Source organism: Coregonus clupeaformis, unplaced genomic scaffold, assembly GCF_020615455.1.
Source record: "Coregonus clupeaformis isolate EN_2021a unplaced genomic scaffold, ASM2061545v1 scaf0010, whole genome shotgun sequence".
Classification (NCBI taxonomy): Eukaryota; Metazoa; Chordata; class Actinopteri; order Salmoniformes; family Salmonidae; genus Coregonus; species Coregonus clupeaformis.
The window spans coordinates 306366-585508 of record NW_025533465.1 but is presented as its reverse complement, the minus strand read 5'-3'; the positions used below and the strand labels follow the sequence as shown (position 1 = coordinate 585508).

Genomic DNA, 279143 nt, shown 5'->3' with positions numbered 1-279143 from the left:
ACATTCTCACCTCAGAATAATATTCTCACCTCAGTCAAAATAACCCAGAGCCTCCCATACATATGTAGAGCCTGAAAAGGTCATGAGAAAAACACTTGCGCCTTCACACTGCTCAAATAAAATCAAATGGTATTTCGTTAGTGTGAGCTTGTTAGATATCCTCATCCTCTGATTCTACGCTGATCCCTTCACTTCATAGGGTCAACAGAACAGAGGATGAAAGTGAGGGGTTAAACAATATTTCATCTGGATGAATCTGGTTGAACTCAAAAGGACATGTCTTCTCATCCATCTCTGTCCCCTTGCTCCCTTGTTTCACGCTCTCTTTTTGGTGTTTACACTCTTTCTTCTCTCTTCTCTTTCTCTCTCAGTTACATTCAAAGTGTCATATTTGAGATGTACAGTAGGTTGAGGGAGTGACTGTCTTTTCATTTGGAAGTTGTTGAGTTGGGCGGCTTGTTGACCCGATGTTGCACTGGGTGAAGTGAGGTCATGGGATTTCCACTCCTCCTGTCTGGGGCACCGTAACTGAGTAGGGTGGCTTGGACACAGCCTCTGTCCATCACAAACCTCTCACAGAGACTACAGTGGAGAGACTAAAGGACGGAGACTGACAGAGTTCACAAAAATGTCTCTGAATGTGTCCAACAAGTTGCTCGCCTGCCTTTCTGTGTAGAAAGTCCAGGTTTTGATGCTGTTTAACTACAGCTTAGTATTAAAATAATAACCTCAGCCCAAGTTCCAAATGAGAGGAAATAAGAGTGACATATGAAACTGCTGGACTTCTTTCCTTTCCATTACTGGTCCGTCTACCTCTGTCAGGCACGTCACCTGACTCTCCTCCCAGCCACTGGCTGTCTGGAGCACTCTGAGGCTGACCTGTGGCCGTCTCTCCTGTGATGTAGTCCTTTTCTAAACCACACAACAGGACTCACTACACTATTCTCTCACAATTTGAATAGGGATAGATGGATGAAGATTGTATCTGTCTCCCTCTCTTGTCCATTCCCTGTGTGTAATTTCTAGTATGCAAACTAGCATGTCTTACATGGAAATGCATGCAAATATATCAAAAATGGGCAGCAATTGTTGTATTAAGTGTATGGGCCATAGTCTCTACTCACCTGTAGGTCTGTAGCTTTGTGTGTTTGAAATTCTCAAGTAGAGCAGAATGTCAAATAGCTGTGATCCAGACTTTTTGTTTTTATAAGGAAACACACTCTTGAAGTTTAGCCTTTGTGTGTAAGCCAGGCAGACTTTATAGAGAGGGCTTGTGCAATAAAACAGAAATTACACTGGAATGCATTCATTTATTTCACTGGGTAAACAAACTTGTTTTAATCTTTTCCCATGTACATTTTTCCTCTTTCTGAGTGGAACAGGAGACGGAAAATGCTTTGTTGAGTTTCATGTTGTCGTTGCAGTCAGTGGGGATTTTCTGGGACAAATAAACACAGGATGAGGCTGCCGTTCGGGAACAGTTTGATGATACATACACTCTGCTTAATGTGAATGTGACTTTGTCTATATATAAACACAAACATCCTCAGCTTCTATCTAAACCTCTACAAATCCTCACTCTCAAGCTGACGTGCATTGCTTTTTGAATACAAACCCCTACCGCAGAGATATCACCCTAAAAGTGCAGTGTCAACACATTTTCTCTGCTGCTGTGTCTCGTCTACTGTCTATCAACATAATATAACAAAGTATTCCAAGTCCCCTTTTCACTGACGTAGCAACCTTCTGAAACACTACATTCTGGAATTTGGTTTGGTTCCCAGACCCTCCCCAGGACTTAGGATAAAGGGTTTTACTGATAATGGTACACTTACTGTCACTTTCAATTATCAGGCTCCCTAGCTAGCATCATCGTGGATGACCTAAAATTGTTTGCTTATGCTATTACATATGTATTTTTCCAGATTAGCTGTTGCTGAGTATGATTTGAATGAAGAGTCTTATGAAAGGCTGTTTTGTTCATAGAAGCCGCATTGAATCGTGGTTTGGGATGAGTTCATCCTGGAAGGAGGGATGGAAGAAAGAAGGTTCCCATGGAGAAGAGTAGAAGGGGTGGGGGTGTAACCGTTTTGGGTGAGTCATGTGATGAGTTAGGTCTTTCACAAGATTTATTCAAACTTTTTAAATTACCAAGACGCACCAAACAGCTCACCATTTCTCTTCTGGGAAGAGCCACTCTCGCTTCTCGCTTCCACACAGAGGGAGCAGCTGTATTGTACGGGGGCGGAATCCGATATGAAATGATAAACGGCAAGACTCTTTTCATCATGACGATGGGAAAATCCAGCATCCGAGCAGTTTTTGGGGTTCCCCTGGTACATGATAAAAGAGATTGAATTAATGAATACACATTAATAAAGTTGTCTTCATCTTCCCTCTGGTGAAATCCAGCACTGAGATCCAGCCCTGGGTTCATACTCTCTTCCTGTAGAGGTAGAGAGGAGAGCATACCATCTGATCACATCATCTGTGCGTTAGCTACTGAGGTAGAGGATATGGGTCAGGGTACCAGTGTCTCAATGAAGCCTTTTATGGGTTTGGGGGAAGTAATTTAATATCTCTGATTTGTATTTAGGACAGAATATGGAAGTGCACTGACCTAATTGTAATGTAAAGCCATTCTAAGAAACACAAGTCAACATTCAAAATAGCTTTTTTCAGGCCCATTGTCTATATTCAATAGCTGTACCTAACTACGACCACTCCCAGTCCAGTCATCGCCACAAACATCACTATTCTCCAATCTATTGTATAACCGTTTTACCTCCATAAAAAATGAGACCATAAAGTAGAACCTACAGTGCCAGAAGTGAGCCGGACTGGAGTGGCTGGCTTCCCGAGAGGAAGGTTAACCTGTAAAACATGGAGTGTAAAGGCTGATAAGGCTAAACGCTACTACTGCCATGCCCTGGAGTCGTTTTCTTCTGTTGTCCCACTCTTTCTTTTGTTTTGGAAGTGGTTTGCTTCAAGCGTTTTGATTGTTGATACGGCCCTGTTCAAGCCAAGTCGGGTGCAGTGTAGCGTAACTAACAATGTTTTCCTTCTTTTATTCCCCCTATGCCTTTTGGTGTTTATTAGGGTTAAATTAGCACAGTGGAGGGAAAACAGCCCACTCATTCCCTCAAGTGAGGGTCTATGGTGGTGCTGGAGATTCCTCAGGTTGTATGCCTGCACAGTTCTCTCAATCAAGGGAAGAGGTAATGGATGTTTACATATAAGATGCACTTGGCTCAACCCGTATGGTGCTGTGGTGAGGAAGGTTGGATAGTAACTTCTATGATGGGATTAGTTGAGCTTCCTTTCTCATCTCATCTGTAATTTCACAAGCAAATAAACAAACCAAATATCTCTAATAAGTCATGATTCACCAAACCATCATTGCACTAAATCAAATCAAAGAATAAACAAGACGTTTGTCTCTTGGACCATGTTTCTAAGGATGGGAATTTCCTTAGCTCAATCCATGCAAACCAGCCAATAGGCTAGATTTAAACCCTTCTGAGTGAGAAACTAAACAAATCTATGAGTTTGATTCCATAGGCATCTTCAAGCACCCAGCTATCGCTAGACCTCTCGCTTTCTGTCGTCTTCCATCCCCCTCGCCTATATGTTAAATATATGTTCTGTATATTGTTTCTTAGCGTTCCCTAAAAGCGGACCGTAAACCCTTAATTATGCGTGTGCTCTGTCAGCGTGGTACGGACCCGTTGTGGGGGAAACCAGGCAGCTGTTAGAGTTACCCAGACCATCACAAAGGTTCTGCCGTGTATGTTCCACTGATGCTCAGTTTAACCCAAACCAAAACTATTGTTGTCTCTGTCTCTTTGATTTCCTGCACTACGTCTCACATAATAATAATAATAATAATATGCCATTTAGCAGACGCCTTTATCCAAAGCGACTTACAGTCGAAAAGAGAGAGCAATGTTTGGCCTTTCATTGTAGCAAAGGGCTTACATTGGACTTACAACCCAAAGGCCTTATATTTATCTTAAAAACTTGTGAATCTAATTGAACTTTGACTATTGTTAGAATATAATTGAAACCTTTTAGTAAGAGAAGAGGATTTGTCAGTGCATGCTGCCTGTGGTGGTGATAACCCCCATCACTACAGGAAGTGAATTGTCCTGCCTAATGTGACTGTGTTGTTATTGGCTGACATTCACTCTCTAGAACCCATTGCTGTAGATCTAGCTAGCACAATCTAGAGAACACAATCAGAACACTCAGACATGGGCCTGAGTTTGATGGGTCTCTAGCTACATCTGTATCCCTGCCTCCCTCTCTCTACCCATCACCAGCGATTAACCGCCCGGACTTGGGCTACACAAACCGGGTCCGGTTGCTTCCTCATCTGGGTCATGGCGGTAGTGGTCCGTGGCAGTATCTCTCCGATCATGTATCATGTTGGAAACAGGCATCAAAGATGGGAAACAGCTGTGGGGCCAAGTTGCCAGTGGTGGTAGTGTGTACTGTAACTGTGAAGGGCATGATGGTGACAGTGCTCAACACATGGCAGCAAGGGGACATCAACACCCCACTGTGTCTGCGCTCTGTCTGTGTTACCGTATGGCTGTGGAGCTGTGTGAGGTATTCCGCTGTAAAACATATCCAGGAGACAAGGAGTAGATTATTTCCAAACTCCTGTCTCCTGCACTTTGTAACTGTACCCCTGGAACAGCCCCCTCTTCAACCCAGGAGAGGGTTTCAATTCCCCAAATCCTACCTCATCCACATGCAGGGACAAGGAATTACAGCACCAGGCTCATATTGGCTTACGCTCTTTGTTGATGTTCTTTGGAAATTAGTAGCATGCCTTTCCATTCAGGCTCATCCCTTTGTTTATTTTGATGAGCTGTCTAAATTGAGTTGAGAGATGTAGCATTTTGTGGGACGGCTGATTATTTGGACACATGGTTGCTGTTATCATTAACATGATTACCCGTATGGATTCCATGTTCTTTTTGTGTGATCCCTTTGGAAGGTTTACAATATCATGATCTGCTGTTCATTTAAACCAATTACCACAAGTCATTTACCCCACTGTGTTTTTTCCCCCTGTGCATCACATGTCTATAACCCTGAAAAATGGTCCGGCATGGAGTTCATGTTAAATGATGTTTAAAATATTAAATGGGGTGACTTTTTTAAATGTAGTTTTATTGGAAGGCTTATTGGGGGACTGTTAACTAGAGGGAAAGCAGAGCACTGTTTGGATGCCAGTGGTTTTCACAAGCTGTCCATGCTTCCAAACCTCCAAACCAGCGCTAGCTGGAGGAATGTCAGTTTCCTCACGTGTGTTTTTAACATGGAGGATTCTGACCCAAAGAGAGCAACAGCAGGACCTGGTGAGCATATGTTACTCTGGACTGCATGTACAATAGGCCACATAGTACAGAATGTATAGGATTGACTGGAGGCCCTCTGAACATTATGGTAGTAGTGCTGGGGGACACTTGCCCACTAGGGCCCTGTGTTTTGGACAGTCATGTCACATGACCTGGATTTTAACCTTTATTTAAAGATTTTTCAACAAACTGTCCCCTTTTCTTTTTGTGTCAGATGGTCCAGCACCATCCTCAGACAATTACTTTCATTTTTTGTGTAATTCTCATTTCTAGAAAAGGCTTGACATGACAGTCCAAAACTAGGGTTGCAAAATTCCTGGATATTCAATAAATTTCGCAACCCTACCCAAAACACAGGGCCCTACAGAGACAGAGACAGAGACAGAGACAGAGACAGAGGAAACACACTATGTGGATGGCCGCTCGACTTTAGATATGAGGTTGTGGCTGCCGTTCGCCACTTGTGATGTTGAGTGTGGGGATACAAAAAAAAAAGTTGAGTTGACTGATTGCTTTGAAACCAGTAAATGGATGACCTTGTTTCAATAAGGACTTTTCAGAAGAATGTTGTTCACAAAAATACAGACTTGATGAGTTGTACAGCACAGTGAGTTCACTGGCCTACAGAATATAGGCTCTCCAGAGACACCCCCCACAGTTTACAAATGGTCTGGAAAAAAGCAAAAGCAAGCTGCGACCCTGGGCATTTCCACAGGAAACAGGGGAAAGATGGTCGGAGGTTGGCCGGTGTCACTGGAAGGAAACACATACATTTACATGTTTACATTTTAGTCATTTAGCAGACGCTCTTATCCAGAGCGACTTACAGTTACATGTGCATACATTATTTTTTTTATTTGTCATACCCCCCGTGGGAATCGAACCCACAACCCTGGCGTTGCAAACCAACTGAGCTACATCCCCGCCGGCCATTCCCTCCCCTACCCTGGACGACGCTGGGCCAATTGTGCGCCGCTCCATGGGTCTCCCGGTCGCGGCCGGCTACGACAGAGCCTGGATTCGAACCAGGATCTCTAGTGGCACAGCCTTAGACCACTGCGCCACTCGGGAGGCCCCACATACAGAAGCAGGTAAGGCACAGGCTGCTTCAACCACAAACACTTTTTTCTGGTCAGTGTCTATGACTCACACAGCAGGAACTTTAATGACATACACCACCCTCCTGCCCCCTTCACCCCTCCTCCTGCCCCAGAGAGCAGGAACATTAATGACATACACCACCCTCCTGCCCCCTTCCCCCCTCCTCCTGCCCCAGACAAACACCATTGACGGCCACTGAGTCACAAACGGGTGTCATTCCCTGGTGCAGTGAGCATGAACAATGACACAGTGACCAATAAGAGCTTAAACCGTGCAATGGGGGGCACACCTGTGAAATGAAAGGGCTGATCTGGAGTAATGAGAAGCAGGCCAGTGAGAGAGGACAAAGCCTTGTTGTTTTAGAGGCCTAGCCGCTCTTTGTGCCAGTAAAAAAAGGAGAGCATTTCGATGAGAGGTGAAATATTTACACTAGGCAGCAGCAGCCAGGGCTTTATGAGGTGCGCTAGCTGGACCATGTGCAGGGCTGCAGATGACCCTGAGCATTATAGAACAGCTCTGGTTTCCCATAAACCTCTGCTCTGATCCACCTCGTGTCCTGTGGCTGTCTTTGGCCGGTGTAAGCCTCTGGGGTTTATGAAATGCTTGAGGTGCCCTTGAAGTACAATAGACAAAACCTTCACATACTGTACAACATGTACAAGGTGCAGGGCAGTAGATACTGTAGTCAGCATAGAGCTGAGTGCAGTACAGGGGTTAACCTGAGAAAAGGATGTCATTTCAGCACTTTCAAATGAAGACAAAAAAAAATAGCCTGAGTCTGAGACATTTATCAAAGTGCAACCAAACCTGTTCAGCACACTGACCTTAAAGGATGACTGCCTTCTTGATTTTGCCTCGTTTTAGATTTGGTTCAATAAGAAATGCTAGCGGCCATGACTGAATTCAAATGTGAGTTGGTTTTTGGGATGTGTTTTGTTGTGGGAAGAGTAAGCCAAATTATTTAGCTGGAGTGCAATGGTGGCAAAATTGGATTGACTTTGGATAAACTATCTCTGGGGCTAGTTAGGGACCGTCAATAATGTATTAATGTAAATGAGACAATATTTTCATGTTGCACACCTTTTGGTTTTCTCATGAAATGATTTCAATATTTGTATAAGAATTTCTACAATTTATAGTTGGTTTGAGGTTTTTAAGTCATTGAAATTTGGAGCTATTGGAATTTTAACATACAGTATTGTGCCATGTACATTGTGTAATTTACTGATGGTCCCTAACTAACCCCATAGGGATAAATCAACCCAAATTTACCACAGGCATTATGATCAGGTCGCGTACAGCTGTTCTCCGAATTGGTGACTACTTGTGTGCTGCCAGCTGTGGGCAGGGTTGAAACAAACCCAAACTTAATTTTTGTTCTGATGCAGTCAGGACCACAAGTCTCACAAAACTATGTTTTGGACGAGACTGACTTTATGACAAAAATTATCCTATGACTTTGACAGTAGAATAAATGTTTCTGACTCATATTGATGCCACATAGGCTGTTTTCTAAATGAGAAGTTGTTTTTAGGGGCAGTTGCTCTTTAAAGATTGAATCCGCAGCCATTGAGTTCGCCCCCAGTACCTTTGTTTTTGTTTTGTTGATGAAAACGAGGCAGAGAAGCAGAGAATTGCAGTACATATTCTGCTGTTCTATTGCGTGTGCAATGATGTCCGACGGGAAAAAATTGTGTTTGTTGTTTGCAGTAACTTCGTTGTTGTTGTAATATCCCAAACGGACGTAGTAGTTTCATCTATTAAGGATTCGAGCTTTACGTTTGGCATTGATATTTGCAACTCTTTAGACTGGCACAACACTCTGCCTAAGACTTGCTCAGTAACCCAAGGGAAACCATTAGGAAAGTAAATACACACAAATCACACACACCTCCCTCCTCCTCTTATCTAGTAATCAACTTTGCAGAATGTGTTAACCACATCATTGAAGTGTCAGAGCTAGTGGTTGTTGGGATGGAGTAGTTGTTTAATTTCACACCCAACTCTAGGTGCAGAAATAGCCTATACTTGTGTTCTCACACAAGGTTTAGCTGCATGCTTGAGAAGTGCAACTGCAACACTTTGCAGCCAGTTAGCATTTTTTGGGGGGGAGATGGCTCTAAATGATCTAGTTGACTTGTTAACAAGGCAGGTCTACTCTATAGGGATTATGACACTGTTTGGGAGAAAGATCTGCAAGATTAATATATACAGTATATAGGGTTTAGGATTATGTTGATTTAGGATTATGTAGTTAATCTCCAATGCAGTGAGCCATGTGATTATGGAATTGGTTTATTAAGATTTTGATGTTAAAACCTGGACATGAGAAAGTAGAAAGTGTCAGTATGGTTTGACATTGGCTCCTCCCCCACGGCACCTCAATGAATGCCTTCATACTGTATGCATTGTATTCAAACCAGTGCTCACCATTTGCCCATGATGACAGGCCAGACCTATCACCTGAACCCTTTAATAACCCTGTTTGTTAACTAATCATTGAAGGGGTTCCTTTAGATGAACTCAGAGGAGCCCTGCAGTTATGAAAATGAATGGGAATCTCTCTGGAAGACAAAACCCCTCTTTGAAACCCCTACTGCTATTAAAAAGTATATCCACAATCAGCAGATAATATGACAGAGGGGTCAGATATTTACTGTATCTCTCCTGACCTGCTAATGTTAGCTGGAGAGTTGATATACTATTGTTATCAAGTCTGAATTTCCTGTTATTTCTCTGATTGGTTGCATTTCCTTTTTCATCATCTGTGCCTGATTGTGTTTGGCCCATCTTGTTGGGGCTTCTTCACATGCAGGGCCATTTCCTGCAGACAGCAGCAGTTTTATGTCCTGCCCTTTGGCTGTTACACGGACCTGATAACAACTGTGATTAATCAAGCCTGATGAAGCTATCTTGAACATTCCATTTTTTTTGGTTGGTCAAATAAGTTAATATTAATGTGTGAACGGCGTTCCACTTTTTTTATGCGATTGCCCAAAAATGTACCACATGTTTCATGCATAAAGTTTTGCGACTTCCTAGATTTGATTCATGCATATGTAAAAGACATCACGTTGTTTGCTTAGCGAGTACCACTTCCTCCCCGATTCGGCCCAAACCTGGCGCAAACTCGGGACCTCTGCCTTGCTAGCACAAGTGACCGCCCTCCTGAAGCGTCTTACCAGTCGGCGCCACGCTTCAGGCTGTACATTTCACACATCCCAATGTGCTACATGTAGTCAGAATGTGTGGTGATGGCAATGGAAGTGGGAGCACTACAATAAAGCCTGGTGAACCACATTATTCCAAGAGTGGCCAGAAACATAGATTGAAGCTGTTTCTCCCTCTAACTAACCACCCTTCAGCTCACAAAAATGAAAGTCACACTCTTCACCCAAGAGCCAGCTCAACCCACTCCTCCTTTTCAAATCAAATCAAATCAAATTGTATTTGTCACATGCGCCGAATACAACAGCCATGAAATGTTTACTTACAAGCCCTTAACCAACAATGCAGTTCAAGAAATAGAGTTAAGAAAATATTTACTAAATAAACTAAAGTAAAAATTTTTTAAAAAAGTAACACAATAAAATAACAATAACAAGGCTACAGTTGAAGTCGGAAGTTTACATACACTTAGGTTGGAGTCATTAAAACTCGTTTTTCAACCACTTCACAAATTTCTTGTTAACAAACTATAGTTTTGGCAAGTCGGTTAGGACATCTACTTTGTGCATGACACAAGTAATTTTTCCAACAATTGTTTACAGACAGATTATTTCACTTATAATTCACTGTATCACAATTCCAGTGGGTCAGAAGTTTACATTCACTAAGTTGACTGTGCCTTTAAACAGCTTGGAAAATTCCAGAAAATGATGTAATGGCTTTAGAAGCTTCTGATAGGCTAATTGACATAATTTGAGTCAATTGGAGGTGTACCTGTGGATGTATTTCAAGGCCTACCTTCAAACTCAGTGCCTCTTTGCTTGACATCATGGGAAAATCAAAAGAAATCAGCCAAGACCTCAGAAAAAAAAGGAAAGAGAGGAATGGTAATTCAATGTCTATCGTTTGCCAATCCTGACTAAACACTCCTCATAGTTCTATATCCTTTCTTCAGTCTTCAGATTGGTGTGGGTGTTGGGAGTGGTCTAACTGTTAGAGTCTCTTGAGTCTGACACAGAGTAGATATGGGGGCAGTTTTAGCTTACCCATTCCTCCTAAAACCACTACTCAATGGTGGACTCTGCTGAAATGTCAAAGTGTTAGTGTAGTAGTCTCTCTTTCTCCCTCTCTCTCTCCCTCCATCACAGATTCAGCATCAGATACCGCAGCGCAGAGCAACAGTGCCTCTGATCTTGAGTGTTTGTCACTGTTGTACACATGTAAATGACTCTGATCAGTGGAACATTCTGCAATGTAACCATTTAAAGATCTCCTATGTACCTAGGAAGAACACAAACATGCCTAATCAAAGTTTAAAACATCAAAGGCCACTAAACAATCAGAATCCTTCTGTCAACTGACTGCTTGCTCTGTTACTTAGAAACAACTATTCTTGAATAGCTATTAACACTGCACTGTTTCAACAAAGCATATCATTGACTTAGCTTGTGTGTCTAAACACTGAGATATGGTTATCTAAATTGCTACCTGATTCTTTGTGGAACAGAGCAGGAATCCTGAGTCCATTGTTTGGACGACAGATAGAGGCCTTGATGTGATGCTGACAGAAGGATGTGTTTGCTCATCACTAACTCTGCCCTGGGAAAACATGTGGCCTCCCTGACCACTGATGAGCTCTGTTTATTTCCTCTGAATGGCCTGGAAATAAGGCGTTTTAAAAAGAAATCCAGATTTTTACAGTGATATAACTAACGACAGTATGGTTGTGCAAGCTATTCCCTGAATTTCTAGAGCATGATATCTACAGTGATCCATGGAGTTTGAATATAGATGTCGCAAAACCAGACAAAATGTAAATTGTTTGTAAATCAAGCAGGCAAAATCATTAGAGGACCAAGGAGAGTCTTTAAAAGCTCATAAACAAAGTTCTGAGTTTATTTTCAGTTTACAGTAGAAGAAAACAAGACATCTGTGAGTTTGACTGACCATTCATCATGTTTACAACACAGTCCCAGCTCTGGGACCCAAGCTGAGAGACACACTTTCTAGTCAAAAAGAGTCACACAGTCAGTCAAGGACACTGACACATTAGTAATGTTCTCAGAAATGTAGCAGCAGCTAAAAATTCAAGGGAAAGCCAGGGCTGTGGCAAATAAAAAATAAAGTGTACTTGTTGCCTTGCACCCATCACCCCTGCTCCCCCCTCGGAGTCGCTTATCATATCTTGTCATCAAACAGTCATATCCTCACATTGTCCCAGAGGAAAGCTGACCTCCCAGCTGTAGATACAGTATAAACTCAATCCAACTCCTCACTGTTCTGTTCTGCCTCCCTCCCAGAAGAAGGGGAAGGGTGACTGGGCAGAAACAAGGCAACTTTTATGAAGGCACATTGGCTATTTCTGCCCAAGTCATGAGTTCTTGAAGATCCTCTTTGTGTCTATTTGGAGTAGAGGTGCTCTTGTCACCCTCCTCACTCCACCCCCATCCCTCACACACACCTCTCTCCCTGGTTGTGGGGATGCAGCTGTGGCTGTGTGTGACATAGGGGTCAAGCGGAAGGGTTGTTGGGTCGGGTGAAGGCACAGGGGTGTTTGGGTAGGCACAGTGCCAGGTCTGGAGAACGTGCTGTTCAGCGGTGGAGGCGGGACCAGAGCAGTGACCAGGCAGGCTGTCCACCACAGCTGTATTACTGAAAAAAGAACAGCTACATGTCCCCACTCACCGAAACAGAAAACTTAAAGGAATCCCTCATCAATGCTTGTATTGACTTTCTGCCATCTATGCAGAAAAGCCTCTCCAAGATAATGACAGAGATAAGCATTTGGATGACCATGGAAACGATTCATTTGTTGTTGTTGACTGATATGGCTAATTCGCCTAAGAAGTTGCTATATTACAAATAAATGCAGTAATAAAGCGCCTTTATTTAAAGTTATCTTCAGTTCTGTGATCATTTATTTAAAGGATTTTAGCAGACCAGCATGTGTAAACGTGGCTTTGCTCATCCTTGAAACTTCATTACATAATGTGTTTAATTACATACGTCCTCTCTTTTCCTGTGGTGATGAGGTGCCTGTGAACGCTCACATTCCTATTGACTTACAGAGTGACTCAACAACTCTCCCAAACAGAGAGGAAAAGAGTTGAATGCTGCCACCAGCAGACAAGTACAGTGCAGAGCATCCTCTACCTCAGCAGCAGAACCAAGTATCCTGTCTGTCTGTCTGTCTGTGTGCTGGGTGTACTGTAAGGCATTCTGCATCACTGCATGTATTTCAGAACGTCTCAACCCTTGATTTACAGTACCTACAGTGCCTTGCAAAAGTATTCATCCCCCTTCGCATTTTTCCTATTTTGTTAGATTACAACCTGTAATTTAAATAGATTTTTATTTGGATTTCATGTAATGGAAATACACAAAATAGTCCAAATTGGTGAAGTGAAATGAAAAAAATTACTTATTTCAAATAATTCTAAAAAATAAATAACGGAAAAGTGGTACATGCATATGTATTCACCCCCTTTGCTATGAAGCCCATCAATAAGATCTGGTGCAACCAATTACCTTCAAAAGTCACATAATTAGTTAAATAAAGTCCACCTGTGTGCAATCTAAGTGTCACATTATCTCAGTATATATACACCTGTCCCAGAGTCTGCAACATCCCTAAGCAAGGGGCACCACCGAGCAAGCGGCACCATGAAGACCAAGGAGCACTCCAAAAAGGTAAGGGACAAAGGAGGGCATTAATCAGAGGCAACAAAGAGACCAAAGATAACCCTGAAGGAGCTGCAAAGCTCCACAGCAGAGATTGGAGTATCTGTCCATAGGACCACGTTAAGCCGTACACTCCACAGAGCTGGGCTTTACGGAAGAGTGGCCAGAAAAAAGCCATTGCTTAAAGAAAAAAATAAGCAAACACGTTTGGTGTTCGCTAAAAGGCGTGTGGGAGACTCCCCAAACATATGGAAGAAGGTACTCTGGTCAGATGAGACTAAAATTGATCTTTTTGGCCATCAAGGAAAACGCTATGTCTGGCGCAAACCCAACACCTCTCATCACCCCGAGAACACCATTCCCACAGTGAAGCATGGTGGTGGCAGCATCATGCTGTCGGGATGTTTTTCATCGGCAGGGACTGGGAAACTGGTCAGAATTGAAGGAATGATGGATGGCGCTAAATACAGGGAAATTCTTGAGGGAAACCTGTTTCAGTCTTCCAGAGATTTGAGACTGGGACGGAGGTTCACCTTCCAACAGGACAATGACCCTAAGAATACTGCTAAATCAACACTTGAGTGGTTTAAGGGGAAACATTTAAATGTCTTGGAATGGCCTAGTCAAAGCCCAGACCTCAATCCAATTGAGAATCTGTGGTATGACTTAAAGATTGCTGTGCACCAGCGGAACCCATCCAACTTGAAGGAGCTGGAGCAGTTATGGCTTGAAGAATGGGCAAAAATCCCAGTGGCTAGATGTGTCAAGCTTATAGAGACATACTCCAAGAGACTTACAGCTGTAATTTCTGCCAAAGGTGGCTCTACAAAGTATTGACTTTGGGGGGGTGAATAGTTATGCACGCTCAAGTTCTGTTTTTTTGTCTTATTTCTTGTTTGTTTCACTCCCAAAAATATTTTGCATCTTCAAAGTGGTAGGCATGTTGTGTAAATCAAATGATACAAACCCCCAAAAAAACAATTTTAATTCCAGGTTGTAAGGCAACAAAATAGGAACAATTCCAAGGGGGGTGAATACTTTCGCAAGCCACTGTATGCAGGATCTTCATCATGTATTGTGACAGTCCAACATATGCCAGGACCCAGGAAACCAGAATGCTGGACCCATGCCTGTCTGACCCTTATCAGTTCAGCTCATTGTCATATGATGGTGGCTGGGTTTTGTCAGACGTCGAGGCCCTTGCAAAGGCAGCCAGCCACAGCCTCCTACACTGTAAAATCCCCTGGGGGTCATTTCCTAATGTTGTTTGTGGGGACTGGAAGTATTTATGGGACTGCAAGTATTTAAGGATAGTTTTTGAGGGGGAAAAGCTGGGTCTGTAAACTTCACGCAGTTCATGGGAACACAGGAACAGTGGGGGCATTAAATAATTTAGTTATCCTCCAACTAGAGAGAGAGTGCTAAGTTGTTCTAATCACAAACATTTGGATGTCATAAAGAGGTGCTTTGTAAAGGCTCACATGCCCTTTGGACTCTCTGTTCCATGTTCTCTCTGTGGGGATTTATAACTATAATGCCCTAAAGACAGGGCCCTCTAAGGCTTTGACTGAACAGTGTCATTAATCAAGTGCAGTTTATAATCCTTCTATTTTATATAATCAAGTGTGTGGGGCAGTTTCCCCTGTTATAGTATATGCCCCTATGCTTAACACTGACATAATTAACACTAACATAACACAGAGAGAGCGATAGTAAAATGGGAGTGGTCCTGACTAAAAACAAGCCCTTGTTCGGGGTTGGGTAATCTTATCAGAAATCACCCTGTCTGATTAGGATCCCTGTAGGTAGAAACAGATAACAGCATTATCTTAAGGGACCCCTGATTAATGTAGTGCATGTTCAGTCCTGCAAGTTTATATCCTGTTGTTTTTATGTGTGTGTGTGTGTCTCTGTTTGTGTGTGTGTGCGCCACAGTCTCCATGTGACCACAGACAATGAGTGTATCCCCTGTGGTGTCTGTCTGTCTGCTAGCTGGGCCTCCACGAGGAATGCTGACCAGTGTGAGGGACACATATAATATCTGTGGGAATCAAGTGGCCTCATTCTCTCAATGGAATTGTGACACTACATTTCACCTTCCTTCATTCATGGCATGGAGGAAGACGAGAGAGACTTATTTTCTTCATCTTGGTATTACATGGTGATAATCGATATTGACAGAAGAGCATAGAAGTTTCTGAGCCTTACGAAAAAGGAAAAGTACTATGTTTCTATTTGGAATGATACAAGGATAATGAATTAAACAACACCTGTAAAAGTCCTGCTGTCACAAATTGGTGAACAGGCCTGGTTCTGTGGGGTCTCTATGGTGTCAATGAAAGGCTTAGTGTGGGGCCTTGTGGAGTTGAGCCTGAGGATTAGTCCCTATGGTGATGATGTTTTGCCCCAGGGTGAAAACTCCCACCACAACAGTGGAAATTAACCTCCTCTGTGGAGTTAGATACATGCCCCGTGGGCTGATTGAGGCCACTTGTGGGACCCTATCTATGTTGGCCCTTTGAAGTTGGCCTACAGGTAGATCCCTATGGGGATAAATGTCCCTGTCGGATAAATTTTATTCCCCATGGTGTTAGTCGTATATTGTGCCCTGTGCGAGCCCTATCTGTCAGGTGATCTTGCTTTCCTATAAAGATAAGCTTGCCATGAATTATAGTGGCAAGGTTTGGTGTTAGATGAGAGGCTAATACTAATTGAAGCCAGGCTGAAGCTGTATATCAAGGCCATTGGAATGGTGTTGCTCTATATTATCTAAAGCACATGCAGAGCTGTCTTCGTCACATTAAGTTCTCTCCCTCACAGTTCAGACATACAGTACCTGCCAAACGCATTGTGCCTGTTTTGTATGGAGTCTGTCTTGGCTTCCAACACTGCAAACTGAACCCCGCTCTGACAGTGTGGTTCCCATTCCCTCCCTATGAGAAGATTTGGTTCCCTGGATTCAGACCCATGCGTTCATCAGGTCCATCTGACTGCAAACTGCAGACAGCAGGACCACAGCACTGTTTGCCATCCATTGTGCTGCTCTGTACAGCCTCTAATCCACCTCCAGTATTGTTGTAGCTCTCCTTAAACTTAATGGTCCTGAACCTCAAACTTTCAGCACAACGAAATCCACTGTTTTTGTCTGCGTGGGGAATTTTTCTTTGTTTTTCCTTCTGAGGCACTAGGTTTCCCATCCCTCAGAGAGAGGCCATGGCCTGGCCAAGGAGCCTTCAGGCTGTTTGTTTTGTGGTGGTGCCTGCTTCAGTGCCTCTGTCTTTCTGGATGGTTTTAGACTCTTGGACTCTTTAGAAGGACTTGGATGTGGGTGGGTGGAGTGTAAGTGTGCAAGAGAGGAGAAAGAGAGAGTAGGGGAAGGAGAGACTGAAACCAAATGACTGGGAGAGAACGTGGGAGAGTATGAGATACAGGGGGAGCAAGGGAAAGTGACAAGGTTGACAAAGAAATCCGCAAAGACATGCTGCCTCGGTCAACATTGGCCTCTTTTTAGGCCCTTTCATGTGTATTCTCCAGCTCAGAGAGATTTAGGGAAGGAAGCCTAAATCCACACAAGATGGCCTTAACCCTGTATAAATGTCATCAGTTCATCTCCACTGATGACTTCCGTATACATTGTACATACAGTTTTAGGTCCAGTACAAAAGAGCAAGAGGCTGGAGGCTGGAACTTTAGAAGCTCCTGTTTTTAAGATTGTTGAGTACTGCAGGGGGTCAGTGAGGCCTAAACTGCAGGGATGTGTGAACGGGAAACTCTACCTCCTGTGGCCGTGTGTAGGTGGGAGGTCACGCACCCGCTCTCCTCATTGAGAGCGCGGGTTGTGGAGGAAAATTACAGGGTGAATTGATCCAAGGGAAACACTGCAGGCAGAATGCCACCCTCTAATCAGAGGGAGTTGCCTCACACACATAGTAGTACACTTGCACTAAACAGACATGTATGCGCACACACAAATGCCAACAAACAAATGTTGAAGTGCACTCAAAAACATGCATGCACACACACTAGTAATTTAGCAGACACTATTATCCAGAGCGACTTACAGGAGCAATTAGGGTTAAGTGCCTTGCTCAAGGGCACATTGACAGATTTTTCACTTAATCGGCTCAGGGATTCGAACCAGCAACCTTTCGGTTACTGGCCCAATGCTCTTAACCGGTAGGCTACCTGCCGCCCATTCAGGCACAAACTAACACACTCACACAAAGCTGTTAACCTCATCCCTGTAAATCATAACGTTTTGAGTAATCTTTCCTAAAGAACTCGGGAGAATATGGGGTGAACTTCTGAATAGATCCCTGGAATTGAAACATCAGTCAAATGTCACTCTACTGCAGTTGAAGCACTGAAAGAATATATTTCAAATTGACAAAGATGATTTATTGCCACTCGAACTTCAAACAACCTTGGTTTATTTGAACTGGAAGCCTGTTTTACTTTCCTTTTCCCATACATTCTTATTACAGTACTTTATTTCTGGCACATGATTCTGGTAAAGAAAGGAAGTCAAGATTAGAAGACAGAATACATCCATTTTACAAAGCTGGCCTAAAGCAAGAGAAAGAATGTGAGAAAAGGACACAGCTCACATAATTCATGCGGTGTGTGAGGGATTTTGGTATTGTGTGATTTCTGCCTTCCTGCCAAGCACAGCCGAGCCAGAGCAGAAGGCTCAAGGCTGAGAGCTTTTCTCAGATTAAATGGAACATGTCTAAACAGCCAGGAGGCTTGATTTGTAGCTTTGATTTCATACAGCATAGTGCTCCTGGGTAAAGTCTACTCCAGGACCAGAACTCTTGGGTGGGTGGGTCAGTCAGTATATTTCCCATGTTACATATGCATCTGCTTAGTGATGACACAACCATTTTTTTTTTCACCTGGTTGCCAATTCCTGATCTTTTGGAACATAATTTGAGGAGTCGCCTGAAGCGTGATAGGAATGGGAGATAGAGGAATATAGCAGTGCTGAGGCAGAGGGCTCGTAGAGAAGACAACTGGCTACTATTCTGAATTCTGTATGATGAGCTTTCTGGCACCCAGAGCTGCTGAGGCATCACCACAGTGGCTGCTAAGTCCAGTGGCTATAAGACTCAGGCTGGTTCCCACACTTGCCCTCTACAAGATCATCAGCAGACTCTACCACCATCATCTACCATCCTCTGTCTGTCTCCCTTCACTCAAGCTATCAACTGACCCTCTCCATCTTCGGAGGATGCAGCTTTCAAAGACTTGGCCTCTATTGGTTGACCTGTCATGATATATTGCTTGTTTTTTTTGTTGCTCTTGAAGCACATTGAGATTCTATGAAAAGCGCTATAGAACTGTAATACATTATTATTATTATTATTATTGATTTCCGGTTTGGTGCGGTATAAAATCAATGGGAAGTACAGTATGACTTGAGATGTTCATCATTTGTCCAGTCGTTTTATAGTTTCGTTTTTTCTCAGTAGTCAAATCGTTGGATGTTTCCAAGATGTGATGGATTAATAAATCACATAAAATTGGGTATAGAAATTACATCTTGACCACTTTCTAACACCACAGCATTAAGGCCTATTGTATCACTGATTTGTGTGTGTGTCTGTGTGGGATTGTGTCTTTGTATGTGTGTGTGTGTGTGTGTGTGGTGGGGGGGGTCTGTCTCTGTGCGTGTGTATGGTTTGCCCTTTAGATCCCATGGGAGGGTTGTGAAATGCCTCAAATCTCTCTTTCACCCAATATCCCTCAACACGTTTTCAGCACAATGAAGACATTGAGTGTAGTATTCATCCCTCAGACCCCTGGCACCTGTAAATCCTCCCCCTGGCTCAGTAAAGAGTCCCTGTGGACAGAGAGGGCCTCGCTCTGATCTGAAGCTCCACGTCTGGCACACACTCAGAGGATGTGCCGCTACAGCTATGTAGAAGTGCACTGTCCAAAAGGCCTACAGCCAGGCCAGGCAGCTGCTGTAACATCACCAGGGAGCTGACACAGCTATTAGCTGAACTGCGGGAGCCATGGTGGAAGGCAGGTAGCCAAGTGGAAACATTATGAAGTGGAGGGTGGAGACGTCATTCGTGTACAGGTTTAACTGGTGGAGATGCTCTGATTTTGGCACTGGTACATCTTTGTCCCGGACTCTCTCTCCTTCCACTGAACTTTGTGTTTACTTGCTGTGTTTTGTTTTGGCAAAGAAATCCAGCACAGTGGTATATCAGAAGATAAGCCTGTAAAACTATGAGGTAAGCTGAGAAACAAGATCAAATGACAGATAATAGCAACATGTCTTTGACTCACTTCTACATCTGTGACGCCTAGGCCAGAATACATGATTAAGCATATAATTTACTTTCCCAAAATGAAAATGATAGCTTAAAAAACATCCACTTCTTTGCCAGACAGTTTCACAGCTGGAAGGCATTGACACAATCAAAGGAGATTATAAGAGATAATACTCTTTCATTCCTGCTGTTCTTGGCCCAGAGACCATGTTAGGGTGGGCATGGTAAGATGGGATCTCACTGTAATAGGAGACTTTCGGAAAAACATTTCCTCATAGGAAATGTTTGAGCGTCTCTGCTCATTTGCATGAGATAGATTGACATTTTCCCACACATATACACAAATGAAAGTGGCGTCAGATAAGGAAACCTGTTTTAAATTAGTTGGCTTGGAGTGGCAGAGGCGGGTCGCCCTCTGGTAAGGGTAGTTGGTAATGTACTATAGCTCTGGCTCTTGAGAAAATTGAGCAACCCTGTAAACAATATGCACGATTGTTGGGACCTGTTTGTCTTTTGTCATGAATGCTTACTGAGCTTATAATGTCAAAGTGATGGGTGTGTGATCCTGTGTGGTCAAATACAATTTCTTAAGCGTGAATGCCATTTGCAAGCAGTACAGTTTCATTTGTTTGTGTGTATGTGTGTGTGTGTGTGTGAGAGAGAGAGAGAGAAAGAGAGAGTGGTTAAGGTCACATTCCTGTCGAAATACCTCTAGTCATGTCATGTCATGTCAATAACCCAAACTTGGAGGAAGACCAATAAGGCCATGTAATACTTAGCATTACAAACAGTATGCATTGAGTGAATGATAACCTAAAGTAGCCAAGAGTGAAGAATGTGATGAACGCATACTGTTACTCTTAGGCTACATTCAGACGATTCTTCCATTAAAGTGGAGGGACAGTCAGACAGGTAATGGACAGCCAGACACAGGGAGTAGGAGGGATAAAAGTCAGGGCTAATGAGGGTAGTGTGGCTGCTGTCTGTCTGTAGATTGTCGTCATGTTGAGGAGGTGGAGGGTAAACACTGATCCATTTACAGCAGAGAGGAATGTGAGGACACATGGGGAGCCGCCTGGGAGCAAGCTGCTGAGTTTAGGACGAGCAGGCTGATGCTTTATGGAGGTGTGTTCTGTGTGGGTGCATGTGTGTGCATGTTCATGAGCGCGTGTGTGTGTGTGTATAGAGGCAGAGTGAAGAGCAGGCGACCCGGATTTCCCATCATGGGACACTCATCACCCTACAGTAAAGTTACTCTAAAACACATTTCCCAGCTGTCCAAATGTAATGCTAAATCTAAATGTAGTATCACCTGTGGCAATGCCTAAGAAACCTCCTGGCAAACTTTATAAACACATCGACTATCCAGCTCATACCTGGCTTCACAGGTCCTTAGTGCTTTATAAAGGTTTAGAAACGTATACTGTACTAATTAAATCAGCTGCCAGTCCACAGGCTCATGACTCCAGGAGAGGGAAGTTTACAAAATACTGTTTATCCTTGACCAGAGCACTGTTCTGACCCTGGTTCCCCTCTTAACATGGCCCCCAACCAGTCTCTACAGTAGGTGTGTCGGGAGAGGGGTCCCAAATGGATGAGTTGGAGATGAAATGGCCCCTCTGATGTGTATTCTTTGCTGTTTTGGGTTGAAGTGTGTGGCGTTACGTCTGGGCCTGTCTGATAGTAATGGATTTCACAGGCAGTCAGAGAGGACAGTGGGACGTCCCTTCAGATTCTGTTGCCTGGTGCCAAGAGAGAATGTAGGCCAGCGGTTTAACAGACATCCACACGCATTATCACCACCTACACATCTACAGGCATAGCACAAACGACCTCACTCCAACATGAATACATGGCAAATGCATTCACAAGAGGCATCCACAAGTGTACAAACATCACAGACTGGTGGAACAGTAGGAAAAGTATACATTTTAGGATGGCACAGAGGCATGCATGCATCCCCTATTCCATCAATATCAAACAACATGCAACTTTACTAGAAATCAAAGGCCTGGCTGTCATATATATGACTCTGCTGTCCTAGCACATCAGAAAGTACAGAACATTTTTAATTAGACAGGAATTATGGAAGAGCCTTATGGGTGTAATCTAAACTATAGAGAGACCCAGGTGGGTGTAAAGAATGCCACTGATGGAATGTATCTGTCAGCAGTGCACTTGTCTAGTGGTTGGAATTGTCCTAGGAATGTGGTGGCGTCACAGCTGAGGGGGTTAGGAGCAGTTGCCTGGATTGTTGGGGGGATTATGAGGGGTGTAGGGTGGTTTGGCAGGGTACGAGAACAACGTGGCCTCAGTGCAGCGGTCTGACCTCTCTCTACCACACACCACCCCAGGGCTCCTTGAAAGCAGTTGCTGCCTTGTGCTCCCTCTGCACTTTTATTATGGACATTAATTATATTATGCCTTTTAAACCTGTCAATGTGTATGTCAGTATTGTCCTGTGGTCTGTGATGATTTTGATGATGATGTGATGGTTGTGTGTGGTTAGGGTTGCAAAACTACCAGTAATTTAGCAAAGTTACCATAATCTATGGCAATCTATGATAACTTTGGTAATTTATACTTGAATAACTTTTTAAAAAATGTATTAATATATAGTATTCAATTTTTATATATGTATCCATATTGTCCATTAGTTTCTAGTGGATAGACAACATGGTTCAAGAGAAAAAAAGTGTAATTAATGAAAAAAGCATCAAATCAACAATGGAATTATTTTCTATTAACTCTGCAACTCTTCCAACTATTGACTTTTTTCACAACTGCCACCAGTTTGGTGCCAAAACATTTACAAAGACATATTTACATAGTAAAAAATAAGTGTATATAGAAAGAAAATGATATTTCATGCTGAAACCCTCATATTAAACACAAAAGTTATTCACTAAATTGACAGTTTATATTTAGGATAATGTTTTACATCTTTGTCATTCTATGCTGTATTTGAAAATCATCTTATTTTATATTTTTTAGATGTGATACGGCCACACAGAGAGCCAGAGATAATTACAGACACCTGTGATAATCTGAATTACCCGAAAAGGCCACTAGATGTCATGTGATAAAATAAAATAAATACTTGAAAGTTACCCAAATTCTGGTAGTTACTGGTAAACTTTGAAAGTTACCAGTAATATACCCTCCCTTTGCAACCCTGTGTGTAGTATTGTCATTGTGGTACGGTTGTGGTATGTTGCCTTGTTGTTGTCGTCGTTTCTGCAGACTGCCCTAATTAATTTCCCCTCGGGATAAATAAAGTTTTTTAAATTAAATTGAAGTAAGAAACATTTCAGAATACATTACTGGCACTGTCTGATGATAATATTACACTGCAATAGTGTTAATAAACCATCATGAAATGTCTATAAACAGATACTCAACCCGATTCAATCCGATCGCGCGTAGTAGACAATACGGCTTTGAAAGGCAAAGTTTGCGCGTTTGCAGAGATTACGTTCACAGTAAACGCTGTATACTGTATGTGTATGTCAGCTCAATTGGAAGTTACCTTTAAAAAAACGCATTGCCAGCTGTCCAGCGTGCTGCGCTACGGATAGAATCACGGCCTACAAATATAATTTAGACTTATCTCAGAAATTTACATATTGCTCACCTTTCCCTTACAGCTGTTAGGGTGATTATATAGAGGTGCAGTTGCCTCAGGGTTCATTCCTCTGGAATCTTATGTCTTAGCTTTCGTTACAGTAATATTTTTTGGGGATTACTAAAACCAGGTGGTCCATCCCATTGACTTCTGAGGACCACCAAATCCTAACCGTTGAAAACCACATGAAAGGAAATCATCAGGCTGCAGCCCTGCTGGTAGTGTTTGTGTAGTGGAATCATGTATCATTGCCCAGACCCAACATATGTACATCAGAGGATCCATCCCTGCCAGTCACTCTGAGGCTAGCCCTTTGTTCCACAGTTCCTCCAGATCTTAGACCAAACAATACACTTTCTAAACCACGCTTTTCCTCCCCAATGGTCCTTGGGGACAAGTCCTAACTCACTGCTTGTCATGATAACAGTGAGAGATACAAGATTGGCATTACATCGCAGACCTTTAGATCCTGGGAGGGGACACAGGAAGTGAGAGGACACAAAGCTGTCAGGTACACATCTTTACAGTACATCTTCACACTCTTCTCTCTCAGACTGTCTGTGTTGTAGAGGCAGAGAGCCTGAGAGCAAACGTTTACGCTCCCCATTCCTCACCCAGTAGAGCCCAGTCATAACACAGTTTATCTCACATACGCTCCAACAACTCGCTGCTGTACACAATCCCCCCGTAGCCCTTTGACCTCAGAGCGTCTGTCACTCTGATACACACTGAGCTTTAAAAAAAACATCTGCATTCCTCTCACTCTCTTTGTGGGATTACTGACAACAGCTCAGGGGAAACTACTGTTTCAGAGTTGTAACCACTGCTGTCTATCCGCATAGAGTTGAGTGAGGAACATAACCAACAACCATTGTTAAGGGCCAGATTTTTAAATGTCATGCCCCTGAAACATCCTACAATAACAAACAACTGACCAAGGCCAACTGGGTAAAGGGATGTGCTAGGTGCCAAGAACTGTGGCTACAATAATGGGAAGTGTGGTAAGATTTCCATCTGTGCTTCCATCTTTACTGCAGAGCTACACAATTGACATGTCCAACTGCTGAGGTAATACCTTTATCAGCAATATCAGCCTGGTCTCAAAGACTAGACGTAACATAGTAAATGTACATCTGGGACACTCAAATTAGTATGATATGTTAAGTTTGGTTACATAAAACAGAAGGTTACTTAAGGCAGAAATGAAAGCAGGATGGCTGGTCGGGGTGGATGGGTCAGCATATAACGCGAAGGTCTAGCAACCCAAAGGTTGCGTGTTCAAATTTCATCACGGACAAATTGATCATTTTAACTAATTTGCAACTTTGCAGCTACTTACTACTTTTTAGCTACTTTGCAACTATTTGTTAGCTAACCCTTCCCCTAATCCTAACCCAAACCTTAACTCCTAACCCCTAGCCTAGCTAACGTTAGCCACCTAGCTAACTTTATCATTAGCCACCTAGCCAATGTTAGCCACAACAAATTGGAATTCGTAACACATCATATGTTTTGCAAATTCATAAAATATTGTATGAATTGTAATTTGTAACATATTATACAAAATGGATGATGGACATCCACAAATTAATACATACCATACCAAACGTAACATATCATACTAAAATTATTTACATGTACTATGTTACATCTACCCCGAGTCCAGGTTGGCAATATCCCATCATTATATAGTATCTTACTTAGTGTCTCTGCAACACATATGTAGTAGTAGCCCACTGCTTTCTCAGCAGGTAACAGCCAGTGAACACAGATACGGCTGCTAGTACAGTGTGGTGTCAGTCAGTCAAAGAAGGTAATTAAGTCATGCTAAATGAGGTGGGAGTTTGTCTGACAGTGGTGTGTGTGTGTGGTCTGAGGAACATCTCAGCCATATTGCGGCATTAAATGGTGTGTAGGCCTTCACCAGTTTTAACCTTACCCTCGCGTTCAATTGAATGCTTGTCCCTTGTATAGGCTGTTGGGAATCGAGGGAAAGTTAATTCCATTTCAATAACAACAACAAAAAAACACTGCTTGTTGATGAAAGGTTATTGTTGGCCTTCTTCTGTACAATGCAATGCAAGAGCTCCCTCTGTTGTCAAAAGCGACTGAAGCTCCACTCAAACTGTGTGGCTTTGTCTTTCCCGTGAGAAAAAAAAGTAGCCTACAGACACATTTTGTAATTCCACAAGTATTGTATGTAATCATTTCTTCGTGTCATTGTTTTTCGAACTGGCAACATTATTTCTCGCCTAGGTTAAATTCGATTTTATAATTGGCTACATCATGTGACCAAAACACACTCATGGCAATGTTAATTTGCCTCAATTAAATACTTGCACGCATGGAAATATTGAGCAGACAAAGAAATACAACATCGACATTTTCAGAACCCCGACAAGAAGGCTACAACCATCTAATTGTAAGTGAAAGTAATCGAGCTGTTCCAACTTCTTGCTGCTCTACCCAAAGGCCGGTAGATGGCGATATTGAGTCGTTTCATTCTGCTTCTTCTTCTTCTGCTTCTTCTTCTTCTGCTTCTTCTTCTTCTGCTTCTTCTTCTTCTGCTTCTTCTTCTTCTGCTTCTTCTTCGTGTTGCTTTCCGGCACACTAGACGCTGTGTTGCGTATTGCTGCCTTTCGCAGGTTGGAGTGCAGAGTGCGGATTGCAAATGTTGGTCACTCCCCCCAAAAAATAAAAGGGGAATGGGAAATTGCACCACCATCTAACCCTGCACCTATACACTATCCCCCAACACCCACCACCCCATCCCACTACTTTGGCCCTAAATGATCCTACACCAGACCGTCGGCCTGGGAGGATAATATGCCATTTAGTAGACGCTTTTATCCAAAGCGACTTACAGTCATGTGCGCATACATTTTTACTTATGGGTGGTCCCGGGGATCGAACCCACTACCCTGGCCTTACAAGCGCCAAGCTCTACCAATTGAGCTACAGAGAACCCCTTCTTTCAAAACTTCCTCAAATCAAATCAAATGTTATTGGTCGCATACACATATTTAGCAGATGTTATTGCGGGTGTAGTGAAATGCTTGTGTCACTGAAATGTAGTGATATTCCTTCCAACTGTGAAGGAATATCTGACAATACAAAAAAATACACGCAAGATCTGAAGTAAAATAATGAAATTAAGAAATACATAAATATTAGGACGAGCAATGTCAGAGTCCGGAATATAAATATATATGTATATGATGGGATGTATAGACATTATGGATAGTATATGTACAGCTACAGTTAAATAAGATAGGCCTTGACTAGAATATAGTATATACATATGAAGTGGGTAAAAGGGTATGTAAACATGATTAAAGTGGCCAGTGTTCCATGACTATGTACATGGGACAGCAGTCTATTAGTACCGGGTGGTAGCTGGCTAGTGACAGTGACAGTTCGGGGCGTATGTCGGCTAGTGAAGACTATTTAACAGTCTGATGGCCTTAAGATAGAAGCTGTTTTTCAGTATCTTGGTCCCGCCTTTGATGCACCTATACTGACCCTGCCTTCTAGATGGTAGCAGGGTGAACAGGCCATGGCTTGGGTGGCTGAGGTCCTTAATGATCTTCTTGGCCTTCCTGTGACACCAGGTGCTGTAGATGTCCTGGAGGGAAGGCAGTGTGCCCCCGGTGATGCGTTGGGCTGACCGCACCACCCTCTGGAGAGCCCTGCGGTTGCGGACGGTGCAGTTGCTGTACCAGGCGGTGATAGAGCCCGACAGGATGCTCTCAATTGTCCATCTGTAGAAGTTTGTGAGAGTCTTATGGCCTTCTTCACCACACTGTCTGTGTGGATGGACCATTTCAGATAGTCAGTGATGTGTACAGGTTGAGCCCCGAGCCGCGTGACTCGAAGCGCACGCTTACTCTGGGAGGCAGATACACAAAAATCAAAACAATTCCACTTCTTGAAACTTTCACAGATGTATCCATTCCCAGTTTGTCCTTTACCCAGCCTGACACAATGTATGGGTCGGCCAAAAAGCAGGAATCCACTCTTTCCAAAAATCTCACTCCTACCTGTCCAAAATAATCTCTGGTAGGATTCTCAGGGCAAACGTTGGAAGGCTCCACTACGCCTGTCACCGCAGGTAGGCCTTCTTCATCCTGGACTGGCTCAACCTCAGAGCCTTCACCACTGCCGTCTGATTCTATTTCGAGATCATCAGGGTTCTCAAGAGAGCATGAATACCTATAAGTCATATTAGTTGGTTTGTAATCAGGAGACATAGGTATGTACACCTCAAACAAAAGTGTATACTCAGGAGACAAATCTCTGATCTTAACAGCGCCATTCATACACTTTCGCATCATTGCACTTCCTCCACTGACACTCACCGTCCTGGGGAATTCCCAAGCCTCTACAGTCTAATGTTAGAAGGATAAAAATCTGTGAAAGTAGGTCCTCCTGAGTGCATGCCGAGTCATTTAATCTTACCGTCCAATGGCGTTGTATGCAGCTGGCTATACACTCGTATCCCCCGTGGACCGGTTGGTACATAAAACATTCTCCATTCAGGCTGCAAAGGCCTTGATTTCCTCTGTAACTTGATTTAATGACGAGAAGGAGGGAAAAAAACAGGAAAATATGCGTTCTTTCTTTATGAAACTGCATTTTCCACCACCATACTAGTGGCTAATGCTACTTCCTGATGTTGTGCCTCATGTAGAGCCAGCGGTCACCCTTAGTGGAATTACCAACAACCGGATGCATCCGGTTTTCAGGGATACAGCTAATTCAACCTACACTATATATACAAAAGTATGTGGACACCCCTTCAAATTAGTGGATTCGGCTATTTCAGCCACACCCGTTGCTGACAGGTGTATAAAATCGAGCACACAGCCATAGCTAAACATTGGCAGTAGATTGGCCTTACTGAATAGCTTAGTGACTTTCAACGTGGCACTGTCATAGGATGCCACCTTTCCAACAAGTCAGTTCATCATATTTCTGCCCTGCTAGAGCTGCCCCGGTCAACTGTAAGTGCTGTTATTGTGAAGTGGAAACGCTCAGCCGCCAAGTGGTAGGCCACACAAGTTCACAGAACGGGACAGCAGAGTGCTGAAGCGCGTAGCGCGTAAAAAAATGTCTGTCCTCATTTGCAACACTCACTACTGAGTTCCAAACTGCCTCTGAAAGCAACGTCAGCACATCGTCGGGAGCTTTATGAAATGGGTTTCCATGGCCGAGCAACCGCACACAAGATCACCCATGCGCAATGCCAAGCGTCGGCTGGAGTGGTGTAAAGCTTGCCGCCATTGGACTCTGGAGCAGTGGAAAGGTGTTCTCTGGAGTGATTAATCACGCTTCACCATCTGGCAGTCTGACGGATTAATCTGGGTTTGGCAGATGCCAGGAGAACGCTACCTGCCCGAATGCATAGTGGCAACTGTAAAGTTTGGTGGAGGAATAATGGTCTGGGGCTGTTTTTCATGGTTCACCTTGGCCCCTTAGTTCCAGTGTTGGGAAATCTTAACGCTACAGCATACAATGACATTCTAAACGATTCTGTGCTTCCAACTTTGTGGCAACAGTTTGGGGAAGGCCCTTTCCTGTTTCAGCATGACAATACCCCAATGCACAAAGCGAGGTCCATACAGAAATGGTTTGTCGAGATCGGTGTGGAAGAACTTGACTGGCCTTCAGAGCCCTGACCTCAACCCCATCGAACACTTTGGGATGAATTGGAACGCTGACTGCGAGCCAGGCCTAATCGCCCAACATCAGTGCCCGACTTCACTAATGCTCTTGTGGCTGAATGGAAGCAAGTCCCCACAGCAATGTTCCAACATCTAGTGGAAAGCCTTCCCAGAAGAGTGGAGGCTGTTATAGCAGCAAAGGGGGGACCAACTCCATATGAATGCCCATGATTTTGGAATGAGATATTCGACGAGCAGGTGTCCACATATTTTTGGTCATGTAGTGTAGCTTGTTTTCCTCTGAAAAGCGGATGTGGGAACTCCGCTCAGGCGTTTTCTTTTCCACCTGCTTTGTTAGGTTAGCCAGGCATAAACAACAGACTTCTGCAACCTGATTGGCTGAACGCGATACTCAATATCCAGGACTAGCATTCCTAGGCATTAGCCCCTTCTAGCATGGTTGTCACTAGTTACCACAGCCACAAAGTCATAAACCCATCCTAATTCTACAATTTATCTTAAAATCAGATTTTAAACCTAACCCTAACCTTAACCATAATAAAACCACACTGATAACCTAACCCTAACCTTAAATTAAGACCAAAAAGCTCATTTTTGTTTTCATGAATTTTTACGATATAGCCCTTTTGACTTTGTGGCTGTGGTATCTAGTGAAAACCATATTTGCACCCTGAATTGAGAATGTTTTATGTATGAACCGGTCCACGGGGTACGATTGTATAGCCAGCTGCTAACAATGCCTTTGGACGGTAAAATGAAATGACTCAATATTGCCACCTGCCGGCCTTTTGGCTATTGCTGCTCATTGATACTACTGCAGGATAAACTGTAACACTTTTGTTTGTATAATTTGAAACATTTGTACAAATAGTCTATTACAGAGTCTTTATAACCAGGTGTTGAAATTAAGGAATGTCTTTGAAATTGGGCCAAATATGTTTAGACTATTTTCTATGTGTGTTAAAGGAAACTGAAATAGGCCTTCTGTTTGGGAGTACCACCATTTGATTATCTTTGTAACATTTAATGAAAAAATAAATGTGCCTACAAAAGTAGTACAATTGTTTTGCTCTCTGTCACTTGTGTCTGCAGAGTTAAAGTTGTTTACATAGCCCGCTCAGGACAGAGAATCCTAGTGAAGGCTCATGTGGAGGACAACATCCTATATTTGACCCACAAGCATGGCATTGCCCAGTGGGTCATGACTGACATCCATCCCACATTCATGTCCATGATCAAAGACATGGGTTCCTCAAGAAGTTGAAATGTATTGTCTTTCTGTCTTAGTATATTGCTTGGAAAGATGACAGTGCATGTCATAGTCTTGTCTGTTACCATCTGGTACTGTGTTAATACTCAGGTGCATGTGAGACTTCGTTGGCCTGTTCTACATGCCATGTGTATGTAAATGAAGGCTACATCGACAAGCGGCCCCAACCTGAGGAGAGGTAATGAACAATTGAAAACTATAGGCCTACTGTTACTTTATCAAGGGCAGCAAGGGACAAGTGCAAGTCATTTGTTCTGATGAGTCCAAATTTTAGATTTTTGGTTACAACCGCCATGTCTTTGTGAGACGCAGAGTAGGTGAACGGATGATCTCCGCATGTGTGGTTCCCACCGTGATGCATGGAGTTAGGAGGTGTGATTGTGTGGGGGTGCTTTGCTGGTGACACTGTCAGTGATTTATTTAGAATTCAAGGCTCACTTAACCAGCATGACTAACACAGCATTCTGCAGCGATAAGCCATTCCATCTGGTTTGCGCTTAGTGGGACTATCATTTGTTTTTCTATTTTTTTTTACATTTACATTTTTAGTCATTTAGCAGACGCTCTTATCCAGAGCGACTTACAGTTAGTGAATACATGTTGTTGTTTTTTTATACTGGCCCCCCGTGGGAATCGAACCCACAACCCTGGCGTTGCAAACGCCATGCTCTATCAACTGAGCTACATCCCTGCAAGCCATTCCCTCCCCTACCCTGGACCAATTGTGCGCCGCCCATGAGTCTCCCGGTCGCGGCCGGCTGCGACAGAGCCTGGATTCGAACCAGGATCTCTAGTTAGCACTGCGCCACTCAGGAGAGTTTTCAACAGGACAATGACCCAACACACCTCTAGGCTGTGTAATGGCTATTTGACCAAGAGCGAGAGTGATGGAGTGCTGCATCAGATGACCTGGCCTCCACAATCACCCGACCTTAACCCAATTGAGATAGTTTGGGATGAGTTGGACCGCAGAGTGAAGGAAAAGCAGTCAACAAGTAATCAGCATATGTGGGAACTCCTTCAAGACTGTTGGAAAAGCATTCCAGGTGAAGCTGGTTGACAGAATGCCAAGAGTGCGCAAAGCTGTCATCAAGGCAAAGGGTGGCTACTTTGAAGAATCTAAAATCTAAAATATATATTTTGATTTGTTTAACACTTTTTTGGTTACTACATGATGTTATTTCATAGTTTTGATGTCTTCACAATTATTCTACAATGTAGAAAATAGTACAAATAAAGAAAAACCCTTGAATGAGTAGGTGTGTCCAAACTTTTGACTGGTACTGTATGTCCACACGACCCACACAAAGTAAGTCATGTTAGTGTACCCGGCCACACGCTGCTGCTTCAACAGTATAGCTTCCTGGCTCACCAGCTCGCACTGAGACTAGATTTCCCGTCCTCTGTCTTGCAAATGCACATCACTGCCCTCTTATGACACCTCTAACCAGATGTGCCACCAAAAATGAATTTCAATTTGAGGAGCAAGTTTAGCCAACTCAACTCGGTTACATTAGGACACTAAATGTCTTGGGAACTTAAAGTTCCTTGAAGTTGTATTTATTGCACCTGGTTCAAAAACACAGTACTAAGCTGTGTATCTCTACTATCATAACCTGGAGTCTACACTGTGTTCACATGGAGTCTACACTGTCTTCACCTGGAGTCTACACTGTCTTCACATGGAGTCTACACTGTCTTCACCTGGAGTCTACACTGTCTTCACATGGAGTCTACACTGTCTTCACCTGGAGTCTACACTGTCTTCACATGGAGTCTACACTGTCTTCACCTGGAGTCTACGCTGTCTTCACCTGGAGTCTACACTGTCTTCACCTGGAGTCTACACTGTATTCACCTGGAGTCTACACTGTCTTCACATGGAGTCTACACTGTCTTCACATGGAGTCTACACTGTCTTCACCTGGAGTCTACACTGGACTCCACACTGTCTTCACCTGGAGTCTACACTGTCTTCACCTGGAGTCTACAGTTGTGTATCTTCTGTTGCCAGTACAGCATTGAAGTAAAGTAATTAACTTGAAGCCACAAGATGTGGATCACATAGTGGTTGATAATGAATTTAAACACATTTACTTTATGATCATATAATGACCAAAAGAACGGCAAGTTCCACTGCCAGATATTTTGAAATGTCAGCACTGTTATATGTTGCCGCAAAAGTTTCATCAATTAGTCTGTTACAGAAGTTTCCTCAAGGAAAATATTTGTGTTGATGAGTTCTGAATCTTCTCAAATAACATCAAAGCAAAGTACAATCATCAATTCTGGAGTGGGGGTAATCTAAAGTGACTTGTATCCAAGCCAAGCTCATTGGCCACTGTGTAGAAACAAGCACTATCTTAATCCATGACTCAAATGGGCAACAATTAATTACCCTTTTTCTGTCAAATGGAAATCCAACTTTTGGTTTACTGTGAGGAGATGTCCTTATTTTTACTGAATGATTGTTTGTTAGTGTTGTTGTTACAATGCTCTATAGTCCCTTGCTTTAGGGAACAATGTCATAAGGCTTGTCTAAGTCCAGCTGTTGTAAAAATCTGTGATTGCATTTTAGAAGTAGAGCAATATTTATATACAAGAAATAGAGAGAGAGAGAGACAGATTTCAGAGTTTTTTTTCACACATTTATTGTAATATAATTAGATTGGAAGTTTCAACATGATCCATCAGTTTAATATGAATAAATAGGCAACAAAATAAATATATCAATAAATATACTGAGGTTTGCATAAATACATTGGAGGGTCAAGTAGGATGTGACGTTGTTCATTACGAAATCATTCCAATACAACCGGAATGCATGTAAATCTCATAATTAGATTACAACAATGAAAGAAAAACGCTTTATAAATAAAATATAAAATATAAGCTTAGTACATAGTACTTGGTTGTATATAAGAAACCGACTGTCTCTTCATTTAAAATAAATCTCATCCCACTCTAAATCTAGTATTGTTTTCCAAACTGGATAGAAAATGATAGAATGCAGCCTATCAATCTTATCAATACTTCTTTGGTTTGTATCTTGTAACAGTTCAGAATATTAATGGAATGATTCCCCCTCTTCATTTGTTGCTGTTGAGGAAAATAAAAGATTACGTTATTACAATATAATTGACAATGTGAAGTGGATTCAGATCTTTTTGTGAGCTAGACAAGAAAATTCCCCAAGCTTAGGATAATAAAATATTAAAGAAAATGTCACTTGAACCTAGACATATTTCTGTCAGGTGAAGCAAGTCATACTCTGCTGTATTTATGACATAATTTTGTCCAATCAAACTCTCTGTTAAATGACAGTCATCCTATCTGTGTTGTTTTACCTGGTCGTTTTACATCCTTAGGCTGTACGAGTTTATCTTGTACTTACTTGGCCAGCATCTTCTCAATGACCCTCTTGACCCAAGGAGCGCTGACATCCAGACAAATCTCCTGACCGCTCTTGCTCAGAGTGGCACTGCAGGACAGACACACAGCACAGTCAGACAATCACGAAACCTGGTAATAACTACATTTTAGTGTCAGCATTAGCTAGTGAAATGGGAGGGTAGGGAGTAGGACTGATTAATTTAAGTTATATATTTTTAAGTTAACGTTCTATAGTAACCACATTTAATGTCAACATCATATATTAGCCATATTGTACAGTAAGCATTTGCCAGTGTAATAGGACTCTAACCAGGAAGCAGCAGGACTCACATGATCTCAGTGTCTCTGCAGTGCGAGCTGGGAGGGAACATCTCCACCTTCTTAATGAGTCTACCAATACGTCTGCTCTCCGTCTCGATGCAGCGACATCGCAGGTCAGCCCCCACGCCTCTCAGACTCATCCCTGTTAGAGGAAGAGGTCATGGGTCAGGGGTAGAAAGAATACACAGGCATCCACCGTGATGACAAACACACTTGATTAGTTAGAGAGAGGGAAAGAGAGAGAGAGAGTCATCCACGCATGACTGTAAGTTGCTTTGGATAAAAGCGTGTGCTAAATGGCATATATACAGTATATATATATTACAAATATTAGAGAGAGAGAGATGCAGATAGACAGACTGATTTGTATGTATAATAAGATACAGGATACAGTACGGTATATAAAGGTAAATAGTAATCCTACTGCTCATAACCATTATATTCATGTCCATTGGTGTCAATGCATTGAGTCAGAGTGATGTAGGTAATAATATAAACTCACCCTCAGTGATGGTCAGGAGGACCAGGAGCACAACGACAAGGCTGGCTGACATTCTGATGCTCATCTTGGAGTTACAGATGATCCTACTAGAAATCCTCAAATAAAGTCTAATGTTGTTATCTCGCTGGTAACAAGTAGTGTAAAGTATTGTATTGTTATATCTTTCTCTCTTTGTCAGTCTTGTTGTGAGTTCTTTCTTTCTTTCCTTCTCTGTCTGTGGTGAGTTTGAATCTGCCGCTGTGAGGAGAGAGACGCTTTGTCTGCCAGTGTGGGGAGAGAGCTGTTTTAAAGCCGAGTTCTGGAAGTGAGTCATTGCAGCATATGGAAGATTGTGAAATCGGGGACTTGGCTGACTGACTGGCTGAGTGAGGCAGGGAATTTCTCAGTTTATCTCATGAGTGACAGCAAGACTCTCTTGTGATTTGTTTTTACACTGCTGCTAATCGCTGTTTATTATCTATGCATAGTCACTTTACCCCTACCTACATGTACATATTACCTCGACTAACCTGTACCCCCGCACATTGACTCGGTACCGGTACCCCCTGTATATAGCCTCATTATTGTTATTTTATTGTGTTACATTTTTATAGATGTAATTTTTTGCTTTAGTTTATTTAGTAAATATTTTCTTAACTCTATTTTCTTAAAACTGCATTGTTGGTTAAGGGCTTGTAAGTAAGCATTTCACGGTAAGGTCTACACCTGTTGTATTCGGCGCATGTGACAAATGACATTTGATTTGATTTGATTTTGATTTATCAACAGCTTTCTCATGGAACAACCTCTGTCACATCACACAGATGGAAAAATGCCAAATTAAAGTGTTATGAAATGTTGTGAAATGCTTGAGTTTTGAATGCATTGATGATTCTTTACTAACCAGATTTGTTTTTAACTATTAATATGAGTAAAGTGCACAGCGCTATATTTCTCACTCACAACTATGTATTAACACATTCAAGATGTGTACATTGGAATCCTAACTGACATCGACTAATAGAACATTTCTAATGCAACCTAGCTGTGGACAAATGGCTGAAATATGCGTATTGTGTCACAAAACATTAATCACACAGGATGGACCGTTTCAACAAAGAATCATCATCGCCAGTGATTAGGCTCACCAGATCACAAAACTCCTGAACATAATTATGCTATAAGAGCCAGTAGTTTTCCCTGACCGCCTGGACACCGACCCTAATCATCATTCATTTAGACGTTTTTTTAATGTATTCTACCATTGAAAGAGGCATGATATACTCTATGTTCGCTCACCTAATGTATGATGGTGAGTTTCAAATGAAGACATAGTAGAGAAAACACAATGCTTGAATTGAATCCAATTTAATCCAATTTAATTAAATTCAATACTCTTTTTATTGCAAGTAGGCCTAGTTTACACCACCCGGGCCTCTAAAGCTGACTGATGTTTTATTTACAAAAATAGACCTACCTAATAACACTTTAAATCACAATCTCTGTGCATGCTTTACACCGATTATAGAAAACATTAAGACCACCTGCTCGTTCCATGACATAGATTGACCAGGTGAATCCAGGTGAAAGCTATGATCCCTTATTGATGTCACTTGTTAAATCCACTTCAATCAGTGTAGATGAACGGGAGGAGACAGGTTAAAGAAGGATTTTTAAGCCTTGATACAATTGAGATATGGATTGTGTATGTGTGCCATTCAGAGGGTAAATGAGCAAGACAAAATATTTAAGTGCCTTTGAATGGGGTATGGTAGTAGATGCAAGGCACACCGGTTTGTGTCAAGAACTGCAACGCTGCTGGGTTATTCACACTCAACAGTTACCTGTGTGTATCAAGAATGGTCCACCACCCAAAGGACATCCAGCCAACTTGAAACAACTGTGGGAAACATTGGAGTCAACATGGGCCAGTATCCCTGTGGAACGCTTTGGACACAAGCGTTCCACAATGTAGAGTCTATGCCCCGACAAATTGAGGGCAAAAGGGGAGGTTCCTAATGTTTTGTATACTCAGTCTATATCACAATCTCTGTCCACACTTTAAATACAATTTTCTATTATAAACATGAAGTGACAAACAATAAAATGTAAGTAAACATTGAGTAACTGAGATTACATTCCTCCAGACAGGCAGGGTGCCAGAAACTCAGCTCGCCATGGGCTCTAAACACATGACAAAAATGAAACATGAACCAACACATCTGACCCGTACAACTACGACATCACACCATGTATGACCACTCTGCCCCCATCTATGAGAGGAAGTGTGTATTTTTTGAAAATAGTAATTGTAATATGATTGATGGGTGATTTTGTATAGGTCATAGATTGTGCTGCAATGATTGTGCTAAAAGTAGGAACAGGAGTTTTTCCTGAGCTTAAAGTGACCTCACTGGGAAAACTCTGGTTATAGTCAGTAACGAATAACAGAGGGCTTGTTTAAGTGGTAAGGCGAAAGCAACTGACTGTAGATAAAAGTCAAGGAATGAAGTCAGCATGGTGCATCTGCAACAGCTGAAAGTCAGACACTATATGGACAGGTCGAAATTTACTGGGGGGAAGGTTGTGTGTTTTTTTTATTGGGCACAGGGGAGGGTATTGTGCGTTTTGTCCCTGGTTTACATTCACTCTTCTGCTTATATTTTCCCTGTAAACAATGGCTTGACTTACTTTTTATATTACCCTAATAAAGTTTAGAAAGGTGTGGTATGGTGTGGCTATTGTTAAGCTTTAGCTACTGCAGGCCCCAGCTCGCCTGGCCCCTATAATCTAACAATATAATGCTTATCTTTATAAAAATATTAGGATAGAAAATTAACGAATTTGCCTCCTTTTGTAGATCTATATCTGTATAGCAGACGCAGGAGCCACCTGACATAAAGAACGCCATTTTCCTTCATCATACTAGTGGCTAATGCTACTTCCTGATGTTGTGCCCCGTGTAGAGCCAGGGGTCACCCTTAGTGGAATTAACCACAACCGGATGCATCCGGTTTTCACTGATACAGCTGATTCAACAAACACAAAAGTATGTGGACACCCCTTCAAATTAGTGGATTAGGCTATTTCAGCCACACCCGTTGCTGACAGGTGTAAAAAATTGAGCACACGGCCATGCAACCTCCATAGACAAACATTGGCAGTAGAATGGCCTTACTGAAGAGCTCAGTTACTTTCAATGTGGCACCGTCATAGGATGCCACCTTTCCGACAAGTCAGTTCATCAAATTTCTGCCCTGCTAGAGCTGCACCGGTCAACTGTAAGTGCTGTTATTGTGGAGTGGAAAAATCTAGTAGCAACAACAGCTCAGCTGAGAAGTGGTAGGCCGTGTAAAAATCGTCTGTCCTCGGTTGCAACACTCACTACCGAGTTCCAAACTACCTCTGGATGCAATGTCAGCACAAGAACTGTTCATCGGGAGCTTCATTAAATGGGTTTCCATGACCGAGCAGCCGCACACAAGCCTAAGATCACCATGCGCAATTCCAAGTGTCGCCGCCATTGGACTCTGGAGCAGTGGAAATGCGTTCTCTGGAGTGATTAATCACGCTTCACCATCTGGCAGTGCGACGGACTAATCTGGTTTTGGCGGATGCCAGTAGAACCCTACCTGCCCCAATGCATAGTGCCATCTGTAAAGTTTGGTGGAGTAGGAATAATGGTCTGGGGCTGTTTTTCATGGTTTGGGCTAGGCCCCTTAGTTCCAGTGAAGGGACATCTTAACGCTACAGCATACAATGACATTCTAGACGATTCTGTGCTTCCAAGTTTGTGGCAACAGTTTGGGGAAGGCCCTTTCCTGTTTCAGCATGACAATGCCCCTGTGCACAAAGCGAGGACCATACTGATATAGTTTTTTCGAGATCGGTGTGAAAGAATGGCCCAACATCAGTGCCCTACCTCTACCTAATGCTCTTGTGGCTGAATGGAAGCAAGTCCCCGCAGCAATGTTCCAACATCTAGTGGAAAGCCTTCCCAGAATAGTGGAGGCTGTTATAGCAGCAAAGGGGGGACCAACAGATCCGACCTGCGCCAGGTCGGCTCTGAATGCATATGGATGTCTGTGAAATGTCTCAAATGTCTGGTAAATTAAAATGTTCCTTGTCATGTTGTCCGGCTCTGATAGTGAAGTAATGAAACAGGCAGGGAGAGTGAGCTTGTCTGTGGTGTTCGGCGAACCCTCATCCTTCTGGCCTGTAACCCTGCGTGGCATGGACTGTGCCACATAAGCATACTGAAGTGGCAAAGTCGATATCCACATTTATAAACACAGGGTTGCTAATTATTGCTATTTTTGGTTGTAAACATTATTTTGAGTGAATTCTATGAGGGGGAGGGTGTTCAATTAATTTTATTAAAATATTTGTAATGTTGGGGAGGGGGGTGCATTTTTATTTTGAGTTGGACCAGCCCCTCCCCCCCAGTAAATGTCTATCTGTCCCTAACCACGTTTCCAGCCACAGTTTTTATGCAAGTAAAGTCATACATATAAAAGAAATCACAACAGCTGTGCCTGTGATGGAAACAGGAAGTTTCAGTACAATTTTGTAAATGCCAACAGATCATTTGTTCGTTCGACATGGTGGGATCTTTTTGTGTCTTTTAAAATGTGTTATGCGCGAAATGGTGGTGGAAACGCAGTAAACTTGGAGTCACGCTATGATATGGTGTGTGGTCCTCCCACTACTACTCAGGAAACCATTCAGTTTATTAGGCTACAGATTAAATAAATTATGAACTTCACAGGGTGGTGAAAGTGCACTGTGATGAGATTGATGCTCCTTTCCAATAAATATCGGGGTCTTATTCTGGTGACATGATCAATGCTTGACTGCCATTTGGCAAATACAAATATTCATAATAATCTCATCATGTAGACTAGCCTTCCCTACCCGCACTGTATCTGTGAGCTGTTGACTAGTGCATGTAGGCACATTTGCTATTTAATACAACAGTTTTTGTGACAAAAATATCGGTAGAGTTGAAAATGCCATAGAAACACATTGAACTTTAGATTTTTATTCAGTACATGAAAACGTAAGCTAAAAAGTACATTTTTGTGTGCACTACCTCATCACACTCACAAACTGAAAATATATTTGTGTACATTGTACAATCAATTGGTGTGAGATAGAGCCTCAAATATCACATTAATTTGTACATATCCACTGTATACATGAATTGAGGCAAAAAAAAATCCTGTTTCAGTCATGTCTTTGGTCACCCTGGGGTGGGTCAAACAAAAACGCCCTAATGATTGGTTGACAATAGAGCCTCCTACAATGCAGGCGATGGCTGCATTCAAAACATGATTACTTTTGATCACATGATTTTTGTAAAGTTCATGCAGTCGACATGTAGGACAATTTATATCCCCACAACGCAACACACTTTGAAAGGACATCACAAAAGTAAGGGCCCAGAGTTTTTTGCTGACCAGGTCATGTCATCAGGAAAAAGGTAAATCACAAACATAACTTTTCGGGCCATGCAATTCAGTACTCATCTCGAAAACAAAAGCAATTTAGGTCAAAAGAGTCCACACTAACAAAGGAAATAGAAGGTCTAACAGAACAGATAGATAGCAATAAAAACTGTAACATAGAGGCTCAGAATGAATTAGAGGAAAAACAAAAAGAAATGGAGAAACTTATTCAAGAAAGATCAAGTGTAATATATTATAAAAATAAAGCAAACTGGATGGAATATGGGGAAAAATGCACCAAATTATTTTTTCATCTTCAACATAGGAATGCTACCAAAAATAATTTATTGAAACAGGTTACAAATGACGGAGTCACCCATGATTCACCAAATGATATTTTGAAGGAGGAAACAAAGTACTTTAAGCATATGTTTTAATTTGAGTCGCCTCCATCTCCTCTAACTGAAGCAAATTGTAGAGATTTTTTTTTTCTATTGATAATGTAAAATTAACAGCCATACAGAAAGACTCATGTGAAGGTGAAATTACAGAGGAGGAACTTCTGGATACAATTAAAGACTTTAAGTCCGGGAAAACTCCAGGGTTGGATGGCATACCAGTCGAGGTATACCAAACCTTTTTTGATATACTCAGAGGACCGTTATTAGCATGTTTTAACCACTCCTATGTAAATGGTAGATTATCAGACACTCAAGAAGAAGGCCTGATTTCATTATTACTGAAACAGGATACAAGAAGAGAATATAAAGATCCAGTCCATTTAAAAAATTGGCGGCCCCTTACACTTCAGTGTTGTGATGCAAAAATTCTAGCAAAATGTATAGCGCATAGAATTAAAAAGGTATTGTCTGACATTATTCATGTTTCTTACATGGGCGATACATTGGAGATAATATAAGGCAAGTTCTGGAAACAATAGAACACTATGAAAAATTGGGAAGCCAGGCCTACTATTCATAGCAGACTTCGAAAAGGCATTTGATAAAGTACGACTGGGGTTTATATATAAATGCCTGGAGCATTTCAATTTTGGACAATCACTTATAAATTGGGTTAAAATCATGAAAGTTTTAAACTGTCAAGAAACAAGGTTGTCCACTATCGGCATATATATTTATTATTGCCAGCGAGATGTTAGCTATTAAAATCAGATCCAACAATAATATCAAGGGATTAGAAATCCAGGGCTTACATTTACATTTTAGTCATTTAGCAGACACTCTTATCCAGAGCGACTTACAGTTAGTGAGTGCATACATACTTTTTTTATTTTTCATACCCCCCATGGGAATCGAACCCACAACCCTGGCATTGCAAACGCCATGCTCTACCACCTGCCGGCCATTCCATGGGTCTCCCGGTCGCGGCCGGCTACGACAGAGCCTGGATTCAAACCAGGATCTCTAGTAACACAGCTAGCACTGCAATGCAGTGCCTTAGACCACTGCGCCACTCGGGAGGCTTAAAAACAAATGTGTCATTGTACGCTGATGATTCATGTTTTCTTTTAACTCCACAACTTGAATCCTTCCACAGCCTCATAGAGGATCTAGATACATTTTCTAACCTCTCTGGATTACAACCAAATTATGATAAATGTACTATATTACATATTGGATCACTAAAAAATACAATTTTTACATTACCATGTAGTTTACCAATAAAATGGTCTGATGGTGATGTGGATATACTCGGAATACATATCCCAAATGAAATAAATGATCTCACTCCAAAACATTTTTATAGAAAGTTAGCAAAAATAGATAAGATCTTGCTACAATGGAAAGGTGAATACCTGTCAATTTGTGGAAAAATCACCCTGATTAACTCTTTAGTATTATCCCAGTTTACCTATTTGCTTATGGTCTTGCCTACGCCTAGCAAACTGTTTTTTAAATCATATGAGAAATAAATATTCCATTTTATTTGGAAGGCAAGCCAGACAAAATTAAACGGGCCTATTTATAATAATGAATATGAATTAGGAGGACAGAAATTATTAAATATTAAAGCATTAGACCTATCACTAAAAGCTTCAGTAATACAAAAATGATACTTAAATCCGAACTGGTTCTCTAGCAAACTAGTAAGATTGTCTCAACCAATGTTCAAGAAGGGACTTTTTCCCTTTATTCAGATTACAACCCCTCACTTTCAGGTATTTGAAAAGGAAATCATCTCCCAAATATCACTATTTCTAAAACAAGCCATAGAAAGTTGGTTGCAATTTCAATTTAATCCTCCAGAAATGACAGAACAAATATTGCAACAAATATTGTGGTTAAACTCAAATATACTAATTGATAAAAAAACGTTATTTTTTGAGAAATAAAAAAAATAAAAAAGGTATAATCTTCGTAAATGAAATTATCGGTAGGAATGGTGGAGTTATGTCGCACATGCAGCTAACAAAAACATATGGAAATGTCTGCTCTACCCAAAATTACAACCAAATAATTGCAGCATTACTGCAAAAATGGAAGAGGAAAGTGGAAGGAGGAAAGAGTAAGGAACTTGTCTGTCGGCCTTGCATTAAAGAACATAATTGGTTCTTTAATCCCAAACCACCGCCTCGTGAGCGTTCTGTTGTCACGTGTTGCTCCGAGGGTACTTCCAGAGAGTGGTGAGAGGATCAGTAAACCAATCAACCCCAGGACACACTCGTGATGCAATTCATGTTTCACTTTTAAATAATTAAACGAGCATGCAATTCAAATTATCAAATCCCCCTGTCATTTTACAAAATATAAACCTCAGTAACAGTTCAACATTTAATTTGGTAGGTATTTAATATTTTGCATTTGTCAAGTCTCGACATCAGACATAAACAAATGCACGTGTCATATAATTACGCAAGCCTCTCCATTATTTTGTGTGAAATAACGCGGTGCCATACCGTATTCCAATAGCTCGGAAGCCTGCAGCTTTGCAGGCTCAATCGAAGTGCCTACCAGAGGGTCTAATTAGATGCTACAACACCCTCGATAATTTTCACTCCTTCAGCTTTGGGACGCTTGTGCGTGAACGCGCAAATGGAGGGGTGTGGGAGGGGAAGGGGGTGATTTGGGATTCCCCTTGTGTGTTTCAACTAGCCGACTCCCTTAATCGGATGTTTTAATATGGGGCAAAATCATGATGTCACAAATGAAGTGATACCACACCAGGGCCTGCTTTGTGAGACGGGGGTTTACGACGGGGAAAGGAGGGGGGACAGTGGAGGGGGCGGGATTAGACCACACTGAGGAACAGATAGTGTGAGTGGAGGACCTGACCCCCCCACCCTTGGTATTTTTAGGAACTCATAGAGTTAGAAAAGTAGAATACACAAGTTGTAATTTCGATATTTTGGTTGTGCATCAGCAGTCACTGACATGGTCACTCAACTAGCCCATGTCAGCTAACATTTTTTAGATTGGAAAGTTAGTCTAGCTAACTATCTAAACTTGTGGGCCCTGATCTCCAAGGGGCCCCCATTGATTTTGTCATGGCAAAATGTGTAGAATTGCAGGAAATTAAAAGTGCAAAAATTCTCTCCACCCCATGGCAAAATGAGTAGAATTGCATATGAGTAAAGTGCACAGCGCTATATTTCTCACTCACAACTATGTATTAACACATTCAAGATGTGTACATTGGAATCCTAACTGACATCGACTAATAGAACATTTCTAATGCAACCTAGCTGTGGACAAATGGCTGAAATATGCGTATTGTGTCACAAAACATTAATCACACAGGATGGACCGTTTCAACAAAGAATCATCATCACCAGTGATTAGGCTCACCAGATCACAAAACTCCTGAACATAATATGCTATAAGGGCCAGTAGTTTTCCCTGACCGCCTGGACACTGACCCTAATCATCATTCATTTAGACGTTTTTTTATTTATTCTACCATTGAAAGGGGCATGATATACCGGTACTCTATGTTCGCTCACCTAATGTATGATGGTGAGTTTCAAATGAAGACATAGTAGAGAAAACATGCTTGAATTGAATCCAATTAAATTCAATTCAATACTCTTTTTATTGCAAGTAGGCCTAGTTTACACCACCCGGGCCTCTAAAGCTGACTGATGTTTTATTTACAAAAATAGGCCTACCTAATAACACTTTAAATCACAATCTCTGTGCATGCTTTACACCGAGTATAGAAAACATTAAGACCACCTGCTCGTTCCATGACATAGATTGACCAGGTGAATCCAGGTGAAAGCTATGATCCCTTATTGATGTCACTTGTTAAATACACTTCAATCAGCGTAGATGAACGGGAGGAGACAGGTTAAAGAAGGATTTTCAAGCCTTGAGACAATTGAGATATGGATTGTGTATGTGTGCCATTCAGAGGGTGAATGAGCAAGACAAAATATTTAAGTGCCTTTGAACGGGGTACGGTAGTAGATGCAAGGCGCACCGGTTTGTGTCAAGAACTACAACGCTGCTGGGTTTTTCACTCTCAACAGTTTCCTGTGTGTATCAAGAATGGTCCACCACCCAAAGGACATCCAGCCAACTTGAAACAACTGTGGGAAACATTGGAGTCAACATGGGCCAGTTTCCCTGTGGAACGCTTTGGACACCTTGTAGGCTCTACAATGTAGAGTCTATGCCCCGACAAATTGAGGGCAAAAGGGGAGGTTCCTAATGTTTTGTATACTCAGTCTATATCACAATCTCTGTCCACACTTTAAATACAATTTTCTATTATAAACATGAAGTGACAAACAATAAAATGTAAGTAAACATTGAGTAACTGAGATTACATTCCTCCAGACAGGCAGGGTGCCAGAAACTCAGCTCGCCATGGGCTCTAAACACATGACAAAAATGAAACATGAACCAACACATCTGACCCGTACAACTACGACATCACACCATGTATGACCACTCTGCCCCCATCTATGAGAGGAAGTGTGTATTTTTTGAAAATAGTAATTGTAATATGATTGATGGGTGATTTTGTATAGGTCACAGATTGTGCTGCAATGGTTGTGCTATAAGTAGGAACAGGAGTTTTCCGGAGCTTAAAGTGACCTCACTGGGAAAACTCTGGTTATAGTCAGTAACGAATAACAGAGGGCTTGTTTAAGTGGTAAGGCGAAAGCAACTGACTGTAGATAAAAGTCAAGGAATGAAGTCATCTGCAACAGCTGAAAGTCTGACACTATATGGACATGTCGAAATTTACTGGGGGGAAGGTTGTGTGTTTTTTTTATTGGGCACAGGGGAGGGTAGTGCGTTTTGTCCCTGGTTTACATTCACTCTTCTGCTTATATTTTCCCTGTAAACAATGGCTTGACTTACTTTTTATATTACCCTAATAAAGTTTAGAAAGGTTTGGTATGGTGTGGCTATTGTTAAGCTTTAGCTACTGCAGGCCCCAGCTCTCCCGGCCCCGGCTCTCCAACTAACTCAGGAAGTTGAACTTGAGGTGAGGAATTCTGTTTCAGGCCTACCAGAGTGTCTCCTATAATCTAACAATATAATGCTTATCTTTATAAAAATATTAGGATAGAAAATTAATGAATTAGCCTCCTTTTGTACAGACGCAGACGCAGGAGCCATCTGACATAAAAGAACGCCATTTTCCTTCATCATACTAGTGGCTAATGCTACTTCCTGATGTTGTGCCCCGTGTAGAGCCAGGGGTCACCCTTAGTGGAATTGCCCACAACTGGATGCATCCGGTTTTCAGGGATACAGCTAATTCAACAAACACAAAAGTATGTGGACACCCCTTCAAATTAGCACACTGCCATGCAATCTCCATAGACAAACATTGGCAGTAGAATGGTCTTACTGAAGAGCTCAGTGACTTTCAATGTGGCACCGTCATAGGATGCCACCTTTCCGACAAGTCAGTTCATCAAATTTCTGCCCTGCTAGAGCTGCCCCGGTCAACTGTAAGTGCTGTTATTGTGGAGTGGAAAAATCTAGTAGCAACAACAGTTCAGCTGCGAAGTGGTAGGCCGTGTAAAAATCGTCTGTCCTCGGTTGCAACACTCACTACCGAGTTCCAAACTACCTCTGGATGCAATGTCAGCACAAGAACTGTTAATCGGGAGCTTCATTAAATGGGTTTCCATGACCGAGCAGCCGCACACAAGCCTAAAATCACCATGCGCAATTCCAAGTGTTGCCGCCATTGGACTCTGGAGCAGTGGAAATGCGTTCTCTGGAGTGATGAATCACGCTTCACCATCTGGCAGTCCGACGGACTAATCTGGTTTTGGCGGATGCCAGTAGAACCCTACCTGCCCCAATGCATAGTGCCATCTGTAAAGTTTGGTGGAGTAGGAATAATGGTCTGGGGCTGTTTTTCATGGTTCGGGCTAGGCCCCTTAGTTCCAGTGAAGGGACATCTTAACGCTACAGCATACAATGACATTCTAGACGATTCTGTGCTTCCAAGTTTGTGGCAACAGTTTGGGGAAGGCCCTTTCCTGTTTCAGCATGACAATGCCCCCGTGCACAAAGCGAGGACCATACAGATATAGTTTTTTCGAGATCGGTGTGAAAGAATGGCCCAACATCAGTGCCCTACCTCTACCTAATGCTCTTGTGGCTGAATGGAAGCAAGTCCCCGCAGCAATGTTCCAAAATCTAGTGGAAAGCCTTCCCAGAATAGTGGAGGCAGTTATAGCAGCAAAGGGGGGACCAACAGATCCGACCTGCGCCAGGTCGGATCTGAATGCATATGCATGTCTGTGAAATGTCTCAAATGTCTGGTAAATTAAAACGTTCCTTGTCATGTTGTCTGGCGTCAAATTTTTCGAAAGGAAACTCTGATATGGCATATTGTTTTTTGAAGATTTTAGAATATTCGCATGAAATCTGTCACCAATTGGATGGAAACCTAGCTATAGACACCCTAAAGACTCCGGCAAGTGCGCTAGTCCAGTGTCTCTTTGATTATGTCTGCACATCATTGTTTACCAGCAGCCCCAAACATCTAAAGAATAAGCTACCAGCCAAACAAGTTTGTAAGAATTATACTTAAACTCCCCCCTCATACTCATCTGGGCGGTTCAGCATTTTTTTGTCTCTATCTCTGTAAAGTGTCTGTATCTATGTAATTGTATATGTATTTATGTAAAACAAATTGGGACAACAATGGAAATCAGTCCGCGACTTTATTGTGCAATCCCAGTCACTTTTAAAAATCTACTTTTAACTGACAAATAAAATCAATCAATAATTCCAAACTGTGCAGTGTCCAATTGATGAATGGAAAGAGAAATCTGTTACAAAACACCAAAAAGTTGAATGACATTTGGAGATTGTCAAGCCATCGATACTGGGTAGGGAGGGATGTATGTTCTGTTTGTTCAGATTGACATAGTCTATTTATTGTGGTGTTGAAAACGCAAACAATGATATTGAAGGTCCCGACATCGGTATGCTTTGTTTATTGGTTGTGTGGTGCATTGGCACAGAAATGTGTTGGTGGACAATTCGTTGCATATATTTTATAGAATTATAAATATGGCATCAAAATGTAGATAATCGTATTTCCCCCTAGCTGATCATTGTTTGCAGCTGGCTCTGATAGTGAAGTAATGAAACAGGCAGGGAGAGTGAGCTTGTCTGTGGTGTTCGGCGAACCCTCATCCTTCTGGCCTGTAACCCTGCGTGGCATGGACTGTGCCACATAAGCATACTGAAGTGGCAAAGTCGATATCCACATTTATAAACACAGGGTTGCTAGTTATTGCTATTTTTGGTCGTAAACATTATTTTGAGTGAATTCTATGAGGGGGAGGGTGTTCAATTAATTTTATTAAAATATTTGTAATGTTGGGGAGGGGGGTGCATTTTTTATTTTGAGTTGGACCAGCCCCTCCCCCCCAGTAAATGTCTATCTGTCCCTAACCACGTTTCCAGCCACAGTTTTTATGCAAGTAAAGTCATACATATAAAAGAAATCACAACAGCTGTGCCTGTGATGGAAACAGGAAGTTTCAGTACAATTTTGTAAATGCCAACAGATCATTTGTTCGTTCGACATGGTGGGATCTTTTTGTGTCTTTTAAAATGTGTTATGCGCGAAATGGTGGTGGAAACGCAGTAAACTTGGAGTCACGCTATGATATGGTGTGTGGTCCTCCCACTACTACTCAGGAAACCATTCAGTTTATTAGGCTACAGATTAAATAAATGATGAACTTCACAGGGTGATGAAAGTGCACTGTGATGAGATTGATGCTCCTTTCCAATAAATATTGAGGGTCTTATTCTGGTGACATGATCAATGCTTGACTGCCATTTGGCAAATACAAATATTCATAATAATCTCATCATGTAGACTAGCCTTCCCTACCCGCACTGTATCTGTGAGCTGTTGACTAGTGCATGTAGGCACATTTGCTATTTAATACAACAGTTTTTGTGACAAAAATATCGGTAGAGTTGAAAATGCCATAGAAACACATTGAACTTTAGATTTTTATTCAGTACATGAAAACGTAAGCTAAAAAGTACATTTTTGTGTGCACTACCTCATCACACTCACAAACTGAAAATATATTTGTGTACATTGTACAATCAGTTGGTGTGAGATAGAGCCTCAAATATCACATTAATTTGTACATATCCACTGTATACATGAATTGAGGCAAAGTTTGTTCCTGTTTCAGTCATGTCTTTGGTCACCCTGGGGTGGGTCAAACAAAAACGCCCTAATGATTGGTTGACAATAGAGCCTCCTACAATGCAGGCGATGGCTGCATTCAAAACATGATTACTTTTGATCACATGATTTTTGTAAAGTTCATGCAGTCGACATGTAGGACAATTTATATCCCCACAACGCAACACACTTTGAAAGGACATCACAAAAGTAAGGGCCCAGAGTTTTTTGCTGACCAGGTCATGTCATCAGGAAAAAGGTAAATCACAAACATAACTTTTCGGAGAATCCCAAACCACCGCCTCGTGAGCGTTCTGTTGTCACGTGTTGCTGACGAATCTCCGAGGGTACTTCCAGAGAGTGGTGAGAGGATCAGTAAACCAATCAACCTCAGGACACACTCGTGATGCAATTCATGTTTCACTTTTAAATAATAAAACGAGCATGCAATTCAAATTAACAAATCCCCCTGTCATTTTACAAAATATAAACCTCAGTAACAGTTCAACATTTAATTTGATAGGTATTTCATATTTTGCATTTGTCAAGTCTCGACATCAGACATAAACAAATGCACGTGTCATATAATTACGCAACCCTCTCCATTATTTTGTGTGAAATAACGCGGTGCCTTACCGTATTCCAATAGCTCGGAAGCCAGGCTCAATCGAAGTGCCTACCAGAGGGTCTAATTAGATGCTACAACACCCTCGATAATTTTCACTCCTTCAGCTTTGGGACGCTTGTGCGTGAACGCGCAAATGGAGGGGTGTGGGAGGGGAAGGGGGTGATTTGGGATTCCCCTTGTGTGTTTCAACTAGCCGACTCCCTTAATCGGATGTTTTAATATGGGGCAAAATCATGATGTCACAAATGAAGTGATACCACACCAGGGCCTGCTTTGTGAGACGGGGGTTTACGACGGGGAAAGGAGGGGGGACAGTGGAGGGGGCGGGATTAGACCACACTGAGGAACAGATAGTGTGAGTGGAGGACCTGACCCCCCCCTTTGTATTTTTAGGAACTCATAGAGTTAGAAAAGTAGAATACACAAGTTGTAATTTCGATATTTTGGTTGTGCATCAGCAGTCACTGATATGGTCACTCAACTAGCCCATGTCAGCTAACATTTTTTAGATTGGAAAGTTAGTCTAGCTAACTATCTAAACTTGTGGGCCCTGATCTCCAAGGGGCCCCCATTGATTTTGTCATGGCAAAATGTGTAGAATTGCAGGAAATTAAAACTGCAAAAATTCTCTCCACCCCATGGCAAAATGTGTATAATTGCAGGATTTTTGCGGTAGATCTGCACACTTTTCTCTCCGCCCCATGGCAAAATGAGTAGAATTGCATATGAGTAAAGTGCACAGCGCTATATTTCTCACTCACAACTATGTATTAACACATTCAAGATGTGTACATTGGAATCCTAACTGACATCGACTAATAGAACATTTCTAATGCAACCTAGCTGTGGACAAATGGCTGAAATATGCGTATTGTGTCACAAAACATTAATCACACAGGATGGACCGTTTCAACAAAGAATCATCATCGCCAGTGATTAGGCTCACCAGATCACAAAACTCCTGAACATAATTATGCTATAAGAGCCAGTAGTTTTCCCTGACCGCCTGGACACCGACCCTAATCATCATTCATTTAGACGTTTTTTTATTTATTCTACCATTGAAAGGGGCATGATATACTCTATGTTCGCTCACCTAATGTATGATGGTGAGTTTCAAATGAAGACATAGTAGAGAAAACACAATGCTTGAATTGAATCCAATTTTGAATCCAATTCAATTCAATTCAATACTCTTTTTATTGCAAGTAGGCCTAGTTTACACCACCCGGGCCTCTAAAGCTGACTGATGTTTTATTTACAAAAATAGGCCTACCTAATAACACTTTAAATCACAATCTCTGTGCATGCTTTACACCGATTATAGAAAACATTAAGACCACCTGCTCGTTCCATGACATAGATTGACCAGGTGAATCCAGGTGAAAGCTATGATCCCTTATTGATGTCACTTGTTAAATACACTTCAATCAGCGTAGATGAACGGGAGGAGACAGGTTAAAGAAGGATTTTCAAGCCTTGAGACAATTGAGATATGGATTGTGTATGTGTGCCATTCAGAGGGTGAATGAGCAAGACAAAATATTTAAGTGCCTTTGAACGGGGTACGGTAGTAGATGCAAGGCGCACCGGTTTGTGTCAAGAACTACAACGCTGCTGGGTTTTTCACTCTCAACAGTTTCCTGTGTGTATCAAGAATGGTCCACCACCCAAAGGACATCCAGCCAACTTGAAACAACTGTGGGAAACATTGGAGTCAACATGGGCCAGTTTCCCTGTGGAACGCTTTGGACACCTTGTAGGCTCTACAATGTAGAGTCTATGCCCCGACAAATTGAGGGCAAAAGGGGAGGTTCCTAATGTTTTGTATACTCAGTCTATATCACAATCTCTGTCCACACTTTAAATACAATTTTCTATTATAAACATGAAGTGACAAACAATAAAATGTAAGTAAACATTGAGTAACTGAGATTACATTCCTCCAGACAGGCAGGGTGCCAGAAACTCAGCTCGCCATGGGCTCTAAACACATGACAAAAATGAAACATGAACCAACACATCTGACCCGTACAACTACGACATCACACCATGTATGACCACTCTGCCCCCATCTATGAGAGGAAGTGTGTATTTTTTGAAAATAGTAATTGTAATATGATTGATGGGTGATTTTGTATAGGTCACAGATTGTGCTGCAATGGTTGTGCTATAAGTAGGAACAGGAGTTTTTCCGGAGCTTAAAGTGACCTCACTGGGAAAACTCTGGTTATAGTCAGTAACGAATAACAGAGGGCTTGTTTAAGTGGTAAGGCGAAAGCAACTGACTGTAGATAAAAGTCAAGGAATGAAGTCATCTGCAACAGCTGAAAGTCAGACACTATATGGACATGTCGAAATTTACTGGGGGGAAGGTTGTGTGTTTTTTTTATTGGGCACAGGGGAGGGTAGTGCGTTTTGTCCCTGGTTTACATTCACTCTTCTGCTTATATTTTCCCTGTAAACAATGGCTTGACTTACTTTTTATATTACCCTAATAAAGTTTAGAAAGGTTTGGTATGGTGTGGCTATTGTTAAGCTTTAGCTACTGCAGGCCCCAGCTCTCCCGGCCCCGGCTCTCCAACTAACTCAGGAAGTTGAACTTGAGGTGAGGAATTCTGTTTCAGGCCTACCAGAGTGTCTCCTATAATCTAACAATATAATGCTTATCTTTATAAAAAATATTAGGATAGAAAATTAATGAATTAGCCTCCTTTTGTACAGACGCAGACGCAGGAGCCATCTGACATAAAGAACGCCATTTTCCTTCATCATACTAGTGGCTAATGCTACTTCCTGATGTTGTGCCCCGTGTAGAGCCAGGGGTCACCCTTAGTGGAATTGCCCACAACTGGATGCATCCGGTTTTCAGGGATACAGCTAATTCAACAAACACAAAAGTATGTGGACACCCCTTCAAATTAGCACACTGCCATGCAATCTCCATAGACAAACATTGGCAGTAGAATGGTCTTACTGAAGAGCTCAGTGACTTTCAATGTGGCACCGTCATAGGATGCCACCTTTCCGACAAGTCAGTTCATCAAATTTCTGCCCTGCTAGAGCTGCCCCGGTCAACTGTAAGTGCTGTTATTGTGGAGTGGAAAAATCTAGTAGCAACAACAGTTCAGCTGCGAAGTGGTAGGCCGTGTAAAAATCGTCTGTCCTCGGTTGCAACACTCACTACCGAGTTCCAAACTACCTCTGGATGCAATGTCAGCACAAGAACTGTTAATCGGGAGCTTCATTAAATGGGTTTCCATGACCGAGCAGCCGCACACAAGCCTAAAATCACCATGCGCAATTCCAAGTGTTGCCGCCATTGGACTCTGGAGCAGTGGAAATGCGTTCTCTGGAGTGATGAATCACGCTTAACCATCTGGCAGTCCGACGGACTAATCTGGTTTTGGCGGATGCCAGTAGAACCCTACCTGCCCCAATGCATAGTGCCATCTGTAAAGTTTGGTGGAGTAGGAATAATGGTCTGGGGCTGTTTTTCATGGTTCGGGCTAGGCCCCTTAGTTCCAGTGAAGGGACATCTTAACGCTACAGCATACAATGACATTCTAGACGATTCTGTGCTTCCAAGTTTGTGGCAACAGTTTGGGAAGGCCCTTTCCTGTTTCAGCATGACAATGCCCCCGTGCACAAAGCGAGGACCATACAGATATAGTTTTTTCGAGATCGGTGTGAAAGAATGGCCCAACATCAGTGCCCTACCTCTACCTAATGCTCTTGTGGCTGAATGGAAGCAAGTCCCCGCAGCAATGTTCCAAAATCTAGTGGAAAGCCTTCCCAGAATAGTGGAGGCAGTTATAGCAGCAAAGGGGGGACCAACAGATCCGACCTGCGCCAGGTCGGATCTGAATGCATATGGATGTCTGTGAAATGTCTCAAATGTCTGGTAAATTAAAACGTTCCTTGTCATGTTGTCTGGCGTCAAATTTTTCAAAAGGAAACTCTGATATGGCATATTGTTTTTTGAAGATTTTAGAATATTCGCATGAAATCTGTCACCAATTGGATGGAAACCTAGCTATAGACACCCTAAAGACTCCGGCAAGTGCGCTAGTCCAGTGTCTCTTTGATTATGTCTGCACATCATTGTTTACCAGCAGCCCCAAACATCTAAAGAATAAGCTACCAGCCAAACAAGTTTGTAAGAATTATACTTAAACTCCCCCCTCATACTCATCTGGCGGTTCAGCATTTTTTTGTCTCTATCTCTGTAAAGTGTCTGTATCTATGTAATTGTATATGTATTTATGTAAAACAAATTGGGACAACAATGGAAATCAGTCCGCGACTTTATTGTGCAATCCCAGTCACTTTTAAAAATCTACTTTTAACTGACAAATAAAATCAATCAATCATTCCAAACTGTGCAGTGTCCAATTGATGAATGGAAAGAGAAATCTGTTACAAAACACCAAAAAGTTGAATGACATTTGGAGATTGTCAAGCCATCGATACTGGGTAGGGAGGGATGTATGTTCTGTTTGTTCAGATTGACATAGTCTATTTATTGTGGTGTTGAAAACGCAAACAATGATATTGAAGGTCCCGACATCGGTATGCTTTGTTTATTGGTTGTGTGGTGCATTGGCACAGAAACGTGTTGGTGGACAATTCGTTGCATATATTTTATAGAATTATAAATATGGCATCAAAATGTAGATAATCGTATTTCCCCCTAGCTGATCATTGTTTGCAGCTGGCTCTGATAGTGAAGTAATGAAACAGGCAGGGAGAGTGAGCTTGTCTGTGGTGTTCGGCGAACCCTCATCCTTCTGGCCTGTAACCCTGCGTGGCATGGACTGTGCCACATAAGCATACTGAAGTGGCAAAGTCGATATCCACATTTATAAACACAGGGTTGCTAGTTATTGCTATTTTTGGTCGTAAACATTATTTTGAGTGAATTCTATGAGGGGGAGGGTGTTCAATTAATTTTATTAAAATATTTGTAATGTTGGGGAGGGGGGTGCATTTTTATTTTGAGTTGGACCAGCCCCTCCCCCCCAGTAAATGTCTATCTGTCCCTAACCACGTTTCCAGCCACAGTTTTTATGCAAGTAAAGTCATACATATAAAAAAAAAAATAATCACAACAGCTGTGCCTGTAATGGAAACAGGAAGTTTCAGTACAATTTTGTAAATGCCAACAGATCATTTGTTTGTTCGACATGGTGGGATCTTTTTGTGTCTTTTAAAATGTGTTATGCGCAAAATGGTGGTGGAAACGCAGTAAACTTGGAGTCACGCTATGATATGGTGTGTGGTCCTCCCACTACTACTCAGGAAACCATTCAGTTTATTAGGCTACAGATTAAATAAATGATGAACTTCACAGGGTGATGAAAGTGCACTGTGATGAGATTGATGCTCCTTTCCAATAAATATCGAGGGTCTTATTCTGGTGACATGATCAATGCTTGACTGCCATTTGGCAAATACAAATATTCATAATAATCTCATCATGTAGACTAGCCTTCCCTACCCGCACTGTATATGTGAGCTGTTGACTAGTGCATGTAGGCACATTTGCTATTTAACACAACAGTTTTTGTGACAAAAATATCGGTAGAGTTGAAAATGCCATAGAAACACATTGAACTTTAGATTTTTATTCAGTACATGAAAACGTAAGCTAAAAAGTACATTTTTGTGTGCACTACCTCATCACACTCACAAACTGAAAATATATTTGTGTACATTGTACAATCAGTTGGTGTGAGATAGAGCCTCAAATATCACATTAATTTGTACATATCCACTGTATACATGAATTGAGGCAAAGTTTGTTCCTGTTTCAGTCATGTCTTTGGTCACCCTGGGGTGGGTCAAACAAAAACGCCCTAATGATTGGTTGACAATAGAGCCTCCTACAATGCAGGCGATGGCTGCATTCAAAACATGATTACTTTTGATCACATGATTTTTGTAAAGTTCATGCAGTCGACATGTAGGACAATTTATATCCCCACAACGCAACACACTTTGAAAGGACATCACAAAAGTAAGGGCCCAGAGTTTTTTGCTGACCAGGTCATGTCATCAGGAAAAAGGTAAATCACAAACATAACTTTTCGGAGAATCCCAAACCACCGCCTCGTGAGCGTTCTGTTGTCACGTGTTGCTGACGAATCTCCGAGGGTACTTCCAGAGAGTGGTGAGAGGATCAGTAAACCAATCAACCTCAGGACACACTCGTGATGCAATTCATGTTTCACTTTTAAATAATAAAACGAGCATGCAATTCAAATTAACAAATCCCCCTGTCATTTTACAAAATATAAACCTCAGTAACAGTTCAACATTTAATTTGGTAGGTATTTAATATTTTGCATTTGTCAAGTCTCGACACCAGACATAAACAAACGCAAGTGTCATATAATTACGCAAGCCTCTCCATTATTTTGTGTGAAATAACGCGGTGCCTTACCGTATTCCAATAGCTCGGAAGCTGCAGGCTCAATCGAAGTGCCTACCAGAGGGTCTAATTAGATGCTACAACACCCTCGATAATTTTCACTCCTTCAGCTTTGGGACGCTTGTGCGTGAACGCGCAAATGGAGGGGTGTGGGAGGGGAAGGGGGTGATTTGGGATTCCCCTTGTGTGTTTCAACTAGCCGACTCCCTTAATCGGATGTTTTAATATGGGGCAAAATCATGATGTCACAAATGAAGTGATACCACACCAGGGCCTGCTTTGTGAGACGGGGGTTTACGACGGGGAAAGGAGGGGGGACAGTGGAGGGGGCAGGATTAGACCACACTGAGGAACAGATAGTGTGAGTGGAGGACCTGACCCCCCCCCCCTTTGTATTTTTAGGAACTCATAGAGTTAGAAAAGTAGAATACACAAGTTGTAATTTCGAAATGTGGTTGTGCATCAGCAGTCACTGACATGGTCACTCAACTAGCCCATGTCAGCTAACATTTTTTAGATTGGAAAGTTAGTCTAGCTAGCTATCTAAACTTGTGGGCCCTGATCTCCAAGGGGCCCCCATTGATTTTGTCATGGCAAAATGTGTAGAATTGCAGGAAATTAAAACTGCAAAAATTCTCTCCACCCAATGGCAAAATGTGTATAATTGCAGGATTTTTGCGGTAAAACTGCACATTTTTCTCTATGCCCCATGGCAAAATGAGTAGAATTGCATAACATTTATTATAAAAATGTCTGTCTGCCTCATAGCAAAATGAGTGTAATTGCACAAAATTAGTTATACAATTGCTAAATGTGCTCTCGGACACATGGCAAAATGTGTAGAATTGCAGAAAACTTGCTTTAAAACTGCAACATTTTCTCTATGCCAAATGGAAAAATGTGTAGAATTGTAGGAAATTAACTTAAAAACATAAAAGGCCCTGATCATATGTCCAGGGTGCTGTTTGACCCCATCAGATTACCTCTGCTTTAAACTAGCCATGTTGATGTACTGTAGGTGTGAACCAACATATGCACAAATGTATTTAATCTATTTTAAATAATGTTAGTATATTAGTTGTATTATTTTATTTAATGGCAGAGACCGCTGTTATATATTTTAAAAATAAATGTACAGGAGAATGTACAGTAGTAATTTTTATTCAGCACATTTCTGGCCAGGTCGCAGTTGTAAATGAGAACTTGTTCAACTGGCTTACCTGGTTAAATAAAGGTGAAAAATAAATAAATGTGTATTTGTATTTGTATTAGTCAACAGATACAGTATGTTGGATTGGTCTATTACTCTAAGTGGTAAATGATGAATTAATTACTCTAAGTCAGGGATGGGCAACTTTGATGTTAATTTCCTGCAATTCTGGCAAATATATACACTACCTGTCAAAATGTTGGACACACCTACTCATTCTAGGGTTTTTCTTTATTTTTACTATTTTTCACATTGTATAATAGTAGTGAAGACATCAAAACTATGAAATAACACATATGGAATCATGCAGTAACCAAAGAAGTGTTAAACAAATCAAAATATATTTGAGATTTGAGATTCTTCAAATAGCCACCCTTTGCCTTGATGACAGCTTTGCACACTCTTGGCACCTGGAATGCATTTCAATTAACAGGTGTGCCTTCTTAAAAGTTATTTTGTGGAATTTCTTTCCTTCTTAATGCGTTTGAGCCAATCAGTTGTGTTAAGACATGAAGGTCAGTCAATACTTTTGCAGTCGCAAAAACCATCAAGCGCTATGATGAAACTAGCTCTCATGAGGACCGTGACAGGAATGGAAGACCCTTAACTCTGCTGCAGAGGATAAGTTCATTAGAGTTACCAGCCTCAGAAATTGCAGCCCAAATAAATGCTTCATGGAGTTCAAGTAGCAGACACATCTCAACATCAACTGTTCAGAGGGGACTGTGTGAATCAGGCCTTCATGGTCGAATTGCTGCAAAGAAACCACTACTAAAGGACACCAATAAGAAGAAGAGACCTGCTTGGGCCAAGAAACACCAGCAATGGACATTAGACCGGTGGAAAAATGTCCTTTGGTCTGGAGTCCAAATGTGAGATTTTTGGTTCCAACCACCGTGTCTTTATGAGACGCGGTGTGGGTGAACGGATGATCTCCACATGTGTATTTCCCACCGTAAAGCATGGAGGAGGAGGTGTTATGGTGTGGGGGTGTTGCTGGTGACACTGTCTGTGATCTATTTAGAATTCAAGGCACACTTAACCAGCATGGCTACCACAGCATTCTGCAGCGATATGCCATCCCCATCTGGTTTGGGTTTAGTTGGACTATCATTTGTTTTTCAACAGGACAATGACCCAACACACCACCAAGCTGTGTAAGGGCTATTTTTCCAAGAAGGAGTGCTGCATCAGATGACCTGTCCTCCACAATCACCCGACCTTTTTTATTTTATTCATTTTTTATTTAACCTTTATTTAACTAGGCAAGTCAGTTAAGAACAAATTATTATTTACAATGACGGCCTACACCGGCCAAACCCGGGCCAATTGTGCGCCGCCCTATGGGACTCCCAATCACGGCCGGTTGTGATACAGCCTGGAAGTGAACCAGGGGGTCTGTAGTGACGCCTCAAGCACTGAGATGTAGTGCCTTAGACCGCTGCGCCACTCGGGAGCCCAACCCAATTGAGATGGTTTGGGATGAGTTGGAACGCAGAGTGAAGGAAAAGCAGCCAACAAGTGCTCAGCATATGTGGGAATTCCTTCAAGACTGTTGGAAAAGCATTCCAGGTGAAGCTGGTTGAGAGAATGCCAAGAGTGTGCAAAGCTGTCATCAATGCAAAGGGTGGCTACTTTGAAGAATCTAAAATCTAAAATATATGTTGATTTGTTAAACACTTTTTTGGTTACTACATGATTCCATATGTGTTATTTCATAGTTTTGATGTCTTCACTATTATTCTACAATGTAGAAAATAGTAAAAATAAAGAAAAACCTTTGAATGAGTTGGTGTGTCCAAACGTTTGACTGGTACTGTATATATATATATATATATATATATATATATATACAGTGAGGGGAAAAAGTATTTGATCCCCTGCTGATTTTGTACGTTTTCCCACTGACAAAGAAATGATCAGTCTATAATTTTAATGGTAGGTTTATTTGAACAGTGAGAGACAGAATAACAACAAAAAAATCTAGAAAAATACATGTCAAAAATGTTATAAATTGATTTGCATTTGGGATTAAGGTTAATATAGTTGGTTCAGAGTAAATTTTGATATTTCAACATGCGTGTCCTGATCGTGTCTGGCGTGGGAGGAAATAATCTACATGCGCGCGATGGCGCGGTCTGCATGCGGTCTGTTCAGAATGCAATGTTTTTGAATGTGATGGTGTGATTTTTCATTTATGCCACAAGATGGCGTCATGCTCACTTTTGGAGAAAAGTATCTCCTGGACACACTCAACAAGACTGTAGGTATTCTACAATAGAAATTGCTTTTGGTCCTCTGTAGTTAACATGTGGTTTGACGTAGACTCATAGCACTGTATTCGAGTCCTTGGAAATGTACTCCTTCATAGAGCTGTAATATTTGTTCAAGGGGATGGTGAAAACTATAGTAAAGCAAAACGTACTGACCTGATGATTTATGAAATTCCCACTTCTTCTGGATCCCTCATAAATGCAGAGAGAGTGAGACAAGCATACACACTCATTCACATAATAATACATATGCACACACTTCCCGTTATTTAGTTTCTTACATCACTGTTGTTTGGCTCAGCAGTTCTTTAAATGTGACTGAACTAGTAATTCATGATATACAATGCCTCTCACATTATGCCTGAGTCATTCAACACTGCACTGCCAAGGTTTTAAGTGGATAAAGCTGAGGAGGTGTTTATGTGAAATTGACAGAAAACATCCTCAGTCTTTGAAGTGCTAGTCAATATTTCCTAATAAAAAACATTTGTTAGTCTACTTTTTTTCTCTCAGTTTGATCAGGCATACACATGTGTCTCAGAATTATGAAAGCATCTTGAAGGGATAGTCAAATATTTTGACAGAATTGGAAACAGAAATATGTAGACGAATGTCTGAAGAATAATATTTTAAACGTCTTTACTGTGCGCGTGTGTATGTTTTTGAGTGAGTGAGAGAGAGTCTGGGGTCTGAAGAACAAATTAATGGAACTCCTATACTTTTACTAAAACGTTAATCAGCAGGTGAATTTAACTTGGGTATAACCCTATTTCTCTGTAGGACTAAGCTGCTTTAAATATAATTTATGATGTGATATGACGATGCACTACAACTTTTAAGCGACAGCACCATATTTTATGTGTGCATCTAATAACAATATCGGATGGGGCGTTAACTTTAAATTGTTTATTATAATGAACTGTCATTTAGCCTATAGGCTATCTCAGTATATGGCCTTTTGTTGGTTTGATCATTTCCATCTCTCGTTTCTCAACGAGTCATTTCAACGAGAAATGAATAACGTTTCTCGTGCCAGCTATAGTCATTATAGCACCATATCTGTGGAAATTCAGACGAATTTCTATTATTATCAGATTTTTGTTATTGAAACCACACAACGCGTTTTCCCGCCACGGCATTGGGCCTGTTTCCAATCTGAAGACATGCGTGATGAATTTGGCAAATCATCTGCAGCTTTGTCGGTAACGTAGCCCACCCACACCAGCCCCGTCGCCGGCTGCCCTGGGGTATCAATAGGAAATGTGGAAATCCCAACAAAGGACTGAATCATTAAACACAAACAACCCAGGGCCTTCGAACAATACAAAAGTGCCCTCCGCTTCTGGCATTCCTTTTATGAATTGGCAAGTGCAAATCTATTACTTTCATCATAATACCAGTTTATTCTCAGTTGGCTATTAGGCCTATATAAAAGGCAATTTAGCAGTGTTAGCGCGGACTGTTATATATTTAAAAGTGTGTGTTTTCAATTGACTAGCAGGACTATGGTTTCTCTGTTCATGAGAAATAAGGCATATCAATTACATTTTTCTCAGTGTGGAATTTGACATTATGACCATCCTGGTACCTCTCGCTAAATAGGGTTCTCATGGAGGAAAAATAATGTCAGCAAGCCTAGTTATCTTTACCTTAGCCAGATCTAGTCATATGCCTATCACGAAATAACAAGTAGGCTAGCTGCTACATTTAATTGGCATATGTAGTAGCCTAGTTTCAATATGCTCGAATATTATTCCTGTTGCTATTATAATAGCAGCATGTTATGAGCATAATTAGGCTACTATACATTTCTATAGGCTACATTTCCCCCTATAAATTGTAAAAGTTGCAAGGCGCGTGAACTGTCTCTGTCTATAGGGATAGACACCTTCTGAAGGGGACCTATCGGCCTACTGTCCACCGATTTGTTTTGCCACTATAAGTGTCGATGATGGAGTTGGCTCATACTTCTCTTCCGTCACTGCAAGTCCCCAAGATCAACACAATTATTGTGGTGTTGTTAATCTTCACTCTCCTTTGATTTGTCTCACTTATCTTGACTAAAATTAATAGCCTACCACATTTATTTTTGATCGATCTAGATTGATTGATTTAATCTAGCCTTTACATTATTGCATCATTTTGAATGTGGGCCTCTGGCTGCAGTATATGAAGTCATATTTTCACAAGCATTAGGCCTTTATCCAAAGGACATCATTTCTTGAAAGAGCATAACCTAATTAAAATGATTCCTCACTTTGATTTTATTAAACTTCATGTCAAACTTCGTATTTTCAACATTACTAACTCAACACGCTTCCCTACATTATAGTTGTTTAGCCGGTGCCATTTGTGCGTATGTTAGAATTTATGCCTCGATCACACCTACAGTGTTTTACACCAAATGTAACGCAGCATCATCTGGATATGTGTACAACAAAAGTTCAACATTCATTCTGCTACTGTCAAGCCGTCTATGCATACAATAAGATGCATATGTTCGATAAATCTAACGTATGCACCACACAGAATGGACTGCAACTGCCTCTGCAACACAATGCTGCAAGGCAAACACAGAGTTCCATTGGAAATGAATGTACTCCTGGTGTACCAAAACGCAATTAGGCTGTCGGTGTGATGGAGGCTTCAATTCACACTCACCTCCATTTTTTGCACATGGGCATATGTTGTTAAAATAGTATAAGAAACATGTTCGAAACACTCTTGGTAGGACATTATTATTTATTCAGAAAAAAAGAAGAGTTGATTAATGGTAATTGGCTTATACTGAGTTATCTTTGTTTTTGGTGCTTCACGAAATTACAATTAAAGGCCATTTTGTTTTTTAAATGTGTTATTGATGTGGTGATAGTTCAGATGATCTAGTGCGGCCAAATGTCTACTCCTACATATATTTGATCTTTCGAATAGCCATCCACAAGTAGGCCTCGAATAGCCATCCACAAGTAGGCCTAGGTCTAATTGGATAACAGGATTAGGCTATACTTGATCATTTTCCCCCACCGTATTGATCCTATAGTTGTCACTTATTAAACGAATGGTAATTTACCGAATGGAATTTGAAATATGATGTTGATATTGGAGTGATGGATGATGATAGTTAACGGGTGGTACTTTGGTACCCATTGCCTTGTTTCGATTGGTTAAGAGCTTCTCCTCGAGCATAACCATGACATCACAGTCACCTGATCCAATACGGTTACAGTTCCAACAGGAAACCAACGAGAGAGGATGCTGGACATCTTGGAAGACTCACCGTGCTTCATACTTTTCTCAGCCTCCCCTTTCTCCGTTTAAGGCTAAAAAGTTGTTCAATTTCGTGTTTGTTTGGAGATAAAAAGGCTTTGGGTTTTTTGAAGTTTTTTTTGTCTCTCTTGACTATCGTTAGAGGACTCTCGTGAGAGGGGGCTAAGCGCACATATTTTAAGCTTGTTTTTTGTGAATGGAGAAGGCAAAGCATTGCGCGTGAGCATCTATCCATTTCAAAGAACTGTCCCTTTCCCACCTGTTGGGACAGGTGATATTGGCTCTGCCCGTGGACTATGACATTGGACTTGGAGCCCATGGAAGATTTTGTTATTGACGTAGTAGGAGAAGGACTCAGGGATAACGGAGAGGAGAATCTCGTGTCTTTACCTTTGGAAAAGGCGAGAAGCGCAGAGCATGAACCGGATACTTTTTTGTCTTCGAGCGGGCAGGACGAGGAAAGGGAGGACTACTCACCCACGTCGAATTGTCCTCCAGCAGCAAGTAAAAGCCCGGCGTCGGTAAAGCCTCCGTACTCCTACATCGCTTTGATAACAATGGCCATATTACAAAGCCCCAAAAAGCGTCTTACCCTCAGCGAGATATGTGACTTTATCAGCCACCGCTTCGTTTATTATCGTGAGAAGTTCCCTGCCTGGCAGAATTCCATCAGACACAACCTTTCGCTCAATGACTGCTTTGTCAAAATGCCCCGGGAGCCTGGTAATCCAGGGAAGGGAAACTACTGGACGCTGGACCCCAATTCTTCGGACATGTTTGAGAATGGGAGCTTTCTGCGTCGAAGGAAGAGGTTCAAACGCCAGCATTTTCGTTTCGGGGTGCTGAAGGAGCAACCCCTAGAGCCCAGTGTCTTTCACAACTTTTATGGTACTTATGGACTTGGCACAGCGGGTCTTCAGCTACCCAGTTTGGAGATATATCCGTTCGGCTTCCATCACCATGCACACTCGTCATGCGCGCCCACCATCCCACCTGTTAGCAGCCTCCTACCGGCTTTGTCGAGCCTGTTTACCCGGAACTCTTTCGCTGCCAAGGCTTTTCTTCAATCACAGCAGCCTGTCACTATCGGGTCCTTCAATCCGGGCCGCTGTGCCACCTTTTCTTCCGCTCTGACCTCCAGCGCTCCATACGCGTCCCCTGCGCTGTTCCACTCCGCGGCGTCTCCACATCTTGTCAGTTTACATCAAGAATATCAGAAATTACAGACTCAGCGCAGCACCTCTGACCTGGCTAAATGAGCCGTGCTTGTGAATATTTTAGTTGTGTTTCAGACTTTAAATTGTTGATTTGTATCTCAGGTGATAGAGATTTTTGAAGCTCTTGTGGAAACACAGGTGTTTTGCCAATGGTAATTGGATGGACTTTCTTGTTGATCTAGGCCTATTTGAAAAGTTCTTAAGTATGCTGTAGATTTATGCCTTGCATTGATTACATTTTTCATAGCATCTTGCGTTTTTCTTTCTAAAGTATAAAATTACATTTGTCCATTGAAATGCAAATATTTAACAGACGAGTTTCCTTTTACATTTGGAAATAAATAAAGTGAATTATTTAAAACAACATATTTAACTCAGTCATATTTCTTATAGGCCTTTGCGTCACTGACCTGTCAATGTTGCGCAAATGAAGATCTGTCATTGATGCCTTTAACAACTGATGGAAATATAGCTGCACATTTTTTTTACCTATAGTAGGCCTAAATGCGCAGTGAACTTGATTGTATCTTTCAGCAAGAAAACCATTAAATTCAGAATTTTGTTGAGTGTGTAGATGATGCATGGGTTAAATTATGTTCAGAACTTTTTACAAAATTAGGGTAATTTTAGTTTGGCTGTTTAGCATTTCTCTAATAATAAAATATTATTTTATTCGATTATATGATGTTTAGGCCTATATTAAGTCAAATCAAATTCTTAAAATAATTGTCCAATTTTGCCCATATAGCTTTAAAAGTGTCTGTCGAAACAGGGACTCGGGATCAAGTGATGTGCGGAATCAAATTATATATGGATCACATGAACGAGAAGCAATATTGTGTTTACTCTAATCTAGGCTAAATCAAATATCCTGGAAAATATGTTAGGCCTACATGTTGATGATTTTCTGATACTGCAAATGAAACTTTTTTTTATTTGTCGTTTTTTTTATGACTACAATATAGGCCCTACTGCAATTATTTATTTATTATGAAACTCTCTCAATGTGGTTGTTCTTCAGCAGCTCGCTGTCGTTTGCCATTCATCCCCAAAAACTGATATATAAACACATTGTAAATTAATGCTCTTTCTAAATTTGAAGTCCAGCAGTAACGGTCTGTGCAGCTGCGCAGCTTTCAGATTGTCAGTTGAGTTACACCACATCCATCCATTAGTTCAACATCGTATTATAATTGCCTGATTTTGCGTCATGGGGCCACACACAGCCTGCTCGTTCTCAAACCAAAAATGGAAAAAATCTGTTCAACACATTCAAAGACTTCATATTTTAATGTCAGATTATGAGGTAATTCCTAAACCCGCATTTGGTTGTCTCTCTCCAAAGCATTCCTTATAAGATTTTTTTATTTAGAAATGTTTTAATATCTTTGTATGGGAAATGTAGCTTGAGCCTATAGCCTACTATTCAAAGAGGTATACCACAAACGAACCGTTGCCAGTTGAGGATTTATTCAAATATGTGTTTAAATAGACATCAACAAGACATGATTTAACTCTGTTTTGCTAGAACCAGATTCGTGGAATATAGTTCTAGTAGTCAGAAAATAAAAGCAATATTACATTGTAAGAAAATGTAAGCCCTATTGTTTATTGGTTGGGAATTATGGATGTTTTAAAACAATATTTTAAAGTAATTAATAACAAATAGCTATAGAACTTGATAGATATCACAAATCAAGTAAATTTGTGATACTGTTTGCTATATATTTGTAAACATAAAAGGAACAAAACATAAGAGGAATACAAAGGTTTCCTTACCCTCTTAATATCATTTGAAATATCTGGAGCCACATTGGAGATGATTCTGGTACTGTTTGAACCCAAAGTAACAGACATTTCTCATGGATTATAATGAAGATTGAGTATTTGAGACAGATTATTCATGTAAATGTTGAATTATATAATTAACCATATTGGTTGCTTTCTTTAAACGTCCTTGTTTAGATTTATTGTGTGCTTTTCTTTTACTTCTATGCCAGACCGTGCTGTGTTACACTGAAAATGACAGGAAGAAAATAATGTTAGGTTTCATGGGAGGAAAGTATTTATTTAATTCTATTCTAAATCTAGTTCAGATTGATGACTACTCTAAAGCTTTTGGAAAGGGCTGATGGATAGAAGTATAATATCTACTTCAGTCTAATGCCGTTTGGCACCCATTGGAGGAGTGAAATAAATAAAAAGATTGTTACCCGATGGCGAATTGTTAAATTGCTCGACTGAGAGAGAAATACACAATGATTTTCTTTGTGTGTGTGTGTGTGTGTGTGTGTATGTGTGTGTGTGTCCCCTCCCGAATACTGTGTATTTGATCCTTTTTGTGGTCATATATTTTTTTTGCACGTAAAACACTATACATTTATTATTGCTATTGATAATCTTAAATAGTGTGGTGGGAATTGTGGTGAAGTAACCTTAAAAGATCCAGCATGAGATTTATATCATCTGACAGTAAATATTTGGTGTTTGAATGATACTTATCTGCTTGAAGGAAATCTGAAAATACTACTAATGTGTAATTTTAGCCCATGTATGATAACAGTGTCAGAGCCGTAATGCCATCTTTTATTGTGTGGTCAGTCATGATTCATCTCAGAACTCTGGTCAATTAGAAAACAGATCAAGTGTAAACTCTGGGACAGCCAGTGCCTTCATTGATTACACTAGCATCGTAAAGCCTCGGCACATATAGAAGCTGCAAATGCACGACTTTGAAACATCTACATTTTAACCAGGCGTTATGGTTGAGAGTCACCTTCCCTGGTCAAGTATGAGACAGATACACTGTCACCTCTGCCCTTTTGGATCAAAGTCAAATGCTCCTCATGCGTCAGTCAATGGGTCTGTGTGAAAGCTTTGTAGATAATGCAGAAGTCAAAACTCTTATCAAGAAGAACAAACAAACAATCAGAAAAGCAGAGTGCTTTTGATTGACAGAGAGAGAAAGGAGTGACATTTATCTGTGGGGAAAGTCACAGCACCTGACAAAATAAGCAAGACAGAAACTGTGCATGTATGTCCTCTTGTATGTGTGTTCAGCTGTCCTTTATCATACACCGACTTCTCCATCCATGTTGGAAGAGAAGAAGAAGCCTGCCAATAATCAGTTGTTTGCCTTTATTACCTTTCCTTTCCGTCCTTCAAGATGGTGTCAAACAGGATGGGAGAGAATCTGTTACTACCTCCTCTTTTTTATCAGTGGAGACCTGTTGCATTAACCCCTGGTCAGCACCACCTCTCTCCTACATTCTCTCTCTTATAGTCTCATCGTGGGTGTTTTTGTTCTTGTTAAATGGCATGTGAAAGAATGTTCCTTGAGACTGCCAATTCATTTGGAAATTAAATATGATCTGTAAAAGGGCTCAGCAATTGTAACAACAATGACGCTGGGCCTTAAATTGAATACGTCACTACCGAAGACTCCAGTCGATGTCACATTATGGTTATTCATAACACTATGAATTTGATGAATGTAGGTTTATGTGACCCCCATCAGTGGTGCGTGCCCTGTTACCGCTCCAGGTTTCTACTCAGGTGCACGTGGATTATCAGTTATGACTTATCATAACTCATATCTTCCCTCTGATGTAGAGGCCATTTCCTGGGAAAAGTCTGTCGATTTACTCAGAAGTCCATTCATGCCTGACACGGTTGCTATGCCATGCTTTCATTCTAGCATCATTAAGGCCAAGCCAAACAGGCAAGGTAAACTCATTCCTCCAACACCCCCCTCCCCTTTCTTCCTTTCCACAGCCATGATCCCAGTTCACAGTGCAGAGAGTGGTGCATTGTGGGATAGCCTTTGCCAATTCAGTCATTATAGGAAAAACAATGTTCCGATGTTATTCCTACATGTTATTCCTACATGTTATTCCTACATTTGAAATGCATCATTTGGAATGACTTCCGTTGAATGTTTTTTTTTCCTGAACTGTTGAGAGTGGTTTGTAAGTTATTTAAACTCTGATTGAAAGAGACCAAAGACAATGCAAGCATTTAAGTGCAGCTCAATTTCAAAGGGATTATCTGTTGGCTACAGTGATCAGAATTGAGGGGGTGGTAGTATCAATGTATAGAGGGGGAAGCTAAGTAGGTGGCATTTTGAGTTAGCCTTTGAAAAGCTAGCCCTGTGCTGCGGCTGATCCTCTCACTTTAATGGCTGACTTCCACAGGCTCTGCTCGTTGGCGTTTGCTTTTCCTGGCAGGGCTGATCCCCGCTGCCCTGCTTTCGAGAGTTATTCAATTATAAATCTTCCACCCTCCGCGTCTCCCTCTCTCCCCTGCTTCACCGGTCTGTGCTTCACTCTGCCAGGCCCAGTAAAACAGGGTGCTGCGTTGGTGCACCGTTCTCCAGTCTCGTGCCCAAGAATTTATGTGTGTGGGGCGGTGGAGGGCAGTGTGTTTTCGGAAAAGGGACCCCCCCCCCCAACCCTCGGTGCCAGCAGATGACAGTGACATATAGCAGGAAAGCCACCCAGAAGGAGAATGATCTCACACCTCAGCCACGCGCTGAGAGAGAGAGAGGGAGCAAGAAAAAGAGGGAGAGAAGGGTAGAGCGAGGGAGCGAGAAGGCTTTACGGAGATGGAGAGATTGCAAGACAGCAAAAGACAAGTAGGCAGGGGTCTGATAGGTGCCTGATAAGACAAGGGTGAAGTTCTCAGAGTTGGTGTGGAGACATAGATTTCCTGGTGTTAATCATAGAACCCTAATGGACTCCGCCTCTATACCCATGAATTGACTAACCACACCCTCCACCCACTTACTCCCTCTATATTCCAGAAGAACTACCCAACTTCTCTCACGAAACACCAAGATCAAAAATACTCTCGCAAACAACATCAAAATATCCGCAGTTGCGCTCTGGGTTTTATTGTTAATCGAATCTACCTCATTACAACATCTGTGAGACAAAAACACAGGCCCTCTAATGCAGCCATTATGCAGTTCAATGGGTGGCATTTGGTCATGACCCCCCTACTCTTCACAATGCCCCCCTTCAATCTTCCTGGCAGCCTGCTGCGTCCCAGCTGGCGACCTCATGCCCTCGCCCTTTTCCTGCAGCCTGGCACCCCTTAGGGCTGGTGGGTGAAGAGAGCTCTACCCAATGTGCCCAATGATTGGGCAACAAGAATCGGGCAGTGCCATGTACTCTACCTTCTTGTCGTCATCAAGTCCAGACCCCCAGGTATGGACCAACAGCTCTAACCCTAGCACAACCGTGGCCAACAAGAAACGCTAGCTAGCGTATCCTCAGAGAGCTCAGATCAAAGGCACTGAGGGTGATGTCACCCACAGCAGCCCCTCAACCGCTTATTGCACCAAATGAGAGCCATTAGCCATACAAACAAAGACTAAAACCTGCTGTCAGTTAATCAAAAAGAAGCAGGAAGCACAATGAACATCTGGTCCAAGACTTGTCAGAGTGGGGTCAGGCTAGCCGGGCTCTGATTACAGTTGTAGTAGGCCTATGGCTTAACGAGAATAACTCAGTAACCCCAACCTGGCCATAGTCTGCTCTGGCCAACTGATCTCTGAGCAAGACCGAGTGGCCTGCCTGCTCCACAAGACATCACCATGGAGACATGATGGAGTTTGGAAACTCTGAACTTAAAGGTTAACAGTAGGGGATAGGTCCCTCCTATAGCCCCCTTTGGTTTTCTTCCTTCTCTCAATAACATCTGCAGTGGCATATTACAACTTGGATGTGGATTTTAAAAGGGCATTGAAAATGTTGCCAGAATGGGAAAAACATGGACTGGCTCAATCGAAGCAGATTAGGCGGGCGAGCCAAACCTCACGCTTTGTAAGAAACAAAAAAAAAAAGCCTTTTTACGTTGGTGCTCAGACAGAGTTAAGGACCAACCGCATAGTAGGGAAATCAAACCTAGCCCTCTCCCTCTACTGAAAATAATGGCATCAATGAAATAAAGAGAGTACATCCATTGAATTTGCACCTCATATCTCTCACCCTTTGCCACACAATGTCAGCATAGTCACTGCATCCCTGAGGGTGCTGGTATTGGAGCAAAAGCCTTATTTTATCAGTGCTGCAGGTCTGGGTTGGGAAAATTACAAAGCACATTCAGGGGCTTGTAAACATTGGAACAACAACATAAATACAGTAATTCTTACTGTATGTAATTAATGTTGTGTTATACTATGTAGCAGTGATGTGATAGAGCTGATTGCTGTGAAGATCAGAGAGTAGAGAATATGTGTAAAAGCACCGCCCTGCCACCCAATCTGTCGGCCAACGAGCTGTTCATCCCATGTTGCCTCCGTTGGTGGTCCCTGGTGTAAGCTACATTTTCCCCTCGCTTCTCTCTCCCCTGTTTTTTTTAAAATAGCAAACACAAAATTGTTCCTAATTCGCTGCTGCTAGAGGGGGGTAATTTGCGGCTTTTGGCTGAGTGTCGCAAGCCCCAAATTTGAAAAAGCTGCTCTGGGGAAGACATTCTATAAGGCAGTAGGAGCTACAGTAGGGAGAATCAGGGAGTGCATCAAAAGGAAAACAGACACGGCAAAACATGATGATCTCCATACTCAAAACCTATTTATGTAGTAATAACTTGGGAAACGGAAACCCTTCCTTCTTTTAATTCATTGATCATTGTAATATGTGCTCACTCCAGGTAACTCTTATTTTTAAATTGCATACACAAATATTGGGTTTGAAATGCAGTATGGAATCACCATTGTATGTCTGTTACTTTAATGTTCATAGCAGACTCGTATTTTTGACAGTAGAGCAGCGGTATTGTTTGTAGAATTTAAAACCAACTGGCAAAACTTTAAAATGTTGGCTAAGATACATTTTATATGTGATCGTTCCAATATCCGAGAGGATCTATCAGATGCCAACTGAAGTCCTCCCTCATTGTACTGACAAAAGTGAGAAAACAATTATTCCTCATAAATAGACTATTTAATCATTTCTAGAGGGATACACTGCAAGAGTTCTTATGACTCACTGACAAAATATGACGTCAATATAAATATTCAACATGTTGGAAAAGTAAGCAAAGAAGAGAAAACAATTAATAAAACAGAAACCTACAATTGGTTGGGGTGATATCTTCTCTGTGTGTGGGAGAGAATCTGGATCTCTCTTCACACTCTGAGCAAGCAGTGACTCAGCCCAGGGGTTTATGAGTGCTCCTAGTTCAGTCGACACAAGGGCCCTAAGAGGTGCTCATTCATTTTGATTAACAGGGTCCTCCTCTCTCTCATCCGCTCCTCAGGGAAAGGCTGCAGGGATGTTTTCCTTTTTTTATCTGGCATGGTTTTTCACTTCTACAACAGCACGTCATTACCCAGAGTGTTTAAACACTTAAGTACGGTTTAAAGGAGAGAGAAAGATTAACTCTGCATCACTCAGGGGAGAAGTAAGACCTGCCCTCTGAGCAAAATGAAGTCAATAAATAAAAGTAGCGATTGTCAGATGTCTGGAACAGCTTGAGAGGATTTGAACAACAGGGTAGCCCACCGTGTTGAAATGAGCGCTGCTAAGTTTGGGCCATCTCTCCCCACTACCAGTTGTTAAGCGCTATTGACAAATGAGGTTCCTTGCAGGCTTTCCCTGAGGTGCATGATAAGCTAGAGTTAGAGGAGCATTTGATCCATATAAAACACAGTCTGTTGAATGACACAAAGTCGCAGCAGTGCAGAAAGGGAAGAGAGAGCAACAGTTTAAAACAGATGGGGTAGGTAGAGCATGATTACTCCATTGCAAGAATATAAGAGGATCATAAAATGTGTTCCTGGGTTTAGTTTGATGGGAATAACACTTTGATAATTAAACTGTGCTCAGGATGTTGTTCATCCATAGGTTGCCTGCAACCACAGGCAGAAGTCATAAAGCATGGGGCTGCAGCTGCTCTGCTACTATTTTCCCAAGTCAATGCGATTGATCATAGGTCTCAGGGTAGGTCCAGAGGAAGCTGCAGGTGTGGGGAAGGGAAAACACAATCACATCTCAAGTCAAACAAATGGTGTCTCCACTGATGGAGATGGATGGAGGAGCAGCATTCCAGTCGATGCTGGAGATCGCCACTCCTCAGCCCTGAGTGCACTCGGCTGCATGGGCCAAACATCTGGAGAGAGAAGGAGGGAAGGAGGGAGTGAGGGAGGTGAAAGCTGTTAACTGATCCGCTGTGTTTATCTAAAGAGGCACGGGACTCCTGCGGAGGAGGGAGCCCACATGAGTGAGCCTGTGTCAGGGAGGAGAGTTCACGCCCTCCTCCTCGTCCCTGTTCTCTCTCTTTTTCTCTCCCTCTTTATCCCCCATTCCCTCCTGGTCAGCTGAATGGAGGGAATGCCAGTCGATGAGGTGATGCTGGTCTGGTCTCTGGTGCTGACACTGGTGGCAGGCTGCTGGGAAACACAGCATGACCACTTCCTCAGCAAACTGCTCCTCTCTTCTCTGCAGTTCTTCCCTCTTCTTTCCCTCTTTCCCTTCCTCTATCACCCTCGCCGTGTCTCTCTGATGTCCAGGGAGCAGGAGACTAAACCAAGTGCTTCATACTTTTCTCTTTTTTTGGGCCTTTCCCCTGTCTTTTCCTCAGGAGCCCTATAAAAGGCTGCCCCAGTCTTGTTTTCTCTACAAGTCAAGGGATGAGCTGGGGCTCATAAAGTGAGAGCTCAGAGGGCAAGCGGAGGTCTCGGGCTCTGTAAAATAGTGCAGTGTAGTGGGGGGGTCTGGCAGAGGGAAAATATAGAGTTATACGTAGGACACCTTGGGAGCATTTGATCCCTGTGAACGTGCGCGGTCTGGGGAGGACACGCTCTGTAAATTTCCCTCCCATGTGCTGTGTTCTCAGTAACGGCAGCCCGCGCTCGTAAAAAATGAAACAAAAAAACACAGGGATGACAGGTGCCAAAAGCGGGAATGTGAAAAAAGTTAATGATGAAAAACTATCACTGTGTGTGTTTCTCTCTGTGTGTGTTTTTTGTGCATGTGTGTGTGCGTGTGTGTTTTTACTGCTGATGGCACCGTGGAGGATTTATTTAAACAGATGTGAACCTTCAGTGCCAGGTTGACCTCAGGTCCTACTTGGCTACACTGAGCCTGATCTATCTGCCCTGGAAAAATAACACTACATTTAACAGACTGACCTGTGGAAAAAGAGCTCACAAATACACTGTAACAAGTCCAGAAATAAAAGACTACACTCGCTCAGTTACACATTTTGCACATTCTACTTTTGTAATTGAATATTAATATGACCCAACATACAGTATACTGGATTGCAGACAGAAACAATATATGAGTCCGTCCTTGTCCTTGTCCTTGTCCTCTGTACAGGATTTGAGCAGAGTTACAGTAAACCTGGGAGGTATATATCCTTTCAGACTCAAATAAATAACACTGGATTTATACTCTCATTGACCGATGATGAAGAACTTTATACCAAATGCACGTTAACCATACTGAGCATGAGAGTAGGTAGTGCAGGGACTGCAGACAAGAGCCATAAAGAGAGGAAATTTATGTGGTGGCGCGGCAGAGGGGAGGTCAGAGCAAGAGTGAAGTGTGGAGGGGTCGAAAATAATGGGGAGACAGCAATGTTTGGAGAGGAGATGGGAGAGAGCAATGCTAATTTATACCCTGCTAATTGGAAACAGCACAGCTCTCCACCTGAACCGCATTCCGGGGCCCTATGGCCAGCCCAGCACTGGGCCCGGGCGGGCAACGTGGGAGGGTGATGAGGACCAGGGGGATGGAGGGGTGGAGGAAGGAGGCTAGGGTTAGTGTCAATGGCGGCTTTGTTATTGGGGAGGATTGCTCCCTCGCCCTACAGATGGGACAGGGGTGAGTGTGTGTTGGAAATGTTCAGGGGGTCACGTTGTTGTGACAGTCCCACACACTAGGCTGTAGAGGGACCACCCTGCCTCAAATAAGGAAAAATCAACTCAATCTGTTCCTTCTTCAATCTGACACGATCTAACAATCTACACGGCACAGTGAGCGCACTGAACGACTCGACTTCAGCAGTTTAAAGATTACTAGGCAAATAAACATGACAGCCTTCATAGATAATTACTGTTGTACAGAGACCATGTTGAAACACGTTGAGTCATGGCAACCGTTAATTAATAGAGGTGAATACACAGATGAATTTTTCAAACTATGGCTGTGAGTTACTGAGCTTAGTGTCTGTAATATTTCAATGAATGATGAAGTGTTCAGATGTTGGCTGCGACTCTAGTCTGGCAGTGTGATGGAAATGAAGTAATCTTGGAATGTAGATTGAAAAAACATTGACGTTTCTTGATGCGCTTCATATCTGAACTGCAGTTGTACATGTACTGTTTACAGGGCTCTGTCTGTGTCTAGTGTAGACCTATGGCCCCATTTAGGCCCATTTTCCTAATACCGCTGGATGTGCTATTGATAAAGCAAACCATACAGTCACTGCTAAGTGATGGGCTGTCAGCGTCCACACAAAGACAGGCTTCACTTAATACGCTGGGTATATAAGAGCAAAGAATAGATAAATAGATATGTGCAGAAAAGCCAAATTCCTCCAAAACAAAAACATGACCGGAGTTGAAAGACAAAACGCTAAAGTCAGACATATGGGGAGCATATTGGTCGCAGATTTCTGATCACAGAAATACTACTTTTCCTCCTCCTTCTGGAGGGAACATAATACAACAAATATTTTAATGTGGTGGAGGCTGTTTTGATTCCCTTTAAAGGCGTGTTGGTTGTCTGCCTCGCTTGAGGATATTTGGGAGAAAATGTTTTTTCTTCTTTTCTTTTTTTTCAGTTCACATGATTGACAACTTGAGTCTGCACACATGGATGAGTGTGAGTCTCTTGTGAGTTATTGTGCGACACACACACAGTTATACTGTAGTGGTCTGTAGACAGACATTTGTCCATTGAATCTGCAATGTGTGCTTTTTTTCTTTCTAGCATCTATTCCTAGCAGCACCCAGCACCCAAGCACATCAAAGTAGCCACAATCTGTCTGTTTCTCTCAAGATTTGTCTCTCACACACTCTGATTTCTCTCTCAAGCCCACGCCTTTAAACAAACCATGCACAAACTGAAACACATTTGTGTAGGAATATGCTATGTGAGGGATTAAACATTTTCTTTAGATCATGTTTAGATTATATTTTCATATTTTCATGGCAGTCTTGCAAACGCTTTCACTCAGACTGACAGTGATTTAAATGTGACCAAAATGAATGTGTCAAAGCATGGACTCCAGGGTAAAATTATATTTGACAAAATCAGGAATGACAGATTATTACCATATTGATTATTGATTATCGCTAATAATGTCTTTAGAATGTTGACTTAAAGTGATGCTACAGAGGTTTTGTATAATTTCAGCCAGTAGATTTGAAAGTAGCGGTCACGAGCCAAAACAGGTCCCCGAAAATTGTGCACAATTGTGTACAACCAGGACTCTAAAGTGCAACCATTTTGGTCGCAGATGCTCCTACATATTTTGTTGTGCAACCTGGAATTTTAATTTGGGAGCACCGGTGCGAATAAAAAGAATCACCCAGATAATAATTGTTGTAATGATTACGCTTCGCTCTACCATTTATTTCCGAGTGCCGTAGAGAGCCACGCTCCGGCACTTCTCAGAATGGTGCTTGTTTAATAAAGTTTAGATCAAAGCTGAATCAGTGTCTCGCAAGATCACTTAATGATTCATTAGTATTCTACATATGCCTAACATACCGAAAATAATAGCATAGTACAAAGTTACTGTTAGACCAAAAACACAACTTAATTTATTTTGGGATGATTGTGATGAATAGGGTCACACTTTATTTGGATAGTCCGGATAGTCCATCTGTAGAGCATCTAAATAAAGTGTCACGTTTCTTTTCTCATGCAGGCCATAACTCAACAGCGTGCACCACTAGGCTAAATATGTGTTTTGATTTAAACAAAATACAGGTAGGCTATAGCTTGATAACACCATTTGCTCTAAAATTCGCTCAAATAGTAGTTACATCATTCAAGAAAATCTAAATGCATATTCCCATGAAACTGATTGAGATCAAATGGTTGGCATGCAGTTGCAGCTTGGACGTTTCACCTGTAAAATGTCAAGAAGTATCATTCACTATAGACAGTGATGGCCTAATATGTTTATTATAAACAGCTGAAATGTGGATACAAATACCTGTCATTGAAATTACAAAGTCATTTGTGGAATATTAGGTTTCTACATTGTGTAAAAAGCACTAGGCCCAATATAGGCTATATCTCAAATGATGTCAAAGTAAATTGCATTTACATTTTGGTCATTCTGCAGACGGTATTATCCTGAGCAACTTACAGTCAGAGCATTGAACTAAACATATCACAGTCATTCTGTAACCGTTGCTGAGAATGTTATTGGAGTTGAAGTGGTCTGTTGGTTTATTTTGTAGGTTGGACTGTCAGTTTTAAAGATTTTGAAAAAGCTAACATATTGTAAGTGTATGTGGCAAATGGGAGCAATACTAATTATTATGTTGCAATCTTCAGCTGGCTCCTCTTCCTATATTAAGAGGCTTGAAAAAGTATTATTGTGATATAATGCTTACTTCATTGAGAATGTATGTGCAGTTGAAATTTGACCATTGAATCAATGACAGGAAAATATATATTTTCAACGTCTGTAAAATATGTATTTTCAATACCATAAAATATGTATTTTCACCTTTCATTCAGCACCTAAAATGCAGTTGATTTCAATGTCTGGAAAATATGCATTTTCAATGTCTGTAAAGTACGTATTTTCAATGTCTGGAAAATATGGATTTTTGACATCCAGAAAATACGTATTTTCACCTTTCATTCAGCACCTAAAATGCACCTGACATCTGGAAAAGACATCTAACGTCATTTTGCTTCCTGGGTTATGTCCTGAAAATAAATAAATAAATGCAATTTGTATGATGTATTACGAATTCCAATTCGTACAATATGTTACGAATTTGTAAGTGCTTAAAATCCACTTCAATCTCTTTAAAGACAATACTATTCTAATCTATCTAGCTGTCAGAAACGCTATTGTGTTTAATTGTATGTTGGCTTATCACTCTCAGCTTGACTCCCTTGCCCTCTCTGGGGAGGCTGTGACTCTCAGCTTGACTCCCTTGCCCTCTCTGGGGAGGCTGTGACTCTCAGCTTGACTCCCTTGCCCTCTCTGGGGAGGCTGTGACTCTCAGCTTGACTCCCTTGCCCTCTCTGGGGAGGCTGTGACTCTCAGCTTGACTCCCTTGCCCTCTCTGGGGAGGCTGTGACTCTCAGCTTGACTCCCTTGCCCTCTCTGGGGAGGCTGTGACTCTCAGCTTGACTCCCTTGCCCTCTCTGGGGAGGCTGTGACTCTCAGCTTGACTCCCTTGCCCTCTCTGGGGAGGCTGTGACTCTCAGCTTGACTCCCTTGCCCTCTCTGGGGAGGCTGTGACTCTCAGCTTGACTCCCTTGCCCTCTCTGGGGAGGCTGTGACTCTCAGCTTGACTCCCTTGCCCTCTCTGGGGAGGCTGTGACTCTCAGCTTGACTCCCTTGCCCTCTCTGGGGAGGCTGTGACTCTCAGCTTGACTCCCTTGCCCTCTCTGGGGAGGCTGTGACCGAAACGCAGTCATTGCAGCTGCATGGATTAAAACCTGTTTTCCCCAAGACCTGTCTGTATGTCATCTTTTTTTGTTTCCCTGTCTTTTGTAGGATGCATGCTATCAAAGGAACCACAGAACAAATCAGAGGGCCGTCCCTGAGTGCTGGCGGCCTGTCTCTCATTTCAAACTCAGATTAAAGGGTGCCCCCCCCCACCTCCCCCCGGCGTCTGCGAGGATCAGGGGCCTCAGTAGCACCCGCCGCTCCATGTTCCCGTGTTTCAACTACGTGGGAGCCGGACCGTGTCACACCCCAAACGGCAACCAACCGCAACCGCCGCTATCCGCTGCCTGCTGCGCAGTCACTGGAAAAGCCTGCCCAAGGTTGAGTGTGAGTGTGTTTTGTGTTTGGCCCCTTTGAAATGATACTACAAGATAGGGCCTTTGAACAGGAGTTATTATGTGTTTTGGAGAAAGGCCTGTATTTCTGGGATGGAATTCGGATGTTTCGCAGAGTGCTCGGAGATGACTTGGTTTAGTCATAGCTCACAGTAAATGTCCTCATAAGTCTCTCCTGTTTAGGGACGGTTTGGCGCACTATTCCTGTGAAGTGGTGTGATGGGTCAGTCACTAGTTTATCTGGTGGAGTGTAGGCCTACAGTAGGCCTGTGTTTGGTTGTGGCAACACAACCTCCAGAATTTCTCCAGAATAACAATCCCCCATTTCAAACTTCTAAAAAGACAAATACAAATCCCCATGTCGCAACACAACCTCCAGAATTTCTCCAGACTTATGACCCCCCATTTCGAACTTCTAAACAGTCAAATACGAATACTCATGTCGAACCAAATACAACATGTCAAACCGTAGCTCATGGTTTACTAGATGTTAACAGGCTCTCGCATTGCCCCTGGTGGACGAGTACTTGCCATGTTAATACATCGACTTGCCACCAAGTAACTTCCCGTGTAATCCACTGGAGTTTGGGCTGGGTTGTGGATCTGTGCAAACAGCAGTGCCACAAGCTCCAGGTTGATTCTGTGTCAATGTGGCGTTGCACCATTTGTCCTACTTGTCTGTCTTCTCCTTTCGTCTCTGTAGATCTCTGTTAAGCTCCCTCAGCTTTCAGATGAAATGGTATCATCATGAGCCACATGACTTGCATGTGGACCAGAGTGACATTTGACGTATGCGGTAAGAACGAGTGCATCGCCCCTTTGTGTCTTATTCATGTGGTTGAGGCGGGATTATGACTTGATCCAATGAGTTGAACTGGAGAAGAGAGGCTGGGGTCAGATCTGCCTTGAATTAAACCAGTGTTGTAGCAGAAATAATACCATCACCTCCCCCAAGCCCAGTAATACAATTGGAGGAAAGTGTGTGCTTGTGTTGGCCTGCCGGAGCCCCTGATCAAACCCCAGGTCGGTGTCCATTACAGAGAGCAGGGTCTCTGCTGATGGTTCAAACACAGCCCACGGCCCCAGCTTCAAAAGGCTCTGCTCACCGCACCCACTTACAGCCAACGGCGCATGTCAGTTAGTGTGGACCACACTATTCATCAATTATGGCCAGCTCTGGGGCCATCCAGCACCCACAGCCTGTAGTGAGTTGTCATTAGTCCTGAGTTAGGCCCCTCCCCTCTTATAAGTTCTCAAGCACTGGCTTTTGTAGGAGGTGTGGTGTAGAACCACAAACCCTTAAGAACTGTCACACAAACAACTACCCAGCCCTCCCAGCCCTTTATCCCAACTTCTCAAACGTTCACCGCAACACAGATAACTCTTTTTAAAACTCTTTCCAAAGCTGTTGGGAAATTTGGCCTGGACGTGTGTCTTTTTAAGATGGCTCAGTTCTGCCTCCTCCTCCTCCTCCTCCTTATGTAATTGCCTCTTGTCCATCCACACCCCTCTTCCCTCCCGTGGTACCGCTCTCACACACATAAAACATCTCACACTAAGCCCATATACTGTACACTCCTCCTGACAGAGATGCAGACCATCTCCTCTCTCTCTCTCTCTCTCTCTCTCTCTCTCTCTCTCAATTCAATTCAAGGGGCTTTATTTGCATGGGAAACACATGTTTACATTGCCAAAGCACGTGAAATAGATAATAAACAAAAGTGAAATAAACAATAAAAAATGAACAGTAAACATTCCAAAAGAATAAATACATTTCAAATGTCATATTATGTCTATATACAGTGTTGTAACGATGTGCAAATAGTTAAAGTAAATAAATAAACATGAATATGGTTTGTATTTACAATGGTGTTTGTTCTTCACTGGTTGCCCTTTTCTTGTGGCAACAGGTCACAAATCTTGCTGCTGTGATTGCACACTGTGGTATTTCACCCAATAAATATGGGAGTTTATCAAAACTGGATTTGTTTTTGAATACTTTGTGGGTCTGTGTAATCTGAGGGAAATATGTGTCTCTAATATGGTCATACATTTGGCAGGAGGTTAGGAAGTGCAGCTCAGTTTCCACCTCATTTTGTGGGCAGTGTGCACATAGCCTGTCTTCTCTTGAGAGCCAGGTCTGCCTACAGCGGCCTTTCTCAATAGCAAGACTATGCTCACTGAGTCTGTACATAGTCAAAGCTTTCCTTAATTTTGGGTCAGTCACAGTGGTCAGGTATTCTGCCGCTGTGTACTCTGTTTATGGCCAAATAGCATTCTAGTTTGCTCTGTTTTTTTGTTAATTCTTTCCAATTTGTCAAGTAATTATCTTTTTGTTTTCTCATGATTTGGTTGGGTCTAATTCTGTTGCTGTCCTGGGGCTCTGTGGGGTCTGTTTGTGTTTGTGAACAGAGCCCCAGGACCAGTTGCTTAGGGGACTCTCTCTCTTAACTCTCTCTCTCTCTCTCTCTCTCTCTCTCTCTCTCTCTCTCTCTCTCTCTCTCTCTCTCTCGACTCAGATACACAGACATTTTTGGGGATTACTTTTGAGAGGGAAGAAAGAACATAAAAACACTAGACCACACAACAACATCAATCTTCCTAATTCTCTCTGTCTTTATTTCTCTTTCCCTACACTCCCCATCTTCTCTCTCAATCTCCATCTCTGTCCCTCTCCGCTAGCTTCCTCTCCACATCTAGCTCGGGTCCAGGGCAGGCCAGCTATGTGTGAGGGGATGAAAGATTACTCTCATATTGGCTGGCTGCACCAGTCCACTTCCACCCAGTCGTGCTTCTCCCATCCTAAACATCAGTCCAGCTGTTGGTGCATGCGAGGCTGGCTGTGTGTATGTGTGTATCCGTCCACTGGATCGTGCTAGCTCCCCTAACCTCGGCAGATGTATGTGATTGTAGGCCTACAGTGATGTTGGCTGTGGTCTCTTCCTCTTTGTCCTGACACTTATCTTGATTTGCGTGAAAGCATGCGCTAATTGTACTCCTCTAAGGAAATTAGTGATGTCCTTGTTTTCAGTTGTGCATTATAATAAATGTTGTTTATAGCTACAGAATATGTATTGCATGCTTTACCAATCATAGCAATGTCAAATGGTCTGGATAACTGAAATAAACAGATTAATTTGGAAGTTCTATGTTGACTGTTCCATGTGATTATTGACAGAGGTAGGCTTACCCCTTCTAAGGTCAAAAATGTCAAAAGCCATAATAGTAAATCATGCATCATGTGTTTGGCACGACATATCACCTCATGAAGCAATAAACGGACACTACCATTCAACGTCAACTACTTTAATATTGCCAGCCAGCCATAAACAGCTTCAAACCCCTCAATGCGCTGTTACAATGGACACATCTTTCTTGCATTATTATTTGCTAACTTGGCCGAAGCTTTCATCTTGGCTTTATGAGTTGTTGCACCAACCCACACACGGACAGGGCAAATGTTAGCTCCTCACAGTGCTTCGTAAACAATTGCAGACACACACACGCTCACGCTACAGGGAGGAACATGAAAACAGCACTAATAGGAAAAAGATGAGTGGACTCAGCCTGTGACGGGGAGAACACTTGGTGAGGAGAGAGGAGAGCAGGCAGGCAGGCCGCTGGACCTAACATTTTAGGCCTTGCTCTGTTGGAAGGGGAACAGTATGGGCTGTGATATAATTATTACAGTATGCCTCGCTATATGCAAAGCAAAAATTATATGATGCAAAGTAACAAGCAACCTTGAATTTCCAAGTTGGCATACCACTTGCTACCCACCCAGTAGGCTAACCATCATCAAAAGGCCTTTCTAATATCTAGACACACCATATCACCACATTATTAGCCCATATTTTTAATAAAAGTTTATTTCTACCTTTCTCAAAACGTATTTTTGTAAATTCTGGTTGGCACATGTGTAGTATTTGTTATTTCCTCTGTGAATACATCCAGGGATAAAACAGTCTATTTTTATATGGTCCAGATTAATTTAGCCAACTTCAATTTCCACAATGCCTTTGTAGCCTACTGTATTTTCATTCAGATGTTCTTCTCAACAAACCACAAAGAGACCATGCAGTATTTGATGTGTATTAGAGGGTATACTGTGGTTGTAATCAGTCCTGACCTGTTGATATTTTGAGCATTTTACGGTGAGTGCTGTGTTGGCTAGTAAAGGGAGACGCCTTGTGTGCGGTGGAGGAAAAAGTGTGTCATCCTGTTTATTTTCCTTTGGTTTGCGTGATGATAACAAAAAAAATGTGTGGTGTCCACGAATCACAGCGAACTGCCCCCACTTCAGTGGGGGACCACAAGGTCCTTAGAACAACATTTTTGCTCTGATGGAGAGCTTCAGAAGTTACAGCCCTTGTGTTAATGATGGGTCACTAGTGTTTCAATGAGCTGTATGTTCAGATGTTTGGCGTTGGTTATGCATACAGGCACAAATCAACTCTGCATCCTTTGCCGTCCTGAGGAGGTTTCACCCTCTGAGGACCAACCCTGGGCCACAACTGTCTACACAAGAGATACAGCCTCCCTCTGATTTAGGCCTAACGCCATGGTTGCCTCTACTCACAGTGTCTGCCTATGGAAATCCATCTCACTACATTCCACCCCTCTCTCATCCCTTCTTATTCACTCTATCATCACTCACTCTGTCCTCTCACTGATGCATATCCAATAAGACAGAACAATATTTGGACAGGTGTTCTTTTTTATATGCATTATCTTCATAAGGTCTACTGGACGGGTGCACCACGTCATTTCATTGCAGTTTCATAAGAAATTAACTGGCAACATACCCTGGTTCACTGTAGACCGCTATACTGTAGTCCGTACTGTACTGTATGTGTAATCCTTAACAATAAAAAACTGTTTAGCACCAATTTTCCTTTACTTTTAAACGTTCTTTTTTCCTGTTTCAGACAACTGTGGAGGCCACATCTGGAAGACAGATGTAATCCCTGAGCATGTTCTCTCTCTCTCTTTCTCTCGCTTGCTCACACATATTCACTCTCTCCTCTTTCTCGCTCTCTCCCCACTCTCTCTTTCTCGTTCCTTTCCTCCCCCTCTTTTTGGGAAACATGAGAGCTGGACTAATTCTCTCTCTCTCCCTCCCACCCCCGGCGGACCACCCACATTCGGAAACGCCTAGCTGTTCCACAGGCAGAGTCTCCGTCAGTTTAGAGAGAGAGAGCGAGGGAGAGAAAGTTAGAGAGAGAGATGTAAAGATGGGTTTTGACTGATGGTTTTAACAGAGTATCAATTACATCAATGTCAAAACCATAACCTGCCCTTGCATAAAGAGAAAAGAGAGAAAGCGTTGAGAGCAGTGCGTCAGTGTTTTCCAAAGTCAGAGGCACTTTCACTTAGGACTCCACACTCATCACCAGAACTCCCTCTACAAGCTCTAGCAATTGTCATCAGCTAACACACACTGATGCAGATGGTCCGTCCATAGTTGAGGTCTCCATTGTCTATCATGTATCGTGAAGATCTTATTTCTAAGTAGCCTATGCTCAACTCCTGATATAGTGCTTTAAAATTTTTGCAAAGACAGTAAATGACAAAATTCAGTCTGAGGGAAATGTGTAATTGTATGCTTTAAAAGTATCAACTGTGTGACATATACAGGACACAACAAATTGCCTTAGAAATTGTATTTTATTTCCTTTAGTTAGCAGTAAGGTATTTGTTTTCAGTTGAGCTCAAATATTTTATGTTCAACTTCAATGTTTTGGTCAATGTCTCCACCAAGTGGATCATGTATGTAACTTCCCCTCTATTTGAAGTCCTTAGTTGGCCCTACCATAAGTTCTACAATACATGGTTTTGAAAATATGACCAGTCAAAATAGGCATGCCAATAGTGAAACAACAAATATATTATAACAAGTATTGTGAGGACTTTACGTTGGTCAAATACAAGCCAATTGCACAATAAAACATAAGTGCAGTGAAATGACAAAGGGAAACTTCACAATGTTTCTACTTAATATTCACAATCTCCAGCACCACCCCAACATCAACATATGTGAAAATGGTGTGTTTCTATGTTTTGTAGTAAGAAAGATAGAGAAAGATACGTTTTTCCAATGACATCAGCGGTGTGCATCGTGTGATTTGGACTAATTATGAGTAGGCATTATCTACTAACTGGTTGATGATGTCATTGGAAAAACGTATCTTTCGCTATCTTCTTTACTACAAAACATAGAAATGCGCCATTTTCACATATGTTGATGTTGGGGTGGTGCTGGAGATGATGAATATGAAGTTGAAAAATTGTGAAATGACCGTTTAAGGTTAATAACTGGAGATATGTATCCCATTGCCATTATTTGTTTTTCTCTGTCTTCAGGGTCTTCCTTCTCCCCACTTCAGTGGCTACTGAGCCCACAGTGGCCCCCAGCATCCGCCCAACGGGCCCACCTACAAACAGGCCAACGAAAGCCCCCAGCAGAGACTCCATCCTCAGCATCTTGGGCAGCCTCCTCAGCCACCCTGTCAACCCCTGCCACAGGGACGAGAGAAAGGAAGGAGAGGGGGAGGCAGGAGAAAGAGAGGTGATACCGTCGGTGTCTATGTTCAAGTTGTGCACACTCCGCTCTGCCTCCTCCCTAACTCTTGCCATCTCTTCATCGTCTAGCTCTTGCTCTGGAGGTGAGGCTGAGGAGGGCACCTCTTCATCAAGCTCCTCTCCCCCTCCACCTCCCTCTCTTCTCTGCCGCACTATCTCTGCCTGCTTCTCTCTCACCCTGGCCTCAGCCTCCTGGTAGAGGGGGCAGCTGTAGAACTCCACCCCACTCTCGTTTACAGTCTGTTCAACCTTCTCCAGCAGCTCTTCCACACTCTTCCTCTCATCCCTCTCTCCTCTACTCCTCCTCTCCAGAGAGTGATAGCGGTCTCCACACATCACCACCAGCTCCAGTAGGTCTTTGCGTCTGGTGGCGATGTACTCGTCCAGCTGTTGTCCCAGAACCATCTGGTCTGTGTGGGTGAAGAGGACCAGGGTGTGTCCACTGACTGCAGTGGAGCCAAAAACCTTCTCCAGGGACTCCAGGGCCCGCAGCTCCATGTCAGCCGGCCGGTCCACAGGGACACACAGCAGGAAGGCATGAGGCCCTGGGGCCGACAGGGCCACGCAAGAGGAGACATGGTGCCTCACCTCCTCCGGGGGGCGCTCTGAACAGAACCAATCTTGGGTGACTACCACTGATACCTGCACGCAAAAACAGAGTGTGTGAGGTTAGAACCTCTTGTTGACATTTAAGTAATTTGATCAGTGTGTAGGCTACTGTCCTTTTTAAAGAATGAACAAAGTATCTTACCCATCTCCCTGCAATGGTTCCTCTGTGTTTCTCACATTCCTGAGTGACAGCTGGCTCACTGGCAGTCTGGGTAAGGAAAGCCTGGCGGCCCAGTATGGTGTTTCCAGCTGCACTCTGTCCTGCTCTTGTCCGACCCAGCAGAACCAGCCTCAGCTCTGCATTGGGACAAGGCGAGGAGATGGAAGGAGTATTATTAGAAAAGGAGGATTCAGTAGCCTGCACACATCACAAGCTTCTGTCATCCGATCTCTGCTTTCTTTTGTTTCTTTTGTTATTGTTATTTTTCTATTTTTATTTTTATTTTTATATATATATTTTTTTTTTTTTTTGTCATTTAGCAGACGCTCTTATCCAGAGCGACTTACAGTTAGTGAATACATATTTTTTTATACTGGCCTCCCGTTTACATTAGTACTGTTCAATAAGCAATGACATTTGTATCTCTGAAAGTTCTGCCCAAATATATATTGTAACAATGGAGGCATTGTACATATTTTCCTGTGAGACAAAAAAATAAATAATCATAGAATCAACTCAATCAGGAAACCCCCTGGGTGCACGTTTTGTTTTTTGCCCTAGCATTTAACCTTTAACTAGGCAAGTCAGTTAAGAACAAATTCTTATTTACAATGAAGGCCTACCCCGACCAAACCCTCTCCTAACCCGGACGACGCTGGGCCAATTGTGCGCCTCCCTATGGGACTCCCGATCACGGCCGATTGTGATACAGCCCGGGATCGGAACCCGGGTCTGTAGTGACGCCTCTAGCACTCGGGAGAAATAACCATCACATCATCAAGCTTTTATTATTTGAATAATCTGTGTAGTGTTAGGGCAAAAACCCAAAACGTGCCCCAGGACCGAGTTTGTGAAACCCTGGCCTATAAAATGTAGCATACAATGTAAACACGTCTCCTCTAATTCCAAAAGACAGACATACGCTCAAGCGTAATGCGGAGACAGTCTCCCTCACGTTCTAAAAACTGACAGGCCGTAAAGTGCGTTTGTGGAGAGTTAACAGTGCACAAGCGAGTATGAAGCAGTCATAAACAAACGCGAAGTCAAAGCCTACCCTTCCTGAAACCTGCGTGAATAATTGGTAGGCTACATGTACCTGTTTGTGGGGGACCTGATGCCATCTTTTGCTTGTGCGATATTGCCAGATATTTTTTCCGTATTTAGTATGCACCCTAGTCAACTTCCTCGTTCCTACGTCCTGACTCACTAGAAGAGGGATCGATCTGTGCCGTGTGCTTCTGCAGTCGTCAGGGCGTAGCCGTACAGTCAATGCTCTTCAAGAAAATCCTGTTTTAGCCTGCTACGTTTTTGTAGGGTATTTTGATGCAGTGACAAAAAAAGTCAAGTAGGCTGACTTCTTCAAATGCCAACTATGCAACAACACTATAATCAATATGTTCAAGGCATACTTGCTCAAACTTCCAAAAATCTAATCTCCCGTGGGCAGATTCTGTGTGTAGACCGAGAATCTGCCAGAACTGAAGGGATGTGCATTATATTGTTATGGGATACAACCGGAGGCACGTGGTACTGCAGGGATCCGCGAAAATATAAATATTTGTATTTAAATGTTTTTATGAATATTGCTAGCAACAACATAATATTAGATTAGATTAGTTTATTAATCACAATGACAGGGTTGCAGATGTAATTGCAGGTTACAGTGAAATTCTTAAGCTCCAACAGTGCAGGTAAAGAAGATACAAAATTACACAGTCTTTGGTATTACACTCACTGGAGTGTCTGACATAGGCCTTGAAATAGCACCTGCAAATAAGCTACCAGTGTGGAAGTGCCGCTGGCTTCTGGTAAGCTTTTTTGATTTGGACATATATGTTTGACAACACATGGCTAACCTTTGTTTAACCAGTTAAACAGCTGCTGTGTTTGGAGTTACCTTTCCAGCTAATAGGCTATGCTAGAGTTTACACTTCCTCTTCCAGATTACATGGGGAGGTCAAAATAATGAAAAACGATTTACCAAATCTATTCATTTTAAAATGTTGATTACTTCTCCTTGCCATCATCATTCACCTGATGATAAGACAAGACGTGATATTTTTTGGGGTCTAATGTAGGATGGGGTCCCTGGAACGCCGGTTTGCCTGGGAGGGGGTGCCTGGGCAAGAACAGGTTGAAGACCCGGTGTAATGTCGATACTGATTATTTGTCGCCACCTTCATATATACATAGTCATTGGTCGCCACAAATGGTTTGTTTACGTTTCTACCGTTGTGGCTAGATGGAGTAGGACTACAGCTCCATCTAGTGGTCGAGTCGGGGACTACCGTTGTCAACGTAGCGTTGTAACTGAGCCCTTTTCCTAACGCCTGATCACACCAACAGAGTTCCGCGCAATATGGTACGCAGCATCATCTAGATATGTGTGCAACAAAAGTTCAACATTCACTTTCTGCAACCATTTCTGTCAAGCCGTCTACAGTTTTGACGCATACGTTCGATAAATCCAATGTGTGCACCACACAGAATGCACTGCAACTGACTCTTCAACGCAATGCTAAAAGTCAAACGCAGCGTTCCATCGGAAATGAATGTACTTCTGGTGTACCAAAATTCAAAAACACTGTCGGTGTGATTGAGGCGAAATCTTGACCTCACTCTCCTAACCTGCTACATTATTTCACCTAGCCTGCTGCGTTAGTTCTCCTAACCTAACACGTTAATTATCCTAACCAGCTATGTTAGTTAACTTAACCTGCTATGTAAACAAACCATCTGTGGCGACAAATCATCAGTATCACCAAACGTTCTCTCAATTTCTAACACATATGAACACAAAGTTAATCACGCAGCTGACCAAATTACGCTAGATTTTACTTCTGGGTTAACAAATGCCACCAAAAATCCAAAGCACGTCATTAGGGAAGGTTTCGCATTCCTCCCTGGCTGGGGCATAGAGTCATGTGGAAACACAGAAATAGTGTTCTAGTTTTACTGTATTTGTAGAGAAGAGCATATCATCCTCAATCTGACAAGGATCCTGAGATAAATGGTGAGACATTGAGAGTTCTTCAAGAGCACCTGCTGCAGTTCATGTACAATTAACTTTACTCACTTAAAAATAGCAATTTCAGTTGTAGGTATAACTGGCCTTAAAAGGTCAATTAATTTGATACACTACAACGGTTTGTTACAATAAATATAAGCCTTATTAATTAATTGGTTTGAGTAGGTGTCAGAACAACAGCTGTAGTTTAAATAAGGTGGTGGTGGTACATACCAGTCATATAAGTCTGCTATGCTTAGTCTGCATGTTGACACTGTCATTTTTATTGTAAACATTTCCATACTGTATACTCAGAGGAAGAAATGTATTAATGAAAATGTGGCTTTGTGCTTCAAAAGCTGCAAATACCACAACAGTAGTTTGATTGCAGTTGCCTGAAAATGTTTCTACCGTATACAAATTTCATTCTACAATCAAAATCTAAACCTTAATACACAGTAAAATAGCATATATACAAAAGAGCAAGTCATTATGTAATTAACTGGTAAAACAAACATGAGCAGTTGTCAAATATATTATTTTCATGGTATGTTGATGGAAGAGGAACAATGGTGGATTTGGGCCCCGGCTTGTCCTTTTGAGTAAAAACTAGCCTCTGGAGATACTGTATACACACAGAAAACACACACGCCCGCACACATTCACAAGAACATACAGTTAAATCTGAAGACACTAACAGACATGCCAGAGGGAAAGATAAGAGTGTTCATTAAAATAGGTTTCAGTAAAAAAAAAATATATATATATAGAAAATTAACAACAAATTTAAAAATACATTTAAAAAAACATGTTGAAACTATTAATGTCCACGTTTTCCAATGCCTTGCGGCATAAATAATAGTCTGCATCCCAAGCCAGGCTTCTATAATGGGCACTCTCACTCCAAACGTTTTACTTCATGGCGAGGACACTCAGTAGATGGGAAAGGAATGTTTCTGTGGTCTTCACAGCCCAGGCATGATGTAGGCAATGTTGTCCAAGGTGTTGGACTGAAAGAGACATAAAAGGAGAGAAATGTTACAGGCTGGCCTTATGCAACACACATGCTGTCACACAAAGTGCTGTCACTACAGCCACATATTTTTACTCTATACAGCCCAAGTGGGACATTAAACCTTTTAGAACAACATTTCTGATAGATGGCAAGGTGTGAGTGATTTACCAAGACATTGCGGGGACACCCGTTGAGCTGGGGGATCTGTGCTGTGAGGCAGGTCAGGGGTCCCAGGGCACACAAGATGGAGTCCAGCAGTACAGAGAGACTGCCTGACACTGCCACCATCCCCTGAGGGAGATGAGAGCAGAGGCAGTTAGTCTAGTGGTCACACACAAATCTTTGTTCAGTCTTTACTCATATGAACGTGATAATGAGACATTTCTGTTGTAGGTGAAGAGAGTAAGGTTGGACACAACAGCTGGTCTCGTGTAGCTCAGCTGGTAGAGCATGGCGCTTGCAACGCCAGGGTTGTGAGTTCGATTCCCACGGGGGGCCAGTATGAAAATGTATGTCACTCTGGATAAGAGCGTCTGCTAAATGACTAAAAAAAACAGCTAAGTTAAAAGATACAGGGAATAGGTAGTTGGTGTGTGTACCTCTGTCTCCTGTAACCGGTGGCCGATGAGGGACAGGGACTCTCCCAATAGCTGCAGGTGGGCGGCCGCGTCAATTGGGTCGACGTCAGGGACCCGTGCTGGTGACAGGGACACACCCACAGACGCCCGGCTGGGGGACACCAGCCCTGCTCCCAGCCCCATGCCCTTCATAGAGCCTGAGACACACAAATACAACACACGCAGTGACCAACTGAACATGAGTGTCCAGTGGACTACTGAGAGAGATAAAGCAGCATAGAGAAGGGACAGGACTACTGATTGACTTGTAATCACTGTCAAAGCTGATAGAGCTGCAAGGCCAATGTGGCTGCAGATGGGCTCTAACCTTTGCTTTTGACTCCATCTGTGGAGCTCTTGCGTTTGACTGTAGTGGCCTCAGCTTTGTTCTGCTTGTGCTGCAGGTACTGAGCTTTCTGCTTCCAAACCTGTGTGTATATAGAAGCAATTTAGGCCATTGACCATGACTCATAGCATAGTGCAGGCACGCAATTCTTAAATTGATTTCAAATGTTTCTCAGAATTATCAATCAAATCTCTTCTTAAATTGATCATTTCAAGTGAAACTTACCAGTTTATCTTTTTCTGGGAGCTGTTTCCACACCTCTGCCAACTTTTTGCTCAGCTCCCCAAACACTGCAAAAACAGTAAAGTCTTTCTCTAGGTTTTGTATAACATATGTACCACAATTATGAATAGTTCCAATGTAATTATAAAAATGGAATAACTCTCCCCACCTAGTCCCGGCTGCTCTGCGTTAATGTTGACCCTGTACTCTTTACAGAACACCTGGTACGCTGTTGTGTTCTTCTTCTTGGGCTGAGAGAGAAAGGACAAGCAGGAGATGAGCAGACTACAGTGAGGGGAAAAGTATTTGATCCCCTACTGATTTTGTACGTTTGCCCACTGACAAAGACATGATCAGTTTATAATTTTAATGGTAGGTTTCTTTGAACAGTGAGAGACAGAATAACAACAACAAAATCCAGAAAAACGCATGTAAAAAATGTTATAAATTGATTTGCATTTTAAATGAGGGAAATAAGTATTTGATCCCTCTGCAAAACATTACTTAGTACTTGGTGGCAAAACCCTTGTTGGCAATCACAGAGATCAGACGTTTCTTGTAGTTGGCCACCAAGTTTGCACACATCTCAGGAGGGATTTTGTTCCACTCCTCTTTGCAGATCTTCTCCAAGCTGACGTTTGGCAACTCGAACCTTTAGCTCCCTCCACAGATTTTCTATGGGATTAAGGTCTGGAGACTGGCTAGGCCACTCCAGGACCTTAATGTGCTTCTTCTTGAGCCACTCCTTTGTTGCCTTGGCCATGTGTTTTGGGTCATTGTCATGCTGGAATACCCATCCACGACCCATTTTCAATGCCCTGGCTGAGGGAAGGAGGTTCTCCCCCAAGATTTGACGGTACATGGCCCCGTCCATCGTCCCTTTGATGCGGTGAAGTTGTCCTGTCCCCTTAGCAGAAAAACACCCCCAAAGCATAATGTTTCCACCTCCATGTTTGACGGTGGGGATGGTGTTCTTGGGGTCATAGGCAGCATTCCTCCTCCTCCAAACACGGCGAGTTGAGATGATGCCAAAGAGCTCGATTTTGGCCTCATCTGACCACAACACTTTCACCCAGTTCTCCTCTGAATCATTCAGATGTTCATTGGCAAACTTCAGACGGCCCTATATATGTGCTTTCTTGAGCAGGGGGACCTTGCGGGGCTGCAGGATTTCAGTCCTTCACAGCGTAGTGTCTTACCAATTGTTTTCTTGGTGACTATGGTCCTAGCTGCCTTGAGATCATTGACAATATCCTCCTGTGTAGTTCTGGGCTGATTCCTCACCGTTCTCATGATCATTGCAACTCCACGAGGTGAGATCTTGCATGGAGCCCCAGGCCGAGGGAGATTGACAGTTATTTTGTGTTTCTTCCATTTGCGAATAATCGCACCAACTGTTGTCACCTTCTCACCAAGCTGCTTGGCGTTGGTCTTGTAGCCCATTCCAACCTTGTGTAGGTCTACAATCTTGTCCCTGACATCCTTGGAGAGCTCTTTGGTCTTGGCCATGGTGGAGAGTTTGGAATCTGATTGATTGATTGCTTCTGCGGACAGGTGTCTTTTATACAGTTAACAAACTGAGATTAGGAGCACTCCCTTTAAGAGTGTGCTCCTAATCTCAGCTCGTTACCTGTATAAAAGACACCTGGGAGCCAGAAATCTTTCTGATTGAGAGGGGGTCAAATACTTATTTCCCTCATTAAAATGCAAATCAATTTATAACATTTTTGACATGCGTTTTTATGGATTTTTTTGTTGTTATTATGTCTCTCACTGTTCAAATAAACCTACCATTAAAATTATAGACTTATAATTTCTTTGTCAGTGGGCAAACGTACAAAATCAGCAGGGGATCAAATACTTTTTGTCGGAAGTTTATTTTTTAATTTCTTGTTAACAAACTATAGTTTTGGCAAGTTGTTTAGGACATCTACTTTGTGCATGACACAAGTCATTTTTCCAACAATTGTTTGCAGACAGATTATTTCACTTATAATTCACTGCATCACAATTCCAGTGGGTCAGAAGTTTACATACACTAAGTGGACTGTGCCTTTAAACAGCTTGGAAAATTCCAGAAAATTATGTCACGGCTTTAGAAACTTCTGATAGGCTAATTGACATCATTTGAGTCAATTGGAGGTGTACCTGTGGATGTATTTCAAAGCGTACCTTCAAACTCAGTGCCTCTTTGGTTGACATCATGGGAAAATCAAAAGAAATCAGCCAAGACCTCAGAAAAAGAATTGTAGACCTCCACAAGTCTGGTTCATCCTTGGGAGCAATTTCCAAACGCCTGAAGGTACCACATTCATCTGTACAAACAATAGTACGCAAGTATAAACACCATGGGACCACGCAGCCGTCATACCGCTCAGGAAGGAGACGCGTTCTGTCTCCTAGAGATGAATGTACTTAGGTGCGAAAAGTGCAAATCAATCCCAGAACAACAGCAAAGGACCTTGTGAAGATGCTGGAGGAAACAGGTACACAAGTATCTATATCCACAGTAAAACAAGTCCTATTTCGACATAACCTGAAAGGCCGCTCAGCAAGGAAGAAGCCACTACTCCAAAACCGCCATAAAAAGCCAGACTACGGTTTGCAACTGCACATGGGGACAAAGATCGTACTTTTTGGAGAAGTGTTCTCTGGTCTGATGAAACAAAAATAGAACTGTTTGGCCATAACGACTATCTTTTTGTTTGGAGGAAAAAGGGGGTTCTTGCAAGCCGAAGAACACCATCCCAACCGTGAAGCACGGGGGTGGCAGCATCATGCTGTGGGGGTGCTTTGCTGCAGGAGGGACTGGTGCGCTTCACAAAATAGATGGTATCATGAGGAAGGAAAATTATGTGGATATATTGAAGTAACATCTCAAGACATCATTCAGGAAGTTAAAGCTTGGTCGCAAATGGGTCTTCCAAATGGACAACGACCCCAAGCATACTTCCAAAGTTGTGGCAAAATGGCTTAAGGACAACAAAGTCAAGGTACTGGAGTGGCCATCACAAAGCCCTGACCTCAATCCTATAGAAAATGTGTGGGCAGAACTGAAAGAGTGTGTGCAAGCAAGGAGGCCTACAAACCCGACTCAGTTACACCAGCTCTGTCAGGAGGAATGGGCCAAAATTCACCCAACTTATTATTCACCCAACTTGTGGAAGGCTACCCGAAACGTTTGACCCAATTTAAACAATTTAAAGGCAATGCTACCAAATACTAATTGAGTGTATGTGAACTTCTGACCCACTGGGAATGTGATTAAATAAATAAAAGCTTAAATAAATCATTCTCTCTACTATTATTCTGACATTTCACATTCTTAAAATAAAGTGGTGATCCTAACTGACCTAAGACAGGGAATTCTTACTAGGATTAAATGGCAGGAATTGTGAAAAACTGAGTTTAAATGTATTTGGCTAAGGTGTATGTAAACTTCCCACTTCAACTGTGTGTATTATATATATATATACACTGCTCAAAAAAATAAAGGGAACACTTAAACAACACATCCTAGATCTGAATGAATGAAATAATCTTATTAAATACTTTTTTCTTTACATAGTTGAATGTGCTGACAACAAAAGCACACAAAAATTATCAATGGAAATCAAATTTATCAACCCATGGAGGTCTGGATTTGGAGTCACTCTCAAAATTAAAGTGGAAAACCACACTACAGGCTGATCCAACTTTGATGTAATGTCCTTAAAACAAGTCAAAATGAGGCTCAGTAGTGTGTGTGGCCTCCACGTGCCTGTATGACCTCCCTACAACGCCTGGGCATGCTCCTGATGAGGTGACGGATGGTCTCCTGAGGGATCTCTTCCCAGACCTGGACTAAAGCATCCGCCAACTCCTGGACAGTCTGTGGTGCAACGTGGTGTTGGTGGATGGAGCAAGACATGATGTCCCAGATGTGCTCAATTGGATTCAGGTCTGGGGAACGGGCGGGCCAGTCCATAGCATCAATGCCTTCCTCTTGCAGGAACTGCTGACACACTCCAGCCACATGAGGTCTAGCATTGTCTTGCATTAGGAGGAACCCAGGGCCAACCGCACCAGCATATGGTCTCACAAGGGGTCTGAGGATCTCATCTCGGTACCTAATGGCAGTCAGGCTACCTCTGGCGAGCACATGGAGGACTGTGCAGCCCCCCAAAGAAATGCCACCCCACACCATGACTGACCCACCGCCAAACCAGTCATGCTGGAGGATGTTGCAGGCAGCAGAACGTTCTCCACGGCGTCTCCAGACTCTGTCACGTCTGTCACATGTGCTCAGTGTGAACCTGCTTTCATCTGTGAAGAGCACAGGGCACCAGTGGCGAATTTGCCAATCTTGGTGTTCTCTGGCAAATGCCAAACGTCCTGCACGGTGTTGGGCTGTAAGCACAACCCCCACCTGTGGACGTCGGGCCCTCATACCACCCTCATGGAGTCTGTTTCTGACCGTTTGAGCAGACACATGCACATTTGTGGCCTGCTGGAGGTCATTTTGCAGGGCTCTGGCAGTGCTCCTCGTGCTCCTCGTTGCACAAAGGCGGAGGTAGCGGTCCTACTGCTGGGTTGTTGCCCTCCTACGGCCTCCTCCACGTCTCCTGATGTACTGGCCTGTCTCCTGGTAGCGCCTCCATGCTCTGGACACTACGCTGACAGACACAGCAAACCTTCTTGCCACAGCTCGCATTGATGTGCCATCCTGGATGAGCTGCACTACCTGAGCCACTTGTGTGGGTTGTAGACTCCGTCTCATGCTACCACTAGAGTGAAAGCACCACCAGCATTCAAAAGTGACCAAAACATCAGACAGGAAGCATAGGAACTGAGAAGTGGTCTGTGGTCACCACCTGCAGAATGACTTCATTATTGGGGGTGTCTTGCTAATTGCCTATAATTTCCACCTGTTGTCTATTCCATTTGCACAACAGCATGTGACATTTATTGTCAATCAGTGTTGCTTCCTAAGTGGACAGTTTGATTTCACAGAAGTGTGATTGACTTGGAGTTACATTGTGTTGTTTAAGTGTTCCCTTTATTTTTTTGAGCAGTGTATATATATATATATAAATATATAAATAAAAGCATTTTGCTACACCCGCAATAACATCTGCTAAATATGTGTATGTGACCAATAACATTTGATTTGATATATACACTGTACAAAATGCAGGAAACACTGTCTACAAGCCTAAACTACCAATCTGTTTTGGTTCTTACCTTCTCTTTCTCCTGCTTTTCCTTTTCCCTCTCCTCCTTCTTTTTCTTCTTCTCCATCATTGCTACTTCATTACTTTGATGATGGTGAGTAAGGATGGGAGTAGGGATGGGGGCCCCTGTGGCATACATTCCACCAGCTGCAGTGTGATTGGCTGAGCCATGGGTATGGGTGTGGCTTCTCGATGGGTCTCCTGGAGAAAGCATCCAAGGAGCATGTATTAGAATGCATAATGAAAGTAACTGTTCAAGAAACCAATGTTAAACATCTTTCTGCAATAGGACTAAGGCAGACTAGAGGCAGCGTTCCAAAAGTTTCTCATCACCTCCTGATCCTTTGCTGTGCTTCTTCTCTCTCCCGCCTTTGTCTTTCTCCCTGTCCTTCTCTTTCTCCTTTTTCTTCTTGCTTTTCTTGCTCTTCTTCTTTTTTTTTGACAGATGCTTGTACGAGTCGTCTATCACCAGCTCTCCTGCCTCCAGTTCGCCCCCTGAGGAGGAGCTGTCTCCCCCCATACCCCCGCCGTAGTGCCCTGACACACAAGAGAGAGAGGACATAGGGTTCATGCAGGAATCAATACAAATACAGGATAAGTGGTTAAGTACACATGCAAATTTGTGTTTCTAATCATGTCTCATAGTGATAAATCTATGCCTAATGTTGCCAAAGGCACTCTTACCCTCCACCTCCACTTCTTTACCCACAACAGGCAGTGGATCTCGGCTCTGCTGCATCTTCTTGGGGACTTTAGAGAGCTGCTTCCGGTCTCTGTCCTTCTCCTTTTTTATCCCTCCTTTTGAGGATGAGGAGGAGTGGGGAGGGAAGGGGAAGCCCTCTCCTTCGGCCTTCTCCTTAGGCGAGAGCATGAGCTTCATCCTCAGCCCATCCGGCTCGCGTAGGTTCAGGAGATCTCCTTTAGGGGAACTGGTACCGCCATGGAACAGAGACGACGACTTGGAGGAGGAGGAGTGCTTTTTGGAAGAGGAGGATGAGGACATAGGGCGGGAATGAGAGGAGTGGCAGCCTTTGCTTCCTCCGGTGCTCCCATCACGTTTGCGGTCTTTGGAGGAGTGGGAGGAAGAGAAGGAAGGGTAGGAGGGCTTCTTGTGCAGGTGTGGGCTCGGGTCTGAGCCGGTGGCCATAGGGGAGGTGATGGCCTGTAGGAGCCCCATGGCTGTGTCTGTGGGATGGGAGGAAGACGAGGAGGACAGGGAAGGGGAGTGGTCCGACGACTTTCGCTTCTTCTTGTGGGGAGGTGCGCCTGAGCCTTGCTGGTCTGGTAAAGAACATAATGAAGGGAGAGTGAGAACAGTAATGAATCTGTTCAGCGTAAAATTCACACAAATAATTCAATATTTTTTATTGACAGAGCAGAATTCCTTCCTCCCTTACCTCTATAATAGTAGTCTTCACTGTGCTTTTTCTTCTTCTTGTGGGAGTCCCCTCCCAATAAGAAAAGTTCAGAGTCCTAAACAGAAAAATACAGGATTTTACTAAATTTACAACCAACAGAAACTACATGGCACTACATTTTGAAGCCAGTGTTCTGGTGTTACCTTGGGCCGTTTCTTGGAGGACTTGCGGACCTGCGCAGCAATCTCCTCCTCCTCTCTGAGCAAGTCCTTGTATGATCTCCTCTTCTCTCTCTGACTGCGACCAGCCACAAGGCCCACTTCCCCTTCCATCCCTACCTCTGAGAAAGAGATAGTTGTAATGCACAATGGGAACTTCAGGCATTGCATGACAATTGGAATGATGATGATGACTTTTAATAACTAAATTATTGACAAATTTCTTCAAAAGAACATAAGAGGCACAAGAGGAAAGAACTGGCACAAATTACCAACTACTCCTTTCTTCTTGATCTCCTCAAAAGCCATGATCTCTCTTTTCTTCTCAACCCGCTTGCTCGTCTCTCTGTGTCAGGGTGTCACTAACATTAGGAAGATATTAGAACACAGTCATAAGGATATGGAGGAAACATCAGCCACTGACTCAGCCAATATAACAAGGACATGTGACTGAGAGCAGTTTCACTGCAAAATACAGGATATTTACATTTCACTGTGAATGAAAGGATGTCATAAATAAGAGACTGAGACAACAATAAAGAAGTATTTGTACACCAAATTGATCAAACTGAGTAAGCCCCGTCAAAAAGCAAGAACTGCCTTGTTACAACCCGCCACCACATATGGGTGATGAGATGGGACATTCAATTGCTGTAATTGCCGTCTCTCCTTAAAGTTTGGATAACGGTCTACACTGATAAATGGCATGCTTGAGCCTATAGTAATAATAGATACATTACAAAACTGAAGTGTGTTTAGGTAATTGAAGGATAAATTCCCGCCTACTTTCGAAAAAATACACAAACACACCCCCTTTCATTAGCTGAGAGTCCCTAACTCCCAACATTTGAAACCCCTTCTAACTCGTATTGCTGATTATGTGCTGGGTTATCCGGAAGGTACTGCAATAGCAGTCCGTGGCTTCTGGTGCAGCTAGGCCTATGTCGGTCTAAATCGAGAAAGAAAGTCATTTCCAAGCATTTGGTTCATAAATTATTTTTTAGCATACTGAGGTGAGAACATGTGCATTTTACTGTCGCAAAGAGAGAAGAAATGTACAATTATATGTAATTTTACTACCTCTCCGGATTCACCAATTTACGCGGTTCCAGTCGCCATCTTTGATACCAGTCAACAACGACGCATGTCGGCAGGGGGAGGGACTTGACTGGGATGTAGCGAATCAGAACAATTAAATTGTGTACGTTATTGTAGTGCACAATGCCAATAGGCCCTTTTCACGTGACGTCAGACAACTTCCGTTCTGCCGCGATGCAGGTTATGTTTACATCCGGTGTCGCTTAGGAACGCTTAGCTAGTAGCACATCATTATGGAGTTCACCCAGTCCCTTTCACATCTGCCACCAATACGACTTAACGACGTAGAACGACTTGCTGACAAGTGGTCCCTTACTTCAAGATCGAAGCTTGATAAAGGCTACAAGTTCTTCGTTGAAGGTTACCTGTTTGATTATGAAGGTACGTGTTTATCTTTATTTAGCTTAAATTAGCCCTATGCTAGCGAAGGTTATGAGCTGACGAGTTTCTGTTTTGCAGCCTCTTTTTAATATTACTGCTGTTTGTATCGACCGTAAGATAAGAGTCAGTAATGTATTAATGGCTAATGCTGCGCCCTTTCTCCCAATCACTGTATTGAAACAGTCTCAAGTGTAGTTAACGGTGAGGTGACAGTGAGAGGGCGATGTTACAGGTCCATGAAGAAAAATGAGGAGGCTCATCGGCTTCAGGTTTCTCAGATAAACAGTTCTCTAACATTATGATAAGATAGGTTAAGATAGATAAGTTTTCTTTTTGTTGTGTTTTGCTGCGGTTGCAGATTTAATAAGAATGATTCCACAATGTTCCACTGTGGATCAGTTTGTTTCTCAGTCTGAGCTCTGATTTTGTATCATTAAACTTAATACACAACGAAATTCTAACAAACCGATGTGGGTTGTTGACGGCAATAAAGACTGGGAAAGATTCTGTGATAACTCAAAATGTTCAAATTTTCGATAAGTGTTGGCACTACTTGTCAAAGGTTTCAGAACAGCCAATTTTTCTTAATTAAAAAAAGAAATTGGGTTTTGAAAATTGTGTACAGTAGTTTATAATGAAACGCAGAAAAAATGTTTTGTAAGTACAGCACTAATTGTTATGTCTCTATGAACAGGTTACACTAGACTCTGCAGAGGTTCCTGTGGTACTCAATCACATGTCATGTTCCTGCTCTGCTGGGGAAAGCACTATGTAATCACATAGTAGCACTTCTTTTTCAAAGTGCTCACTATGTTACCATGGGCTTTAAGACAGTGCCATTGCCTCTGTCATGCACCAGCGCACTGCAGACCTGGCACCGGCCTAGGACACAGGTCAGACATTATTTGTTACACTGATGCAGAACTTTGCAGTTTGTATTGACTTTTGACAATGTATTGTTCATCATTATTATATCACAGGGAATTGTACCAGAGGCCACCAATGATATGGCGGTGTGTAAACCAGCGGCTAAGAAAAAAACAAGTGTCAGAGCTGGTGTGAAGTGCACACTGTACCGAGCCTATGATGGTGAGTCTGAATGAGCCCCCCGCCTGTACTAGAGCACAAAGACTTTAGTGCATTTCTAAAATAATACAAACATAAAAGTGATTATTATTTGTTACTTTTTATATAGACTTTCAGTGGATATTTTTTATTTGTATTAGAAGCATGTACGAGACTGGATGAGTGTGGTTGTCTTTTTAGTGAAAAAGATAAGGTGGCATTTAATGAAATCTAAACTTGACATATCTCACTTTTCATGCCAGGGCCTATTCCGGATCCTCACGTCATGGCCAGTGCTGAGAAACTGAAAGACATCCGTCCACAACCAGGGATTTGCAAATTGCTGCACGGGCTTGAGGGCCTTAATTTGGTGGACTCTAAATTTGGCCCTGTGCCATTTGGGTCTGTGCTTTCTTACCAGTGCCCTCTAGAATTAAGTAGAGATATTATTAAACACCCTGGTGCCAGTGAGTTTCCTCAGTTGCCTATTGAAGGTTACAACTTTAAATTTCCCATTGATTTTGAGCCCAACTACATACAACAATGTCATTTGGACAGCCTGATTGTGTCAGAGGAGATGTCTGCTGCTATTGAAGCAGAAACAAGAATGCAGTCAGAATGCCAGCTGTGGAGCCAGGTACGCAAACCCCGACTGACAGCCAGCAGATTCCGTGAAATATGCCATGTTCGTGGGGAGTTGTCTGCCAAGGCTTTGGCAACCCGCATTCTGAGAGGAACTCCTCAGACAGCTGCTATGAGAAGAGGGTTGGATCTGGAACCTGAGATACTGAGGCAATATTCTGATTTTTGTGATGTCTCTCTTGAAACAATGCGGGGTCATCATCCACCCTGATTCACCTCACCTTGCAGCCAGCCCGGATGCTAAAGTCTTCTGCCCAACAGAAGCACCACCATTTGGTCTTGCTGAGGTTAAGAGTTGCGATGTTGAAAATGTTACCCAAGTTAAACACCTGATCACAGTTAAAGGCCAGGCCTGCCTTAAGAAGAGCCACAAATACTACTATCAGGTTCAAGGCCAACTCGCCTTAAAGCGGACTTCAGTGGTGTGACTTCATTACAGATACCCGCACTGACTTCACAGTTGAGAGAATCTTTAGGGATGAGGAGATTATCCACTCAATGCGACAGAAGCTTGATCATTTCTATTATAACATCTACATGGATGTCTTCTTAAGTTATAAAACATAAGGCAGAATTTTATGTGTAAATAGTGTTAAGGTAAATGTGGAAGGTGAACCTTTGACATTTTTTTCTTTAACTGCAAATTAACTTGTCATATACTGTATATCTCCTATGTACTGAAACACACATTTTGAAAAGGATTGTGATGTAAATGTCGACATGTTTTTCTTTAACTGCAAATGAACTTAATTGTGTTATATACTGTATATCTATGTATTGAAATACAAATTTTGAAAAGGATTACGATGTTGTAAATGCTCTTACCAAAATCAAAAAGGATTGGAAGCAGTTGCTTGCAAACATATATTTAATAGTTCCATCAGTGCCATGACACATAAGCACATAACATGGTTAATAGTTGGATATTTTTACAATATATCACATTAGGTTCATTAATAGCTATGAAAAAGTTATTACCCTTAACAAAAACATACAGTATAACATTAGATCAATTAAATTACCAACAAAGTTAATTCATATTTACATTTTTTTGTACATACAATACAGTAATATAAAAGTACTTCTATTTACAGCCCATCTAGCTTACTCAGGAAATATACAACTTCCAGTTGACAAAAACATCAGACTGGTTTGTCTCCTTTAATGTCAAGAGGTCCCTGATAGTTCGACATGAGGCAGCAGATGGCCCACAGCTGATTCACTGAACCCACTGTGGAAAGAGGAACAAGCCCATCCCAGATATGGTACTCCTTCACCCTCCGTATGGCCCTCTCGACTAAAATCCTCAGCCGGGCGATGGCCTGGGTCTTAAGAGTGTCCTCCCCTGCTGAGCTGAGGAGATTTTACGGGAAGATACGGGAATTTCTGTTGTTGTTTGAACAAAATGGTACACTGCAATAGCATCTTCTCGAAGATTGTGCCATGCTTCGGTGTTGGATGGGATACTGTTGCGATACAGACACCGGGAGAAAAGAAACAGCTAAATTAACATTCAGCTTTGACCAGGAATCAATATTTATCTAGCTATCATGCACAACAGTATTTGAATAGGTGAGTTACTATACATTCATGAATAAACTAACTGCCTAACAAAGGGTTAGATAGCTAGCTAAGTAAACTTGTTACATTACAGCCAGGCAGCAATGTAACGCTACCTTTTAGCGTTATCGGTATCTGGTACTAAGTTGTTGTTAGCTAACGTTAGCCCACTTTTTAAGTAACTAAGGCAGTGAACAATTATGAATTAACAATAACGTTAGCAAGTTACAAACCATTGCATATACGTAAACATTATTACTCTTAACTTTACTAATTTAACTTAAACGTACCTCAGAAGAGAAGTCTCAGGTTACGGGCGAACGGAAGTGAAGTTAACCTGCTACGCGGAAAGGCGGAAGTTAGATGACGTCATCGTGAAAAGGGCCTATTGCGGGAAATATACATTGCTTCTATTAATTTGAAGATATTGTAATGTAACCAATATGTAACAATTATTTTCCATTTACTAATTCTATGAATGAGATAATGACAACTGCATTAACTGACAATGCATATTGATGTTACACCAAGTCTACAAAGACACCCTCTTTTTCTTATAAACATATTTTATTCATCCATTAACTCAGATTGTTACAACAATGACCATGATTCATTTTTTACAGTAAACATTAATGTACAACACATGCAAGGCAACATTTAAAAAAGGCAGTGACACAAATATGATGTTGAGAGGGAGACCAACACAACAGTCAAAGGTAATGAGTTCATAAATATATTTTTTATGTACTTTATCACAGTAGTATGCCCATTACCCCCGTGGTAAACAGGAGAATGTATCCACAAAGACAGCCCCCTCTACCTATCCCCCAAATTCTGCTTCTGTAGACTGAGTGACGTGAAGCTGGCCAGCAAGTCAGTTACCTCATCAACCTGAAACAGAAGAGAAGCCATAATTGTCACCTGTGAAGGCTCATTCATGCTTGTACCAAGTAATAAGAATGATATCAGTTGGTTGTGTTACCATTTGGTTCAATGCCAAAAAACAGGTGTGTGTGTGTGAGAGAGAGCGAGTTAAACACAAATGTGTCTTACCTGTTCTTTGGTGCGTGTGTGCTGCAGCTGTGATGAGATATGGTCCAGTCTCTCTCTGGCCTCACTCTGTCCCATCACATTCATGTACTCCCTCAGCATCTGAATGATCTACAGAGCCATGGAGAGAGAGAATTTCAGACTGCACCAAATAAACGTTGGTATACTAATGTTTACATAGTGCTGTTGTTATAACCCCTTATTACCTGTGTGACCTCCCCTCTTAGAGTTTCTATACTCCTCGAGTCTCCTTCCTGCAGGATGTTGAGTTTGGAGTGTGCCAGGTGCAGGGGGGTCCTTCCTGCTCGGTCTAGGGCATCCACACGTGCTCCTGAACAGAAACACAACATTAACAAGTTACCCTCAGCTGGTGTACAGTATGTATGTCCATGTGTGTTCATACATACAGTATGGCTTCTCACCTCCTCTCAGCAATGTGGTGATTACAGGCACATGGTTGGTACAGGCCGCTGCAGAGACAGGTGCAGAAGTGGAAAGATTGTGGAATATATACATTTTTCAGTCATGGAAAAGTAAAATCAAAATACATTTTTCATCTTTTACTTTTCTGCCATCGGGACCTAAAGTAGCAATGTTGTACACCACTGAACTAAATGCTATACTTTCTGTGCCATGTATTGTTCTTACCCAGATGGAGAGGGGTGTTCCCAAGGCCATCCCGCTGGTTAGGGTCAGCACCGTAGCTCAGAAGAAGTTGCACTGCAGAGCCAGAAGGAAGGGGACGAGTTAATAATTTGTTCACAGTAATGCTGATGTGATTATTATCAGTTCATAACAATGTCATTACTCTGTTGAGTAATGAATCATGAGTCCCTTGCACTTCTCACTTTGACTTACCGATGCTCTCGTTGCCGTTACAGGAGGAGAAGTGGAGGGCTGTTCTTCCTTTGTCATCTGCTGCACAAGGGTCTATATCTTCTTGAAGAAGCCTGCGCACTGGATAAAAAAAGAGACAGAAACTTTAAACACCTGAAAGGGATGCCATATATTACTTAGTCTTGTTGAGACTTACAATAGAGATGTTCCAATAGTTCTCTTCAGTGCCTACCTGTATCAATGTCGTTGCCATTGGCAGCCTCTCGAAACCTCTTCACCACTAGAGAGAATGAACAAACATGCCAAAGTTCAGGTAAACAACAGGTATAATGCTAAGCTCGCGTTGAGTGTGGAAATGCCTATCACCGTCTGATGTATTAGGCTAGTATAATGCATACTGATGATACTGTTATCAAAGTTCAGGAGCCATAGCCTTGCATGACATCCCAGTCCCACCGCAACATTCAGACAGCTTTACACTATTTACACCTCATGATTGGGTTTGGAATTCACAGTCAACTCTTCCATCAACACAAAAACATTTTCCAATTTTGAGTGTGTGGAATTTCTGTACCATAAATATATTTTCTAATGGGCCCCACATTTCGCCGGGCTCTCCCTTGTCGCCTCGCTCTACACCCTGTCACCTTCCCGGGTTTGCTGCTCGCGCCACCCGCCCCTAATCCAACTCGACTGGGTTCCCATAGCAAGTGGAGGTACCGAAGTTCTTGCTCAGCGGTCTGTCCTGTACGACTCAATCTCACCGTGCCCTCCCCGAATCCAGTTATCCCAAATCCCTCAGCAGCACCTCCATCCATCCTCTCATCATTTCTCTTTAGTTCACCCTCTTTCTCCTCCGTTTCTCTTGATCCAGTCTCCACCGTGTGTTCACCCTCGGAGCTTGAACGTTCATCGTCAGAAGCTGTTGCAACAATTGGACTCCACCCGTCCATGTTCACCGACTCATATGGAAGATTTATTTAGCCGTTCTCTCTTCAAATTGATCCTCGTTCGCAAGCCAGTACTAGGAGCTACGAAAATAGTAATTTATGTTGATGAACTGACTTAGAACTTTGAATACGTCGTTTATTTCCTCCGTTGCCATCGCTGGCACTAGGACATCAATACAGAAACTATTCTACACACATTTACCATTGTGGCTCATATGTTCATGCCTTGAATTCAATATGAGCGCCTGTCACAAGAGCCAAAATGTCTCCTGTTTCATATTTTCAATTCTCACGGAGAACAAGCAGTAAAAGGCGCTCCTATTGTACAGAGGAAAGTTGAGAAGGACTATGACCAATCAGAGTCAACGTTGTTTTTTTCCACTCGAAAAACAAAGCACCCCACTCCCGTGCAAAAGCCAATGAGCAATCGGGACAGGCGGGATGTGTGCTTGCAGTATTGAATATCGCGTTAGTTCTATGTGAGATTTTACGCTCAAGAAATCTTGAAAACAGATACGATTTAGAGTGAAGAAATTCAAGAAATATTCTTTGCCCATACGCTGTATACTACAAAAACATGTAAACATCAGAGCATTATGTTCTCTCTCTTTAATGTCTTACATCTGTTGCAACAGAAAATAAAGTAAGCAGATAAATAGTAGTAGGCCTACACAAACAGTATAAAAAATAAATAATGCATAATGCATAGATCACCATGTAATGAAAACCCACCATCACCCATACTGTTTGTACACATTCAAATCTAAAGTTACATCATATAAAACATGCCACAATTTAGTGTAATATATAAATATGCTTTAAGGACTAAAATGGGATAAGCGGTCAACTCTGAGGAGTCAGGATAGTTGTTCAACCAAAATATTTGGTATATACAGTACCAGTCAAAAGTTTGGCCACACCTACTCATTCAAGGGTTTTTCTTTATTTTTACTATTTTCTACATTGTAGAATAATAGTGAAGACATCAAAACGATGAAATAACACATATGGAATCATGTAGTAACCAAAAAAGTGTTAAACAAATCAAAATATATTTTATATGTGAGATTCTTCAAAGTAGCCACCCTTTGCCTTGATGACAGCTTTGCACACTCTTGGCATTTTCTCAACCAGCTTCATGAGGTAGTCACCTGGAATGCATTTCAATTAACAGGTGTGCCTTGTTAAAAGTTAATTTGTGGAATTTCTTTCCTTCTTAATGCGTTTGAGCCAATCAGTTGTGTTGTGACAAGGTAGGGGTGGTATACAGAAGATAGCCCTATTTGGTAAAAGACCAAGTACATATTATGTCAAGAACAGCTCAAATAAGCAAAGAGTCCATCATTAGTTTAAGACATGAAGGTCAGTCAATACGGAACACTTCAAGAACTTTGAAAAGTTACTTCAAGTGCAGTCGCAAAAACCATCAAGCGCTATGATGAAACTGGCTCTCATGAGGACCGCCACAGAAAAGGAAGACCCAGAGTTACCTCTGCTGCAGAGGATACGTTCATTAGAGTTAACTGCACCTCAGATTGCAGCCCAAATAAATGCTTCACAGAGTTCAAGTAACAGACACATGTCAACATCAACTGTTCAGAGGAGACTACGTGAATCAGGCCTTCATGGTCGAATTGCTGCAAAGAAACCACTACTAAAGGACACCAATAATAAGAAGAAACTTGCTTGGGCCAACAAACACAAGCAATGGACATTAGACCGGTGGAAATCTGTCCTTTGGTCTAATGAGTCCAAATGTGAGATTTTTGGTTCCAACCACCGTGTCTTTTTGGGACGCAGAGTAGGTGAACGGATGATCTCCGCATGTGTGGTTCCCACCCTGAAGCATGGAAGAGGTGTGATGGTGTGGGGGTGCTTTGCTGGTGACACTGTCAGTGATTTATTTAGAATTCAAGGCACACATAACCAGCATGGCTACCACAGCATTCTGCAGCGATATGCCATCCCATCTGGTTTGCGCTTAGTGGGACTATCATGTTTTTCAACAGGACAATGACCCCAAACACACTTCCAGGCTGTGTAAGGGCTATTTGACCAAGAAGGAGAGTGATGGAGTGCTGCATCAGATGACCTGGCCTCCACAATCACCCGACCTCAACCCAATTGAGATGGTTTGGGATGAGTTGGACCGCAGAGTGAAGGTAAAGCAGCCAACAAGTTCTCAGCATATGTGGGAACTCCTTCAAGACTGTTGGAAAAGCATTCCTCATTAAGCTGGTTGAGAGAATGCCAAGTGTGCAAAGCTGTCATCAAGGCAAAGGGTGGCTACTTTGAAGAATATAAAATAACATATTCTGATTTGTTTAACACTTTTGGTTACTACATGATTCCATATGTGTTATTTCATAGTTTTGATGTCTTCACTATTATTCTACAATGTAGAAAATAGTAAAAATAAAGAAAAACCCTTGAATGAGTAGGTGTGTCCAAACTTTTGAGTGTACAAAACATTCAGAACACCTGCTCTTTCCATGACAGACTGACTAGGTGAATCCAGGTGAAAGCTATGATTCCTTATTGGTGTCACTTGTTAAACCCACTTTAAAATCAGTGTAGATGAAGAGTCAGATTAAATAAGGATTTTTAAGCCTTGAGACAATTGAGACATGGTCATGGATTGTGTGTGTGCCATTCAGAGGGTGAATGGGAAAGATAAAATATTTAAGTGCCTTTGAGCGGGGTATGTAGTAGGTGCCAGGCGCACCAGTTTGTGTTAAGAACTGCAACACTGCTGGGTTTTCCACACTCAACAGTTTCCTGTGTGTATCATGAACAGTCCACCACCCAAAGGACATCCAGCCAACTTGACACAACTGTTGTAAGCATTGGAGTCAACATGGGCCAGCATCCCTGTGGAATGCTTTCGAGACCTTGTAGAGTCCATGCCCTGACAAATTGAGGCTGTTCTGATGGCAAAAGGGGGAGGGGGGGTGCAACTGAATATTAGGAAGGTGTTCTTAATGTTTTGTACACTCAGTGTATATACTGTATATATTAATGGGATATTATAATGAGAGGTAGAGAATGTCTTGGGACATCAAAACTGTCATTTGCTTAGTTTGGGGATCCTTGGGTAAACAATCAGAAGTCGAGGTTCATTGCAGAGGACACTGAGGCTCCAGCTCGGGTAAGGTAATCAGGGAACGATGGGTCTGTGTCTAGGGATGCAGAGTCCTGTTCTGTAGGCATTAGCCCAGCTTCATGGGCATGCTGCCTTAGCTGACTATTACTAACAACCCCATGCTTCCTCAGGTATCCCTGACGACAAAACAGGGGTGGCTTTCGATTGGTAAGGGAAAAGCGGAAACATGACTCTGTGGGGAAAAGAAACAAGGTCAATTTTACACATTGTAAAACAGTAATCATCAAGTAATAAAATGTCTCAACTGAGTGGGCAGAACCACAATAAAACAGTAATAACACAGATCATGTATGAAAGTATGTTTCAAGCGAACAAACAAATCGTGTGTGATACAAATAGATGAGTAGGAGGTACTGTATATGGAAATATAAAGGACATATCCTAAGGGCATGTTGTAATGAGGGATCAGGTGAGGACATGCTCTACCTGCATAGAAGGCCCTGAGGTCAGTGTGGAGACAATGTTCCAGGAAGCGCCGCAGTGGCTGGCTGTGGGAGATGGGCCCATCCCACTCAGTCAAGAAGTCCTCGATCATGTGATGCACTGCTTTGGGTCGTGGCAGTGGCCAGCCAACGGGACGGTGTCTCATGTCCCTCTCTGTTTAGGGTGGCAGACAAATGTAAGAATAACATGTATTATATTTTTACATACATATGTAGGTTTGAGTGCTGACGTCATACCACAAAGATGCCTTGTGCTACACACAGACATACTCTTCATTTGAATGTCATTACTTCAACACAACCATAAAGCCAAACTGTTTTGTCCTCTTCATAAGGTTTATAACATTCTCACACTCACCCGTAGGAAGTGTGTCGTAGTAGTATAGAACAGGGTGGAGGAAGTTGGACCTCCAGGCACGGGTCCACTCTGACTCTGCTCTGCCAGGGCCCAGTGAGTCTGTGCGGTTCATCCCGTACTGCAGGACCAGAACCAGCAGACCATGCTTGGAGAGCTGGTGGCCAGACAGAGATGAGAACTGGGGCAGGGCCTGGAGGGGAAACTCCTCCAGATACTCACAGTGAGAGCTGACGGGAAAGGAAAGGAGTAGATGATTCAAGTTAAACTGGTTCGCAAATTGACAAATTTAGGCTGCGTATACATAGGCATCACAATTCTGACCTTTTTTACACTAATTGGTCTTTTTACCAATCACATCAGATCTTTTCACATCAGATCTTTTTCAGAGCTGCTCGGATTGGTCAAAATACAGATGAGTGAAAAACATATCAGAATTGGGCTGCCTGTGTAAACGCAGCCTTAATTAACATAAATCGGGATATCTATAGGCAATCAATCAATGTGAGATTCATTGGTAGAGATAGGCAAATTACAATGAAGGACAATAATCATGAAGACAAATGTGCACAGTGGTTCAGCACTACTTACCCTCTTAGTAAAATGATGTCTCCAAGTACCCCAAACATTTGGTACAGTCCGGAGGCCTCATTGACCCTCCTCAACAGCCAGGACTGCAGCTGACTGATTGACAGTTTGGTTGCTGGCCACGAGTTGCTATGGTAACGCAGCTCAAGGACTCTATGTACAGCACGCACTAGGGTGGAACACAAAGTTAGAACCATAAATAGTCAAATAACAAACATTTTGTCTATATAAACATTATATTATAGACAAAATTGCCCCTTTACAGACAGTTACTAACTATACAGAAGTCAGATTTACTCGTCTGCGTTGTAATACCAGCAGTTTGAATGGTTACCTGTGTATCGGAAGCCATGAACGAACCCCCCTGCAGAAGAGCGATAGTCTCTTGAGTGGGCAGCCGTCCCCAGAACAAAAAGGCCTGGGGTTCCCCGCCCCTCGTACCAGGCTGTCACCCCTGGCAACCGCCCCCTGGCACCCTCACTGCTTGGTGGGCGGGCAGAGCTGGAGAGATTAACGGTATCATTAGGACAGACTGACATTATCTGACTGAAACATGGCTTTTCCAATGAAAATTATAAAATAGAAGAGCCACCACTTCCATAGAAAACAATTACTTTAACAGAACTCTTTCCGCACTATGTAAAGACATGCCACTGTAAAATTATAATTGACATACCCATCAAAGATGCTGAAGTTGAACCGGAACCCCAAGCAGCGGATCACACGATCATATGGCTGGCGGAGAGAGAAGTTGTCATTGTGGTACACAGGCAGGTTTGTCGCTGTGACCTTTGAACTGTTCTTCCCATCCGGACTGTCCAGTAGCTCAGCTAGAGTAAGGAACAACTGGCCACGCTTTTCCTTCCCACTGGATCTACACTTCTTCTTTCTGCCTGAGCGCTTCTTTTTATCCTCTCCATTTCTGACGATAGCAATGTCCTCAAGGCCTCCCTCCACCAGCCCATCAAGGGACTTTAGCTGGTACGTGTCTAGCAGCTCATTGTTCACAGCTCTGTGGAAGAGAGAAAATAGATCACTTTGATATGTAAAGATTATGCTAAGAGGATAGCAACATACTCCGATCTAAAACACTGCTGCAGGAGTACTAAAATCAGTGAAACAAAAGAAATAACAATTGGTAGGAGAGGACAATATGGGAGTCAAAACCTAAATCATGCCTCTCAGTACCTGAGGTCTCCGACATAATGTGTCTGCCAGGCTAGGCGGACCGGGCTCGGGCTATAGAGATGGATCCGGCTGGCCCTACCCAGGATGCTCTGAGCTGTTTCAAATGCTGAGTTCCCCTTGCCCAGGATCAGCACGGCCTGGTCCTTATATTCCTCTGGGTCCACAGGGATGGACTCATAGCCCTCCACCAGGTCTGAGCCCTCAAACTGGACCTTCTGAGGATCCCACAGTCCTGTGGACACCAGGAGGACTCTGTGGGTAAGAGAGAAAGAGAGAGATAATCATCTCTTGAATGGTATTCATAGCGGATAATTTTTCCATATTTCCATCCTTTTACATTAGATACAGTGCATTCGGAAAGTATTCAGACCCCTTGACTTTTTCCACATTTTGTTACGTTACATCCTTATTCTAAAATTGATTCAATAAATAAAAATCCTCATCAATATACACACACACAATACCCCATAGTGACAAAGCGAAGACAGGTTTTCAGAATTTGTTTGCAAATGTATGAACATTTTTTAAAACAGAAATACCTTATTTATATAAGTATTCAGACGCTTTGCTTTGAGACTCGAAATTGAGCTCAGGTGCATCCTGTTTCCATTGATCATCCTTGAGATGTTTCTACAACTTTATTGGAGTCCACCTGTGGTAAATTAAATTGATTGGACATGATTTGGAAAGGCACACGCCTGTCTATATAAGGTCCCACAGTTGACAGTGCATGTCAGAGCAAAAACCAAGCCATGAGGTTGAAGGAATTGTCCGTAGAGCTCCAAGACAGGATTGTGTCGAGGCACAGATCTGGGGAAGGGTACCAAAAAATGTCTGCAGCAAAGGTCCCCAAGAACACTGTGGTCTCCATCATTCTTAAATGGAAGAAGTTTGGAACCCCCAAGACTCTTCCTAGAGCTGGCCGCCCGGCCAAACTGATCAATCGGGAGAGAAGGGCCTTGGTCAGGGAGGTGACCAAGAACCCGATGGTCAGTCTGACAGAGCTCTAGAGTTCCTCTGTGGAGACGGGAAACCTTCCAGAAGGACAACCATCTCTACAGCACTCCACCAGTCAGGCCTTTATGGTAGAGTGGCCAGACGGAAGCCACTCCTCAGTAACAGGCACATGACAGCCCGCTTGGAGTTTGCCATAAGGCACCGAAAGACACTCAGACCATAAGAAACAAGATTCTCTGGTCTGATGAAACCAAGATTTAACTCTTTGGCTTGAATGCTAAGCGTCATGTCTGGAGGAAACCTGGCACCATCCCTAAGGTGAAGCATGGTGGTGGCAGCATCATGCTGTGGGGATGTTATTCAGCTGCAGGGACTGGGAGACTAGTCAGGATCGAGGGAAAGATGAACAGAGCAAAGTACAGAGAGATCCTTGATGAAAACCTGCTCTAGAGCGCTCAGGACCTCAGACTGGGGCGAAGGTTCACCTTCCAACAGGACAATGACCCTAAGCACACAGCCAAGACAACGCAGGATTTGCTTCGGGACAAGTCTCTGAATGTCCTTGAGTGGCCCAGCAAGAGCCCGGACTTGAACCTGATCTAACATCTCTGGAGAGACCTGAAAATAGCTGTGCAGCGACGCTCCCCATCCAACCTGACAGAGCTTGAGAGGATCTGCATAGAAGAATGGGAGAAACTCCCCAAATACAGGTGTGCCAAGCTTGTAGCGTCATACCCAAGAAGACTTGAGGCTGTAATCGCTGCCAAAGGTGCTTCAACAAAGTACTGAGTAAAGGGTCTGAATACTTATGTAAATGTGATATTTCCGTTTTTTTTAAACCAGTTTTTGCTTTGTCATTATGGGTATTGTGTGTAGATTGTTGAGGAGAAAAACAATTTAATCCACTTTAGAATAAGGCTGTAACATAACAAAATGTGGAAAAAGTCAAGGTGTCTGAATACTTTCCGAATGCACTGTATTAGTATGGATATAACACAGTACCTGCATGTATAGTCCAGTCCACCCTGGTCAGTCAGTATGTATCCCCTGCCTCTAGGTGATTCAGACTCTGAGGCCCTGATCTTCCCGATGTCCACCCCATACTGGACCTTCAGCCCCAGCTCCTTCACATACATGGAGAGGTAGCGGGGGAATGAGTCTGCGTCGGGGTAGAGCTCCCGGCTGACTCGCTGAAGCAGCAGGTCAGGCCTGTCACTCAGGAGGGAGTTCCAATCGTGGCGAAGGTTGAACTCGCGGTTCCGCCTCCCTGTGTAGATCTTGTTGATGCTGATGAGTTTCCTGTGTCGAGGGTATCTTTAAATGGAGAGAAAAAATATCCATGAGATACAACACGTTCATGTACATGGTGTAGGTCAGGACATATTTCTATGAGCAGGGCAATAGAGAGAGTTGCATCATTGTTGCACTGTCACAAAATACTTTGCTGAGTTGGAAAATGTATTCAGCAAGTGCAACACCCGATATAGCCGACACCCATTACTACAGTGGCACTCACATATTGAAGAAGCTCCCTGGCCCCGAGTTCCTCTCCAAGATGATGTAATCTCTCTGACTCTTGGAGAGAAAGTGACCCATCTGAAGGCCCGCGGGCCCGGCTCCAAGCACACAGTAGTCATGGTGACGGGTGCTGTTGTGACTGTTGTAGTCATCAGGAAAACATTGGACCAGGGTGACCAGGAGGGCAAGGAGAAGAAGGATAGGGGAATCCATGACCTATGAATGAGTAAAAGGCAATGAAGGCATTTATTGGTGGGAGAGTGGGTTTAGTGAAGGTCATTGCAATACCCTGGTGACAATAATCAATGGCACATTTAAGCTTTGGAAGCTGCAGCCTGAAAATATCCACTGACAGCAGCAACCATATTATTACAAAAGTCATGCAACTCCTTTCAGTGGCTTTACCAACATAAGAAGGTCATTTGAAATTAAATATCAGATAGCATTGTTCAAGTGAGTGGAAGAACAGAGAAAGTACGACAATAGTGGGCCTTCATGGGGTGTATCCCCGTGCTCGCCTTGAAACTCTAGCCCGACATCATAACTCGAAATGAGGGGATGCAGCTGCACTAGACCGCTGTTTGAGAAGCACTCCACGAGCCCAAAAGACACAACAGATCAATTAAAGTAGGATGTCTTACCTTTCACTGCAATGGTTCCCTCTCATCTAAACCCATATCAATTAGCATTTGGTCTGTAAATAAAACTCTCCAACAACCTACATTCTGGGATTTCATAACGGAGCCCCTATACCTTGATACGACGCTCAAGCATGCCAAAGTATTCTGACCAATAAGAGCTTGTGTGTAAAATAGAGGGCGTGATAAAAAAAATTAAAGTGACGGACAAGAACTGCAGCGGTGTAAAGTACCTAAGTAAAAATACTTGAAATTACTACTTAAGTAGTTTTTTGGGTTATCTGTACTTTACTTTACTATTTATATTTTTGACTACTTTTACTTTTACTTCACTACATTCCTAAAGAAAATAATGTACTTTTTACTCCATACATTTTCCCTGACACCCAAAAGTACACGTTACATTTTGAATGCTTAGCAGGACAGGAAAATATTCTAATTCATACACTTTTCAAGAGAACATAGTCATCCCTACTGCCTCTGATCTGGCGGACTCACTAAACACATGCTTCGTTTGTAAATTATGTCTGAGTGTTGGAGTGTGCCCCTCGCTATCCATACATGTAAAATACAAGAAAATGGTGCCGCCTGGTTGGCTTAATATAAGGAATTAGAAATAATTTATACTTTACTTTTACTTTTGATACGTAAGTATATTTGAGTAATTACATTTACTTTTGATACTTAAGTATATTTAAAATCAAATACTTTTAGACTTTTACTCAAGTAGGATTTTATTGGGTGACTTTCACTTTTACTTGAGTCATTTTCTATTAAGGTATCTTTATTTTTACTCAAGTATGACAATTGGGTATTTTTTCCACCACTGAAGAACTGTTAGCTACTTTTGATACAAAAGTATCAAGTAGAAAAAGTAACAGTTTGACCTTCTTTATTACATTCAATGTAATAAACTTTGTAATGTTGCAATTTTTTAGATTTTTAGATAATTGTAGTAATTTGATTAATGTTTTGTGAAAGACATACTAATCATTATTAAATGTTAATTAAGTGAAACATAACATGCATATTATTATAATATCATAAACATAATTAACTATTCATAATATTATCATGCCTAGAAATTGCTCTGATATGATTTTTGCCTTCGGCGACTGCAACATACATTTCTGTTGAGTCATGTTATCCCACTTCTCTATTTTGTTGAATCATGTTATTATGCTAGCTGGTGTCATATCAGGTTATCTATAGATTGGTAATAGATCAATAGATGGATAATAGACAGATGTAGGGTAAATCATACTAATTGAATGTTGAGAGCAAGAGTTTACAATGTAATCCCCTGAAAGGAATTTTGACCTGCAGTTAGTCATTTGTGGCTGCAACTTTGTACCAACACAAAGTGCAATGAACACAATGGGAGAGAGAATTGGGTTAAATTGGATTAACTAAACCATTGAGTCCTGCCTGCAGTTAAGTCAGCATATTGAATCACTCTTGTTTTTCTGACTCATCTTCAGAAAACGAATAGGTACATACACTGAGTGTACAAAACATTAGGAACAAGACATAGGCTGACCAGGTGAATCCAGGTGAAAGCTATGATCGCTTATTGATATCACCTGTTAAATCCACTTCAATCAGTGTAGATGAAGGGGAGGAGACAGGTTAAAGAAGGATTTTCAAGCCTTGAGTCAATTGAGACATGGATTGTTTATGTACGCCATTCAGAGGGTGAATTGGCAAGACAAACGTTTTAAGTGCCTTTGAACGGGTATGGTAGTAGGTTTGAGTGTGTCAAGAACTGCAACGCTGCTGGGTTTTTCACGCTCAACAGTTTCCTGTGTGCATCAAAAATGGTCCACCACCCAAAAGACATCCAGCCAACTTGACACAACAGTGGGAAGCATTAGAATCAACATGGGCCAGCATCCCTGTGGAACACTTTCAACACCTTATCGAATTGAGGCTGTTCTGAGAGCAAAAGGGGGTGCAACTCAATATTAGGAAGGTGTTCCTAATGTTTTGTACACTCAGTGTAAATACCTTTGTTCTCACCTGTAGTCAACATACTCTCCCTCAATAGCAGAAGGAACACATTCACTTCCTGTGGTTCATGTGACTGTCTTTAATGATTTCTACCATCCCATCTGCTCACTCATGCTCTCCCCTCACTGGTAAATCTGCCCTGTCATGTTAAGGTTCAGCATAAGGGAAATGAGTCAACAGTCTCACTTCCCATTTGATTTAGCTGACAAACACTGGGAGAGAAGGTAAGGGAGTCAAATATAAAGACAGGGGCACAGGACAAAGAGGACACAGCAACTCTAAACTTGTCTGAGAAGGAGGCAGCTTTCGTTTACCAGCTGTACAACAAGACATCAACAAGGAAATACCACACAGGTAAATTATCAACTCTTTCACTGACTTGTTTTTGAATAAACTGTAAGAGCTGGTCACATTTGGGTGATAATGTTATAACCACCATATAAACAATTCTGGATTACAGACATGGAGACAGTCAGCTCGGCACGGAAATATGACATGCAGAGCCCTGGCAGGTACAGTAACTTTGTAATGAATGGTCGATATGTTTACTAGATTATTGTATTTCAGACCAGGTCAGGGCTGATATATGGTAAAGTAAAGGTATTGAAGATACAGAACACAATTACTAACTGCAAACACTGTGCATCACATTTACTGTACTCGGGTAAATCAGTATGTCCTCCTTCCAATGTTCGCCATCTCTCCTCAGTGATTTGTCAGAGCAGATAAAAGCAGCGACTAAAGACATCCATGTCAGGGCAGAAAACACCCAACTGATGCTGAGCTATCAGAAGGGACAGATAACTCTTCGGCAGTACAAGGTGAGAAAAGCCAATCTGAGAGTGAATTAAAAACCACTTGCCAAAATTATTTACAGTGGTTTTCATATTATGAACTACCTAGAATGCCTTTTGTTTAACTTTCTACATAGTCATGGAGAATGAGCACTCAATGTGTATTAAGTATTAATCTGTGCCCCTCTTTTCCATGGCAGCTTCTTCTGTGTTCCCTCTATGAGATCTACAAAGCACTGGAAGAGGAGATGGACAGAAATGCTTCCCACCCAGGTGTCGCACCGATATACTTCCCCCAGGAACTGGCCCGACTGGAGACACTAGAGAGAGATCTGGAACACTTCTTTGGACAGGAGTGGCGAAAGAGAGTCATCACTCCTGCTGCAACACACAGATATACACAGAGACTTCGCAAGGTACAGACTATAGATATACCAACATGCAGGGTAGGCACACTATCTTAATTGTGTACCTGCTTAGTAATAACAATTTCTTTGTCTCCCTCTCCAGATTGGCGAAGGCAATCCTAAATTGCTGGTGGCCCACGCCTACACCCGTTACCTAGGTGACCTGTCAGGAGGACAAGTTTTGGGGAAGATTACCCAGAAGTCAATTGGGTTAAGCAGCAGAGAGGGACTGTCATTTTTCTCTTTCCCCGGAGTGTCAAGCCCTAACCGCTTCAAGCAGCTGTACAGGAGCAGAATGAACAGCATCGAGCTGACCAAGGAGGAGAGGGAGGGGGTGCTGGAGGAGGCTATCATGGCCTTCGAACTCAACATCCAGGTGAGTGAAAGGGAAGAGGGAGGAAGGGTGGCTGCAAACTGGGTAAGAATGGGAACTGATACAATAATGAAAAGTCACTATGAAAAGTTCTACAGCTGTACCATTGAGAGCATCTTGACTGGCTGCATCACTGCTTGGTATGGCAGTAGCACTGCCCTCGATCGCATGGCACTACAGAAGGTGGTGCGGACAGCCAAGTACAGTGGGGAAAAAAAGTATTTAGTCAGCCACCAATTGTGCAAGTTCTCCACTTAAAAAGATGAGAGAGGCCTGTCATTTTCATCATAGGTACACGTCAACTATGACAGACAAATTGAGGAAAAAAAATCCAGAAAATCACATTGTAGGATTTTTAATGAATTTATTTGCAAATTATGGTGGAAAATAAGTATTTGGTCACCTACAAACAAGCAAGATTTCTGGCTCTCACAGACCTATAACTTCTTCTTTAAGAGGCTCCTCTATCCTCCACTCATTACCTGTATTAATGGCACCTGTTTGAACTTGTTATCAGTATAAAAGACACCTGTCCACAACCTCAAACAGTCACACTCCAAACTCCACTATGGCCAAGACCAAAGAGCTGTCAAAGGACACCAGAAACAACATTGTAGACCTGCACCAGGCTGGGAAGACTAAATCTGCAATAGGTAAGCAGCTTGGTTTGAAGAAATCAACTGTGGGAGCAATTATTAGGAAATGGAAGACATACAAGACCACTGATAATCTCCCTCGATCTGGCGCTCCACGCAAGATCTCACCACGTGGGGTCAAAATGATCACAAGAACGGTGAGCAAAAATCCCAGAACCACACGGGGGACCTAGTGAATGACCTGCAGAGAGCTGGGACCAAAGTAACAAAGCCTACCATCAGTAACACACTACGCCGCCAGGGACTCAAATCCTGCAGTGCCAGACGTGTCCCCTGCTTAAGCCAGTACATGTCCAGGCCCGTCTGAAGTTTGCTAGAGTGCATTTGGATGATCCAGAAGAGGATTGGGAGAATGTCATATGGTCAGATGAAACCAAAATATAACTTTTTGGTAAAAACTCAACTCGTCGTGTTTGGAGGACAAAGAATGCTGAGTTGCATCCAAAGAACACCATACCTACTGTGAGGCATGGGGGTGGAAACATCATGCTTTGGGGCTGTTTTTCTGCAAAGGGACCAGGACGACTGATCCGTGTAAAGGAAAGAATGAATGGGGCCATGTATCGTGAGATTTTGAGTGAAAACCTCCTTCCATCAGCAAGGGCATTGAAGATGAAACGTGGCTGGGTCTTTCAGCATGACAATGATCCCAAACACACCGCCCGGGCAACGAAGGAGTGGCTTCGTAAGAAGCATTTCAAGGTCCTGGAGTGGCCTAGCCAGTCTCCAGATCTCAACCCCATAGAAAATCTTTGGAGGGAGTTGAAAGTCTGTGTTGCCCAGCGACAGCCCCAAAACATCACTGCTCTAGAGGAGATCTGCATGGAGGAATGGGCCAAAATACCAGCAACAGTGTGTGAAAACCTTGTGAAGACTTACAGAAAACGTTTGACCTGTGTCATTGCCAACAAAGGGTATATAACAAAGTATTGAGAAACTTTTGTTATTGACCAAATACTTATTTTCCACCATAATCTGCAAATAAATTCATTAAAAATCCTACAATGTGATTTTCTGGATTTTTTTCCTCATTTTGTCTGTCATAGTTGACGTGTACCTATGATGAAAATTACAGGCCTCTCTCATCTTTTTAAGTGGGAGAACTTGCACAATTGGTGGCTGACTAAATACTTTTTTCCCCACTGTACATCATTGGGGCCGAGTTCCCTGCCATCCAGGACCTCTATATCGGGCGGTGTGAAAGGAGGGCCTGGAAAATCATGAAAGACTCCAGCCACCCAAAGCCACAGACTGTTCTCTCAGCTTCCGCATGGCAAGCGGTACCGGTGCATCAAGTCTGACACCAACAGGCTCCTGAACAGCTTCTATCCCCAAACCATAAGACTGCTAAATAGCTAACAAAATGGCTACACAGACTATCTGAGTTGACCCTTGTATTTCAGTTTTACACTGTCTATGCACACTCATGCACACTGACACTCCAACACAGACACAAACACTCACTCCAAAATTTGCTCAAACACACATAATATGCACATACATTTATACTGACTCTACACACACGCACTCACATACAATCATCATATACACTGTTGCTACTCTGTTTATCATTTGTCCTGATGCCTAATCACCTTATCCCTGTACATATCTACCTATATCACTCCAGTATCCCTGCACATTGTAAATATTGTACTGGAACTGACTGACCCTGTATATAGTATGCTTACTTTCTCATGTTCTTATTTCTTATAATTTTTCTAGTGTGTTTTTGTTCTACATTATGTTATTTTTAGTATTACATTCTTATTGATTACTGCATTGTTGGGTTTAGATCTTACAAGAAAGGCATTTCACTGTACTTGTGCATGTGACATTAAAACTTGCAAAACATAACTGTGCAAAAGGAAGTGAAACTGGAAGGTCTAGTGAATGATGCATTGTAAACTTGTTACTGGGTTGCCATTGCCATAGCATATTGCTGATGATTGTGTGTCTTGTTCAATGAAGACATCCTGTTTGTTATTTCTCGTACAGGTCTTCGATGATCTACAGAAAATGTTGAGTGTCACAGAGGAAGCTTATGGTAAGTCAAAGCTTATATGCTGAATGGAAAGATGTGATCTTTCACCTGACTTTTGTGTTATAAGGTATTATTTTGCTTTTGCAGGGGACCAAAAAAAGACCAAGACACCAGCTTTCATCCCCTCTTCGTCCATCGTGCAGTTGTCTCTGGGTATTTGTGTTGCTTTAGCAACAGTCGGAATAGGTATCTATGTATTCTAAAGCCTTGAAATAAGTCCTTAAATATGTATGTTTATGTAGTTGACAGAATCACTTCACCAATCATGACCACCTAAGGGTGTATGCACTTACTACACTTTGTCATGGCTGTACTTTTTTTAATGCTTAAGGCAATCTTATAGTAATGTAAATTGATATATGCTGTATTAATTGCAATTCTGTACAATATCTTTGTACATAGTATGTTTCATTAAAGATTATGCACACCATTTCAACATAGCAAACTTCTTTATTTAAACATTTCTTTTTTATTTTCACAATTATTTAACGTTAACAATCTTTAGGGCATTCTCATGTCACTCGCTTCTTACCCCAAACAATTCAACAATACAGTTCATACAAAATAGCCTCCATAACATCATTTGTTTAGTCTTAAAATAATAGATACCAAAAGACTTATGAGAGCAATAGAAGTGTAAATAACTGTTGGCTTAACTTGGCAAAGCAACACATGAAAAGGTAGACATCAGTGGCTCTGTAGGCGGACCATGGTCTAGGATGGAGAAGACATATTGACGTGACTTCATGAAGATGTCCACCGGCTTGTGAGGAATGAATGGAGGAGACGCTTGTCCCAACTACTATTTACACAGCACATCATGGCTTCATCTTTGTGCGTATGCATCTTTTTGTGAGACTACTTGATTCTGTAGAGAACCTTCCTCTGCATGCGGTGCTGCAGCTCTCCCCTCCTCATCATCAGGTGAAGGACCTTGTAGATGGCCTGCTCTGGATACTTCTGTATATGGGAGAGGGTAGAGAGATTCTGGTCAGCGGACAGGTAAACAGGCTACAGGGTAACACGTAGGCCAACTGAGGACAGCACTCAATCATATAGACAAATGCCCAACATTCCATTGCACAAGGTACTTTTATGTGATTGACCAAGTGGTCCAGTCTCTGTTCAACACAGTATATGTTCAAAGTAGACTAGTGTAACTGACCTGCTTGGTGAAGTCCTGGACAATGCTGTGCTCGGACACCTGGGAGCCAATGGCAAAGCGTCTCTTCAGCTGCTTCTCAACACGAGAGATCATCTCCTGGTCCTCCTGAGTGGTGAAGCCCTCCACACCCGAGAGACTGCCGGACAGCGCAGCGTCCAGTGTGGACACCTGGAAGAGCCGCAGGGCCTCGTCCACCTCCTCCTCTCCAGCCACGGCCTGCAGCTTCATCTTGGCCAGGGACTCAGAGATGCGCACCACCGCCTCCAGCTGCCTACAGGGGACCAGAGAATCAAGCGTAATGACACTGAAGATAGACTGTATCCTGATTGGTAATGATGTTGTCAGGTGAAGCATCATATAGGTACCTGACAGTGATGGGGATGGAGGCTCTCCTGTCGCTCTCCCGCTCATGTTCCCTCGCTCCACTCCTCATCACCACGTATCTGTTCTTCAGCTTTTCAGCTGCCGACGCAGAGAGACGTGGGCCGCATTTCCTGTCAGGGCACATTTGACCGTTAAAACACCAAATCCCTTCATGTGTATATGCTAGTGTGTAGGATTGTTTCTCTGTGAGTAGAGTTCATGAATTCAATCTAAACAGAATATATCATACACAGGATATATTATCTGCAGAATTTTTCAAGACTCACGTTCTGGCATAGGCAATGTACTTCTTCAGTGTGGCCAGTGTGATCTCTCCCTCTACACCCTCAGTCTGTGTATGAGCACTGAGATGGACGTTCATCACGTGGCGGGCCAGAGTCTGAGAGAGAAAAGAAGGTCAATAGTGTGGATTGTGTTAACACTGCTAGCCTGGGCCGTGTTCAGTATCCCTGTGCATAAACCTTCTCCCACACACACAAACCCAGAAGACTAAAGTGTGTTCCCTCACCATGTCTCTCTGATGGTCGTGGATGTCCTTGATGATAAAGATCATGTCAAAACGGGACAAGATGGTGGGCATGAAGTCGATGTTGTCCTCTCCCTTGGTGTCGTCCCAACGGCCAAACACAGAGTTAGCAGCGGCCAGCACCGAGCAGCGGGAGTTCAGGGTGGTGGTGATGCCAGCCTTGGCAATGGAGATGGTCTGTTGCTCCATGGCTTCATGGATGGCTACTCTGTCATCCTCTCTCATCTGAGAGGAAAGAGAGACACAGTTAAGAGTCTGCAAAAAACTTGTCAAGTATTCAACAATGTATGTACTTCTCTTGTCCATGTTCCCATACTTTGTCAAACTCATCGATGCAGACCACACCACCATCAGCCAGCACCATGGCTCCTCCCTCCATGATGAAGCCACGGGTGACGGGGTCCCTCAGGACAGAGGCCGTCAGACCAGCAGCACTGCTGCCTTTACCTGAGGTATACACCTGACAGAGGAAGAGAGAGAGGGGATGTATGGGTTAGCGCTTTAGATAGGGGTCACTAGCACACTGATAAATTAATTGTCAAATTAAACTTCTGGAATCCATCTTTGTAATTCATATTCAAAACTATGTTGAGGGAGTGTCATAAGAGTGCTGAAATATACACTGCTCAAAAAAATAAAGGGAACACTTAAACAACATCCTAGATCTGAATGAATTAAATAATCTTATTCAATACTTTTTTCTTTACATAGTTGAATGTGCTGACAACAAAATCACACAAATTATGGAAATCAAATTTATCAACCCATGGAGGTCTGGATTTGGAGTCACCCTCAAAATTAAAGTGGAAAACCACACTACAGGCTGATCCAACTTTGATGTAATGTCCTTAAAACAAGTCAAAATGAGGCTCAGTAGTGTGTGTGGCATCCACGTGCCTGTATGACCTCCTTACAACGCCTGGGCATGCTCCTGATGAGGTGGCGGATGGTCTCCTGAGGGATCTCCTCCAACTCCTGGACAGTCTGTGGTGCAACGTGGCGTTGGTGGATGGAGCGAGACATGATGTCCCAGATGTGCTCAATTGGATTCAGGTCTGGGGAATGGGCGGTCCATAGCATCAATGCCTTCCTCTTACAGGAACTGCTGACACACTCCAGCCACATGAGGTCTAGTATTGTCTTGCATTAGGAAGAACCCAGGGCCAACCGCACCAGCATATGGTCTCACAAGGGGTCTGAGGATCTCATCTCGGTACCTAATGGCAGTCAGGCTACCTCTGGCGAGCACATGGAGGGCTGTGCGGCCCCCCAAAGAAATGCCACCCCACGACTGACCCACCGCCAAACCGGTCATGCTGGAGGATGTTGCAGGCAGCAGAACGTTCTCCACGGCGTCTCCAGACTCTGTCACGTCTGTCACATGTGCTCAGTGTGAACCTGCTTTCATCTGTGAAGAGCACAGGGCGCCAGTGGCGAATTTGCCAATCTTGGTGTTCCTCTGGCAAATGCCAAACGTCCTGCACGGTGTTGGGCTGTAAGCACAACCCCCACCTGTGGACGTTGGGCCCTCATACCACCCTCATGGAGTCTGTTTCTGACCGTTTGAGCAGACATGCACATTTGTGGCTTGCTGGAGGTCATTTTGCAGGGCTCTGGCAGTGCTCCTCCTGCTCCTCCTTGCACAAAGGCGGAGGTAGCAGTCCTGCTGCTGGGTTGCTGCCCTCCTACGGCCTCCTCCACGTCTCCTGATGTACTGGCCTGTCTCCTGGTAGCGCCTCCATGCTCTGGACACTACGCTGACAGACACAGCAAACCTTCTTGCCACAGTTCGTATTGATGTGCCATCCTGGATGAGCTGCACTACCTGAGCCACTTGTGTGGGTTGTAGACGCCGTCTCATGCTACCACTAGAGTGAAAGCACCGCCAGCATTCAAAAGTGACCAAAACATCAGCCAGGAAGCATAGGAACTGAGAAGTGGTCTGTGGTCACCACCTGCAAAACCAGTCCTTTATTGGGGTGTCTTGCTAATTGCCTATAATTTCCACCTGTTGTCTATTCCATTTGCACAACAGCATGTGAAATGTATTGTCAATCAGTGTTGCTTCCTACGTGGACAGTTTGATTTCACAGAAGTGTGATTGACTTGGAGTTACATTGTGTTGTTTAAGTGTTCCCTTTATTTTTTTGAGCAGTGTATATACACACACACATAGTGCTTTCAGAAAGTATTCATACCCCTTGACTTGTTCCACATGTTGTGTTACAGCCTGGATTCAAAATGGATTAAATATATATCCCCCCATCTACACACAATACCCCATAATCTAATTTACATAATTATAATCTAATTTACATAAGTATTCACACCCGTGAGTTAATACTTCTTAGAAGCACCGTTGACAGCGAGAACAGCTGTGAGTCTTTCTGGGTGAGTCTCTAAGAGCTTTCCACACCTGGATTGTGCAACTTGCCCATTATTATTTTCTGTCAAATTGGTTGTTGATCATTGCTAGACAACCATTTTCAGGTCTTGCCATAGATTCTCAAGTAGATTTAAGTCAAAACTGTAACTCAGCCACTCCAGTATCTTCACTGTCTTCTTGGTAAGCAACTCCAGTATAGATTTGGCCTTGTATTTTAGGTTATTGTAATGCTGAAAGGTGAATTCAGCTCCCAGTGTCTGGTGGAAAGCAGACTGAACCAGGTAGGTCTTCCTCTAGGACTTTGCCTGTGCTTAGCTCCATTCTGTGTATTTTTTATCCTGAAAAACTCCCCAGTCCTTAATGATTACAAGCATACCCATAACATGATGCAGCCCCCACTACGCTTGAAAATATGGAGAGTGGTACTCAGTAATGTGTTGTACTGGATTTGCCCCAAACATAACACTTTGTATTCAGTCAGGACAGATGGTTAATTGCTTTGCCACATTTTTTGTAGTATTACTTTAGTCCCTTGTTGCAAACAGGATGCATGTTTTGGAATATTTGAATTCTGTACAGGCTTCCTCCTTTTCACTCTGTCAATTAGGTTAGTATTGTGGAGTAACTACAATGTTGTTGATCCATCCTCAGTTTTCTCCTATCACAGCCATTAAACTGTGTTTTAAAGTCACCATTGGCCTCATGTTGAAATCTCTGAGCGGTTTCCTTCCTCTCCTGAGTTAGGAAAAACGCCTGCATCTTTGTAGTGACTGGGTGTATTGATATACCATCCAAAGTGTAATTCAAAACTTCACCATGCTCAAAGGGATATATATATATTTTTCCATCTACCAATAAGTACCCTTCTTTGCGAGGCATTGGAAAACCTCCCTGGTCTTTGTGGTTGAAATTCACTGCTCAGCCTTACAGATAATTGTACGTGTGGGGTACAGAGATGAGGTATTCTTTCAAAAACCATGTTTAAACACTATTATTGCACACAGTGAGTCCAGGCAACTTATGTGACTTGTTAAGCACATTTTTACTCCTGAACTTATGTAGGCTTGCCATAACAGAGGGGTTGAATACTTACCGACTCAAGACATTTCAGCTTTTTATTAATTTGTAAAAATGTCAAAAAACTAAATTCCACTTTGACATTATGGGGTATTGCGTGCATGCCAGTGACAAAATCTCACTTTTATCCATTTTCAATTCAGGCTGTAACGCAACAAAATGTGGAAAAAGTCAAGGGGTGTGAATACATACACACTGTACATTAAGCCCATCCTTACCCCAATGGGAGAGCACCTCTCCACAAACTTGAGCAGCTGAGACTTGGCAGTACCGGGGTCTCCCAGCATCAGCAAGTTGATGTCTCCTCTACGGGTCAGCCCGTCAGGCAGCCTGAGACAGGAAAGGTCATTATTACCATACACACACACTGGAGAGAAATGTGAGCTTATCAAAAATCGTAAAATTCTACGTGCAATTTCCAATGTTTATGACTCACCTCTTCCTGGAGCCGCCGAACAGCAGGCAGGCGATGGCCTTTTTCAGGTCATCACTGCCGTAGATGGAAGGAGCGAGGGAACGTGCGAGGGAGCCGTAGACGTCGGGGGAGGAGGCCAATGCTCTCAGCTCCTCCTCTTCCTGAGGGGAGACTGACCCTGTGGCCCCGCGACCTGAGAGACAAAGATAGCATTATATCTATGACACTATCCCACATAGGATATAATGTTGGATAAGTAATCTAACCTCTAGTAGCCTTATCATGCCTACCTGCTCCCTCTGTGTCCTGCTGAATGCCCACCACACGTAGGTAGGAGGAGCGGATGCCCACGCCTGCACTTTTATCTCTGCCCTTGCCCTTAGCATGGGCCACCTTCTTGATGGAGTAGATCCCCATGATGGTCACTCTGTTCCCAGGGACCACACGGTCACACAGGTACCTGAGGGGATGCAGAACACGAGCTGTAATGTGGTATGTACTCTTCGGTCTCACTTTGCACTGTGTGTATATTGGGCATGTGTTAATTGTTTTTAATTGAGAATATTGTGGTACACAGATGCTGCTGTGTGTGTTACCTGTCACAGTAGAGCTGCAGGTGGCGGGGCATCTCTCCGTGTGGCACAGCATCTGGAGCCTCCTGCAGACGGAGGGTCTGGAAGTCCACACAGACACAACGGTCTGGAATGATGAAGTAGGGATCTATAGGACACCTCACCCTGCCAGCCTGCTCACTGAGAGACAGAGAAGATATGTTTAAGAATGGAATCACACACACTATGATAAAGCAGATAATAATAAGCCATTTAGCAGACGCTTTTATCCAAAGCGACTTACAGTCATGTGTGCATACATTTTTACATATGGGTGGTCCCGGGGATCGAACCCACTACCCTGGCGTTACAAGTGCCATGCTCTACCAATTGAGCTACAGTGGACCACACTGATGATTTTACACACACACGAGGACTTTATACACTTTTCATGTACTGGAGTGTGCACACAAACACTCAACAACTCAGAGGGTCGCACTCACGTGTTGCACTTTCGGGGAAGAGCGTAGCCCTGCAGGCCTGGGGGCAGGGAGATGTTACTGATGACAGAGCGACAGCCACGACACTGCAGACACACCCTGGTGGCCTTGGCCCTCACGGCCGTGGCAGAGATGACGATCCCAGGGACCTTCACCAGCCTGGACACCTGCTCTGACTACCAGAGAGAAAGAGATGGAGTGTTCAGAGTCATGGCATGTTACATGGCTGGGAAATTGAGGGACATCTTTCATGCCACCCTCTACATGAGCCAACTGAAAGGTGAAAGGCCCAGCATTGCATCCTCAGAGGGTCTCTTACCTTGAGGTTGCGGATGGAGGCAGGATGGGCGTCACTCTTCAGCATGACCTGGATTTCCTGCACTGTCTCCTCTCCCAGGGGCCTGGGACGGGTCACCTCGTCAGCCACCTCCTGAGCGGCCTCCTCCAGCTGTCAATCATAATGTCAGGGCTCAGTTTAAAAGGATCCTTTTCAGATATAGTTATTTGTCAAATAGAAAAATAGTAGATCAGTATGATACGATCAGCAAACTATAGGAACCCATCTAATCCATGAATTATTCAGCCTGCAATTGGGCCAATTAAAACAACTCAAATTATTAGTCTATTATTATTCTATTCAAGCCTCTCACCAGAGGCAGGTTCTCAGAGGGAAGCTTGTACAGGCAGTCTGACAGGTCCTCGTCAAAGCTGGCCAGGTCCTCCATCTCCACCTCCACCCAGTACTCCCCCAGGGTGTAGTGTCTCTTCAGGTCATCTCTACAGACCAGAACACATGTCAACAATCCAACATGAACAATATAAGACATATAGATATCTTACACAGAATGTGAATTTAATCATAGGGCAAACAAAACGATTGGACATAGCTAAAAACAAACTCAATCACAGGACATTGAATAGAGTCTAACTTTATTCCTTCAAAACCATTGTGGTGATCAGTGGTAGTTAGCTAACGTTACAGTAACTGGCTACCTAACTAACTGTTAGCTAGCTGGCTAACTAACGTTAGACATCGGTGGAACATCGTCATCACACAAACCGGCGGTAGCCATCGACAATGACTTCGTGGCACTATATACAATCTCGATCTTACCTGTATTTATAGGTGAAACCGGTGCGATCGGTCCCAACTCTGAATTGCCGAAGAAATTCACGGAATCGTTTCTTGATCTGGCTCCGTTTCACACCACCTTCATCCCCGGGTCCATCTCCACCGCCGAAGCTGTCACTGTAATACACTCCCGGGTCGTCGAAACCAGACATAATGCACCGATTATATCTACAAAGTGATGAAAATAAAGTTTGGGTGCTCAAAGTGCAATAATTCTAAACGTAAAACACTTTTTAATGACTGACTCCAATGACTTTCTGTGGACAATGAATTCCACGCTGACTCTTTCGCGGCAAAATTTTGCGTCACTTTCCCGCGAGATCCGATATCAACGCCCTCCCTCGCTTTGCCATTGGGAGATAGGCTCGACTAGTGATAATGATTGGCTGAATACATTGCTAGAGGCATGTCCTGATTGTAGAAGGGTGGGACTTGCAAGAGTTGGTGGCGGGAAAAGAACAAATAACCAGATATGAGCAAGCCAGGGACATTATATTGTGGTGGCGCTACAACAAACTGAAACAACCCGTTGTGTTTCTTCTGTGATCACAAAGTTACTAGCTACTGTTGATGCAAGCACACGTTGATTTCCCTGAATAAAAACAATACTTTAAAATATATTCTTCTAGCTTGCCCAGTATTACAACCATATCTAGCCAACATAGCTAGCTAGCTTCATAGAAAAATACAAAGTTTTGTCAAAAGTATTTTATTCATTCAACTGAGAAAAGTTGGTGAAGCATGGCGTTTGCAACGCCAGGGTTGTGGGTTCGATTCCCACTGGGGGCCAGTATGAAGAAAAAAAATGTATGCACTCACTAACTGTAAGTCACTCTGGATAAGAGCGTCTGCTAAATGACTAAAATGTTTTTAAAAATGTAAAAGCAACAAATAGCATTGACCACAATTGACCTTAGTCTGTAATACATTACCCTGTATGTAATACATTATCTTTGTCACACTGTCATTCATAGGCCTCCTCTGTAACCTGTAACCCAGTCCAAGCTCTGCAAGCTGTTTGTCTTTTTAACTTGCTTATTGGCAGCAAAATGATCCATCAGTTCTTCTATTTAAGACACGACTCCATGCTTCCTGCCTGTCTGTATGAAAGCATCCACAGCGCGGTCAATGTCCTGGTCAGTGTGGGCCGCTGAGATCTGGACCCGGATTCTGGCTTTTCCCTTTGGTACCACTGGGTAGGAGAACCCAATCACATACACTCCTGTGGGAATCAGAAGAATGAGTACTTGCAGTAGATAGACATAACACTGAAGACTTCGGTCCTTCAAGAAAGGGCAGATTGGAGGCCCGAATTCAAATGAATATTTTTTTCCCAGCCCTTGTATTCAAGCAGTGTAGTTTGCAGCCAATAGTCTATTAGGTCTATGGTGGCCAAAGGGCCCCTATGTCAACTCTGATTGTTGTCAGCTCCCATTTTGTGAGACAGAATTGTTGAATACAAAATATCAATGAGTAAATCTCTGTCTCCCTCTACAGGTTGATGTGTGTCCACTCATTTGTAATTCCACACTGCTCTGTTTGCCAGAAATCTTTTTGATCAAGCTTTTCAAAAATAGTTAAGTTCTATAAAATGAGTGGACAAAAAACCCATAGAGTATTTCAAACAAATATACAGCTTGTTTTGTAATGTTTGATAATGCTTGAAATGTGCTTGTGCTCCATTCACATTCAGCCTGAACTGTTGTCTCACCTAGTTTCAGCATGTCATCAGCCATCAGAGAGGCTAGTCTGGCGTCCCCCAGCATCACAGGACAGATAGGGTGGTCAGAGCCTGAGATGGTGAACCCAGCCTCAGTCATTTTGTTTCTGAACCTACGAGAGGGGGAGAGAATAATGACAACATGACAGAAATGGCACTCGTTCCTCATACAGTATCAATGCCTTCAACTTTCATTGTTGCTAACTGGGTTCTCTGGGAAACATGTAGTGCTCTTGAAACTGTAAACATGTGTGGAAGGATCCACTGGAGGCTGCTGAGGGGAGGACAGCTCATAATAATGGCGCAAATTGAATCGCATCAAACACATGGAAACCATGTGTTTGATACCATTCCACTTATTCCGCTGCAGTCCTCCCCAATTAAGGTGCCACCAACCTCCTGTGAAGGACACAGTACAGATAAGAGATGAAACAAGCAAGTGTTGAATGCAGAATAAACACAGATCTTGTCACTTTTTCAGCACAAGGGATTAGTCAATCTCAAGGTCAATCAATTGCTCTTTTCAAACATGTCCCTTTCATGATTTTGTTCATACGTATTTTTCACAAAGACCAACACAAAAGGCTTATCTGTTTTTGTCCATGCTCCTATGTTAACCGTTGCATAAGCTTAGAGGGTGTCTACCACATTCACCAAAACAGAGGGCCCCTCCCCGGATTCCCACCTCATGGTTTTGTCCCCGACACTCTGAGCAATCTCATTGGACGCGAGAAGCAGCTCGACAGCCCGGGTAGCGCAGCCCACGACAGGAGGGGGGAGGGAGTTGGAGAAGAGGTAGGGACGAGAGCGCTGCCTCAACAGGTCAATCAGAGGTTTAGGACCCACTGTGTACCCACCTGAGAGAAAATAGAAAGAAAACCATATCCACCTTATATATTGAGATAAACCTGACCTGAAGGTCCAGGTGGAAAGAAAAAGCTGACCCCATATCGATGTATATTTTCAAGTTTATTTTTGTCATCCATTTATGAAGTTAAATTACAGAGCCTACATTGTCAATAGTGACATTTCATAAGCATTGAGAACATACAGTACCGTTAATGGACTCCATATACTATATGGATCTAAACTGAGGGAAACCTACCAGCTGCACCTCCCAGTGCTTTTCCCAGAGTAGAGTTGACAATGTGAACCCTGTCCATCACTCCCAGTAGCTCATCTGTGCCTCTGCAAACAAAATTGAATAACACTATTAGTCTGAATAATTGGCTACAAAACCATCATCCTTTCTAGTACGGTATTCCTAGGCATAATTACATAATTAGAGTTCTATCATAATTTCTCCATCTCTCCACCTGGACCTTCACTAACCTGCCTCGTGGGCCCATGAAGCCTGTAGCATGGCATTCATCAATGAAGACCAAGGCTCCATACTGCTCTGCCAGGTCACAGATCCCCTTTAATGGAGCCATGTCACCATCCATGGAGAACACACCATCCGTGACAACGAGGCGTAGACGAGATGACTGAAAGGGACAGGGCGCCATGATGACCAGTGATGCAAACACAGCCCATTAACACTAAAATCAATTCAGAAATCTACCCATCACTACGGTTTCAAGCTTCATGGATTTCAAGAGGATTCTGTATGATAAGCTTTATGAAAGGTACAGCTCTTCATTAAAAAAAGAAGCTGTGCAATCATATGAAGGTAGTGCAGGTATTAGGATGGGGAAGACTGGGTTAAGAAATCCTCTAGCTGGAAGATGGACAGCAGATGAAGGCAGTCTTACTTCTTACCCCTCCGTCATTATCCCACATAACAATCACCTCAAGGAGATTATTATTTCAATGCATGTATAGCACCCTCTTTACCTGGGACTCTTTCAGCTGGGTCTCCAAGTCATTCAGGTCCATGTGTTTGTATCTGAACCTCTTGGCCCGACACAATCTGATCCCATCAATAATAGAGGCATGGTTCAGCTCATCAGACAGAACTGCATCGTCGGGGCCCAACAGAACCTGATGTAGAACAGAGTGCATTACTACTTTAGGCCTGTTTAATACAGTGGCATATATACTGTAAAGACATACCATGCAACATAATGTTATAAAACAGTTATAATCACATGTTAATGTATTCAAGAATCACAAACCTCAAATAGCCCTGCGTTGGCGTCAAAACAGCTGGCATATAGGATGCAGTCCTCCCGCTCATGGAACTGAGCCAGCTTCTGCTCCAGATCTTTGTGAATGTCCTGTGGATCATATGGTAAGGAGACAATCACAGAGTACTGTGAACCACCAACAATAATAATAATAATAATAATATGCCATTTAGCAGACGCTTTTATCCATAGCGACTTACAGTCATGTGTGCATACATTTTTACGTATGGGTGGTCCCGGGAATCGAACCCACTACCCTGGCGTTACAAGCGCCATGCTCTACCAATTGAGCTACAGAGGACCACAACACTTGTGCAAGCAGTCTTTTGGTTACCTGTGTGCCACAGATGAATCTCACTGAGCTCAGCCCGGCACCATACTTCTTCAAGGCCTCTATCCCTGCCTCCACTACCTGGGGATGGCTGGAGAGGCCCAGATAGTTGTTTGCACAGAAATTCAATATGTCTGTATGGGGAGAGAGAGTGAAACAATAGGTAAGCATATATAAGCCAGGTCTTAGAGGACATACACATCATAACAATACTGACTCAACTCCCAGAGAAAGCTTGATTTACCAGTGGTAATTACCACAGTGACCTTGCATGACTGCTGGAGGGAGTATGAGTGGGAATTTCTGCCATTGTGTACTTACTGGCAAATACAGCAGAGTGCCAGTTGTACACATGAGAGGACATGCAGTCAATAAGCCATTCATAAATCAGCACTAGGGGTCAGTCATTCTCTGGTACACAAAGGTGAACAGTGACAACACCAGCAGCCACTACAAATCACGATAACACTAATCACACGCATAACTTCCAGTTGCCAAGTAGGGCAAGTCTCGGTCATGTAGCTAGCTACCCCAACACCATCAGGCTGAGATGAATTTCTGCGAAGTTCAGATGGGGGCAGAAAATACTAAGCTAGTAGGTAAACTAGCTAGCTAGCTTGCTACAACTCCTGGCTGTATGCAACAAGTTTGACCTCGTTGGACAACGTGGGTAGACTAGAGCTAAATTTCTCGGTGCCAACTTTTGCCACATGTTTTCATGTCCCTGAGGGCAGCAATAGGTAGGCAAATCAATAGAATTGAAAGCTGGTGAGCTGACCCTTAACTATAACGTTCGGCTACTCACCGCCACGACTGCCGTCCACGTTGATATGAGGACCCTGCTTGGACGTGATTATTCTTTCTCCTTTCCACGTTCCACCGGTTCGGATCGTTTCAAGTTCATGCTCCAGCACCAATCTAGCCTCGGCGACAGCTGCATAGCCCCGGTTTGAGGTGGTAGTCGAGGGTCTCAAAATACCCCTTATTGGGGTACTAAGACAACGGACAGCTGTTCTAAGAGGCATGGTGAATTTCTGTCAAAATCTTTCCAAGCAGTTGACAGGTTGTGACTAGACAGAATAACGACGTAAGGCGTGGCCAACAATAATGTAAGTGACGTCAGAGTAATATGTAACTCACGTGGGCGTATCATGGAGCACCAATCAGAAGCTATGGGGAGTGTAGCGGCGTTTTCTGAATCCAACCACGTCTCAAAACATATAGCCAACGGCAGTACAGTATGAAAATAGGATAAAACTATCCCCGATCACACTTGTAGTCGATGTCATGGCGACGTTGGCTAGCTAAACTCATGCGTAGAAACACGTCGTCGGGTCTAATGGTCGTCTGGCGCCGAACTACGCATGTGCAGGCAGTCAAATCAAAGGCACTCCTTCGATGTAAAATAGTTTTTGACGAAAATAAAAACGTATCAGTTTGTCACTTTAACGAGGTTGGAGTAATAACATGTTAACCTACTTAAGACATTGGCTCGAATCTAGGTTGTGCCTTTAGATTTCGGCCTGGTCTGTTTCGTAAGCGTTCCCGGAAGTCTCGCGATGTTGCGCCTCTGGGTTTAGAAACTCCGTGGTAAAGCGACACCATGGGCGAGTTCGTTTCACATGGCCCGGTGTCCCGTAAGTTGGGTTCGCAAATGTTAGACTATTATATTGGTCCTTAAATCGCCAATATCCCGGGTCACGGGGCCATGCAAAACGAACTCGCCCTATTTAATTTGCAAGTAGCAACAAAGTAGCCTACTTAAGATAAAACATTTTACTTTTCAATTAAACCTGTAGAAAACCGAAACCACTGATAAAACAAAGAATAGCAACCAAAGAAACAAAGCAGTATCTAAGTCTTTATACTTGTACACAGGAGATAGAGGTAAACAGCTTATTCTGAAAAAGGCCAATCGTGATTTATACAGAACAAAAAGATAAAATGCAACATGTAAAGTGTTGGTCCCATGTTTCCAAGAAAGTCTCTCAAATTTTGTGTACAAATTTTTTCACATCCCTGTTAGTGAGCATTTCTCCTTTGCCAAGATAATCCATCCACTGACAGGTGTGGCATATCAAGAAGCTGATTAAACAGCATGAACATTACACAGGTACACCTCTTGCTGGGGACAATAAAAGGCCACTCTAAAATGTGCAGTTTTTTCACACAACACAATGCCACAGATGTCTCAAGTTGAGGGAGCGTGCAATTGGTAAGCTGACTGCAGGAATGTCCACCAGAGCTGTTGCCAGAGAATTGAATGTTCATTTCTCTACCATAAGCCACTTTCAACGTCATTTTAGAGAATTTGGCAGTATGTCGAACTGGCCTCACAACTGCAGACCACGTGTAACCAAGCCAGCCCAGGACCTCAAGATCCGTCTTCTTCACCTGCGGGATCGTCTGAGACCAGCCACCTGGACAGCTGATGAAATGGAGGAGTATTTCTGTCTGTAATAAAGCCCTTTTGTGGGGAAAAACTCATTCTGATTGGCTGGGCCTGGCTCCCAAGTGGGTGAACCTATGCCCTCCCAGGCCCACCCATGGTTGCGCCCCTGCCCAGTCATGTGAAATCCATAGATGAGGGTCTAATGAATTTATTTCAATTGACTGATTTCCATATGAACTGTAACTCAGTAAAATCATTTAAATTGTTGTTTATATTTTTGTTCAGTATAGTTTAGATACCATGCAGAATAAAGATTTCCAGATCAAAATGCTATATTTCAGAGATTCAAATATAGGCCTGCTTTATGCTTCACAACACATTTCTAAATTGCCTCTTTCATACTTTGGTTTTAGGCACAATGTTAGTTTTTACTTCGGGTATCAATTCCTTGTATCAGGAAAGAAAATACAGAGTTCAATTTGCCCTTGCCACGGTTGTATGGAACTCCTCTCAGCCCTTCGGTGTTCCACACGCTGAGCACCCCATCTCCCAACCCTCAGAGTGAATAAAAACAAACTATCTTTAAGACTTAATCTGTGTTTAATATTACAGTATTTCATCATGACATTGTGTAACATTTGATAAACTTCAAGTACTTCAGAAACAATTATGTTTGTATTGCTCTTCCTAAAAGTGTTCTGTATTACAAATGGGATTCATCATGAGCATCACATAATTCATTTCCTAACCATTTCCCCTAATTATAGCTTATTGCAATCTACTACCATTGTGTTTACCATGCCTGCATTTTCTGTTTATCTGAAAATATTGGACATATTCCATTCTCTTCTAAGAAATGTAACATGAATTAAACTCAATCATTGTGCAAATTCCGCATACCAGAGGAGGCTGGTGGGAGGAGCTATAGGAGGATGGGCTCATTATTTACATTTTAGTCATTTTAGCAGACGCTCTTATCCAGAGCGACTTACAGGAGCAATTAGGGTTAAGTGCCTTGCTCAAGGGCACATCAACAGATTTTTCACCTAGTCGGCTCGGGGATTAGAACCAGCGACCTTTCGGTTACTGGCACAACGCTCTTAACCACTAAGCTACCTGGAATGGAATAAATGAAACAGTACCAAACATAAGGAAACCACGTTTGACTCCGTTCCATTTTATTATATTCCTGCCATTATAATGAGCCCATCCTCCTATAGCTCCTCCCACCAGCCTCCGCTGATGGATATCCATATACATAGTGGCATGGAACGATTTAACTTATCATAAAGCACTCGTTTAGTGTAAGTTAAAAACACTTGGTCCATGTTAATTTAGCCTTAACATAAAAATACACATTAAACATATTAGATAAAGACCTTAACCCAGGGGAGTTTAACATAAAGTAGTACTGTAGTGTACCTGAGTGTCAGTAGCACACCCCTATTTTCAGGAGTTCTTGTTCCCACCAGTCATTTGCTCACTGTATGTGCCAATCATACATTCAGCCAGTTCAGTCCTCTCACACTATTTGGGAAAATGGCATTGGTTATGTGGCAGGTTGCGGCTTGGCCTATGACTCAGTGGTTGTTGTCACAAGAAGAAGCTTTCAGGGACGGGAGTCGCTCTGCTGCTCTCGCTCTTTCTGCCAGAAACTTGTCAAATTCTAAAAGGAGGGAGAAGGAGAAGTTGCCTTAGGAGGGCTTTGTTGGGTCTCAAAAAGGGATTCCTCAGGACTTTGCAATAGTACAAGAAAGCAAACAAAATTGTTGTTGGATCTACATAGCGATACCCAGGGAGTGGATGAGAAACTAAGAAATAGAAGCTCACCCTCACTTGTCACACCCTCTGAATCAGCCATGTCGTCCTCCTGTGACACACATAACACACATGAAAGCCTTGTCTGTTGTGTTCACGTCAACAGTCATTTGTCCAAACAAATCTACTTGCTCATGCAAGCAGATTGAATATGTTCAAGAATCCAGGAATGCTACATTTGCTGGGGTAAAGTACAAAGCAGGCATTTGCATTTACTGTACACTATAGTCCATAAAACCAAATGAGAAAGGGGGTGCAAGGACAGGCACTGGTATAACATGGAACCAAGTTGGACTCTGCTTGTATACCATTACATTTTGAGTGAATGCCAATAGTGACCCACCTCATCCACATCCAGCCACTTCTCAATGTCATCCATCACAGACGTCTGACTCACAGGGATCTGGGGGAGTCGGGTGAGAGGTTACTGTCAGGATTTACTGTAAGCCACTGTTTGGTCATCACAAGAACACTGTTACCCCTAGATTTTTCTTGGGCAATCTACAAATAACCACCATTCAAGCATGCAGACCCCTAGTATTCTGATTGAAACAAACCCGAAAACCATTTATTTTAGACAGGGGGAAACAAGGGATCCACCACCCTCAAGTTATGACAGGGAAAACAGAACAGAGAGTGGGAGTAAATTAGCAAGCCTAGTAATGATTCTGAAGAGTCATGATTTAAAAGGGATACTTCGGGATTTTGGCAATGAGGCCATTTGTCTACTTCACCTGAGTCAGATGAACTTGTGGATACCCTTTTTATGTCTCTGCGAGCCATTTCAAATAAGTTTCTAACTCTAGCACAATCGCTAACTAGCGTTAGCGCAATGACTGGAAGTCTATGGGTATCGATCTACTAGCATGCTAGCAGATACCAATAGACTTCCAGTCATTGCGCAAACACTAGCTAGCATTGGCTCACGAAACTACCTCCAACTTCCTTCATACTGGACACAGAGACATAAAAATGGTATTCACGAGTTCATCTGACTCTGGGGAAATAGATAAATCCCGAAGTATCCCTTTAATCCCGAAGTATCCCTATCAGCTTCAGAAATGAACACTTATAACACTCAACCCATGAATGCAAAAATCTAAGTATTGTTTGACAAGCTAAAAATAACCAGTTCAGGCACACAGGAAAGAAGAGCATGCAACCATCTCAGTACAAAGATGGAGGAAACAATAATTAATTAAAATACACACTAAACATGCTTGAATGCAAAATATCCCAGCATGAGCCCCAAACACAGGCTAGAACACAAACGGAATGGCACTGTGCCAGCCAATCAGACCCACCATTCCCTTTTCCATCATCCAATCAAACTGTGGCGAGGAGCTGAGGGGGGTGGGGTCTGGGCTGTCATCCTTTACACAGATAGACATTTTTATTTACGAACAAACATACCGGTAGACATGCATGCCATAACACAAAACCATTGGGTTATGAACAAGCAGACAAAACAGACAGACACTCTTATAGCACTGACAAAATGGCCAACTTTGCACGTGAAACTGTAGCAGGTTAACAGACAGATTTATTTTTTTTTTCCACATACAGAGGCAGGGCAGACCTACACATTAACTAAGACACAGGGTTATTGTACACATTAGTGACACTTAGTAACACTCCACAGGGCACAAGGACTCTATGGACACAATCAATGCCCTTCCTAACCAGACATCCTTTCAAATCGGTCCTGGGTTAAATCATTCTGGGGTTACTGACCGTTCCAGTGTTCTGTAATCTGGTGTTCTGAGCTTGAGCCAGACTGTCGGCAGCACCTTCATTCCGCTCACTGAAACACACATTTCACTGCTTAGAAAATGATGCAGTTTACAGTGTACGTACAGTAGTAGCCATCTCCACAAGTAACCATTGGCCATAGTATGAACCACTTCTACTGGAAAACCAAATACAGCGGAGGAACGCATTCCTTCAACATTTGTCCTGCAAATGTTTGTACAGTTTTCTCACTAGCCATGTACGCTTGCAGTTCATGTCAGACTCAGTTCATAATCCTTATTGACAGAATGAATGGCACAGATATCTTGAGAGAGATAAGCAGCCACCCTGAGCCAGTCAGGTTCACCTCAATAGGCCTACATTCATTTCCTGTCTAGACTAGAGCACCACCTTAGCTGGAGCAGGACTGTTATAACCTAAAACAAGCCACGGAGTGACAAGACTGAACCATAGCACTAGTCTATTTGTTATACAGTACTAAGCCAGGAGAAAGTCTGAGACCTGCTTTTGTAAGCTCCCTCTCACACTCGCTATCAGTCTGAGCAATCCGTTCTACGATGAAAGCAAAACCTAGATTTTGTTGGAGCTGCCCATTACCTCGGTCTCTGTTGTGTCTGTGAGATGCTCCTGTTCTGTGCAAATTCATCGAATTCCCTCATACCTATATGGAAAACAGGGAAAGATAATGAATTGTACTATAGGGACAGTGAGAACCTCTATCAGATGGAGGAACACTGTAGTTACTTACTGAGTCCTGTCATCTGACTAGACACAGTGTCAACTGTTGATCGGCTGAGATGGCAGTGGGTGGGAGCTGTAGCAACAGGCTTGATTGCAGCACTGAGGTCAATAAGGTTAACGTAGGTTGGGCTCTGGGCGATTGAGACATTTTTTGAAGAAGTTGAACAGTACATATCACAAATGCATGTTTGGTTGAGAAATTAGGGTAAAGGACGACAGATCCTTAAGAAAAACACTTACCTGCTGTGTAGCTCTTTGTCTCTGAAACCTGGAAAGGAAATAATGAAAATCACACTGTCATCATAGCATGAATTATTGACTGTATCTGATGTTGATCATTTAGCTAAGACAATACCTCTGGTAGCGAGTGAAGGTGGCATTGATTTCGTCATTGGCAACCAGCAGCTCCTCTGTCAGCTTCTCCTCACTGAGTCTTGGGACCAGCTCCATTATCGTATCCTGCATGTCCTTACATGCTGCATACAACTCCTACTGACAGAGAGAGAGAGAGCAGGAGATACAGAGAGTCAGTGAAAAGACAACAATGGACAAAAGAGAGATGGATACAAACAGATGACATGTGTCACAGCCATGGATGGACAGCCATAGAGCGTGCCCAGAGAGTGAACCAACTAACCTGAAGCAGCTCTGTGTCTGAATGCTTGGCTGTTGCTGGATCCAGTTGAGACATCATATCTGACATCACTGTCAGGTTACCTCGAACCACTCCCAGGTCTGTCTTCAACTTTTTAACCTGGAATAGGAGTCAATGGCATCGGCACTCATATGCTAAATTGTGTGGGGTGGGGAAGGCATAATACTGCAAAGCATCAACTTTTATCATAAACTCTGGATGTGAAACAAGTAACTGTGAAACATCCACAGTGCACAAGGTAATTTGATTTTAAAGTAATGCCCTGGAGTGAATTCAGCCTGCATGCAAAATATATGTTGTGTTACTAAAATAAAAGCCATGCCATTTTAGAGGCCCCTGTACGACGTGAGCATTCTAATCACCTGATAAGGTGTGAAGGTGAGGGGTCCCTGCTCGCTCTGTTGGGATGCAGGAAGCTGGGGTGATATGGGTACAGGCCTGGGAGATGAGGGTGCAGCAGATACAGTGACAGTAGGCCCGTTATCAGGCATAGTCTGGTGGACAGAGCACAGGGACCAACTGAGTTAGAGAATAGTGTTAAGGAGTAGGGAGTTAAAACGGCTTTAGAGAGGTTTAGCAGAAAGTTGTACTCTGTATTTGTCAGTGAGGAAATGCATGCATGCATTTTCACCAGTCATTGTTTGAAGGTATACCCTATTTGGAGTGTGAATGGGGGAATATCCATCCAGTTCAGTCATGGGGAACTCCAGTCCTTTCCGCCTCAGGTCCTCGTACACAGAAACCACGCCCGTCAGAGCTGGTGAGCTGCGGAATGCGTCTGCCCACGCCTGAACAATAGACAAACACAGATCATAAACAGCACAGCCCAACAATAGCTAGCTGTCAATTCCAACACAGTGTTAGTGAGCTCTGTGGCTTACTGAAGGTATGAGTACCAATGCCATCGCTCACCTGTATAAGGCTGAGCACTCTGTCATGCAGGACCAGAGGGGGATTGTTCTTGGGTAAGATGGCCCTGACCAGAACCCCCTCAACAAACTCCCTGGTTGAGACTAGCACATGGAACCTGTGGCCACAGTTCTTCACACACACTTCCAGTACCTGAGAACCAACAGGACATAAGAGAGAGGGTGATAGATTAATTATTCATGACTAATTATTACACCCTGAAACTGTGTATAATGTGTTAGAAATGTGTGAGTGTAGGACCAGTAAGCTACCATTGAGCTACTATTTAGCAATGTGAGTAAGAGTTAGACCAGACAACAATGGAGAACTGTCTAAACCAAGATAAAGGGGCCTCCCAATTTAGGGAGAATGCGATATCTGCACCTGGCCGAGCAAGGAGTGGGAAAAGATAAGAACAGTGATGGTCAGGTGAGCAGAGGAAAACATGAGCTGAGCCGAGGTGTGTGTGTGTTTACAAGATGTGTATAGTGGAAAAATACAGGCCGCCTAAGGGGGGCAGGATTTTTAGTATGACTTATGTGTATAAAAGGATTGTACCACCATTTTCTTTCAGAATTCTCAATGAATAAATATCTCTGACTATGCAGACCGGGACTCTGGCCGTTACTTAAATCCCGAAAGACTTACAACCTTTTGGGAGACGCACAGAGACACTAAAATAGTTTGTTAAATAATTCACTTAACAGCTTGGTCCTTCTGAGCCGGACTCCAATACCCTGTTTCTGTCATTCCAGGTAACTCTGAAAACCGTCGACGGGCGAATGATACATTCGTAAATAGAAAGTCCTGCCCTTTGACATTAAGGGTTAAAACAGGCCAGAGGACACCTGATTAATGACAGAGACGGTGACGGAATCCAAACCTACATTGAATCTCGGCTGCAAGGATAAGGTCAGTAGTCTTTATTCATTAACTTGGTGAAATTGATTTGAGGACTTGCTAAAATATTGAAAAGTAGCAAATTGATCAATGCGTAGCCATTTTAAGTGAAATGTGGGGTTGACTGTCAGGAATTATCAAGATTACATTGTGAGGATAGACTCCTCCGTAGAGTAGGAGATAATTCTGGGGGACTAGTCAACCTGGTGGTGGGTTCGTAATGATTCACGGTAATAGGCCATTACCAAAAGAAACTACCCGGTGTTGAAATAGAAGGAACTATTAAAAGTACACCTATGGGATGTAACCTGTAAGAGATTATTGAACAGTCAACAAATAATCCGGGTTAAACAAATACAAAAAGTACACCAGAAGGAATTAAAGAAGCATGTGTGAGAAATATAATATTAGTAAAGTCAAAAACAACTGTAGATTTTGCTGTAACTCTATCCGTTCTGGAGCCTTATAAACTCCAGGTTACCGATACAACACCAATAATCATGTAAGGTTGTATACGTGTGAGACCTAATGTTTGCTCAAAAGTCACATGAATAATTCCAGGTGGTTGTATAGAGGAGGGAGAACCCATTCCTGTTGTATGAGACTGTCAGGAATTATCAAGATTACATTGTGGGGATCAATCCCTCTGTAAAAGTATGAGATAATTCTGGGGGACTAGTCAAGACTACATATACAGGGAGGGGTGGTTCCAGGTGGTTGTATAGAGGAGGGAGAACCCATTCCTGTTGTATGAGACTGTCAGGAATTATCAAGATTACATTGTGGGGATCAATCCCTCTGTAAAAGTATGAGATAATTCTGGGGGACTAGTCAAGATTACATATACAGGAAGGGGTGATTCAGGGTGTTGTTGTGTGAAGCTGTTTTGTATTACTTGTTAAATTGACTTGTTATATAGAAGAGGTGGCTAAGGGATTTTTAACAGTACCAACCATGGGGGACAAATCCTCACAAGAGGTCCCAGAATTTACTGGGGACGAGAAATTCATGGAAATGCGAGACAAACGAAATGTGTATTATGGGCATATTTGGAGAAATAAATATGGCTTTAATGGGCGACTTGATGTAATTAAACTGGAATCTATGATTAAACAAATGCATGTAAATTGTGGTACTGATCTAAAGAAACAGAAAAGAGGGCTTAGAAACAGCCAGGGTGTGGCTAGTAGAAGCTAGAAAGCGGGAAGAAGGCAGCAAGAAAAGAGAAGTGAGTGAGAGGGAAAGAGAAGTGAAGGTTGAGGTCTCCGTGCCTCCCCCAGAGCAGAGGGCAGAAAGGTTATATCCAAACTTGGCAGACCAGGCATGGAGAGAAAATCCAGATGATGAATACGTAGGGAGGAGAAGGAGAGTGCAGGGGAATAATGTCGCCCCCCCACCGGCCCCACCTCCCTATGAGGAAGAAGGGGCTGGAGGAGGAAGGGAAGATGAAGGTGAGGAAGAGCCAGAGGTAGAGGAGTACAGGACAAGGGCAGAGAAAGTCAGACAGGAGGCTAAAAGGGAGAAAGAGAAAAGGAAAAAGCTAGAGAGGCACAGGGCTGAGGCCAAGAGAAAGGGGAATGATGAGTCAGAAGGGGAAGAATCAGATGGGGCTGGCAGTGGTAAGGGTAAAATGGAGCAATCCTATCCCTTAATAGCCCTGCCAAACCCCAGAGCAGGAGAAGACAACCAGCCTGATACATTACAAGTATACAGAGCATGGACCCAGAGAGATGTAATGAGAGCAGTGGACAGGATACCACACCCCAAGACGGGGGTACACCAGTTCAGAAGAGATATGGAAGGGCTGACCGCCAGCTTTAAGCTGAATACAGGGGAACTAGAGAGGGCAGTCAGACAGATAGTGTTAAAAGACTGGGCGGCAGTGAGAGGGAACTGGGTTCCCGGAGACGGGAATGCGCAGGTCCTAGAGTGGGCAGAAGGAGGGGCTTATGGAGATAAGTTGGCACAACTCTGTGATAATCTGAGAGAATATTATCACAGACATGCAGACTTCTCCAAGGTCCATGAGTGTAAACAGGGAGACAGTGAGACTATTAGTCAATACCTAGAGAGACTGAGAGATGTGTTCAATGCAAACAGTGGGCTAATAGATCCAGGACCAGGGGCACCAGAGGGTCCGTATCACCAACAGTTAAAGATTGCCTTCCTAAGTGGAATGAGGCCAGAAATCTCTCAAACAATAAAAAATACCCTAATTGGCTGGGGGACGGCCACCTTAGCTGAGGTTAAACGTTATGCAATCCATCATGAACAGAATGTAAAGGAACGAAACAAGAGAAAGGAAGCGAAGGGAGCTGAGTACCTAGTGGCAGTCCTAGGGGAGATGGGAGGTAGGAGAGACTGGAAGGACCTAGGAGAGAAGAGAGGCAACGGTAATAGTGGAGACAGGAGTGAATGGAAGTGTTTCAATTGTGACAAAACGGGACATTTTGCTAGAGAATGTGAGGAACCGTGTTATCACTGTGGAAGGAAAGGGCACCAGTCAAGAGACTGTAAGAAGAAGGGGAAGAGAGGAAAAGGAGGAAAGTATAATCCAGGCAGAGGAGGAAGAGACAGGGGGAGAAAGCCAGAATCAGAGGAAGAAGAGGAGGCATGACTAGAGTGGGAGGAAGAAAGAAATCAGGAGAAGCAGGAGAGAGAGCTGGAGGTGTTTGATCTGTCTCTTGTAGATTTGGCATTACAACAGGAACAGAAACCATACCTAACATTGACAGTAATGGGTAAAAAGATAACATTTCTCTGTGATACTGGGGCAGACCGAACCTGTATTTGTAAAGATAATGCACCAGAGGGAATTGACATTAATGGAGAAAAAATTATAGTGCGATCAGCCTCTGGTCATAAAGGTATTGAACAGCTGTCTGCACCAGTAACACTGAAACATGTAAAGACAGGGAGTGAAGCTACTCTGCCTGTACTGATTTCAGTACAGTGTCCTGTTAATCTATTGGGAAGAGATGCGATGACGCAGTTAAACATATAAGTAAGACCGACAGTGAGGGGAATGCAGGCTCATGTGATAAAGGATAATATGGTTGTAAGTGGTGAAGGGGAACCATGTTATTGGTATAGCCAGGACCTGTTGAGGGGAGGTAACTCAGACATACCAAAGACCTTAGTAGACTTGACTAAAACCCTAGTACCTGACTCACCTAAAATGACTGAGGATGACTTACATTGTACTCTGTGGTATAATACACACTCTGTTCCTAGTAAAGAATATGAGGAAGCTCTGTTTAAAACCACAGAAAGGACAATAGGCTTGAAATGGTTTCATTATGATGACACCCATGCAGCAGCAGAAGTTGAATTGGGGCCACAGAGTCAGCAATTCTATAGAGAGAGATGGAGCCCACATGTCTCCTTGGCAAAGGAAGCTCAAGAGGAGTGGTTAGATCTGGGGAAATGGGTGACACAGGCAAAGTATGTTAAAGACTGGCAGACTGCTCCTAACCGGGAACAACATAGCCAATCAACCGGCCGATATCGTAGGAAGTTGAATTGGAGAGCAGGTTGCACACCCGCTGTGCACCTAGACATAGGATGTGATAATTGATGACCAGATATTTTCCTCACAGAGGAACAAGAAAGAGACCTTGAGATTGTACCTCTAGAGTTGTGGTCTAAGGGACCAGCCGATGTGGGGTTAATTAAGGGAGTAACTCCAGTCCAGGTGGTTCCGCGGTCAAACCATAGGCCATACCAAAAACAATATCCAATGAAACCAGAAGCCATTATAGGGATTACTCCCACATTTGACCACTTACTCAAAGGTGGAGTGATAATCCCGGGGGATGAGGCACAGTGTAATTCACCTGTATTTCCAGTAAAGAAGGCAGCTCCAAGCAATGATTGGCGAATGGTAATGGACCTACAGGGGGTAAATAAGAACATCATTCCAAGAGCACCCTGTGTTCCAGACCCACACACTATTGAACCAATTGAAACCAGAACATTCTTACTTTACTGTGATAGACATAGCTAATGCTTTCTTTAGTATACCTGTACATCCTGATAGTCAAGGATGGTTTGGCTTTACCTTCAAAGGTCAGAAATACACATACTCGAGACTTCCACAAGGTTATTCGGAAAGTCCTACAATTTTTTCCCAGGCTATCACACGTAACCTGGGAATGTTTGAACCCCAAGAGGGGAGCCAAATTTTGATATATGTCGATGATATACTGGTAGCAAACCCCTCGAAGGAGGGGTGTAAAAAGGATACTCTCCAGTTGTTAACTTTTATGGCAGGACAAGGGCACAAGGTCAGTAAAAAGAAACTACAACTCTGGCAGAAAGAGGTAATATATCTAGGTCACACGATAACGCAGGATGGGAGAACCCTAAACTCCTCAAGAAAACAGCAATATTAGAAGCTCCTAAACCTCTGAATAAGAAACAAATGATGAGCTTTTTGGGAATGATAAATTACTGTCGAGCATGGATTCCCCATTATGCATTACACACTGGAAAATTGAGTGATCTTATCTATGGAAAAGCTATGGCAGCACATGATAAAATAATCTGGAATAACGAGGCTGATTTGCAATTTGAGGAAATTAAGCAATTATTGACCTCTTCAACGGTGCTGGCGTTCCCTAGATATGACAGACCATTCACTCAAACTGTGGATTGTAGAGAGGGATATATGACATCAGTACTGACACAAAAACATGGGGACAAAAATAAACCGGTAGCATATTTTTCTTCAAGACTTGATGAGGTGGCTCAGGCAATGCCTGTCTGTTTGCAATCAGTTGTGGCAGCTGCTAATGCAGTGCAGGACTCAGCTTCAATAGTACTATACCATGATCTAACCTTAAAAGTTCCACATGCAGTGTCAATTCTGCTATTGGAACACAAGATGGCGTACATGTCACCAGCACGACACCTATCTTGTATGATAAGATTGCTGAACATGCCAAATCTAACTATTGAACGATGTACAACGCTGAATCCTGCAACATTGGTTCCAGTTGTGAATGATGGTAGTCCCCATAACTGTATTGAAGAAACTGAAAAAATAGTACTACCCAGGCCTGACTTAACAGACTTAGCTATACCATGTTGTGAAGTAACAATGTTTGTTGATGGATCTTCTAGGAAGAATCCTGATGGCACGAATGCAACTGGTTATGCTGTAGTGACAGAGAACGAGGTTCTAGCTGCTGAACCCTTACCAAGAAACTACTCTGCCCAACAGGCAGAGATAGTGGCATTAACAAAAGCATGCCAACTGGGTAAAGGGAAGGTTATAACTATCTATACCGACAGTGCATATGCCTTTAATACCGTACACGTCTTTGCTGCCCAGTGGAAGAATAGAGGAATGGTTACGACTTCGGGTAAACCAATAACACATGCAGAGTTGATTCTTGACCTCCTAGATGCAGTACTATTACCAAAAAAGCTCGCAATATGTAAGTGTGAGGCGCATACTACAGGGAAGGATAGCATTACTTTGGGGAATGCAAAGGCAGATGAGGAAGCTAAGAAGGCTGGGTCAAAACACTTCTCTGGTTCCAGTCAGCTGTCAAAAGAGGAAGTTTCGATAGACAGAGATCTACTTATAGAGAGCTACAGTAGGGCCCCAATTAAGGAAGTTCACAGATGGGTAAAGCAAGGCGCAGTAAATAAGGAAGGAATATGGGTCAAAGACAGCTTACCAATTCTCCCGAAATCACTGTTTAGATATGCTGCAATATTGACACACGGGCAGATCCATGTGTCAACCGGAGGGATGGTAGAGCAGATTAGACAACACTTTGTTGCATATGGGATTACAAATTATTTAAAAAACTTTTGTTCAAGATGTGTTATCTGTGCTCAAAGTAATCACCAGGGTAGACAAAGGGCACCTCTGGGTGAGTACCCTCCGGCTAAGTACCCCTTTCAACAATTAGAAATTGACTTTATAGAGCTGACCAGGAGTGAGGGAAAGAAGTGGTGTTTGACTATAATAGACAAATACACTAAATGGGTAGAAGCTTTCCCTACCTCCTCGGCAGATGCTATAACAGTAGCAAAAGCAATATGCCAGGATATAATACCAAGGTTCGGCCTTCTAGAAACTATTTTTTCTGATAATGGATCGCATTTTTCTAATCAAGTAATATATAATATTGGACAGAAGTTACAAATAAACATGAAGAAGCATTGTTCGTATAGCCCGAAATCGGCTGGACTTATCGAACGCATGAATCAGACAATTAAGGCTAGATTACGAAAAACTCACATGAGCACAGGAAGGAATTGGGTACAATGTCTGCCAATCGTACTAATGACTATCAGAATAACGCCAGATAAGAATGGATTGTCCCCCTTTGAGAAAGTGTTTGGAAGACCTTACAGGATGCCACAGTTGGCAGGGCCAGAACAGGCAGACATAGAAGTAGAAGACACGTTGGCACAACACATGAGAAGACTGTTCATTATCCAAACACGTATGTCAAAGATTTTGTGCCCCACAGGAGAACTAAAGGAGAAGGTAACCCACTCCATCCAACCAGGTGACTGGGTGTGGATCCAATCCTTGAAGAAGAAAGACTGGAAGCAGCCCCGTTGGGAAGGTCCATATCAGGTCCTGTTGGTGACGGCCTTCGCTGTAAGAATTGCGGAAAGATCCACCTGGGTGCATGTCACACACTGTAAAAAGGTAATCCCAGCTACACCTGACGAACAAACACAGAGTTAGGAGAAAGAACCGATCACCACTAGGGCTCGGGGGTTGGCTCCTTAACGAAGATTCCCTTACCCTGTCTGATCATCCCTGTGTGAGTTCGATAGAAGGTAAAGCAATGGGTTGGCCTCTGGCATCTGACATGTTCTCAGGGCGAGGGTGGGGATTCACAGGTCTCCTGACGGTAGGTAGCGGTCTGATTGTGGGGGCCATATTCCTAACACACTCAAACCCTCCTGATCCGCCAGAAGTAGTAGTTAACCTAACACAAGTTGATAAAATAATACCTGAGCACAGTCTACGAAGGCATAGGAGACAGCTAGACGTAGGGAAAGGGGAAGTACTAGGGACTGTAGGGAAGGACATCACCTTTGAGGTCTTTGCGGACTAGTTGGGAAGTTGGGGACTACTGGCTGGTAGTATCATAAAGGATGGGAGATATATATGTATGTCACCATGTACATCCTGGGACCATGTAGTTGCTCATACCGAGCGAGGGGGGATATGTCAATCTCCATACACAGTTTAAGGACAGGTGGAGTATTGTGAAAGTAGGGAATTACCAGAAATGGCAGTGCGACCCATATAAGGGTAGGTACTGTCTGAAAGTCCGAATTACGCTAAAACAGGTAAAGGCTACGGATGAGGGAATGTGGTACATAGGATTTGACCGCAAATGTTGTGGAGACCCATTAGTGGCTTTCTGGGTAGTAATCAACCCAGCAGATGTTACAGACCTGACAAGTAAGATATCCTCTTCAACTGGGGCACCCTATAGAGTAAACATCTCTGAGGGAGGTAGTGAGACCGGGGCCATGGTGAAGATAGTGCAAACTATAGACCTGAAGGAAGTAGTACAGGTGGAGACGGGTACAGGGATCCTAACCTGTGGTTGGAATGGATTCAGTATACGGCAATAACTATGTCTAAAGAGGACTGTTATGCCTGTGGGACAGCCAAACCAAGGTTAACAACTACTCCGTTCCCCTTGACGGGCTTTAACTCTCCGTCAGGTTTATCTTGCATGATTAAATTGTTCAAGCCACCTGGGAATGTGGTGAAGGAGTCTTGTAGTAACTTGCACTATCTGTATCCCCCGATAACAAAGTCACCCCCGACCTAGGTTACCTCCGTTTGAAGTCTCAGGGGAGTCTTACTATTGTTTCTCTAGGACTGATAAAATAGGATACAGGGTAGGGCATCTTAGCTCCTGCTCCCACACAGAGAATGTCACAACTAAAGAGACCATGACTAATCTCTCCTCTTTGTTGCAGCCAGAGGATTTTAGGAACCAAAACCAGGCCCGTGCTGACATCTGGTGGTTGTGTGGTGATGACAGACTGTGGCCTCACCTACATACTAATTGGACAGGAACCTGTGCGCTAGCTCAGCTGGTAATGCCCTTCACTCTCATCAAACGTGTCAGAGACTGGTGAGTTGTCACGTAGAAAGCGGGACCTCCTCCCGGGATCCTTTGATGAAAGGATATATATTGATGGGATAGGAGTACCTCGAGGGGTTCCAGAAGAATTCAAAGCTAGGAATCAGATCGCAGCTGGGTTTGAATAAAGTATTTTCTGGTGGTCAACAATTAATAAAAACGTAGATTGGATAAATTATATTTACTATAACCAGCAAAGATTTATAAACCACACTCGTGATGCAATAAAGGGATTGGCTGAGCAGACAGAGGCAACTAGCTTAATGGCATGGCAGAATAGAATAGCTTTAGATATGCTTTTGGCTGAGCGGGGCGGAGTTTGTGTTCTGTTTGGATCTATGTGCTGTACTTTCATCCCCAACAATATAGCACCGGACGGGTCCGTGACCAAAGCGCTTCAGGGACTCACCACGCTGGCGAACGAACTGGCTGAGAACTCTGGTATTGATAGCTCCCTAAACGGTTGGTTTGATAACATATTTGGTAAATGGAAAACTATTGTTGCAACTATTCTGGGTGCCGCTATAGCTTCTATGGGTATGCTTGTTCTTTGTGGATGTTGTCTTATTCCCTGTGTCCGAGGGTTGGTGAGCAAGGCGATGGAGTAGGCAGTTTCCCAACAGATGGTGAGATACGGCCCAATCCCGGACTCCGACCTAAGGAATGAAGGATATGACCTACCAGGCTTGGTGGAGGATGACGACGATTCAGATAGTTTGAGACTGGATGAAACTTTTCTTAGTTCTAATGTGTGAAGGTTGCAGTGAAAATCTAACGAAGAGCTGTGATTGGATGTTAACCTAGAACTACAAATCTCTAGTTTAAAAGTTATTGTAATGACTTTTGTGTATTAAAGTCTAGTTTTAAGTATGATGTACTAATTAATCAATATTGCAGGATGTGATGAAGCAAATGTTCTTCACTATAGGCTTAGACTGTTGTTTCCAGATAGTGGGTAAACAGGTTAGGTACCATTGCTAAATAGTAACATTACGCTTTTAATCATGGGGTAACCCTGATGAACCTGTATTGAATGAGACACTTTTTAATGTTTTTATATGCAAACCAACTTATATACTTCAATGAGTGTGATTTATTTCTATAACAACATATATTTTGTATGTGCGTAATATTTAGTCAAAGGGTGGATTGATAGATTAATTATGAATGACTAATTATTACACCCTGAAACTGTGTATAATGTGTTAGAAATGTGTGAGTGTAGGACCAGTAAGCTACCATTGAGCTACTATTTAGCAATGTGAGTAAGAGTTAGACCAGACAACAATGGAGAACTGTCTAAACCAAGATAAAGGGGCCTCCCAATTTAGGGAGGATGCGATATCTGCACCTGGCCGAGCAAGGAGTGGGAAAAGATAAGAACAGTGATGGTCAGGAGAGCAGAGGAAAACATGAGCTGAGCCGAGGTGTGTGTGTGTTTACAAGATGTGTATAGTGGAAAAATACAGGCCGCCTAAGGGGGGGCAGGATTTTTAGTATGACTTATGTGTATAAAAGGATTGTACCACCATTTTGTTTCAGAATTCTCAATGAATAAATATCTCTGACTATGCAGACCGGGACTCTGGCCGTTACTTAAATCCCAAAAGACTTACAACCTTTTGGGAGACGCACAGAGACACTAAAATAGTTTGTTAAATAATTCACTTAACAGAGGGCGAGAGAGAAAGTTTAGATTTAGTTTCTTCATAAACTTGTAACATAGGTTACATGCCATTTCCCATGGGGGGCCAGTATGAAAAACACAAAAATAAATGTATGCACTCACTAACTGTAAGTCGCTCTGGATAAGAGTGTCTGCTAAATGACTAAAATGTAAAATGTATGAAGAAAAGGCAAAAGTATGGTGAATGAGAGAGGCAAATGTTACACTCACAGTCAATGCCAGCATGACCTCTCTGACGTTCTTGTTTCCCACAATTCTCTTCTTTATTGCTTTGTATGCATCTCTAGGCCTGTAATCGTTGTAGGTAAACAATCAATTTCAAAACAACAAGAGCACAATATAGTAAGCTGCCAAAGGAAAAAACAGTCCATTATGTCAACAGAGGATACACACCCCTCCTCTGTCTCGTTGATGATGTCACAGATCTCCATGTTGAGGGCCCAGTCCTCCGACTGCAGACTGGAGCTGGTTGCATATTCTGAGAACAAAAACAATTAAGACATTGCACTTTATTTTACATTTATTTATCTGGACGACATAGTAGTCACTGTGAAACGGTCTCTGCCTCATCATTCTAATTCACAACTCTCAATAGTTGTGTATTAGCCTACTTTGCTGATGCCTCTACTCATCCATGCGAGTTAAATCCCTGTTTGTTTGTTAAACTCATTCTTTCTCCGTCTAACTGACTGGTTCATGTGACCAGCATCAGGTGCTTTGGCAGACGTTTATTGAAACAAATTCAATGTTCTGTCTTCATTCCTCTGAAAGGGAGGGGATAGAAACAGGATTTAGCTCAGTTGAGAAAGTAGAACAACCTCTCCTACTTTTACTGTCACATTGTGGTCAGGCTCTGTCGTAGCCGGCCGCGACCGGGAGACCCATGGGGCGGCGCACAATTGGCCCAGCGTCGTCCAGGGTAGGGGAGGGAATGGCCGGCAGGGGATGTAGCTCAGTTGGTAGAGCATGGCGTTTGCAACGCCAGGGTTGTGGGTTCGCTTCCCACGGGGGGGTATGATAAAAAAATATAAAAAATAAAAAATAACAATAATGTATGAACTCACTAACTGTAAGTCGCTCTGGATAAGAGCGTCTGCTAAATGACTAAAATGTAAATGTAAATATAGATTAAAATAGGCAGACAGTATTCCCATCTATAATTATGTCACAGGGGGAGCTTTCAAGCTTATAAGATAAAATAGTAGGCCACTTGTAGTCTACATAAAAACAAGTTGGCAAGAAGATTAATTATTAGTCAGCAACGTTATTCACTCTGAAACATCTACAGTATATGTTATTCAATTATTTCTTAATAGGCCCAGTGCAGTCAAAAATATGATTTTCCTGTGTTTGATATATATTTTTCACACTTAGGTGGTAATAATAATGTGAAATTGATGATAATTCCCTTTTAGTGTAAGAGATGTTTGAAAAGTCTACCTGAAATGTGCCTGTTTTGGTGGGATGGAGTTTTGGCCTACCCGATGATATCACCAGGTGGTAAATTAGTTAACAGACCAATAAGAAAGAGTTCCAAACCTCTGCCAATAACAGCTAGTTTTCCTCTCCCACTCACAGTCCTAGCAAAATTATTGCTTGAGAAATAGCTCTTTGCTAAGAAGTTGTTTATTTTTTTACAATTTTAATTGAAAACATTCACAGTAAGGTACTTCAATGTTACCCAGAAATGATTTGATATTGCGATAAAAACGGCTGCATTGGACCTTTAATAAATTCCCCCCTTAAAATTAGGTCACGAAGGAAGGAAACTACTTTTCACCGCCCCACTCAGAACTTGCCAAACGATTGGTCTATACAACACCAACAATACCCAAACTGGCCAATGAAATTGAGGATTAAAACACTGTAAACCCGCCTCTAGGGTATTATTGTGCGGTGTAAGGGTCAGTCAAGTAATAGCATAATCTATTCTTGCACTGTCAATCTTCATCAATTAACTAACTATAAGCAAGCAATTGTCACAGTTTTGTTTCTTATTAAATACATAACCAATAACGCCAATTTCCTTTTGTGGCGTTTTATGGAGTGATAGTGTCTGTTTTCCAACAATAGCCTACCAATGTCTTGTAGCGAATCATGTCTGATGCAACAATGTAAACTAGCTACAAACCGCTATAAACCTACTTTATTAGTTAAAATGTAACAATTACCTATTCGCTGGCCAACCGGTGTAGTAAACGGGTTCCCTGTCAGAAACTCCATCCTTCTTTCTGCCAGTCAAACCAAAATCCAGAACTGCACGTCCTTCGTTTCCACAGCAGAGAGGCGTTCTCGCAACAAACTGGAGCACCACAAGTTTAATTAAATTAGGTTACGTCATCTGTTAAAGTGAAAGTTACATTCACTGAACTTTATAGTGTACTAATTGGGAATTTATACATTGCATAAAATGAGACCATATTAATACATTCAGAATGATAGGGTAGCCTACAATAGGGCCACCAGAACAGTTACACAGAGAGGAACAAAAAAACACTATTTGACTAAAGGCTATATTTTCAATATTGAACAATGATAAACCATCTTCACATTCTACCCCAGCCATCAAAATACGTGGACTATGAAGCTACACTACATGACCAAAAGTATGTGGACACCTGCTCGTTGAACATCTCGTTCCAAAATCATGGGCATTAATATGGAGTTGGTCCCCCCCTTTGCTGCTATAACAGCCTCCACTCTTCTGGGAAGGCTTTCCACTAGATGTTGGAACATTGCTGCTGGGACTTGCTTCCATTCAGCAACAAGAGCATTAGTGAGGTCGGGCACTAATGTTGGGCGATTAGGCCTGGCTCACAGTCGGCGTTCCAATTCATTCCAAAGGTGAGGTCAGGGCTCTGTGCAGGCCAGTCAAGTTCTTCCACACCGACCTTGACAAACCATTTCTGTATGGACCTCGCTTTGTGCACGGGGGCATTGTCATGCTGAAACAGGAAAGGGCCTTCCTCAAATTGTTGCCACAAAGTTGGAAGCACAGAATTGTCTAGGATGTCATTGTATCCTATAGTGTTAAGATATCCCTTCACTGGATCTAAGGGGCATAGCCCGATCCATGAAAAACAGCCCCAGACCATTATTCCTCCTCCACCAAACGTTATAGTTGGCACTATGCATTGGGGCAGGTAACGTTCTCCTGGCATCCTCCGCCAAACCCAGATTCGTCCTTCGGACTGCCAGATGGTGAAGCGTGATTCATCACTCCAGAGAACTCCTGAGTCCAATGGCGGCGAGCTTCACACCACTCCAGCCGACACTTGGCATTGCGCATGATGATCTTAGGCTTGTGTGCTGCTGCTCGGCCATGGAAACCCATTTCATGAAGCTCCAGACGAACAGTTCTTGTGCTGACATTGCTTCCAGAGGCAGTTTGGAACTCGGTATTGAGTGTTGCAACCGCGGACAGACGATTTTTATGCACTACGCGCTTCAGCACTCTGCAGTCCTGTTCTGTGAGCTTGTGTGGCCTACCACTTCGCGACTGAGCCGTTGTTGCTCCTAGACATTTCCACTTCACAATAACAGCACTTACAGTTGACCGGGGCAGCTCTAGCAAGGCAGAAATTTGACAAACTGACTTGGAAAGGTGTAAATGTATGACCGTGCCATGTTGAAAGTCACTGAGCTCTTCAGTAAGGCCATTCTACTGCCAATGTTTGTGTATGGAAATTGCATGGCTGTGTGCTCAATTCTATACAGCTGTCAGCAGTGGGTGTGGCTGAAATAGCCGACTCCACTAATTGTGTTATCGTTTTCTTGAGTCATGTAAACTTTTAAGTAACAATATTGTCGGCTCTGTCCTATACAGCAATTTCAACTGATTCAGCTTTCTGCCACAAGGTCGCACTGTTTCAATAAAGATCATGTAAATGTTAGGGTTATGGCAGTGATCGTGATTCCTACAGTCAGTCACTAGTTATGTTATGGTATGGTATGGTTTGATTTCTATTTCACATAGGCTATTGCACTTCATTTACTGTGCACTTGGAGTGAAATTTGGAGACACCTCTATACAAGTATTTTATTTCAGTATTTTTAGATAGTAATGAAAATATGTGCAACAAAATAACAAATAATATGTACTGTAGATGCTATGACATTGTAATAGCATGTATTAATTGCAAAATTCCCAAAATATTGAATAGTTTGTGCATTTAAAATAAATAACCTGCAAATTACATTCCTTAAATGTTGTTTTCTTCCTCAAAGAGGGTGAGATATGCAGGAGAAAAGCCCAATAATTGACTTGTAATGCCGCAAAGTTGCTAGGGGTGACTCAGAATGACTCACGTGAGACGAAAATGAAAACACTTTAGAGGTGTTACTCTCACCGTCTCTGCCTTTACTGTTCTGTACCTCACAGTTATGATGCCATAATATCACTAATAGAAATGTAATAACTTCCTGTGTGTAAGTGATTTGGTTGCAGGTGCTTTGAGGTTGCCAGTGTGTTTTAGAGCTGGTAATTGCATGTGTGAGTGTGAATATTGAACATGCAGAAGATAGTGTTTGAGAGATGGTCACTGTCTGTGGTCATCAGATGTGAGTTGCTGTGTTGCACCTGGAATAGTTGTTTTCTTCATTAATGGTCTCATGAGTCTGGGAGTAAAGAGAAAATCGGGGTAACCATCACTGTGCTCTTCTCTGCTGCTGACCTGTCTCACCCAGAGGCTTTCTGACATCACTGGGTTCCACAGCACAGAGACTGAAAAGGCACTGGCCATTCACTGTGACATTTTGCTCCACATATGTGTATTTCAATGGCATTCAATTGTCCATCAAATCCAAGTGTTTTTCAACTGTACCAAAGGAGGTTGGTGGCACCTTAATTGGGGCGGACGGGCTCGTGGTAATGACTGGAGCGGAATCAGTGGAATGGTATCAAATACATTAAACACATGGTTTCCATGTGTTTGATGCCATTCCATTTGCTCTGTCCAGCCATTATTATGAGCAGTCCTCCCCTCAGCAGCCTCCACTGAACTGTACCCATGAAATTAACACTAACAAAAACTATCTGGATGATTACAGAGAGAATGAACCATTATGGCCCATGTACAGTGGGGAAAAAAAGTATTTAGTCAGCCACCAATTGTGCAAGTTCTCCCACTTAAAAGATGAGAGAGGCCTGTAATTTTCATCATAGGTACACGTCAACTATGACAGACAAAATGAGGAAAAAAAATCCAGAAAATCACATTGTAGGATTTTTAATGAATTTACTTGCAAATTATGGTGGAAAATAAGTATTTGGTCAATAACAAAAGTTTCTCAATACTTTGTTATATACCCTTTGTTGGCAATGACACAGGTCAAACGTTTTCTGTAAGTCTTCACAAGGTTTTCACACACTGTTGCTGGTATTTTGGCCCATTCCTCCATGCAGATCTCCTCTAGAGCAGTGATGTTTTGGGGCTGTCGCTGGGCAACACAGACTTTCAACTCCCTCCAAAGATTTTCTATGGGGTTGAGATCTGGATACTGGCTAGGCCACTCCAGGACCTTGAAATGCTTCTTACGAAGCCACTCCTTCGTTGCCCGGGCGGTGTGTTTGGGATCATTGTCATGCTGAAAGACCCAGCCACGTTTCATCTTCAATGCCCTTGCTGATGGAAGGAGGAATTCACTCAAAATCTCACGATACATGGCCCCATTCATTCTTTCCTTTACACGGATCAGTCGTCCTGGTCCCTTTGCAGAAAAACAGCCCCAAAGCATAATGTTTCCACCCCAATGCTTCACAGTAGGTATGGTGTTCTTTGGATGCAACTCAGCATTCTTTGTCCTCCAAACACGACGAGTTGAGTTTTTACCAAAAAGTTATATTTTGGTTTCATCTGACCATATGACATTCTCCCAATCCTCTTCTGGATCATCTAAATGCACTCTAGCAAACTTCAGACTGGCCTGGACATGTACTGGCTTAAGCAGGGGGACACGTCTGGCACTGCAGGATTTGAGTCCCTGGCGGCGTAGTGTGTTACTGATGGTAGGCTTTGTTACTTTGGTCCCAGCTCTCTGCAGGTCATTCACTAGGTCCCCCCATGTGGTTCTGGGATTTTTGCTCACCGTTCTTGTGATCATTTTGACCCCACGGGGTGAGATCTTGCGTGGAGCCCCAGATCGAGGGAGATTATAAGTGGTCTTGTATGTCTTCCATTTCCTAATAATTGCTCCCACAGTTGATTTCTTCAAACCAAGCTGCTTACCTATTGCAGATTCAGTCTTCCCAGCCTGGTGCAGGTCTACAATTTTGTTTCTGGTGTCCTTTGACAGCTCTTTGGTCTTGGCCATAGTGGAGTTTGGAGTGTGACTGTTTGAGGTTGTGGACAGGTGTCTTTTATACTGATAACAAGTTCAAACAGGTGCCATTAATACAGGTAACGAGTGGAGGACAGAGGAGCCACTTAAAGAAGAAGTTACAGGTCTGTGAGAGCCAGAAATCTTGCTTGTTTGTAGGTGACCAAATACTTATTTTCCACCATAATTTGCAAATAAATTCATAAAAAATCCTACAATGTGATTTTCTGGAAAAAAAATGCTCAATTTGTCTGTCGTAGTTGACGTGTACCTATGATGAAAATTACAGGCCTCTCTCATCTTTTTAAGTGGGAGAACTTGCACAATTGGTGGCTGACTAAATACTTTTTTCCCCCACTGTATATCATAATCATAATGCAGTGGGGAATTCTTATTAGGACATGTTGGTATAAAAATGTTTAGGGAGTGATAAGCCCTTGAATCATGGTGGCCCATGTTATCTTATCTCGAACAATGGGTGTGAGAAATGGTATTTCTTGTAAGGAAGGGTACCAGTGTGTTCCAATGCAAAGTCTTGGTGACCTCTGCAGTGAACCAATAGCCAGCCTACATGGACCTGTCCAATCCACAGCTGAAAGACAGTTGCTGGCAAAGGGTTCAATATGGGGACTGCAAAATGCCAGTGGTCAGCCAATACTGAGCCTAGCTCTGAGCAATAGGCCGAAATGTCACATATATTATGTCGCATCATCACTGTCAATGTGATAAAGATGAATAGAAAATATAAACAGATTCCATGCAATTTGGAAGCAAGTCAATGTCTGGCCAATGTCATTTCTCCTATCTCCGGTTATTGAGCCAATGGTTTACAATATCTTGCACATCCCATATTGAACTGAGAACTGAGACATAATCGACAGGAACTTGATGCATTGAAGATCATTATTTAGTTGTTGTACACTAGATCATCCAGATGTGAGATTCTTTTCTGAATACATTTTGTTATAAATGTAAATACTGTTCCAGTCGATCAAGAAAAGGTTGCAGAAATGCATAGAATATGATGGAGGAAAGGGTCTCAACTCTCATCAACTCTTCCTCAACCCTGAGTCAGATAATACAATTCCACAGAAGTGTTTTTCTTTTACAGCTCTAACAACCATTCAATCTCTCATTGTCACACTTCAACAGTTTTCTAATCCTTCACTAATGAATTCAATTAGACCAGTCACAGTCACAGGGCACAGGTCAGTGGAGATACAGTAGAAAGACAGGCAAATTAGCGAAACCACATGATTCAAATGCCCTTTATACTGTATATAATTGAGATGCCATTATGAACATACTGTATACTTAGTTTATTTAATGTCACTAAGCGCACAGTGCTTAAGTTATTAATGCATTAACGTTATAAAGCATATGAATTTGATATGATGTTGACTTAGATTCTAACACCTCTATTGTTAACTGAAACCACCTCACCTCAGCATGCTATCTCTAACACCATGCTTTCAATTATAAAAATAATAATCTCACAGCCTTTATATCTACATTTATCAATAACAACAACATTACATTGAAAGTCAAGGTGACATGTTGCTAGGGAACAAAACTGTTGAAGAGTGACTGCATCCAGTTGGAGCTGCAAACAGGTTATTAAGGCATGCTGGGTTATTCTTCTGGCCCTCCACTCCACCAACAGCTACCAGTGGGCAGCCTCCTGATCCCTCCCAATGTGCCACCTCTCTCCATATCTGACATGACCAATGAGATCTCTTATTTAGTTTTCACTGGTGTAAATGTCAAAATAATTTGTCCAGGGAACAAAATACATACAGCAGGGGAGCATACAGCCCTGACCATGGGGTTGTATTTACAAGGAATTGATTTGTCTGGCGCTGCTTTGAGCTTATCGATCATAACAACTCACAACAAGAGGGGAACTTCAGCTGGGGAGAGGAGGGCAGGAGAGAAGGGCAGGAGAGGAGGGCAGGAGAGGAGGGCAGGAGAGAAGGGAAGGAGAGGAGGGCAGGAGGGCTGGAGAGAAGGGCAGGAGAGGAGGGCAGGAGAGGAGAGGAGGGCAGGAGAGGAGGTCAGGAGAGGAGGACAGGAGAGAAGAGCAGGAGAGGAGGGCAGGAAAGAAGGGCAGGAGAGGAGGGCAGGAGAGAAGGGCAAGAGAGGAGGGCAGGAGGGCTGGAGGGCTGGAGAGGAGGGCAGGAGAGGAGGGCAGGAGAGAAGGGCATGAGAGGAGGGCAGGAGAGGAGGGCAGGAGAGGAGGGCAGGAGAGAAAGGCAGGAGAGGAGGGCAGGAGAGGAGGGGAGGAGAGAAGGGCAGGAGAGGAGGGCAGGAGGGCTGGAGAGAAGGGCAGGAGAGGAGGGCAGGAGGGCTGGAGAGAAGGGCAGGATAGGAGGGCTGGAGAGAAGGGCAGGAGAGGAGGGCAGGAGAGGAGAGGAGGGCAGGAGGGGTGGAGAGGAGGGCAGGAGAGGAGGGCAGGAGAGGAGAGCAGGAGGGCTGGAGAGGAAGGGAAGGAGAGGAGGGCATGAGAGGAGGGCAGGAGAGGAGGGCAGGAGAGAAGAGCAGGAGAGAAGGGCAGGAGAGAAGGGCAGGAGAGGAGGGCAGGAGATAAAGGCAGGAGAGGAGGGCAGGAGAGGAGGGCGGGAGAGAAGGGAAGGAGAGGAGAGCAGGCGAGAAAGGCAGGAGAGGAGGGCATGAGAGGAGGGCAGGAGAGAAAGGCAGGAGAGGAGGGCAGGAGAGGAGGGCATGAGGGCTGGAGGGCTGGAGAGGAGGGAAGGAGAAGAAGGCAGGAGAGAAGGGCAGGAGAGGAGGGCAGGAGAGGAAGGCAGGAGAGAAGGGCAGGGGAGGAGGGCAGGAGAGGAGGGCAGGAGGGCTGGAGAGGAGGGCAGGAGAGGAAGGCAGGAGAGGAGGGCAGGAGAGAAGGGCAGGAGAGGAGGGCAGGAGAGGAGGGCAGGAGGGCTGGAGAGGAGGGCAGGAGAGGAGGGCAGGAGAGAAGGGCAGGAGAGGAGGGCAGGAGAGTAGGGCAGGAGAGAAGGGCAGGAGAGAAGGGCAGGAGAGGAGGGCAGGAGAGGAGGGCAGGAGGGCTGGAGAGGAGGGCAGGAGAGGAGGGCAGGAGAGAAGGGCAGGAGAGGAGGGCAGGAGAGAAGGGCAGGAGAGGAGGGCAGGAGAGGAGGGCAGGAGAGAAGGGCAGGAGAGAAGGGCAGGAGAGGAGGGCAGGAGGGCTGGAGAGAAGGGCAGGGGAGGAGGGCAGGAGAGGAGGGCTGGAGAGGAGGGCTGGAGAGGAGGGCAGGAGAGGAAGGCAGGAGAGGAGGGCAGGGTAGGAGAGAAGGGCAGGAGAGGAGGGCAGGAGGGCTGGAGAGGAGGGCAGGAGAGGAGGGCAGGAGGGCTGGAGAGGAGGGCAGGAGAGGAGGGCAGGAGAGAAGGGCAGGAGGAGGGCAGGAGAGAAGGGCAGGAGAGGAGGGCAGGAGAGGAGCGCAGGAGGAAGAAAGAAGAAAGATACAAATGTGTTTGCCAGAAATGGTCCCTAATTGGTGAGCCGTGTTATCTTCTGTGCAGGGATTGTTTAATGTCTCGGCCCACGCCGCATATGAGAACGAGCTTGCTGAGAATCAGCAGCTTCCAATTAGGGTGGGTTGGAAGTAATGTGTCTGAATTCTCTCTGTGCAGCTGCTTGATTATATGTTTTTTTGGCCTGCAAATGAAATGCAGTGAGGTGTCTTCACTGACGCAGAGTCTGGTAATTTGCAACCGGCTGTGCCTCTCTCTCAGCTGTCAGGTAAATGCCACAGAAATGATTGAGTCTTCAAGTATCTTCAATAGACAACATCTTGCAAAACAACAATTACATCTAAAACACCCATATCATTAGGTCCAGTAAACCAAACCAATCTTGTTCTATCTTGAACAGGGTATAGGCTACTGTATTGTCAATTGACAGTTTTCTATTCTGAAGCAGTGTGTATTATTATTTGTTAGGATCAGCTTTCCTTTGCAGATGGTCCCCCAGTGGTGGACTTGCTATAGAGTGAAGGATTTCAGGGAAAGAAAAAGCCACAGTGGATCACAATCCTTCTCCCCTTGAGTCCCTTGGATGAGTCATCTGTGTGCGCAGTGCGGGGGGGGCTGAGGTGAGGAGGAACGTGCTCTGGGGCAAAAATACAAACAGCTGGTTCTCACTATTGTAGAGCAACACCATCGCTCCCATCATGGGCCGTTGTCATGACAGTTACACACGCATGTGGCAGAATGCACTTTGTAATAGGTCAGATGTTAAAGCCCAAACCCCACGCATTACATTTGCATTGTGGTGACAGTTTAATAACGCTCCTGTCACGGGCTCGTGGAAATGACTGGAGAGGAATCAGTGGAATAGTATCAAATACATCAAACACATGGTTTCCAAGTGTTTGATGCCATTCCATTTGCTCCGTTCCAGCCATTATTGAGCCGTTCTCCCCTCAGCAGCCTCCACTGGCTCCTGTGGCTTTGTTTCCAATGCTCTCAACGCCCACCCATGTCTCTGAGATGTGAGCGCGGAAGAGAAGGAAAAAAACTGCCTAATTGTCACACTCCCTTGATAACACAAAGCATTTGTTAGTATAGTGATTCACAGAGATGAGAGTAAAGAAAGTATGAGATTCAATTAAGGTAAAGATGTACGTGATCTTGAAATAAATCAATTTAGCTCCTTATAACCAGCTTACAATATCCTTGCAAGAGCTTTTACCTGGCTTGATGGTAATACAGTACAGATTTAAACAATGATTTAATAATAATGGATAAATCATGGACAATAAACCTACATTACAACTCTTTAATTAGACAAGCACTCTAAACCAGTACAATATTTACAACCAGAAGTTCTGACATTCTAAGCCACAAAAAATTATAACAATTAGGCTAATCACAAACAACTCCCATAGCCATTAGGATCATAAATGTGAAAATACATTTTCAGTTTTCCACCCTGATAATGTGCTACTACGAGACAGCTTGGCTTAAACCATTGTAGAGAATTCAACATAAATATACAGAGCATTGTGAATGAGCTGTTACATTGAGCAGACTGTGCTCATTGATAGATGTCAGGTTATAGAGTGTTATGTAATAGAATCATCAGCAGACAGTTGATTTCAAGACATATTATCTAATTCAAAAGGGGAGAAATTCTGATCTCCATTATGCTTGGAAAGTTGTCCTTGATACTCTGAGATATTTGTCATTGCCACATTCACAGTACATGGTTTTCACTATCACACATTTACCTCTACTGTCACAAAAAATGACAAGTATCGCAAATTAGCAACAACAGCAATTCCCTTCGGACCAATCAGCATAATAGAAAGTAAGGGGAAACAAAAAAAGCAAAACATGGCATTTTAAACTGAAATGGAAACAAGGTTACCATTTTGAAAGAAGAAGGCATTCCAGCAATCAGGCACAGCTACTGACAGGGTCGCTACCACAGTAAAGCAGCTAGTCCAGAGGGGAGATACCAAGGGGCCAAATGACTGAGAGAGGGGGATCTTTTTTAGCTCCTTTTTTCACCTGGCATGGAAGCCAAGCAAGCAGTGGCCTTTAACAAGGTTAAGCAGTGTCATTGTTAGCCGTGACCATGTAAAATGTCACCAAAAGAGTGAAGTTTGCTAGTCATAGCAGTCTACAATGCCCAGGGAAATGAAGTGTCAAGCTCTAATGCATTGGAGAGGGATAATTGCACAGTCATAGCAACACATAATACTGTCTAATTACTTTAATTGGACAGAGACCATTTGAATAAGATAATTGCCATTAACCTGGTGCTCAACGACTCTCCTGCTGCAGAGCTTTTAAACGTAGTCACTCACCGTGTCAAATCACAATACAAGTTTTACAGACAGTTTTCCATAGATTATCTGTACATCCGCAAATATACACCAACCATCTAAGGGTTGCCAGATAGTCATTTCCAGGACCTGACCCACATTTGCTAGAGATAAAAATAATGTATCAGACTGGAAACGTTCTGTTGTAATTTTCACTCTGTCCAAAGGATAGTACCACTGTTCGTTACTTGAAACATGGTTACAGACCAGAATACTTATTTTGACCATTGTGAAGAGGAAGATATGTGTTGATGTATGGACTGGGCTGAGTCAAGTAGGCTATATACTTTATCAGGAAATTATCAGCCTGTTATATTAAATTAAGTGCCATTTGATATAGACCAGATGGAGAATTCAAAAATGAAGATTTCTTAAATAAAGACTTACTAAAGTGCAAAAAATCTGCATTTTGACATGTCCCTACCTGCACCCTCTGTGACTTCTAGGAAGATTTTTAACCCTTACATTTCACCATCATTGTAAAGCCCTAGTTATTTTGTTGCTTTGACAAAGTCATTTCTGAAGATTATTATTTATTTCATGTGATTAGTGAATAATTTACATCTGTCCCTCATTTTAAGGTCAACCCTGTTACGTGAACTGAACTCTGGTTTTAATATGGTGAAACTATTCCTTTTTAAATATTTTTTTTTTCAAAAGAAACATTCAATTCATATTCAAATCATAGTGTAAAAGTAGGTGAGCTGGTTCTACTCTTTTTGGCAATTTCCTGGTGTTCTGTGGTGGGAAACTGAGCAGTTCAAGCATAACAGGTTAACCTTGTTACCCATAGATAGACAGGCTAGATATTGTTGAATATATATATTTTTATTGTGAAGCTTGAATTAAATTGCCACTCCCTGTTGCACACAACAAACTTCTATTCCATGTGACAAGCGGATTTGTGGGTGATTTAAGATTAAATCGTCAACCCTGTTGCGGTCAACCCTGTTACTTTATTTGGAACTTGATAGGCACTTACTATAGTAATTTTTGTATTTAACCTCTTGAGATGGGAAAACTAGTTTTTTTATTAAGTTGAACATGTGCTCTTTATGACAGAATTTAAAAATGAGTTGAAATCTACACTTCTCAAAATGCACTGAATTGGTGCAACAACCCAGCAAAAGATTAATTGATGGAACACAGTCCTAACTCTACCTGTCACTGTACATATGTTTATGGTTATAGTCTAAGTATGAGAGCTCCGTCTGCCCGCTCGACACAAATAACCCCATCCAGACACCAACAAAGTGTCTCTGTCTCTCCACAGGGCAGGGAGTCTACATGACAGAGCATGTGAAGCCGCAGCACTCCTTCAGAATGGTGAGGCCGGTTTTGGTGACGAAGGGAGTGGACGAAGTCTGCTGGGCTTTGGAGGTCATCCTTCGGTCCTCTGTGACATCTGGGAAAAAAAGAGACATCATTATCATCATCATTGTCATCAGCACCATCAGCATGGTTAATGTTGTTATCATATTTTAACTTGGTTCAATCAATGTGACTTGGACTAATTGCACAAAAGGAAGCTTCATATTTGAGCCTCGACTACACAGCACTATGGTAACACATTTGCACATACTTTTTTTCTTCGAGGTCTTGGGAAATTTAGACTGTAAGAAATCAGCCATTTCTTTGTCCTCCTCTCTCTCCCTGTTGAAGGAGATTGAGTGGTGTATGCACAGTTAACAACAGGGAAAATCTTCCACTATATCTTTCACAGCCACTGTTGACATAAAACACAGTCATACACAAGAATGCACGCACACACACAAAATTAACAAATAACCAACCAAACAACTGGATAGAGACAAAGAGGCTCACATGAACACTTCCAACATTTGTTCATATGTGTGGATGGTGTGAATTCACTTTAACAATAAATCATTTTCTCTTTATGGTTTTCTACTGTCAACATCACTTTACTGTAAATTATTAAGTATCTGCTTCCCACGTATCACCCACCTTTCTGAGATCTGTCAAAAGTGTCACTCAGACTTGTAGTCAGAGAAGCAGGGCTGCCTAACATGCAAGACAGCTAATTTAGCGCTCTAAACAAATGCAAGGGGCTTGCACAGCAACATGGAGGAATGGTCACAAACAGGTTCCGATACAGTATGACTCAGAGGTGACAACTGAGTCACCAATATTAATGGTCACTAGATGCTACTTCGGCAACATGTTTAGTTATAGTATCCCTTGCCTTTAAGAACATGATGGCCCACACTTCCTTGACTTTAAGATCATGGCAGCCCTCACCTGAGCCTCTCAAACTCCACGTCATCCACCAGGAAGTCCCTGGTCTCCACCAGCTTGTGGATCTGCTGCAGCAGCTCCTCCTCCCTCTGCCGGTCCTCGTTGGATTTGTCTGTGTCTGGAGTCATACAGACAGTATAGTCATGGAGTGGTCATACAGCAGTCATAAACGGTTCATATAGTAACCATAGATGCTAGGAATCATTAAGCATTCACACAGCTCCAGTTCAAGATTAAGCACCAGGCAAATTAAGCTTAGGCTGATGGATCTGTAACCACCAGATGACTGTGCATGGTGTTGCTGTTACAATAATACTGAGAAAGGGGCGTGGATAGCATTACCACTGGATCTAACCTACAAAATGTGAGATAATACAGAAAGAGGCTGGAGTTGAAACATTGAAATGATAAGCTGAGATAATGAGGAGGTTGTGCTCCAAATCTTCTGCTTTTCTGTACTGCAAATGTTTTATTATTGGTTTTCCTAGAGCACTACCTGGACTATGAGCCCTTTTAATGGAGATATTCCCTCATTTTCTGCCACAGTGAGTGTGTGTGCGCTCTATAATGTGAATTGAACACCTCACCTCACACAGAGAGAGACACTCTTAGAAAAAAGGTGCTATCTAGAAACGAAAAGGGTTCTTCGGCTGTCCCCATAGGAGAACCCTTTGAATAACCCTTTTTGGTTCAGATAGAACCCTTTTGGGTTCCATGTAAAACCCTTTCCACAGAGGGTTCTACATGGAACCCAAAACGGTTCTACCTGGAACAAAAAAGGGTTCTACCTTGAACCAAAAAGGGTTCTCCTATGGGGACAGCCGAAGAACCCTTTTGGAACCCTTTTTTCTAAGAGTGTATGGTAGCCTACTTGAAACAGACACCAGCTTCTGAAGTTCTTTTTTCAGCCGTGTGATTTCCTTGCAAAGCTGAATGTCGTCCATCCTGAGGGGAAAAAATGGAGGAATCCATTTCATTCTCAATCATAAACCACATTGATATACTTCAAAGGAAATATATATTCACAGCTGTTTAGTATGAGCCAGGGGAAGAGAACCCAGGACAAGGTGAGAATTGGATCCTGTCACGTATCGACTGTCAGTACAATGGCTGTTCTTCTCCCTGTACCACACTTAGTCTGACAGTCAGGAATCAATCCTAATTTCTCTTATTGACAGAACAATTGAAACCCATACAAAATGCTTCAATACAGAGGATGGAGAGATTGTAGTCTTAAAGATACAATCATGCTGGCTCCAGTGTTGAGTGGTCTCTCTGAAGGCACTGTGGCTTGCATGTATAGCCCCACATTAGGGTTAACACTGAAGAACACAGACAGTCACTACTATGTGAATTGAACACCTCACCTCACACAGAGAGAGTCACTCTTAGAAAAAAGGTGCTGCTGGACAGTAATAAGGATTGTGACATAGAGGACCTTCTGATGTGATCACCCTTCCCTTGGGACCACAATGTGTCAGACAACCCTGCAGTTGTCCCTGAGGCAAAACCTGAGGCAAAACTTCCCATCAAGCCCTCAGCTTCTGCAATAACTCCTCTATTACAACAGTGGTCAATATAACAACAGCGAATTATAGCAATTTTCAAAAGATTGCTGCTGAGTGAAAAAACTGTCTGACAGGCAGGCAGAGCTAGGAGACAGGGAGAGATACTCTAGATGAGTGTAGAGATAATGGCTTCTATAAAATTAAATAAAAAGTGACTCCTCAACGATTCGAACACAGTACATTTAAATGGCCAAATACATAGTAAAATGTAATGCTATAGAATTGAAGCGATTTCCATTTCAGCTTGGTAAACATAGACATAATAACAATAACCATATTAGCCTATCCTACAGACAGAAACCACTTCAGTGTAAATGGCGAATGAAATTAGCTTTCTCCTCTTCTCAGGAGGACTGAAATGATTGTTGGCTGAGGGTTTATTAGCTGAAACAACTGATGCCACAGGGCCTCTGAGAATGAGTCACTCCCCATCTCTCTGAGCTGCAGCTGCATCATATCTCATTTCACTGATTGACTCAGGTAGGGAGGTTTAAGTAAACAATACTGGTCAGACACTCTTACAGATGTGGCTATTCCCACTGGAATTCTAATGAGGCTCTGGATAACTGGGCTTTTCCATCGGACGATAAGAGGAAAATGACCTCCTAGATAAACATGCCCCCAGGCCTTTAAGCACAGGAAATGTGTTATTATTTTCAAGCCACTTCATAGGAGTGACCAATGCAGTAGCTGCATCACAGTTTATTTGCATGGAAATTGTGTATGTGCTTTAATATGGATTCCCTTTGTATTGCCCTGTCATTGTGTCTGAAGCTGCATCCCGACATTACAATAAATCTGCCTTTCACAATAAACCACCTTGCGGTGCCTACAGCATTAAAAAATAATACACACTGAACTGCATACACCTAATGCACTGCATGCAAATGAGAGTTCTTATTTAATTCCATAAGCAAACCATGTCATGTTATTAGTTTTTAATTTCACTTCCACCTAAGTAGATAAGAAAACAAGCTACTTTCCACATCAGAAACCTAACAGTAATTACTTTTCCACATGAAAACAAAGGTACATTGCTTGTTATTATGCTATCACTGTTCAGTTTCTCTCTGTTAGAGCTGTGGTCAGCCTTGAAAAGACCTTGAGCTCTGCAGCGACTGGTGTCAATATGCTCCTGTCCCAAATGATGAAAAAGGAGGAATCACAGATACAGTAAGAAGTGAGAAAAGCTCTCTCTGTGCCGCTGTGCTCATCTACTTAACGGTGAGCGGAAGTACGGCTGTTTACCAGGCCAATAGTGATTACTGTTAGTGTGTAGGGTTAGTGTTCAGTAATCATATTTCATCTCACAGAAATCCCATAGAAATCCCATTTACTTTGTTTAAAGGGTTGCTTATATGTAAGCTCCAACCCAGAAAGGTGAGGTCTGGAGGAGGAACAGTGAGAATATAGCCTCCCCAGCAACTGGACCTCCCCATACCCAGCATCATTATCCTTTCTCTCGGAGTCTCTCCCCGCTCTCTCCTACACATGTCACAATAATGAAGAAGAAACATTACAGCAAAGGGGATCAGACAGAGAAAAGTATAAAACTGTTTATTTTCAGAACAAAGTCCATGTGCAGTGTCGAGACAAAAGTGTGTAGGAGCTGAGCTGGTCGACTAATAGGAGAGCAGACAATGTGCTGCTGTCCTCTCTACACAGTATTCGCCTTCATGCACTTGGTCACTCCCATCGCTAGATGCTGTCATATGTGGAGCGTCACCAAGTCAGAGGGGATCACTGTCGAACTCTAATGAGCCCTGTGAAAACCTACTACAGTACAACCACAACCCATTCCACAAGGAGCCAAGGCATGGATGTTACAGTGAGGGGGAAAAAGTATTTGATCCCGGCTGATTTTGTACGTTTGCCCACTGACAAAGAAATGATCAGTCTATCATTTTAATGGTAGGTTTATTTGAATAGTGAGAGACAGAATAACAACAACAAAAAACCCAGAAAAACGCATGTCAAAAATGTTATAAATTGATTTGCATTTTATTGAGGGAAATAAGTATTTGACCCCCTCTCAATCAGAAAGATTTCTGGCTCCCAGGTGTCGTTTATACAGGTAACGAGCTGAGATTAGGAGCACACTCTTAAAGGGAGTGCTCCTAATCTCATCGTGTTACCTGTATAAAAGACACCTGTCCACAGAAGCAATCAATCAATCAGATTCAAAACTCTTCACCATGGCCAAGACCAAAGAGCTCTCCACGGATGTCAGGGACAAGATTGTAGACCTACACAAGGCTGGAATGGGATACAAGACCATCGCCAAGCAGGTGAGAAGGTGACAACAGTTGGTGCGATTATTCGCAAATGGAAGAAACACAAAAGACCTGTCAATCTCCCTCGGCCTGGGGCTCCATGCAAGATCTCACCTCGAGGAGTTGCAATGATCATGAGAACGGTGAGGAATCAGCCCAGAACTACACGGGAGGATCTTGTCAATGATCTCAAGGCAGCTGGGACCATAGTCACCAAGAAAACAATTGGTAACACACTACGCCGTGAAGGACTGAAATCCTGCAGCGCCCGCAAGGTCCCCCTGCTCAAGAAAGCACATATACAGGTCCGTCTGAAGTTTGCCAATGAACATCTGAATGATTCAGAGGAGAACTGGGTGAAAGTGTTGTGGTCAGATGAGACCAAAATCGAGCTCTTTGGCATCAACTCAACTCGCCGTGTTTGGAGGAGGAGGAATGCTGCCTATGACCCCAAGAACACCATCCCCACCGTCAAACATGGAGGTGGAAACATTATGCTTTGGGGGTGTTTTTCTGCTAAGGGGAAAGGACAACTTCACCGCATCAAAGGGACGATGGACGGGGCCATGTACCGTCAAATCTTGGGTGAGAACCTCCTTCCCTCAGCCAGGGCATTGAAAATGGGTCGTGGATGGGTATTCCAGCATGACAATGACCCAAAACACACGGCCAAGGCAACAAAGGAGTGGCTCAAGAAGAAGCACATTAAGGTCCTGGAGTGGCCTAGCCAGTCTCCAGACCTTAATCCCATAGAAAATATGTGGAGGGAGCTGAAGGTTCGGAGTTGTCAAACGTCAGCCTCAAACCTTAATGACTTGGAGAAGATCTGCAAAGAGGAGTGGGACAAAATCCCTCCTGAGATGTGTGCAAACCTGGTGGTCAACTACAAGAAACGTCTGACCTCTGTGATTGCCAACAAGGGTTTTGCCACCAAGTACTAAATCATGTTTTGCGGAGGGTCAAATACTTATTTCCCTCATTAAAATGCAAATAAATTTATAACATTTTTGACATGCGTTTTTTGGGATTTTGTTGTTGTTATTCTGTCTCTCCCTGTTCAAATAAACCTACCATTAAAATTATAGACTGATCATGTCTTTGTCAGTGGGCAAACATACAAAATCAGCAGGGGATCAAATACTTTTTTCCCTCACTGTATGTGTGAGACTGAAAAGGCCCAAAATGTGTATCCTGTTCTTCTACCTCATACTAGAGGGCTCTGATAAATCACCAAAAGATGTCAGAAACTGAGTGTTGGTGTGATTGGATAGTTATTTTAAAAAATGCTCACATGTATCTTAGTTCTGATTCCCTCCGTACCAGAACATCACGTATCCGCTCAATTCTGAAAAGCTCCCCTTCGATGTCATCTATTGTGATGGTGGAGTCCGCCATTGACACAATGTCTTCCTCTGCTGGAAGGGAAACAAGAAAACAAAGATACACTATATATACAAAAGTATGTGGACACCCCTTCAAATTAATGGATTCGGCTATTTCAGCCACACCCACTGCTGACAGGTGTATAAAATCGAGCACACAGCCATACAATCTCCATAGACAGTAGAATGGCCCGTACTGAAGAGCTCAGTGACTTTCAACGTGGCACCTTTCCAACAAGTTAGTTTGTCAAATTTCTGCCCTGCTAGAGCTGCCCACGTCAATTGTAAGTGCTGTTATTGTGAAGCGCGTTGCACGTAAAAATTGTCTCTTCTCAGTTGCGCACTAACTACTGAGTTCCAAACTGCCTCTGGAAGCAACGTCAGCACAAGAACTGTTTGGCCGGTGTAGGCCGTCATTGTAAATAAGAATGTGTCCTTAACTGACTTGCCTAGTTAAATAAAGGTTAAATAAAAAATTAATAAAAATAAAAACTGTTCGTTGGGATCTTCATGAAATGGGTTTCCATGTCTGAGCAGCCGCACACAAGCCTAAGATCACCATGTGCAATGCCAAGCGTCGGCTGGAGTGGTGTAAACCTCACCGCCATTGGACTCTGGAGCAGTGGAAACAAGTTCTCTGGAGTGATGAATCACGCTTCACCATCTGGCAATCCGACGGACGAATCTGGGTTTGGCGGATGCCAGGAGAACGCTACCTGCCCCAAAGCATAGTGCCAACTGTAAAGTTTGGTGGAGGAGGAATAATTGTCTGGGGCTGTTTTTCATGGTTGGGCTAGGCCCCTTAGTTCCAGTGAAGGGAAATATTAACGCTACAGCATACAATGACATTCTAGACGATTCTGTGCTTCCAACTTTATGGCAACAGTTTGTGGAAGGCCCTTTCCTCTTTCAGCATGACAATGCCCCCGTGCACAAAGCGAGGTCCATACAGAAATTGTTTGTCGAGGCTTTCCGAGTGGCGGAGCGGTCTAAGGCACTGCATCGCAGTGTTGCGGCGTCACTACAGCCTGGGGTTCGATCCCTGTGGCTGTGTCATTACTGTCTGTGACCGGGAATCCCATAGGGCGGCGCACAATTGGCCCAGCGTTGTCCGGGTTAGGGGAGGGTTTGGCTGGGTGGGCTTCACTTGGCTCATCGTGCTCTAGCGACTCCTTGTGGCGGGCCGGGTGCCTGCAGGCTGACTTCGATCGTTTCTTCTGACACATTGGTGCAGCTGGCTTCTGGGTTAAGCGGGCGGGTGTTAAGAAGCGCAGTTTGGCGGGTCATGTTTCGGAGGACGCATGACTCGACCTTCGCCTCTCCCGAGCCCGTTGGGGAGTTGCAGTGATGAGACAAGATCGTAATCACGAAATTGGGGAGAAAAAGGGGGTAAAAATTACAAAAATAAATACATAAATAATAATATGGTTTGTCGAGATCGGTGTGGAAGAACTTGACTGGCCTGCACAGAGCCCTGACCTCAACTCCATCAAACACCTTTGGGATGAATTAGAACACCGACTGTGAGTCAGGCCTAATCGCCCAACCTCACTAATGCTCTTGTGGCTGAATGGAAGCAATTCCCCGCAGCAATGTTCCAACATCTAGTGGAAAGCCTTCCCAGAAGAGTAGAGGCTGTTATAGCAGCAAAGGGGGGACCAACTCCATATTAATGCCCATGATTTTGGAATGAGATATTCGAAACGGGAACAAATGACTGTTTATTCTGCTCGCGCCACCTATCCCAGCACAACATGTCTTAGAAGAGAGAGGGAGGCCAGAGCAGAACTTTTCAAGTTTCATGTTTATTTGTCTCATGCCAAGTACAGTGAAATGCTTAATTTGCAAGCCCTACCCAACAGTGAAGTATTTAATATCAAAATAGTATAACTAATAAAAAACAAAACATGAGAAAAAAGAAATAAGAGAGGAAGCTATATACAGGGTCAGTGCCAGCACCTAATGTACAATGTACAGGGATACTGGAGTATTGAGTTAGATATGTACATGTAGGCAGGGATTAGGAGAAAGTGACTGATATCAGGATAAATAATAATAACAATAGTAAACAGTATGGCAGCAGCATAAGTGGTGGGTGTGTGTGTGCGTGGTGGTGAGTGTGTGTCTTCAGCCTGCCTTAATTATGGCATGTGTGCAGCATGCTTCCTGGGTTTCCTCCCCCAGTGGGACAGCATGGAGGGAATGTGCCTCTGAGTGGCACACTGCCAGGCTGGACAGAGACTCAGTGGTGCTGAGACTGGGATGGCATGACAGCAGCTCTCTCTGAACAGTTGACATCAGGATATTGATACATGTCTGAGTTTCATGAACAATGAGAAAGAATCTCAGACAATGAGACAGAAGACTGAGAATCAGTGACAATTAAAGTAGGAAATAGATGCTGAGCACCGACGGGCTAGTACATTTCTAGAATCTATAATGAACTGGTTAAGGTCATCAATTAAGTAGACTTGTGCAGTCTCATTAACATTTCCTCATTTGGCCCATCTCCAGCAGTGGTGCCAGGAGGGGGCCGGTCTGTTTCATTGGTCATAGTCTGTGAAGCGCTGTGATTGCTATCCGTGATGAGCTCCTAGTTTCCCAAGATGATATGAAACACTGAATATAATCATCTCCATTATAGTCATCTCAACCTGCAATGGCTAAGAACTGTCAAACATACATAAACAACATATACACTTAACTGGTGCATGAAGGTATGTTGGGGAACTACAAAGAAACAATTTGAAATTAGGACTAGTGATTTGCAATCAGTGATAATCATGTAGATTCCTCTTCATTTTGTCTAGAACTGCTCCATCCTACAACAGACGATGGGCTGGATAATTGGAATAAACCTTTCATTGCTCAGTGTAACGTTCTACGGACTTGCTTAGCAAGGCTGGGGATGAGTGAGAAAATTGAACATGATGGTGAGTGGAATTTGAGGCAGCTTGATGATGCCAAATGACTCAGATCTCAGCAGGGGATTAAAGGCTGAGATGTCCTTCTTCAGTCTATTGTTACAGAGGGGCTTTTCTTATCCAATGCTATTGTGTTCTTAGTCAACATTAGTTTAATGAGACAACTCAAAACACCTCCCAGAGTGAACTGCCCTGAAGAGTCAACAACTCCCTCTGACCTCTCAGACCTCCAGACGCCCAGGTTGACTCCTCACCACTTAAAAGCTCCTGATAGTTTTTTCAATGGGTCTTCACTAATTACGCATTTGACAAAATCCTCAGAGCAAGCTTGGTGTCTGTGTTTTGATCGTGAGTTGCCTGCTGTATGTGCCTTCCTCCGGAGGCAATTTTCTGCCCCTATTGTGAAAATTGCTCCTGACAATTGGATTTCCAAATGTCACTTTGGATGACCAGAGCTTTACCAGGGCTCTGTGTGTGGCTGGCTATACTCCATTCCTTTTCACCTTTGTGGAGACTCATCACTGTGTCTTCCTGTGTCACCTGTGAAGAGTCACTGCTAGAGGCAAAGGTGAGTGATATCCTCACACTGCATCTGTACAGACAGGGTAACACAATGAGTCAGGACAGCAGCATTTCAGGGCTTCTTTAAGGATACCAGTCCACTCTACTGAGCCCCTCTGCATACCAAAAACATTAAGAGGAAGTAAAAATAAAAGACTCCTCTTCTTCAACCTCAGCTCAAACACCCCCGATTTCCATCATTTTTTCCCTCATTCTCTTTTGCCTACTAATTCCAAGCAAAGTCGCTCTTTAGGTCGCCTTGCCACCCCCAGCCTTCAGATGTCATTTGAAAGTGTACTCCCCTGCTGTCTGCACTGCACAACCAGATTACATAAAGATCCTGGGAACATTTGCTCTGTTTTATGCCTTGTTGCACTAAGTTCTCTTTTCAGAAAATAAATGTCTCACTCTAAGATCTATCGATCTATCTTTCATCACGTCTCCCTGTCCTGGCTATTACTTCTAAATGCAGTAACATTATCCATGGTCCATGTTCATGAAATGATTCTACTAGTACAGACAGAAGAAGAAAAAACAGACAATACACAAGAATATCAGATCACTACTCCATTCCAGTCACCAATGAGTGTCCTTAACCCAGTCAAGTGTTGTTCATTTTATGATTAGCACATGGACCAGAGTAATATTTTGAGCCTTATAGCCATGAGGAAAATGACAATGATACATCTGACAGTGGCTTTAAGTTAGAAATGACCTCTGTGAATTCAGTATTTTGGTCACTGGTTGAAATTTCTATATATGGCATGCAGATACATACAAAGATTGTTAACATGTCCATAGTGTGGTTCAGTGAATAACCTTTAGTTCACATAGTCAAGGTTCTGGTGATAATAGGCAAATAGCCCAAGTTTTGAAACACTTTGATCTAATCTGGATTACTGCAAGTATTTCTATGTATAGGTGTAGCTCAATTCGAGTATCATATAATCTTCATAAAAAGTCTCTAAATCACAAAACATATTGGATTTTTGTAAAGAAAATTGTCTAAAACTGAAAGATTTCAGCACCAAGTCCTATCAAACTGAATTTATCCTCATGCAAAAAAACACAAGTAGAATAGATAATAAAAAGGTAGCCCGTATATCTACAACTTTCCATGCTACGCACTGTACATCATTAATCATTTTGCAAAGGCTCACCCTTCTTATCGGCTTTTCCATCCAATTTGGTGCGATCCAAAGACCCATATTGTTTGGAGAATTTTCGCTCCTTTTCCATTTCTTCGGTCTGAACGACTTCAGGCTGATAATAATAAATCAGTAGCAGATAAATAACCTTAGCCTACTTGAAAATGGAATTACACGGCGCCGCCTATTTATGTGGCCATATCGAAACACCATCACCACGTGGAGAATACCTGTTGAACGCTGGCGATGTATTTGCAGAATACAGTGGGATTTCAGCACCACGGACACAGCTCGAGTCGGATGACTGAAGTATAACGTGAAGCGCCACCTTGTGACTTGCAAAGGTACGGGGGGATAGAGAGGGTCTGGAGAGACTGGGCTGGTAGCAGATGCTGCCTCTGGCCAGTAGGTGGCAGCACTACAAGCCCAGGTCACTGTCACTTACCCTTTGGAGCTGATCCAGCAGGGACTTCAGACTAAAGTCATCAGTAGAGAGCAGTAGCCTATAAGTCTACAGTACACAGACAGATAAAATAGTTCAGTCATGAGGTGACAATTCACCCCCCCAAAAAAATCACTTGACAAGGTCAGGATAGTGCGTGAATAAGTCAACAGTATAAGGTGGAAGTGAACAGAAGGACACCCGTCTGGGACCGACTGTTCCTGTTGCAAAACAAATATTTTACTTATGGCGCCTGCTCGGGCTGATAGCTCCTTATCACTCAACTGACTGTTCTCTACAGTCATGAGTCGTGACAGACCAGGCCAAATACAAAGATTCAAGAGGACTGCCACATACTACTGACCTTTGCTTTGTTACATTAAGAGGTGTATTGATATTCACACAAGAGGCATTGGGTTTCCTGCTTGTGTTCTTTAAAAACACTACAAGACATTTTCTGATGTTTGACACTACCCTGTTGTGAGGTATTGACATATCCTGTCCACTGCATTGACTTACAATGTATCAATAAACATACTAGAAACATTAGATAAACAAAAGGTATTGTAATGCCAGTCTTCAATATTTGAGAATGTCTTCAAGGCACAATAATACAAATATTTTTATTGATATATTACTATTCATTGGACATGTATATCAACCACTGTATGTAATGTATTGCTGTATCCACTCCAAGCATTATAAATTAAACAAAGCTTTCAGGGAGAGGTGCATATCTATGTTACTGTCTCTGGCTGACATGCTGAAATAACAGTCAGGTCAAAATGGGCAATGTCACCTGTGGCAAGTTTGGCAAACATCCTTTGAAATACAGGTTTAGCAAACACCATCTAACATACAGGTTCAGCAACCAACCACAGATAGCTTCTAATACTTCCTTGTACTTCCCCCACACAAGAGACACATTTACATTACATTTTAGTCATTTAGCAGACGCTCTTATCCAGAGCGACTTACAGTTAGTGAATACATTTTTTTTTTTTATACTGGCCCCCCGTGGTAGACCTACAGCTGAACGTTGAACAATACATAACATTTTCACAGTGGACTCAAGAGAGTAAGTATCTTTGCCATATGTGAGCAGGCTAAACCACACATTCAGGATGAGTCTGTTAGTCCAGGGTTTTGTCTCGCCCAAAAAGACCACACCTGCACTCAAGTGGCCTTATGTTACAGACAGTAAAGCTGCCTAACGTGGACTGTACTAACACTCATAAGCACTCGCACAGTTACTCAGTCACCTGCCCACACCTAATTATTCTCAGTTATTTGCTATCCAGAGTTTCTTGATAGCTTATGCAAATGACAGTTTATCATCACTCTGCATTCACAGTGGATCAACCTCCAGTGCAATAGTAAGGCTTGCAGTCCATATGTTTAGTTTAACTGAAGAATGTTAAATGCCTTCTGGGCAGGTGGGGAATGCCAGAGCATTAGCACTAAATGAATAAAGCTGCAGTAATGAGAATTAAAAAGCAACACTTGGTTTTCAATTAAACCAGCCAAGGACGGATTCACTTAGCAGTTTGTGGAGCAGCAAGAAGACAGACTAAATGAAGAGTGACATGTCCGTAAGTGGTGGTGTCCTGCTCCCATTGTGTTGCATATTGTACTGTAGGGCTAATGAGTTATCCTTCTGCCCGTGTTATTATTGCTCTTGTCATCCTCCATGGCTTTCTCCAGCCAGTCTCTCTCCTGCTCCGACTCTGATTCGCTCACTTCACTGGTGTCAGCAGCGAGGAGGCGGGAGTAGTTGATCCTGCGTTGGCGTGGGGCTTTCCACTGGAGCAGTGACAGAAACAGGCACCACAGGAGCAGAATCACCACCACCCCTCTGAATAGCACAGATACCCCAAACCTGTGGACAACAAACCCCCCGGCCAAGCTGCCCAGCCCTGCCCCCAGGTCCAGAGAGAGGGCCTGGTAGACCCTCCTCAAGCTCCTCTCCATGCCCGGCGTGGCCACGTCCTCGCACTGCATCTGCACTGCCCACCAGAGGGCGCCACTGCTGAAGCAGCTCAGCACCTGGGCAGGTAGTGCAGCCCAGGGGCCCCACAGGAAGGAGTAGTAGAGGCACTGCAGGGCCAAGCAGGCCGTCCCCACCAACAGCACCCTGCCTGGGCTCAGGAGCTTTGACACTTGGCCACTCAGCAGAGGGAAGGCGGCCCGGGAGAGCACCGCTAAGGCTAAAGAGATGCCCATGTGCAGCTCGCTGCTCCCATGGTCCTGCATCTGCCACAGCAGGAAGTCATCCACCGCAGACCCCGCCAGCCCCATTAGGAAGGCAGTGACAGCACACAGCAGGGCCCGGAGGTCCCCTCGCACCAGCTGTAAGGCTTTGAAGAGCCCAGTGGAGCGACTACGCTTCTTGTTGAGGTAGAGGGGCAGGAAGGCTACCACAGGCACGGCCAGGGTTGTCAGAGCTGCATAGGAGTAGAAGTGGACAGCGCTCCTGGGTGTGTGTGAGCCAATGAGGCAGTCCAGGTGGCTCACCAGCAGTCCTGCACCACCCACCCCACACGCTGCCCCAAGCAGCCCCCACACCCCTGTGCTACCATAGCGATCAGAGGCATCCACAAAATCCAAGTACTCATACAGCCCATCGTCCACGGTCCATTCCAGCGGGGCGGCCATCAGCTCCCATAGCGACACCACGATGAGGAGCATGAAGAAGAGCTGGTGCTGGACGTCCATAACTTTGAGGCTGCCCAGGAACTGGAAGTGGGCCTCGTCCTTCTCCCTCTGCTGCTGCTTCTCCTGACCTCCTGACCTCCTACTCCTCCTCACTGTGGGTGAAGTGTTGGAGGCACCGTGGTGGGACTCTGAGCCATTGCTCTCCCCTCCTTTACTGCGGCTGGCCACAGATACATTCACTTGTGACCATTGAGAAGTCACATTGTTGGAACGTTGCTGCTGGAGTGTGTAAGTTGTGGCTTTACTCATTGAAACAGGAGAAGACACAGTGTCACCGGTTGTATCTGTAGGTGAAGATTCATGTGCTGCTGACTGGGATACAATGGTAGTGTGGGTGGTAGGCATTACACTGCCAAAAACAGGCACATCGTCACTCAGCTCTTCAGTGGGGCTCACACTGAGGTGAGAGATGTTGCAGTGACTGGTCAGCGTCTCGACGCCTGTGGATGGGATGAGCAGGAGGACGAGGGCTGCCCCTGCTGAACATACCAGAGACCCCGTAATCACTGCCCTCCTCTTGTTGTAGTGTCTGGACAGAAAGCTGGACAGAGGGCTCCAGACCAGGGAGATGAGATGCTTGGTGCTCATGAGAAGGCCCGTCATGGAGGGAGTGAGGCCCAGGTATCTGAGGTACAGGGTGAGGAAGGGGAGGATGCAGGCTCTGGCACAAGAATACAGGAAGTGGAAGGTGCTGGCGAGGGCTAGAGCACCCTTAATGTCTATCTGCTTGTTCCTCTTCATGGCTGCCAGCCAAGTGAACTCGCTGACTCACAGAATCTTCATACAGAGCACGCACTGTGAATACATACGAATAATATGTAGAGAAATAATTATAAACATATTTCAAACAGTAGCTAACATGTACATTTACTATTTGGTTAATGTTTGAATACCTGGAAAATAATGCAATATATCTTAAAATCAAGTATAGATACATAGCAATCATATTTAACATTGAGGATGTGATCATATTTGTTTTTATTTAACTTTAACGAATGCCTATATTATAAGAATGACTGAAATCACTGAAAATAAAGATATCATCGGCCATATATGCACCTAATCAAACCTTCAATAAAAAACTGTAACCTAATTCAATAGAGCCAAAAACATCAACCACTAACATCAGTAGGCTACAATGATTTACCGTCAAAACGATTAATCCAATTTTCGGCGCAGCTGGCGTGTTTGAGGCTAGTCGATGAACCTGTTTCAACCTAGGCATGTCCACGTCATCTTTTACAGTAAACTGTTTTACACAACTTATCCTTTTTGAGAGTAGACTTTAATTAACGTATGGTTATTCTTTGTGCTCGGTCATTTTGGCTCTGACTTTTTACGTCTCTTATATCGTTATTGATAGTTGTCACGAGCGCACCTGTTATCACCTCTCTGTAAATTGAAAAAGAAAAGTTGTGGTACACACCTTGCACGTTTGTCTGCAGCGCCCTCACGGCGTGAGGATGACAACTGCACGAGACAGTGGGAAAAAAACACCCAGCTCAGGTGGTGAGTTTTTCCAGTGCTACGTGATTAAATTAACTCATAGTTTATTCATACAAAAAAGTCACACAGTCAAAAATATGTTCTTCATTCTAAACATTTGAATCGGGTAAGATGTAAGAAGTAATAATAATATAATATAATAATATGCCATTTAGCAGACGCTTTTATCCAAAGCGACTTACAGTCATGCGTGCATACATTTTTTTTGTATGGGTGGTCCCGGGGATCGAACCCACTACCTTGGCGTTACAAGCGCCGTGCTCTACCAGCTGAGGACCATAATTTCCTCTGTGATTAATAACACAGTACCTTCCTTTAATAGCATAGTGTAAACAGAACATTTATTGCAAACAAGCACTGTAGAAAGTAGTCCAGATTAAATACAGTCAAAACATTAACAATTCACTGGACTGTCCATCTGGAATTTGCAAGGAAATATACAACTGCTGAACATGTCTTTATACAGTCAATATGCTGTGTTAAAGAAAATTACAAAAGTTAGTTGTGTTTCAAGAATATAGCTGCACTTTTGTAGACAGGAGTGACAGCTCTAAAAATGTTACTGTGCCTGTTGAACCCCACCCACACTACTAGGCATTGGCATCGATTAAGCTGAACCACGGTGCACCGGTCTATGGCCCATGACATGAATGGGCAAAAGCGGTGAGCGAGGAGCGCAATTCTCAACTCGAACAATAATCTGCGCCGCTCTGTCATGTTGTCTACTAGGCAGCATGTTGCATCATTCAGAAACAAACAACCAGGGTGTTTACAAACACTACAAGAACAAGATCATCCACATGTATTGATCACATTTTACTAATACTGTCGAACGTTGTTCTAAAGCTGTATCCGTACCCATTGGATGCAGTGATCACAATATAGTGGCTATATTCAGGAAAGCCAAAGTTACAAAAGCTGGGCCTAAAATAGTGGATAAGAGATCATACAAAATATTTTGCTGTGACTCTTATGTGGATGATGTTAAAAATATTTGTTGGTCTGATGTGATTAATAAGGAGCATCCAGACACTGCACTTTATGAAATTGCTTCTTCCAATTATTGATAAACATCCACCTGTTAAGAAACTGACTGTTAGAACTGTTAAGGCTCCATGGATTGATGAGGAATTGAAAAACTGTGTGGTTGAAAGAGATGGGGCAAAAGGTGTGGCTAATAAGTCTGGCTGCACATCTGACTGTCTGACTTACTGCACATTGAGAAATGATGTGACTAAACTCAACAACAAAAAAGAAGAAACTGTATTATGAAGCCAAGATTAATGATATAAAGAATGATGCAAAAAAACATTGGAATACTTTAAATGAAATTATGGACAGAAAGACAAATTCAACTCCATCTTTCATCAAATCAGATGGCTTATTCAGCACAAAACCATTTGATGTTGCCAATTATTTAAATTATTACTTAATTGGCAAAGTGGGCAAACCTAGGCTGACTAGTCTCCCAGTCCCTGCCGCTGAAAAACATCCCCACAGCATGATGCTGCCACCACCATGCTTCACCGTAGAGATGGTGCCAGGTTTTCTCCAGACGTGACGCTTGGCATTCAGGCCAAAGAGTTCAATCTTGGTTTCATCAGACCAGAGAATATTGTTTCTTATGGTCTGAGAGTCCTTTAGGTGCCTTTTAGCAAACTCCAAGTGGGCTGTCATGTGCCTTTTACTGAGGAGTGGCTTCCGTCTGGCCCTTCTACCATAAAGGCCTGATTGGTGGAGTGCTGCAGAGATGGTTGTCCTTCTGGAAGGTTCTCCCATCTCCACAGAGGAACTCTGGAGCTCTGACAGAGTGACCATCGGGTTCTTGGTCACCTCCCTGACCAAGACCCTTCTCCCCCGATTGCTCAGTTGGGCCGGGCAGCCAGCTCTAGGAAGAGTCTTGGTGGTTCCAAACTTCTTCCATTTAAGAATGACGGAGGCCACAGTGTTCTTGGGGACCTTCAATGCTGCAGACATTTTTTGGTACCCTTCCCCAGATCTGTGCCTTGGTACAATCCTGTCTCGGAGCACTGCAGACAATTCCTTCGATCTCATGGCTTGGTTATTGCTCTGACATGCACTGTCAACTGTGGGACCTTATATAGACAGGTGTGTGCTTTTCCAAATCATGTCCAATCTATTGAATTTACCACAGGTGGACTCCAATCAAGTTGTAGAAACATCTCAAGGATAATCAATGGAAACAGGATGCACTTAAGCTTAATTTCGAGTCTCATAGCAAAGGGTCTGAATAATTATGTAAATATGTTATTTCTGTTTTTTATTTGTAAACATTTGCTAAAATTTCGAAAAACCTGTTTTAGCTTTGGCATTATGGGGTATTGTGTGTAGATTGATGAGGATTTTTATTTATTTAATCAATTTTAGAATAAGGCTGTAACGTAACAAAATGTGAAAAAAGGGAAGGGTTCTGAATACTTTCCGAATGCACTGTATCTAATAGAACTCAAAGGGTTTTCCTTAATGGAAGCTCCTCTAATGTCAAACATGTAAAGTGTGGTGTACCGCAGGGCAGCTCTCTATGCCCTCTACTCTTTTCTATTTTTACCAATGACCTGCCACTGGCATTAAACAAAGCATGTGTGTCCATGTATGCTGATGATTCAACCATTTATGCATCAGCAACTACAGCCAATGAAGTCACTGAAACCCTTAACAAAGAGTTGCAGTCTGTTTTGGAATGGGTGGCCAGTAATAAACTGGTCCTGAACATCTTTAAAACTAAGAGCATTGTATTTGGTACAAATCATTCCCCAACTTCTAGAACTCAGCTGAATCTGGTAATGAATGGTGTGGCTGTTGAACAAGTTAAGGAGACTAAATTACTTGGCATTACCTTATATTGTAAGAACTGTCATGGTCAAAACATATAGATTCAATGGTTGTAAAGATGGGGAGAGGTCTGTCCGTAATGAAGAGATGCTCTGCTTTTTTGACACCACACTCCAAAAAGAAAGTCCTGCAGGCTCTAGTTTAGTCTTATCTTCATTTTTGTCCAGTCATGTGGTCGAGTGCTGCAAGGAAAGACCTAGTTAAGCTGCAGCTGGCCCAGAACAGAGCGGCACGTCTTGTTCTTCATTGTAGTCAGAGGGCTGATATAAATACTATGCATGCCAGTCTCTCTTGGCTAAGAGTTGGGAGAGACTGACTGCATCACTTCTTCTTTTCATAAGAAACATTAATGTGTTGAAAATCCCAAATTGTTTGCATAGTCAACTTACACACAGCTCTTACATACACACTTACTCCACCAGACATGCCACCAGGGGTCTTTTCACAGTCCCAAAATCCAGAACATATTCAAGAAAGCGTACAGTATTATATAGAGCCATTATTGCATGGAACTCCGTTCCATCTTATATTGCTCAAATGAACAGCAAACCTGGTTTAAAAAAAACAGATAAAGCAACACCTCACGGCACAACGCCTCTCCCCTATTTGACCTAGATAGTTTGTGTGTATGTATTGATATGTAGGCTACGTGTGCCTTAAAAAAAAAAGAATTTGACGTAGTTCTGTGCTTGAGCTGTTCATGTCTGTTAATGTTCTGTATTATGCCATGTTTCATGTTTTGTGTGGACCCCAGGAAGAGTAGCTGTTGCTTTTGCAACAGCTAATGGGGATCCTAATAAAATACCCCAAAAAATACAAACAACATCTCTTTTTCATAAAATATATGTTAGAATTTTCAAACTAGTTTTCATTGGGAAGGCAGATAAAGTGTTTTTTTATCAAAATAAATCCCTTTTGCATGTGAAAACACAGAATCCTACTCATTACACCACGTGCTTAACCTGCGTCACTTTTGTTTTTAGCTTACTTCGCCGTTGGCCAGAGCGGGGCACCTGGCTCACGCCCGGGAGGGAGCCCGGGCCGGAGCCCAGGCCAAATAATCAAATCCCCTCAGTGGTTGATGCCAGTGAAGGTGTTGATTGGCAGAGGCAGGATCTTGCACAAGTACTTGCTCAGCCCCGCCTCCCACTCCTCTCCCACACTGAAATTGGACTTGGAACTTGTCTGGGGGCAATACCCTGGATCCAAGCATGGAGAGATCTCAATGCTGTAAAATAGTGTTACTTACTTAGTTATTACAGTTTGAGCCCAGGGAAATTCTCTGTAAAAGACAACCAAATAACTACTGTATAGTATTGATCAATAGTAGAGATGGTAGAGCATCATGGCATTCTATTGCTGATGAGTGTTATCTCTGACCTTTGGACATGTGTGTATTTCCTGCGACAGTCTTTGTCCAGACACACAGTGAAGGTCTTATCCTCCAGGATTCTGATTTTAATGTTTTGGGTTCTGATCTCCTGTAAACACAGCAGGGTAAAATTAAATATCCTGATAGGTTGGGAGCAAAAATCATTGTGGGATGTGACTCCAAATTGCAGTACATATTGTATGCCTACCCTCTTTACATGTATGGGCTCAAATCAAACCTCTACCATTATATATAATTGCCTTAATCAATAATCTACTTTGGAGGTGAGACATGAGGATAAGATCAAGAAACCACATCCGGCAGTGTGTTGCCTGACTGACAGTTTCAGTACTTTTCAATATGGTGTTACTGGGGTCTCAATGATTTATTAATCACACATTCAGAAATATCCTTACCGCGCAGCATCTTGGATTTGTGCTGTCAAAATTGACAGTGAGGAAATCAAGACCTAGGGAAAGTAGGGATGACAAATTGTTGATTTGAGGTAATGAAACCAAGTTGCCATTGAGAACAGCTAGGTAGTTACTATATGTTTTAATGCAAACCTTCTGTTTCATTGGGTGATATTGCACTGATGACCACTCCACATGTCATCACTGACATTCCCTTAACAACCTCTTGTTTGCTCAAGGAGACCTGCAGAAAGTATATGAGACACAAACACATTTGGTACAGTAGTTAAGACATTATGCCATACGGATTTAAAGGATATCTAGATATTGCCATAGTTGTTACTTTTCATTTAAAAGTGTACCACTTGTTCCTAAATGATTACAGTGATACTGTGACTACACTAAACCAGCAGTAATACATTCACTAACCACTAACCAAATATTATATAACACAAATAGGGAAGAAAGCCTTCAGAAAGTACCTTACTGTAATTCACAGAAACCACCGCTCCACAGGTTCCAAGTGGCTTCCTTGTTCGTCGCCTACTAGATCTCTCTGCACAGAGACATTATGACAATCACCAACAGAAGCAATAACAGGACCAGATAGTTTCTGTCCCTGTCCTTAGAACATGGTTCAGGCTGCATTCACAGTTTTGACAACAGTACCTTGTCTCAGATTTTCTCTGAGTGTTTTAAACTCTGGGAACTCTGCTTCCAGGTGGGACACAAACACCTCCTCCACAGGGCTGCCAGTCTGACCAGAGACAGATATCTAAAAACACAACAGGGCAACAAGAACAAGCTGAAATTAGGGAGAAATTGTGTTGTGGTTTTTTCTTAATGATAAAAAGTGGTTAAATTGAGCCCGAGCTACTCGAAGCAGGGTTCCTGCACCTTGGGTCAAAGGGAGAGCCAGCAACATACGGGTCCAAAGAAGAAAGTAGGATAAAAAGTAGGATAAAAGTAGGATAAACCAAGGTTAGGGTTAAGGCTTGGGTACCCTAGGATAACCGCAACCCTGACCTTTATCCTAACCCTAGCTTCATGTCCACATCCTTGTTAAACCCTAACCCTCAACCACAACCCTAACCCTAGATTAATATCCACATCCTGGTTAAACCCTTAACCTAGCCTCAACCACAACCACAACCCTAACCCTAGATTCCTGTCCACATCTCAGTTCAAGACTAAACCTCAACCCTAACCATAATGCTAGCTTCATGTCCACATCCCGGTTCAACCCTAAGCCTAGCTTTACGTCCACATTCTGGTTCAACCCTAAAACTTGCCTCAACCACAAACTTAACCCTAACTTTAGCTCCAGCTCTAACCATAACTTAAACTCCAACCCTAATCCCCCCCATCCATCAAATAGGGCTTCCCAACCTCCGAATTCCCAATTTAACCCCTGATGAAAACCGTAATCATTATGTTATTCTGGGCTATGAACTCTTAAGTATGAACTATTCATGAACAGCCATATGTTTGTGTATCATCCTGCTGCTAACACACACACACACACTCACACACACACACGTGACTATAACATGTGGATGTATCTCAGGGACCTGACCTTGACGGAGTAGAGTGTGAAGTGGACAGGCTGTAGGCCACAGCGAAGGTAGTAGGAGAGGACATCCACAAGGAATAGGTTGGGTTCTGATGACCTGCTGTGACTGGACTGCTGCAATGGCACATAGTAGACACAGTATTAGGTCTCACTGTGACATGACTGGATGTCTATTTCTCTCTTAAAACCCCTTTCCATTTAGGTATCCTTGAAACTATTTGATGGATCTTTCTGGATAATCATGATCAGAATTAGACCATGTGATTACTTTATGAAACAATGCATGTAGTAGTAATCATCACCGTTCCCGCCAGCTTTGGAATCATGGCTCCCAAACTGTTGATGTTGCTTTCGTACCAGGGATCAACCCTTCCTAAGAACGAGGCTAGAGACAACCTGTCTCCAACTTGTGATGTGCTTCCCTGAAAAAGAGAAAAAGACTGTGGTTCCTTAACCTATCAAATCATACCGGTTACTGTACATGTGTAGCATGAGATGGATGTTTATTTTACATTATTGGTATGATTTGATTTTGGACTGGATTATTGCTCACAGGTGAATTGACGATGGGCTCATTAGTGACAGGGATGTAGTATATCTGTAGGTTCACTCTCTTGGTCAAGATGAGATATTTTGCCTCCCTTTTTCTGCACACAAAAGCAATGCACATTGTAAAACAGTTCACACACATTCCTAAATGACAGAATTATAGTGTAATTACAGTGTAGTCCTCTGTATCTCAGTTGGTAGAGCATTGTGTTTGCAATGCCAGGATAGTGGGTTCAATTCCCAGCACTACCCATACATAAAATGTATGCACACATTACTTTAAGTCGCTTTGGATAAAAATTGAATTTCACATGTATGAGGATGGAATTAGGTATTAAGGGACATTAAGGGACAGTAGAAGTACTTCCTACCGGATGGAGTGATACGCCTTGGCCAGTCTCCCCAGCACCCTGTCGTCTCCCATCACCACTATGCGTGCTGTATGGTTCCCCTCCTCTTTAGGGAGAGGGGTGCTACTGGTGGGCCCCTTGATGTTTTCCTGCACCAGCGCCATTTTGTCTTCCGGCTTCATTCTCCCTCTGAAACCCGGTGACCGGTCCTTCTCTATTCCACTGTCAACAGACAGGAGGGAAACCCTCTTGGACACATCCTTCTCCTCTTCCTCCTCCTGGTACATAGAGTTCCGCTCAGAGGGGGAAACGTTTAGGGTGAAGTTCATCAGCTCATTCCCTATAGAAAAATATGAAAGATTCAAGATTGCCACACTATCTATTAGTCTGATTTGACAGTATTCTCAAGTCTTTATAATGGCCTAGAGACTCTAATGTTCTCTAATGTTGACTCACACAGCTCCTCTTCGTTTGTCCACAGGTGGAAGTGAATCTTTGGAGAGGGCAATGGAGTGTTAGAAAGAGAGCCCCGGGCCTTTGGGTCTGAACAGAGAGAGAGTGAACATAAAACAATAAACAGTGCGTATCCTGTTTGTCACAGTCAGCAAATCTCTTTCATTATTCTCCTCTAGGCTTGGGTGGTATACCATATATACCGTATGCCGGGGTATTTGGAAATAGCCACGGGATCGTTTTTCAATACCGTCAATAACGTTTAAGCTATTTATTTGAAGTTTTTCATTAAATAAAAATATTTGTAGCTACTCTTTTAAGTAAATACCTTCAGTCAACTTGTGCAATACATTAAGAGATAAAGCAGATTGCGTACTTCATTTCAGCTGTCACACTATCTTACATTATGAAGCTTACCGTAGTTCCCCAGAACAGTTAAGCCAGTCACGTGTTTGTTTGTAAATAGCACAATGGGAGAAAGCGGGAGCAGATCAGTCCAGCTGAGTACTCACAGGGGTATTATATTTTATATTGAAAGTCAACAGTGTTTTTTTGCTTCAATAGAGTGATCAGGGGCGTGTAACTATACTTTCCTTCACAGAAAATACATTAGTGTAACACATTCGGCAGAAAATAGCTTAATTCTTTATCAGATGACAACAGAAGTGAAACGCTATTTGGCTGGCAGCCACACAAGTAAATGAGCTTAATATGAAAAAGCAAGGAATATTTTCAAAAATGATGCATGGCCATCATATTTCTAATGTTTATCATAGAAAGAACGTAGCCAGCTACATTTCCTAATGTTTTGCTTAAAGTTAATCTAGCATTTTACAGGAGAAAAGTAGGCTACACTAAAAAGTACCGGAGAAAAGTAGCTCCACATTAGTCAGAGCGCTGTCTGCTGATAGAATGCTCGTTCCTGAATTCTCATCTGAATGGAGAAGTGCAACTGAAGCACAGAATTAGTCTGATGCCGAGCAGAAATTACAATAAGAAGCATTTTAGATCTGCGTTTATAAAACGCAGCAAGGTATTTCTTATACGTTTGATATTTTTTTCGTGAAAAATGCAGAATTCTTCGTTAACGCGACCCCTAAGTTTAACTTGCTAGTTATCTAAGTAAGTGGCTGAATTAATAAGGTGACAGGGCATCATATGATGTTAGCTTTCTGCCGTGTCTGAGAAATCTGTACAGCTGCCAATGTTATCTTGATTTCCTTGCATTTTTTCTCCTCTACATTCTTGGCTGTCTGCTACTCCTTCCCTCTTCTCCGAGCAGAACAGGCAGGCCCGTTGCCCTAGAGACTCCAGACTCCACACAGAAACAGTGTGTACACATACTGCTCCAGAGCCAGTACTGTTCTTCCTTCAGACAAGCACGGATCAAAACTTTGTTCATTTGCACAATGTCTCTTGTTCACATTCGCTTGTAAATGTCCAAACTCACCAAAAATGACATTCAGTAGCTCCTACCTATATATGTATAACTTAATGAGCTGGAATTCCTGTCATTGCAATTTGTTTATTTTCGTTTGCGCTCGTTAGCATATTTAGCTAGCAGCCTTCATGGAAATTCGCTATTAATTGTGCTTTGCTAGCATTATGGTAATAGATGCCCAATGTTTTTTTCTGTTTTTTGGCGCCCCCTTGTGTACTACACAGGTAATACCGTAAATCCCGAGATGAGAGAAGGACGGTATGACGATATGAAAATCTGGAAACCGCCCAACCCTATTCTCCTTTACACACACCTTGGTTAGCAGAGGTCAGGATGTCACTGTAGATGTGCTGTAGCCTGGTCTGGTACTGGTCACGGCCGGCCTCGCCGTTCTCTATACTCTGCTCTACAGCTAACACCACCTCCTGGAAGTACTGCTCCACATCTTCTCCTAGATCCTGCAACACACACACACATGCACGCCCGCACACACGCAGGCACACACGTGATTTCATGATCCATCTGATGCACACAAATAGGAAATCAATTCATCCAAACGTCTCATATCATCACAGCCCATTGACCTCCCTCACCTCCAGAGCTTGAGTCAGTATGGGGCCATGACAGGCCTTCACCAGTCCAGCCTGCAGAGTGTGCAGTAGCACCAGTCTTGCCAGTGTGTCACTTTGGGGGCTGGCTAGCTCCAGGTCTGCCCTCACTGCCTGCCACAGGGGCCCTGAGAACACAGCAGGGTCTGCAAACACAAATACCCTACAGGGGACACAGTCAGAGGGGCAGCCAGTCAGCACAGCTATTGTGGATACAGCACAACCTCAGAGTAGCTGAGGGGAAAGTCCTCATTTACAAGCATCAGTTTGTGAAAGGGAAAGTATCACCACAGCTCACACAGAGCAAAATAAATACCACCCTCACCTTACGAGAAATGACCATGATTAAATTAGTCAGCTGTTGCTAATAATGATTCAGTGACTACAAATGGACTTCAGTGGGAAGTGTAAAATATCTTCTGATGGCATATGTGTTCATGGTTGTTTTAAACTCACTTTTCCTGCTTGGGAAAATGTTTGTTCCTTAGGCTCTGCTCAGCAATGACCCTTCTCTGATACAAAGCTCCTGTGGAGTAAGTTATTGTAAGGTAGAAACTCAGATAAATGTTTGGAGAACTGTATACTGTCTTCTTATGATTCAAATGTGCTTGTGCTACAGTACATGCCACTGAAGTGTAAAGTGCTATTGATGAGTACCTGGTGTGATCTGCTCCATCTTTATGCTCCTCATGTATCTCAGTGTGATAGTACAGTAGGGCTCTGGAAGTGTTAGCAGCCTTTTCAAGCACTCATACACTCTCTGATACAGGTTACATGGAATGTGGCCAGACTGCTGCCGATACACCGGAATAGAGACAACAGCCATCACAATCAGATACATACATCAGAGCTGATTGGCAAGTAAAAACAAACAAGGAACAATAGAACTATTCTGTGCATGATAAAGATAACCAGGAACTCAACACAATAAATATAATACGTGGATATAACACAGTAAATAAGATGTCAGTAATACAGGACAGCTACTCTATGATCAAGGTAATTTCAGATGAAGGTAAGGTAAATGGATCTGACCTGAATAATAACATAGATGAGAGTGTGAAGCAATGGAATGACATGCATCTTATCGTCAATCCTCTCCACCTGAATCAACAAATGAAGGAAGGTTTCATCAACAAACTGACAATTAAATGGCCAATTCTACTTCTGAAGACAAAGGGCATGCCATGTGTCATTCTGCAAGAACAAAACACTCTAGTAGTGGCAGACCAACCTTCTCCAGCTCTTTGACCAGAACCCTGACCAGTGAGACACTGTTAGACGGATGGGTCTCCACCTTCTTATGAAGAGTCCACCTCAGCATACCTTCAGGAAGTCATACAATGCTGCTGAATTGACAACATTATGGCCTCAAGTCTATTAAATTGTGTAATACTAATAATATTCTATAACAGATAATTATGCCACATAATGATACATGTGATAATCGTTTCCTTTTAATTGTTGTATGCACTGATAATGTACCTTTGTTGCATGAGGAGGCAGCCTGTCTGAGGATGGCCCGGATACTGGTGTACATACTGGACTCCACTGCTGACGACATACTGGCAGCTACAATAATAGAGTTATAAACATCACGTCATATTTTGACAAGATAGCAGCTCTGTTTAAAACACAGTGGTCCTATGTGTGGGGATTCTTACAACTAGACATCAGTCTACCCAAGTGATTAATAGAGACAAACAACAGTAAACAGTAAAGAGCAAAGTATACATAAATAATTAAAATACTGTATGAGTTCAAAGACTGAGTGAGTGAAAGTGTACCTACTGGAGGGTTCCATGGGGTTGTTTCCTTATTAATCCCAAGAGAATTTGGAGGTCAAACATCACATTTTAGCATCATGGGCTCCCTCCTAGAGAAAATAGCAGGGGTTGATGACACCACATGTACTGCATATAGTGGATATACAGTGCATTTGGAAAGTATTCAGACCCCTTGACTTTTTCCACATTTTGTTACGTTACAGCCTTATTCTAAAATGGATTTTAAAAAATTAAAAATCCTCATCAATCTACACACAATACCCCATAATGACAAAGCGAAAACAGGTTTTTATTTATTTTTTGCTAATTTATAAAAAAAAAAAAAAAAACTGAAATACCTTATTTACATAAGTATTCAGACCCTTAGCTATGAGACTCGAAATTGTGCTCAGGTGCATCCTGTTTCCATTGAACATCCTTGAGATGTTTTTACAACTTGATTGGAGTCCACCTGTGGCTAATTCAATAGATTGGACATGATTTGGAAAGGCATACACCTGTCTATATAAGGTCCCACAGTTGACAGTGCATGTCAGATCAAAAACCAAGCCATGAGGTTGAAGGAATTGTCCATAGAGCTCCGAGACAGGATTGTGTCGAGGCACAGATCTGGGGAAGGGTACCAAAACATTTCTGCAGCATTGAAGGTCCCTAAGAACACAGTGGCCTTCATCATTCTTAAATGGAAGAAGTTTGGAACCACCAAGACTCTTCCTAGAGCTGGCCGCCCGGCCAAACTGAACAATCGGGGGAGAAGGGCCTTGTTCAGGGAGGTGACCAAGAACCCGATGGTCACTCTGACCGAGCTCCAGAGTTCCTCTGTGGAGATGGGAGAACCTTCCAGAAGGACAACCATCTCTGCAGCACTCCACCAATCAGGCCTTTATGGTAGAGTTGCCAGACAGAAGCCACTCCTGAGTAAAAGGCACATGACAGCCCGCTTGGAGTTTGCCAAAAGGCACCTAAAGACTCTCAGACCATGAGAAACAAGATTCTCTGGTCTGGTGAAACCAAGATTGAACTTTTTGGCCTGAATGCCAAGCATCATGTCTGGAGGAAACCTGGCACCATCCCTAAGGTGAAGCATGGTGGTGGCAGCATCATGCTGTGGGGATGTTTTTCAGTGGCAGGGACTGGTAGACTAGTCAGGATTGAGGGAAAGATTAATGGAGCAAAGTACAGAGAGATCCTTGATGAAAACCTGCTCCAGAGTGCTCAGGACCTCAGACTGGGGCGAAGGTTCACCTTCCAACAGGACAACGACCCTAAGCACACAGCCGAGATAATGCAGGAGTGGCTTCGGAACAAGTCTCTGAATGTCCTTGAGTGGCCCAACCAGAGCCCGGACTTGAACCCGATCGAACATCTCTGGAGAGACCTGAAAATAGCTGTGCAGCGCTTGAGAGGATCTGCAAAGAATGGGAGAAACTCCCCAAATACAGGTGTGCCAAGCTTGTAGCGTCATACCCAAGAAGACTCAAGGCTGTAATCGCTGCCAAAGGTGCTTCAAAAAATTACTGAGTAAAGGGTCTGAATACTTATGTAAATGTGATATTTCCCATTTTTATTTGTAATAAAGTAGCAACATTTCTAAAAACCACTTTTCTCTTTGTCATTATGGGGTATTGTGTAAGGATTGATGAGGAAAAATATAGATTTAATCCATTTTAGAATAAGGCTGTAAAGTTACAAAACGTGGAAAAGGTCAAGTGGTCTGAATACTTTCCGAATCCACTGTAAGACAACTGAAGGTGGGGGGCCTTCTCCGCAACTCATAAAAACATAAAGCCTTTTTGATCATTCACTTGATAAGTGACACCTAACCTATCAGACACCAAAGTCGATACATACAGGGAAACATTGGGAAACAAATTATATTGACAATTTATATTGCACAATTGGCACAGCGTCTTCCGGGTTTGGTCGGTGTAGGCCGTCATTGTAAATAAGAATTTGTTCTTAACTGACTTGCCTGGTTAAATAAAGGTAAAATAAAAATAAAACAAATAAAAATTGATGAATTTATGTAATTTACAAACGTACATAAAAACACTATTACATTCATACAACCTCAAACGGTCTAAAGCTGCCATTCCGCATCAACACATAGCGTACAGTACAGTAAGTCTCCTCAGATAACACCTTGAGGCCAGAATTTACCTGTTTCCTGTCTACAGAAATGTGTGGGTGTAGAGAGCATGACGACTAGTTATAGACTGAGAAGTACTCTCTGACAAACTGAAAGGCAGAAAGACCAATAATCAAAACATTAACTACACAGATCAGAAGGATTTCCGGATGAATCTCTTCTGCTACGACAAAGATTTTCTGAACTACTGAGTTCTCTATGCACTTGACACAATGTACATTTGAATACTGAACACATTTGAATACTGAACGCATGAGAAATGACAATCAATCTGTCTTCCCTCCACCAGATTCTGTCTTCCCTCCACCAGATTCTGTCTTCCCTCCACCAAATTCTGTCTTCCCTCCACCAAATTCCAGATACAGGTCTAGGGTCATTCACTGTCATTGCGCTACTAATACTTCCTACTTTCAAAGTTTACTTAAAATTCCTTTCTTTCAATCAATCAAATCAATCCTAGTCTATTTGTATTTAACTTTTTAGTAATTTGTCACTGAAGTGAACTTTTAAAAGTGCAAGCCTAGGGTGAAAAACTCCCTAGGGAACCCATTTGACTGGCTCAGCATATAAACCTACATGTAAACTATTGCTGACCTAGGCTATTTACACAAAAATTGTCATAAGCAATAGCGAAATTGATATCAACGTGCATTGATCTATGCGTGAGATTATTAAAAGTAACAGATATATATTTAGAGTTCTAGATGTAAAAACAGCAAACTGCATTGCAGCAATCACTAATACAACACCATCGCAAAAGTCTGCTTTACAGGTGCAAATATACTTTACTATTACAGTATAGCCTATAATACAATGATACAGTAGTCACTACAGAGACGCACCTGCCGCTGTACGCCGCACACTGGATGTGGACGAATCGACTGATGAACAGCAGCAGCTACACGGTAACGTTATACTGTTGTGTTCATAGGAGGAAGTTTGGTAAAACAAAAACATTCAATCCAGTAGCCTCTCTAGGTACGTGGGTCGCGCGTCAGACTGCCTGGCTAATCTAGTAGGCTACATGAACAAAAACAGTGTATTTGGCCACACCTTCTTTGTAATATGTAGGCAGGCTAAGGTCGGAAAAAATGGCAAGGTAAGGAAGAGGGGTGGAAATTGAATGATTTTCCTTGCAGCGACAGGAATCGAACTGGAATTTTCACTTCCTTTATATCATTGCTTAGCTGAAATAAATTCAACAGGGTGGATTTCTTTATTTAAATAAATATTTATTTATTAATGCTATACACTTGTCAATAAGGTCTGAGGAGGCTATAGGGCCATTCATAGTTGGAAAATTAAATGTTGACATTATAGCATAGAGAACATTTCAATGAATGAATCTTCAGACATAATAAGAATGACTAAAAAAGTACAGTGCACTGCTAGCAATGGAAGCCTATGGTGATTGTACAATATCCTGAGTGAAACACTTTCTCACAGCACCACAACAGTAAAATCCCCTTTGTCTAGTCTAGACATCCTCACACAAGTACAATGCATCACAAGGCATCCACTCAAGGTTGCCAAAAAATTAAAGAGGAGAGAAGATAATGCAAGCCAAAATATTTTTGACTGAGTTGACTATTACAGTACAGAGAACACCAATTGTGCAAAACTATACAAGTTTCCCTGTAGCTCAGTTGTAGAGCATGGTGCTTGTAACACCAGGGTAGTGGGTTTGATTCCTGGGACCATACATCAAATGTATGTACACATGGCTGTATGTTGCTTTGGATAAAAGCTTCATGCTAAATGGCATACATTATTATCAGGACAACATGTGGGTGTTTATGTCTGAGTGGTTTAGGAGGACGTTGTAGCCTAGTCCAGGGTTTTATGACAGTTGAGAGCCACAGAAGGAGGTGATGGGCAGGCAGAGCAGGGAGCAGAAGTGAACTTGACCAGGCTGGCTCCTGTGAGACCTCCAGTCAGAACCGCTGCCTGGTTTACAGCACAACGACACCTCACACCTACACAACAACAGAACATTGCGTCCGCAAGATGTCATGTAAAATCATTATGTAATATACTGTATATTGGCAGCACATGATCAGGCCTGGGGTTGGTTTAGTTGATACAGTACCTGATGACACTTTGGATGATCTTCTTCTCATCCTGGTCCAGACACACAGGGAAGGTGGTCCCACTGCCACCACTCACCTGGACCTTGTCCACCTTCACCTCTGACCTGGAGATATGCTGAGGGGAGAGGTCAAGGATGCAAGGGACAGGAGTTAGTCAAGGTAAGCCACTACACATGACTCGTGGGTCAATGTTTTTTCAATTTCCATGAACTGTGCTGAACAAAACAGAGCTACTGGGTGTCAAGCAGGGCTGGCCCTAGCCTTTTTGGGGCCCTAAGCAAAATGTTGTTGCAACAGCAGGAAAATAACTCTGCAGCAACAGGAAATGTGAATTATTATGTGGATTATAATTAATGGACATTTATTGTAGGGTGTTGATAAATATTTTGTAAGTGCAAATCAAGTCTGACATTTTAAAGTGGAAATTACAAACTTCAGAAGCCTTTTAAAACCTTGAATACACTATACGTTTGCAATTCCGGCCGCGGGGCCCTAAGCGGTCGCTTATGTCTCTTATGCCCTGATGTCAAGCAATGTGTCTCTACTTCACCTGATTGTAGTTTTTCTTGGATTTGGAGCTCTGTATCTTCAGCACCTTTGTCATTGTCAAGTGAAGACTCTCCATTTTAGAATCTAGATATAAATACATATATTAAATAACATTTCATGGGAGTTATATCAAGAGAAAGATATTACTAAATATGTGTAAAATATAAAATCTATTTTTGCATTAATCTTTCTCAATTCATCTTCCTCAAAGCTTGTGGTAAGCCACATACCTAGCTGCTCAGGTCCCTTGCAGGCTTTCCTCAAGTTTATCGAGGTGCAAACCATGTCTGTTTCTGTCCTTTGACTCCTCCCACTCACACAAACCTAAAAAATAATGGTGGAAGGGTTGGAAAATAATCTCTCTCAAGTAATTTTATAATAGTGTTGATTACTTAGTATTTTTGAAAAAGTGCTAAATAATACCTTGTTATAAACAACATCTAGTGCTAATGGCAGGGCCTCACGATCTCCATCAATCCCAAACCTTTTGCTAGCTGCACCTGTAATACAGAGGCAATCATGATTAGATATTACAGTAGAAGGACATACAAAAGTATAGATTTTAGAATAAAGCACAGGCATGTTTTGTTAAATAACCTTTGAGAGTGGTGTGTGTGTTTTTGTGCATGTGCATGCATATGTGTGTTTGAGGTGGGCAAACTCACCCATGGCCTTGACGGCTCATGTCCCTGCTGTGTGTCCTAGCTCCAAGGAATGGATAAACACCTCTCTTCTCTTCTCTCCCCCAGCCAGGGTCAGCTATGTCACAAATAATTGAAAGTACTTTGAATGGCATGCACGTGTTTGTGTGTGTGTGTGAAAAACCTCACTCATGTGGACTCAATCATTTACTGGTATAGACAGATCTGACTGTATAGAACTTCTTTGTATCCTACAATGTTTCACAGTGTATCTGAATACAGTGTTGAAATATGTATTAGTTAAAGTAGGACTGGGCTCACCTCAGCCTGGTAGAGTTGTAGCAGAACAGGCTGTGCTGCATTTCGACAGTAATACAGCACCAGGTCTGCCAGGAGGAGAAGGCGCTCAGAGGAGCTGTTCTCTGAGTTACAATCCACTTTAGAAGTCGTCTGGGAAATTACATTCATATAGAAATACAATCCCCAGTTAGGATAATTAAAGGGCACATGATGGCCTGTTTGAAAAGGAACCCAGGTGAAGTTGTAATTGTGGTACCTCGCACAGGACATCAGAGGACAGGCTGAGGAGACTGAGCACGCTTCGTTTGTACCAGGGGTCAGTCATGCCTATCAACTGGGCGATGTCAGTGGTGCTGTCCTCAAGTATAACTCCATTTGACTCCTGGATGTGACAGCAAAGATAAGATAAATTGTACAAAGTTAGGGTTAGGGTTAGGAAGCGATTATAAGCTCTCATTATCTTATCTAATGGCACATCATACTTTTTTTTGTCTTCTGTACACAACTATGAAGTCAGCTGTGCTCTTGTCCTCTTCTGGAAGAACCACAAAGCTGGCTATTCTCACCATAGATGGTGGGCATTTCAGTGGACTCCCTAGGTGCCCCTCTGGCACTGTGGTCACTCCTCCTGGACCTCCCAGTTTCCTCCTCTTCACAGGAACAAAGTAGAACTGCAGCCTGCAGGCCCTGGTGAGGCGAGGACACCTGCTCTCCCTCTGCTGAAGGTCAGTGTAGGCCCTGGCCAGCCTCCCTGCCTCCCGGTCCTCCCCAAACACCACCACCCTGACCAGGGTGGACATCTCCACCCCTTCCCCTCCTCACAGCTCAGGATGGGCCTCTTCTGGACACACACGTGGTGACTCTGGGGAAACGGTCCATCCGAGGTGGGGGCGGGCACCCCTGAACTGCGGGGCAGGCGGACCTGTCTAGGCAAGGACTTGGATCGCTTGATCCGTGCCCCAGACGTGCCGACTCTAATGACATCACCACGGGAGCCCATGCTCTGGGCACGTCGACAGAGGGAGGAGCTGCGTTGGGACTTGAAGAGCATGGAGAAACGCTGGCTGAGGTGGGCTTTTGACTTAGGCTTCCTCCTGGTCTCTGGTTGGCCGTCATCTATCTCCAAGTCCTCGCTGAAGTCACTGTCCATCCCAGAAGACTCAGACAGGGTGGAGGGCACAGACCAGCTGGAGGACAGGGAGTAGCTGGAGAACATAGAGTCTCTGGAGCAGGTGGACACAGTGGAGATCCGGTGGTCTGTGTATCGGTTCTTTATTGTTTTCTCCTCTTCATCATCCTCCTTTCCCTTGTCTCTGGGAAGGTTAAGGACTGGGAGCTGGTCCAGCTCACTCTGAAGAATGTAATTTAAAATGTCTGAACGAATACACAGAATTACAGCCACAGACACAAAGGCTATACATATTTTACAGTATGGCATTGAAATATACTGTCTTGGATTTGGAGAAAGAAGCAATGGGAAAAAAGCTAATTACCGAAGTTGTCCTTATCCCAGGAGTACATGTGACATTTGGCTAAGGGCAGCATCAGTGTATGGGCATTTCCTAATAAGAAGAGAAAGAACAAAGACTAATCAGATCAAGTAGGATCAAGCATTGTATGTGACACTGAGTTTCTCAGAGTCATAACTCAAAATTGGACTTCCTCATCTGTCCATCTCTAATCATCTCCAGTCAGTCCTGTTTGCCCAATGTTGACCATCTTATCTGTTCCAGGAACACCTCAGATGGTGAGATTATGATGAAGCATGTAGTAAAGTTCTCTCACCAGGGCCTGTATTGCAGTCTGTAGGGGGTATTCCAATGCTCTCCACCAGCCCATTCAGGCTCTGCAGTAGACTCTCTCTGGCTGTGTCTGGGTCCCGTGTAGAGGCTGCTATCTCCAGGGCCTCTGTTACTGCAGTCACAAGCTGCTCCAGATCCTCTGCCCCTTTTGACTGTTAGACAGATACAGATATTGTATAATCTGCTTGCGAGCAGTATATATACAGTTGAAGTCTGAGGTTTACATACACTTAGGTTGGAGTCATTAAAACTCGTTTTTCAACCACTCCACACATTTCTTGTTAACAAACTATAGTTTTGGCAAGTCGGTTAGGACATCTACTTTGTGCATGACACAAGTAATTTTCCCAACAATTATTTACAGACAATTATTTCACTTATAAGTCACTGTATCACAATTCCAGTGGGTCAGAAGTTTACATACACTAAGTTGACTGTGCCTTTAAACAGCTTGGAAAATTCCAGAAAATGATGTCATGGCTTTAGAAGCTTCTGATAGGCTAATTGACATCATTTGAGTCAATTGGAGGTGTACCTGTGGATGTATTTCAAGGCCTACCTTCAAACTCAGTGCCTCTTTGCTTGACATCATGGGAAAATCAAAAGAAATCAGCCAAGACCTCAGAAAAAAAATTGTAGACCTCCACAAGTCTGGTTCATCCTTGGGAGCAATTTCCAAACGCCTGAAGGTACCACGTTCATCTGCACAAACAATAGTACGCAAGTATAAACACCATGGGACCACGCAGCCGTCATACCGCTCAGGAAGGAGACACGTTCTGTCTCCTAGAGATGAACGTACTTTGGTGCGAAAAGTGCAAATCAATCCCAGAACAACAGCAAAGGACCTTGTGAAGATGCTGGAGGAAACAGGTACAAAAGTATCTATATCCACAGTAAAACGAGTCCTATATCGACATAACCTGAAAGGCCGCTCAGCAAGGAAGAAGCCACTGCTCCAAAACAGCCATAAAAAAGCCAGACTACGGTTTGCAACTGCACATGGGAACAAAGATCGTACTTTTTGGAGAAATGTCCTCTGGTCTGATGAAACAAAAATATAACTGTTTGGCCATAATGACCATCATTATGTTTGGAGGAAAAGGGGGGAGCTCGCATGCTGAACAACACCATCCCAACCGTGAAGCATGTGGGCGGCAGCATCATGCTGTGGGGGTGCTTTGCTGCAGGAGGGACTGGTGCACTTCACAAAATAGATGGCATCATGAGGAAGGAAAATTATGTGGATATATTGAAGCAACATCTCAAGACATCAGTCAGGAAGTTAAAGCTTGGTCGCAAATGGGTCTTCCAAATTGACAATGACCCACGCATACTCCGAAAGAAGTTGTGGCAAAATGGGTTAATGACAACAAGGTCAAGGTATTGGAGTGGCCATCACAAAGCCCTGACCTCAATCCTATAGAAAATGTGTGGGCAGAACTGAAAGAGTGTGTGCAAGCAAGGAGGCCTACAAACCCGACTCAGTTACACCAGCTCTGTCAGGAGGAATGGGTCAAAATTCACCCAACTTATAATGGGAAGCTTGTGGAAGAATATCCGAAACGTTTGACCCAAGTTAAACAATTTAAAGGCAATGCTACCAAATACTAATTGAGTGTATGTAAACTTCTGACCCACTGGGAATGTGATGAAAGAAATAAAAGCTGAAATAAATCATTCTCTCTACTATTATTCTGACATTTCACATTCTTAAAATAAAGTGGTGATCCTAACTGATCTAAGACAGGGAATTTTTACTAGGATTAAATGGCAGGAATTGTGAAAAACTGAGTTTAAATGTATTTCGCTAAGGTGTATGTAAACTTCCGACTTCAACTGTATGATACAGATTCTCTTCAGTAGTATTGGTGCACTATGCATAATGCATAGATGCATAAATCCAAAACAAACAACCAAAAATACGTTAACAAACCATGGAGCTAGAAAATGGTGAATAGAAAAAGGTAATTCATGACCCTTGGGTACAGATAATCATATACAAATGCCTACCTGACAGTAGGTAAAGTAACTGAACTGTGAACACATAATTTAGGAATCACATATAATAGGACATACCTGCAGTGCATTATGCAGTATGTGAAGGGGGTACTTGGTCCCCAGGGCAGCCTGGAGGGCATGTTTGATCAGGGTGACGGAGGTGTCCCTCTGGGAGTGACAGACACCACTCAGCTGCTCAGAGACAGACAGGAACTCAGGAGGGACGTCCTCGCCTGGGCTCATTAACAACACCGTCCTAATACAGTCACACATACACACACATATATTATGAACACACACACAACAAAGAGGAGAACAGTGGTTTGTGTTTAAATGTTTCAAGTTGGAGCGATGTTGAATGATTTAATCACGGTTGGTCTTTGTTGGCCTGTGTTGACTTACATCGTTTTGGAGTGATTGGTGGTGGTGGTCAAGCCCTGTTCTTCTCTCACTAGTCTTTGAAATGAGATACCTGGTGGAAATACAGTATAAGGTATGGCGTTACATCTTGTGTTGTTTAAACCAGGGCTCTCCAACCCTGTTCCTGGAGAACTACTCTCCTGTAGGTTTTCAATCCAACCCCAGTTGTAACTAACCTGATTCAGTATATCAACCAGCTAATTATTAGAATCAGGTGTGCTAGATTAGGATTGGAGCAAAAACCTACAGGACGGTAGCTCTCCAGGAACAGGGTTGTAGAGCCCTAGTTTAAACAACAGGGCCTCCATGTGGAAGAAAATGGAACTTGAATCAGGACAGTGACAAGTGAAAGATGAGATGAGACCCAGACCAACAGGAAGGCTGTATAGCCTAGGGTTCAATACCTGGTGCCCTGAGCTCCTGCTGGATGAGGGAGAGCAGGTGTCGGCTGGTGCTGCAGCAGGGCTCCGGCCAGGACAGGAAACAGTGGAACACCTCACAGGCCTCCTGCAGCACCCCAGAGTCAGGGGAGAAGTGAGGGGTCTGAAACAGAGGAGAGATACTTACTGGATCATCTGAGAACTATGGTACATTGGACTGGTCTGAGACTTAGAAGTTGTCCACACATGGGTTTCTGGACATGGTTGGTGATGATGAGTTTCTGTGGTGTGGTGGTCTAATGTATCTGGGCTCACCTGCAGAAGAGTGGAGGAGAACAGGAGAGCCAGTGGGACCACCAGCTCATCCTGGCACTGCTCTAGAACCTACAGAATATAGAATTACATTTACATTACAGTTACATTACAGTTATATTACAGTTACATTACAGCTAAAGTAAATGACACAGATGTAGAACAGTTTATTAAATGGAGAGCCATACCTCTCGTGTTTTCCTCAGAATCTGCTGCAGCAGGATTATGAAATTTTGTGGATCTCTCTTCACTAGTTCCTCTAAACTCCAGCGGTTTATGCACAGGCCAGCTGAACACACAGACAAACACACAATGTAGGAAAAATATACTCTCTAACTTCCCCTTTCAGTAGGAATGGTGGTCAAATCCAATAAATCATACTGTGTACATAAAGTTGACACTGTGCTGTCCATATTTAATAACCGTTTTTTTTAAGGGGATGTGTACAAATGTAAAGTATTTATATTACATTGTCACTCAGGAGTGCTGTGATAGAGCCTGAAGCTTCATATACCATTTGTTCATTTTGAGTGACTTAGGCCCTAGAAATTCCCTTGAAATGATCTCAATTTCCTGTTTGACCTGTGACCTATGTCCTCACCCCCTCCTCCCCATGTGTCATCTCTTTCATTTCCCCTTTGACTCATGGCGAAACTAGATGACCCAACGTTTGAACACTGTTTCATAACAATGGGAGTATTTTTTGTGAATGAAAACTCACATGATTGACTACATAACCAATGCACCACATTCATTAACATTCAGATGTGGAAGTGGTGAAATTTCACACTGATTAATCATTAGATCAATAACTCTAAGTGATGAGGCTTACCGTTCCAGGGCTGTGTGTTGGGAGGGCTGTGGCCCAGGCCGTAAAGGCACCTGTCCAGAGCGTGGTGGATCCGGTCCTCTGTGCATGAGGTGTGCTCCATCTTAGATAATCTCCTGCAGAAGCATCACAGGACTTTCAGTAGTTGAACAACATTTATGTTTGTCATAATTACTTGTGGCCTTCCTGCTCAAGCCTGCAATAATATACTGCTGATGCCAGTGGAGATGCAACCACAAGTGTTTGTCCTGTGGATGACTCAAAGCTGTAATAAAAAAATGGTCATGGAGAACTCTATCGGAAAAGAACACTTCCATGTTTCAGCAGTGTAAACTCCCCTGGCTCTTTGTTAATCCACAGACTGATGATCAGATCGGGCATACATTAAGTAGGAGCCTTAGGCCCAGAGTAAAACTGCTGTGGCCTCCCACACAGACCTGTGTCCCCATGGGGCCATATATTTAGCCTGGAGGGTCTCTTTCTTCATGTGTGCAGACAGGAAGGTGTCATTGTGAAGTACAGCTGGGGTCCAAAGGCAGCCCTGCCACTGTTGCCATGCAACAGGGACTGAGATGTGAATAGGAAACTGAGGGTCACCTGTGGCAGAACAAACAGGAAAAGAGCCTCCCTATTATGACTACTTGGAAGGTGACTACGGAAGCACCCCAAGGGTGAAGTTCATACCCTACATGAGATAAGGAGATATGGCAGTTAAAGATGCACTCTCAAACGTTTGTATAATTTCAGCCAGTAGTTTTGAAAGTGATGCCCACGAGCCAAAACTGGTCCCCGTTTTTTGTGTACTACGTCATCCAATTGTGTACCACATCATCCATTTTGTGTGATATGTTACGAATTGTGCAATTTGTATGATACAGTATCATACGAATTTAGCAATTTGTGTGATATGTTACAAATCCAATTTGTGCAATATGTTACACATTTGTAGTGCTTAAGATCCCGGAAGTGCATCTTTAAGGCAGGAATGTGATGACATGGAATAATAAAATGACGTTGTCCTACTCACTGAAACCTTTCCTGTGCACTCTTACCATATTTACAGTTCTGTTGTGTGAACTTGATGGTAGCTTTTCACGTATACTACATTACCAAAAGTATGTGGACACCTGCTCGTTGAACACCAAAATCATGGGCATTAATATGGAGTTGGTGGCCTCTTTGCTGCTATACCAGCCTCCACTCTTCTGGGAAGGCTTTCCACTAGATGTTGGAACATTGCTGCTGGGACTTGCTTCCATTCAGCCACAAGAGCATTAGTAAGGTCAGGCACTGATGTTGGGCGATTAGGCCTGGCTCACAGTCGGCGTTCCAATTAAACTCAAAGGTGTTTTATGGGGTTGAGGTCAGGGCTCTGTGCAGGCCAGTCAAGTTCTTCCACACCGATCTCGACAAACCATTTCTGTATGGACCTCGCTTTGTGCACGGGGGCATTGTCATGCTGAAACAGGAAAGGACCTTCCCCAAACTGTTGCCACAAAGTTGGAAGCACAGAATCGTCTAGAATGTCATTGTATGCTGTAGCGGTAAGATTTCCCTTCACTGGAACTAAGGAGCATAGCCCAAACCATGAAAAACAGCCCCAGACCAATATTCCTCCTCCACCAAACTTTACAGTTGGCACTATGCATTGGGGCAGGTAGCGTTCTCCTGACATCCAAACCCAGATTTGTCCGATGGACTTCCAGATGGTGAAGCGTCATTCATCACTCCAGAGTCCAATGGCGGCGAGCTTTACACCACTCCAGCTGACGCTTGGCATTGCGCATGGTGATCTTAGGCTTGTGTGCGGCTGCTCGGCCATGGAAACCCATTTCATGAAGCTCCCAACGAACAGTTATTGTGCTGATGTTGCTTCCAGAGGCAGTTTGGAACTCAGTAGTGAGTGTTGCAAACGAGGACAGACGATTTTTACGCGCTACGCGCTTCAGCACTCGATGGTTCCGTTCTGTGAGCTTGTGTGGCCTACCACTTCACGACTGAGTCGTTGTTGCTCTTAGACGTTTCCACTTCACAATAACAGCACTTACAGCTGACCGGGGCAGCTCAAGCAGGGCAGAAATTTGACAAACTGACTTGTTGGAAAGGTGACATCTTATGATGGTGCCACGTTGAAAGTCACTGAGCTCTTCTGTAAGGCCATTCTCCTGCCAATGTTTGTCTATGGAGATTGCATGGCTGTGTGCTCGATTTTATACACCTGTCAGCAGTGGGTGTGGCTGAAATAGCCAAATCCACTCATTTGAAGGGGTGTCCACATACTTTTGTATATATAGTATATGACTTGTGAATCAATGAAGCTGGATATTTTATCTCCATTTGGTGCCTCAGAACACTTGTGTGTCAGAGTGTGGTGGGTGGAATAGTAGGAATCAGGTGCAGGAAACCAGGAGGACTTCAACAGATCTTTACTAGAGTCCAAACACAAATAAGTCGCCAACCCAACCGGGTGGCGCGAACAATTACGCACGAAACCAACAGTGCGGTAACAACAAGAAAAGCGCACGCAGTGCGAGCTCTCGAAACACAATAACGAGAGAACCAAACACGTAGAGGCAAGCTGACATTCACAATCACGCATAACACCTGACCCAAACACACGAAACTAAATAGGGAACAATTAAGACACAAATAAGGGACAGGTGTTATGAACAGACAAAACCAAATGAACATGAAACATAGAACGGTGGCAGCTAGTACTCCGGAGACGACGACCGCCGAAGCCTGCCCGAACAAGGAAGAGGAGCAGCCTCGGCCGAAACCGTGACAGTACTCCCCCTTGACGCGCGGCTCCAGCCGTGCGCCGACCCGGAGCTCGGGGACGACCCGGACGACGCGGGAGCAGGGCGCGCAGGATGACCCCGATGGAAATCGGTCAGTAGGGACTGGTCTAATACGTCCCTCCTTGGCACCCAGCACCGCTCCTCCGGGCCGTACCCCTCCCACTCCACGAGATATTGAAGACCCCCATCCGGCGTCTAGAATCCAGGATGGACCTCACGGTGTACGCCGGAGCCCCTCGATGTCCAACGGGGCGGAGGAGTCTCCTCAATCTCAAAGTCCTGGAGTGGACCAGCTACCACCGGCCTGAGGAGAGACACATGGAACGAGGGGTTAATATTTTTGTAATCAACAGGTAGTTCTAACCTATAACTCACCTCGTTCAATCTCCTCAGGACTTTAAATGGCCCCACAAACCGCCGACCCAGCTTCCGGCAGGGCAGGCGGAGGGGCAGGTTTCTGGTTGAGAGCCAGACTCGATCTCCAGGTGCGTACACTGGCCCCTCACTGCGGTGTAGGTCGGCGCTCGTCTTCTGTCGACGTATGGCACGCTGCAGATGGACGTGTGCAGCGTCCCACGTCTCCTCCGAGCGCCGCACCCACTCATCCACAGCGGGGGCCTCGATCTGGCTCTCATGCCATGGTGCCAGAACCGGCTGGTACCCTAACACACACTGAAAAGGGGTTAGTTGGGTGGAGGAGTGGCGAAGAGAGTTCTGTGCCATCTCGGCCCAGGGCACATATCTCGCCCACTCCTCCGGCCGGCCCTGACAGTATGACCTCAGAAACCTACCCACATCCTGGTTGACACGTTCAACCTGCCCATTACTCTCCGGGTGGTACCCCGAGGTAAGGCTTACCGAAACCCCCCAACCGTTCCATAAATGCTCTCCACACTCTAGAGGTGAACTGGGGGCCTCGGTCAGACACTATATCCTCGGGTACCCCGTAATGCCGGAAGACATGGGTGAACAGAGCCTCAGCGGTCTGTAGGGCAGTGGGTAGACCCGGCATGGGAAGGAGACGACAGGCCTTAGAGAACCGATCCACAACGACCAGGATGGTAGTATTCCCCTGTGAGGGGGGAAGGTCGGTAACAAAATCCACGAGAGGTGGGACCAGGGTCGTTGTGGAATAGGCAGGGGTTGTAACTTACCCCTGGGCAAATGTCTGGGCGCCTTACACTGGGCGCACACCGAACAGGAGGAGACATAAATCCTCACATCCCTAGCTAACGTTGGCCACCAGTACTTCGTGCTAAGACAGTGCACTGTCCGGCCGATACCCGGATGGCCAGAGGAGGGGGACGTATGAGCCCAACAAATGAGGCGATCGCGTACCTCGAGCGGAACGTACGTCCGACCCACAGGACACTGTGGAGGACTCGGGTCGGTGCGTAACGCCCGCTCGATCTCACCATCAACCTCCCACACCACCGGAGCAACCAGACAAGACTCCGGTAGTATGGGCGTGGACTCAACTGACCTCTCCTCTGCGTCATACCGCCGAGACAGAGCATCTGCCTTCCCGTTCTGGGACCCAGGGATGTATGTGATTTTAAACACAAACCGGGCTAGGAACATAGTCCAGCGAGCCTGGCGAGGATTCAGTCTCCTAGCTGCCCGGATGTACTCCAGGTTACGATGGTCAGTTAGAATGAGGAAAGGGTGTTGAGCCCCTCGAGCCAATGCCGCCACACCTTTAGGGCCTGTACCACGGCTAACAGCTCCCTGTCTCCTACGTCATAATTCCGCTCCGCCGGACTGAGCTTCTTTGAGTAGAACGCACAGGGGCGGAGTTTAGGTGGAGTGCCAGAACGCTGGGAAAGAACGGCCCCTATCCCGGCCTCTGACGCGTCCACCTCTACTTGGAACGGTAAAGAGGGATCCGGATGCGCCAACACCGGCGCCGAGGTAAACAGGTCCTTTAGTCTCCCAAATGCCCTGTCCGCCTCAGCTGACCACCGCAAGCGCACCGGACCCCCCTTTAACAGAGACGTTATGGGAGCTGCCACCTGTCCAAAACCCCCGGATAAACCTCCGGTAATAATTCGCAAAACCCAAGAACCGTTGCACCTCCTTCACAGTGGTTGGGGTCTGCCAATTACGCACAGCTGACACCCGGTCTACCTCCATCTTCACCCCTGACGCAGATAACTGGTAACCCAGAAAGGAGACCGACTTCTGGAAAAACAGACATTTCTCTGCCTTGACATATAGGTCATGCTCCAACAGCCTCCTCAATACTCGGCGCACCAGGGCTACATGCTCAGCACGGGTAGGACTATACACCAGAATGTCGTCGATGTACACAACTACTCCCTGTCCCTGCATGTCCCGGAAAATCTCATCGACGAAGGATTGGAAGACTGAGGGAGCATTCATCAACCCATATGGCATGACTAGATACTCGTAGTGTCCGGAAGTCGTGCTAAACGCTGTCTTCCATTCATCGCCCTCTCGAATGCGCACCAAGTTATATGCGCTCCTAAGATCCAATTTTGTAAAGAACTGCGCACCGTGCAGTGACTCCGTCATAGTCGCAATCAGAGGAAGTGGATAGCTGTACTTCACTGTGATCTGATTGAGACCGCGGTAATCAATACACGGGCGCAGACCTCCATCCTTTTCTTCACAAAAAGAAACTTGAGGAAGCGGGTGAAACGGAGGCCCGTATGTATCCCTGTCTAAGAGACTCAGAGATGTATGTCTCCATACCCTTTCTCTCCTCTTGAGACAAGGGATACACATGGCTCCGCGGGAGAGCTGCTCCTGACTGGAGATCTATCGCACAATCCCCCCGTCTATGAGGCGGCAGCTGCGCCGCCCTAGTCTTACTGAACGCCAGTGCCAAATCCTCATACTCGGGGGGAATCTGCAGTGCTGGCATTAGATTCGGACTCTCCACCGAGGTCGCCCCTATGGAAACACCCAGACACCGCCCCTCACATTGAGCAGACCACCCTTTAAGAGCTTTCTCTCGCCACCTAATAATAGGGTCATGAGTCATCAACCAGGGAAGACCCAGCACTACCGGATACGCAGGAGAGTCAATCAGATAGAGCTGAATTCTCTCTTCATGACCCTCCTGCGCCGTCATCTGAAGGGGTGCTGTGACTTCCCTAATCAACCCAGACCCTAACGGACGGCTATCTAGGGCATGGACGGGGAAAGGCTTATCCACTGGAAGGAGGGGAATCCCTAACTCTATACAGAACTGGCGATCTACAAAATTCCCAGCTGCGCCTGAATCTACCAGCGCCTTATGCTGGGAACGAGGTGCAACCTGTGGGAAACAAACAGGCAAGGTTAGGTGCACGACAGAAAGCTCTGGGTAAGCAGGGCGCCTACTCACCTGGGGGGACCCCCAATGCGTGACCTGCCATCTCCCTCACTGGAGGACCCGCCCCAACACCTAGCCGCGGTGTGCCCTCCACGACCACAGTTGGTGCAAGGGCCGGGTCCCCTCGGGCTCCTCCTCCTCCGTTCCCCTAGCGCCAGCACCTCCGAGCTCCATAGGGCTCGGCTCGGAGGTGCTGGAGAGTGGAATGGGCGAACCCCCCCCTCCGGGACGCCCACGGGTGGCGAGCAGGGTATCCAGCCGGATGGCCATGTCGACCAGCTGGTCGAACGTCAACGACGTGTCCCTGCACGCCAACTCTCGCTGGACGTCCTCTCGGAGGCTGCAGCGGAAATGGTCGATATGGGCCCGCTCATTCCACCCTGCGTCAGCCGCTAGGGTCCGAAACTCTAAGGCAAAGTCCTGGGCGCTCCTCATCCCCTGTCGGAGGTAGAATAGACGTTCCCCCGCCGCCTTCCCTTCCGGTGGATGGTCGAACACAGCACGGAAGCGGCGGGAGAACTCCGCATAGTTCGTGGTAGCGGCGTCCATTCTCCTCCACTCGGCGTTGGCCCACTCCAACGCCTTGCCGGTGAGACAGGAGATGAGGGCTGAGACGCTCTCGTGTCCCGAGGGCGCCGGGTGTACGGTGGCGAGGTAGAGCTCCACCTGCAGCAGGAACCCTTGACACCCGGCAGTGGAGCCGTCGTACGCCCTCGGGAGCGAGAGCCGAATCCCACTAGGTTCCGGAGATGAGACAGGGGGCTGACCGATGGGGCTGGTTCGGTTCGTGGAGGTGTGGGAACCCCGCTGGTCTCCCCATCGGTGCAGAGTATTCATCACCCCCTCCAGGGCATGACAGACCTGGTTGATGCGGTCCTCCTGACCACGAAGACGTTCAGCCATCTCGGCTGTCGGCGCGGTCGCTCCTGCTGATTCCATGGTGAGGATGCGTGATTCTGTCAGAGTGTGGTGGGTGGAATAGTAGGAATCAGGTGCAGGAAACCAGGAGGACTTCAACAGATCTTTACTAGAGTCCAAACACAAATAAGTCGCCAACCCAACCGGGTGGCGCGAACAATTACGCACGAAACCAACAGTGCGGTAACAACAAGAAAAGCGCACGCAGTGCGAGCTCTCGAAACACAATAACGAGAGAACCAAACACGTAGAGGCAAGCTGACATTCACAATCACGCATAACGCCTGACCCAAACACACGAAACTAAATAGGGAACAATTAAGACACAAATAAGGGACAGGTGTTATGAACAGACAAAACCAAATGAACATGAAACATAGAACGGTGGCAGCTAGTACTCCGGAGACGACGACCGCCGAAGCCTGCCCGAACAAGGAAGAGGAGCAGCCTCGGCCGAAACCGTGACATTGTGCTTTGAGCTATGACACACTAACTAACACAAACTCATTGACAAAGCCTCCTCTGGTCTGATGAGCACCTTTCTACTTGACATTACTGTACTGGCCCTGGCCAGACTTCCAACCTCAGCCAGCAGAAAGGTCATTGTCTGCAGAGGAAGCAGGTGTCACCCTATTGTCACCCTGTCACACTGTTCCTGTGGTCCATGGTGCCAGCCAGAGGACTCCCACATAACACAGGGACAACAACATTGTACTGGGAGCAACAATAACTGAGTGTGTTGGAGTATGTGAAGCATATGTCCAACACCACAACTATCATGTTGTGACTTGGTTTAGACTGTTGTTGACAGATTGCGTGGATAATATGTTGAAAGAGGAACAGGAAACAAAAGCCTTAGCAACACTTTATCTTTGCAGCAACATTTTTTGGAAGATTTTGAAATTTCACACCTCTGCAAAATGGGCCCATTTTCTAAGAAAGCTAAGCGACTTCAGTGTTGTTGTTGGGTATGGCACAGAAGGTATCAACACTGCACACACACTCAACTGCAGTTTAAACTGAAGTCTTGAGTCTAAATTATTTTCCTTTCCCAAGTCTTGAGTCAAGATATACACCAACAAGTTCTTACAAAGTGTCTAAATTATTCTAGGAGAAAGGACATTAGTCTCCCGAGTGGCGCAGTGGTCTAAGGCACTGCATCGCTGTGCCACTAGAGATCCTGGTTCGAATCCAGGCTCTGTCGTAGCCGGCCGTGACCGGGAGACCCATGGGGCGGCGCACAATTGGCCCAGCGTCGTCCAGGGTAGGGGAGGGAATGGCCGGCAGGGGATGTAGCTCAGTTGGTAGAGCATGGCGTTTGCAACGCCAGGGTTGTGGGTTCGATAAAAAATATAATGTATGTGCTAACTGTAAGTCGCTCTGGATAAGAGCGTCTGCTAAATGACGTAAATGTAATGCTGACATTTCTTCAAAGCAGTAGACCAGACATTGAGTGAAGTTTGTTAAGTCTTACCTGCAGCTGTCCTGAAGGGTCTGTGTCATTCAGTATTGCTTTATATCCCAGAGTTTTTGATTCCATCCAGCTGCGGCTCACTAGTGGAAGAGAAACGAATACAGCGACCACATCCTTCACTGTGTGTGCTGCCACAGCCCAACGAAAATAGATGATGCCAAATGCAAAATCAAGTGAGCATATGAAGCTAAACAGGAACTGAATGAAAGTCATGTTGAGGGGGTAGTTGGCAGGCACATTTAATTTATGTCATTTAGCAGACACTCTTATCCAGAGCGACTTGCAGTAGTGAGAGCATACATTTTCATGTTTGTTCATACCGGTCCCCCCTGGGAATCAAACCCACAACCCTGGCATTGCAAGTGCCATGCTCTACGAACTGAGCCACATTGGACCGAGTATCTCAAATACATTTACCTCATTTGACATCTTGTCAAGAGATTGACACTGTCAAAGTAATTAAGTAGGCCTACTTCTATCTAAGAATCGGACAGATTATAATGTCTTAAAAATTGCATGACATTGACAACTTCTGGTCAACTGAAACTGTAAAGCATCTTTGAAGCCTTAAAGGTAGACTCAGCGATATGACATATGAAGTAGATGCAGAAAGTAAACAGCATAGTGGGTGTCCATAAGATAGCACAGCTTCAAAGTCAACATTGTCTATATCATAAAAATTCATGCAAACAAACATTTGCTTTTTGGTCTTAATTTAAGGTTAGGGTTAGCCATAAGATTAGCAGAAGGTTAGGGTTAAGGTTAGGGTAAGGTTTAAAATCAGATTTTAAGAAGATAAATTGTAGAAATAGGAGGGTTTTAGCCATAATTATGACTTTGTGGCTGTGGTAACTAGTGATGACCAGCAGTGGGTCCATTTCCGCAACAACTAAGAGCGTTGAAGTGCTAGGCTCAATTTCTTTGCTGTTTGGGTGCCCTGGCTAATACGCTGTGAACAGCGTGAAGCGAACCCATGCACATGCGCTGACCGTGTGAGAGGGTAGAATTGCATCTCGCTCCTCTCAATATCTAGGTTTTAACTAGATGGGATACCTTTTTTGTCAGATTTGACTTTTCATAGCAGGTTAGGAGAATTTACGCAGAAGGTTAGGAGAATTAACGTATCAGGTTAGGATAATTAGGTTAAGATTTGGAAAAGGGTAACGTTAGCTAAAATGTTAATTTGACAAAAGTTGTATCCCTTCTAGCCATATCTGCGGTGCTGCTTGTGGCAACATCATTTCGCTGAGTGTACCTTACATTTTTTTATGTCTGAAAAAAATTGCCACACAAAATGATACTTTTTCAATATGGGAAAATGTGTCAAACAGTTAAAGGGATGTGACCTTGGTTTGCTTTTGGCCCATTCTTTTCCATTTTCCCAATCAAGCGTTTACTGAGCTTCAGAGTAGCCAACAAAGGCGGGCACAGTCAGCAGGAATGTCTCAAGGATAGATTACTTTGAATTCCTTTCTCGTGACACTACTTCCCGCCACCGCACGATGTCGCTGCTTGCTTGTAACTTACTGAAGCTTGGTGGGACTTCTATCTAAATTTGAGGCAAATCTGATCACAACGTATCCTACTAAAGTACTTCAATAATACAGTTAAGGCTGAGATTAAACCTGTTGGGTTGGCACTTTTGTGAAATTCAAGTTAAACGTTTTTTTAAATGATTATTTATCAGTTATACCTGCATCTGCTATCCTGTTGTGGCACAGGTGGTAACTTGAGAAGAACACTGAAGTTATCTAGAATGTTGGCCACAATTTGTCATATTTTGCTATTGGACCTGCCAGCTGTGTGATCTTGCAATAATTCAAATAAGAGGAAAAACATCCTAATTATCATGGTTGCTTTAATAATATGATGTAATAAGGTGAATACAAACATATTTCAAATACATTTGAGTCGAGGTATATTTGATAATTTATTGACACACACCAGTGGATGTCGTTGTTCTGTCTTTTAGCTCTGCGAGCATCTCCATATGACCTCAAACTCTGCTGGATAACAGGGTCTCACTTTTCTGTTCAAACAGTGAAAGCGTCAGAGAGGGAATGGGACAGACAAGAGACAGAGGTAGACAGAGGTGTGACTGAGCGGAAGACAGGACAGGGAAGCTAATAGCGAGCTGGTCCTTCCAATGTATGTCTAGAAACCCAGAAAAAGCCAAACTAGCGGTATATTTTCGTGCGTAAAAAGAGAGTAGGCTGCCCTCTAAATTCTTACGTTTTACAACACTTCTCTTCCAGGCTGAACAGTTATTCCGAGGTAGTGTCCTCTGTGGAGTTTTCTTTGTCTCGTAAGATGATTTCATTCACGTACATGTGCATGACTGTTTGTATTTCATCTGTTTATGTGTGGAGAACAAAACACAGAAATGTACATAGGCTATTGATTTAATAGTAACATGTGTGAATAGTATTCTGCTTGTTTGTCTTCATCATGGATAATTTCAGATGTAGGCTAAATAGCATTTATATATAATTGGTAAAATATATATATTTATAGGCTATTCATTTTATAATGCATGATATGATAGAGTTCCTCTAAATCTATGTAACAAACATTTTAAATATGTCTCTCTTTTTCTACGACTACATTTCAGCGCAAGAGACACTAAAGAGCACGGATTACAATGATAAGGATTTTAGAGGTTTGGGTCACTTTGGTGGCCATTTCTCTGCTGGTTAAGGGGGCTCTTGGAGGTTATGGGATGAGTATGTTTGCTGCCCAGTCGTCCCCTCCAGACCCATGCTATGATGAGAACGGCAACCCCCGGAGGTGCATCCCCGATTTCGTGAACTCCGCTTTCGGGAAGGACGTGCGCGTCTCCAGCACCTGTGGAACCCCGGCCTCAAGGTACTGCGTCGTGACCGAGAAGGAAGAGGAGAGGACTAGGGATTGCCACACCTGCGATGCAGGGGACACAAAGAAGACTCATCCACCCGCGTATTTAACTGATCTCAACAACCCTCATAACCTCACCTGCTGGCAGTCAGAAAACTATGTCCAGTATCCTCAGAACGTCACTCTCACTTTGTCCTTGGGTAAAAAATTTGAGGTCACCTATGTGAGCTTGCAGTTCTGTTCACCCCGACCCGAATCTATGGCTATCTTTAAGTCCATGGACTATGGCAAATCCTGGGTTCCTTTCCAATTCTACTCTACCCAGTGTAAGAAGATGTTTAACAAGCAGAATAAGGCGGCAATTACCAAGCAGAACGAACAAGAGGCGATTTGCACGGACTCTCACACGGACATGCACCCGCTGACAGGTGGGCTCATTGCGTTCAGCACCTTGGATGGCAGACCCTCGGCGCACGACTTCGACAACTCTCCCGTGCTGCAGGACTGGGTGACAGCCACCGACATCAAGGTGACGTTCAGCCGACTGCACACGTTTGGAGATGAGAACGAGGACGACTCGGAGCTGGCTAGAGATTCTTACTTTTACGCGGTATCAGACCTGCAGGTTGGCGGGCGGTGCAAGTGCAACGGCCACGCTTCAAAGTGCGTAAAAGATAGGGAAGGAAACCTGGTATGCGAGTGCAAGCACAACACCGCAGGGCCGGAGTGTGACAGGTGCAAACCTTTCCATTATGACCGTCCTTGGCAGCGCGCAACCGCAAGAGAGGCAAACGAATGTGTTGGTGAGTCAACTATTTACCTTTATAATCAAAAGCTTTGTGTTATAACGTATTTTTTCGAGATGTACTTTCTAAATTACAAGACTTATAATGATCGAAAGTATTTTGTGTGAGTGCGCATGTTTCTTATTATGCCTAGAAAAACGCATTTTACGCATAGCCTAACGCAGACCTGATTTGTTAATTATTATTTTTCTTAAATTCAAATTCAATTTAAGCATCTCACATTGATCCAATATGAATTAGGCTTTGTAAACCACCGATTGTTTTTGGCTAATTAGTTTGATTTAAATCGTTGAATTGTGTCAAATAAAACTAATGCACCATGCATTCGTAATGGCCTATAATAAGCACATTCTCCTTGTTTACACCAGTAAATTAGTTACCCTGTTCAAATATGCCCTATTTGATAACGAATCAAAATGGGAAACCACAGTAATTGGGAGGATGGGAATTAATTAACATATATCAACCAATTTGAAAAAGTCAGCATAATTTATATCAAATGTTGTAGCCTATAACCAACTTATTGTGTTAATGTAAAAAAATGATTTTGTTGAAAATAATTTAATTGAATGATTTGAATTTAATAAAGTGAGGCCTGGTCCTTGTTCCAAACTTTGTTTTTATCACCCTGTATGGAATTGAATTTACTAACAAGTATCCACATAAAACCAAACGCTGATTAGCTACACATTGCAATGATTTATGCAAAACGTAAATCAAAACCAAAATACAGATTTTTATGAAAAATAAAACCACAATGTGTTGGCCTAATTACCTTTTTTTTTTTTTACGTTGTTTTATGATAGACTATATTACACTCATATCAAAATGGACTGTAATATTAATCAACTTTTGACTAAACCTTGGCTTAATTTCCATTTCAAATCACTCAATTAAGATATAAAAACTTTACATAAATCATGAACTTCATCCTCCTTTAAAAATAATGAAACATTTTCAATTCATTAATTGAATAGTATTTCATCTCATGTTGACACCAACCATGCCAATGACATGTTTGTACTGTTTAGAACAACACATAATATATGTTTGTTTGAAGTATGTAACCACATCAGTCATTGGAGAGTAAAATAGTTAGATATTGATATAAACAAATGGAAATTCCCCCCATAAAAAAAACATGTAAAATATAAATACATTTATAAACATGTAATTTTGGGATACTATCCATTTTGGAAGACATGAGAAACACATGCTTACTGTTTAGTCTAAATGCTTTATATTGGCCTCTGATTTTATATTTATCTCAGAAAAAAATCCCTGAAAGAAAAGGCAGGAAGTTATTTCTCCAAAGGAAGTGCGGGTGCCCAAGTACTTAATTGCATTTTGAGCAGAGTTTCCGACTGTAGTAGCAGTTCAAAAGGAAGGAAACATTGCAGCTGTAGAGATAGACTGCAGAGGCATGTTGTGTTTCCATAAGCAGGTGCTTTTATCAGATTGGATGGGCAATTAAGGTGGTTTTATTGACATTTTTGGCACGTAGAGAATAAACTGCCACTTCGGGCCAAGTCAACTATTCAGAGAGGGACAAAACATTAGGTACTTTGAAACCAGAACTAAGTTTAATTCCATCAGTAGAGTATATTTGCTGTGATGCCTATTTTTCAACAGATCTGGATGCTTGTATAAACAGTACCACACTGAACAAACCTCATCTACAGTGAACCAAAACCTGGAAAATAAACAAGTTCTGACACTGCCATGGTTTGTTCAATGACACAGAACAAGTGAACAAGTTGTTCCCCTTGCCCTCTACATTTTGCCTGTGCAGGGCTGGCATGTCAGTGTGTTTTGCTGAAACAAAAGGTTGTCACTTGTGGCATCCATCATGCTGTCAGCATGAGGCCCCTTTCACCACCTCACTTTCTATGTCATCAGATAAAGCGTCAGAACAGCCAGAATAAGCATGCAGTCCAAGGGAAGGGAAGGGAATAATAAGGGTGGCCTGACACCTCGTTGTGTGTATTGGGCGAGGGGAGGCTGTTATTCACTGGGCTACAGCCCAACTCAGTGGTCTGGCTAAAGGGGCTCAGAATGGCTGCTGCTAATGATCTTTCTGGGATTCTGGTTGGCCCCTGACTTAGAGTACTATCAGAAAGAGAGAGAGAGCAGTGGAGAGACAGAGAGTGGTGGAGAGACAGAGAGAGAGAGATTGAAAGACAGAGAGAGAAGTGGAGAGACGGAGAGAGAGATGGAAAGACAGAGAGAGAAGTGGAGAGACGGAGAGAGATGTGGAAAGACAGAGAGAGAGATGGAAAGACAGAGAGAGATAGAAAGACAGAGAGAGATGATGAGACAGAGAGAGATGGAGAAACAGAGAGAGATGGAGAAACAGACAGAGAGGTGGAGAGACAGAGAGAGATGGAGAAACAGACAGAGAGATGGAGAGACAGAGAGAGATGGAGAAACAGACAGAGAGGTGGAGAGACAGAGAGAGATGGAGAAACAGACAGAGAGATGGAGAGACAGAGAGAGATGGAGAAACAGACAGAGAGGTGGAGAGACAGAGAGAGATGGAGAAACAGACAGAGAGATGGAGAGACAGAGAGAGATGGAGAAACAGACAGAGGTGGAGAGAGAGTGAAGTGGCGAGACAGAGAGAGATGTGGATATGGGAGAGTAGTTGGCTACACTACAAGTGCTGCACTGGGGATGTAAAACAATGTCCATTTCCCATTGCTTTGCATGCAGGGAGGCCATCATATTTTGTGTAAATGAATTTTTACCCTCCCATTGCATTCCCATCCAATGATGTTGCATGCAAAGCAAGTTAGTTAATTTAAACCAAATTAAAATCTTAATGATTGGATTTGCCTTTAATTTAGCATCTTAGATGCTATGAGAAAATACATCTGCATGATCTGCTTCATCTGTTACCACCACACCCCCAAAGGCAAGTGATTGGTTTATCATTGAAGAGATAAATGAAGGAGAGAAATTGAGAATTGGCTCCTCCTCTGACCATCAGGTTTTCTCTTCCAGAAGAGGCACATCTCTTAAATTCATTCCAGCTGCTTTCTATTCCACCCATGCACAGTGTAGCACTGACCCTTTCGCGTCAGACCTACTCTCCTCACTTCGTTGACTGATGGGGTGTGAAGGAAACTGTGGGAAAGACTTGCCTGCCAAGTGGCTTTGGAGGCAAGTTGAAAATGGTAGCCTTAGTCACTCATACGTGTAATTTTGCACTTGTTCAATTTCAACTTTGTATTGAACAGAGGTTAAATGCAACACTATTATTTAATTGAGACCTTACCAGGCTCTTACAGTTGTGGAGCATTTGTGCATCCAAGCCTAGTTATTGATTTAATGTTCTCCTCTTTAATGTACATTATAGGCTTTTGGCCCACTGATGTAGAGGGAGAGTTGGAAAGTTCCTGCCAAGGCCTGGTAATTCAGCATGGCCTTCTTTTCTCTCTGAGCTGGGATTCTCTGGCAGAGGGGCAGTATCAGTCACTTGCCACTGGCACCTCCGTTATGTTTGACCTGTTGCCTTACACAGATCTCTGCATGTGTCTAACCCCCCTAAATTAAATGCATTGCCTATCAACATAACAAAGAGCCTGTCACAAAGAACCAGAGAGAGAAAGCAATTGAAAAGAAACTGTCCAACCCTCTGGTTTATAGTACATATTACAGGAGAGGACAAAAGTGAATTTACATGTAGATTGAAATAGGATACAAATTATGAATGTCATGCACCTGTATTCACATTTTGACAAACCGATGAAACAGCCACACTCTCTCATAAGATATATATTTTTTCTCTAATTGTTATCAGCATGTTTTGTACACTGTTGAAAGTATGTGACAGCTATCGAACATAAACAGAAGTCATTCTTGGTTTGGACTGACACGTCTACCACATACAGTGATGTTGAATGGGATGTAATTATGTCAATAGCCCACTGGCTCACCTCCCGGGCAGTCCAGCACGTACTTGTGTTAGACCAACACTAAAAATAGTGTCAAAGTGTGCTGAATCTTTATGTGAGCTCTTAAATCTCCCCGAAAGACCACTAGATTGCGTTCACTATGTCTCAAAGGGAACAGTTTAGAGAGAGCATTTATAAAGTAGAAGTTCATGTTCTACTGCAGAAGTTTTTCAGTCAAAAGACCCAGTTATAGAACACAGAGCTTTGTTTAAACTGTGATATCGCTGGTTGGGCTATCCCACCTGTTTGGTAAAAAGTGAAGAGGAGATAGGCTCTAACAAACCCCAGACCTCTGATGGACCCCATGTTGACGAGGCCTTCTCTATGTGTGCAGCAGCTCAGTGAGTCTCTCTGCAGGACTGTTCTTTCTCCATGTGGCTGACTGGGACCATTGACATTGTTTCTGCTGACTCCAGTCCTGCTGCCTTCCCATGGACTGCCAGGCTGGGTCGGGGCCGGGGCTGCCCACCATCTGGGTCTCATTCCGCTTCCTTTGTAGCCCATGTGACAGGGAAAATAATTTATTGAAAAGATGATGTCATAGATGTTCTTGTAGAGGAACTCTTCGGCCCGAAGCAGCCATCATCTACTGCCAGGGGTTAGGTCCAGTCCAGCTGGATTTGGTGACATGTTTGTAGGTTTTGATTTGTCAAGTTATTAATCCCTATTTTGAATAATTGTACATTATTGTTATTTCTGTTATGTTAATAACCTTTATTTAGTCAGTTTTAACAAATATTTTGTTAGTTAAAGAATGTAGCATATTAAGTGAAATTATATTGGAGCAAACAACCACTGAAATGCTTTCTCTTTATTGAGTTACTTGTTTATTATGGATAGTTACTTGTTTTCATAGAATACTGTATTTATTAGTGAACACAGCTAGCAAAGAAAGGTCTCTGTCACGCCCTGGCTCTGGGGACTCTAGTATGTTGAGCCAGGGTGTGAGTTTTCATTTGTGTTTGTTCTAGTTGTTGTATATCTATGTTGGCCAGGGTGGCTCCCAATCAGAGACGGCTGTAGCTCGTTGTCTCTGATTGGGATTCATACTTAGGTAGCCGTTAGGCATTCATTCAGTGTGGTTTCTTGTTCCGTGTTGGTTTGTGTATGTAACCAGGGACGTCACGTTTTCGTTTTGTTCGTGTGATACTTTATAATAATAAATATGTTCGCATTCCACGCTGCGCCTTGGTCCTCCTCTGTTCCCGACGATCGTGACAGAAGAAACCACCAAGACTGGACCAAGCAGCGTGTCCAGGAGCCATCGCCAGGGAGATCTCTAGCAGATCTCCTTCGCCTCCTCGACTGGGTCAAGCCGGGTGAGGAAGAGAAGGGCTTGACATGGAAGCAGAAGGGCGAAAGGCTGGCGAGGGACATGGAGACCTGGTCCACGGGTAGGAGAGACGCCCAGATTTTTTTTAGGGGGGGGCTAACGCCGTGGACGACGGGCCAGCAGGAGACCGCGGCAGAGCGGCCCAGCGGGTTGGCAGAGGAGGCCGCCAGGTTACGGGGGCCACTGGTCGAAGAGGGGATGGAAGGTGTAGAGGCACGGCGAGAGGTACTGGGGTGTGTTACCAGTCCGGTCCGGCCCATTCCAGATCCCCGCGTAGGACCAGTGGTGTGTGTCCCCAGTACGGTCCGGCCTGTTCCTGCTCCCCGCACCAGGCCAATGGTGCGCGTCGTCAGCCCGGCTCGGCCCGTTCCTGCTCCCCGCACCAAGTCAGTGGTGCGCCGTCAGCCCGGCTCGGCCCGTTCCTGCTCCCCGCACCAAGTCAGTGGTGCGCCCGTCAGCCCGGCTCGGCCCGTTCCTGCTCCCCGCACCAAGTCAGTGGTGCGCCGTCAGCCCGGCTCGGCCCGTTCCTGCTCCCCGCACCAAGTCAGGGGTGCGTTTCGTCAGCCCGGTTCGGCCCGCTCCTGCTCTCCGCACCAAGTCAGGGGTGCGTTTCGTCAGCCCGGCTCGGGCCGTTCCTGCTCCCCGCACCAAGTCAGTGGTGTGCGTCGTCAGTCCGGCACAGCCCGTGCCTGTTCCACTGGTGCCTGGTTCAGCACGGGTCAGCTGCTTCACGCCGGAGCTAGAGCAATCCGCTCCACCAGTGTGCAGTCCAGCTCCGGTCAGCAGGGCCAGACCGGACCAGGGGTACTTTGGGGGGTTAGAGAGCGAGTGGGGATCATGCCCGGAGCCGGATCCGCCGCCAAGGCGGAGTGCCCACCCGGTCCCTCCCCTGTGGTATTTGGTTGGCGCGGTCGGAGTCCGCGCCTTTAGGGGGGGGTACTGTCACGCCCTGGCTCTGGGGACTCTAGTATGTTGAGCCAGGGTGTGAGTTTTCATTTGTGTTTGTTCTAGTTGTTGTATATCTATGTTGGCCAGGGTGGCTCCCAATCAGAGACGGCTGTAGCTCGTTGTCTCTGATTGGGAGTCATACTTAGGTAGCCGTTAGGCATTCATTCAGTGTGGTTTCTTGTTCCGTGTTGGTTTGTGTATGTAACCAGGGACGTCACGTTTTCGTTTTGTTCGTGTGATACTTTATAATAATAAATATGTTCGCATTCCACGCTGCGCCTTGGTCCTCCTCTGTTCCCGACGATCGTGACAGAAGAAACCACCAAGACTGGACCAAGCAGCGTGTCCAGGAGCCATCGCCAGGGAGATCTCTAGCAGATCTCCTTCGCCTCCTCGACTGGGTCAAGCCGGGTGAGGAAGAGAAGGGCTTGATATGGAAGCAGAAGGGCGAAAGGCTGGCGAGGGACATGGAGACCTGGTCCACGGGTAGGAGAGACGCCCAGAAAATGTTTAGGGGGGGGCTAACGCCGTGGACGACGGGCCAGCAGGAGACCGCGGCAGAGCGGCCCAGCGGGTTGGCAGAGGAGGCTGCCAGGTTACGGGGGCCACTGGTCGAAGAGGGGATGGAAGGTGTAGAGGCACGGCGAGAGGTACTGGGGTGTGTTACCAGTCCGGTCCGGCCCATTCCAGATCCCTGCGTAGGACCAGTGGTGTGTGTCCCCAGTACGGTCCGGCCTGTTCCTGCTCCCCGCACCAGGCCAATGGTGCGCGTCGTCAGCCTGGCTCGGCCCTGTTCCTGCTCCCCCGCACCAAGTCGGTGGTGCGCCGTCAGCCCGGCTCGGCCCGTTCCTGCTCCCCGCACTAAGTCAGTGGTGCGCCCGTCAGCCCGGCTCGGCCCGTTCCTGCTCCCGCACCAAGTCAGTGGTGCGCTCCCGTCAGCCCGGCTCGGCCCGTTCCTGCTCCCCGCACCAAGTCAGGGGTGCGTTTCGCCAGCCCGCCTCGGGCCGTTCCTGCTCCCGCACCAAGTCAGTGGTGTGCGTCGTCAGTCCGGCACAGCCCGTGCCTGTTCCACTGGTGCCTGGTTCAGCACGGGTCAGCTGCTTCACGCCGGAGCTAGAGCAATCCGCTCCACCAGTGTGCAGTCCAGCTCCGGTCAGCAGGGCCAGACCGGACCAGGGGTACTTTGGGGGGTTAGAGAGCGAGTGGGGATCATGCCCGGAGCCGGATCCGCCGCCAAGGCGGAGTGCCCACCCGGTCCCTCCCCTGTGGTATTTGGTTGGCGCGGTCGGAGTCCGCGCCTTTAGGGGGGGGTACTGTCACGCCCTGGCTCTGGGGACTCTAGTATGTTGAGCCAGGGTGTGAGTTTTCATTTGTGTTTGTTCTAGTTGTTGTATATCTATGTTGGCCAGGGTGGCTCCCAATCAGAGACGGCTGTAGCTCGTTGTCTCTGATTGGGAGTCATACTTACGTAGCTGTTAGGCATTCATTCAGTGTGGTTTCTTGTTCCGTGTTGGTTTGTGTATGTAACCAGGGACGTCACGTTTTCGTTTTGTTCGTGTGATACTTTATAATAATAAATATGTTCGCATTCCACGCTGCGCCTTGGTCCTCCTCTGTTCCCGACGATCGTGACAGTCTCATGGGCTGAAAGAATGCACCATTCAATTATGGGTACCAAGCAAAAGGAAATGTGCCATGCAGACCTAAAAATACATCTCTGTAAAATAAATGTTTTTTGAATGAAAGAGAAAAATAACCAACAAAAGAAAACACAAAAATGAAAACAAATACATGCAGCAGGAGAGCTTTTTGAATAGTTAATTGGAAGCAGGTGGGTTGCAGCCAGGTCAGTATTGGGAGTCTCTCACAGACAGATGAAAACTCAGACACCTTTAAACACCCCACTGGGAGTAGAAGGTCAGTTAGACTGCTCTTAGATTGAGCAGGACTAAAAACATATCATTAGGTCCATCTGAAACCATGGGTATAGAGCACAGTGCCAGGAGGGAAATATGTACATTGTTTGGCCTCTAGGATTTTTCAAGGAAAAATTATGGTCTGCGCGTTTGTAGAGACAATTACTGCATATAAAAAAAGAATATCAAATTTGCAGTCTAAAGAAAATAAAATAATCTGCAGTCAATATCAGGAGTTCTAAAAGTCCACACGATGGACCTCTATGCTAACAAGGTAATGAATAGCAGTACATTTGGGCTGTTACTCATTCCAAAACATCCCCAAACTAGTTCTGTTCCATAACTGAAGTGGAAACTACAGTGTATCTCCATATGGTGGGCCTGCAGGACAGTCCTTTTGGCACATCAGCCTGTGTGGCTGTAGTGAGCTGGGAGGTTTCACTGTATACAGGGAGACTAAAAAACAAAGACGTGTATTTTTGGGATCTCAAAATCCAAGCTCTGGTGGAATCCAGTGTCCTCTGGGCAAATGCTTCATGTTTTGGGGGATTTTGTTTTGTTGAGCTCATAATTCAAGACAGACATGAACGTAGAGCCAAAAAGGCTTTACTCTGGCTTTTAAGACAATAGAGAAAATATTCTATAGCTATGTTGTGGACGGCAGTTTGGAGAGTTGACCCTCAACATTTGGAAGGAAATGTTAGCTTTGGTTTAAGATTCATTTTCTCTTGACTCTGACGTCAGATGACCATGAGGGGTCATTTCACACTGCTTCAGTGTCAGAGGACATACAGGTCCAGTCTCTGTGAATCTTGGTGGGCACTCATCTCTTCAGGAACTGAAACAGTTAATGTATTGTCTAGTGTTACTAATACGTGATAACCGCTGACAAGTGTTGCATTACACATATCACAGGTCACATTATGAATGCTTGAGGTGCTGTATCACCAGCCAAGAGGAAATTGTAGAGACTGTATAAGTCAGAGATCTCACAGTGAAAACGGAGACAGGTGGGTCTGGCAACTAAATGGAACAGTCGCACACGTGGCTAATCTGTGACCTCATTATCTCTATGGGGTAACCATGCTGAGGTACAGTGGTGGTGGGGGGGCTTAAATAAATACAGGCTTAAATATATAAGGGTTCTTAATGGGCACCAGAGGAGAGGGAGCACAGGTAGAGCTGGGAGTCTGTCTACTATGTATCCATCCTGTGTTGGTATATAAACTGTCCACCAGAAGAAAATCTGCACTCTTCTAATTCCAAAGTAGAGAACAGGGGATGTGGAGGATTGAGAGGGATTCAATAGTGTGTTTCACTGGTTGCTAGATGTGATTATCTTCTAGTGTCTGAAGAGAAGCCAAGGAAGAGATTGCCACTTCTGTCAAAACAAGCAAATATGCAATATTTATATCTGTTGATAACCGTGTGTGATGGAATGAATGTGTATTAGTTTGTTTATCTGTGTGTGTTGTTTGAGTGTATCTGTTGACATAGGCATGGGAAGCTGATGTGTGTTTGTGTGTTTAACCTACGTGGGTTTAACCTCCGCCACCCTCTGCCCGCCTGGGCTGCCACGGCGGCGACAGGACCACCTAGCATGAGTGTGAGCGCATGAAGCCCCTACGCGGCGCTGGAGCTGGGGAGTCTGGGAATGATTAATGGCCCAGTGAAATGACACGCTCTGCGCTCCACTGCTCAGCTTCAGACCCTCCACCAGCTCCCCCACTGTGCTGCCACCCAACACAGCCAGTACTGGGATGTTACCACCCCTTGCCCAAACACACACACACACACACACACACACACACACACACACACACACATGCACACACTTCCCTGTGCAATGGCATGGCTGGTTATTGCAATTACCCTATTACCTCAGCATTGTGAAATTCCCAGTAGAAGCCGAGCTAACGGCCTTTGGCTGATGCCATCCTCCCTGCTGTTATGTGGATACAGGGCCTTTTTAACTCAAAGACAAAGACAACAAATGACAACTGGCTCTATTATGGCTGAATGAAGGCTTGATACTCATTAGAATCTTAGACAGTCAGCAGGGGGCTTTTCATTTTCTGGACATCTTTTTCACCATGCAGTTTGGGTCAGAGCTAAGGAGTTTTCCAACAACTGCTGCTTTTACACAAACAAATTGGATCAAAAAGTCAAAGTAAAAATGTTTGACTGGTTGAAGGCTTTGACTGATCCATACAGTTGCATGATAGTGCTACCACAGTATCAACACTCAATTAATTTCAGCAGTAAAACATGTCTTCAGATACAGCGAAGCTCGTGTAGCATCCAATTGTTAAACTTCTCTCTGCTCAGTTCACATGTGCAGACTTCAGCGATGCTTCTCGTCCTCCTCATTAAAAACCACTTATCTCCAGAACGTTGTAAAACAAACAAACAGCAGACCCAATCACCACCGTGATAAGGAAATGGAGTTGTTCCCACTTTTATTTATTTGTCCAAATAAGTTCTGCTTGGGCTTCTCCAAGGATCTTCGGTACTTTTAAATTGATTTCAGTCACCCCCTGACACCACATGTCTTTCTCCCATACCCCAGTGACCAATTCCTTTCTCCGAATAAGGAACCACTTAGTGGATTTGGGGGGAAATCCAGGAGGATAAATAACAGTAGGATAGAATCAGTAGGGCTCGATGAGGATGGCTACCAGACCCCCATCCTTCCCCACAGAACTGTAAATATCCCAGGGTTCCATCTGCTGCAAGAAGTTAAAACCTGGGGATTCATCAATCGTACTCCTTCTCTTCCTGCTGCTGCTGTGCTGTGTGGAGCAGATCTCTGTTCTGTTGGCTCCTGGAGCATGGAACCCTGCACAGGCAGAGGATTACACAGTCTTTCATAAGTCTTCCAGTCCTGGAGAAGATGGACGAAAACCAGGGTGGCTGTCATATACTCTGGGCAGGGAACCAGCACTTGCCTGGGGTCATGGTCGCTCCACACACCCCAAACCCTCAGGCGTGACTTCCTCCCACTCCTGCTGGTCCAAACCCACAGGCAGAGATAACATCCTCCCTGTCATGCTGATGTCTTGGGTGATGAACACTGACTGTACACGTGTGCGTGTTTGTGTGTGCATATAATGTGTGTGCATGGGGTTGGTGAGGCGATGGGGATCATTGGCCCGCCCTCTTTTTACAACCCTTTTCTTTATGCCAGATGGTTTATTTTCCAAGATACTGAGCTTCATTTCTTCAGGATAGTGAGTTTGAGATGTGATATCTGGTTTCCTCACAGGCGGGTGGGAAATGGAATGAGCTAAGAGGCCCAATAACAAACACAGACCAAAGCCCAAGTTAGATTACGCTGTGATGTAACAATGGCAGGGTCTGGGCTCCGTAATGAGATGTTTTGAACTTCAAGAGTGACATTTCCTCAACACGTATCAAACCCAAAATGGTGGACTTGGCCCATTCCATCAACAGATGGAGATGATTCAAAGTAGACAAGACCATTTCAATGACCTTAAAGGTCACAGCAACTTCCAGGCCACAACCTCAGTGTCCACGTTCAAATCACAATGGAAACAGTAGCCAGTAGCTTCAGAAGGGGTTCCAGTCCGTATCTCAGGGAATTGCATAAATTACAGTAAACCCTTAAAGTTAATATGTCGTATACACACTGCATTATAGTTTAAATTACCCCCACAAAGATCATTAACTAGCCCTGGTAGGCCTTTAAGCCAATTTTACTGTTTCATTCTAGGTTTGGCTTCTCACCGAAGAGCAGTTTCTTTAATGACTCTTTAAGTTTGTCTTAGTCCCCAATCACTCACAACTGACAGAAAAATCAACATAACAAGCCAGAAGCACATAGTGTTACAATGAAACACATATTGGAACTGTCAGATCTGAATAAGTCATTGTGAAAAGCCAGACAGTTCTGTGATATCTTATCTGGAGACAAGTTGATAATTCTGACCTAACTGAAAGTGACAGAAATGGCAGACATCAACGTGATGTAAGTCTATGTGAAATGTATTCAATTGTATTTGACAGTGATTGGAACCAGATGGTTCAAATGCACAGGTTAGATTGGTGTATTTTCTATCTGGCTCAGGACGTAGTTACTGTAGGTTGATTGGGTTCCCTAAGACAACAAACCGTTGGCGTGCAAAAGGAGGAACCCTGCCTTTTCCTCTCCAGCCCAATTCCATCTCCTGAAAGCCACCTAGCAACCAGAACAAACTTTGGGACTTTGGTGAAATTAGTAGGAAAAAACACAACTCACAACGACTTCTCAGTGTTTCCACAAAAACAATCATTAACAATTATTCCATAACATTTTCCTTCATCTCGCCAGAATGGAACTGCTCAGTCCCCTTTCCCAAGGCAAGCTGGAACCCCTAGGGCTCAAACATTTCCTCATTTATCTCACATTATGAGCTTTCCACCTGTTTTGATTAATAGAGAAAGCTTAAGCCACTAAAAGGAAAGCCTCAAACAACCCTGGGATAAGGACCTTTAATGATCCTCTGATTATTGAGAAAGAAAATGGCTGGCCTGACACGTTCAGAAAATACATATTTGAGAGAGATTTTGACATCGGGAGTTTGCGTGGTTATATATGAGCGCATGGAGAAAAGGGGAGAAAAGCACAATAAACACACCAGGGTTACGATGGATCGTCGTTTATGATTTACAGCGCAGCGGATTCCTGCTCGCTCGCTCTCCGCCACGGAGGAGACAGTGTGGAGGGCGCGCGTGGCGGAACTAAAAAAAATCCTCCCCGCGCTGTGGGGAGGATTGGACTGGAGCCCACCGCACCGCAGCCCCCCAAAGTTCCAGAGTGCCCAGGGCAGGACATGTTCACTGCAAGCTTTCTATTTTATCTCCTCTGGTCTGGAGACGGAATGAATGAGAGACTCCCCTCTGACCACACGCTTCACCACACCAGAGCCTGTTTACATTCTGATCACTGACACCTCCAGCCTCAGGACATTTAATAATAAGAAGAAGAAAAGAAGAAGAAGAAGAAGAAGAAGAAGAAGAAGAAGAAGAAGAAGAAAGGGACCTATAAACCAGGATATGACAGAGGCTGTGTAGAGATGTTGTGTTCATGGATGTGCAGAACAAATTCATCTCCTGATCTTCATTGGCAGTTGTGGACCTTCTTTGCCTCTCTCCACTAATCAGACCATAGTGCACTGTCTGAGATACTTGTGGTTAATGAAGAAATCAGCTAGTAAAACCAATGGCACTCACAAGCTCTGAACTCCTGATGAATGGTGGTGATAAAGATCAGGTCCTTCACCCCAACCTTAACCACCATGGACACCCTGGCCCCCCACTATGTCATGCCCACCTCACCACCAACTGAAGTTATTTTCACGGCCAGTAAATTACCCTGAAGAAGGCCCCCACTGTGGAGCTGCTGCATTCCAATAAAACAGCGTGGAGGCTTGTTAACGTCCACCAAGGCCAGTAAATCCTGTGGAGAGGAATGGAAGGCAATGCAGGAGGACGACATCTGCACCAGGAGAGGGTCGCTCCCTGGACCATGACCGCATGGTTCTCAGAAGGAAGGTCTCAGAGATGAGATGATGAGTGGATGAGCTATAATGCCACACATCTGTTGAACTGCCTGTCTTACACCTGAGGGAAAGGGGATGCAATGCTACTAGAGATAAGCACTCCTGAAAATTAGGACCTCTTGGTTATGATGGATTTGTTATTGGGAAAAAATCATATTCACTTTGAAAACCTTAGAATGTGGAGGGTTTCCACTTTCCAGTCTTAAAATATGTCTTCATTTATTTGGGGGTAATGATATGCACATTCAAGCGTTTTGTATGTAGTATAGGAATTCAGGAAATCAATGGGACTGTAACACAGTCTTTTCGTTGCTAGATTGTGACATTTGGATGTTTGTTTATGGCATTATGGAAAGTATTTTGACATATTTGTTTTCCTTCGAACTATATAAATTGTCGGCTCAAATGGTTAAGAAGCCACAGTGGTTTTGTGTGTCGTCAGCACTGCACTAATCATTTCATGATCTTGACTCAGTAACAGTAAATTAAGTCAATTGTGTGACTGACTTGTGACCTCTGTTCACTAATATCTATATCGTTTCTGCTGCATTAGGGCTGGTGTAGTAGATGGTGCTATACACATTTATAGTAAATCAAGAAGAACTTGAGCCATACCTCTCATCAACTGACCATTGTGAAAGTTCAGGAAGAGTGTAAACTTTGCTTATTGAGCTTAGTGAGCAAAGGATTTTATATCACCTCTCTCATAAACTCAAAGAAATAAACCTGAGGAAGGAAAGGAACAGCCTCCCTGTCAGTTGGTTTCTTTACTTACACACTGGATGTATTACAGTACAGTTATGAAAATAAACACCTGCACAGACAAAATATAGACAAATAAATCAGAAATAAATAAGTTGTTCATAAGATGATGACAACACCCATGTTACAGCGCTGAGGTATATTTCATGCTGACGTGTTTCCTCACTGGTGCCGTATAGTACATAGGCTAAATTGGAAATGTTCCCCAGATGATCCGTCAAACCGACACCCCCTCATATACACTTGTTTATTTTCTCCCACCGCCCGGCAGCTCATGACACTACAGAACGCTCTGCCACTAGCACGTCAGCCTGATACTTTAATTGGAAATGTTATAGTCCAATGTTTTCCCGCATTGACCGCCCAGACAGCAGCGGAGTCACAATTACCCTTAACGTGGCCGCTAACAGCTAATGCAAACGCTAAGTCTTAGCGACCTTTTTATCATTCATAAGTAGCTCCCCGGAGGTGATGATGACTCCTGACTGTGGGGACCTGGAATATTTAAATAGAGCGTGACTCATTCAGACCAGAGGCCATGAGAACAGGCCTGTGGATTGGGAGAGTAGCAGTTTGATTGGGCTCTGTTTGATAGCGAGTTCATTTCCACTGAGGTATTCCACTGAGGATGAGAGCAGGCAGGATAAATGGACTGAGATATGCTGCTCATTATATATTATTATTCATAAGACATGGTGTATTATCATTGGCACCACAACTAGTTGTTGAGGGGAGGGAGCAGAGCTCTCTGGCTATTACTGATTGCACAATTATACAATTTTGCTGTTCCAAAGTGTCAGGTCTTTTTTCTTGTAGTTAAGGGTTGTGATACAGAGCAGTCTCTGTGGGTTCATGTGTAGGTGATGTGTGGTTCCACTTGAGCTATTCTAAAAGGACAAGGCGGCATACCATACAGTAGCTATGCCTTTTTAACTGATAACACAAGCAAAGGAATACTTGGGAAAGACACAAACATTGTCATTGAGATCAACAAGCACATTGTAATGTTTTTTTGAGAGGCTTCCAATGAACTCTCAGACAACATGATCCAACTTCAACTTCTCCATGGTTATGACATCTTGTGTGCAGCAGACTGGCATCATTTAGGCCAATTAACAACTGGTTTTGACAGTGGCACCAGTCACCACCCATCACACTTGATACATTAGCATTCACTAATGTTACATTACATTAGCTAATGTTACGCTCAGAACAGCAGAATCACAGTTTGGTTTTGCCTTCGTTCTTAGAGCATGGCTTGGCCTGACTTTGGGTGGCTGTTTTTGTTGAGACGCCATGTGCCCGTTCGCCAGGCAACCGCTCTGTTTTACGAGGAGTTACTCACACAAAAGCAGGGGAGGCCTGATTGCTCAGCTAATTGATCTCCGCCAGAGATCACAGAGATGCGCTTGTAAAAAGAGAGCGCTCCCCATGACATCACTGCATAGCGAGGCGGAGGGGAGATGCCTTCCCAGACTGCCTCTGTGTGAGAGAGAGCCCAAAGGGAGAGAGGGGTATGGTGTCCTACTGAAACGGGGAGCAGGGAGAAAACACACACAAACACACACACTGCTATTAAACCTGCGTTAGTAGTGGGAAATGGGAGTCCATTAGGGAGGCTTTGTTGTTGCTAAACATGGCCACAGGGGTTGGTTGTGTAAAGGAGATCCTATTAGTCCTCAGGCACACAGTGCTGCTCAAAATACATCACTTCTGACACTTTGCTGCCAGGCCAAAGGGCCTTTATAAGGGAGTTTTCTGTAACATAGAAATTGGGGCCACTTGAGCTAGGATACATAGGACAAGTGTTTTTCAGACTTTCAGTAAACACAGTGTACAGTCATTTAGAGTGCAAGTTATCATTATGGTACACTATCATAGTCCAGATCTGTCATGGTGTTATAAAACATTGTTGTTGTACTATACCTCAAAGTATAGGCAGTCTGATTGAAGTTTGATTGGAGCTTTTCATGACCATGTAGTGGCTACTGAAGTTTACGTTAAGCTTCAGTAGCAGGTCTTTAAAATTATTCTTGTTGTATTCTCTTGGCAAGAGTGATAGCTGAAAGCTGAAAGGTTATCCTTGGGAGTTTTCCCTATAAGCTTACACTCTGACTTGGTATAAGGCAAGCAGTTACTGATAAAATCAGCATTTACCTTTCTGAAGACTAAAATGGGCTAAGCGTATTGACCCACGCATTGGCCTTTGACATAAGAGGATGCTTGGGTCCTTGGGTCAAATGGAAAAGGATCAGAATCAAACACTATTTCATAACACAGAAATCCATTTCATTAGCCTGGCTTATCTCTTCCTTCTGTTGTCTTATCTCAGGGCACAAAGTGCACTCTTGTGTGGTTTGGCAGGTTTTCAAAGGTTAAAGGTGAGCTGAGTGATTGATCATCATGTCTCACTCAGTGCTGTTATGGTAGCAGAGCACAAGCCATAGCAGGGATTATAAATATTGACACTAATTGGCCATCCTAACACATCAGTTTGATAACATCTCTGTAGTAAAATCAGGCCTCCTGTGCTCATCCACTTCCATCATCTCTACCCTTTAAGCCAACCATGTCAAAGTGTTGGTCAATATGCAGTATTTCCAGGAACTGTCCAGAAACTGTCACTGTGGCAGACCCTCTTGTCCAGCTAAAGGGTAGAGCTACCGCTTTCAAGGAGCGGGACTCTAACCCGGACGCTTATAAGAAATGCCGCTATGCCCTCAGACGAACCATCAAACAGGCAAAGAGTCAATACAGGACTAAGATTGAATCGTACTACACCGGCTCCAACTCTCGTCGGATGTGGCAGGGCTTGCAAGCTATTACAGACTACAAAGGGAAGCACAGCCGTGAGCTGCCCAGTGACACAAGCCTACCAGATGAGCTAAATCACTTCTATGCTCGCTTCGAGGCACGCAACACTGAAGCATGCATGAGAGCATCAGCTGTTCTGGATGACTATGTGATCACGCTCTCCGGAACCGATGTGAGTAAGACTTTTAAGCAGGTCAACATTCACAAGGCCGCAGGGCCAGACAGATTATCAGGACGTGTACTCCGAGCATGCGCTGACCAACTGGCAATTGTCTTCACTGATATTTTCAACAGGTCCCTGACTGAGTCTGTAATACCAACATGTTTCAAGCAGACCACCATAGTCCCTGTGCCCAAGAACATTAAGATAATCTGCCTAAATGACTACCGACCCGTAGCACTCACATCTGTAGCCATGAAGTGCTTTGAAAGGCTGGTCATGGCTCACTTCAACGTCATTATCCCAGAAACCCTACACCCACTCCAATTTGCATAATGGCCCAACAAATCCACAGATGATGCAATCCCTATTGCACTCCACACTGCCCTTTCCCACCTGGACAAGAGGAACACCTACAGTGGGGAGAACAAGTATTTGATACACTGCCGATTTTGCAGGTTTTCCTACTTACAAAGCATGTAGAGGTCTGACATTTTTTATCATAGGTACACTTCAACTGTGAGAGACGGAATCTAAAACAAAAATCCAGAAAATCACATTGTATGATTTTTAAGTAATTAATTTGCATTTTATTGCATGACATAAGTATTTGATACATCAGAAAAGCAGAACTTAATATTTTGTACAGAAACCTTTGTTTGCAATTACAGAGATCATACGTTTCCTGTAGGTCTTGACCAGGTTTGCATACACTGCAGCAGGGATTTTGGCCCACTCCTCCATACAGACCTTCTCCAGATCCTTCAGGTTTCGGGGCTGTCGCTGGGCAATACGGACTTTCAGCTCCCTCCAAAGATTTTCTATTGGGTTCAGGTCTGGAGACTGGCTAGGCCACTCCAGGACCTTGAGATGCTTCTTACGGAGCCACTCCTTAGTTGCCCTGGCTGTGTGTTTCGGGTCGTTGTCATGCTGGAAGACCCAGCCACGACCCATCTTCAATGCTCTTACTGAGGGAAGGAGGTTGTTGGCCAAGATCTCGCGATACATGGCCCCATCCATCCTCCCCTCAATACGGTGCAGTCGTCCTGTCCCCTGTGCAGAAAAGCATCCCCAAAGAATGATGTTTCCACCACCATGCTTCACGGTTGGGATGGTGTTCTTGGGGTTGTACTCATCCTTCTTCTTCCTCCAAACACGGCGAGTGGAGTTTAGACCAAAAAGCTCTATTTTTGTCTCATCAGACCGCATTACCTTCTCCCATTCCTCCTCTGGATCATCCAGATGGTCATTGGCAAACTTCAGACGGGCCTGGACATGTGCTGGCTTGAGCAGGGGGACCTTGCGTGCGCTGCAGGATTTTAATCCATGACGGCGTAGTGTGTTACTAATGGTTTTCTTTGAGACTGTGGTCCCAGCGCTCTTCAGGTCATTGACCAGGTCCTGCCGTGTAGTTCTGGGCTGATCCCTCACCTTCCTCATGATCATTGATGCCCCACGAGGTGAGATCTTGCATGGAGCCCCAGACCGAGGGTGATTGACCGTCATCTTGAACTTCTTCCATTTTCTAATAATTGCGCCAACAGTTGTTGCCTTCTCACCAAGCTGCTTGCCTATTGTCCTGTAGCCCATCCCAGCCTTGTGCAGGTCTACAATTATATCCCTGATGTCCTTACACAGCTCTCTGGTCTTGGCCATTGTGGAGAGGTTGGAGTCTGTTTGATTGAGGGTGTGGACACGTGTCTTTTATACAGGTAACGAGTTCAAACAGGTGCAGTTAATACAGGTAATGAGTGGAGAACAGGAGGGCTTCTTAAAGAAAAACTAACAGGTCTGTGAGGGCCGGAATTCTTACTGGTTGGTAGGTGATCAAATACTTATGGCATGCAATAAAATGCAAATTAATTACTTATAAATCATACAATGTGATTTTCTGGATTTTTGTTTTAGATTCCGTCTCTCACAGTTGAAGTGTACCTATGATAAAAAATTACAGACCTCTACATGCTTTGTAAGTAGGAAAACCTGCAAAATGGGCAGTGTATCAAATACTTGTTCTCCCCACTGTATGTGAGAATGCTATTCATTGACTACAGCTCAGCTTTCAACACCATAGTGTCCTCAAAGCTCATCACTAAGCTAAAGAACCTGGGACTAAACACCTCCCTCTGCAACTGGATCTTGGACTTCCTGACAGGCCGCCCCCAGGTGGTAAGGGTATGTAACAACACATCTGCCACGCTGATCCTCAACACGGGGGCCCGTCAGGGGTGCGTGCTCAGTCCCCTCCTGTACTCCCTGTTCATCCATGACTGCATGACCAGGTACGACTCCAACACCATCATTAAGTTTGCCGACGACACAACAGTGGCAGGTAGGCTTGATCACCAACATCGATGAGACAGCCTATAGGGAGGAGGTCAGCGACCTGGCCGTGTGGTGCCAGGATAACAACCTCTCCCTCAACGTGATCAAGACAAAGGAGATGATTGTGGACTACAGGGAAAAATAAGAGGACTGAGCATGCCCCCATTCTCATCGACGGGGCTGTAGTGGAACCGGTTGAGAGCTTCAAGTTCCTTGGTGTCCACATCACCAACAAACTATCATGGTCCAAACACAACAAGACAGTCGTGAAGAGGGCACGACAAAGCCTATTCCCCCTCAGGAGACTGAAAAGATTTGGCATGGGTCCTCAGATCCTCAAAAAGTTATACAGCTGCACCATCGAGAGCATCCTGACTGGTTGCATCACCGCCTGGTATGGCAACTGCTTGGCCTCCGACTGCAAGGCACTACAGAGGGTAGTGCGTACGGCCCAGTACATCACAATTGTCAAAGACTCCAGCCACCCTAGTCATAGACTGTTCTCTCTGCTACCACACGGCAAGCGGTACTGGAGTGCCAAGTCTAGGTCCAAAAGGCTTCTTAACAGCTTCTACCCCCAAGCCATAAGACTCCAGAACAGCTCATCTTGGCTACCCCCCCCCCTCTTTTACGCTGTTGTTACTCTGTTTATTATCTATACATAGTCACTTTAACTCTACCCACATGTACATATTACCTAATTTTATTTTACTGCTGCTCTTTAATTATTAGTTATTTTTATTTTTTACTTATCTATTTATTACTTAACACTTTTTGTTGTTGTTGGTTAAGGTCTTGTAAGTAAGCATTTCACTGTAAGGTCTACACCTATTGTATTCGGCGCATGTGGCTAATACATTTGATTTGATTGATTTGAGTTCTTACATGTTCTTCATGGATGAGCAATATTTCCATCAATGCCTGTGTGCATTCCTTCTAAAAGAGAGAGTGCTACTGAATGCCAAGTGTCCGTGGTTTTGTATGAGAGGCCAGTAAGTGGGACAATGCAGATGTTGGACCTTCCAGCGTAGAGGTCAGAGTTTCCATTGAGTTCCCATAGCTGAGGAAGGAACTGAGACAGGTGCTGCTTCCACTGCAGATGAACCCCAGCCCCAGGGTCATTCATCACTGCGTCCTGTTGAAACCTCCTCCCCCACCGCCTCCAATGTGTGTCTCATTAAAAACAAATCATACATGCTAAAAGTCCTCGTGTTCAAACAGTTGTTTGTCTCAACCTGTCAGCTCTGCTCAGACTGATCAAAGTCTTTATACACTCTTTATCTGCACTCTCACTTGTTTATTTATTTGTTTGCATTACGCCAAGGTGACGGGTTGAATCAGTCCTCCAAATAAGAGAAGTTTCTTCTTTTTTTATACCGTTTCTGTCTTTTCAACCCAGCTCAAGTCATCAAAAGCATTCCGGAAACTCGTAAAATGATTCATCATCTGGATAGCTCATTCCAAAAGGCCTTTGTTGTTTTTTCTCCCTCATCAAAATAGCAGCTGCTCCAGCAATGTGCAATCGAAATATTTATTGTAGGAAAATGTTGAGTGTGTCTGGGGCATGAAGCTAAGAGCTTAAGGGTGACTGATCTAACGGGAGTGCCCCACAGAAGACGTTCAGGGGCATTTGCACCATTAAAGTCATGCAGTACATGTATCAACAGACCAAATGCACAGTTGGATCTTTAATTCTGTGACAAATCCCTTGGCCCAAAGAAATGTAGGCATATTACAAGTAATGTTTCAAGGCATGTCTGCTGATTCTTGCATGTTTTTGGCACCAACATTTATAATATATGTGTTTCTTTATTAAACCAGATGTTTATGACAATGATGTATTAGAACTTCATAAGAGTGATTTTCAGTCTGTTGTAATGGCAACATATTGTAGCATCCACTTAAAGCTATTGCTATAATTCTTATTGAGCCAAATAGTGACTTTCATGTCCCTCTTATTGAAGCCTATATAATCCCATAGGCTCTCATCCTTAATAAAACATAACGATTGATTCATTATGTTTTCATAAGTCAGGCATGCTGTTAGTCACTTGTCATTTTTCTTGATTTAGTTAAATAGTTACTTGACTTAACTATTACTTCATATATTACAGTTCCATTGCAATTTGGATATTTATGGGGGAATGAGTGGTAACACTTTGATTTCATAAGTGCTTTATGAATGTTAATGAATACTTGTGACTCATTTTCTGAAGCTTCACCCACACACCACGCAGGTGTTATGCAAGTATTATGCAAGCATCATGTAGGCTTTGTAACAAGCACTTTGAATTAAATGTCACAAGTTGATTTTTCTCTAATTTCAACTAAAACCTTTATTAGTGTAACTTTGCATGATGCCAGGATTCGTTTTACCAGCACATTGAAACAAAATCTGTTTAACAAACTGCAACGCTCATAAAATGTCCTATAAACATGTAAAATGTATACATCTATTCTAATTGGGAAATCACTAGGTTCCTGAGGGCATGGCCAAACAAGACTTCAATAAACAAGACTTCAATCGCTGAGTCTGTAGTCTCTCACAGTTAGACGTAATGCACAGCCACCGCACCGGGAGGTTTACAGTAAGCAATGTGGTAGAGGAGGAAAACAAACCCAGCGCTCAGAAATATCAACCTATAAAACCAATTGTTGTCATGAAAATACGGCATTGGATACCTCGGAGAGAATGTGACAAGTATATGAATCTGCTCACGGCACTGATGTTGTGTTTCCCTCAGATCACTGCCAGGGTGAGGATGAGAGGCTTGTTTGGCTTGGCACACGTCATCCTCTCATAATATGGGCCACTATCATTATGGGCCTTCACTGACTGAGGGACTAATTGATCCTGGGTAAACAATAAATTCACTGGAATTCCTTTCCTCTTCATCCTTGAACAAGTGCAGCATTCCTCTCAATACAAATCACACAACTCCTCTGTCTGCAGTCTAGGAACACAGGGTGTTTGGTTAACATCAGACACCTGGTAACAGGTAGGTTATGTGTGTCTGTGGCAGGGAGTCCCTGCAACAATCCAGGACCTGGTATCAATACAGGCCATGTATGGCCTTTAGATTATCTCACGGAACACAGAATATGAATCCACCTACAGCAAGCTGTGGGATGATTAATCAAGTCAGAGTCTCACACCTACCATGTCCTTCACTATACAGTATTACAACACTTGAACATAAATAGATTTAAATGGTGTACCTCTAAGTAGGTTCTACAGGACTACATTTACACTCTAATTGAACACATATTGAAAACTAGGGAGCGTTTGTTTGTTTCTTCACTTGTTGTTTTGTTGTCAGGCGCCCAGTTGTAAACACAACAGTGTGTGTGATAGATGCTGTGAGGGACATTTTGGGCTAGCTGGTCTAAATATAGTTGATCAGTACTTGAGGCCTTGGCACTGAGGGACAATTAGCGGAGTGATTGGAGAGCAGGCCAGGGAAGTGTGTATGAGATAGCACAGCACTCATTAGGAGAGGCTGGGGACAGCCAAGGAGATAACGCTTATTAATCACATGATGCAGACACTCTCTCACACACACATAGACACCACAACGACACCACACACAGTGGGTCACACACAGGCTGAAGCAGTATTGTATACACACAGACTGTGATACACACCGCACAAAGACTTGCTGCTTGTCAAAGTAATAGGGAGATTCTGCCTATGTTGCATGCAGAATGCATGTGCCCAGATACTTACCTGGGTATTTCTTATCTCTCAACTTTCCATCTGACTCACTGTGAAGATTAAAGTTACAGTACCAGCATACATGTAACTGCCCAAATAAAGGAAACACATGAGTAAATGAGGGATACAAAGTATATTGAAAGTAGGTGCTTCCACACAGGTGTGGGTCCTTAGTTTATTAAGCAGTTAACATCCCATCATGCTTAGGGTCATGTATAAAAATGCCCAGTTACCCATTATTTTGGACACTTGTAGAATATATATCTGTTCTGGCGGCTCGTGGTGGCTCGATGCCCATAAGACACTTTATGTTGGTGTTTCCTTTATTTTGGCAGTTATCTGTAGGATGTTTTCCTCTGGTTAGAAAACTAAAAGCATTCCATTCCATTTCCCATTCATAAAAAAATCCCATTACATTTGTAGTAACACTTCCACCCAAAGTGGAGATAACATCTGGGATAAGAAGGTGGTAAAGAGCAAGGGGCAGAGAGAGGGAAGGGAGGGGGATAGAGGAGGAGGGAGCACGCTTCAAAGCTCCGCGGGTCTGGTGTGCTCTGAGTGTGTTGATCGGCCCTGGGGTTTGAGGTGTGATAAGCCCATGACAGCTGCCAAACACCTCGGTTTGTGTGTGTGACTGTGTGTGTGACAGTGTGTTTAAGCCCCAATTTAGAGGAAGCCGCTCTGAATCCCACCCACCTGCCAACCCTGGTCCCCAATGGCAGGTGTGAGTTGGTTGATACGTGATTGGGAGTGCTGATGTACGTGTAGCATATGTGCCCTTATCGCTCAGATCTTGTGGCTATAACCTTAAGGCAGGGTGCACTGATGGAGAGATTATCCACAAATAAGAAACAATGGGGGCTTCTCCTCTTCCAGCCTTATCACAGCAGTACGTGCCTGGATGACACTAAAACAGAAAAGCTCAAATGCAAGGCCAAAAATTGAAGTTCTTTCACAGTGCTTTGGAAGATAATATCACTAGAGCAGAGGTGGAAAGTCCACCCTGGCTCTAACACACAGAGAGAACTGATGAACTGAGGAATAAATCACCCTATTTGATTGGGAAGGTATCCCTCATGATGTTATGACAATAAAACAACTAAGAGAATTAGTAAAGGCTGCGAGATCTGTGGGAAAGGAAATCACTCTCCTGACGTCACTATGGGTCAGAGGTCAAATCCATAGGCAGGTGGAGGGGAAAGGAGAGCATGGCGTCAGACCACACCATTTTACTCTTAGAAACTGGATCGCTCACAGCCTGGCCAGGCCATCTGTTTTAAAAACCCATTGTCTCCAAATGACATGTCTGACCAGAGGACTTTGACCCACTGATGTCATTAAAGTAACAGTAACCTTCTCAGGGTCCCCATACACTACACTTCACTAGCTGTTATTTGGTTTTTGGAAATTGGAAAGTAACGTGGTCAACACCCTACCATGATATACTGTACAGATATACTGAGTTGCTGAGTTCATCAGTTTTCAGTTCCAGCTTATGAAGCACTAGACTAGCTGAACTGCAAGGTTGCATGATGAAGTTATTTTGTGTTGAGTGTTGAGGTTCAGGTTCAGGAGGCCAAAGCCTTCGTTAAGTGTACTCAACGCCTGTGTAAAAAGCATGCGAACCCACTGACCTCTGTGTTATTTTCCCCCTCACCTCTCTTTCTCTCCCCCTCTTTCTGCAGCCTGCCACTGTAACCTGCACGCCCGGCGCTGTCGTTTCAACATGGAGCTATACAAGCTGTCTGGGCGGAGGAGCGGCGGAGTCTGTCTCAACTGCCGCCACAACACTGCCGGACGCCACTGCCACTACTGCAAGGAGGGCTTCTTCCGGGACATGTCCAAGGCCATCTCCCACAGGAGGGCCTGTAAAGGTATCTGGGCTGCTCAAAATGGCTGCGTGACACCCAAACCTCACACTAGCTGATATTCTGCTCCAGTTTTGGATTATTATTACTTTCACCCCTTTTTCGTGATATCCAATTGGTAGTTACAGTCTTGTCCCATCGCTGCAACTCCCCTATGGACTCGGGAGAGGTGAAGGTTGAGAGCCATGCGTCCTCCGAAACAGAGGAAACACCGTCCAGCAGGCGACCGAAGTCAGCTTGCAGGCGCCCGAAGTCAGCTTGCAGGCACCCGGCCCTCCACAAGGAGTCGCTAGAGCGTGATGGGACACGGAAATTGTGCGCCTCCTCATTGGTCTCCCGGTCACGGCCGGCTGTGACACAGCCTGGGATGGAACCCAGGTCTGTAGTGACGCCTCAAGCGATGCAGTGCCTTAGACCGCAGCGCCACACGGGAGGCCACAGTTTTGGACTTTCTTGACGCATGTTGTTGGAAAACAAGTTGAATTGTTCTGCCATGATATCTAGAAATTCAACAAATTATCAGCAGGAAACAAGTCTTCCAACAACCTTTGATAACTTTTATGCGTAGAACTTTCCACTACTTCACTACTATTTATGGTTATGTGAGACAGGGGAAAGAGAGTTGTAAAAGAAAAGCTCCCACCTGTGCCAGTGTGAGTGTTGCTGACCTGTGTGACTCTGGTATTTGGAGTCTATTGGGAATTCCATGACAACACAAGCAAAACAAACTGAAGTGATGTGTGAGCTGATCCGCTGTACAGTTGAGTGGAAACAGATCTTGCTATCATCCCCCACCCCCATACACACACACTCACAGGTGTGAGCACATAAGTCAGTTTTGAGTCCATGCTGTCCAGGATTAGTGTGTGGAGGAGAGAAAAGCTTCACTCCCTTTGTCTCCCTGCACCGTGGGGAGAGGAGACAGGCTCTGAGGCACTGAGCAAACAAGCACCTGTCACTCACACACACTTACGTGCGCACACACACACACACACACACATGCGTCCACACACACATGCGCATACACATGTGCACGCACGCGCACACACACATGCAATCACATGCAATCACACAAACACCAGCACAAGCAGATGCTGAGGCAGGTTTGAGTGAGTGGATTAATAAAAAGCATATTCATTTTGCACATTTACCTCAAATGCATTAACTTCTACCGTTGTTCCTTGTCCAAGTCATAAGTTATCTCTCTCAAATAGAGGTTACAGGTTACAGTAATAACAGAATTTCTGTGGACAGAGCCTATGAAACAATGTAGTTGGAGTACCTTTACCACTAAAGCAGGGGAGGATCCCAACACTCGGTCCCTAGTGACCACATTTTATTAGACTTTATTTGCTTAACTTGGAGAACTATAATGAGTCGCCCTAAATGTCTGTGAATTGTAACGGGGGAGGGGAAACCTCAGAGGATTTCCCTGGAAAAAGAGATGAGTGGCTAACAATAGAAGTGAGGTCTGCCATGGAATTCAGGAGTACAGGAGTTGATTCAAACAGTCTCTTTGAACAAGCCAGCATCAGATCCACCAACATTACACTTTACTCTGAACTGGATGACTTCTAGTCTTTCCAAATATTTATCATACAGCAATATCCTACACTCTTTAAAAAAAGGGTTCTTCGGCTGTCCCCATAGGAGAACCCTTTTTGGTTCGAGGTAGAACCCTCTGTGGAAAGGGTTCTACCTGGAACCGAAAGTGTTCTACCTGGAACCAAAAAGGGTTCTTCAAAGGGTTCTCCTATGAGGACAGCCGAATAATCATTTTATGTTCTAGATAGCACCATTTTTTCTAAGAGTGTAATATCCTCGTATGAAAGACAGAATATTGTTTCAAGTCGTTTGTTTCCAGTCCCATTACAACATCCCAATGTGCTGTATTACACTGGGACCCAGCTTGCGCTTCAGTGACAAGTAAGTGACTCTGTGCAGACCCACATATTGGGGTCTCCGTGGCTGCATTCCTATTGGCTCAGAGTGGGGTCTTGGAGTACCTATCCTCCAGTGCCCTTCAGCCTGATACACCACTGGCCAATTAGTCACAGGAACTGCAACATATTACATTTCCTACTGCAGACCACAAGAGACCTCCACTCTTAACTCATTCTGACTATTCCAAGTCTCACGGAGTGAAAGTATCAACACAGTCCACCATCATTTATAAAACGCAGCCACTTACCCAGTCTGTTTTGGGGTTGTTTCACAGTGGTGGCTGTCAGAGTTCACACCTAATTGGAGTTCAGGGCAAACATAGTTCATGTTGTGCTGTTGTTCTGAACACATTTGATGGATCTTTTGCACTTCTCGAAAGTGGCTAATGGTTGGGAGCATCATTGTTTCACTGCACGCTGCCAGCCCAAACATTTTTACAGCCTATATTTGGGATGAAGTTAGGGGCGGGCAGAGGATGAAGCTATGGGCAGGTTAGTGTTACAGAGGTTCTCTCCTTCCCTAATGAGCTTACCACATACAGCAACCTGTCTTAGGCTTTCTAGTGGGCTGTATCAGTAACGTGAAGGCTTCCAGCTCTGCCCCACCATTTACTCTGGTCCATACTCAGGGATCAAACCCAAACAGCCTGATTGCTGTGCTCTCCTCAGATGACAAACTCAGCGCTTTGTGACATCAGTTAGGACCTATGGTATTTATTGTTCAACTCAGCCAACCATCTCGCTCTGCTGTTTTTGGACAGGAAACACAATGCTGTGCCAACACAGCCAGGAGGAAGTCTGCTTTCATTCTCCAACCTGAACACCCCAAAATTTAGGATCACCACTCTCAGAAAGGTGGAGGTTACGAAATAGACCCCTCCGCCATATAGGCCGAAACACCGGCGTCTCCAGTGGCAGTGTGGAATGCCTCATGTTTTATTTCCCAGATTAACGACTTCATCCCTCATCAAGCGCAGTGTAAACACGGCTCTCGAAGTGCAGCGCGGCCCCCAGCGGCCCCCAGCTCTAACGGTTTGTTTTATTCCCCGTCCTCTCGTCCGCTCCGCCGTATAAGCCTTTCACCAGGCACAGGGAGCCCACAGCAGTGGAGCAGCCACACGGTCCACTGCACTACACTCCCCCTCAACCTCTCAGCAACTCTTTACCTCCACACCGCAGGCAGCTCCACACACGCACAGGGAAATTAATTAATGTTTCCAGTTGGTTCCCAGTGTAGGACTCAGAACATTAAGAGCATAGTGCAGTGGTTTGAGCTCAGAGGACGAGGACTAGATGGTGGTGGATGGATTGAGTGGAGACGCAGTGGTGCATCTCTATTGTGAAGTATTATAAAGCAATACAAAAACAATAGTTATTTTGATGTTGCTTTCAAATACAACCCCTTAACCCCTTAAGAAATAGACACAAATCTTTAGAATACAATACCCACATGCCATAGGGAGGGACAAGAGTGACCTCAGGTTCTTTTTTTTTATGGTCCCACCCTGCATTAAAAAGTCATTTGTAAATGCTTTAGAAGATAATGCCCATGAAATAAACAGAAAGCAAGAGCAAGCCTACAGTTTCAGTCCATGTACCGTAGAGTTTAGAATCCTGTTTTTAAATGAATGCTCATATAACCCTGGGCATATTTATTGTATTCCTACTGTGTGACGTAAGAACCATAAGAACATTCTAGATGGGAAAGATGGAGGACTTGATTAGAAACATGACTTTTCATTCATGACCTTCTTGTTTTTGTTTTTATTTAGGACAGGATTATTTTATTCTCATTTTATTATACCTCAATAAAAGTTGTCAAACAAACTTGACGAAATGTACTTATACTGCAAATTGAGTAGAAAGAGGACAGAAAAGTTTTAGTTTTTTTTATTTAACAAGTGACTTCTAATATTCATGAAGCCCATTGAATCCCAGCGAATAGCACCCAACTCCAGCCTCTGTTGGACCACTTAAAACTATTTTCAAATTACTCTTCTGCTACATAAAACACATACAACTCTAATGGAGAGAGCTGGGCTTCAACTTCAAACACAGGCTTTATGGTAAACGTTTGGCAGAGCACATGCACAAAACGAAATTCTCACATTTAATGTGCAATCCTCCCGACTAACAACTTAAACAGACAGCTTTGAAGTGTGTTCCACTCTTCCATTAATGGGGAACATTATTCAGGATATATTTGCGAGGAGCTCTTTGCCAAAAAGCTTTAGATTGTAAACTCAATCTGAGAGGCGCACAGGCTCTGCTCTGCCCGCCGTGGATCACAACGCTCCACAGAGAGAACACTGGTCACACACGGCTCATACACACACGGCTCACACACACACAGCTCACACACACACGGCTCAAACACACACACGGCTCAAACACACACGGCTCAAACACACACACGGCTCAAACACACACGGCTCAAACACACACAGGCTCACACACACACGGCTCAGACACACACACGGCTCACACACACACGGCTCAAACACACACACGGCTCACACACACACACGGCTCACACACACACACGGCTCAAACACACACAAAGCTCACACACACACAGCTCACACACACGGCTCAAACACACACAGGCTCACACACACACAGCTCAAACACACACATGGCTCACACACACACGGCTCACACACACACACGGCTCAGACACACACACGGCTCACAAGCACGGCCCACACACATGGCTCACACACACACAGACACCCACACACACACACACACACACACACACACACACACACACACACACACACACACACACACACACACACACAAGGCCTACAATCATTAAGGAAAAAGGGAGTAATCGTAATTTGTTTGAGGTTTACTGCTGGTGCAGGTCCCAGTCACCATCTGTGGTGGCCTGGGAGTCACTTTAAGCTGGTTCAAAGCTTACTTTGAAGTTTAGAGAGTCAACATTGGAGGAACGAGAGGCACAGTGAATTGAGAAGGATGCTTTATGCCTAATTGGTTTTAAACCAATACTAGTGAAGACCTAACAGATTTAATCTAATCTACATTTTGTTGATATCATCTCTGTTTTCTCCTGCTCTTTCCTCCTGACAGCGTGTGATTGTCATCCAGTTGGCGCAGCCGGCAAGACCTGCAACCAAACCACCGGCCAGTGCCCCTGCAAGGACGGCGTGACTGGCATCACCTGCAACCGCTGTGCCAAGGGCTACCAGCAGAGCCGCTCTCCTATCGCCCCCTGTATAAGTATGACCTGCCTCAGTACTTAGAGATCTGTCCTCAGACAGACCACACAAGTCAGCCCAACCATGGCCCAGCTAGTAACAACACTGGCCCCATCAATTGGAGTAGTCGCTGACAAGTACTGTATCGCACCAAAACCCATGCTTGTTATACATGAATTCATGGCCTGAGTTCATTTCATTTGGTTATTTCCCCCTTTTCCTTTATTTCTTTGGATGGATATTTTACTGTTTGACCAGAGCTTAAGAAAACAGGCCATAATGTCTAGGCTAACATGGCCTTGTGTGTTGCAGCACCGTTAACAGTCCATCTCCCTATAAATCCACCCAGCCAGTCCAGGGGAATGATGACTGATTTGTTTATTCGCAGTATCAGCAGCCCATAGATTCCAGCCTCTTGCCGATAAACGAAACCGCCACACACAAGATGGGCTAATGGGTGGCTAGCACCGCCAATGCAGCTGGCATGACCAGATAAGATAACGCTGATGGCTGGGACACATAGACATTTACATTTGGCTGCCATTTTATACAGCCGTTTCAATTGGTGACATTTCCGATAAAGTTGTATTTGGAAATTCAACAAAGCCATTGTGGAAAAGGAATCAGTGTGATATGTTTGGCCAGGATCCACAGCGATAAAATAAATCGTTGAACCCACTGGAATAGGATTTCTTTAATTTTGTTGGGAAAGTAACAAATGTAGTGTAAAAGTTGGAGGAAATGGGGGTCTTGAAAATGGAGCTGAAAATATTTGGTTTCTCGTATATTTTCTAGATAATATGTTTTAGGTTTAATAGCTTAATATTACATTTTTGTGATATCAAACTTCCTGCCAACTTCAATTTTAACAAGGCCGGGGGGCCTGGCTCTCTGTACCTGACAATACAGTATGCCACGAATACAAGAGAATGAAACACAAATGGGAAACTGGCTATTAATGTGTATTCCAAGCACAATCTCTGTGTCCTAATCAGCAATCAATAACATGACAAGCTATTAAGGCATCCCTGAGAGTATATCACCAATGCTCTGAGGTTCATTTAAGCCCCAAGGAAAGCGAGCAGGAAATTGAACTGAGACGTTCTAACAACTTTGCTCCTTTTTCCACATATGAAGCTGTCAAACTGAGTAGTGATGTGAAATGTCATTATGTTTGTGCTGTGTTCTCTCTGCTACAGAGATTCCAGTTGCATCGCCCACCGCCACCTATATCAGCTCTGAAGAGCCCTTAGGTGAGTTTGTGACACTATTGAGCCATGTAGCATCCACAGAGTATGGCAATTACAAAAGCAAAACATAACAAATGTATTGTATTTTAGTACATGCACAATTCATATCATTGCACAGTTTATATTTTTTTATGTTTTTCTATTTCTACATCTTATTTCGGTTCAGGGTCACCTTCATAATTGTAGTATTTTAAGGGTCACCTTCATAATTGTAGTATTTTAAGGGTCACCTTCATAATTGTAGTATTTTAAGTGGATATCTATGTGTCAGGAGATGTTTTTGGTCAGCTCTCTCTCCCCGGCCTCCCATTCTGTATTCCCACTCAGCCTCCAGCCCATAATCTGATTGCATGCTTCATTCACACCCGAAGGTTTTTCAATCAACTCTCGCTGCGCTGAGAGGGAAGAGAACCCTTCCCTTGCTCACTTATTTTCACCCTATTGTTCAAATGCACAGCTCTGAGTCTGCGTGCTATAGTGCAACACTGATTTGAAATGACTTACCACTGTAACATTTAGCTCATACTTTGTCACTGCTCAGTGCATGTGTGTGAGGAGAAAAAGAGAGACCTTGAGCAAAGTATTGGTCTCTAAAACCTGTTGCCTAAGCCAACTTGTTTTTGGTCCAACTTAAAGGGATACTAGCATGCTAGCAGATACCTATAGACTTCCAGTCATTGTGCTAATTCTAGTTAGCATTGGCTGGCGAAACTACCTCTAACTTCCTTCATACTGGACACAGAGACATCATCTGACTCTTGGGAAGTAGAAAAAGGGCCTCATTACCAAAATCCCGAAGTATTCCCTTAAATTGCCATGCATATAAAACATATACAGTACCAGTCAAAAGTTTTAACACACCTACTCATTCCAGGGTTTTTCTTGAATTTTACTATTTTCTACATTGTAGAATAATAGTGAAGACATCAAACTATGAAATAATACATAGTAACCAAAGAAGTGTTAAATCAAAATATATTTTATATTTGAGATTCTTCAAATAGCCACCCTTTGCCTTGATGACAGCTTTGCACACTCTTGGCATTCTCTCAACCAGCTTTATGAGGTAGTCACCTGGAATGCATTTCAATTAACAGGTGTGCCTTCTTAAAAGTTAATTTGTGGAATTAATGCGTTTGAGCCAATCAGTTGTGTTGTGACAAGGTAGGGAGGGTATACAGAATATAGCCCTATTTGGTAAAAGACCAAGTCCATATTATGGCAAGAACAGCTCAAATAAGCAAAGAGAAACGACAGTCCATCATTACTTTAAGACATGAAGGTCAGTCAATATGGAACATTTCAAGAACTTTGAAAGTTTCTTCAAGTGCAGTCGCAAAAACCATCAAGCGCTACGATGAAACTGGCTCTCATGAGGACCGCCACAGGAATGGAAGACCCAGAGTTACCTCTGCTGCAGAGGATAAGTTCATTAGAGTTACTAGCCTCAGAAATTCAGCCCAAATAAATGCTTCACAGAGTTCAAGTAACAGACACATCTCAACATCAACTGTTCAAAGGGGACTGTGTGAATCAGGCCTTCATGGTCGAATTGCTGCAAAGAAACCACTACTAAAGGACACCAATAAGAAGAAGAGACCTGCTTGGGCCAAGAAACACGAGCAATGGACATTAGACCGGTGGAAATTTGTCCTTTGGTCTGGAGTCCAAATTGGAGATTTTTGTTTCCAACCACTGTGTCTTTGTGAGATGTGGTGTGGGTGAACGGATGATCTCCACATGTGTATTTTCCACCGTAAAGCATGGAGGAGGAGGTGCTATGGTGTGGGGTGCTTTGCTGGTGACACTGTCTGTGATTTATTTAGAATTCAAGGCACACTTAACTAGCATGGCTATCACAGCATTCTGCAGCGATATGCCATCCCATCTGGTTTGGGCTTAGTGGGACTATCATTTGTTTTCAACAGGACAATGACCTCCAGGCTGTGTAAGGGCTATTTTACCAAGAAGGAGAGTGATGGAGTGCTGCATCAGATGACCTGGCCTCCACAATCCCCCGACCTCAACCCAATTGAGATGGTTTGGGATGAGTCGGACCGCAGAGTGAATTAAAGCAACCAACAAGTGCTCAGCATATGTGGGAACTCCTTCAAGACTGTTGGAAAAGCATTCCAGGTGAAGCTGGTTGAGAGAATGCCAAGAGTGTGCAAAGCTGTCATCAAGGCAAAGGGTGGCTATTTGAAGAATGTCAAATAAAAAATATATTTTGATTTGTTTAACACTTTTTTGTTTGCTACATGATTCCATATGTGTTATTTCATAGTGTTGATGTCTTCACTATTATTATACAATGTAAAAAATAGTAAAAATAAAGAAAAACCCTTGAATGAGTAGGTGTGTCCAAACTTTTAATTGGTAGTGTAGGTTCTGTCATTTTTTATCATTATCATCGGACTAACAGTGTGGCGCCACATATTTCACTGCGGTGAATGGCCAACCTGCTACATACGGTGGCAACCAGCTGCAATGGGGTTTGGAGTCTTGTCAGGAACCCCACACAGACACCACCCTCCAAATTAAGAGCGGTGTGGTCCCCAGGGACCCTGGAGAATGGCGGTGGCCCCGCTCGAGAGGCCACACAAAGGGGACGTTTGTCCTCCCAGCGGGGGCCGGGCCTTAATGAGAGCTGTGGGTGTGATGGCCAGTGCTGGGATTGTGCTGCTGGGCTAATGGGCAATGGCAGCTATCAAAGGGAGGTACGATGAAGGCCTCCAGGGGCCAGGGGGAGACAAATGGGCCCTCGCTACATTTACATGAAAATCAGGCGTGGTCGATATGGACTCGTCAAATTCATTTACTTTGGGATTTCCCTTCCCTTTTTTATTTCTACACCACCCGAAAGCTGCCAGGCGTTTCACTAGAAATGTTTTCTCCACATACATGCACTCCCCATCCCCCTGCCTCCGCCCCAATCCTCCTTTTTGGGGGAGTGCGTTTTTTTCTCCCTCCGCTGTTACCCGGGCAACCTCATTCACACTGAGTATAAAGGGAAAGAAAGGGGAGGACTGGACAGAGGCTGGAAGAAATAATGAAGTTTGTCCATATTCAGGCAAGCTGAAAGGTCCCCTCTCTCCCAACTGCTCCCCCTTTTCCCCTGGCCGACCAGCCCCTCGTCCCCCAAAAAAAAAGAGCATGGGGCTTATTACACTGGGAGGGGGAGCAAAACCAGGAGATGTTCTAGTTCCAATTTGTGTCAGTCAGTGGAAAAGTGGAGGGAACAAATGATTTTCATTTTCAGTTTGGCCTCTCGTCCCAGCCCCATCTCCCCCATTACAAAAGGTGCCTGGCACCCTGACAACACGACGGTCGGCGGACATCGATAAAGCTTCTTGGCACGCCTGCGAGCCCAGGTCAACACAGCCTGGTGTCAAAGGGATAGCACCAGACCCAAAAGCAATTAATCATAACTCTATGAGCTCTTTCTGGCCACTGGTTTGCAGCAGGCTCCTCTCAAAGGCCACAGAGAGATCGGCTCCGGCCAACGTGAGAGTATTCTCTTTCTCGTCTCAAGTGTGTTGGATACTGTTTAGGCCCCTGCTAATTTTTGGTAGGCTACTAGCTAATTTCCCTCAGTGACCTCCTTTTGTAAGAGACCTTCCCAACCATGAGTGCTGACACAATGGATGCCAGGACTCTGACAGGCTAGGGATTCTGTGTGGAGAGGTTGGAGGAAGAGAGTGGGAGTGAGCTGACAATAGGATCTGTGTAAAGGCGTCCGCATGCTTCCCATCCTAAACAGTTCGGAACAGTTTGTGCATATACACTGAGTGTACAAAACCATAGGCTGACCAGGTGAATCCAGGTGAAAGCTATGATCCCTTATTGATGTCACCTGTTAAATCCATTTCAATCAGTTTTTTTTTCTCCAATCAGACATTTTGTGACGTTTTTGTTTGTTTTGGTCTTCTGCAAGTTTTTTGTTTCCAGCTGTTCGTGCACACAAAACATTTTCTCGATGCTATCCCAAGTTCGGGAGCCGTGTGTTGGTCTTTTGGTCAACAGTAGGGATTCTTCAATGAAGTTTTTGTTGACATTCAACGATAGACAACTCATTTTCATGCACATTTTGTTCACCTGAGAAATACTAAACCAAATATCTTAGTTAGATATAAAACTGCGCGACTAAGATCTCCTCTGCAAAAACGTCAAAATTAATGACAGATTTCTTGAGGTATCTTAGATTTATTCAAACTATTTTGAGGAAGTGTATACTGGCTACGACGCCGCAAGATGGACAAACAGTACTATTGCCGATTTTTTCTAATTTTTCAAGCGAAGGTCTTGTAAGTGTGATGAGTGTGATAGAAGGAGTCAGGTGCAGGAGGGTAATCACAGAATCCAGAGTTTATTTCTTCGTACACAAATAGTGCTGGATAGCGACAAATGAAACAGGCACAGGGGAAAATCTACCCTGGCAATACAAGGTAACGGTAGCTCCAACAATAACAGGCACAGGGGAAATATCTACCCCGGCAATAACAAGGTACGAGTAGCTCCACCGAGCTACACTACTCTCACAATTAACAATCACCCACAAGGACAAGGGGGGCAGAGGGAACACTTATACACGGACTAATGAGGGGATAAGACCAGGTGTGTGTGATTGACAAGACAAGACAAATGGAATGATGAATAATGGAGCGGCAGTGGCTAGTAAGCCGGTGACGACGAACGCCGAAGCCTGCCCGAACAAGGAGGGGAGGCAGCCTCGGCGGAAGTCGTGACAGTACCCCCATTTTGACGCGCAGCTCCAGCAGCGCGCCGACCCCGGCCTTGGTGACGGCCAGGAGGACGCGGAGCAGGGGGAGCCGGATGGCGACGGTGGAAATCCCGCAACAGGGAGGGATCGAGGATATCCCTCACCGGGACCCAGCACCGTTCCTCCAGACCATACCTCTCCCACTCCACGAGGTACTGAAGGCCCCCCACCCGACGCCTCAAATCCAGGATGGAACGGGCGGCAGGTAGCTTAGTGGTTAAGAGCGTTGTGCCAGTAACCGAAAGGTCGCTGGTTCTAATCCCCGAGCCGCCTAGGTGAAAAATCTGTCGATGTGCCCTTGAGCAAGGCACTTAACCCTAATTGCTCCTGGACAACACCCTGTCATTCTCCGCTAACATCAAAGCGGTGACCCGATCCTGCAGGTTCATGCTCTACAAGTATTCGCAGAGTACGACCCTACCTTACACAGAAAGCGGCACAGGTCCTAATCCAGGCACTTGTCATCTCCCGTCTGGATTACTGCAACTCGCTGTTGGCTGGGCTCCCTGCCTGTGTCATTAAACCCCTACAACTCATCCAGAACGCTACAGCCCGTCTGGTGTTCAACCTTCCCAAGTTCTCTCATGTCACCCCGCTCCTCCGCACACTCCACTGGCTTCCAGTTGAGGCTCGCATCTACTACAAGACCATGGTGCTTGCCTACGGAGCTGTGAGGGGAACGGCACCTCCTTACCTTCAGGCTCTGATCAGACCCTACACCCAAACGAGGGCACTACGTTCATCCACCTCTGGCCTGCTAGCTCCCCTACCTCTATGGAAGCACAGTTCCCGCTCAGCCCAGTCAAAGCTATTCGCTGCTCTGGCACCCCAATGGTGGAACAAGCTCCGCCAGGACAGCGGAGTCACTGACCACCTCGCGGAGACACTTGAAACCCTACCTTTTTAAGGAATACCTGGAATAGTATAAAGTAATCCTTCTTCCCCCACCCCCCCATAAAAATAAAAAATTAATTAAAAGAAAGGTGGTTGTCCCACTGGCTATCATATGTTGAATGCACCAATTTGTAAGTCACTCTGGATAAGAGCGTCTGCTAAATGACGGTCAGTGTTGGCCTTCTGATGACGCACGGAGCGCTGGACGTGAACGTGGGCAGCGTCCCACGACTCCTCCGCGCGCCGAAACCAGTCATCCACCGCAGGAGCCTCGGTCTGGCTCTGGTGCCACGGTGCCAGAACAGGTTGGTAACCTAAAACACATTGGAATGGCGTTAGGTAAGTAGAGGAGTGACGGAGAGAGTTCTGGGCATATTCTGCCCATGGCAAGAACACCGACCACTCCCCCGGCCGGTCCTGGCAGTAGGACCGCAGGAACCTACCCACATCCTGATTTACCCGTTCCACCTGCCCATTTGACTCGGGGTGGAACCCAGAGGTCAGGCTGACTGAGACCCCCAGACGTTCCATGAACGCCTTCCAAACCTTGGATGTGAACTGGGACCTCGGTCGGACACTATATCCTCTGGCACCCCGTAGTGCCGGAAGACGTGAGTAAACAGGGCCTCCGCAGTCTGCAGGGCCGTGGGGAGACCGGGCAGAGGAAGGAGGCGGCAGGACTTGGAAAAGCGGTCCACAACGACCAGGATGGTGGTGTTACCTTGGGAGAGGGGAAGATCAGTCAAGAAATCAACACTAAGGTGAGACCATGGTCGTTGTGGAACTGGTAAAGGTTGTAACTTACCCGCTGGGAGGTGCCTAGGTGCCTTACTCTGGGCGCACACCGAGCAGGAGGAGACGTACACCCTCACTTCCTTAGACAAGGTAGGCCACCAGTACTTTAAGATCAGGCAGCGCACTGTATGACCGATACCTGGGTAACCAGAGGAGGATGACTTGTGTGCCCAGAAGATCAGCCGATCACGGATAAGAGCAGGCACGTACCGCAGCCCAGCTGGACACTGAGGTGGAGATGGATCTGTGCGTAATGCCTGCTCTATATTTCGCGTCCATCGCCCATACTACCAGCGCCACAATGCAGGAGGCCGGGAGTATGGGGGTGTTGTCTTTGGACCTCTCCTCTGTGTCATACAGCCGGGACAGTGCGTCTGCCTTCACGTTCTTCGCACCCGGAATGTATGATAGTGTGAAATCAAACCGGGTGAAGAATAGAGCCCACCTGGCCTGGCGAGGATTCAGCCTCCTTGCTGCCCAGATATACTCCAGGTTACGGTGGTCCGTCCAGACGAGGAAAGGGTGTTTTGCCCCTTTCGAGCCAATGCCTCCACACGGTCAAAGCTCGGACAACAGCCAACAGCTTCCGATCACCAACGTCGTAGTTCTGCTCCACCGGACTGAGCTTCTTAGAGAAGAAGGCACAGGGGCGAAGATTGGGTGGCGTGCCAGAGCATTGGGATAGGACAGCGCCTATCCCTACCTTGGACGCATCCACCTCCACTACGAACGGTAGTGATGGATCGGGGTGGGCCAGTACCGGAGCTGAGGTGAACAGACCCCGCAGTCTCCTGAAGGCCAGGTCAGCCTCAGCAGACCAGCGGAGCCGGGACGGCCCACCCTTCAACAGGGATGTAATGGGAGCTGCGACCATGCCAAAGCCCCGGATAAACCTCCGATAGTATTTGGCAAAGCCAAGGAAGCGCTGCACCTCCTTAACCGTGGTTGGAGTCGGCCAATTACGCACGGCTGAAATGCGATCTCCCTCCATCTCCACACCTGAGGTGGTAATGCTGTATCCGAGGAAGGAGACGGACTGCTGGAAAAACATACACTTCTCTGCCTTGGCATAAAGGTCGGGCCAGCACTTTGCGAACCAGGGACACATGCTCGGCGCACGTAGCGGAATACACCAGGATGTCATCGATGTAGACCACCACACCGCGACCAAGCATGTCCCGAAACACCTCGTTCAGAAAGGACTGGAAGACGGATGGAGCATTCATCAAACCGTAGGGCATCACCAGGTATTCATAATGCCCCGTGGTTGTGCTGAATGCTGTCTTCCACTCATCCCCCTCCCGAACACGCACCAGGTTGTATGCACTCCTGAGATCTAGTTTAGTGAAGAAGTGTGCCCCATGCATTGACTCAATCACTGAAGGAATGAGGGGGAGAGGATAACTAAATCTTATAGTCTCCTTGTTCAGTGATCGATAATCAATGCACGGGCGCAGACCTCTGTCTTTCTTCTTCACAAAGAAGAAACTTGAGGAGGCGGGTGAAGTGGAGGGACGTATATACCCCTGGCCCAGGGACTCGGTGACGTATGTTTCCATAGCCTCCGTTTCAGCCTGCGACAGGGGGTACACATGACTCCTGGGAGGTACAGCGTCTACCCGAAGGTTTATCGCGCAATCCCCCGCCCGATGAGGTGGTAATTTTTTCGCCTGTGTCTTAGAAAACACGTGCGCCTGATCATGGTATTTGGGGGGAATGCGCACGGTGGAGGTACCGTCTGGACTTTCCACCAACCGTTGCACCAACGGAAACACCTAGACACCTACCCTGACACTCTCGCGACCACCCCGTGAGAACCCTCTGCGGCCATGAGAAGGTGGGGTGGTGGAGTGCTAGCCAAGGGATACCTAATACCACAGGGAAAGCAGGAGACTCAATAATCGAAAAAGTAACCTGCTCACAATGAGTCTCCTGGGTGATCATGGTGACTGGTACCATGACTTCCTTTACAAACCCAGACCCTAATGGTTGACTATCAAGTGCTCTGATGGGGAGTGGAATGGATAGGGGAACCAATGAAATGCCTTGACGGCGTGAGAATGCCCTGTCCATAAAGTTCCCAGCTGCGCCTGAATCGACTAGTGCCTTACACTGGGGAACCACCATGTGATTGGGAAAGTGGATAGGTAGGGTACAATGCGCAGCAGAGGGCTCTGAACGAGTGTGGGTGTTCAATACCTGGGGTGATGCGAGAGTGCCCTGCCTGCCGCCTCCAGACCCAAAAGAGCGTTGACTACGACATGTGGTGTACTGTCCCTTCGTGCCACCAGAGTGGCCCTGTCGCTGTCGTCCTCCGCTCTCTCGGACGGCGGCTCCACCCAGCTCCATCAGCTCGGGATCCGAGTCGTCCGGGGTGGAAACAGGCAGACCCCTACCAGGACGTCCTCTGGCTGCCAGCAGGTTGTCCAAACGGATGGCCGTGTCCACCAGTTTTGTGAAAGACAACATGGTGTCCCGGCAGGCTAGCTCCCGTCGGACGTCCTCCTGCAGATGGCACCGGAAATGGTCGATCAGGGCCCGCTCGTTCCACCCGGACCCCACTGCCAGAGTCCGAAACTCCAACGCAAAGTCCTGCGTGGCCCTCGTCCCCTGCCTCAGGTGGACCAGCCACTTGCCCGCCTCTCGACCCTCGGGCAGGTGATCAAAGACCGCCCGAAAGAGGCGAGCAAACTCCCTGTTGGCCCACTTCAGGGCTTTCCCCGAGAGGCAGGAAACGAAGACAGACACCTTCTCCCGCTCCGATGGCGCCGGCCTGATGCTGGAGAAGTAAAGCTCCAGTGTGATAGAAGGAGTCAGGTGCAGGAGGGTAATCACCGAATGCAGAGTTTATTCCGTTGTACACAAAAAGCGCTGGATAGCGACAAACGAAACAGGCACAGGGGAAAATCTACCCTGGCAATACAAGTGTCACGCCCTGACTCTGAGGACTCTTATTTGTTGAGTCAGGGTGTGATTTTCCTTGTTGTGTATATTCATTGTGGTGATGTTCTATGTTGGATTTTCTATGTTTAGATCTAGGATGTCTAGATCTATGTTGGCCGGTGTGTTTCCCAATCAGAGGCAGCTGTCGCTCGTTGTCTCTGATTGGGGACCATACTTAGGCAGCCTATGGGCACTAGTGGGTTGTGGGATCTTGTTCCGTGTTAAGGTATGTTGTGTTGTGCTGCCTTGGACTTCACGTATCGTTTGTTAATGTTTTGTCGTGTGTTTATTCGTTTAAATAAACATGTATGCTTATCACGCTGCGCCTTGGTCCGTCCCGTCTATAAACGATCGTGACAGAAGATCCCACCAAACGAGGACCAAGCACCGTGCCCAGGAAGAGCGAGTAGCGATGTCACAGGTGGGCAAATTGTGGTCATGGGAGGAGATATTCGCGGGGAAAGGGCCATGGGCAAAGGTAAATGCCCAGGCAGGAGAGGAGAAACGGCGCCAACCGTGCAGACGACAGAGACCCGAGAGGCAACCTCAATAATTTTTTTTTTGGGGGCACACGGTGTGGACGACGAGGCAACAGGAGGCCGTTAAAGGGCGGATCTGCAGGTTAGGAGAGGAGGCCACCATGTTACGGGGGCTATTGGTTCAGAGGGAGCAGGAGTTATTCGGTCAGAGGGAGGAGCTACAGGAGGCAAAAAGGGAGAAGGAAGGTGTAGAAGCACGGCGAGAGGAGCTGGTTAGGCAGCAGAAGGAGCGGGGGTTTATAAAGGAATCCAGTCCCGCTCCTCGCACCAAGCAAGTGGTGCGTGTTCCCAGTACGGCCCGACCCGTTCCTGCTCCCCGCACTAAGCCAGTGGTGTGTGTGCCCAGTACGGTCCGGCCCGTTCCTGCTCCTCGCACCAAGCCAGTGGTGCGCGTCGCCAGCCCGGTCCGGCCTGTTCCTGTCCCTCGCACCAAGACAGTGGTGCGCGTCGCCAGCCCGGCCCGGCCTGTTCCTGCCCCTCGCACCAAGCCAGTGGTGCGCGTCGCCAGCCCGGTCCGGCCTGTTCCTGTCCCTCGCACCAAACCAGTGGTGCGCGTCGCCAGCCCGGTCCGGCCTGTTCCTGACCCTCGCACCAAGCCAGTGGTGCGCGTCGCCAGCCCGGTCCGGCCTGTTCCTGCCCCTCGCACCAAGCCAGTGGTGCGCGTCGCCAGCCCGACCCGGCCTGTTCCTGCCCCTCGCACCAAGCCAGTGGTGCGCGTCGCCAGCCCGGCCCGGCCTGTTCCTGCCCCTCGCACCAAGCCAGTGGTGCGCGTCGCCAGCCCGGCCCGGCCTGTTCCTGCCCCTCGCACCAAGCCAGTGGTGCGCGTCGCCAGCCCGGTCCGGCCTGTTCCTGTCCCTCGCACCAAGACAGTGGTGCGCGTCACCAGCCCGGTCCGGCCTGTTCCTGCCCCTCGCACCAAGCCAGTGGTGTGCGTCGCCAGCCCGGTCCGGCCTGTTCCTGTCCCTCGCACCATGCCAGTGGTGCGCGTCGCCAGCCCGGTCCGGCCTGTTCCTGCTCCTCGCACCAAGCCAGTGGTGCGTGTGTCCAGTCCAGCACGGCCCGTGCCTGTTCCTGTCCCTCGCACCAAGACAGTGGTGCGCGTCGCCAGCCCGGCCCGGCCTGTTCCTGCCCCTCGCACCAAGCCAGTGGTGCGCGTCGCCAGCCCGGTCCGGCCTTTTCCTGTCCCTCGCACCAAACCAGTGGTGCGTGTGTCCAGTCCAGTACGGCCCGTGCCTGTCCCACCGGTGCCTGGTCCGGCACCGGTCAGCTGCTCCACTCCGGAGCCAGAGCAGTCCGCTCCACCGGTGCCTGATCCAGCTCCGGTTAGCTGCTCCACTCCGGAGCCAGAGCAATCCGCTCCACCGGGGTCCAGTCCAGCTCCGGTCAGCGGATCCACTCCGGAGCCAGAGCAGTCCGCTCCACCGGTGCCCAGTTCAGCTCCGGTCAGCTGCTCCACTCCGGAGCCAGCGCAATCCGCTCCACCGGGGTCCAGTCCAGCTCCGGTCAGCGGTTCCACTCCGGAGCCAGAGCAGGTCGATCCACCGTCGTCGGGTCCAGCTCCAGTCAGCGGTTCCAGTCCAGACCCAGACGTCAGCCCCTCTCCAGGTTCGGGGTCTCCCACACCAGGGTCCAGACAGGGCTTGGTACTTCGTGGGAGGAAGGAGAGGGGAAGCAGCGCGCCGAGGTCCAGACCAGACCAGGGGCGCAACAGGGAGGTGGAGAGTATTGTGGTGGTCACGCCCGGAGCCGGATCCGCCTCCGAGGTGGAATGCCGACCCAGCCCCTACCCTGTTATGTTTATGTTGTGCGGTCGGAATCTGCACCTTTGGGATGGGGGGGGTACTGTCACGCCCTGACTCTGAGGACTATTATCTGTTGAGTCAGGGTGTGATTTTCCTTGTTGTGTATATTCATTGTGGTGATGTTCTATGTTGGATTTTCTATGTTTAGATCTAGGATGTCTAGATCTATGTTGGCCGGTGTGGTTCCCAATCAGAGGCAGCTGTCGCTCGTTGTCTCTGATTGGGGACCATACTTAGGCAGCCTATGGGCACTAGTGGGTTGTGGGATCTTGTTCCGTGTTAAGGTATGTTGTGCTGCCTTGGACTTCACGTATCGTTTGTTTATTGTTTTGTCGTGTGTTTATTCGTTTAAATAAACATGTATGCTTATCACGCTGCGCCTTGGTCTGTCCCGTCTATAAACGATCGTGACAACAAGGTAACGGTAGCTTCAACAATAACAGGCACAGGAGAAATATCTACCCTGGCAATAACAAGGTACGAGTAGCTCCACCGAGCTACACTACTCTCACAATTAACAATCACCCACAAGGACAAGGGGGGCAGAGGGAACACTTATTCACGGACTAATGAGCGGATAAGAACCAGGTGTGTGTGATTGACAAGACAAGACAAATGGAATGATGAATAATGGAGCGGCAGTGGCTAGTAACCGGTGACGACGAACACCGAAGCCTGCCCGAACAAGGAGGGGAGGCAGCCTCGGCGGAAGTCATGACAGTAAGGGAGTATGTGAGCACACTCGTTCGGTTCGCCTAGCCTCCACCATCTCCACAGGGACACCATAACAGCATAACATGAGACAGTGGACCACAAGTACACTAAAATGGCCTGGCAATAGATGTAAGCTTTCAATCCCTTATAGTGGGGGTAGAGTGTAGACCCTTGGATGTACCTAAAAAGCATTTATTAGATAACATAATTGAGGTCAGTCCATAAACCATGGGAGAGAGAGAATAATTCAAATCTAGATGTTTGTGATATGTTGGGTGTGCTGTAACCTAATGCACCCATTATTTCCCTCTCTTCCACAGACTGTGATTCTCACTGCAAGACATCCAAGGGCAAGCTAAAGATCAACATGAAGAAGTACTGCAAGAAAGACTATGGTGAGTCCACTATGCAGGAATATTATGCCCAGGCGTCGGCCAGCGGTTGAGGGTCAGATGTATTTATTAATCTCAGGCATGTCCACTGCCCAAGCCCCTCTCTGTGGCTTATTCACACTCCCAGGATAAGAGTCATTGCATCAAAGGGAAATGGTCTCAAAACTGAGCCCAGGGGACCCCGCTGATGGACAGGCCAGCCAGTATTAGACTGTGAAGTGCTGCTTTCTGGGAAATAAGACATGATGGAATTCAAAAAAATTAAATATTTCCTGAAGGTCATGTTCAAAACCAGACAGCTTTAGACTGGTGTAAAGCACATTAACAGATGTATCCAGTCTACTTACACTTTGATTAGTTTATATGCAAAACATATATACATATTATTATCTATCATCTGTAAGCTAGCCACACAAAACCTATGTCTAACATATCCTAACATCCCTGCACTGACATACACTCATTACTATGTGAGATTCACTGGAGGTGGAGGGAGCTGGACAGAGAGAAGAGTGTTTGCTGGGGGCATCCTCACCGCAGGGCCTCTTCTTTTATCACCAAAGATAGAGATCAGTGGCATCAGTGTCTGGGCAGAGAAACAAAGGGATTATTCAACTCTATCCTCTACATCTTGAGCTCATATCAGTTCCTCCACTCCAGCTGAAACTGTCCACAGAGAGAGGTTGGGGCACGAGCCAGCCACCCTGTTGGTTTGGAGAGCTGCAAAACTCCGCTCTGCCAGGCTTTAGCTGGAACTCTTTGGATTTGTTGTCCCACCTTGACGGATGTGTGTGTGTGTCTTAGGGGAGTTGTACCTCATAAAGCCAGGGCTCTGAGCTTCAGAGGGCTGCAGAACAAGCTCCCGCAGCGTCCTCTCACAGTCCCTCTCAATTACAACTAACGGACCATTTCCTCTCCCCTTCCACCTCCCTCTAAGCCCTGTGGATCTGCTCACCCTGGCTCCTGCCCATGGTCTGGGGCAATCACTGCTCTCAGGCCCGCCAGCCTCAGTGGGGTCCAGTATTATTGCTCCATGGTGAAAGGCTGGTGCACCCTGGGAGCATGAGGCTCTGGCTAGGAGCTGGCTCTTAGGCATTTTCAGCAAGCCCCATATTAATAAAATTAGCCAAAGTGCACAACAAATATACTCTGTCATCAATGACTCCACAGGAGTTCATCTGCATCTGAAATACTTCTGATCAAATGTGCCATTACAAATGTGCCAGTATGAAAGCATTCACTTCCAAGCCAAATACAGGTATTACATAGCTTGTGTTTTCATGCCTTGGTTTTTTAGAACTGTTTCACAAATGAAATAACTTCTATAACTTGAAGCTAAAAGGAAATTTGAGTTTGAATGATTGATGATGCTGGCCGCTAATATAGTGTTTCATTGCGCTGTACCACTGTGTAGCCTCCATATCCCCATAAGGATAGTGATTCCCTCCCCTCTGAGGGTTTTCCATTCCATTAATCACAGTAGTAGTATGGTGCAGATCTCCTATCAGCAGATTCATGTCTGCTAACCACTGTACAAATCTCCCCAGCCGCAGCAGCAGCACAAACCCTGAGGCATGTCCAGCGCTCTGCCAGCATGGGAGAACAGATCGTACTCCCTATCACCAAATATCCACTAAAGTTTCCTTTATAAAAGACAATGCAAGCTCTCTTAGACTCCTGGCATGAGACCTAACTGTACAGTAGGCCTATATAATATTGAATATTTTTGTCACCCAATAAATTGGTGATCATTTTGTTAAGCCTTTGATTGATAGAATATTTGTTCATATGAGACCGTATCTGCTATAATCAGGGTTTGGGGATAGTTCACCCATATTACAAAATTACATAGTGGTGTCCTTACCCTGTAAGCAGTCTATGGACAAGGAATGACTGCAATCCATGCTTTGGTTTAGTTTCCCTGGCACTGTTTTCACATGCTAACGTTTTAGCATTTGTGACACAAATCCCATTCAAGTCATGTCAACTAAATCAAAGCATGGATTGCTGTCATACCTTGTCTATAGACTGCTTACAGGGTAAGTACACCAATGTGTCATTTTGTAATTTGGGTGACCTATCCCTTTAATTCTCTAATGAAACACATCCAGCTGCATTGGCCACACTGTTCCCCTTCATAGCTGTCACATGTCCAAAAGCCTCATCATCAATCATAGTTCATCAATCAAACGGAGCGATATGTCAGACTTTTAACAAAGTCCCAATGCATAAATGGCCAAATGTTCTTCTTTTCTCAATCAATATTGTGCAACACAGAGAGAGAGAGACAATAATGTGAGCTCCTTGTTTCAGTTCACCAGAAAACTGAACAGTCAACAGAATCCATATTTTCATTAATTTAATCTTGCTAGTCATCCATAAAAAGAACGGACGCATCTATAAATCACAAGACTGATTCATGTCCCCTGTAGCTCAGTTGGTAGAGCATGGCGCTTGCAACGCCAGGGTTGTGGGTTCGTTTCCCACGGGGGGCCAGTATGAAAATGTATGCACTCACTAACTGTAAGTCGCTCTGGATAAGAGCGTCTGCTAAATGACTAAAATGTAAATGAAAAGCAGGAGGTTCCTATTGGTTTCTCCGGAGTTCATCAAAAAAGCTGAGCACTGATGATTCTCCTGTGGCTGAGCTGGAGCTGTATGGAGAGACCATTCCTCAGGGGGCTTTTTCTCTGCCTCAATCTAATTCATTTCTCAGGGCTGTCCCTGGGCCTTTGTGGGGTTCACAGTGTCTCTGTTCTTGGGGGCCACGACCCCCCTGTGTGAGTGGCGCTGCGGGCCTCCCGGGGTCGCGGGAAGAGGCCCCATGTTTAAACACAGTGGTGCACTCTGCCGGCTCTGAGCATTCCACAGGGCGCAAACAGGTGGTAAATTAGGCCGACGCTGATGGATTGCCACCCCGGAGAGAAAGAAATATGTTGTGTTTATTCATTTTTGTTTTCCATCTTGGTCGTAGCTACGGAGACGGCTGCCACAAAGGGTTATATTCTGGGCTGACACCCCTCCAGCGGGGAGGACAATGAATCAAAGAGCTTTTGCAGACGTTCAGGGCCAGCGGTGAAAGGAAGGGTCACACAGCCCCGTCACCCAGCAGCCCCTGTGAGCTCACCCTGGGGGCAGCAGGGCCCAGATCAGTCACTCAGCTGATAACCAGATGGGACATGGGCCTCAGTATTGAAATTAAACACCCTCTAATTTGATTAGAGCCCCCTTGTTGGCGGTGTGCAGGTCAAGCCCCAGCACACTGCTCAGAGAGGGGACCCAGCGGGAGGCTTGGCAGGCATTGTGCTATTAAACCCTTCTCTTTCTCCCTCTTCCTCTCTCTCCCTCTTCCTTCCTCTTCCTCTTCCTTCCTCTTCCTCTCTCTCCCTCTTCCTCTCTCTCCCTCTTCCTCTCGCTCCCTCTTCCTCTCTCTCCCTCTTCCCCTCTCTCCCTCTCTCTCCCTCTTCCTCTCTCTCCCTCTCTCTCCCTCTTCCTCTCTCTCCCACTTCCTCACACCTCTTCTCCCTCTTCCTCACACTTCCTCTCTCTCCCACTTCCTCGCACCTCTTCTCCCTCTTCCTCGCACTTCCTCTCTCTCCCTCTTCCTCGCACTCCCTCTCTCTCCCTCTCTCTCCCTCTCTCTCCCTCTTCCTCTCTCTCCCAATTCCTTGCACTTCCTCTCTCTCCCTCTTCCTCACACTTCCTCTCTCTCCCTCTTCCTCGCACTTCCTCTTTCTCCCTCTTCCTCGCACTTCCTCTCTCTTCCTCTTCCTCGCACTCCCTCTCTCTCCCACTCCCTCTCTCTCCCTCCCTCTGTGCCACCCTGCTAAGATGGTCCAAGTAGTACTGATGTACCCGATTGTCTGCTAGAAAAACAGATGTTTAGTTTCCTAGATCTCCATTCATGAGCTCAGTTCAACACCAGCCCCATGGGCGTTTTGGACTTAATTGGGTCAGGAGCAGGACTGAAGCAATGTGCAGAGGTTTGAGGACAGAGGGTTCTGCATTGGTGTCAGACAGCATAGAGTTGAGTCTGGTCCATTCACCCGGGGAGCTAGTTAGCCAGTCGGTCAGTAAGAGCGACCCGGAGAGAAGAGGGCTATCTCTGCTGGATTCTCACGCTGCTCTTGGATGGGGCTCTGGGAGCAGAACCCGGATAGCTCATGAGGTCAGAACACATCCCGATTCTTCTGGAAGCCTCTCTGTGGCTGGGAAGATAAATAGTGGCCCACTCCACCCCCCCACACACCCTTTATGTGTTTGGATGAAGGAGTAGGCTCCAGCCCAGAGACACATTGTTAATGAATGGAAGGACTGTGAGAGCATGCTCTACTCAGCCCAACAGGCCTCCTTTCTTCTGAAATTGTGTACAATTTGCTCACACCAGCAGGCCCCCCCTCCCGTTCTCTTAGAACGTTCCAGGCTGTTATGGGGGACAATCGATGCGGCTCGCAATAGAGAACGTTGGCATTCAGAGAGAGACAAGTAGAAAAAAATACTTCCTGTGCTATTTTCAGACACCTATATTTTTCTAACATTAGCCCACACACAGGTGTGTGTGTGTGTGCGCACTCGTGTGTCTGCGTGTGCATGTATGCATTTGTGTGTGTGTGTATATTTATTAGTGTGTGTGTGAATCTTGAGAACATTTCACACCATCCACACACTGTTTTCCAAATTGGGTCAATTCAAACAATTGTGAGTGGACACTATTCAGGTTGGTTCATTTTCCCCCTACTTTAGTCCAATCGTTAATAGCACATTCCCAGCTAAACCACTTTACCTCAAGCACAGATTAGCTCCTACCCCAGTCAGTTCAGTTGTTTCCCCCTTGTTGCGATGACTGAGGCGTTTTTGCAATCAGAGTGATGAAGTAATGGTAGATTTATGTGACAGAGAAATCCATGCAGGGGAGCTGCTGCAAGGGGGGGTCTGTATTTCTGTCTGCTCTAAGGGGCCAAATTCTTGGGAGAAAGGTTCAATGGCTACCAGGTCCAGGTTGCTCTAGCCTAGGGTTCTTAAGATGTGCAGCATCCTGCTTAACACCTGAAAGGCCATTCTATCAAAAGCACAAGAATGGCTTTGCTTCAGAGCTTTTACCTCAAACAGATGTGGTATTCTTTTAGTAAAGGTTGAATGCTGCATTTTCACTGTTGGACTTTCTGAGTTGAATCCAGTATACTCGCCACTTCTTTTTCTCCAGGCTTGTCAGTTGAGGAAAGGAAAGTGTTTCTAAGGATACGTCCACAGTAGTCAAACATTACAGCCAGTCTCAGGGAGGTGCTCATTCAAATGTACTCAGCGGGCACCCATTGTCTTTTCCCTGTGGAGCACTATGGCAACTGTTGCTGTAATACGGAGTATGCTAGCCAACACAACAAGGAGAGGTCAGGGGTGATGGCTGAGGGGAGGGACCAGGGGGAGCAATCCAAACAGACTGGGTCAGCAATTCCTGAATCATACTCAAACATTGGAGCAGTTATTGGAGCTATAGTAAAACAGGACATTTACAGCTGAGGGGTCACCCCCAGGCCAGTCTGGACCCCAGGAACAGAAACCCACAGGCTGCTATGGATTCCCTGCTTAGTTACCCTGTGTTTTATTAAGAGGGATCTATGTTTTACTGTACATTAACTTTTAACTGGATTTCTTATACTCAAGAGTTGCTTGCTTTATTGTGACATTTTCACATTCACTCCTTCTTCTCATTGGTCATCCAGCTGTCCAGGTGCACGTCCTCAAAGGAGACAAGGCAGGGGAGTGGTGGAAGTTCACCGTCAACATCATCTCCGTCTACAAGCAAGGAGAACAACGCATCCGGCGCGGTGACCAGCTCCTGTGGGTGCGTGCCAAGGATGTGGCCTGCAAGTGCCCCAAAATCAAGCTTGGCAGGAAGTACCTGCTGCTGGGCACGGATGATGACTCCCCTGGGCAGAGTGGCGTGGTGGCGGACAAGGGCAGCCTGCTCATCCCCTGGAAGGACCTGTGGGGCCGGAGACTGAGGAAGTTCCAACAGCGCGACAAGAGGGGCAAGTGTTAAGAGGAGCCAGAGAGGAGAGAAAGAGAGGGGGCTCACCTCGAGTCTGAGGAACACAGGAGGAGAGAGAAAGAAGGAGGAAATACCAGAGGGAGAGAGGAAAGAGGGTGAGATGAAGTGAAAAGAGAGAGAGAGAAAGTGACTGAGTGCTGCTGCTTTGAGTGGAAACAAAAAGAGAATATTAGTGGTTTTAGAAACATTCGTGTGAAGGAGCTCTTTTTACAGTTGTTGTTCTGTTTGTCCTTCAAGGTTTGTTTCGTTGTGGAATTGCAGAGTTTGCACCTAATATTTCAAATAAGTTACTTATTTTTTGTTTTATTCATGATACTGTTATTTTTATATTTCCAGTTCATTTTTACAGAACATCAGAAAACAATCTACTGTATCACATTTCTGTGTTTAAAGAGGCTCTATATATATATATATATATATATATATATATATATATATATATATATATATATATATATATATATATATATACAGTGGGGGAAAAAAGTATTTAGTCAGCCACCAATTGTGCAAGTTCTCCCACTTAAAAAGATGAGAGAGGCCTGTAATTTCCATCATAGGTACACGTCAACTATGACAGACAAAATGAGAAGAAAATTTCAAGAAAATCACATTGTAGGATTTTTAATGAATTTATTTGCAATTTATGGTGGAAAATAAGTATTTGGTCAATAACACAAGTTTCTCAATACTTTGTTATATACCCTTTGTTGGCAATGACACAGGTCAAACGTTTTCTGTAAGTCTTCACAAGGTTTTCACACACTGTTGTTGGTATTTTGGCCCATTCCTCCATGCAGATCTCCTCTAGAGCAGTGATGTTTTGGGGCTGTCGCTGGGCAACACGGACTTTCAACTCCCTCCAAAGATTTTCTATGGGGTTGAGATCTGGAGACTGGCTAGGCCACTCCAGGACCTTGAAATGCTTCTACGAAGCCACTCCTTCGTTGCCCGGGCGGTGTGTTTGGGATCATTGTCATGCTGAAAGACCCAGCCACGTTTCATCTTCAATGCCCTTGCTGATGGAAGGAGGTTTTCACTCAAAATCTCACGATACATGGCCCCATTCATTCTTTCCTTTACACGGATCAGTCGTCCTGGTCCCTTTGCAGAAAAACAGCCCCAAAGCATGATGTTTCCACCCCCATGCTTCACATTAGGTATGGTGTTCTTTGGATGCAACTCAGCATTCTTTGTCCTCCAAACACGACGAGTTGAGTTCTATTTTGGTTTCATCTGACCATATGACATTCTCCCAATCCTCTTCTGGATCATCCAAATGCACTCTAGCAAACTTCAGACGGGCCTGGACATGTACGGCTTAAGCAGGGGGACACGTCTGGCACTGCAGGATTTGAGTCCCTGGCGGCGTAGTGTGTTACTGATGGTAGGCCTTGTTACTTTGGTCCCAGCTCTCTGCAGGTCATTCACTAGGTCCCCCCGTGTGGTTCTGGGATTTCTGCTCACCGTTCTTGTGATCATTTTGACCCCACGGGGTGAGATCTTGCGTGGAGCCCCAGATCGAGGGAGATTATCAGTGGTCTTGTATGTCTTCCATTTCCTAATAATTGCTCCCACAGTTGATTTCTTCAAACCAAGCTGCTTACCTATTGCAGATTCAGTCTTCCCAGCCTGGTGCAGGTCTACAATTTTGTTTCTGGTGTCCTTTGACAGCTCTTTGGTCTTGGCCATAGTGGAGTTTGGAGTGTGACTGTTTGAGGTTGTGGACAGGTGTATTTTATACTGATAACAAGTTCAAACAGGTGCCATTAATACAGGTAACGAGTGGAGGACAGAGGAGCCTCTTAAAGAAGAAGTTACAGGTCTGTGAGAGCCAGAAATCTTGCTTGTTTGTAGGTGACCAAATGCTTATTTTCCACCATAATTTGCAAATAAATTCATTAAAAATCCTACAATGTGATTTTCTGGAGAAAAAAATTCTCCATTTATCTGTCATAGTTGACGTGTACCTATGATGAAAATTACAGGCCTCTCATCTTTTTAAGTGGGAGAACTTGCACAATTGGTGGCTGACTAAATACTTTTTTTCCCCACTGTATATATATTGTGTAAAGTGTTTTCTAGCAAGCTGAGGTGGCATGGCATGGCTTAAGGGGAATCTCTCTCATGTTTAATGAGTGGCTCCTGCTTGCCAGGCCTTGTCAAGATAAACTGTGTAAACTGCTAAGAGTGTTAACACGTTAAATTGATCATTTAAACTAGGTTCTACTGTGGTTTCAGCGTATACTTGTACAAATTGGAGAAAGAGAAAAAACATGCCAGCTATTGCCAGTTACCTTTCTTCTTTAAGAGCTCCTCATGTGGGTGTTACCTCATTATTACAGCTGATGCTGTACTATGTAATCAACATTAAAGTGCCATGAAGAAGTTGCTCCTCAGATACTATCATAGAGAAAGAGTCTATTAAATGCTACATTTCCTTGCCATCCTGACAGTGTGGTTGTGACCTCAGCTAAATAAAAGTACCAGTAAGCATGACATAATTATACAATATCATTGTATTTAGACAGCACTCTGTTCTCAACTAGAATAACTAAAATAGATGAGTTGACCATGCACTTAATGTTTAGTCCTTTATTATTCAACAGTATTCAGAACATATAAGATATGTTCAGTGTTTAATGGCACTTTGCAGGATACAAACTAACATACTTGTATGGTTTCAGAAAAATCATCAAAGAACGAATGTATGTCCATTCTTGATTGTTCAAACTGAGATCACACATTTGACTGATCATCTTGTGCTGCCTTTGGCCTTTGGTCCTGGCACCTAATGTCCACTGACTCTGTCTTGTTGATTGATGCATTCTCTAATCATCCACAGACTGGTTTGATGATACTGGTTTCTTCAACAGTGAATCACCTCATGTTGTTTGATAAGACCTATCAAAAGGAACCTACGTTTTGTTAAACTAATAGATGCATGCTGACTACTTAGCTGACTAAGCTAACCAAATTGTGGATGACAGTATGTACAGTATGTGTGTGTGTGCTGTATACAGATACATACATTATGTTGTGAAAGATAACCTGTGGAGTGATGAAATATCACAGGAGTCAAGCTGTGTGATCAACACACTGTGTCAGCGTCTGATTCTCACTTCAAACCTTGCAGACATTCCATTTTCAAGACGTTACTTGGTACTCAACAAAAGGGGTGACCGGCTGTTTAAATGTTATATAGTTGTATAGTTTGTTACTATTTTTTGTTAAACATTTACTAGATTTATGTCCATGTGTTATTAACCAGAGTTTAAAATACCATAGGCTTAATAAATGGGTAGACAAATGACTGAAAAAGAGGCAGATTTCTCTTGTTTACGAGTTATGCATACCCAGGAGTGTATTGCAGCAGAGAGAGGCTTATCTACAACCTGTAATAAACATTCCCAAAAATATTTGGGAAATACATAAACACACATACATGCACGCAGATGCACACGCACACACACACACACTTTTTTTGGACATATTTGTATTGACATTTTTATTGCAATCCATTTCAACTGTTCTTGTGCCAGTGCATCCATCTCTGGATCAACACATATCAAAGCTGTCAGTGGGTCCACTGTGTAAATTTAGACCAGTTTCACACACATTTGGAGAATGGTACTCAGTCACGACCAGATATCTGCTACAGAAATATATCTAAACGTTGCTTGTGTTCATACTTGGGCTTGTAAATGTTGTTTAGCTTTGTCCATTGCAAAGGTTTGTGTAATGTCCTGTAATGCATACTAATATATTATGTTTATCACAAATGAATATATTTAATGACACATGAAACAATGTGGATTTTGTTTTTGCCTGTTTTTATTTTTGGTTACTCTTTGCTTTGGATAATAGACGGCTGTAATGAAAAAGTAAAAGTGTAGCTATTGAACAGCCTAATAAATCTGAAATAAAGCTCTGTAAAAGTACTTGTGGACTTTCAACTGTTTCTCATCATCTCATCTGTGTCTCATTGGTAGTTATGTACTTCAGTGTAGTGAATCATTTGGGATTGACATGGGCTAAATGGTGTGGCCCAATATGACCACAGTCTGTCATTACCTTATGAGACTGCATCAGCCATTGTCTATTTTCCTCCTGCAATAACAGTGAATTACAATTGGGAAAATGTAATTAAACTTTAGAAAATCTGAGAAGAACTAACAAAAACCGTTATATATCTAAACAGCACCAAGTTACAAGTTAAAGAGGTCATTTCAGTACAGTCAGCACATTAGGTGACTACAGAAAAGAGCAATACTAAGAGTTGTTCATTGAGTAAATGTATTCAACATAAATTAGACATTACCGCCCAAGAGCTCCAGTCATTTACAACAACACAAAGTAGTTAACTCAGCAATTCCTTCTCATCATTGGTTTTAGATCCCTGAACTCTATAAACTTCACAGACAATAAGTACTGGATATTAAGATGATTATATCACCAAGCTTTTAGTTAATGCACAGCACAGATGGAACTGTGAGGTGGAGGCATCATAGTCATTGGATGACATCCTAAACTCCATTCTCAACAATGTGTTCATGGCCAAAAGTAGCCCTCATACAACTCAAGTCCTTGGTTCGTTTTTTGTCTTATGGGAGTTTCTACCAACACTACAGTAGGATTGATTGGTCATAGGCTAGGCCTACTCAAGGGAAACACAATCCAAAATACTCCCAAGGATCCAACCAACCGCCCCTTTATAAAAGGCTGTGTTCTTCATTAGTGAAAGGGACCATAACCACTAATATGACTGGCCGACATTACATTTACGTCATTTAGCAGACGCTCTTATCCAGAGTGACTTACAGTTAGTGCATACATGTTTTGTTTTTTCATACTGGTCCCCCGTGGGAAACGAACCCACAACCCTGGCGTTGCAAACGCCATGCTCTACCAACTGAGCTACACACGGGCCGTGAAACGATCCCAACTAACAAGCCTTAAAGATGGAGGAGAGAAAGACAGAGGATGAGGTCACTATGGATGAGTGTAAACTCATAACGCTCATTCAGACACACAAAAAATGTGATGTGTCTGGAGTTGCACAACAAGCCTCTTGCTCCTTTCTCTATGTGCTGCTATTGGTTTCTATTGCTTTTGGTTTTGCTGGCTGCCAGGATGACTGTTCTAGCTATCCAAGCCCCATGCCTCCTCCACAAAAACACAGTTCAGTCCTGAACACCCAAAACATGAACTCTAAAAAGTTCTGACTGTTTTAAGACACTCTTACTGTTTTAAATCACAAGGGTTGTGATGTGCTCTCTCTCTATTAACTGTGTAATAGGGAGGGATGGGAAATGAGGTGAAAAGGGATCTGGGTGTGTGTGTCTCACTCTCAGTGTGAGAACAGGAGAATCTGGAGCAACACATGGCTCTATTCCAGCATGCAGAGAGAGAGAGCTTTGGAGTGACATTGGGAGGAGGAATAAGGTCAGCTCCCATGCAGGCAGTCTCCAGTAGACTGCAGCAGGGTGGGATTCCCGCCTTTAGCCCTGTACATTCCATAAACATCCAGCCCAGGGCCAGGCACACTCCTGCCATTGTTTCCCTGTGAACAGGCTGCAGACTCCTGCGAAAACAAAGGCTTCCGCCCGCACTTCTGACAGGGACCGAGCTGACAGCAGGACAGGACAGGGCTGGACAGTGTCCCTATACCCCCCACTGGTCTACAGCATTCACTGACAGGAAACGGAGGAACCTCCCATCACATGACCATCCATGTTCTCAGTTCCCAGTCAGTTGTTTTAGTGCCAGAGGACTGTGTTTTTAAGACCATATTTTTGGTCACAATCAGACCTTCAAATGCTTCATACTCTGAAATCTCTGTTTCGCTCCTTGCTCCCTGGCTTCACCCTGAAACTTAAACATAACCCTGAGACCATTAGGGGTGTCTTCTGTTGCTGTGGAGACAGTGATGTCCAAAGGTAAAATTAAAATAAGGTTCTAAATGAAGCAAAGGACCCCTCCACCTGCTATTAGTAAATTAGAAGGTAGTAGAAACAAGGTCTGAGCACATCGCTGATGAACTTTTCACATCATATCCAGGAATAGATCACCACCCCCATTCTCCTTGTTCACAACTCTTGTGGAGCAACACACACTCCAGCCTCCCGCTTACACCACCCAACACCATTGCACACCATTCGGAGGCTGTTAGAGATGCCAACCATCGACAGGAATGCTATGGGGTTGGGTGGATGGTGAAGGGCTGAGGGGAGGTCTAAGGCTTGGAGAGTGGATTAGCCTGGAGAGAAGAGGTGCCGTGAGAAACTCTCAGACCCAATCCAACCAGGGCCCTCAGCAGGCAGTAGGGCCTTTAGCGCCACCATGGTTCATCTGACACTAGTAAAGCCCTTCCTTTCTCCCCCTCCGTTCCTCTCCTCTCCGCTCCGCTTGAGGGAAGTGACTCTGTGAGGGGAAGTGACTCTGTGAAACAGAGACTTCATTAAACTTTTTAGAAGAGCGCCTCCACATTTCATTCGAGAGAAAGCTTTAGGGTGCGTTTAAATCAGGTAGAACCAGAACCATGGGGTTCTGATCCCCTTCTCTCTGCTGAAAACTAGATGCAATCAGAGCCTTTGTTTCTGGAAACCCACTTGGCCCCCCGCTCCATCTTCTTAACCCTCCGTAAAACCCTCCCAAGCAGCCAACCAAACAAAGAACAATATAACCCAATGTTTCCTCAGCTGACCAAACGTATTTTTCAAGCGCTATTTGCTTTAGAACATCTGAGGAGAGGATAATGTCAGTCAGTATGAAGACTGCTATAGGGACCCAATCGCTTTATGATGGTGATGAACACTAATATCAAATCAAAATGTATTTGTCACATGCTTCGCAAACAACAGGTGTAGAATAACAGTGAAATGCTCACGAGCCCTTTCCAACAATGCAAAGAGAAAAACAGAAAAATTATGGAAAGATAACACAATAAATAAATACACAATGAGAAACAATAACTTGGCTATATACACAGGGTACCAGTGCCGAGTCGATGTGCAGGAAATGGAGGTAGATAGCTATGTACATATAGGTAGTGACAAGGCAACAGGATAGACAATAAGCAGTAGCAGCAGTGTATGTGATGAGTCAAAGTTAGTGCTAAAGGGTGGGTCAATGTAGATAGTCTGGGTTGCTGTTTGGTTAACTATTTAGCAGGCTTATGACATGGGGGTAGAAGCTGTTTAGGGTCCTGTTGGTTCCAGACTTAGTGCATCGGTCTTTGACAGTTTTTAGGGCCTTCCTCTGACACCGCCTGGTATAGAGGTCCTTGATGGCAGGGAGCTCGGCCCCAGTGATGTAAGGAGCCGTACACACTACCCTCTGTAGCGCCTTGCGGTTGGATGCCAAGCAGTTGCCATACCAAACAGTGATGCAGTCAGTCAAGATGCACTCAATAGTGTCACTGTAGAACTTTTTGAGGATCTGAGGGCATATTAAAAATATTTTCAGCCGCCTGCGGGGGAAGAAGCATTGTTGTGCATTCTTCCCAACTGTGTTGGTGTGTGTGGACCAATGTTCCCTCTAATTTTTTTAGGGAATGAGCAAATTCCAGGTCTGCTGAGTGCAAACTTGAAAGTTGTGAAAATGTATTCTAGCACACGTTTATTGTGAACACTGAGGCTGTACCCGTTTTAAGTTACAGTTATAACAGTGGCCAAGTAGGCTACTGTGGCTATTTGATCATAATGTAGGCCTATCAGTGGCCTACCATCAAAAACAATGGAGAAAATGCATCCCATAACATTTTAACATGGAAATAGCTGTTCTATCATTCAGCCTACAGTAGCAGCCAATGTGTGGTGTTCAATGTAGGCCTACATTCAGTGAGTCTATTGGAAAAAATATGCAGGGCCTGACATTAACCTGTTTATCCACTTGTCCTTCAGACAAGGAGGTGACTGAAAATGTGTTGTTTGATGCAAGAAACCACTTTAAAAAATAAAGTTTGTTATTATTCCCATACCATTATTACAGAGAATCAGACAAATTATGCCACCCTCTGCCTATTGGCTACATAGATTATTCAAGCGTGTCTCAAAATACAACACTGCCCCTTTAAGACAGAAAAGATGCTCTTTACCTGACTTGCTTTTCAAAGATGACTAGAAAAGCACACGTTTTGTGCTCTTGTAGGAAGCAACCACTTCCACATTGCTGACAAGAAATGAGCTATAACTGGGATAATAACTCACTAACTAGCAAAGAATATGAACAAATGTGCACACATGGCTACATGCAGCTCTCGCTTTGATCTCAAAACAAGCGCATCTACTCGCCACCATTCATGTTGTAAACACAGTCCAGTTCAAAGTGAATGGCACAGATCCATATATGGCAATGGTCTATTTGCATATAGGGATATTGCAGCTGATTGGATATGCCGCACCGGTCTGTAGGGCACGGCCTGAGTTGTGCCTGTCAATGCAATAGAATCCTACTCTGGTGTGTTCTGCATACAAGAAAATCTCTTGCATAGTTAGTTTTGCATACTAAGCCTTTCATAGTTTGTTTTGTTTCGGTATGTATTGGTATGCATTGAAATAAAATAAAATAATATTTGTCACTTGCGCCGAATACAACAGGTGTAGGCCTTACAGTGAAATGCTTACTTACAAGCCCTTAACAAACAATGCAGTTTTAAGAAAAATAAGTGTTAAGTAAAATATAGATAAGTAAAAAATAAAATAAAAAGAAGAAAAATAATAGAAAAATAACAAATAATTAAAGAGCAGCAGTAAAATAACAGTAGGGAGGCTATATACAGGGGGTACCGGTACAGAGTCAATGTGTGGGGGCACAGGTTAGTCAAGGTAATATTAGCAATTCCCACAGTAGAGAGAAACGTTGATAGTGTTAACTAAAGGGGAAAACTAGAAAGTTGAGTGAAGTTCAATCGGTTTGTGGTACTAAATAGACAGCTGCAAAAAATATACGGTAAATAGTATGGTCTGCAGCTTATCATGAGCTATTCTAACTCACGCGAGCAAAAACTCAAGACTTCCTTAACATTAGAGATCTCGCACCAGCTGCTGTTAACAAAGGGACTTACCCCTCCCCCCTAGCCTTATCCGAAGCTGCCGTCCTGTTTAGACGACGCATATAGAACCCGCAAGATATTTATTATCCATGTCCTTATTCAGCCAAGACTCAGAATAACATATGATATTACAGTTCTTCAGGTCCCGTTGATAGGATAGTCTCGAACGGAGTTCATCCAGTTTGTTCTCCAGTGACTGTACATTCGCCAACAGAACAGAGTGCAATGGCGATCTATTTGTTCGCCAACGTAATCTCGTTAGGAGGCTGCCTCGCCTGCCTCTTTTTCACCGCAACTTCCTCTTTAGAGTCCCGGGGATTAGGGCCTGGTAAGCAGAATGTTTAGAGCTGCCGACTCATTGAAGTAGAAATCTTCATCCAAATCGAGGTTAGTGATTGCTGTTCTGATGTCCAGAAGCCATTTTCGGTCATAGGAAATGATGGCAGAGACATTATGTACAAAAAAAAGTTAAGATTATTGTATTAATTGGTCGGAAATGAAAAACAGCTGCTATCCACTGTAGCGCCATCACAAATATATTATTGTATTAATTTTTTATGTTTTAAAGATATCAACTCACAGACATTAAATAAGACTAGCTAGTCTTGTCTCCTTGAGGAACTTCTGCACACCAGGTCTTGTACACATACAGTAACATGGTTAAGATGCTGTGACACCAGTGCCCTGGACTCCAATTCTATAATGCAGTTATATGAGTCTATTCACCAGTCAATAGCTTAGAAATAATACACATACACAACCTTTCCGGTTTCTATTTTCCAGGCCCTCTTCCATCCCTCAATCGTTCACACCCTTCATTCACAGTGAGGCTTAAGCATGGGAGAATGGGACTCCATGAAACAAAGAACGAAGCACCTTAATGGAGTCTAAATCAAGGGAGGCCTCAAAAAAGCACTTGATGTCATCCCTCACACACACACACACACACACACACACACACACACACACACACACACACACACACACACACACACACACAGCCTCTTGGATTCCAAACGCGTTACACCCTCAGCATTTGACACTAACACCCTCAGACCCCCCCTTCACTCACTTAATCACTCTCTCCCCATCTCCCTCTCTATTTCTCTCTTTCTTTCAACGCCTATGGTTCAAAAGCTGTATTTCTGGCTTACTAGATTGGAGCACAAAGGCTTTTCTTATGCATCTTGGAGAAGTCCCACTAGAGGCCTACATTCCTGCCTGGGTACCCAAGAGCACATAGAGAGGGTTGGCTTTCATTCTTCTCATGACCATTTCCATACAGGATTAAGCCACTTGGCTTTTGGATGGTATATACTATATTTTTCAGCCACCCCCCTCACCATTCTCAGAGGCCTGAGGTGAATTATGGGTAAGACAATCAGCTCATAAACTAGCTCTTTTAATGTCTATTCACACACACTGTCAGAGCCAAAGTAGGTATGAGTGGAATAACATCTCAATGGTGGTGAAAGGATCTGCTCAACTAGGAAAGCGTTTCAGCTGCCTCACAGTAAACCGCTTTTCTCATCTTCCACCATTTAAATAGACTATCCAAGAGGAGACCAAACAAAGCTAGGAAGAGACAATCAACAATTTTTTGCCACTATTTCGGACACCTGACTGATGTGAATATTACATTCAGACATTTCTAAACTTTTCTGCTGTGAGAATTCAGAAATAAACGGGTTAAACAAAACAGGGAATAGGGTCAGAGAATGGTGGGTAAAATTGGATTGTTCCCGGCCCAGAATCCCCCTCTTTCCCTCTCTCTTCATCAGAATACATAAATATCTGCAAGTGTTGGCTCAGGACGAAAAATACTCATGGACTAAACAAAGTGCACAGTGACTTTGGGGTCTGGGATCTTCAAATAAACCCTCACTGGGTGTCATGGGGACCAGGAAGTGGAATTAACTGCTATATTAGCTGACCTTCATCTTGTTGTTTCTCCAGACCTGCTGGCTGGGCCCCATGGTGGCTTGTAACCACGGTCTCCAGGCCCAACAATGTGGGCATTTCCCTCAGCAAAACACAGGCCTGGGGTTTACTGAGCAAACAAGCCGAGCCCTGCCAAATACCCTCGCTCCCACATTTCACAATCACTTTTTCCCTTGCCATTTTTTCCTTTTGCTGTTGCACCACCGTGGAGCCAAAATAAACCACTGTACATTTCTAGGTATATATGATGTGAAAGGCTTGAAGATGATACTGAGGTTGATTCATGGCGGACATTTAGTGAGAGTGAGGTAGACAACCTTATTTTCTCAGGGTGACTTGGTATGTTCAGCGCTTCTAGCGTGATTGTAAACCTCCAAAAGTGCCGCCCTAAGATTTCCATAAAGTAAATGTGTCACAAAACATATTGTTGAGACACTGCTTAAGATATCAGTCTCAGCATCTGGAAAGAAGTATGGTCTGTGTGGAGAATTACCTTGTACACATTGAATCACTATGCAATGAAAATGTTAGAAACTGTACCAAGAAAACTCTTACCATGTTGCAGTATGTTTTAGGGGCATGGGTCTGGTTTTGACATTACTGTCTGTCTGTAGTTCCTTCCTACTAAAAGCACAGTAGAAGCAAAGTGCTCCTAGGATGCTTGTAAATCAGGCCTTTTGGTTGTCGGATTAATACAGGAGAACATTAAACAGTCAAGGAGAAACAAAACTGTAACTGCAGAACCGGTGGAGAACTAGGGAATCAGTCTGCCTCATGGTCCCTGTAATGAATAGAGCATCAGGTACTGCATTAGTTGTTCATGTAAGAGAAAGATTTATCTTAGAAATAGAGTAAAGTGTGCAGAGCTCTGAGGTGAGGGTAGGCCTTAATCCTTTTAGCTGAAGAGTCAGCTTGGTGACAAATCAGCAGTCAGGATCAAAGAGGAACAGACAAGCAATTTGTTTCACACGGGGTGGTGTTCCAATACAAGTCCAGCATCGGCATCAAAGCAGCATTGACATCAAAAGCCAAGCATCAATACAACATCAAAAACACCTCTGATGGCAATCTTCCACGGGGTCAGAAGAGGAAGGCTTGGGTCAGATAGGAGGCTTAGCCACGGGGAAGGCCAATTCCAGCCCCCTGCCCTTACTGAGTGCACAACAAACACATCTCTAGAAAATGACCTTGGACTACCAGGGCATCAGAAACTTTTATCTGTCTGGTTGCCAGATTAGTGAATAAATTTTTAGACAGTTGATACTGTATTTATGCACTTTAAGGGCTCTATTTTCGCTGCCGTTAAGGCGGCACTAGTGTCAAACGCACATTAGTTTGCAATTTTGTCATGTAAAAACTGCAGCACTGGCATTTTCCAGCCTTAACGCCGGGTTTGGCAATTTACCTGTCTTATATCAGTTCGCTTGCGCTCAGATAGGCGGGGTGGAAATATGGTCCTTAAAAACATGATCCACAGTTACATTTCAGGCAGCGCTGATGGGGATATTTAAGACCAACCAAAAGCTGGTTTTAGCCTGTAACGCAGTTGGTTATGGCATGAATTTTGACAGCGGAAACTCAGCCTATCCAGCCGTGATGCACACTGCCCATATGCGCATGGAACAAGAGTAGCCCAATGTGCTTTTGGTGCCTGTATACTTCGTATTTACAATAGTTTTATTTTATTATTATTTTTATTTGATTAAAAACCAAGCATTGCCTCCCCTTTTTTTGTCTGCCCAATGCAATCACGAAGTAGTCAAGACTTTTGATAAATCTTAATCACCAAAGCTTTATTAAAATATCAAGTTTGAGAGGAGTAAAACAATGAGCTGACATTCCCTTTTTATCTATGCATTGTAGGCAGGCCCACATAATTTTAGCCATGCAGGTCCTGTTTTGGACGTGCGTAAAACCCCCTCCATGATGTAGGCTACATGTCCATACCCATCATGAAACGAGAGATGAGAACCTTCGGTTAATACCGGTGAACCTGGTATTAAGAATGTATCTGTAACCTGTAAAAAATGGCTTGTTTTCCATTTCATATGTTCCAAAACCAAGCCGTCCCTTAGGCCTTCTATAACGAAGGCTGGTTCAACAGCGATGCGTGTCTTTTTTATACTGCCGATTTTATGATATCATTACATTTGACATTTATTTATTGTTGTTGTTGTTTTAAAAAACAAACAGATTGCTTGTTTTTTGTTTAATTTTATTACAACCAAACTTATTAGAATGATTCACCTTCCTGGTTTTATGGTGACAACGTCCGTGGCTCGCTTGCAATGCAACTTCTGGAGATGTGTGAATGTGATCTGATCTGTAAAATGGTTCCGATTATGTTCATAAAACATAGGCCTATTTGGGAGCAGTATAACGGTGTGGACATTCTCCCTTTCTATTTATATTGGATCTTTGTCCAGCTACTGTGAAAAGTTTGGATGTGTGTAAAACCATCCATAGTCTGGATTGTTTAAACATCATATGGCCAAGGGGAGAAACTATGGTACCTGTAAGTGTGACATAGCCTATTTAAAACAAGTTGTTGTTTCGTTTTGTTTAGAATTTTATTCGAATTATTTGTTCTCTTTTCA

At 43.9% G+C, this 279143-nt stretch overlaps 14 protein-coding genes and 1 pseudogene across 21 annotated transcripts; 3 read left to right on the top strand and 12 right to left on the bottom strand.

Annotated features, from left to right (window-relative positions):
- Positions 1 to 32856: 32856 nt before the first annotated feature.
- On the bottom strand, positions 32857 to 34681 carry LOC121550670 (interleukin-8). The gene is made up of 4 exons (XM_041863016.2): positions 34396 to 34681; positions 33903 to 34035; positions 33574 to 33660; positions 32857 to 33278 (listed from the first exon to the last, which is right to left on the bottom strand). Exons 1-4 carry the CDS (start codon positions 34457 to 34459, stop codon positions 33269 to 33271), a joined length of 294 nt encoding a protein of 97 aa, XP_041718950.1. The 5' UTR covers positions 34460 to 34681; the 3' UTR covers positions 32857 to 33268.
- A 27577-nt stretch (positions 34682 to 62258) lies between these two features.
- On the top strand, positions 62259 to 63842 carry LOC123481163 (forkhead box protein D2-like). Its single transcript, XM_045212399.1, has one exon. The coding sequence runs from the start codon at positions 62584 to 62586 to the stop codon at positions 63544 to 63546; it is 963 nt and encodes a 320-aa protein (XP_045068334.1). The 5' UTR covers positions 62259 to 62583; the 3' UTR covers positions 63547 to 63842.
- Positions 63843 to 83146: 19304 nt separating this feature from the next.
- On the bottom strand, positions 83147 to 86336 carry si:dkeyp-69e1.8 (uncharacterized protein LOC100001340 homolog). Its single transcript, XM_045212398.1, has 3 exons — positions 85946 to 86336; positions 84832 to 84986; positions 83147 to 84722 (listed from the first exon to the last, which is right to left on the bottom strand). The coding sequence occupies exons 1-3, from the start codon at positions 85968 to 85970 to the stop codon at positions 83838 to 83840; spliced, it is 1065 nt and encodes a 354-aa protein (XP_045068333.1). The 5' UTR covers positions 85971 to 86336; the 3' UTR covers positions 83147 to 83837.
- Positions 86337 to 88112: 1776 nt separating this feature from the next.
- On the bottom strand, positions 88113 to 98005 carry LOC121568971 (HMG box-containing protein 4). The gene is made up of 13 exons (XM_041879513.2): positions 97926 to 98005; positions 97118 to 97207; positions 96831 to 96967; positions 96667 to 96742; positions 95954 to 96550; positions 95603 to 95806; positions 95280 to 95470; positions 90226 to 90307; positions 90060 to 90124; positions 89817 to 89916; positions 89471 to 89646; positions 89040 to 89162; positions 88113 to 88866 (listed from the first exon to the last, which is right to left on the bottom strand). Exons 2-13 carry the CDS (start codon positions 97152 to 97154, stop codon positions 88822 to 88824), a joined length of 1833 nt encoding a protein of 610 aa, XP_041735447.2. The 5' UTR covers positions 97155 to 97207; positions 97926 to 98005; the 3' UTR covers positions 88113 to 88821.
- A 4163-nt stretch (positions 98006 to 102168) lies between these two features.
- LOC121570389 (ankyrin repeat domain-containing protein 54-like) lies at positions 102169 to 104758 on the bottom strand. Of its 2 annotated transcripts, none has more exons than XM_041881845.2 (8): positions 104053 to 104758; positions 103711 to 103758; positions 103500 to 103598; positions 103290 to 103361; positions 103064 to 103111; positions 102848 to 102972; positions 102645 to 102752; positions 102169 to 102482 (listed from the first exon to the last, which is right to left on the bottom strand). In XM_041881845.2, the coding sequence occupies exons 1-8, from the start codon at positions 104429 to 104431 to the stop codon at positions 102408 to 102410; spliced, it is 954 nt and encodes a 317-aa protein (XP_041737779.2). In that variant the 5' UTR covers positions 104432 to 104758; the 3' UTR covers positions 102169 to 102407. The 2 variants fall into 2 exon arrangements, with proteins under 2 accessions (XP_041737779.2, XP_045068332.1); XM_045212397.1 differs by having other exon boundaries at positions 104323 to 104755.
- A 2615-nt stretch (positions 104759 to 107373) lies between these two features.
- Positions 107374 to 113415, bottom strand: LOC123480993 (FAD-dependent oxidoreductase domain-containing protein 2-like). The gene is made up of 10 exons (XM_045212396.1): positions 113282 to 113415; positions 112639 to 112856; positions 112125 to 112436; positions 110166 to 110417; positions 109654 to 109989; positions 109312 to 109478; positions 108981 to 109146; positions 108393 to 108619; positions 108018 to 108188; positions 107374 to 107763 (listed from the first exon to the last, which is right to left on the bottom strand). Exons 2-10 carry the CDS (start codon positions 112851 to 112853, stop codon positions 107531 to 107533), a joined length of 2079 nt encoding a protein of 692 aa, XP_045068331.1. The 5' UTR covers positions 112854 to 112856; positions 113282 to 113415; the 3' UTR covers positions 107374 to 107530.
- Positions 113416 to 115522: 2107 nt separating this feature from the next.
- Positions 115523 to 119989, top strand: LOC121568974 (heme oxygenase). The gene is made up of 7 exons (XM_041879517.2): positions 115523 to 115642; positions 115749 to 115800; positions 115998 to 116109; positions 116283 to 116498; positions 116593 to 116865; positions 119514 to 119562; positions 119647 to 119989. Exons 2-7 carry the CDS (start codon positions 115751 to 115753, stop codon positions 119760 to 119762), a joined length of 816 nt encoding a protein of 271 aa, XP_041735451.2. The 5' UTR covers positions 115523 to 115642; positions 115749 to 115750; the 3' UTR covers positions 119763 to 119989.
- On the bottom strand, positions 119990 to 128007 carry LOC121551056 (DNA replication licensing factor mcm5-like). Its single transcript, XM_045212382.1, has 14 exons — positions 127678 to 128007; positions 127214 to 127340; positions 126883 to 127011; positions 126567 to 126739; positions 126109 to 126264; positions 125803 to 125972; positions 125534 to 125705; positions 125316 to 125427; positions 121951 to 122094; positions 121617 to 121859; positions 121375 to 121487; positions 121090 to 121218; positions 120725 to 120995; positions 119990 to 120519 (listed from the first exon to the last, which is right to left on the bottom strand). The coding sequence occupies exons 1-14, from the start codon at positions 127845 to 127847 to the stop codon at positions 120418 to 120420; spliced, it is 2211 nt and encodes a 736-aa protein (XP_045068317.1). The 5' UTR covers positions 127848 to 128007; the 3' UTR covers positions 119990 to 120417.
- Positions 128008 to 128388: 381 nt separating this feature from the next.
- On the bottom strand, positions 128389 to 132980 carry LOC121551057 (2-amino-3-ketobutyrate coenzyme A ligase, mitochondrial-like). The gene is made up of 9 exons (XM_041863582.1): positions 132681 to 132980; positions 131879 to 132009; positions 131533 to 131634; positions 131252 to 131398; positions 130748 to 130902; positions 130521 to 130603; positions 130101 to 130272; positions 129407 to 129528; positions 128389 to 128917 (listed from the first exon to the last, which is right to left on the bottom strand). Exons 1-9 carry the CDS (start codon positions 132898 to 132900, stop codon positions 128766 to 128768), a joined length of 1284 nt encoding a protein of 427 aa, XP_041719516.1. The 5' UTR covers positions 132901 to 132980; the 3' UTR covers positions 128389 to 128765.
- A 2404-nt stretch (positions 132981 to 135384) lies between these two features.
- LOC121551058 (target of Myb protein 1-like) lies at positions 135385 to 153167 on the bottom strand. 3 transcript variants are annotated; one of them, XM_041863583.1, is made up of 15 exons: positions 153042 to 153167; positions 151264 to 151348; positions 151081 to 151159; positions 140146 to 140295; positions 139887 to 140021; positions 139596 to 139727; positions 139216 to 139332; positions 138934 to 139067; positions 138819 to 138846; positions 138586 to 138709; positions 138435 to 138498; positions 137820 to 137889; positions 136429 to 136488; positions 136098 to 136137; positions 135385 to 135933 (listed from the first exon to the last, which is right to left on the bottom strand). In XM_041863583.1, exons 1-15 carry the CDS (start codon positions 153091 to 153093, stop codon positions 135848 to 135850), a joined length of 1356 nt encoding a protein of 451 aa, XP_041719517.1. In that variant the 5' UTR covers positions 153094 to 153167; the 3' UTR covers positions 135385 to 135847. The 3 variants fall into 3 exon arrangements, with proteins under 3 accessions (XP_041719517.1, XP_041719519.1, XP_041719518.1); XM_041863585.1 differs by lacking the exon at positions 139596 to 139727; XM_041863584.1 differs by lacking the exons at positions 135385 to 135933; positions 136098 to 136137; positions 136429 to 136488 and adding an exon at positions 137119 to 137458.
- Positions 153168 to 164020: 10853 nt separating this feature from the next.
- On the bottom strand, positions 164021 to 175456 carry LOC121551264 (bMERB domain-containing protein 1-like). Its single transcript, XM_041863834.2, has 6 exons — positions 175153 to 175456; positions 170417 to 170540; positions 166156 to 166229; positions 165288 to 165402; positions 164611 to 164681; positions 164021 to 164433 (listed from the first exon to the last, which is right to left on the bottom strand). The coding sequence occupies exons 1-6, from the start codon at positions 175229 to 175231 to the stop codon at positions 164312 to 164314; spliced, it is 585 nt and encodes a 194-aa protein (XP_041719768.1). The 5' UTR covers positions 175232 to 175456; the 3' UTR covers positions 164021 to 164311.
- Positions 175457 to 176186: 730 nt separating this feature from the next.
- On the bottom strand, positions 176187 to 179836 carry LOC121550568 (major facilitator superfamily domain-containing protein 6-like). The gene is made up of 2 exons (XM_041862884.1): positions 179445 to 179836; positions 176187 to 179092 (listed from the first exon to the last, which is right to left on the bottom strand). The coding sequence occupies exon 2, from the start codon at positions 179036 to 179038 to the stop codon at positions 177224 to 177226; it is 1815 nt and encodes a 604-aa protein (XP_041718818.1). The 5' UTR covers positions 179039 to 179092; positions 179445 to 179836; the 3' UTR covers positions 176187 to 177223.
- Positions 179837 to 183262: 3426 nt separating this feature from the next.
- LOC121550898 (phosphoinositide 3-kinase regulatory subunit 6-like) lies at positions 183263 to 194297 on the bottom strand. Of its 4 annotated transcripts, none has more exons than XM_041863322.1 (20): positions 194194 to 194297; positions 191207 to 191291; positions 190901 to 190987; positions 190650 to 190741; positions 190451 to 190519; positions 190073 to 190208; positions 189872 to 189941; positions 189401 to 189578; positions 189121 to 189265; positions 187370 to 187456; positions 186935 to 187253; positions 186568 to 186661; positions 186317 to 186436; positions 186018 to 186128; positions 185111 to 185216; positions 184924 to 184997; positions 184595 to 184685; positions 184445 to 184497; positions 184037 to 184137; positions 183263 to 183884 (listed from the first exon to the last, which is right to left on the bottom strand). In XM_041863322.1, the coding sequence occupies exons 2-20, from the start codon at positions 191217 to 191219 to the stop codon at positions 183728 to 183730; spliced, it is 2103 nt and encodes a 700-aa protein (XP_041719256.1). In that variant the 5' UTR covers positions 191220 to 191291; positions 194194 to 194297; the 3' UTR covers positions 183263 to 183727. The 4 variants fall into 4 exon arrangements, 3 of the variants coding, with proteins under 3 accessions (XP_041719256.1, XP_041719257.1, XP_041719258.1); XM_041863323.1 differs by having other exon boundaries at positions 190073 to 190205; XM_041863324.1 differs by lacking the exon at positions 194194 to 194297 and having other exon boundaries at positions 191203 to 191275.
- Positions 194298 to 194605: 308 nt separating this feature from the next.
- LOC121551938 lies at positions 194606 to 211334 on the bottom strand (annotated as a pseudogene).
- A 1911-nt stretch (positions 211335 to 213245) lies between these two features.
- Positions 213246 to 265978, top strand: LOC121551235 (netrin-1). 2 transcript variants are annotated; one of them, XM_041863795.2, is made up of 7 exons: positions 213246 to 213482; positions 213820 to 214864; positions 240043 to 240231; positions 245265 to 245414; positions 246592 to 246645; positions 259430 to 259504; positions 265222 to 265978. In XM_041863795.2, the coding sequence occupies exons 2-7, from the start codon at positions 213850 to 213852 to the stop codon at positions 265539 to 265541; spliced, it is 1803 nt and encodes a 600-aa protein (XP_041719729.1). In that variant the 5' UTR covers positions 213246 to 213482; positions 213820 to 213849; the 3' UTR covers positions 265542 to 265978. The 2 variants fall into 2 exon arrangements, with proteins under 2 accessions (XP_041719729.1, XP_041719728.1); XM_041863794.2 differs by having other exon boundaries at positions 213246 to 213513.
- The last annotated feature ends 13165 nt before the right edge of the window (positions 265979 to 279143 follow it).

Excerpts from the sequence above, each read along its gene's own strand:
- LOC121550670 (XM_041863016.2), bottom strand. The coding sequence starts at position 34,459 with ATGAGCATCAGAATGTCAGCCAGCCTTGTCGTTGTGCTCCTGGTCCTC. Across the intron at positions 34,036-34,395 it reads CCTCCTGACCATCACTGAGG|GGATGAGTCTGAGAGGCGTG; the intron begins GTGAGTTTATAT and ends TTCCTCTAACAG. Across the intron at positions 33,661-33,902 it reads TGCAGAGACACTGAGATCAT|TGCCACTCTGAGCAAGAGCG; the intron begins GTGAGTCCTGCT and ends TCTGTCCTGCAG.
- LOC123481163 (XM_045212399.1), top strand. The coding sequence starts at position 62,584 with ATGACATTGGACTTGGAGCCCATGGAAGATTTTGTTATTGACGTAGTA.
- si:dkeyp-69e1.8 (XM_045212398.1), bottom strand. The coding sequence starts at position 85,970 with ATGGCATCAGGTCCCCCACAAACAG. Across the intron at positions 84,987-85,945 it reads ATCAGGTCCCCCACAAACAG|AGCTGAGGCTGGTTCTGCTG; the intron begins GTACATGTAGCC and ends GTCCCAATGCAG. Across the intron at positions 84,723-84,831 it reads GAACCATTGCAGGGAGATGG|GTATCAGTGGTAGTCACCCA; the intron begins GTAAGATACTTT and ends TTTTGCGTGCAG.
- LOC121568971 (XM_041879513.2), bottom strand. The coding sequence starts at position 97,154 with ATGGCTTTTGAGGAGATCAAGAAGAAAGGAGTAGTTG. Across the intron at positions 96,968-97,117 it reads CAAGAAGAAAGGAGTAGTTG|AGGTAGGGATGGAAGGGGAA; the intron begins GTAATTTGTGCC and ends TCTCTTTCTCAG. Across the intron at positions 96,743-96,830 it reads CCTCCAAGAAACGGCCCAAG|GACTCTGAACTTTTCTTATT; the intron begins GTAACACCAGAA and ends TTTTCTGTTTAG.
- LOC121570389 (XM_041881845.2), bottom strand. The coding sequence starts at position 104,431 with ATGGACGGGTGGAGTCCAATTGTTGCAACAGCTTCTGACGATGAACGT. Across the intron at positions 103,362-103,499 it reads TAACGGCAACGAGAGCATCG|TGCAACTTCTTCTGAGCTAC; the intron begins GTAAGTCAAAGT and ends CTGGCTCTGCAG. Across the intron at positions 102,973-103,063 it reads CACCACATTGCTGAGAGGAG|GAGCACGTGTGGATGCCCTA; the intron begins GTGAGAAGCCAT and ends GTTTCTGTTCAG.
- LOC123480993 (XM_045212396.1), bottom strand. The coding sequence starts at position 112,853 with ATGGATTCCCCTATCCTTCTTCTCCTTGCCCTCCTGGTCACCCTGGTC. Across the intron at positions 112,437-112,638 it reads CCAGGGAGCTTCTTCAATAT|ATACCCTCGACACAGGAAAC; the intron begins GTGAGTGCCACT and ends CTCCATTTAAAG. Across the intron at positions 109,479-109,653 it reads AACTTCAGCATCTTTGATGG|CTCTGCCCGCCCACCAAGCA; the intron begins GTATGTCAATTA and ends TAATCTCTCCAG.
- LOC121568974 (XM_041879517.2), top strand. The coding sequence starts at position 115,751 with ATGGAGACAGTCAGCTCGGCACGGAAATATGACATGCAGAGCCCTGGC. Across the intron at positions 116,499-116,592 it reads ATACACAGAGACTTCGCAAG|ATTGGCGAAGGCAATCCTAA; the intron begins GTACAGACTATA and ends CTCCCTCTCCAG. Across the intron at positions 116,866-119,513 it reads CCTTCGAACTCAACATCCAG|GTCTTCGATGATCTACAGAA; the intron begins GTGAGTGAAAGG and ends TTTCTCGTACAG.
- LOC121551056 (XM_045212382.1), bottom strand. The coding sequence starts at position 127,847 with ATGTCTGGTTTCGACGACCCGGGAGTGTATTACAGTGACAGCTTCGGC. Across the intron at positions 127,341-127,677 it reads GGTTTCACCTATAAATACAG|AGATGACCTGAAGAGACACT; the intron begins GTAAGATCGAGA and ends TCTGGTCTGTAG. Across the intron at positions 121,860-121,950 it reads GCATCGATGAGTTTGACAAA|ATGAGAGAGGATGACAGAGT; the intron begins GTATGGGAACAT and ends CTTTCCTCTCAG.
- LOC121551057 (XM_041863582.1), bottom strand. The coding sequence starts at position 132,900 with ATGCCTCTTAGAACAGCTGTCCGTTGTCTTAGTACCCCAATAAGGGGT. Across the intron at positions 131,399-131,532 it reads CCAACGCAGGGCTATTTGAG|GTTCTGTTGGGCCCCGACGA; the intron begins GTTTGTGATTCT and ends GTTCTACATCAG. Across the intron at positions 129,529-130,100 it reads GTCGGGGACAAAACCATGAG|GTTCAGAAACAAAATGACTG; the intron begins GTGGGAATCCGG and ends CCCCTCTCGTAG.
- LOC121551058 (XM_041863583.1), bottom strand. The coding sequence starts at position 153,093 with ATGGAGTTTCTGACAGGGAACCCGTTTACTACACCGGTTGGCCAGCGA. Across the intron at positions 151,349-153,041 it reads ACCGGTTGGCCAGCGAATAG|AATATGCAACCAGCTCCAGT; the intron begins GTAATTGTTACA and ends TTTTGTTCTCAG. Across the intron at positions 137,890-138,434 it reads CAGACACAACAGAGACCGAG|TGAGCGGAATGAAGGTGCTG; the intron begins GTAATGGGCAGC and ends TGTGTGTTTCAG.
- LOC121551264 (XM_041863834.2), bottom strand. The coding sequence starts at position 175,231 with ATGGAAAAGGAGCGAAAATTCTCCAAACAATATGGGTCTTTGGATCGC. Across the intron at positions 170,541-175,152 it reads TGGAAAAGCCGATAAGAAGG|CAGAGGAAGACATTGTGTCA; the intron begins GTGAGCCTTTGC and ends TTTCCCTTCCAG. Across the intron at positions 164,682-165,287 it reads GTGGAGTTTGAGAGGCTCAG|GGAGAGAGAGGAGGACAAAG; the intron begins GTGAGGGCTGCC and ends CTCCTTCAACAG.
- LOC121550568 (XM_041862884.1), bottom strand. The coding sequence starts at position 179,038 with ATGAAGAGGAACAAGCAGATAGACATTAAGGGTGCTCTAGCCCTCGCC.
- LOC121550898 (XM_041863322.1), bottom strand. Across the intron at positions 184,686-184,923 it reads TTTCTGTGAATTACAGTAAG|GTCTCCTTGAGCAAACAAGA; the intron begins GTACTTTCTGAA and ends TACTTTCTGCAG. Across the intron at positions 184,138-184,444 it reads CAAATCCAAGATGCTGCGCG|GAGATCAGAACCCAAAACAT; the intron begins GTAAGGATATTT and ends CTGTGTTTACAG.
- LOC121551235 (XM_041863795.2), top strand. The coding sequence starts at position 213,850 with ATGATAAGGATTTTAGAGGTTTGGGTCACTTTGGTGGCCATTTCTCTG. Across the intron at positions 214,865-240,042 it reads AGAGGCAAACGAATGTGTTG|CCTGCCACTGTAACCTGCAC; the intron begins GTGAGTCAACTA and ends CTCTTTCTGCAG. Across the intron at positions 246,646-259,429 it reads CAGCTCTGAAGAGCCCTTAG|ACTGTGATTCTCACTGCAAG; the intron begins GTGAGTTTGTGA and ends TCTCTTCCACAG.